We start from the raw sequence: 288,358 nt of genomic DNA on the forward strand, positions 1-288,358 counted from the left end.
TCCCGACTTAGTCACTGCTAGTCCCGATCAGCTCCAGCGATTCCCAAGGCCCTAGGCCTGTTTCCTTTTCGATTGGTATCTCTTATACCACTTTCTTAGTATATGGTTTAGGTGGCCCCTAGGGCTCATCCATATTGTGCAACTTTTGTGTATTTTAACTGTGTTTTGTTTTAACGCTTGTGCTTCTGTGCTCATAAAGAGTTCAGTAGTTGTAGTTAATAAATATATATATACTTTTAATATATATCTGTGTGGTGTCCTTTCATCTGGTATTCAAGGGGGTTGTGTATGGTAATACAGCTGGCTTCACATGCCTTTCAGAGTTTAGCCTAAGACTGCTTTGTCCACGTTACCACTAGGATTACTGGTCTATAAGGTTGACCTACAACCGATCATCATAAGGGTTGCTTGGCATTATACAAGGTGATCACTAGAACTAGTGAGCATCATATATCAGGCCAACTTCTCACAATACCTGTCAGGTTTTTGGATGTTATCTCCATTCCTAAGGTTGTATCTCCGTTTGGAGGGCTCCTGTTGAGGAGACCCACCCCTGGATTGTGATCTATTCTCCCTATTCTTTTATTTTTTATTGTTATTATCCCATTTCTTCTGGGAAGAATCATGTGCTTGCTTGGTGTTATTCTTTTCCGGACCACCCATTAGTTGAGATTGTGCTCTAACTCCCAAACTATCTCTACCTAATTCAGCATAGGTGTCTTCAATAATTTTAGGTAATTCGCGTTCCCATTGTAAAGGAGTGAAATCCCTCAGGCGTTGGGGTATAGACACTGCTGCTGGCTCCCCTTTTATATTTGCTAATATTATAGCTGATACCTGGGCAGAATTACTTAATAATTTCATCTCTAAATTCAGAGCAGATTCTGCTCCATGCTCAGTCTGTATGTGTCTTAATAGGTCTGGTATTACTGCTAATGACGGGAGTATATATGGCAGCAATAACTGTACCCCAAGTGGTACAATCCTCCATCTGGGGAGCTATCCCCGTTGGCAAGCAGATTGCTAGCATTCTGTGTTTTTCTTGAGAGCTTGTGTGAGGAAATACGGCCTCTAGCTGAGTTTTTTTTTAGCTATCCAGAATGGCATTTGCTCATGTTTAGTGGGTAGTTTACTCATGACTGAGTGTAGCGTTTGTGGTATACTTTTAGTGGCATTTCCCTATATGGGTCCTGCTGGTGTAGCTCTTGTTGGTTGAAGTGTGAGTGTTCTCATCACGAACTGTGTCAGGTTTCTGTAAAGTTTTATTACTTCTTTATGATGTTGACGTAAGTCTGCTACTGGCATTGTGTCAATGTCTGGATGTGGTATGTAAGCCATTAAGAGTAGCCAAGTGTCTCCATCTCTTCCGAGGGGGTGGGGCACCTTTAAACCTGTTTATGTGCTCCTGGTAGGTGAGCCAAACTTTAATGTATTCATCTGGTGTTTCATCTTTAGTGTAAGAATAAAATGTATTTGATTGTAAAGGTGCTGGTGGGAATTAAACCCAAGAATAGAATACCTCTATTCTGTATTATTTGTGTGCCTTAAGCAAGAAAGTTACTGTCCCACCCCTGACTGTGACTCCATAGTCCATTAGTTTTATAGTAAGGGCAGTTCTAACATCTTCCGAAATGTTAATTTCCCCTTCCTTTTCTTCCTCCCTTACTGCAGATTCATGTTATGCTGGCGCAGCGGCTTCTTCGTCAGCCATTATTTTGAAGAAGGAAAAGGTTTTCAAGGAAACTGAGATATGGTTTTATGCACAATAGGAACTGTTTGTCCTTCAGGCTTGATAAACCTACAGCCAATAAATAGGAATTTCCCCTACTCACCTGTGGCGGATAGTTTCCTTTCTACTCAAAAAGTCTCTGGGAAAATATGAGTAGGGGTCTCTGAGAACAGCACAACTGAACTGCTCAGATTTGACCATTAAATAAGTACCAAACCAAGTTGGCTGCCCCATGTTGTTTAGTTCCTATAATCCTATATAGGATAGACAACATACACTGTTGGATTTGTGTCAGACTGATTCCAGACACCCCTACCTAGTATGTTAGCCTGTATACCAGCTAGCTCTCAGTGCCAATAGAAACCCCTCTTACGAAGGAGAGAATAGTTCTTGGCAACTATCAAACATGACAACTCTGTCCCATCAGGGATCGTGGAAACAGTGCAATACTTTTCGCTCAGTCACTCGCGCTCACTTCGTCTCAGATAAATACACAGAATAAACGGTGTGGACGTTTTTCAGTAAGCATTTTTTGAGCCAGCGACATTCAAGTGTAGAATAGGTGCGCTGAAACAACCACTAGTAACAGTAACAGATATAAATGATCATAAGCACTAACAGGGTGAAAGGATGGTAGATTTCTACCATCGTGCTAAAACAATGAATACAGGCAAGCATATAAAATACATACCAGTAGAATGCATACTCAGCTGATGCGACCCGAACTAGATGTACCTAAATGTACCTCGCATGTATATAGGTGTAGAAGCCAAGAATCACTCTAGGATAAAATAAACCCCATTACCAGAAGTGAATGACTGTGGGAGCCTGTCTTGGTCATGAGATGGACACCACGCTAGGGATGTCAGCCCACTGCAAGCTGGTGTGTTTGTGTGCAGAAGCCTCCGCGTCTCGTGTCAGTGTGTCGTCATAGAAGTCCTTCTTCTTCTCTGACTACCTCAGCAAGATAGGGTGTATATATACCCAAAGTGGTACCCCCTGTGGATATACCTTGCTGTGTAATACCGGCGAGGTCGACGGAAAGAATTACCCTTATACATAGTTATTTTGTAGGAGATGGTACGCCTGCTGTCCTGCTATGATTCCAAGAATCCTCATGCATAATGAATGAGGCTTAGGCTTTTCAGAGAAAACCCCATGTCATCTTTAAGCATTACCGTAACTAGGGAAAAGGTTAGTACTAAGAACTGTTATTCAGTGTAATATCAGGGGAATGTAGCTGAATCGTGCACGCAGTACTTAAGTGGATATTGGGGTACCTATATGGAACATAACAGGGCGGAACCAGTGCAAACTTCCCTCTTTCAGAAGACATGTGCACCTAGGGCAGAAGCAGCACAAGCTTCCTCCATTCAGAAAACAGGTGCAGCCAGTGCAGAAGCAGACCAAGCTTCCCTCTTTTAGACGGAAGGTACAGCTTAGGCAGAGGTAGTGCAAGCTTCCCTCTTTCAGAAGACAGATACAGCTGAGGCAGAAGCAGCATAAGCTTTCCTCTTTCAGAAGACAGGTACAACTAGGACAGAAGCAGCGCAAGCTTCCCTCTTTCAGAAGACAGGTACAGCTAGTACAGAAGCAGCGCAAGCTTCCCTCTTTCAGAAGACAGGTACAGCTAGTACAGAAGCAGCGCAAGCTTCCCTCTTTCAGAAGAGAGGGACAGCCAGGGCAGAAGCATCGCAAGCTTTCCTCTTTCCGAAAACAGGTACAGCTAGGGCAGAAGCAGCACAAGCTTCCCTCTTTCAGAAGACAGGTACAGCTAGTACAGAAGCAGCGCAAGCTTCCCTCTTTCAGAAGAGAGGGACAGCCAGGGCAGAAGCAGCGCAAGCTTCCCTCTTTCAGAAGACAGATACAGCTAGGGCAGAAGCAGACCAAGCTTCCCTCTTTAAGACAGAAGGTACAGCTTAGGCAGAGGTAGTGCAAGCTTCCCTCTTTTAAAAGACAAGTACAGTTAGGGCAGAAGCACCTTAAGCACCCTCCTTTCACAGAATAGTGACAGCCACGAAAGAAGTGGCTAAAGCTACCCTCTTTCAGAAGACAGTTGCACCTATGGCAGATGCAGCGCAAGCTTCACTCTTTCAGAAGACAGTTGCATCTATGGCAGAAGCAACACAATCTTCCCTCTTTCAGAAGACAGGTGCAGCCAGGGCAGAAACAGAACAAGCTTCCCTCTTTCAGCAGACAGGTACAGCCAGGGCAGAAACAGCACAAGATTCCCTCTTTCAGAAGACCGGTGCAGCTAGGGCAAAAGCAGCACAAGCTTCACTCTTTCAGAAGACAGTTGCACCTACGGCAGAAGCAGCACAAGCTTCCCTCTTTCAGAAGACAGGCACAGCCAGGGCTGAAGCAGCGCACGTTTCCCTCTTTCCGAAGACAGGTACATCCAGGGTAGAAGCATCGCAAGCTTTCCTCTTTCCGAAAACAGGTACAGCTAGGGCAGAAGCAGCACAAGCTTCCCTCTTTCAGAAGACAGGTACAGCTAGTACAGAAGCAGCGCAAGCTTCCCTCTTTCAGAAGAGAGGGACAGCCAGGGCAGAAGCAGCGCAAGCTTCCTTCTTTCAGAAGACTGGTGCAGCCAGGGCAGAAGCAGCGCAAGCTTCCCTCTTTCAGAAGATAGGGACAGCTAGGGTAGAAGCAGTGCAAGCTTCCCTCTTTAAGAAGACAGGTACAGCCAGGGCAGAAGCAACGCAAGCTTCCCTCTTTCAGAAGACAGGTACATCCAGGGTAGAAGCATCGCAAGCTTTCCTCTTTCCGAAAACAGGTACAGCTAGTACAGAAGCAGCGCAAGCTTCCCTCTTTCAGGAGACAGGTACAGCTAGGGCAGAAGCAGCGCAAGATTCCCTCTTTCAGGAGACAGGTACAGCCAGGGCAGGTGCAGCGCAAGCTTCCCTCTTTCAGAAGATAGGGACAGCTAGGGTAGAAGCAGTGCAAGCTTCCCTCTTTAAGAAGACAGGTACAGCCAGGGCAGAAGCAACGCAAGCTTCCCTCTTTCAGAAGACAGGTACAGCCAGGGCAGAAGCAGTGCAAGCTTCTCTCTTTCAGTAGACATGCACAGCTATGGCAGAAGCATAGCAAGCTTCCCTCTTTCAGGAGACAGGTACAGCCAGGGCAGAAGCAGCGCAAGCTTCCCTCTTTCAGAAGACAGGTACAGCCAGGGCAGAAGCAGCGCAAGCTTCCCTCTTTCAGAAGACAGGTACAGCCAGGGCAGAAGCAGCGCAAGCTTCCCTCTTTCAGAAGACAGGTACATCCAGGGTAGAAGCATCGCAAGCTTTCCTCTTTCCGAAAACAGGTACAGCTAGTACAGAAGCAGCGCAAGCTTCCCTCTTTCAGAAGACAGGTGCAGCCAGGGCAGAAACAGAACAAGCTTCCCTCTTTCAGCAGACAGGTACAGCCAGGGCAGAAGCAGCGCAAGCTTCCCTCTTTCAGAAGACAGGTACAGCCAGGGCAGAAGCAGCGCAAGCTTCCCTCTTTCAGAAGACAGTTGCACCTACGGCAGAAGCAGCACAAGCTTCCCTCTTTCAGAAGACAGGCACAGCCAGGGCTGAAGCAGCGCACGTTTCCCTCTTTCCGAAGACAGGTACATCCAGGGTAGAAGCATCGCAAGCTTTCCTCTTTCCGAAAACAGGTACAGCTAGGGCAGAAGCAGCACAAGCTTCCCTCTTTCAGAAGACAGGTACAGCTAGTACAGAAGCAGCGCAAGCTTCCCTCTTTCAGAAGAGAGGGACAGCCAGGGCAGAAGCAGCGCAAGCTTCCTTCTTTCAGAAGACTGGTGCAGCCAGGGCAGAAGCAGCGCAAGCTTCCCTCCTTCAGAAGATAGGGACAGCTAGGGTAGAAGCAGTGCAAGCTTCCCTCTTTAAGAAGACAGGTACAGCCAGGGCAGAAGCAACGCAAGCTTCCCTCTTTCAGAAGACAGGTACATCCAGGGTAGAAGCATCGCAAGCTTTCCTCTTTCCGAAAACAGGTACAGCTAGTACAGAAGCAGCGCAAGCTTCCCTCTTTCAGAAGACTGGTGCAGCCAGGGCAGAAGCAGCGCAAGCTTCCCTCTTTCAGAAGATAGGGACAGCTAGGGTAGAAGCAGTGCAAGCTTCCCTCTTTAAGAAGACAGGTACAGCCAGGGCAGAAGCAACGCAAGCTTCCCTCTTTCAGAAGACAGGTACATCCAGGGTAGAAGCATCGCAAGCTTTCCTCTTTCCGAAAACAGGTACAGCTAGTACAGAAGCAGCGCAAGCTTCCCTCTTTCAGAAGAGAGGGACAGCCAGGGCAGAAGCAGCGCAAGCTTCCCTCTTTAAGAAGACAGGTACAGCCAGGGCAGAAGCAACGCAAGCTTCCCTCTTTCAGAAGACAGGTACAGCTAGTCCAGAAGCAGCACAAGCTTCCCTCTTTCCGAAGACAGGTACATCCAGGGTAGAAGCATCGCAAGCTTTCCTCTTTCCGAAAACAGGTACAGCTAGTACAGAAGCAGCGCAAGCTTCCCTCTTTCAGAAGAGAGGGACAGCCAGGGCAGAAGCAGCGCAAGCTTCCCTCTTTAAGAAGACAGGTACAGCCAGGGCAGAAGCAACGCAAGCTTCCCTCTTACAGAAGACAGGTACAGCTAGTCCAGAAGCAGCACAAGCTTCCCTCTTTCCGAAGACAGGTACATCCAGGGTAGAAGCATCGCAAGCTTTCCTCTTTCCGAAAACAGGTACAGCTAGGGCAGAAGCAGCACACGCTTCCCTCTTTCAGAAGACAGGTACAGCTAGTACAGAAGCAGCGCAAGCTTCCCTCTTTCAGAAGAGAGGGACAGCCAGGGCAGAAGCAGCGCAAGCTTCCCTCTTTCAGATGACAGATACAGCCAGGGCAGAAGCAGCGCAAGCTTCCCTCTTTCAGAAGATAGGGACAGCCAGGGCAGAAGCATCATAAGCTTCCCTCTTTCAGACGTCAGTGACAGCTAGGGCAGAAGCAGACCAAGCTTCCCTCTTTCAGAAGATAGGCACATGACAAATAATTTCCACTTATATAACTTCTAAATGTGTCAAGTGACGGGGCAATTCACACTATAATCAAAAACAACTGATACATATATCAATTTCATATATACACCATGTGCAATTCATTACAAAAAACTATATATCACACTCATATATATAATACACCACATATATACAAGCTTCCCTCTTTCAGGAGACAGGTGCAGCCAGGGCAGAAGCAGCGCAAGCTTCCCTCTTTCAGAAGACAGGTACAGCAGGTACAGCCAGGGCAGAAGCAGCGCAAGATTCCCTCTTTCAGAAGAGAGGGACAGCCAGGGCAGAAGCAGCGCAAGCTTCCCTCTTTTAGGAGACAGGTACAGCCAGGGCAGAAGCAGCGCAAGATTCCCTCTTTCAGAAGAGAGGGACAGCCAGGGCAGAAGCAGCGCAAGCTTCCCTCTTTCAGGAGACAGGTACAGCCAGGGCAGAAGCAGCGCAAGATTCCCTCTTTCAGAAGAGAGGGACAGCCAGGGCAGAAGCAGCGCAAGCTTCCCTCTTTCAGAAGAGAGGGACAGCCAGGGCAGAAGCAGCGCAAGCTTCCCTCTTTCAGAAGACAGGTAGAGCCAGGGCAGAAGCAGCGCAAGCTTCCCTCTTTCAGAAGACAGGTACAGCCAGGGCAGAAGCAGTGCAAGCTTCCCTCTTTCAGAAGACAGGTACAGCAGGTACAGCCAGGGCAGAAGCAGCGCAAGATTCCCTCTTTCAGAAGAGAGGGACAGCTAAGGAAGAAGCACTGCAAGCATCCTTCTTTCAGACGAGAGATCCAGCTAGGGCAGATGCGGCACAAGCTTCCCTCTTTCAGGAGACAGGTACAGCTAGGGCAGAAGCAGCGCAAGATTCCCTCTTTCAGGAGACAGGTACAGCCAGGGCAGGTGCAGCGCAAGCTTCCTTCTTTCAGAAGATAGGGACAGCTAGGGTAGAAGCAGTGCAAGCTTCCCTCTTTAAGAAGACAGGTACAGCCAGGGCAGAAGCAACGCAAGCTTCCCTCTTTCAGAAGACAGGTACAGCCAGGGCAGAAGCAGTGCAAGCTTCTCTCTTTCAGTAGACATGCACAGCTATGGCAGAAGCATAGCAAGCTTCCCTCTTTCAGGAGACAGGTACAGCCAGGGCAGAAGCAGCGCAAGCTTCCCTCTTTCAGAAGACAGGTACAGCCAGGGCAGAAGCAGCGCAAGCTTCCCTCTTTCAGAAGACAGGTACAGCCAGGGCAGAAGCAGCGCAAGCTTCCCTCTTTCAGAAGACAGGTACAGCCAGGGCAGAAGCAGCGCAAGCTTCCCTCTTTCAGAAGACAGGTACAGCCAGGGCAGAAGCAGCGCAAGCTTCCCTCTTTCAGAAGACAGGTACAGCCAGGGCAGAAGCAGCGCAAGCTTCCTTCTTTCAGAAGTGGGAGATGTAGGTCCGTAGGCTAATGTATCCATTGGGGTGGCTTGCGTACAACCAGGGCCACTGGACGTTTGTGATTGTGCGCCCGCCATGATGTTCGCATAGTTATGGATTTGCCAAATAATCAATCATCTGCTGCATAATCTGCAGATTTTACCCCCAAAACGTTTTGTTTCTAGCTCAAAAGGTTCAAAAGTTACTAAAAAACGGAACGACACATGTTGTTGTGCAATGTAGGCACTTTGCAAACATTGACTGGTCACCTTTCTGTAGCTTATTGCTATATTTAAGTGTTTCACTGGTACTGAAGAGGCACAGTGTATGCCTTGCTAGTCTTAACAAGTTTAAAAATTACAACATTATGAATATTAACAAACTGTGCCACATAATGCCGCATAATTTTGGCCTTTCGTGGTGCATGATTTACTCAACCTTGCCACATAGTTGGCCCTCTCTTGCTGCATAATTCCAGTGGCCTTTGTATGATCTGAAGTTCAAGCGTTCCATCCGCGGAGCCTACTCGGGCTTTCATCCTTCCGAGTTTAGCTCAAAGGAGTGTCTAAACGGAGTCTCCTATTCTTTCTATAGTGCTGCTTCCAGGATGGGGTGCGCTTTATTAAGATAGAATGCTACGTTGTGTTTGGGGGGTTTTCATGCTCTGCAAAACTATCAAAAACATTTAAACAACACATGCATTTAGTAAAGTATCCGAAAAAGGTGAAAAAACTATTCGACGCAGCCAGTAGTCTAAAACACACCAGAAAAACATATTGACTAAGACGGCCAGCAAAAATGAGGGTTTCTTCTTGGAACGTGGCGCTGTGTGTTTGCAGTTCTGTTTTCATGTGATAACTGACAGCTGTATAATAAAGCATGCGCTCCTTTTATTATTGATTCGCTCCTACAGTTTACACTATCTCGTGTCGAGACCGCCTTCCTCGGGTGATTTAGCAGAAACAAATGTATACGTCGGACGTGTCTGAAGCAGAACACCACAGCAGCGCCGCACTTCCCACCGGAGGTCTTGTAGATTAAATAAACGGCACGCGCAGGTCCCCCGCTCATGGCTGGCCCCTCAGTGGAAGTTTAATGGGAAGAAGCCGCTAATCTGTGCAACTTGTTTCTTTGGCAAAGTCAACATCCCGGGTTAAGCACAGGGGAATATTTACAAGCCCCTTGTGCCACTTTTGCGTCACTTTTCCCATTTTAAAAGTGACGCAAAAGTGGCGCAAGGGGCTCGTAAATCTGCCCCAAAGTGCTTGCGTCTTTACGTTGTGAGTTTGCTCCAGACACCGTTGCCCACCTCAAAATCTGAGCCTCGACCCTCAAATTCTTAGCAGTACGAACACAGGCGAAGTCGCCTTTGTTAAAAAAAAAAATCTTCTGTTGCTTCCATCATGAGCCAGCCGCCCAGCGCTGTCATAATGTAAGAGTAACTTCCACGGTAGTTTAGAATGACGTGTCATTTTTATTATTGTTCGTAAACATATGGCCATATGTCTGGACATGCATGCATCAGGTAGTAATAATGTAGATCTGGCGCAGACGTGCTGCCTTGTGTCGCAGTGTGTCACACCAGCATGCAGGCAGCACGTGCTGCAGCCCCTCCGCCCGTGGGACTCCCACCTACACGCCTCCCAGAGCCGTCTTAATGTTTCTTAAACGGCGCGTCGGGGGAGCCGCCGGGATTGATGCGAGAGAGAGAGAGCGCCAGCGCCTCGCCGGTTGGATGAAAGCAGATCTGGGTCTGGCCGTGCCTGCACAGGGTGGGCCGGGCCGCCCGCCGCCCCTCCTGGAGCGCACACAGCCTTACACGGCAGCAGAGGCAGTGCGCACGGAGCGGAGAGCGGGCCGGCCGTGGTGCTGAACGGACAGCTCCCTGCGGCGCAGCGCAGCGCTCTCCAGCGGGCCAGCGGCCACCGCCCCGCGCCTCCCCCGGCAGCCCCAGGACGCAGGCTCAGGCCGCAGGCACCATGCCCCTGGCCCCCGGGCGCCCTGCAGCCCGCCCCTCGCCGCCGGGACCATGAAGCGGCAGAACGTGCGGACGCTCGCCCTCATCATCTGCACCTTCACCTACCTGCTGGTGGGCGCCGCCGTCTTCGACGCGCTGGAGTCCGAGCAGGAGACCTCGGAGAAGAGGCGGCTGGAGCAAAAGCAGGGCGACCTGCGCAGGAAGTACAACCTGACGGAGGACAACTACAGCGAGCTCGAGTGGGTGGTGCTCAAGCTCAAGCCGCACAAGGCCGGCGTGCAGTGGAAGTTCGCCGGCTCCTTCTACTTCGCCATCACGGTCATCACCACCATAGGTAGGCGCCGGGGCGCTGGGGGAGGGCGGGGGGCCGGGCCGCCCCTGGGCCTGGCGGGGAGCCGGCTGTTTGAAGCACCGGATGGAAGTTGGAGATGGTGCTTTATTTCAATAGACTCTCTTAAAGTTTCTGTGCGCTAGAGTGAGACAGCAGGCTGTGGTGCTGAGTGATGCTGACACTTTTTCAAAAAATAGTTTGGAGACTCAGAGATTGGAGGTTAAAGCGGGACATGGGGGCTCAGTCTGGGTTCGACTTTTTTTGTGGCTGTCAAACTTGAAGCGACGTCTCTGGTGATGTTTTGCACTTTTTCATTGGGGAGTTGAGGAATAGATAGTTTACCACACACTTTTAGTAACATTTTTATTGACAAACATAGTTTGGAATACATAGATAGAAAGAGGGTGGACCAGGAGGAGAGATGTGTGGGTGGCCAGGAACCTCCAGGCTCCCTTTGGTTTACTCCCACTTGTAGTCACTTCTAACCCCGTGGAATTTAAGAGTTTCCCGCGTGCAGTTCATCGTTTGTCTGTGTTTCCAGTAGCTCTTTTCACTCAAACCATCCTGCTCACTTTCTGGACTTCCACTCCTAGACAGCTCAGGAGGTTGTGTTGGGCGAAGCTGCGCCAATAATGGCCCTGGCGCTGTCCAGTTAATATCTGGGGGTGCCACGAGCATACTGTGTCGTTTGAAGGACCCCCGAGGGCTCTTCGGGAATCGGGGGTCCATTCAGCCGCGTGCCCTTGGGCGGCGTGGGGTCTGGCCACAGACTCCGTGAGTGAGTGGGGGTCTTTAATACACTTTGGGGAAGGGGGTACGTGCGCGTGTCGCACACGTACCCCGCGGTCCCAGTGGAAGGAGCCACGCGCTCCCCCGGTGCATTCATACTGGACCCTCCAGCACGCATTTTAATTTTGGAGGCTCGTTCATTCCGTCTTGAAACGGCCCGGTGCTGGAGGGGAGGGAGGGGGTATTTAGGGGCTTGACGGAGGGCCCAGCGGCGCGAGAGGGGGGCCAGGAGGCCCCCGCTCACCCCAATACCTCTGAATATCTGAGAGAGATGGGTCACAGAGGGCATCTCCCCCCAGGCTTTGCATCACGCACTGGGCTCATCTCCTGTTCTTCCGTCCCTTCCCTGGGTGGGCTCCGCTGCATTGCTCGGCGCCCCCCGACTGGAGCACACCCTCTCCCCGACTGCCCCCGGCTCACCGGTGCCCGCACATTCGTTCTCTCGATTTGCGACTGTTAACGAATCCTACAGACGAGGAACGGGGCAGAAACATCCCCGGGGCCCCCTGCCATGCTTAACGGGGCAAGGACTGTACCCTCGCCGGCGGGGTCGGGGCAGGTACCAGCTTGGGGCAGGAGTGAGGGAGGCGCGCCCAGCAGAGCGGTGAATGCACGGCACAGCGCCTAGACAGCTCTGATGGGCAGAGCCGACGCGGAGCTGCGCCGCCCTGCAGTGGGTGAAGCGTGCGCTGCTCCTGGGCACACGGAGGGTGGCATCCATGCCGGGGGCGGTGCGGCGCCGCTTTGCAGACAGAGTTCACGTCTTTAAGTCTCTACGCCGGGCAGTGGGGACTGGGGACTGGGGCTCGGTGCAGAACAGCACCGGGGGTCTATATTTTGTGGAAGCAGCGTGTGGGTGCAGGCGTGGCGCAGCTCTGAGGGTCTGCACCGCTGGAGGGTGTGAGTGGGTATAGAGGAGGCGCAGCTCTGTGGAAGGCAGTGTGTGGGTAGAGGGGGTGCAGCTGTCTGTACTATGGGAAGCAATGAGTGGGTATATGTGTGGTGCAGCTCTGAGGGTCTACACTGAGGGACCATGTGAGGGGGTATAGAGGGAGGTACAGCTCTGAGGGTCTACACTGAGGGATCATGTGAGGGGCATAGGAGGAGGTACAGCTCTGAGGGTCTATACTGAGGGATCATGTGAGGGGGTATAGGGGGAGGTACAGCTCTGAGGGTCTACACTGAGGGATCACGTGAGTGGGTATAGGAGGAGGTACAGCTCTGAGGGTCTACGCTGAGGGATCATGTGAGGGGTATAGGAGGAGGTACAGCTCTGAGGGTCTATACTGAGGGATCATGTGAGTGGGTATAGGAGGAGGTACAGCTCTGAGGGTCTACGCTGAGGGATCATGTGAGTGGGTATATGAATGGTGCGCTCTGAGGGTCTACACTGAGGGATCATGTGAGTGGGTATATGAATGGTGCAGCTCTGAGGGTCTACAATGAGGGATCATGTGAGTGGGTATAGAGGGAGGTACAGCTCTGAGGATCTATACTGAGGGATCATGTGAGGGGGTATAGGAGGAGGCACAGCTCTGAGGGTCTATAACGAGGGATCATGTGAGTGGGTGTAGGGGGAGGTACAGCTCTGAGGGTCAATACTGAGGGGTCATGTGAGTGGGTATATGAATGGTGCAGCTCTGAGGGTGTATACTGAGGGATCATGTGAGGGGGTATAGGAGGAGGTACCGCTCTGAGGGTCTATACTGATGGATCATGTGAGGGGGTATAGGAGGAGGGACAGCTCTGAGGGTCTATACTGAGGGATCATGTGAGTAGGTATATGGGTGGTGCAGCTCTGAGGGTCTACGCTGAGGGATCATGTGAGGAGGTATACGGGAGGTACAGCTCTGAGGATCTATACTGAGGGATCATGTGAGGGGGTATAGGAGGAGGTACAGCTCTGAGGGTCAATACTGAGGGATCATGTGAGGGGGTATAGGAGGAGGTACAGCTCTGAGGGTCTATACTGAGGGATCACGTGAGCGGGTATAGGAAGAGGTACAGCTCTGAGGGTCTATACTGAGGGATCATGCGAGTAGTTATATGGGTGATGCAGCTCTGAGGGTCTAAGCTGCGGGATCATGTGAGAAGGTATACAGGAGGTACAGCTCTGAGGATCTATACTGAGGGATCATGTGAGGGGGTATAGGAGGAGGTACAGCTCTGAGGGTCTATAACGAGGGATCATGTGAGTGGGTATATAAATGGTGCAGCTCTGAGGGTCGGTACTGAGGGATCATGTGAGTGGGTATATGGGAGGTACAGATCTGAGGGTCGGTACTGAGGGATCATGTGAGTGGGTATATGGGTGGTGCAGCTCTGAGGGTCTATACTGAGGGATTGTGGGAGGGGGTATATGGGAGGTACAGCTCTGAGGGTCTATACTGAGGGATCATGTAAGGGTGTATAGGGGGAGGTACAGCTCTGAGGGTCTATACTGAGGGATCATGTGAGTGGGTATATGGGTGGTACAGCTCTGAGGGTCTATACTGAGGGACCATGTGAGTGGGCATAGGGGGAGGTACAGCTCTAAGGGTCTATACTGAGGGACCATGTGAGTGGGTATATGGGTGGTACTGCTCTGAGGGTCTATACTGAGGGACCATGTGAGTGGGCATAGGGGGAGGTATAGCTCTGAGTGTCTATAACGAGGGATCATGTGAGTGGGTATATGGGTGGTGCAGCTCTGAGGGTCGGTACTGAGGGATCATGTGAGTGTGTATATGGGTGGTGCAGCTCTGAGGGTCTATACTGAGGGATTGTGTGAGTGGGTATAGGGAGAGGTATAGCTCTGACGGTCTACAGTGAGGGATCATGTGAGTGGGTATAGGGGGAGGTACAGCACTGAGGGTCTATACTGAGGGATCATGTGAGTGGGTATAGGGAGAGGTATAGCTCTGACGGTCTACACTGAGGGATCATGTGAGTGGGTATAGGGGGAGGTACAGCTCTGAGGGTCTATACTGAGGGATCGTGTGAGTGGGTATAGGGAGAGGTATAGCTCTGACGGTCTACACTGAGGGATCATGTGAGTGGGTATAGGGGGAGGTACAGCTCTGAGGGTCTACAATGAGGGATCATGTGAGTGGGTATAGGGGGAGGTACAGCTCTGAGGGTCTATACTGAGGGATCATGTGGGGGGTATAGGAGGAGGTACAGCTCTGAGGGTCTATAACGAGGGATCATGTGAGTGGGTATAGGGGGAGGTATAGCTCTGAGGGTCTACACTGAGGGAACCTGTGAGTGGGTATAGGGGGAGGTACAGCTCTGAGGGTCTATACTGAGGGATCAAGTGAGGGGGAATAAGAGGAGGTACAGGTCTAAGGGTCTATACTGAGGGATCATGTGAGTGGGTGTATGGGTGGTGCAGCTCTGAGGGTCTACACTGAGGGATCATGTGGGGGGGTATAGGGGAGGTACAGCTCTGAGGGTCTATACTGAGGGATCATGTGAGGGGTATAGGAGGAGGTACAGCTCTGAGGGTCTATACTGAGGGATCGTGTGAGTGGGTACATGGGTGGTGCAGCTCTGAGGGTCTAAACTGAGGGATCATGTGAGTGGGTATAGGAGGAGGTACAGCTCTGAGGGTCTATACTGAGGGACCGTGTGAGTAAAAATGTAAAAAAATTTAAATTGATACTTGTATAGCGCACTACTCACCCGCAAGGGTCTCAAGGCGGTTGTACGAATACCGCTGTGGAACCCATCCTGGCTTTCCCTGTGAGGCGTCCACTCCTGGGCACCCCCAAGGTGGAGGCCAGGCATCCTTAGCGTTGTGGGGGCCGTTGTGGAGATTAAGCAAGCTATTGCCCAGAGTTGCAGAGTGGGACTCCATGATTGGAATAGGCACAGAGGCGAGAATTATCAGGTCCGTGGAATTTTTGAGCACAAAACCCGCTGAGGCAGGGAATTGAACCCTGGTCCCAGGCAAGACCTCTGCATCAGGGTCTGCCGCTCTAACCATTGAGCCACACTTCTCCACTGTGGGTATATGGGTGGTGCAGCTCTGAGGGTCTACACTGAGGGATCATGTGAAGGGGTTTATGGGGAGGTACAGCTCTGAGGGTCTACACTGAGGGATCATGTGAGGGGGTTTAGGCGGTGGTGCAGCTCTGAGGGTCTACACTGAGGGATCATGTGAGGGGGTATAGGGGGAGGTACAGCTCTGAGGGTCTATACTGAGGGATCACATGAGGGGGTATAGGAAGAGGTACAGCTCTGAGGGACTATACTGAGGGATCATGTCAGTGGGTATAGGTGTGGTGCAGCTCTGAGGGTCGGTACTACTGGAGAGAGTGAGTTGGTATGGGATTGGGCAGCTCTATACAGTAGGTATAGCAGTGGTGCAGCTGTGAGGGTCTGTAGTGTGGGAAACTGTGAGTGGGTGCATAGGTGGTGCACAACCAGGGGCTATACTGCTAGAAGCGGTGCAGCTCTGGGGGGCTATACTGCTAGGAGCGGTGCAGCTCTGAGGGGCTATACTACTAGGAGCGGTGCAGCTCTGAGGGGCTATACTGCTAGAAGCGGTGCAGCTGTGAGGGGCTATACTGCTAGGAGCGGTGCAGCTCTGAGGGGCTATACTACTAGGAGCGGTGCAGCTCTGAGGGGCTATACTGCTAGAAGCTGTGCAGCTCTGGGGGGCTATACTGCTAGGAGCGGTGCAGCTCTGAGGGGCTATACTACTAGGAGCGGTGCAGCTCTGAGGGGCTATACTGCTAGAAGCGGTGCAGCTCTGAGGGGCTATACTGCTAGAAGCGGTGCAGCTCTGAGGGGCTATACTGCTAGAAGCGGTGCAGCTCTGAGGGGCTCTACTGCTAGAAGCGGTGCAGCTCTGAGGGGCTGTACTGCTAGAAGCGGTGCAGCTCTGAGGGGCTATACTGCTAGAAGCGGTGCAGCTGTGAGGGGCTATACTGCTAGGAGCGGTGCAGCTCTGAGGGGCTATACTGCTAGAAGCGGTGCAGCTCTGAGGGGCTATACTGCTAGAAGCGGTGCAGCTCTGAGGGGCTATACTGCTAGAGGCGGTGCAGCTCTGAGGATCTATACTGTGGTAGCGGTGACTAGTTATGGGGCGGGTTTGGAGCTGTGAGGGACTATTTTGTGTGGCCAGTAGCGGGTGGTATACAGGTGTGGTGCAGTTCTGAAAGGCTATGCCCTGTGACAGTGGTGACTGGGAATACATGTGGTGCAGTTCTGAAGGTCTGTGCTCAGTTGGCAGCAGTGAGTGTTACAAGCGTAGTACAGAGCCAATGGATGGCACAGGTCTAGTGCAGCATCAATGGATGGCACAGGTCTAGTGCGGTACAAAAGGGGGTGGTGATGGACGGAGCATCTGAACCAATCAAACACTCACACCCAGTCAACAGATCTGGGTTTAATCCATCACCGTTCTTTAGCCCACTCTGCCACCCCAGATCAGACATGGCCATATGCAAATCAGTCTGACCCTGTGCCTCATGGGAACAGTCCAGCCCGAACTGCCAAGCCATGCCTTCCCTGGACCGGAAACAAGCTTCAGAGGACCGGTTTCTGACATTTCAGCCGTATTCAGCCCGGCTTGCTTGAACCCAGTGGCAAAGTGAGCAGGGGACTCATGTCTGAGCATACCCTGCCAACTTATGGCGAACAAAGCGTTACAAAAGGGGGTGGTGATGGACGGAGCATCTGAACCAATCAAACACTCACACCCAGAGGACCGGTTTCTGGCATTTCAGCCGTCTTCATTCCGGCTTGCTTGAATCCCCCCACCCCCCCTTTGTACTGCTTTGTTCGCCATAAGTTGGCAGGGTATCCTTGCTCACTTTGCCACTGGAATCAAGCAAACCGGGCTGAAGACGGCTGAAATGCCAGAAACCGGTCCTCGTAGCTTGTTTCCAGTCCAGGGAAGTCATGGCTTGGCAGTTCAGGCTGGACTGTTCCCATGAGGCACAGGGTCAGACTGATTTGCATAGGGCCATGTCTGAACTGGGGTGGCAGAGTGGGCTAAAGAACGGTGATGGATTAAACCCAGATCTGTTGACTGGGTGTGAGTGTTTGATTGGTTCAGATGCTCCGTCCATCACCACCCCCTCTTGTACCACAGGTCTAGTGCATCATCAATGGACGGTACAGGTCTAGTGCAGCATCAATGGACGGTACAGGTCTAGTGCAGCATCAATGGACGGTACAGGTCTAGTGCAGCATCAATGGATGGTACAGGTGTAGCGCAGCATTAATGGATGGCACAGGTCTAGTGCAGCATCAATGGATGGCACAGGTCTAGTGCAGCATCAATGGACGGTACAGGTCTAGTGCAGCATCAATGGGTGGTAAAGGTATAGAGCAGCATCAATGGATGGTACAGGTCTTGTGCAGCATCAATGGATGGTACAGGTCTAGTGCAGCATCAATGGGTGGGACAGGTCTAGTGCAGCATCAATGGGTGGGACAGGTTTAGTTCAGCATTAATGGATGGTAAAGGTCTAGTGCAGCATCAATGGATGGCACAGGTCTAGTGCAGCATCAATGGATGGTACAGGTCTAGCGCAGCATTAATGGATGGCACAGGTCTAGTGCAGCATCAATGGGTGGGACAGGCCTAGTTCAGCATAATGGATGGTAAAGGTCTAGTGCAGCATAAATGGATGTCACAGGTCTAGTACAGCATCAATGGATGGTACAGGTCTAGTGCAGCATCAATAGGTGGGACAGGTCTAGTGCAGCATCAATGGATGGTACAGGTCTAGTGCAGCATCAATAGATGGTACAGGTCTAGTGCAGCATCAATGGATGGTACAGGTGTAGCGCAGCATTAATGGATGGCACAGGTCTAGTGCAGCATCAATGGATGGTACAGGTCTAGTGCAGCATCAATGGGTGGGACAGGTCTAGTTCAGCATTAATGGATGGCACAGGTCTAGTGCAGCATCAATGGATGGTAAAGGTCTAGTGCAGCATCAATGGATGGCACAGGTCTAGTACAGCATCAATGGACGGTACAGGTCTAATACAGCATCAATGGATGGTACAGGTCTAGTGCAGCATCAGTAGGTGGGACAGGTCTAGTGCAGCATCAATGGATTGTACCGGTCTAGTGCAGCATTAATGGATGACACAGGTCTAGTGCAGCATCAATGGATGATACAGGTCTAGTGCAGCATCAATGGGTGGGACAGGTCTAGTTCAGCATCAATGGGTGGGACAGGTCTAGTTCAGCATTAATGGTTTCCCTATTATGGTTGAGAGCAGTTCAAATAATATTCATGGTCAAAACAAGTAAAAGTTCTCAACAATTCCATCTGGTTGTTCGTTGTTTTATTCTCTTGTTCTTGTCTTTCAGTAGTCAAACAGCCAACACGCGTTTCGTCGCTATTGGGGGGTCTGTCCAGCGACTTCCTCAAGGCTAATGCTACAAATCCGTAAATTTTGAAATGTGATAATTCCAACCCACATTGGGGTTTCAGTTCCTACGACGCACCAACACGGTTCAATCAGAATTAGTGTATCCTTTATAATTCTTACTACAGGTATCTTTCATTAGTATAATTCCAGAGCAGCGCGCCACTCCAACGTAGTCACCGTGTTCGGTTTCCAACTCAGTTGGAATTATCACCACATTTCAAAATTTACAGATTTGAAGCATTAGCCTTGAGGAAGTCGTGGGACAGACCCCCCAGTAGCGACGAAACGCGTGTTGGCTGTTTGACTACTAAAAGACAAGAACAAGAGAATAAAACAACTAACAACCAGATGGAATTGTTGAGAACTTTTACTTGTTTGACCATGATTATTTCAACTGCTCTCAACCATAATAGGGAAACCTTCTTGTAAATTTGACGTGTGCTGGGGAGTGAAATATTTGGTCTTTGGCAGTAGTGGGTGTTAAAGGTGTAGTGTATGTCTGAGGGTCTTTGCCAGTAGGGCTCCACGCTAGGAGCAGTTTGTGCGGAGTGCATGCACAGTGCAGTTCCTTGCAGAGTGATTTCCTTGGCAGTGGAATGGTGTATGTAGGCTGTTCCTGCTGGCAGGGCAGTGTGGGTGTAGGTGTGGTTCAGCTCTTAAGGGGCATATACTGTGGGCCTGGTGATGCCGTGGTGCACCTCCGAGGTTCCTCGGAGTACATGGGATGACGTGAGGTGCATATCTGGAGAGTGCTGTGTTCTGCCAGAATTATTATTGCAGCTTGTAAAGCGCTTGGTTACCCCAGTTCGGAGTGTCCCCGCGCTGAATTCCGACAAAGCTAAACTCAGTAAATGAAGACTGAGTGGATGCTACTATAGAGTGAGTTTTTTTTAAAGCCATTTAAGAAGGCAATGAATGGGTGAAAAGCTGCAATGAAATGACCAGGGCTACACCCTGCTGAATGGATGTTAGTGGGGACAGGGGTGTATGACTGAACGCTGGCAGTAAATCACTAGACATAAATCCCAGATTTCTTTTGCCCACTATGTTGGGTAATTTCAGTTTTTCGAACGGGTACAATTCAGTGTTCTGCTCGCAAGAGGCTTGAGTTGGTCATAAAAAGCCTGGAATTAACTCTGAAACCTAATATGGGCTGCGGTCCTATCAGGGACGTGGACAGTGTGTCATGGACCTCAGTGCAAGGAAGGGACTGGGCCCCTGGCCGCAGTGTCAACTGTCAAGTACAGAAATAATCACAACTGAGTGGGGCCCTCTGGCTCGTGGGACCTGGTGCCACTGCACCTGCTGCACCAATGCAAACTCCATCCATGGATCCTATGTGCCGTGCTAGCTGCATTCACCATGTTACTCTGAGAGCGTATGGGCAATACACTGATCTGGTTACTAGACTTTTGTTTGTTTCTCGCAAACAATTTCTACGCAGTTAAGTGCGGATTTTCCCGCATAAAAAGTGCCGATGCCCACAGTTTTACTTAAGAGCCGCGTGCCAGGGTGACTGAACGCTAAGGCTCTCTCGTCTTGAAATCACCCCTATGCACCGCAAAGGAGGCGGTCTGTCAGCTCTACACTTTGGACATTGTGAAAAACATGGCCAACTTTCCCAAATGTGTACATCTCACATGCATACTTTTGGAAGGCAAGTTGGCACAAGTAGAGACCGCCAAACCGCCACTGAGCTCTATTGTACCAGGTACATCCGTCCGGAGGGTCGCCCCTCCCCTGAATAGTTGATTTTACCAAAGGGCTTCATCGAGCAACAATCCTGTCCCAATGATTTTTAATCATTAAGACTATACTGGGGGTTTATATATCTCTTTGATGGCTGTTTTAAAGATTGGTACCTTTAATTTCCCTTTTTTTATATGACTTGCATTCTCTTTTGCAATATGTTTTTAAATGCTGTAAAGGTTTTAAGTAACCACACAATAATAAATATCATATCATATCACCCCTGCACCTAATAAATGTTAATAAAATAATATTGATTTTTATTATATATAATTTTTAAATGTCGAAATAAATGAATTTATAATAACATTATTGACAGTGGGGTACTATTTTAGGTCCCTGGGGCCTAGTCACGAACTGCATTTGTAGTAAGAAGACAATGTTTCCACAGCGGACCAACTGAAAAAGCACCTCAAACTTCAAGAATCCCAAGCAATATTAAGTCTCTTGTGCTGATCACCTCCGAGACCTGCTGTGGTTAGGTCCCACTGGATTCCCAGAAGAAAGTTTAGAGACATGTGGAGGCAGCACCAAAGTCAAAGTAATTTGCAGAAGCGAAAGGTGGTGTATAAAAATATTTTTCTTTTTATTAGTTTTTTTCTTTTTGCAAGGTGCACAAAAACAGCCAACGCGTTTCGCTCCCCAGCCTTGGGAGCTTCTTCAGGGCAGAATCAAGTGAGCTGAAACCTGTATAGGTCCTAGGATCGGGTAAAAGTAGCACCGTCCATTATGATATAGCTTGACAAGTGTTGTACATGGATATATAGTTTGAACAAAATCCAGTAGGACAGAGATAGTGCTCAGAGAAAAAAATTGTTGTAGGAGTCAAATAATCCACGTATGTGTCCAAGGACGTCAGGGGGGTCGTAAGTCACTACAGTCAACAGGTGGTAATATGCAAGAACCTGTAAAGTTCACATATATTAAATAGTCATTTCGGCCAAAGTGAGTGACGTCAAAAAGATATACAGTCCTTGATAAGCTGCAATGTGTATTAGGTCTCACATGAGAATAACAGCCGAACAGTCCCCCGGGAAAGACGCCAAGGTTTCAGCTCACTTGATTCTGCCCTGACGAAGCTCCCAAGGCTGGGGAGCGAAACGCATTGGCTGTTTTTGTGCACCTTGCAAAAAGAAAAAAACTAATAAAAAGAAAAATATTTTTATACACCACCTTTCGCTTCTGCAAATTACTTTGACTTTGGTGCTGCCTCCACGCGTCTCTGCATTTGTTAGTAAGTTTAGTAGTACTACAGTGGTACTACTCACATACTACAAAAAGCTATTTTTGTGTGGGTTTACTCATATGAAAATTGCCTCTGTGGATAATCCCCGCTCGGTGTTACCAGGTTGATTATGTTTGTCTCTGTCCCTTTAGCTTCAAACTCCTGTTGAAGAAAGGCAGAGATTCTCTGTGATTTGAGAAGTTTATGAGAAAAGAGATATTCTTCTTACTTCTGCCCTTCTTTTCTTCGACCGATCTCCAAAACACAGTTTCAATTCTTCAGCTCATAAGGACACCATGTTGGTGGGCCCCACATCCCTTATCTCTTTTATAGGACACAGAGACCTCAGTCAAAAGCAGAGCCTTCTGCCCATTGTTAATTTCCCTGTCAACTCTCTAGCACGGTGGCCATCCATGTAGACTTGTATTCAGTGGGGTCTCTTCCTCCTCATCCTGAAGACCCCACGTGTTCATAGGCTCCGGTCCCTGACGGTGCTCCCCAGTGTTTCTATCCTCTTGTTAATGCCCTATGATGCTCTTGTATCAGTACCATCCATTCCTGTAGGTTCCTAATGTGCTTCTGGACCTTCTTCCTGGCCTCAGGGAGGGCATAGACAGACGTGCTTGTGTAGACCACCGTGTTCCCCAATGCAGACCATGTGATATCAGTTGTTTTGAAGAACCTCGGGCACGTAAGCTTCAGTGGGATAATATTCTGGCAGGGTTATCTTAGTCCAGTTTGTGTTTCGAGATCTCGCTTTCAGCAACTTGCCATCACATCTCTTGGGGGGAGGGGTAGGGTAGGGGTGGAAGGGGGGTTTCTTGTCTCTTTGCATGTGTTTCTTTTAGGACTTAGGCAACTGAGCAAGTCTCTTGCGACATTGAATCACAGTCTAATGAGTCCACGGAGAATCCTCATATCTGGGCCTCCCTCCAACGTGGCTACCAAATTGAGCACAATTTTCTCACGATAGTAAGACCCTTCAACGTAACAGAGTTCACTTATGGTAGCCGTGCAGAGTAGCTTACCCGGCATCCTCCAGTGATTCACATCCACACAACTGGGGACTGCAGTGCTGGATGTCTTACTTACACGTTGGTTGGCACCTCGCAGTCCCACCAGCACTCACCTTACCCGCATGGAGCTACTTCCTGTACGACGTCAGTCCACTCAAGGTCCACCATGGACTCAACTTCCGCTCCCCCTCGGTGTTTCCAGGGCCAAATGTTGCAAAGAGCAGTGGGATCCGTTTTGGAGAAATGCACCCCTGAGCTCCAAAGTACTCAAAGGAGTCATCTTTGTGGGCAAACCCCCCCCCACCCGCCTCTTTCTTCCACAACACAACACAGCACTGCCTGCATCTTTATCTTAACCTTGCCGGTTCTTTTTCATCCCCGCTTCCTCCCTTTGACACTCTTTTCCCATCTGTCTCATCCGCCTCTTTTTTTCCCTTTTTGCCTTTCTCTAAAAACATGAATTCAAGCACCTACCACCTGCACAAATTAAGCACTGAATATGAGAAATGCCTGTAATTCTAGTGAGAGGTTTTAAGGTTATGCTGGAGAAAAGCACACGGATTTGCCCATGCCTTGTATAGAGCAGCTGGTGATGTGTGTCTGTCTGCACCATATTCAAGTGTTTATTCTACAGGTGGTGAGTTTGTGGAGATGGGTTGTTGCCGACTTTGTATGCCCTATGGACAGGTTGTGAGTTGAACTAGGAGGGGAGCTGCACTGAGCTGGTATGTGCTGTGAGCAGGTGGTGAGTGGGCAGAGACGAGGCACCTCTCTGGGTTGGTGTGTTCTATGGGCAGGTGGTGAGTGGGTACAGGTGAGGCACCTCTCTGAGTTGGTATGTCCTATGGCAAGGTGGTGAGTGGGTGGGGTGAGGCACTGTTTTGAGTTGGTATGTTCTATGGGCTGGTGGTGAGTGGGTGTTGGTGAGGCACCTCTCTGAGTTGGTATGTTCTATGGGCAGGTGGTGAGTGGGTGTTGGTGAGGCACCTCTCTGAGTTGATATGTTCTATGGGCAGGTGGTGAGTGGGTGTTGGTGAGGCACCTCTTGGAGTTGGTGTGTTCTGTGGGCAGGTGGCGAGTGGGTACGGGTGAGGCCCTGCTCTGAGTTGGTATGTTCTACTGGCAGGGGGTGAGTGGGTACGGGTGAGGCCCTGCTCCGAGTTGGTATGTTCTACCGGCAGGTGGTGAGTGGGTACGGGTGAGGCACCTCTCTGAGTTGGTATGTCCTATGGCAAGGTGGTGAGTTGGTATGAGTGAGGCACTGCTCCGACTTGATATACTCTGTTGAGTTAAATATTCTCTGAGCAGGTGGTGTTTGAATATAGGAGGGTGCTGCCCTGGGCTGGTGGTAGCAGGTGGTGAGTGAGTAGGGGTGAGACACTGTTCTGAGTTGGTATGTTCCATGGACATGTGGTGAGTAGGTAGAGGCGAGGCACTCTCCTGAGTTGGTATACTCTGTTGGCAGAGGGAGTTCAGTGCTCTGTGAGCGGGTGCAGGGGCGGCTCTAGGCTCATGGTGGCCCTGGGCAGGGAGTGTAGGTAGGGGACCCCGGAAGATGGGGTCCGGTCGGGGCGGAGCGCGGAGGACAGTCAAGAGGGGGGGTCCAGGGTGTTTGGAAGTGGAACAGAGCCGGAGGCCGCCAAATCCCTGCCAGGGGCCGCCACGCAAATATGTATCCATCCTCAGAGGATTATTATATTAAGGATATATATTGGTGTGGTGGCCCCTGGGGTTTGGAGGCCCTGTGCAGGTGCACAGCTTGCACATGCCTAAGGCCGCCCCTGGCAGGTGGTGCTTGAGTATAGGAGGGTGCTGCCCTGGTCTGGTATGTTCTGGTAGCCGGTGGTGAGTAAGTAGGGGTGAGACACTGTTCTGAGTTGGTATGTTCTAAGGCCAGGTTATGAGTGGGTATGAGTGAGGCACTGTTCTGACTTCGTATACTCAGTTGAGTTAAATATTCTCTGAGCAGGTGGTGTTTGAATATGGGAGGGTGCTGCCCAAGGCTGGTATTTTCTAGTAGCAGGCGGTGAGCGGGAGTAGCTGGTACTCTGCTCTGACCTGCTCCTTTTTATTGACAGGTGGTGAGCTGGACTAGGTGAGCTGCTGTTCTGTGTGGGCATATCCTTCTGACAGGTGGTGCATAGGGGATACATGTCATTTAGTTCTACGTTCTATGTCCAGTGGACAGGCGGTGAGCAGGTGCAAGTGGGCAGCTGTGATGAGGTGGTATTCTCTATGGGCAGCTGGCGAGAGCAAGTGGCATAGAAAAGGTGTTTGGGTCCTAATGTCAGTCAGAAAATGGAACCCCAGCCAGCCCATTATATAAATACATTAAAAGGCAATCATGGCTCGGAGCCAGAGAGGCCTTTGGACCCAGGGCCCTGGTAACACTGCACAAAGTGAGTTAAGGATTGCAACACCACTGCAGCACAAGAAGCAACATACAACTCCCAAAGGGCTATTACTAATAGAAAGAGACAACACAAATGGACTCTAGGTTTTGAAGACATTCTGCCCAAGTGCATACATAATTCATGTATGCATATTGAGAAGCGAGCGGGAAAGGTCCAGCGTTTCCGGGGTGTCTTTTCTGATCGTCTTTCTTCCAAGGGAATGTCTCAGAGCCTTTTAGACAGGGGCAAAGTGGGCTCTGGCCCAGGGCCCCAGCCTTTCAGGGCCCCCCTGATAGAGCCAGCTCTGTTCTGCAGAGTCTTGCCCTAATGACCTTGAATATTTCTTAAACTGATTGTTTTTAATACTGTTTTCCTTTAATTTATTTGTAATATATGTGATGTGTGAGAGTCCAGTGCAGACATTTTGCATTGAAATGTTGTGCTTATGTTTCATGCAAACAAAACAGGTGATGGACAGAATGTGGATCAATGTCACACATTCACCCCAGTCAAAAGATCCGGGCAGCATCCATGTTTTAGATGAAAACAAGACCTCACATATGAGAAATGGGAGGGTGTCACAGAGATTATTTGTAGTAATATTAGTGAGCTGCTGCTGTGTTATAATATCGAAAACAAACATCGCTACCCCTGAATATTAGATGTAAACACATTTGGAATGTGTACCAGTGTTCCTGTGCACTGTCAGGGACCTCGCTCAAGAAGGCATGAAAGACCTGAAGTTTGTTCAGAAATTCAAAGCTGTTCCAAACAGTGTGGGACAAAATACGCTTGGCCCCGGGCCCCTACAATCCTTAAGATGTCCCTGGAATACCTAGCCTTCATGAGGGTCAGTCCTAAAAACACAAGACCCCATAGACCTCCCCCATTCAGGGCTGCCGTAGTCTGTATGAAAAGGTAAAAGCAGGACAGTGCCTCTGAGAGGCTGGGGCAGAGTCAGGCATGCGCCTGCCAAGTTACTGAATGAAATCTTCACATTTCATTATTTATACGAGGCAGGTAGGGCTGGGGTAGATGGTCACATATTATGCAGAGCCAGTTCTCGCCCAGTTCTATACCAACAGCTGGGGTCTGTACAAGGCACTTGGCTCATAGGATAGGCTGGCATTGGGGTGGCTTTGGCCTGGGTCACTTTAAGGCCTGTCAGTGTCTGTGGCAGGTTTCCCTCTGGTACAGTTTACCCCTGAACGTGTGCCCATGTATCTGGTTTGGAAGCTGGCAACGTCTAAGTAAACATAATCCATTTGCTCACCCACACCAGCCCGACACCCCGATGGGTCCCGTCGCAGCATCCAAACAAATCTGCACATAGTCCAAAACTGCTGACTTAAGTTTGAAACATTGGCGTCCAATCGGCAGGGCCATAGCATCTTTCAAGAGCTGCGGTGTGAAAAGGAGAAGACGAGAGGCTGCTGGTTTTCCCTCCCTTGCTCTCTCGTCCGCATCAGTGCACACAGCCACGTGACCTCCATCCTCTGTCACGCGCTTATGGCGCCATGTTACTGGGCAGCATATATTGTGGGGGGAGACTATCAGCTCAAGCGTGAACCACGCCATCAAAAGATGAAAATCAGGCAAAATGTCAAGAAAAATATAATAAAGACATTGGGGGCCCGATGTAGGTAATTCTAAATTACCACTTCTAAAATACCGAATCATACCGGTAAATTAGAAAGGGGAAATGTAGGTATTTCAGATTCGGTAAATACCGAATCGTTAAGATTCGGTATTTACCGATTCTGTAAATACCGAATCGGTATCCCCCATTGATTCCTATGGGCCTTGAAGCCCATAGGAATCAATGTGGAATACCGAATCGGTATTTACCGATTCGGTAAATTCCGATTGTTGCTAGGGTGCAGGGGGTGTCACTTTGACACCCTCTAGCACCCCAATTCCGGACTTGTGTGCCATGTGGCACACAGACATGCCCTAAGGGCATGTCTGTGTGTCACATTGCACAGGTGTGCATGCACAGATGTGCATGCACACCTGTATTCAGTATTTTACCACCCAATAGGATTGGGTGGTATAATACCGATTCTTAAAGCCCTGTGGCACTCTGACATGTGCCAGCTACATCTGCATTTACAGAATCAGTATTTTACCGAGTCTGTATTTACTGATTCAGTAATTTTACCGAATCGGTAAATACAGAATCGGTAAAATACCAATTGTGTAAATGCATGCCCTACATCTGGAAACCGTAATACCGGTCGGAAACGGCCGAATTCGGCAGTTTGCGACCGGCATTAGGGCACCTACATCGGGCCCTAGAATTTAAAAAAAAGATATTTTTCAACATTCTTTAAAAAAAAAAAAAAATTAAGAATATCCCCATGCCACAAAGTCATGACAAAATGTGTCAGTTTGTCGTGTTCTCTAATTATATTGCCTATATTTCAATTAGTTGTGATGGCAGGCTATTTTATATAAACATATCTAAGTGAGGTTTTTGTAGAGCACAGATCCTGCAGTACATTACTTCAGGAGACTCCGAGGTTTGCACCATGGCTTTTTCTGTCTGCCACTGTCTACTCTTCAGTTTCCACTTCAGAATGTGGCGGGGATATTGCCCCCTGCGTCTCCTCCACTCCAGATTCTCAAGGGGATAGAGGACCCCTGCTTCCCCCAGGGTTCCTACACCTACGCCAGTTACCTTTGGCAGCCTGCTCTGCTTGTTTCAGAGCACAGTGAGACAAAGTTCACTGGAGTGTGTTAAAACTTTGCACACACCTTCCTACTCCAAGCCTCACATGTATAGGGAGCAAGTAAAGATACAGGGGGCGTTGGAGGTTCATTGTATGTGTAACCTCTCTCACTGCAGGGCCATAACTGATTCAGAAATGATCTGGACACTTCTTGAAAATATGGTTCAGGTGTTTCCTTGCCCAGCCTGGTGCCAGGCCTTTCCTCTCCTCCCTCTTTCAGGGCTGGACACATGCAGGCTGGCTCTCTCCAAAATGGAGGCGCTCCTCCTGTGGAAGGAACTTTCATCTGCAGCAGGAAGAGGCTGTGCTCCATGTTCTGCACGCTCTGTGCATGTGCAGCAGGGACAGGCTGTGCTTGGGGTCGTAAATGCCTTTAGGGCAATCATGCAGTACCCGATGAGCTGGTGTGAAAGAGTTATGCCCTAAAAATGCTGGATCAGAACAGATCATGTCTTTTAATCCTCCTTGACCTATTTTCAGCATTTGATACAGTTAAGCGTGACAACCTACTAGACCTTTTGGAACACTGTATGGGGTGATCAGCATCAGTCCTTAACTGGTTCCCTCCTATCTCCATAACAGGTCTCAAAGAGTCAAGGTAAATCACTCACTGGAGCAGACCACACCGGTCACAATAGGGGTCCGACAGGGCTCCTCACTTTCGCCCACTCTCTTCAACCCTTCATGGAACCTCCTATGGACATATTATTTTCATTCAACATCGACTATCACATGTACGCTAATGATACCCAACTATACTTAAAAGGCTCTGCCCCAGAAGACACCAGGTCCCTCAACACAACTCTTCAGAAAACTCAAAATTGTCTAGCATCCAATCACCTCTTACTAAATACTCATTGGTCTGGTGCTTTTCTGGAATAGCAGTAGCTACCTGAGCTTTCTCTACAATCACTAAGAGACCTGCTGGTGATTACGCGCTATATAAGCTACAATTAAAATAACATACCATAACAAAAAAACAGAATTCCTACTAATTGCTCCACATAACCAATCACCTATCATTGAAGAATTGTTGAAACATCTAACAGCCCTCAAACGCATTCCACAAACCATTGAATCTGCATGATCATTGGGACTAACTCTCGACAAGAACATCAACACGCAGAAACACATCAGTGCCACCACCAAAGGAGTGAATCACAAATGAACATTCTAAGAAAAATACTCCCGCCCCCCCACGAATTCAAGCATGCAGTGCAAGCCCTAGTCATTCCTAGGTTGGTCTACGGAAGTCCAACCCCCTCTGGCCTGCCCAGATCCATACTGGCTCCTATGAGAGGCTTACTTCCCTCTGCTGCTAGGTTCATCTCCGGCTCAAAAAGAAACAACCACATCACCCCTGATCTGAAATCCCTTAACTGGCTCCCTTACGAAGCCAGAAACCAACTGAAAATTGCTTGCATGACACACAAAGTCCTCCACTTCAAACCCCTAGGTATCTTGCCCAGAAACTAGGATTCTCTGATGGTTCCAGATCATCCAGAAGCTCCACCTCCTTACTTCTGAAATCTCAGAGATTCTACAAGAAGAAAACCTACAACTGGTCTTTCTCTGGGATTTACCCAAGAATTTGGAACTACTTGCCCCCTGAAATAAGAATGAATCCCTCATCCATATCCTTTAAGAAAGAAGTCAAAGAATTCCTTATGAACACATTTCTTCCCTAGTTCCTATGATACCAATCCTGATTCCTCTATTTTCCTCATTACTACGGAATACCGCCGAATTTGTGCTTTTCGACTTCTTAGACCAGACACTACCCCCATTTTTATCGACACTGCATGATCCTGCAGTTCTCTTGACTAGTGTGGCTCACTGGTTAGAGGCGGCAGACCCGAGAGCAGAGGACGGCCTGGGACCAGGGTTCGATTCCCGGCGCGGCAGGTTTCTGGACCAGGGTCAGCGGACTCGATAATTCTCTCGCCTCGGTGCCCACTCTGATCAGCGATCACACTCGGCAACTCTGGGCATTAGCTTGCCTCATCTTCACTAACGGCCCCACCAGACCGCCGGGGATGCCTGGTCTCACCCTGGAGATACCCATTAAGGGACCATCTCTCAGGAAAGCCAGGAAGGGTTTCGCAGCGGTCGAAGCGCCTTGGGACCCTCCGGGTGAGTAGTGCGCTATATAAATGCCTATACATACATACATACATACGATAATTTTGTTTTTATTGGTTTATCTCCTCTGCTCTAAAAAAATTGTACAGCGTACCCTTCCTTTTCAGATACTACTTTATCCTGTATTTTTTTAAATATTATAATATTGTTATTATTGCTCTGCTCTGTGTATACTCGCACTACATAAAATATCAAATAAATAAATAGATAAGGTGGACACGTTTATACTGTTGATTTCTCCAATATTACCACACGCATTGCCTGCAGCAAATACAAATAAATAATCGTGCATGCTTTGCAAAACATCTGTACTCTGTGCTGTAGATATTTAGAACTGCCCTATTTGCAAATAATGAGCACTTTTTTACCTATGTGGTTCGCTAACGGGAGCCACCTTTAACATCACCTTATAAAGAGACACAGGCGTCAGTCTTGCTCCTCTAAATACTCATTGAACCTCTCAGTGATTTGTAATAGCCTTATAATGTACAGCATGTGGAACTTTTGTCCATATATAATATATGGGCAGGTGGGTATATCTGATGGTGCTTTGAGAGCGTCTATAAACAGGTGGGGAGTGAGTATATGCCTGGTGGTGTTTTGAGAGTGTTATAATCTATAGAATGGTGATGAATATATATATATATATATATATATATATATATATATATATATATATATATATATATATATATATATATTCCGCCGAAGAGCCTAGCGTCACCACAAGAGCGCCATCATTCTCCGACTTGAACCTAGCTCAAAGTTCCTTTCCAGTGGAGGGAGATAAGTGAATATAATTATCAGATTGGTTCCGCCGAAGAGCCATCATTCTCCGACTTGAACCTAGCAGTTGGAAACGGTAAAACGACTAAGGAGAATGCGGTGCCGCCGAGGACTGGCCTCGGTACTGGGCTTGTGTCAGCTCTAAAAGTGGACTAACACAGGAGAATTTCCTGCCAGAGAACATTACCAACTCCTAAAAGCATGTAAGTTACACCACCTACTGGAGGGAATAAAATATAACTACCATCTGCACCACAAGTCCCACAAGGCACTTTGTCACGAAAGGAAGTGATTCCCTAATAAAAGACCATTAGAGGAAATGGATTTATTGAATAACATCAGACTTGTAAGCAGAGACGGCATGTTGAGGTGAATGGTAGACCTTCGAAAAAGTTCCACGGCGAACGAAACGCGTCAGGACATTGCCACATGCGTTTTGAACTCTTTATTAAAATTGGTAAATTGGAAGTTTTGTGTGCGGCTCAAAGTTCCTTTCCAGTGGAGGGAGATAAGTGAATATAATTATCGGCTTGGTTCCGCCGAAGAGCCATCATTCTCCGACTTGAACCTAGCAGTTGGAAACGGTAAAACGACTAAGGAGAATGCGGTGCCGCCGAGGACTGGCCTCGGTACTGGGCTTGTGTCAGCTCTAAAAGTGGACTAACACAGGAGAATTTCCTGCCAGAGAACATTACCAACTCCTAAAAGCATGTAAGTTACACCACCTACTGGAGGGAATAAAATATAACTACCATCTGCACCACAAGTCCCACAAGGCACTTTGTCACGAAAGGAAGTGATTCCCTAATAAAAGACCATTAGAGGAAATGGATTTATTGAATAACATCAGACTTGTAAGCAGAGACGGCATGTTGAGGTGAATGGTAGACCTTCGAAAAAGTTCCACGGCGAACAAAACGCGTCAGGACATTGCCACATGCGTTTTGAACTCTTTATTAAAATCGGTAAATTGGAAGTTTTGTGTGCGGCTCAAAGTTCCTTTCCAGTGGAGGGAGATAAGTGAATATAATTATCGGCTTGGTTCCGCCGAAGAGCCATCATTCTCCGACTTGAACCTAGCAGTTGGAAAAGGTAAAACGACTAAGGAGAATGCGGTGCCGCCGAGGACTGGCCTCGGTACTGGGCTTGTGTCAGCTCTAAAAGTGGACTAACACAGGAGAATTTCCTGCCAGAGAACATTACCAACTCCTAAAAGCATGTAAGTTACACCACCTACTGGAGGGAATAAAATATAACTACCATCTGCACCACAAGTCCCACAAGGCACTTTGTCACGAAAGGAAGTGATTCCCTAATAAAAGACCATTAGAGGAAATGGATTTATTGAATAACATCAGACTTGTAAGCAGAGACGGCATGTTGAGGTGAATGGTAGACCTTCGAAAAAGTTCCACGGCGAACGAAACGCGTCAGGACATTGCCACATGCGTTTTGAACTCTTTATTAAAATCGGTAAATTGGAAGTTTTGTGTGCGGCTCAAAGTTCCTTTCAAGTGGAGGGAGATAAGTGAATATATATATATATATATATATATACATATACATGTTTATATATATATATATATATATATATATATATATATATATATATATATTGCACTCCAACTCCTCCTAATTAGTCAAGAAGACAAACAGCACTCGAAGGGGTATTATTTGCCAATCACGCTGATTTTATTTCCCGGAAGGGGCTCACACAGACGCGTTTCGGCGTGCTGCCTTCGTCCGTGTGTGATACACCAAATGCATTACCGACATGTTAATAAAGCTTTCAGGTGATCATGAACATGAACATTGACAAATAACTTTCATCACATTGCTCAAAGAGCGCGCCATCTTTGAATGACATTTGATGTATCTTATTTTTTCAACAAATGATCCAGCACACACGTCAATGTATTAGAAATCTGTACAATTATGGTCATTGAACATAAGTCAAAAAAGCTAAAAGAGTTCAGTAGCAGAGTCTTCTGATGTTTTTTTGAAGTTTAATCTTTATTTATTTCTTCAATCCTGTAGCCAACGCGTTTTGTCCTCCACTGACTTCTTCAGGGCGATTGGGGTGAACTCTTCTTAATGTTAATTAAATAACTGTAATTCTAACAGGAAAAGAAACTGCAGTTTGTATTTGCATTTGTTCGTTTATTGGGTGAAAAGACATTCCAATTCCATTAGGTTAGAAGATAAGGGTCAGATAGCCCAGTGTGACAGGAATTTGTGAGTGTAGATCAGGCCGGCTCCATCGCGTGGCGTCTTCTCTTGTGATATCATATTGTACAGATTTCTAATACATTGACGTGTGTGCTGGATCATTTGTTGAAAAAATTGTTTGCTAGAACAAGTTTCTTGTTTTGGGAGATCTAGGGAAAAGAATCTCCGATCCGTGGCACCATACAAAAAAACTGGGCAGTATACAGGATAGGTGCAATTGTGCTTAAACCCCCTTTCCCACTTTTTCCCAATTTGATGTATCTTATGTCTCAACCAGTCAGTAGAATTGAATGTAATACAGCCCACAGATGGGCAATCGTTCCTTGAGAGCAGTGATGCATATCTTATACAAATTGTTCTTAAAATGATCAAGCCGTGGATCGGCTAGTGTCCTTCATCATTTCATGTCTACATTTCCATCTATGTCCCAAAAATACATTTTCATTCCATACTCTACGGAAAAGTTACTCTTGAAAGGAAAAGAAAGCTTGACAAACAGATGCGATAGATTCTCAGCGGGAAAATATATATATATCTCCTCGTGTTTGTGGCTCAATGGCGCCGGTGCCTTGGCGCTTCTCATGCGGTGCACTCCTCCACGGCGGAGCCAAGCCGCAATATATTTTCCCAACCTTCCTGTTTCAAGAAGAAATGGAGGCGCACTCACGGGGTATTACGCATTAATTTCTTTTTATTCGTTTTCAAAACGGGTCATCGCTCAACCAACGCGCTTCGGTGTCCTCCGACACCTTGGTCAAGGTCGATTTGGCTAGCTACATTTGCATTTTTTTCTCAAATTGCGACATTCAGCTTCCTGTTTTCTCCACATCTAAAATTTCAAAAGTTTCCACTCACTTCCATGTTTCTCCTCCATATGTTTTGCAACTGCGTTACTTCTATCTGTTTTCACCGTTGCTCTGACATGTTCTAGGATCCGTTTCTTGACTTCACAGATGGTGCTTCCCACATATCTTAATGGGCATGGGCACTCTATTGTATTTTTCGCAATTTGTCACACTTTACAATTTGAACATTTGACAAAACCCGTTGTCTTAAGCCACAAGTAAGAAAAAACAGTGGCTAAAGGCAACAGGTTTTGTCAAATGTTCAAATTGTAAAGTGTGCCAAATTGCGAAAAATACATAGGAAATAAACTGGCATAAATCGAAAGACATGGCACAATCGTCAACTAATAAACTGCAAAACTCAATATGTTGTATACATTATAGAGTGCCCATGCCCATTAAGATATGTGGGAAGCACAATCTGTGAAATTTTTTAGTGTGGAAAGTGTGGAAAAACATGTACGAGGTGGAAATCACGAAAAAAGACTACGGCAATGCGAGTCACATTGAATTTGTATCACTCAGAACCTTTGCCCCACACGGATTGAATCAGGATGATGAGCAATATTTACATCTAGATTAAAGCAAGTTCACAGACTTAACTCTCATCTCAGGTTTTAACACAAACTCGAAAATCATGTGAGACCCTAATTAGAATGAAGCTATCATATGAGGGCAATAGACCCAAAGCAGAAGCATAAAGTGGTCTAATCATGACATTTTCTTGATTTCCCTCCCTTCCCCCTCTTTCCTAATCCCCCCGCCTTTTTTTAAAAATGTTATCTTCTTCCCTTTTTTTTCCTCTCCCCAATCTTGGTCTAAATGTATTGTTTTAAGAACGTTAGACCAATTTTACATAAAACATAATGCAAATCAATAATTTATGTTATGGGTTGGACATCCGCAATGTATATAATTGTGATTCTACAAAGAATTAATTATATGGAGAAATATTGAGTATGCAATGATAGCAGAGAACTTGCAATATGCCCACTGGAGGGATGGAGATAGAGACTTATTTGGAAAGAACTTTTGAAGAATTAAATCAAACCCATTACTGTTGCAAATAATGAAATATATAATGAAATGTTTAAACAGGACAATTGTACGCTACTAAAGAGGGACAGAACCGAGAATGAATGAATTACTGTTTAACTTAAAACGACATGTCCCATAACTCCGATGTGAAGGAAACAGGAAGCTGAATGTCGCAATTTGAGAAAAAAATGTATAAACATTGCAAATACGGAACTGCTGGAGGGGAAATGGGTCTCCTCCGTGTGCAGACACAGCAGGGCATCAAATCAGAAGGCGGAATGGCATCGCGAAACCCACTGGAGGGTGCGATTAAGTCTTAGATTACAATCACCAAGGATGACATACCTGATGTCAAGAAAGCATGAACACGCAGGGGAGAGAGTAGAGCCAGGAAATGCTGTGGCAGCGCGAATGCCTTTGAAGAAGAAGAGAGTTAAACTTCGAAACGTGTCGGCATGAGGACAACGAAAGTCGGAATGAAATTGCGCCTTCAGCTGAAATAAAGGGTTGTTACCTACTTGTTGTGGTGTGCGCCCTTGAGACAGGAGGGAACTTTGGAAACATATATATATATAGAGAGAGAGAGATATGGTGGTTTGAGGGTGCTATGATCTACAGGTAGATGATGAGTGGGCGTATATCTGTGGTGCTTTGGGGGTGCTACATTCTACAAGCAGGTAGTGAGTGGATATGTATTTGGTGGGCCATTGAGGGCACTATAATCTACTGGCAGGAGATGAGTGGTCATATCGTGTGGTGTTTTGGGGGTGCTACAATCTACAGTCAGGTGAGGAGTGGGTATATATCTGGTGTTGCTTTGAGGGTGCTGTAATATACAGGCAAGTAGTGAGTGGGTATATATCTGGTGCTGCTTTGAGGGTGCTGTAATATACAGGCAAGTAGTGAGTGGGTATATATCTGGTGCTGCTTTGAGGGTGCTGTAATATACAGGCAAGTAGTGAGTGGGTATACACCTGGTGTTGCTTTGAGGGTGCTGTAATCTACAGGCAGTTGGTGAGTGGGCTGTAGTGTACTCAGGGTGCTAGCATCCATTGGCAGGTGGTGAGCGGGTTCTGGTACACTCAGGGTGCTAGTGTCCATGGGCAGGTGGTGAGTGGATGTAGATTGTGTGCTTCATTGAAGGGCCAATAATCAATGGGTAGGCGGTCAGTGGATTTAGACAGGGGTCTCGTATGGCGAAGGCTTGTGTTGGCAGTGCAGTTGGCAATAACTTTTAGAGCAAAGGGTGATAGTTTATGCAGCAGTGATCTTTCTGCGACAGGGATTGAGGAGTGTTTGTATATGAATGTGCTTTAGTTCCTATGCTGTTACATTTTCAGGCATGGGGTGAGGGAGGATATTTATTTATGTCAGGTTTATTGTAATCAGTTCTTTGTGACAGGGCTCTCATCAGGAGGCCACGCAGCTTGCAAGCTTCCAATGATAGTCACAACACAAATACTAACCATCACACCCTACAAGTGTGATCAATCCGACTATTCCAGGCCCCCAGACCAATTAGAATAGATTGGGCAGCAGGTAATAGTCCTTGTATTGCATAGTAAATTAATAATTAACTGTTGTTCTGGTGATCTCTAAAATTAGCTTGACAGCACCACCTTGTGGCAGACTGCCACCAGCGCTGATGTTGACAAATAAGTGCCGGTGCCGAGCACCGTAAGCCACCGGCTCAAAGTAAGCACTGATTGTAATGCGCAATGTTTGAGTTTTGCAGCTGCTTCTATGCACATTTGAAATGCAACGTAAACTGGCATGAACAAAACTGACCTTGAACTCCCACCGAGAGGACAGAGCCTTGTAACTGACTGGTGTCCTTCCAAGAAGCTGGTGGAAGTTTCCAATGGGAAAGCTTTGGTGCTGAAGGGAACTGCCCCCTGGCACATGCGTGTCAGGCTGACCCTTCTTGCACCCTTCTGGGCAAGCTCACAACTGGGCAAGAACACAGGATTGTAAGGGAGGTCCTTTCTTTGGCGAGGGGTGGGTTGATGGGAAGACCGGGCACATCTTTGAGGTTTCTATTCACACAGCAGAAGGCGGATGTTGGCACATAGATGTATCTCAGACAATTATGTACTCTTTAGATGGGGCAGGTATACAACAGGTGTTTGGAGCCTTCTATTCCTCGGAGAAGGCGAGTGTGGGTCCATAGACCTAGCGCTGCTCTTGTTTCACTTTTCCCTGATTTAGGGGGTACACAGATTTGCAGAAGCTCACCCCCATTGGACCTCTCCAAATACATATCAGTTCTTCTATACCTCGACCCCTGTACTGTGGCTATTTATGGCTCGACTGGAACACATCACTGAAACATTTTCGAATGTTTTTACATTTCAGATCCAATCATACATTTTGTTCGTGAATTTGCAGGTTTTTGCAATAATGCACTTTTTGTACGCCAGAAACAGTGCAGTATGTAACATATGGTGCACACACCTGTAAGCGTGTAAAAGTGACAACACGGAAGATCCGTGAATTTAGCTTGGATATCTACGCTTAAAGCACACGAAAGTACATGTAAAAATGAATAATAGTCTGTTCAGCGGTAACCTTTGGTAAATATTTAACATAGGTATTTACTTTAACCCCTTCCATGCTGATGACGGTCGGGAGCCATCATGGCACACAGTGCTCGTGTGCTGATGACGGCTCCCGGCCGTCATGACCGCACCCGCGATCGGAATGTGCCGTACAGGCGCAGAATCACGGCCGCGCCCAAGGGGTTAATACTCCTATCAACTCTCCTCTCCTGCCGTTTTTGGGCCACATCTATAACCAGGGACACTAGAGACCCTATGTGATTTTGTAGCATAGAGTTTGCCACATAATGATGTCGCAGTTGCCACATAATGCATAATCTGCTTCATAATCTTCAAATTTTAACAAAACAAACTTGTTTCCGAGCAGATCAAACATTACTTAACACTCTGCAGCACGTGTTGCACCACAGTTAAATGCCCGTTGCAAAGGCTGACTGGTTTTCTTTCTAATGCTTATTTCTGTTTTTGCATGTTGGACTGGTATCAATGAGTTGAAACATTTGCGCAGAGAGTATTAACATATCTAAAAATGAAAAATTGATGAGCTTATACCTCACAAAATGTGCAGCATTGTGCTGCATAATTTGTCTTTTATTGCTGCATACTTTAGTAAACCCTGATGCGTAATTTGGCCATCCCATGCTGCCTAATAGCAGTAGCCCTGCTGATAACTTTAGACTTCCCAGAACAATGTATGTGGCACTTTATAGCACACAAGACTTAAGTTTGAAGGGTACTGACAATCCTATTTTATCTGGACTTGCTTCATAGTAACATTCCTTTTGATGGAGGAAAGTCGGTCGGTGGATACTAAAGCTTATTTAGAATTCCACCAAAAACTGGAGGATTTTTAGCTCCTTCCAAATGCTGAAAAGTACTCAGAATAAAAGTGAAATGTGTTTTGGATGTAAAATACTGTCCATATTTATCAAATGGTACAGACGATTTAAGAAAAAAACGAAAAAAATAGTATATTGCACATCTGTTCATTAAAATACAACAACTATCCCATTTTATACACTTGTGTATATTTCTTCATTACACCTGTGAAAAGAAATGTGCACCAATGACACACGTTATTAAGAACAATAGCACTAACAAACCTCCAGTAGGTTCTATGATGTTACAACGCGATCCAAAAGATCGCGGTACATCACAGCGCATCTTTTACAACGTAAGTCGTTACCACGACTTGCGCTATAGGGTGCTGGACTTAGGAATAGTAAGATTTACCATTCCAACTCCAGCCTACGTACAGTAGGGAAGGTGTTGGAATAGTAAATCTACTATTCCTTAGTCTAAAGCGCCCTCCAGCGCAAGTCGTGGTAACGACTTGAGTTGTAAAAGACGCATCGTAATGGCACCGCAGTGTTTTGACCGCGGTGTAAAGGCTGTTTACCTTTCAGTACCACAATGGCCAAGACAGATCCTCATTAGTACTATCACCCTGCCTATCAGAGTGGGTGTTGCAGGCACTTTACAGAGGAAACAAGAGAGCTCATACTCACCAGGCCTGTTTAAAGAATGATTAACTCACTGCATGAACTTAACCCCTTGTATTCTGGTTCTTGTGCTTATAACTTCTTCACATGCAAAACAACATGGCAAAACCATATATACAGATCCGTCGGGCGTAATGTGCTTTTTTGCCCTTGGTGAGGGAGAGGAGAGGCATAAAGGCTTGGCCTTTCACTTTTTCGAGATGTGGGCACCTCTCCACAATCAAAACAGAAAATGTATACTGATCTAAGGACTTATATTCTGTGGGTTGGCACTAAGGGAGCATATTTGGGTGTAGCTGTGCAGGGGGCGTGGTCTATGTGCTGCAAAGAGTGCATATCAGTGCAGTGAAGCTCCCAGGTGATTTATTCTGTGGACAAGCTTTGAGGACAAACTATTCACAGAGGAGTTTCTGTGCATATGAGGGGGACAGCATCTGCCCAGGCGGTGAAAGCCGCAAAAAGAACAAATGATGGACAGAATGCAGAACAATGTCATACATTCACCTCAGTACAGTTCACCCCCTCATCAGCCAGGCTAGCTTGACTCCAGTGGCATGGAGAGCGCAGGACCCACGTCTGGGCATACCTGTTCCACTCGGGTGACAAATATAAAAAGACAGGTATGCCCAGACGTTGGCCCAGATGTGGGTCCTGGGCTCACTATGCCACTGGAATCAAGCTATCCTGGCTGATATGGGGTGAAACTCTGAAACCGGTCGTAGGATGCTTGTTTTCAGTCCAGGGAGGGCCTGGCTTGGCAGTTCGGGCTAGACTGTTCCCATGTAACACAGGATAAAGACTGATTTGCATATGGCTGGGTATTAACTGGGGTGGCATTTTGAGCAAAAGAACAATGAATGTAACCCAGATCTGTTGACTGGGGGTAAATGTATGATTTGCTCTGCATTCCGTTCATCATCTGTATGTCTTTTGCAGGGGGTTCAAGCCAGCACAGTACTGTCCCTCAGAAGGCTGGGTTCGAGTGGGGATAAGACATCTGCTTTGGTGTTTGTGCCCTAATCCCCATTTCCCAGGGAAGAGTCTGGGAGGCAGATGAGCATCCTGATTAAGGAGATGCAGGAGCACTCTCTCTGCTGGGTATTAAGGATCAGCATGTCATTCCTGACTCAACAGCACAAGTACAGATTGGGAGTGGCGTGTGCGTGCCTGCGTACGTGCGTATCTGCGTGTGTGCACGTGGGCATGGGGCCAGGTGTACATGCACATGTCTATGTCCCTTCCTTGCTATTTTCTTTGTATGTGTGGCATGTATCTCACATGTTTCCGTGTGCCTCTGTGTGTGTGTGTGTGCTGTGACTGTTTTGTTAATCTGTGTGTGTGTTGCATCATGTTTCTCCTTGCTTATGAGTGGCATGTCTGCATTTTAGAAGTCTGTGTGTGTGTTACATTGTATTTGTGTGTGTGGCAACACACACAGTGGGGTTTGGTATATGGAAGAGTGTTTGATAGTAAGTTTGTAGAATTTTTGTAGGTGGTGGCATTTGTGCCCAAGGGTGTGTGATATGATTTGTGTCTATAAGCTTGTGTATGTGATATGTGACATTGTGTGGGTTTGGAGATATGCTTTTGTGCTTGGTAGCATGTGTGTGTGTTTTGCCTGTAGTATATTTGTTAGTGTCTGTGTTATTTGTTTGTCTGATGTGTGTCAGTGATGTGAGTTTTGAGTGTTTATAAGTATTTGGTTTCATCTGGTGTATGTTAGTGTCTGTCTGGGTGGACCAATGTGTGTGTCTCTGTATATATGAATGTATTTGTGTGTCTATTAGTCAGGGATGCTATGTTCCTCTGTGTGTTTGTCAGCTTGTGTGGCATATGTTTGACTCAATAGGAGGCATGTGGATGTTGTGTGTCCCTCTGTAATTTATTATGTGGTTCATGCCAGTGTGGTGTGCTTCATAATGCTTTGAATTAGCATGTCTGTGTGTGCCGTTCATATGCCTTAGTAATATATGATATGGTGTTATATTTGAGTGAGTTGTTTGGGCAGTGTATGTTCTGTGTGTAGTAGATTGGGATGCTCATCACTGTACAGTGGTTTTCCATGTGCTACGTGTCTGTTTGTGGTTTGTTAGTGGTGCTGTGTGTTAGAGTGTGGTGTGTGTCTTTATGAATTTTGTAGATTCTGTTAGTTTGCCCCCCTGTGTCAGTGTGTGCTTTGTCAGCATGTGTGTGCTGTGTGTCCGTCTATATTATTGTGTGGTACCAGGACCCCAAAGCAGATGGAGTCGTAAGATTCCAGTGGGACCAGGGCCACAAAGCAGATGGAGTCGTAAGATTCCAGTGGGACCAGGGCCACAAAGCAGAAGGAGTCGTAAGATTCCAGTGGGACCAGGGCCACAAAGCAGAAGGAGTCGTAAGATTCCAGTGGGACCAGGGCCACAAAGCAGATGGAGTCGTAAGATTCCAGTGGGACCAGGGCCACAAAGCAGATGGAGTCGTAAGATTCCAGTGGGACCAGGGCCACAAAGCAGAAGGAGTCGTAAGGTTCCAGTGGAACCAGGGCCACAAAGCAGATGGAGTCGTAAGGTTCCAGTGGGACCAGGGCCACAAAGCAGATGGAGTCGTAAGGTTCCAGTGGGACCAGGGCCACAAAGCAGATGGAGTCGTAAGATTCCAGTGGGACCAGGGCCACAAAGCAGAAGGAGTCGTAAGGTTCCAGTGGGACCAGGGCCACAAAGCAGATGGAGTCGTAAGATTCCAGTGGGACCAGGGCCACAAAGCAGATGGAGTCGTAAGATTCCAGTGGGACCAGGGCCACAAAGCAGATGGAGTCGTAAGATTCCAGTGGGACCAGGGCCACAAAGCAGATGGAGTCGTAAGTCTCCAGTGGGACCAGGGTCACAAAGCAGATGGAGTCATAAGTCTCCAGTGGGACTGGGACACCACAAATCAGAAGGATTCATCCACTTTTGGTGAGCACTGAACCACATAGCACGCTGAGATTTAGTTTTTTTGGCGGGACTGGGTCTATAAAGCAGATGACATCATAAGTTTTTGTTGAGACCATAACCACATAGTAGATGGAGTGGTAAGGTTTTGGAAAGACTTTATACGTTTTCAGTGGGGACTAGACCACCAAGTAGATAGAGCTGTAACATTCAAGTGGGACCAGGACCACAAACCAGACGGGCTCATGCTTTCAGTGAAGACAGGACCACATAGCACACTGAGATGTAGGTTTTTGGTGGGATTGGGTCTACAAAGCAGGTGGACTCATACGTTTTTGTTGCGCCGAGTACCATGTAGTAGATGGATTGGTAAGTTTTTGGCGAAACTTTGACCACAGAACAATCGGAGTCATAATTTTTCTGTGGGACTTGGACCACAAAGCAGATGGAGTTTACGTTTTGGGTGGGACCAGGACCACAAAGCAGATGGAGTTGTACGTTTTGGGTGGGACCAGGACCACAAAGCAGATGGAGTTGTACGTTTTGGGTGGGACCAGGACCACAAAGCAGATGGAGTTGTACGTTTTGGGTGGGACCAGGACCACAAAGCAGATGGAGTTGTACGTTTTGGGTGGGACCAGGACCACAAAGCAGATGGAGTTGTAACTTCGTAAAGTTTCAATGGAACCAGTCTTGTCGCTTGTTCTCAGTTTCTCTTCTTGGTGCTCAGAAAAGCTAGGACTCTTTTTTTTAGCATTTTTTTAACCACTAATGAGTTTTTGTAGATTTCCAGAATATTCATACTTTTGTTTATTGGCATTTCAAGTGACACAGCAGTACAGTACAATGTTAACATTGAATCGGTAACGTGGGTTTGCAATTCTAAGTCCACGCTATGCAGACAGGAGCAAGCAAACACCCACTTAACTAGCTGCTTGTGCAGAGAGAAGCACAGAGGCAGACCACTAACCGTGCAAGGGAACATGGTGCCAGACTCTGCAATGCTTTATTCCCATCCAGAGGGCGCACCCTAAACCGGAACCAGGATTCAAACACACTGCTAGAATTAAGTTGGACTCTGAAATGTACATAAACATTCTCTCTGTCCATTGCTCTCCACTGTACAGCCTAGTGCTCTGGGCTAGCCCGAATGTGATACACAACTCTCTGCAATAAACAAGCATTGTTGGTGGTGAGCAGTAACGGCTGGAGGACTTCCAGCATGCCGGAATTTCAATTTTCCTTCTGGGGTGCACACCCTACTTGTAAAAAAGGCATTTTTCTGGAAGTAATGCAGGTACTTGGTGTAGCCACTAGGTGACATCCTCACATATCCGCCTTACCTCCCTTTATGGGAGCGGAAGCATCAGCACTGGCAGTTTACGTTGTTGACTGTCGCTCTGTGTATGTTTGAGGTTCTTTTTCAAATAAAACAGCACTGAAGCCTACGCTGCCTTATTAACCCTTTCGATGCTGATGACGAGCTCAGCTCGTCATCACCCACGGGTGTCGTGTGCTGATGACGAGCTGAGCTCGTCATGGTGCCAGCAAAATGGCAATTTGCAGCACAGCGCAAAAATCCCCACAGCAGCCATGTGGTTAAGGGAAGAGGCTCCTTTTGACGCTCACACCTGTCCGCTGTCTAATTGTGTAATTATCTGTTTTCCGTTTTTACTGATTTTTACAGATAAATACAGGCAGAAAAACATTTATTTCAATTTCTGTATTTCTTTTTAAGTGTGGAGAAAAACGGAAAGTTTGTTGTTTTTTTTGTGATTCAGAATGGCTGCCAGGTCAATTGCTGTGCAGAAGGGGGTTTAAAAAAATAATTTTTAGTAATAAGAATTAAACAGCAGCAGATATGCAACAGGTTAATACTAAAATGTTCATGATTTCATATAAGTGTAGTTATTTATCATCTGTGGGTGTTCATATCTTTGAAACCTGTCAGGCATTCAAGTAATGGTGAGCATTGATCTGTTAAATGAATGTGGAAATATACAAGTTTCAACTTCATTTTTTTGACTAAAACCCAAAATAAATATGGATAAATATAGATACCGATAGCAAAAAATAAATATGGGTAAATACAGATACATTAGCAAAAAAAAAATATTGGTAAATACGTATAACAATAGCAAAAAATAAACATGGGTAAATACAGACAACAGCAAAAAATAAATATGGGTAAATACAGATACATTAGCAAAAAATAAATATGGGTAAATACATAAAAAATAATTACCAACGAGAGCCCTAATTATAATCTGCAGAGCAGGAAGGAAGAAAGGGACAATCCTTGGAGTGCCTTCAATGGCCAGAGTTCGGGCGGCTTGGTGACTGGTTGTATTGCGACTTATTGCGACTTATATGGTTATGGTTAACCAGAGTATTCCGTGCCATAGGAGTGTGCAGTGTGCCTTTTACAGCATAAAGTAATCCGTTGGTGCAGCGTGGGGGCGGTGAGGGAGGAGTGTTCCACAGCTCAGTTTGTAAACATGAGATTGTGCATTTCTTTTCCATTAGCGCTGCTGCCAGAGTGTGGGATTCATTAGACACAAAGTGCTGCTGGGGGCTTCCAAGCAGCAAGCGTGTAAACAGAGCAGAATGTGTGAGGGAGCTTTGTATGCGGGCCAGCAGCGAAGAAGCTCGCGGTACGCTTGCAGCATACCTAGGAGTACTGTGGTGGGAAGCTGGTGCCTGGATGTACTGGTGTGGAACCAGGTGCCTGATTGTGCTGTGGTGAGGAGCAGGTGTCAATGTGTAGTAGGAGTGGGCATAACTGGCGTAATTCTCTCTTGTGCAATTACTTGTAATAGCTACAAATTTATGTGTAAATGTGTAATTGTTTGAGAAGCGTAATCCAGCATTTAGTGTTATTATCTTAGTGCAAAGTGCACCCTCATTGCCAAAACAGGCCAGAGGATGCACTTTGTGCTAAGAAAATTACACTAAGGGCTTGGTTCCGATTCGGGAAAAAATACTCCGAATAGCCGTTCGGAGCGTTTTTCCCAAACGAATCGTACCCTGCAACGTACCCCGTACGTACGACGAAGTACGATTCATACCAGGAGCTGTACTCCGTCTGAATCATACATAGACCGTACAAATCAAATCCCCGTACAAATCTCCCTCGGAACCCGCTGTACGCGACATCTGTACGATTCGTGGCTGGTTTTTCCGACCCAGCAAGTACGATTCATGTTGGGTACGCACCGTACGACCCTTTTTCTACGGGAGCTGAAAACAGCCGTAAAAGCAGAGTTCGCCCCAAAACAGGTACAGAATGCCCCCCCTGGATACGGTGCGTACACCCCATGATCGCAGGGGTATGGTGCGTGCCCCTGCGATCATGGGGTATACGGACCGTACCCCATGTTCGCTGGGTGTACGGTGCGTATACCCTCGATCGCAGGGGTACGGTGCGTACATCCCATGATCGCAAGGGGACGGTGTGTATACTCCATGATTGCAGGGGTACGCACCGTGCCCCGCGATCATGGGGTGTACGGACCGTACGGTGTGTATGTTATTGTGTGCTTATCCGTACGAATCGCCCTTACCTGACGTGGACCGTACGAATCGCGTCCTCATACCCCGGTCCGGATCGCACTCATCGGGTCGTACGGCATGTTTACGATTCGTATAGAGAGAGCTCCGGATACGAATCGTACGGACGGTTTTTTACCAGGATCGGAATCGACCCCCAAGTGTCACAGGCCACAATCAGCAGTAGCCAGTAGCTGCTCGCTCACTCTTAGTTCATTGTTCCTGTGCTCCTGGAGTAGGATTTTTGCCCCAAATTACTCTTAATTGCTCAAGCCGGAGCAATAGCATAATTTCGGTACCTTTGCATCGCTAGGGTAATGTGCAGTTACTGAAATGACTCCAATATGTCTTCCGTAATTGAAATTTCATCCAGCGCTATAGAAGAGCTGCAGTCTATGTGCGTGCTGTGCTGTTGCAGAGAGCAAGCACCTGGATGTGTTGTGGTGGGCAGCAGGTGCATGGATGTGCTGGCATGGTGACCAGGTGCCTTAATGTGCTGTGGGGTGAGCAGGTGCTTTAATGTGCTGTGGTGTGGAGCAGGTGCCTGTGTGTACTGTGTTGTGGAGCATGAGTCCAGAAGAGCCCTGGTGCATGTAGGAGCATGGGGAGCAAGCGCCTGGATGTGTTGTAGCAGGGAGCAGGCAGCAGCGGCTCCTCTGCTGTTGCAGAGGAGCTTCGCCCCCTGCCCATAGACGAAAACCAAAAATCAAATTATAATAAAACAGTTTTATTATCATTTTATTTTTCGTCAGTAGCTGAGTCTTGGGGCCGGGGCCTTACTAGGAATGGTAGAGGAGAGGTGGGCACTTCTCTCAGTGCGCATGTCGGTTTGGCCGGCCGTCTAAGGATGGCCAAACCGACATGTGCACTGACATCTCTCCAACCCAGCTGAGTTTCTGGTTGGAGAACAACATCAGGCAGAGGTTCCCAGACCCCAATGAAGCGCAAAACCAGCCCGCTCCAGCCAATCCTGACGCTGCTCTCATGGGTATTACCACCATGAAAGCAGTGTCTGGATTGGCTGTAGGGGAGTCTGGGAGCCTCAGCCTATGCCCAGAGGAGCAGAAGAATGGCGAGCAGCAGGTACATTTTTTTTGCTTGTTTAGTTACTGCCCCCTCCCCTGTGCTGTCCCACCACCTTTCCACGACTCCAGCCAATATTGGTATTCTTTTTGCATATGCAACCTCTAGTGGGATGGGTATGCCCAGATGTAGGTCCTGTGCTCTCCATGCCACTAAAGTGAAGCTAGCTTGGCTGATGAGGGGTGAAACCCCAAAACCGGCCCCAGGATGCTTGTATACAGTCCATGGAGTACCTGGCCTGGCAGTTCGGGCTGGACTGTTCCCATTTGCATATGGCTGGGTTTAAACTGGAACGGCATTGAGCACAAAAAAAGATGGATTTAGGCCCAGATCTCTGTACTGAGGTGAATGTTTGATATTGTTCACTGTTTTGTCCATCAATTGTTCTTTTTTACTTTTGTCACCCCGAGTGGGACTGGCATGCCCAGACGTGGGTCCCGTGCTCACCATGCCACTGGAGTCAAGCTAGCCTGGCTGATAAGGGGTGAAACCCCAAAATTGGTCCCAAGATGCTTGTTTCTGGTCCAGTGAGGACCTGGCCTGGCAGTTCGGGCTGGACTGTCCCTCAAGGGAGCAGAGTCAAGACTGATTTACAATTGTTCTTTTTGCACCAGCCCCTACTGGGAGAAGGTGCCTGGATGTTTTGTTCTGAAGAGGAGGTGTCTAGGTGAACTATGGTGTGAAGCAGGTGCCTGGACGTACTGTGGTGGGAAGCTTGTGGGGGAGTGTGCTGTGGAGAAGAGCAGGTTCCTGAATGTGTTGTTGTGCAAACATGATGTCTAGATGTGCTGTGTTGGGGAGAGGGTGCCTAGGAGTGCTGTGGTAAAGTGCCTGTATGTGCTACAGTGGTGGGCAGGTGCCTGGATGTACTCTGATGGAAAGCAGGTCCTCTGTTGTTCTGTTTTGGGGAGAAGGTGCATGAAATTGCTGTGGTGTATGTGCTTGGTGAAATTAAAATAGGATTTGTAGAGGGCACCCATACCCAGAGGTGTCTAAGCGCTAATCTTAGAGAAGGTAAACTGCTGACGGGAAAAATTAGAGTTATTGGGTGAAAAGTCACGTTTTGAGGGCTTTTGTGAAAACCACAGATCTGTTTTTCTTTCAATTCCAAGGAAAGAGCCAGAGTCTGGTTGTGCCCACGTCAAAGCTTCTTCTGCCCCAGCAGGACTTTTGGTGGGAAGCAGGTGCCTGGTTCTGTCATATGCTGTGGCCAAGAGCAGGTTCCTGAGTGTGTTGTGGTCAGCTCAGCTGTCTAGATTTGCTGTGACAGGAGCAGGTTCCCAGGAGTGCTGTGGTACATGTGCCTGGATGTCCTGTGGTTGGGAGCATATGATTTGACATGTTGTGGAGAGATGCCAGCAGAGCAAGCATGTGCTGTTCTGAAGAGCATGTGCCTGATGTGCTGTGGTTAAGAGCATTGCCTGGTGTGCTGTGGTTAAGAGCATGTGCCTGGTGTGCTGTGGTTAAGAGCAGGTGCCTTATGTGCTATGGTCAAGGGCAGATGCCTGATATGCTGTTCGGAAGAGCATGTGCCTGATGTGCTGTGGCAAGAGCAGGTGCCTGATGTGCTCTGGTTAAGAGTGTGGCCCTGATGTTCTGTGGTTAGGACCAGGTGCCTAATGTGCTGTTGTTAAGAACATGGGCCTGATGTGCCTTAGTTAAGAGCAGGTGCCTGGTGTGCTGTGATTCAGAGCAGGTGCCTGATGTGCTGTGGCAAGAGCAGGTGCCTGGTGTGCTGAGGTTAAGAGCAGGTGCCTGGTGTGCTGTGATTCAGAGCAGGTGCCTGATGTGCTGTGGCAAGAGCAGGTGCCTGATGTGCTCTGGTTAAGAGTGTGGCCCTGATGTTCTGTGGTTAGGACCAGGTGCCTAATGTGCTGTTGTTAAGAACATGGGCCTGATGTGCCTTAGTTAAGAGCAGGTACCTGGTGTGCTGTGATTCAGAGCAGGTGCCTGATGTGCTGTGGCAAGAGCAGGTGCCTGATGTGCTGAGGTTAAGAGCAGGTGCCTGGTGTGCTGTGATTCAGAGCAGGTGCCTGATGTGCTGTGGCAAGAGCAGGTGCCTGATGTGCTCTGGTTAAGAGTGTGGCCCTGATGTTCTGTGTTTAGGACCACGTGCCTAATGTAATGTGCTGTTGTTAAGAACATGGGCCTGATGTGCCTTAGTTAAGAGCAGGTGCCTGGTGTGCTGTGGTAAGGAGCAGGTGCCTGATGTGCTGTGATTCAGAGCAGGTGCCTGATGTGCTGTGGGTAAGAGCAGGTGCCTGATGTGCTGTGGTTAGGAGCAGGTGCCTGGTGTGCTGTGGTAAGGAGCAGGAGCCTGGTGTGCTGTGGTAAGGAGCAGGTGCCTGATGTGCTGTGATTCAGAGCAGGTGCCTGATGTGCTGTGGGTAAGAGCAGGTGCCTGATGTGCTGTGGTTAGGAGAAGGTGCCTGATATGCTGTGGTTAAGAGCAGGTGCCTGATGTGCTGAGGTTAAGAGCATGAGCCTGATGTGCCTTAGTTAAGAGCAGGTGCCTGGTGTGCTGTGGTAAGGAGCAGGTGCCTGGTGTGCTGTGGTTAGGAGTGTGTGCATGCTGTGCTGTGGTTAAGAGCAGGTGCATGGTGTGCTGTGGTTAAGAGCATGGTACTGATGTGCTGTGGTTAAGAGCAGGTGCCTGGTGTGCTGTGGTTCAGAGCAGGTGCATGGTGTGCTGTGGTTAAGAGCATGGTACTGATGTGCTGTGGTTAAGAGCAGGTGCCAGGTTTGCTGTGGTTCAGAGCAGGTGTCTGATGTGCTGTGGGTAAGAGCAGGTGCCTGGTGTGCTGTGGGTAAGAGCAGGTGCCTGATGTGCTGTGTTTAGGAGCAGGTGCCTGATGTGCTGTAGTTAGGAGAAGGTGCCTGATGTGCTGTGGTTAAGAGCAGGTGCCTGATGTGCTGAGGTTAGGAGCAGGTGCCTGATGTGCTGAGGTTAAGAGCAGGTGCCTGATGTGCTGTGGTTAGGAGACGGTGCCTGGTGTGCTGTGGTTAAGAGCAGGTGCCTGATGTGCTGAGGTTAGGAGCAGGTGCCTGATGTGCTGAGGTTAAGAGCAGGTGCCTGATGTGCTGTGGTTAGGAGCAGGTGCCTGATGTGCTGAGGTTCAGAGGAGGTGCCTGATGTGCTGTGGGTAAGAGCAGGTGCCTGATGTGCTGTGGGTAAGAGCAGGTGCCTGGTGTGCTGTGGTTAGGAGCAGGTGCCTGATGTGCTGTGGTTAGGAGAAGGTGCCTGATGTGCTGTGGTTAGGAGCAGGTGCCTGATGTGCTGAGGTTAGGAGCAGGTGCCTGATGTGCTGAGGTTAAGAGCAGGTGCCTGATGTGCTGAGGTTAGGAGCAGGTGCCTGATGTGCTGTGGTTAGGAGCAGGTGCCTGGGCGTGTTGTCGAGCAGGTGCCCGAATGCGCCTTGCATGGTAATCAGGTGACCAGGTGTGCTGTGCTGGGGGCAGATGAACTGGGAAGTCCCTGTTAACCACTCAGGAGGTTGGAGCCAATAATACAATGTGTTCTAGAAAGCAGGGGAACAAAAGAGGCTCGGAAGTGTTGGTTGGGTGTTCTCCCAGAGAAGTTTGCAAATGATAAAATAAGCATTTGCTTCTTCCAGGCATGAAAGGGCTATTTTTCAGCAAAATTACATATATTCATGTATATGTTGTAACAAAAAAAGTATGCATTCACTGTCTTTCGTGTGTTGCAAAAATATGCAGGGCTGGTAATACATCAGGGCTGCTGTGCGCAGCTGCCTTCTAGCTACACAAGAGAGCGCCAAATTGCCACTACGTTTTGAAAATGGCGTCATTTTTTTGTGGCTGGGGAGCACCCAAATGGCAAAATCAAAAAATTTTCCGGGGCTCAAAAAACGTTGCACCTTACTTTTCAGTGCCAATTTTTACTGTGGATCCAGAATTGTGGCACAAATGTAATGTTCTTGTGACAAAATCTTAATTTGCACCCTTGTATTGTCAGCTAAGTGACGGGCTAAGCTCTCCACCAACTCATATGCTTCTTTTTTTCCTCTACACCTCTGTACGCTTCAGACACCTCTTTCAGCTGTTTCTGTCGGGCCAGCATGGCATTGCTCGATGGCTGGGCAGCCACCCTTCTGCAGTTGGGTTGGTACTAGGGAGTTGGTGCCACCACAGACAGTCAAATGGCATGCAGTTCTGAATTTTCCTTCCAGCAGAGCTGTTCCTGCTGCTCGCTCTAGAGCTGTGCATGTCGAAGCCTCCCACTAAAGGTGGGAATGTATTACTCATTCCTATGAGTCAAATGCAATCATTAACTCGCCACCCTAAATTCACGTTCTATTTTTGTAGCACAACTGAATTATTGAGCGGCAGATGTAGTCTGGTGGGAACAATAGCAGAAAATGTATATGAGATTTCTGTGGTAGAAAAGCGATTTATTTGGCAATGGCGTCTGCATTATGCTGTGTTTATCACCAGACTTATTTACCTTAAGAACCTGTGTGTTTGTACACCATGACGTCATTCCCCATCTATAGGAGTACATTCTTTTCCACCCAGGAAATTCTTCAGGAAATGTTGATTCTGGGGGTTGGTAGAGCGCCCCCAAAGTGGTGCAGTGATATGCGTAGCGCGCTTGGGGGACCGGGGGGGGGGGGCATGTGGGTTCTTCCAGGAAATAGAATATTTGAAAACAAGCCAACTTACGAAGTGTTTTCACCGTGTGATGGGGTGCAGGGTTTGGGTGGGAGGGGTGAGGAGCGGTATGCTGAGCACTGCTTGAGAGGCACTTCTATCCTCCCTCTCCCCCAAAAATGCCCCAAAGTTATGAATTCTGCCGCCAATGTCCTGGGGTGTCTCCGCGCACTGTCGCGGACTTCGGCTCCAAACACGAGCCGGAATCCCAAACTGTTCACGGTTTTCCAGCCCCCCCCCCCCCCCCCCTTTGATGCACCTCGTGACATTGACAGCCCTCAAGACAGGGCAAATGTCCAAAATAAAGAAGTGGGGGGACGCTGACGTCACAACAGGAAGTGACGTCACAAAAGGTGGCTTGCACCATCAGACTCATTGCCTCCCCTCGCTCACCCCTTAGATGCGATTGCATCAGAGAAGCCAACGCATGAGCAGCGTTCTGAATGAGCTCCGATCTCGCCCAGAGAGGCCAAAGAGTGAATGTGTGCCTCCAATTGCTCCAGTTATCAAGCTCCCGGTAAAATAAATGGGGGGATGCCGTCTACCTGTGTGGTACCCCGACTCGAGCCCTGCCTCGAGACACTCACGGGTGAAGAAGCCACCTCTACAAATCCTGATTGATCCATCGATTGATTGAGTGGCTGGTCACCAGATGACCGTGTGAAGACTTGGTGGCTCTGTGTGTGTTGGCAGGTCTGATCCTCCCATATGGATTGCAAAGGGGTCCAACATGGAGGATTGCCCCTCCCCCGCGTTTGTGTGACGAAACATGATCTGGGAGAAGTAGGCGTTCCTTCCAGGTACTCATATGCACCAGTGAAAAGTAGGCTTAGTGCTTTTCAAAAAGTAGTTGTGAAAGGGTTGCTGATAATGGAGTAGCAGGATACCACGACAGCGCCATCCGGATTCCACCTTACGCTTCTTTCTTGCATCTCCCTACACTTCCTGTCTTTTTATGTCACTCTTGGCAGCTCTATTTCATCCCTGCTTCCTCTCTTGGTCATTGTTTTCCTCTCTTGTCCCTCCTCTTTATTTCTCTGTTTACCGCCTTTCTCCGTCTTGCTCTTGGTCCATGTCTTGAGGATGAAAAACAACCCTCGGTCCCCAGAAATGAGTGCTGGTGCCCAGCACCTGCAGACCCTGGTGCAAATTAAGCCACATTACAAGTAGGCACATTCCAGTTTCTGGATTCCAGAAGGGTCTACTTCTGGACTCCTGTGGTCAGTGTAGTCACTGATTGTGGCTGAATGGGAGTATTTGGGGGTGGTTGAAAATTGTTTTTTATATTCTGTGCCATCCAATCAAGCTTTGCCTCTCCGCTATGTTACCAATTAAATACCATTGCTGCTCATCTGAACTCTCTCGGTGGTAAAGATAAAAGAGCGAGGATCCTTTCTATGGTTTCGGCGCCCTTACTTAGGGGTGGGCAGAACTCGCAGAATTTGACGCCACGGAATTCTGCGGAGTTACCAAGCGAGATTCCTTGGAGTTCCGCCAACAGGCCGAATTAGGCACATCGCGCACACATGGTCGCCGGCTCTTTTTAATATGTTACTCGCCAACGAATACAGATTTTGTGCTGCCAGAGGCACTCAAAGACTAGTAAACACGGCCCCTTAATAATGAAAGGAGGGAATAGTTTGTGGAGAGCACACAAGGCCACACTAAGCAGAGAACAAGCCTGCTGCTGCACAAGTCACATAATAAAAGGCGTGCCTCTTTTATTCTGCACAAACAACAGGTGATGGACCGAATGTGGATCAATGTCACACACTCAACCCAGTCCAAAGATCTGGGCCCAAATCCATCGTTTTTTTGCACTCCACACCACCCCAGGTTAGACAATGGCGATATGCAAATCAGCTCTGACCCTGTGCCCCATGGGAACAGTCCAGTCCGAACTACAAAAGCCATGTCCTTCCCAGAACGGAATCAAGCATCCGAGGACCGGACCGGTTTCGAGGTAACATCCTCGGATGCTTGATTCCGTTCTGGGAAGGACATGGCTTTTGTAGTTCGGACTGGACTGTTCCCATGGGGCACAGGGTCAGAGCTGATTTGCATATCGCCATTGTCTAACCCAGGGTGGTGTGGAGTGCAAAAAAACGATGGATTAGGACCCAGATCTTTTGACTGGGTTGAATGTGTGACATTGATCCTCATTCGGTCCATCACCTGTTGTTTTTGCAAACTCGCTATAAGTGTACTGGGGATGCCCAGACGTGGGTCCCAGGCACTCCACACCATTGGAGTCAAGCTAGCCGGGCTGATGAGAGGTGTTACCTCGAAACCGGTCCGGTCCTCGGATGCTTGATTCCGTTCTGGGAAGGACATGGCTTTTGTAGTTCGGACTGGACTGTTCCCATGGGGCACAGGGTCAGAGCTGATTTGCATATCGCCATTGTCTAACCCAGGGTGGTGTGGAGTGCAAAAAAACGATGGATTAGGACCCAGATCTTTTGACTGGGTTGAATGTGTGACATTGATCCTCATTCGGTCCATCACCTGTTGTTTTTGCAAACTCTTTTATTCTGCACAGCACAGTGATGTGCAGAAGAAGACTTCAGTGTGATTACTTGTGGTGCCACTAGGGCTTCTAAAGCTGTCTCTATCTAGACCTGAACACCCTGCAATTGATCGATTGTAAATGGAGTTTCATTGTCAACTCGTAAGATTGTGCTGCTGGAAACAAGATTAAAAAATAAACAGAATACGAAAATAATTTGATCAAACAAGGTCTAAACACTTACATTAGAATTTTGATATCCAAAATGTTGAAATGTTGATATTATTTTGACTGAGTTTTCACCCATTTCAGTGTACCCTGTTCTCACAGGCCCCTCACTTCCCCTTTAATCTCCCCATGTTTTCCATTGAGTTGCTCTGCCCTTATTATTATTACTAATATTATTATTACGTGTAACACTTTCCCCAGTTTCCATTTTTCCTGTTGAATTACATTTCCTCAGCATACACAGGATTATTGGGAGATAATGGATTTCGAAATTTTGCCCAGATGTGTAAGGGTTAAGACATTGGAATCCACTTGAGGGACTAACAAATGCTGATTTGAAAAGAACGGGAAGCCCACAGACAAACGTGGCTCCCTGCGTGGGATTTTTGGCCTGGCTTGGCGTTCACGCGGGCCCTGGAGGGTTTCCTCTGCATGGCTGGCCACAGCCGAGAAAGCGCGGGAAACGCGGCCTTCCGGAGACGCTGCGGCATTGCACGCTGGGTGACAGCGCGAGCTTATCAGCAGCGCCCAGACGTCAATCACAGCTTCATGCCTACCAAGACTGTCGCCGCTTCAGGGTCAGGCCTTTGTGGCCTGCGTGTGTGTGTATAATATATGTGTAACTCACACACGTGCACAAAGGCTTATTGACTGTAATCCAAACAACAGAAGGATTTCATAGCACGACGAAATGTACAATGTGAGGCCAAACTGAGAGTAAACAAGTGTGATTATAAGTTTTTTTTTACAAATGGCAGTTAGGATTGGGAGACCACCAAAGACAGGCAAAAAGTGTTCCAACAGTCCGTTAACACTTATTAGAACATAGGACTGTTGAGCGCTCCGTTGAAGACAATGGAGTGCTCCAGGCATCAAATGGCTGGTAAAAGGCCAGAGCATCAACATTGCATGATTGTTCACAGTTATTGCTGTGAACAAAGGACTCACAGAGCCCAAAGGATTTCATCCCCCCGGGCTCTTTGTACTACAAATTAGAACATCCTGCCCTCTAGGGGCGGAATGTTCTAATTGCCTTAGAGCCCTCCGTAGTGGGCTCTACCGGCCAATAAAGACCCGCTCCCTTGTTAAAGGCCCGAGACGAACGTTAACAATGGAGCGGGCCTTTAATGGCCTGTAGAACGCGCTGCGTCGGACGCTAAGGCTATTTATCATTCTGTATAAAATTCCATGAGTTCCTCAGCCAATTTGAGCGCTTGGATGCTGGCACTAACAACTATTGTTTGCCTGTCTTCTAGGTTCAGCAGCAAGGACATAATGGTGATGTAGGGCCAGGGAGCCTTATTAAAACAAGCTTTGGCAAAGCCAGTAGGTCTCACCTTTGGGACATATTGGCTTATTGACCAGCTGTTCCGCGCCACCGATTGGGGCGCCTTGCGTTGGGGGTAGGTTGCACACCCAGGCTGCTCATGTTTCAGGTACCTTACCTTAATGAGCAGCCCCACGGGAACAGACTGCGGGACCCTTTAGAGTTACTTTTAGGGTCTCCCCTCCAGAGCAGGACCACTTGGCCTGCTCCCTGATTGACCCAGTGAGGTTGTATCTATCTCCTTTATTTTACTGTTTATTTCATTTCTCACTGTGTAGTACCTAGCACCCGAGGTCCTGAAGAATTGCCAGTTAGGCAAGAAACATGTCGACCTATTTAGAGGGTTGAGTTAGCCCACTGTGCACCACACGGTTCCTTTCTCCCCTCCCACCATTTTAACTAAGGGAGTCAGCCACGTGAATAAAGTCCCTTGTGGACTGGCTCACCTTCTTTTAATCTCACTATTCCCTCACGACCACACCTTCACCAGACCCCTTACATGCACTCAAACCATTGGCTGGAACAAAAGATCTTCAACAAAGAGCGCCTACGGCGCCCGTCGGACATTGCAGCGCCAGTCTGACGAGGAGCAGGAGACTAATGATGAAGCATGACACCTAGGTTCCTAGGTGTGTGAGGTCTTTTAGTTCCAACAAGGGAACACACCGTTCCCTGCTTCTGCTCTATTTCCATATTTACACACACATACCTCTTTAACTGTCCCTGGGGAACTTTGTATTCTTTTGCTTAACATATTGGCTTAGCCAATGTTTTGTAGCTGTGCTGTAAAGCATACCGAGGTTGTGGAAGGGCACAAGTAAAGCTCCATGCTCTAGGCAAGGGGCAAACACAGGTAGAGGAAGGAAAGACCACACCAGCCAACAAATAAAAAGCAAGTACATGAGAGTGGCAGTAAAGCCAACCAATCATAAGCTAGGGGCAGGCGCTAAACTCACTGTAAGCTGACAATAAATCTTTCAACCAGCGCACAGCTCTGCTAGGGGAGACCTAAACAAGAGTCATTCAGTTCTGCTTTGCCAGTACTCTCAACTCATACATTTTGGCTTTAGTATTGTAAGAAGCTTTAACATTGCGCCAACATTGGCAAAGCCAATAGGGGCGACTGGGCAACTTTAAATATAAAATTATAGAAAAATGTATTTTCTATATTTTTATGTTGAAAGATATCCAGCTGTTCTTCAGTAAGCCATCCTGACAAAAATCAGTCTGTTTGTAGAATGTTGGCGTTAAACATGTTTAGAGTAAGACTGACCAATTGGCCTTAGTTTGGCCAATTGTACATGTGTTGGAGTTGAAATTAACTTTTTCCCTAATGGTATCTATCCTGATTGTTTTTCATATTTCCTTTATTTCTTTAGCATATGGATAGTATTGACTAAAAGAAATTCTGTTTTGGATGAGTTTAGGCTCAGACATCCCCTGTTTGGCTATCTGAACAAGCATTTGCAATGCAATCGGTCACGCATTAACTTGAGTTTAAGCTACTGGCAAATGCAAAAGTTTAAACTTGCAAATGCAAGACCTATTGCATTGCAAATATAGTTTGGTACTAGCGCCTATGCGGTGCTTACACATTCCTGAAGGCTGCGCCCTTTTTTTTTAGCCCAGCCGCGTCTAAAGAAAGAGGCGTGTCTGACATTAGAGTAAACCGTGGCATGGGGGCTTTCACAAAAAAAGCATCTGTTTGTCAAGCTGACAAACAGATGGTATTTTTTGGTAAAAGCGCCCATGCTGTGCTTTCTCTTGAATTTCGGCCGTGTACCTTTCTTTTGACCCGGTTTGTGTAAAGAAAGGGGGCGGCCTTCATGAATGTGAAAGCGCCGCATGGGCGCCAGTAAAAAAAAAAAATATATAAGCACGGTTACTAAATATGGACCGTGCTGCTAAAAGAAATCAATAAGCAAACGCAGCTGTTATAGTTAAAGCAGACCGACATTAGTAAAAATTAAAATAAAAGCTGGCGGCATGCTGTGAGGTGGTGGGTGGAATAGGGGAAGAGCATTACATAAAATAGTGCTCAATGACTTTTGAAGCAGACCATGTAAGAACACCAGTAAAAGGTCCAGTCGTTATGGGAGGTAACAAATGCAGAAAAGGCGGTACCAAGGAGGGACTAACAAGCCTAAAAACGACTCGAAAGCCAGCCTTTACGAAGGACAATGATACAAGCCAATGAAAAATAAGGGCAGAGAGTGGGCGGGGCTTCAAAGCCATACTCAACTACTGCAGCCCTCAGAGCAGCGCATGCGCTGCCCAGGCTCGACCTAAAAATGGTGTCAGTGTTTCAGGCCTTGAGAGTAGGTGGATGCGCTCTGTGTTGTCTACTGAATTTAGGAGAATTGAGGATCCCCGCAGGACTCTAAAATCCACTGGACAACTGGGTGATATTGCATCCTACATTTTTATATCTGTGTAGTGTTTATAAAAAAAGCTTTGAAAGAGACTCTATAAGCCTCTACATTCCTGATAGCAAGATATGTGGTCGAGGTGGTCTGAAGCTGCCAAAAGGTCCAGCCACATCCACATAAATGAGTGCCCTCTCTCCCTAGTTTTGTATAATATGTTTTCACTTTCAGGAAATTTGGATCTGGGCCATGGTTTGTATTTATAATGTTTTCAGGAATTTTCAGTGCCACTAGTGCTTAAGCTGAGCGGGTGGTTTACTGGTACTCGACACCAGTACTTAATTGTCAACACTGGCGTTTGTGAGAGTTTGCCACAGGATGGCGCTGTCTGGCTAATTTAGAGATGAACACAACAACAGTTAATTATTCATTCAATATATATTAAAAATGAATGTTCACTCTTCTAGCTTTGGTTGCCTGATATAGTCCAAATGGTCACACTTGTAGGAGTGTGATGGTCGGTAGTTGTGCTGTACTATCATTGGCAGCATTGGCAGGGGCAATGTATGGTGCAAGCTCCAGTGGCCTGAACCCTGGCACTTTTTATTTTTTACAAATTAAGCACTGATGGGTCGCATGATCTCCACTCTCGTCACACAGTCAGCCTTGATAACACATTGAACAAATAGTGAGTTGGAAATCCAAACACAGAGTGGGTTTCCAGGAAGTGTGTATAGGCTCTGCAGAGTTACGTTGCCGGGTTTTGAAACCTTCACATGACATGGGATGTGCATTTTCTGGAGAGGGTAGAAGTGGTGGCCTTGCCATGATCAAAGGGCCACACCCCATCTCCTTGGCATGTCCCCTCCAAGGTCCTGTTACGGCTACTTAGGTATTGCTGGACTCCACGAAAATCTTTCCAACGACAAGCTTTAGGGAACGCGTTGTTGGACTGGTGTGTGACTTTATGTCCAACACCTTCCCTACTATCACACAGACTGGAGTTGGAATAGTAAATTATACTGTTCAAAAGTCCAGCGCTTTCCCTAAGGCAAGTCGTTGTCATGACTTGCGTGGTGAAGTAATGAGTGGTAACAATGCATTCGTTGTTTAGACCGCGCTGTAAAGACATGCGTTGTAAATGAATACGTGGGTCTGACATACAACCTGCTGAGACACACGGATTAGTTTTCCGCAAAACACATTGAACACCATCAGGATGGCAGGAGCAACTTTGGCTGATGCCCGGTGGAGCTGTCCTATGCAGCTAAAGAGGAGTTTGGCTCTGGTTCACCCCTCGGCCGGCACCTTCCCAGCCGCACATTGGACATGGTTTTTCTCGCCTCCGCGTTGTGTTTTCCTACCTGCATTCCCTACCCCCGTTTACCATTCCCCCTCTACCTCTTCACTCCCCATAAAATGTGTGCACGCACTAATAATCTCACATTATTGTGTAATCTCATGTTTCTTCTCCTAAGTCTATACTTGTATATGTAATTATGGAACCTGTAACTCACTGATCCTCATGTAAAGCGCTCTGATACCTCAGGGTCCAGCCAGCGCTATATAAAACTTTGCACATAAAATAAACAGGAATCTTGTGTGATGCGCCAAGAGAGCGGTGGTATTTCTGCGTTATATAAGTGTTATTAACATAACATAAGAGTGTCTAGTGAGGCAAAGTCCAGCGGGGGCCTGGGTTTGAAAGCAGCAGGCAGGCCTGCTCCCCCTTCACTCAGGGTCAACGCAGCCTCTTGTTAATAAGCCTGAGACCGATTAGGATGCAAAATGTCCTGAGACCAAAGGAATTCATCACTGGCCTGCTCTCGCCTTGTCAGTTATGAAACATCCAGGTCTGATCCAGGGCTGTCCACTCACCCTCATCCGTAACCCAGCTGACAAGCCTTGGTTCATGCAAATGCAATCACAGTGCAGGTTTAATCAGGTGTCCACCCGTGGGCGGGAATCAGAAACACCCTTATATAATCATTTTTGGAGGTTTGATAAATAGGTCAGCCTGCCAATGCTAAGCACTGGATTCTGGGGCATTATTCTCCTTGTCAGCCTTCCGCCGCCCACTCACACCCTAAGCCACGCCCACTGCCATGCCATCACCTGCTTCTAATACAAAGCACTCCAGATTAGAAGATTTACATGCAGTTATTACAACAAAATCTAACTTGCTGCTGGCTGACTGACCTTCCAATGATGAAAGGTGGAGCAGGGCTTTGAGAGGTTACGTGATAACACCAGACTAGAGACACACAAAGAGCTCACAGGGAGAGAGGGGGCTGTTTATTTCATTTCTGAAGACACTTCCCAGTGCCAGGGCACAATATACCAGTAGGAACTGGAGAGGATAGTCTCAGAGGCACACGCTCTGTCCCAGGGTGGGCGCATGTTATCATCTCCCAGGGACCTGAACACAGGATGGCAGGCAGAGCCCAGCTCGCATTGTTCACCAGGTGTGGAGTGAGAGACCTATTGCACAGAAACTGTGGCAGCAGGGTCAGCCTGGGACAGCAACTGGGCCCAGGCACTCTAAAAGTGGCTCCATTGGCGAATTAGACAGCTAAAAAAGGGTGGCCTCTGTTTGCAAACCATGACAGTTTTGGACTTGTAAAGACACGCTGTATAAGTATTTTGCAAACCATGGAAGACTGCATGGCTTTGAGCTTGCTGCAGGCAATGTTTGTTTTAGGGAAGCCAGTGAAATAAACAGTAAAAACTGGCCCAACAGTCCAAAAAACAGGCCACAAAGAGCCAAAAAACCAGCGCGCACACTCACTATTCAGACCATCACTTCAGGCACTGCCGGATTGCCCTGTAAACAGGGCCACTGGAATTATCCGTCTGGAGGGGCCAAATTAAGTGGCAGGGTTGAGTAAATTATGTGGCAAGAAAGGAACAAATTGTGCGGCGTAATGCTGAACATTTTGTACTTGTATTACTTCTTTATTTCGTTGTTTTTAAACTCGCTAACGCTCTCTGAGCATTGGTTGCACCTCATTAGTACCTTTTTTACATCCAAATATAACAATAAGTAACAGAGAGGTGTGCCGTCCAGCTTTGCAAGAGACCTTCCACTGCATGGCAACACTAGTAACTTTTGAACCGTTTGAGATGGAACAAAACCATTTTTTGTACTAAAATCTCTATTCTGCAGAGGATGGATTATGTGGCAAATGCAGAAAATGTATAATTATGCAAAAGTGTCAGAGACCACACAACCACATTATTCTCATGGCCCTGCCTATAGGCCAGTTCTACCGAGTGTGGCAGTCTCTTACTCAATTGTGGCAGCAGCCTCACACCACCCAGACGAGAGGGATGGAATGGGGGAGCATTCTCCTGGCTTGCTTTAGGGACCATGGCACCATTACAACCCTACTAGTTTGTATCTCTCGGACAATGTCTCCCCCCACACACAACCATAGCTGTGAAGAAGAGCGGTGCTGTGAGAAGTCTCCATGTATGATTGCGTCAGAGCAGCAAACCTGCATCTCGGCCAGAACCAACCACAGATTGTTCTCTGGATGAGAAAATGGGATCAGATATGCATATGGCTTGCAGCCCAGGCAGGGTCTCAGGGGAGGAAACAGCCAGGCTGAGCAGAAACATGAAAGGGGGCTCTGGGAGCCGCTGTGTGGCCTGGCTCGAAGGAATTCAAGCCAGGTCATCAGTGCCGCAGCACGTGCCTTCCTCCACGCACCCGCCGCCCTAGGAAAAGAGTCCTGAGCAGAACACGGTAACTTCTCTGTTTCTTAAATATGAAATCTCACCCTCAGGAGACTTTATTTTTGCAGTTTTATATAGCATGAATTCAAACCACAGGTATTGGAGCGCTTTACATGAGCACCAGTTACAATAAACAAGAACACATTCATTTTCAATCAATCAATCACATGTTTGTTAAGCACGGCTTCTCACCCGTAATGGCCTCAAGGCGACATCTTTCATGCCTTCTTGAAGGTTATGTTTGGCTGCGTTGGGTTCGTTGGGTAGGGAGAGGATGAGTTGGGTGTCGTCTGCGTATGACACAATGTTGAGTACGTGGGTTCTGACGATGGGGGCGAGCGGAGTCATGTCGACGATGAAGAGCGTGGGGCATTCATTTTTGTAGGCACGGGGAGATTAAGTGATTTGCCCAGAATCACAGGATGTCGAGCTGACACCCGAGACTCAAACCTGGTTCTCTTGTTCCAAAGTAGCTGCTATCCTAAATCCTCTCCCCTTACCTTAAGCCTACAAAGTCACAGGCCTTAGCTGCAGTGCGTAAAAGCAAGCACACCTCTAGTGTGGGCGCTGACCGTAGTGTCAGCACACTAAGGCTATCAGTGGAAAGTTAGACAGTCCAAAACCGATAGGGAATACACTCTACTTTTCAGTTTCATATTCCTAATATTTGTTTCAATTAGTTGAGATAGTACCGCTAAATAATTCTTCCTTTCTGTTGTTTGCCTTTGAATATGTCTGACTCCATTTATTTGAAGTGCTTTGAATAGTATATATTTAAAAGTTTTATTTGCTTCTCTCAGGGTGCACCGGCTGTCCTGCGGTTGCACCGATGTGGGCGGGGTAGGTGATTACATGCCTGATGCCAGAAGCAAGTAAGGTGACTTTCACGTAGCTCTGGCCCCACCAGGTCAGCCTGTGGGATTACCGACCAGGGACTGCGGTCCCAGGGAGGGCCTCAATGAAGGGTTGATCCCGCGACACAATACAGGTCGTATATCTGATTCCTTCAATTACTGGGGAACCCACTAGCAATTTGATGAGCATTTTGGTCCTGATGAATTGCCTTAGAGGCATGAAACATGTCGACCATACCTGGACTGAGGGTTGAATGAGGCTTGATTACCCTAACCGTCACGCCTCAATACCCCTCATTTTTTCACGCATTTTAATAAGGCAGTGAGCCATGTCATTAAAGTTTTCCCTAATGGACTCTACTGACCTTTTTTAAACCTCACTCACGCTCACCATTGCACTTTCTTCCTAGGTCCCTCACACACATGCACCCATTGGCAAAGGAATAAAAGACCTCCGCTAAAGTGCAGCACCTTGTGCTGCCCGACGGGCATTGCATCGCCAGCCTGCCGCAGGAGCAGGAAGCCAATGATGACACTGGACAATCATCGGGTGGGATGACAACAGTCATCCAACCTTTGACTTGTGTGAGGCATCCTTAATTCCGCAAAGGGATTATCACATTCCCTGCTATGTTACACTCCTTGAGAGAGAGGTTCTATTGAGTTACTTTAGTTAACCCCCTGTGGGGAACTTTGTACAACTGTTGTTGATCTCTCTCAGGGTGTACCTGACTGCGGTTTCCCGTCCCGTACTGATTTTGAAATTCCCCCTTCTCGAGAGACGCCACCTATCTGGGCGGGCCTCGTTCATGCCCAGCCCCTTTCTAAGTATGTAGGCAATGTGCTGTGCTTCAGAGCCCTCTAGTGGCGGCTCCTATGCAATGACTGTACAACTCTGTCTAAGACAGAGGTCTTCAAACTGTGGGATGCACCCCCACCGGGGTCAATCGATGTGTTCCCAAGGGGGCGCAAATGCCTCTAAGTACTTTTAAACTAACATGGCCCGAAAGCCCAACTTTGATTCTTTTTTGCATTTACCGGCTATCTTCATTCCATGCAGCACTTCAAGTACATAAAAAAGCATGGTACTGGCAGTTCTGAACTCTGTGGTGTTAGAAAAAGAGAGGTGGATAAAATGAATAAATTATTCTAACGTATTTTGTTGTTTTTTCACCTTTAGACAACTGCACATAAATGATGTTCAAATGTTAAGTGAAAAACAAATGCAAGTTAACCTAAAGCTAGGCGAGACGCTCTTTTACACAATGACATCTCATTTCAAAGGGACCCCACCAAATGTCAGTGAGATTAGAGAGTCACTGAATTGAATCCTACTTGGCTCAGTTTGGAAGAATGACTTGTTTATCTATAGATGCTTGAGCAGGTAAAGCAAGCACTCTATATATTTGTAATTAGTTTAAATTGTATTACACAAAGTATAAGCAGGGCCCCTGGGGTTATGTGGCAGCAGAGGACTACATTATATGACATGCTATACTAAATTAAGTGACCAGAAAATAAAAATTATGCGGCACAGTGTGCCACATTTTGTGAAACTATTATCTTATTTTTGGTAATTTTTACATACGGTAGCACTGTGTGGGCAAATATTTCACCAGATTAGTACCAGTTGAACACTCAAATAAAGAAATAAGCCATTGAAAGATGACCAGTCAACCTGTGCAACGGGCTTTCCACTTCACAGGTACACGTTGCCACATTTTTAGTAATGTCTGATCCGTTTGAGTGACAGACACAATTTTTTGTTAAAATCTGCATATTGCGCATGATGGATTATGTGGCAAAGGCGGCTGCAGAATCCCATAAACATAAATCCAATGTCCTCGAGTACACAATACACTGTCACAAAATGATTTAGGGTCTGATTACGAGTTTGGGAGGCTCTCCCAGGCCTTTGTTTTGTTAATTGTGTAAGTTGCCTTCCCTGAAGGTGTTGAGCCGCTCATTAAATCCGCCTCCTTGTTAAGGCAGCAGGAGCAGCTGACAGCCACATTAAAATACAATGCCCTGCCTTCTCCTAGCTGAGTAGTTTTATTCCTAGAAAGACTTCTTGATTTAATTTATTTTTAACATGTAACAATCGTATTGATCTCAGAGATATTTTAAGGCAAGGGCAAAATGGGCTCTGGCCCAGGGCTCCAGCTTTCAGGGGGGCCTGCTAGAGCCAGATCTGTTCTGTAGAGAGTCTTGCCCTGATGACCTTGAATAATTCTTAAACAGACCGTTTTAAATACATTTTCCTTTATTTTTATAATGTGGGTGGTGTATTAGAGTCTATTACAGACATTGTGTAGAAATTGTTGTGTTTATGTTTCTTGCAACATCCATAAAAAAACTTTTTGATCAAAACAGGACCTCATATATAGAAAGGGAGGGTGTCACAAAGGTTATTTGAAGTAATATTAGTGAGCTGCTGCTGAGAGAAAGGTACCATCTTGGGGCTGAATTGGAGATTAAATCAGGAAACGTGATAGATCCCTGCGTCCTCGCTTGACCAACTGTTGTGACCAACTGTTGTGACGCTAGGCAATTCATTAATTTACTGTGCCCTTATTTCCTTCTTCATCAAATTTGAGAGAAGCTTAAAATGCATCAGTGTCAGATGTGTGTGCATTGTGTAGGAATCGGTGCCATAAATGGTTAAACCGATTATAATGTTGCTCCATCCGTGAGTACCTACCTAGGCCGCCTCAGGGTCATAATGTGTAACTACCTAAGAGGACTACGGAGGCCTTGATTCCTGAAACTTGCCATTGGCATGTCTCATCACTTGAGCACGTGTTCCATGGGGACAAACACACCTGTTCTTAGAAGAGCAGGTGGCATGAGTCACTCGCGATTGTGAACGCTAGGGCTGGTGGCTTAGTTGACAAATACGTCCACTGTTGTGGCCAGTTTCTAACCCCATGGTCATAGGTTCAAATCCCAGTGGGTTCACTCAGCCTTTCATCCTTCTGACGTCGATAAAACGAGTACCATTGAGTTGAACAACAATAAACATCTGTTATTCAGCGCCAAGATACCCTTCATGGTGAACACGTGGTTAACAAATACACGTTATGTTATGTTATGTTATGGGATGCTTCTAACACTCACAATGTCCATCTCATTAGCTTCCCCTCAAGTCTCTCTCTGTCTACTCTCATGTACCTCTCAGGATGAAGAGTGTGGTTCAGACAACAAAAAGAGCAGTCTGATGTTTCGACCAGCTAGATCTGACCCACCCTGCTCCTGGTCATGGCAGAGACATAGAGGGAGGGGGAGGTTAGGAGGACAAGGAAGTGATCTGAAAGTGTCAGATAAATGTAAGCTAAAGAGAAGGCTGACAGATAATGATCAGTGAGAGATAAAGGGACTCCAATTGGCTCAGGGTTTGAGACTTAAGTGAATCCGGCCTTCCTACTGTGGATGCAAAGCCCCATGAAACTGCTAGCTCAGTGGCAGAGAAGGCTGAGAAAATAAATGAATGCCAGCCAGCAACTGTCTAAACCTATCAGCCCCGTGTGGAGAATGATGGGGTTGTCTCAGCCAATCAGAATGCTGGGAATATGGCCACTTGCAAACATAACATGACACATGTTTGTAAAGTGCTCATTCATCCTTTGGAGCACCTTTTCACTGAATAGCAAGTGCTCTGTTTAATTTAACTTAATGGTACTCACTTTATTGACATTGGAAGGATGAAAGGCTGAGTTGACTGGCTTGGATTTAAGCCTAAATTTAAATACAGATTTTGGGAGTGGATGCATTAGTCAACTTAGTGACCAGACCTGGCTACTTCCTCATAACTGTATTTTAAAGTCAATTAAAGAATAAGTCAGAGATATGAAACTGACAGAGGCAGCCTCTCTGCCTGCCTGTATCAATGTGAGTGAGGAGAGAGTGCTTTTAGCAATATTTGCCACTGGCTGTCAGATATTCACAGCTGTTAATTGACCTTTCTGATTTTCCTCTGTTCTTTCAATCTTTCAATTTGAACCTATAAATGTGAGGCTAAGCATCTGAACACTAGTTTACACCCTCACAAATGTGTTTTAACTTATGTTAGTGCCCTAAGCAGAGGGCAACAATACTTTAAAATGTTTATGGCACTTGTGAGTGTAACACCAGTAAATACGTTGGGGGTAATATTTATGTTCCCTGTTGGGTGATGCAAGAGTGACACAACTCAAAGATGTAATTCATGAAGCCAAGCATGGCCACCTTGTGTGGCCCTGAATAACATTATAAATTTTGAGTAAAACAATGCAGAGCAGATCGCAGTGTTGCCTTACTCTATGCCGGAGAGGCGTTCCATGGGTGTTGGGTGGGCGATTCCACTCAATATCCATGGATTTTGACGCATGTCCAGATTTACCAGAACTGGTGGACCTGGAAATCCACCCAAAATCCACGCCTCCCCCGGTGAGACGTAACAAGGAGAAATATGTTTATTTCACCTCGTTTTTTCCTCTTTCTAGCACACTTAGGAAGAGGAAAATGCCTCAGAGAATCGTTTTTGTGCAGGAAGGTGTCTCTTCCTGCAGATAAACAATCAACCTTACAACGTCGGTACCCTGGTACCATGGTGCAAGGGATCCTGTGTCGGCTCTAGGCAGCCAAAACGCCACCAGTGTCGGGGAAAAGACGGGACTGCACCGTATTCTTTTAAATACAGTGCATCCCTGCCCTTTCCCTGTCACACAATGCAGATATGTGGCTTGCAGTGCTGCACTGCATGACAATCTCATAAACCCGGCCCTTGGTTTAGTCTATAGAAATATTTTACTGATAATATGAAATATGGAGGGTCACTCTTGTTTCTGCACCCTCTTAGTTCAAGTGCTATACTTTACAATGCTGAACACACAAAAACAGATGTACCAGCGTTAAAAGAAAGTGGCGTAAATAAATGAGACATTTTAATATATTTAGTTTTCTGCCTTATTTCATTGGACAGAAACAGACTGTATTTTTAAATATGTTAAGGGAGTAAAGCACTTGGTCCTGAGATATTTGTGTACTTAACAATTTCTATAGAATAACAGGTACATAATTATGGGGGTTAACACCTGCTGCAGGAATCTATGTACAGTCTAGTCACGGGTGTGACTTATCTTAAAATAGCAAAGAGGGTTCACGTGCCTGTTAAAAGCACATGTGCAACATGAAGGACACAGATTTGTATTGTATGCTGCCAGCTCAGTCGGTGAGTGATTTGCTGCAGTGATCTTTGTGGTGTTTGTAGGTTACAAGTGATAATCTTTGTCATTACAGCTTAGTGAGTTAAAGGAGGTGCATGCAAACTGCAAGATATAAGAGTACAACCTTGTTTTCTGTCTCAATCTTTCATTAGTCTGAGGTTGCTGAAAAGGTTTTTTTGGGATAGTAATAGACTTATTAGTAAGAGCTATATAAATGGGTGTTCGTGTCATTGCTCATGTAAATATATTTGTTTCTTCTTACAGGCAAGCATATCTCATACACACAGAGCTTGGAAAACTCGAACACCTACCTCCAAATCTTAGTTTAGCTCAAGCACCTGTGAAGTGACAAGTTGTGTGTATTTCTTTTTTTGATGGCTTTAGCATTAACTTGTAGTTCATAGCCAAGATGAGACTCAAACAAAAGGATTGTTGATGACCCTTAAGTGAGGCCTTTGTGTTGAGTTCCGCCCGAGCTGATAGTAGGCAACGTTCCTCAACTAGTATCGGCACGGATCTAAAGTGGCGGAGTGGGTCGGGACGGGGAGGTAGATGGGCGTCCCAACCCACTCCACCATGCAACGCAGTGTTGTGATTGGTCTGAGTGCTGTGGATCTGCACTCAGTCAGGGAATGGGGGCTTGGGCATGTTCTGTAATGCAGCCTGCATGGAGAACATGCGAAGTGCGCATGACTGTTCTGGATGGCCCCAGATGGCTGGCTAAAAAGTCATTGTGCACTTGGAGTGGACAAATCACTCGACTCCTGATCTGAGAGCAGAGCAGCCCCGCCCGCTCCGCAAATCTGTGCAGCAGGGAAAAGTACAATGACAATAACCTCAAGTTATTTCATTGTATTTGTTCTTTCTTTCACTGCTTTGAAAAAATGGGGCGATGCTCCTCCACCTTAGCAGAGGAGCCGCCTGTAGGTTGCTGCGGTGAACACACAGCGAGCAAACCACGGGCGCCCGAGAGTGTCTCGCTGTCGGCACATTGCACCTGGATAAAGTCAGCACATTTCATTGAGACCGGACGAGATCCCGGACCCAGCTCCACGATAGCTGCCAGATCCAGGATACGGAGGGGTCCCTTGGTGGTTGGACTCCGAGCAAGGCCTAGGAAGTCGTGTGATGGCAAAGTTGGTGGTCAGGGCAGTTTCCTTGCATAGGCCACCTAGACAGCTGCTTACAGCACCACCAGTTGGGGCTGACAAATGTAATCCCACATAACAGGTTGTGCAGGTACATCTGTGCCAGAAAGGGAGGGTGCCAACAAATGCCCCTCACCTGTGGTGAGGGAGCCCTCCTCCAGCTGAAGCAGCAAATTTGAGGATTCAATTTGGCCAGGACAAGTGCTCAGTTTATATTGTTGGTTGCAGGTGTTGGGCACAGGCACTCGTGTTTGGGGACCAGGACTTCCTTGTCATCAGACTTTGACCCAAAGCAAAATATAGAAAGGCAGAAAGGAGAGGAAGGGGGGAGGAAAAGGAATAAAAGAGTGGCCAAGTGGGAACACAGTGATGAAAAAGAACCCGCAAGAGTGAGATAACAAGGCAGGAAGTGCAGGGCGGTGGAAGAAAGAGGAATGGAGTGGAATCAAAACTAGGCACCCTTGGTATTTGGCAACCACAGAATTTGGTATTACCCTGCCGCATTCATAAAAACATTTTGAGGACCCCTAAATCTATGTTTTAGGTTTTTTTTTATTAGCACCAGTTCCATAGGGCACACTATAAAAGGGACATTCATTTGGATGTTAATGTGCAGGTGCCTGGGTATGTCCCTGAAACAATTATGAGTGCCTGTTCTGCAGGTAAGTGCCTTTGACAGATTAATACATTCGCTGGTCGCACCCAGGTTTGTGGGTTATTTTCACACATCAGCACGCAGGTTTAAAGGAACTTCTGTTATGCAGATCACCTTCCAAATTTCTGAATGCAAGGATCTTCTCTGCATAAAGCGTCCCTGGTCCAGGGGGTAGATACCATTGGTTCAGCAGGTGCAGTGGTGTCAGGGCCCAGAGGCCACAGGAGCCCACTGACCCCTGTTTATTGTTGTATTTTACTAGCCATCCAGCACTACATCCCACTTGCCTTGCTTGCACTTAGGTCTACAGAACCCTTTCTATGCCACTGCCGTGATCTAGCAGAAGAGAATGAAAAAACTGAATAGCCTTCAGTGTTTACAACGCTGAGGTTTCGTGGTTATTGTTTCTGGTCCTGCTGCCTTCAATCTCTTTGCAGTAATGATTTTTGTTGGTCTCAGTTGAGTAAAAGGTCTCTTTAAAAGGCTAACCTCAATTGCTCCCTCCAGGCGCCCTGTGCCTTGGACAGGCATTGATTGTCACAGTCAATTATGTATCCAATCCAAGAAGGGGACATAAGCAACCTTTCGGGCACACATAACAGTATGGTATGGATCTTTTAGGATATAGAAAAGAACCAATCAAGCACTGTATTGTATTTCTGCAAACTGTCCACACCTCATTTCAAAGATCACAACCTCTCCTTTAAAAGTCAGGCGCCTGCAGCCCAACAATACCAAATCTACTGTTTCTCATTTATTTATACCGCCAAGCCAACCGCTTGCATTTCCGCTTCACATACCCTCCTCCCACAAAAGACCACACTAACTCCTACTGATGGAATCTACCGCAATGAAACCGGAGTAAGTGCATGGAATGGTTGGTGCGGAGCACAAGACTTTTCCCAATAACAAACAATAACGACTGAAAAAAACCACTAACCTTGGGTTCCGGAGCAGCGTGCTGCCCGACTTAAAGCACTTCAACGCCTCATCAGGAGTAGTAAGTGCTATAAAAATGCAACTACCATACAATACATTAGACTGCTCCTTAACAATTTACCTGCTCAAAAGAGGGGATTGACCCAAGTGAGCTCAGGGAGCAGCCATTCTTCAGTGGATCGAATGCTTGCACAATTGCAGTTGTCTCCTGATATAGACAGCGAGTTATCCAAGACACAAATCCTAAATAAAGAAGCGGGTGGACGCTCAAAGACTGGAAGTGACGTCACGACAGGAAGTGACATCACGAAAGATAAAACATAGAAGTGGGGGGGGGGGGCGCTCAAAGACATGGAGTGACATCACGACCGGAAGTGGCGTCACAAAAGGTAAAAAATATAGACTTCTATTAATGGAGGTGCATTGGGGCTTCAAACTCAGAATGCCAAAAATACTTTAAAACACATCAGACCTGCCAACTTCAATAATGTTGTCATCGCGTGCTAGAAAGGAGCGAGAGCGCCAGGGCCTTCGGGGGCTTTGTAGCAAACACTATGGGAGAGACACTTCTGCCAGGCCTATAACTTGGACAGACCTTAACAACTGTTGTAAGGTCCTCAGTACTGGGCATGAATGCTATGTTATAAAGAGGAGGTACAAGACAGCAGGAAAACTAACTTAAGTGCCACTGGGCACAAGACTGTCAACGACGATGCCCCACCTGCTGTGAGCACCTCATGCAAACACTAATAAATAAAATGCCATAATAATGCCATTTTATTTTGCCACCAGCTCACTGTATACAGCGCAAGTTCGAGGCAGGGCTGAATCCTGGTATTGCAAGAATATGAATATATATATATATATATATATATATATATATATATATATATACACCCACACACACACACACACACACATATATATATATATATATATATATATATCACTTTTAGTAAAATCAAAACGTTTTGATTAATGCTATACCAACAAATTAAAAAAATAAAAATAAATAGAGGGTGAGCACTACAGACATTGCTTGTTTTTATTGTAGGTCTCAGCACACTCAACTGACACCCCTTTATTTACCGTCATTCAATGGTTATGCCAAATCTAGGATTGCTTATAGCCAGGGCAACTGGAATTATGGGCCAGGGGAGGGCCAAATTATGCAGCAGGATTGAATAAACTATTATGCGGCATAATGCAGCACATTTTATTATAGTTTTACTTAATTATGTTGTCATTTTTACAAGTGTTAACACTATAACACTACCTGGGCATTGGATGCACCTCATTGTGACATTGAGTGTTTTTTCACTCGTTGATAAGGCTGCTCTTTCCTGTCTATCTTTATCTTTGGTTTAAAGAATGCTGCTTTCCTCTTTGATAACTAATCAATGCCACCGTTGCAGGCAGGTGTGGAGGACGCCCTTTGAAGGCACAGTGCCCTCCCCCACATCCTTCAGGTTATATTTAAACGTGACGGCGTGGCTTGGTTTGAAGTGTGAAGTGCAGAGAGTGTGTTTTCACACTTTTCAGCTTTTGGTGAAACGTGCTAAAAGCAGCCGCGGAGACACTCTGTCCCCGGTGAGCCCCCGCGTGCCTGCACCCTCGCGCTCCTGCGCGCTCTTTGTTTACTAGTGTGCTGTGGGTCAGCCAAGTCCCGTCCCAGAGTGCTGTTCCCGGGTATTTTTTTTCTCCATTTTTTAGTTAGTGCATTTTTATAGAGTGCGGACATTCCCCGAAGGTGTCAGAGCGCTGTACGATAGAGCTAGTTACGTTACAAGAGAAAAGTGGTACAAAATAGAACATTACAAAGACTAAAAATAAAGGGTACACCAACACAAAATCCAACACAGCGCGCAGGGGTGAGGAATGCACGGGAAAAAAATAAAAATTTACAATGACGAGCGAACTTCCAAGAGGGGCCTGAGAATGAAGGTATTTGGGCAAGCTGCAGTGACGCGGCCTGCTCACGTCTCGCGCACACTCTACAGACAGTGCCCGAGCAGAGGAAAAATGTGAAAGGCGCGTGTTTTACTTTTGAAGGGGCCACCAGTGAAAAGAACGGTTCTCTGTACCCACTCCTGCTTTCTAGAATGTCTCTTTCTCTGATGACGTCTGCTTGCGTTTTCTGACACGTCGTGACGTCATCCGCGAGCGGGCCCCTTTAAATGTCTAAACACAATTCCACGTGCCTGAGGTCGGAACGAGGAAGTATGGACTGAGCTGGTTTATGGTAGCGCAAACGTTTTAGACATAAATAATGCTCGCCATGCCAAAAGGACTTTGCTAGTGATGGAAGGCGAAGGTAAACATGGAAACTTTACAACCTTTGTGAAGGACAAAAATCTGGAACATTCATTGCACTCTATCCCGTGAAAGAACATCCGAGTAAGTGGGGTCCGAAAGCAGTCAATCGTCCTTAACCCAGGGCGACATATGTATGAGCAACCCAGCTTAATTCACCCTAATTAGGGCACATGCATTTTGCGAACATTTTCTTTTTCTCCCGTCTTTTCTTTTCTTTGTTACGTCACTGGGGTGACAGGCCAGTGTGTGGGATGGTATTTTTGCCCTGGATGTGGGCCTGTTTTATGGTCTGCTGGGCCACTTTATACTGTCGATTTCCCTAATTGAACAAACATTGCCTGCTGCAAGCTCAAATCTATGCTTTCCATACTGTCCAAAAGCACTTGATCCAGCCTGCTTTAAAAACTGCTCCAATTTGCATACGTGGGCTACTTTCTATCTAATTCATGAATGGGCGCCAGTTTTATTTTGGCACCCGGGCCTATTTTCTGGTTCAGTCTGACCCTGAATTGCATGCAGCTACACCACCCCCTGATTCTTCAGCTGTGGGATAGTAGGAACCATGCAGTGCCTACTTCTGCGAGGATGCGCAGTCTGGGAAAACACAGCTACCCGGGTCAGTCAGTGTTGCGTCATTTGTCTAGTCATAGTTAGGCCCCACTTCGCGGCCTAGGCATCCCTTGCCCCCGTGTCTCCGGACACTACAGCCTACACGACCCCCTGCAATGTTGTGTTTGAAAACAATGCGAAGACAGCTCTCAAAACAAGGCCTGACTGCCAGTGTGCGCTTCCGGTCTGACGTCCGCACAGCTGTGCTAATGGGCTTCCGTCTGAAGCGGGGCCTTGCGCGGATCTGGTGGGTAAATACAGAGCAGTGTCCACGTGCTGGGCGGATGCTGCTTAACTTAAGTCGCTTTCGGGCTTAGGCAGACAGCTTGAAAGGCCCACCCCATTCCGCACTGAAGACTCTGTATTGGCTTCCCATCAAACAACATTCAGGTTTCAAATGGTCCACTTCTGGATGTCGAACCAGGCTCTTCCATCCCTATGAACTGGGTAAGTGGCTATATTGGAACTACTCTCCATCAAGCACCAGCAAATTGCAAGAGAGCCTTGTATGTACTATATTCTGAACTGCAGCACTCTCTTTCACAGAACCCTTGTCTTGGAACAAATATTCTGTAGTTTCCACAAAGGGAATACAACCAGTTTCACTCTTCATATGTGGCCAGCCTTCAGCATGGCAAGATCCTGAACTTTGATAGCGGTTCTTTTATTGTGTTTCTTTGTCCTCTGTCATCTTATTTTAGGTAGTGAGGTCAGCGCCTGATGATTAGTCTACGCCTTTTATTTCAGCCCATCATTTTTTTGGCCACCATGCCACCTCAAAGTGGAACCAACCATATGCAAATCAGTCTTGGTCATGCTCTAAAAAGAACAGGCGAGCCTGAACCGCCAGGCCAGGGTCTCTCTGAACTGGAAAACAAGCAATCTCAGACTGGGAACTTCCTACTCAGGACTCATCAGTGATAGTTTTGCGTCCTACGGCACTTGGAACATCGCACTGAGAAAAACCAATAAGTGATGGATGGAGTGATTGAATTAATCTCAGTAACTGGTAATTACTCTGGCCGGGAGCCAGTTTCTTGATAGGTAGAGCTCTCTGAAGCAGTCTTTGGTTAGCGTAATCTTTCTCAAATGTATTTACCACATCATCGTTGACAGTGTTGTGCCCAGTGGCACTTAGGTTAGTTTTCCTGCTGTCTTGTACCTCCTCTTTATAACATAGCATTCACGCCCAGTGCTGAGGTCTATACAACAGTTGTTAAGGTCTGTCCAAGTTATAGGCCTGGCAGAAGTGTCTCTCCCATAGTGTTTGCTAAAAAGCCCCCAAGGCCCTGCCCCTCTCGCTCCTTTCTAGCACGCGATGACAACATTATTGAAGTTGGCAGGTCTGATGTGTTTTAAAGTATTTGTGGCATTCTGAGTTTGAAGCTACATGTTCCAGGTGTAGTATAGAGTAAATATCGCTCCACAGAAAATAGGACTTTTGTACGAATGAAGGACTTATTTCCGGCTGATGTTAAACTCCCCAGGATACAGCCAGACAATGGTGAGTCTGAGCACCTTGTCTTGAGCTGGGCTGTCACCAGTGCTTAATTTGAGCCAGTGCTTTCCAGTGCTCGGCACCGGCACCTACTTGTCAACATCAGTGCTTGTGACAGTCTGCCACAAGGTGACACTGTCTGGCTAATTCAGAGATGAACACAACAGGTACTTATTCTTCCAATTTACATTAGAAATGACTATTAGCTTCTGCCAAAAGACATCCTTATAGCTTTGGGGGCTTGAAATAGTCCGAATAGTCCGAATTGTCACACTTGTATGAGTGTGTATGTGTGTGATGGTTAGTAGTTGTGTTGTTACTGTCATTTGCTGAGCTGGCAGGAGCAATGGGTGATGTACGCTGCAGTGGCCTCCTGGCAAGAGCCTTGGCACTTATTATTTTTTATAAATTAATCACTGGCTGCCACCTCACTTTTGCAGTATTCCAAGCAAGTGCAGAGCGATCAACAACTCCATATCATTGGTTTCAAAAGATGTTCACAGGTGGAACCTCAGCACACAGCATTGGCATTTATTGGGCAAAGGGCTCCCTGTGAAAGATGCACACAGACACTCTCAGAAAAGTCTGAAATGTGTAGTTCAGTTGTATAATTCCCTCATAAACAATTAACTGGTGCTCTGCATTCAGTATGAAAAAGAAGGTTATAACATGCAGATTTTAAAGGCCTCTGCATGCTGTGCTTTGTAATGCTCTAATTCAATGGCCAATGTGCTTACTGTGCTGTACTGGATGGGCGCCATCTGCTGCCTCTGCATCACTTGCAGATGTCTACAACCTCTTTTTTTGCTCAATTTGCCAAGAATGTTGCATACGAATTTCAGTGCCGGTTCCCCCACTTTACAAAAAGAAACTGGTCATATTACACGTGTTGCTTGCAGTATCTGGCACACTATGGGCGGAAATGTCACCCAAATGGTGCTAATAGCCCTAGGCATGAACAGAGGATGGGTTGGATTGTTTTGTTTACAGGTAGAGCCAAACAAATTTAACAGGGTAGAAATAACCTTTCATCCAGTGGTTAATTTGTGGAAAAATAAGTGCTGGGGTTCTCATCAGGAGACAGCTTGCACCAGCCCATTGCTTCTATTAGCACCACCTATAGCAGAACTAACTACTAACCATAAGCCCTACAAGTGGGGAGAGGATGCGGCTTAACGGCCAGAGCTGTCAACTTATGAGCTGGAGAAGCAGGTTTGAGTCTTGGCGTCGGCTCAACATCCTGTGATTCTGGGCAAATCATTTAATCTTCCCATGCTAATCAAACATGAATGTGTCTTTAACTGTTGCTCATGGGAAGCACTCCAATACCTTTGGGTCGAGTTCATGCTATAAGGTGTTGATGATTAAGTGCTGGTGCCGAGCACCACCAGCTCAAATTAAGCACTGGTTTTCACCTATTTCATCCGTTCAACAAAGCTTTTTCACAATTAATGCCAATTTTTGTTTACATAGAATTGTCAAAGAAGCCGGTGATTCAAATGAGCACTTTGAATTAAAAAGAGTCACATATATATTTATCTCTTTTATCTGTCTGAAGTCCTGAGCCCCAAAGTGCATTCAAGTGAGACACACACAGATACTATGGGGTCCATTAGGCCCGCCCGCCACCCTATCGGTAAACGGGACCGCCCGCCTTAAGGGCGGGAGTCCCGACGCCAGCATTAGGATGTGCCCGCCACAGTGGCTGGCACATCCTGCATTTCTAGCATTTCTAGCATTGTCACAATGCTAGAAATGCATTTCTGCATTTGCATTAACAAAGCGGCAGGCACCGCGCGGTGCATGCCGCTTTGGTAATGCAAATGAAGGGGGGTACCACAGGTACCCCCCTATGTGCAATACCCCCCCCCCCCTTCACTCTGGGGGCCCGCAGAGGGCCCCCAGAGTGAAGACCGCATGCCTTTCCGTGGCGGCATCGCCGCCACGGAAAGGCATCACCCTCAGCCCATCATAATGTGGCTGGCGGTGTCTGCTTGACACCGCCACCATATTAATCATTTTCCGCCCCAGCCGCAATGCGACCGGGGCTTAAAAGTGGCGGGCGGTGTTTTGCTCCGCCGTGGTCCCCCCTGCCATTCTAATATGGCGGGGGGGAATACAGGGAAGGATGGCGGGCGGATTGCCCCCGCCAGGCTGGCGGGGGCAATCCACCCGCCATCCTAATGGACCCCTAAATGTGAGCTGTCACAATGTGCACCAGGGCTGCTTGTTGATGAAAGGACTTGATTCAGAAAGGAAACCTAGCAGTAAACCCCACGAGAGAGTTTCTGAATCATACGGACACCGGCACAATAAAAGAGGTCGGCAGGAATGATGTACATTTACATGTGTGTTCAGTTGAGTGCAACATTGTATGTCATTTACAACAGTAGCTCAGTTTGGAAAGTAGAGCGGGCAGTGCTGATAAAAGGTGTTCCTTTACATCCATGAATGACCAAGTCATTTATTGTTGGTTATTAGCGTCTTGAATATTATCCACTGATTGTTAATATTTTCATTCTTCTTTAAAATGATTTTTCAGACCTTGCCACTCTCAATCAGGTTGTTACTGCAAACACACAATTGGTGATTGTAAGAATACTTGCAATAAGTCTAACCACTGGCAATCGCTCGGGGTAGCATTCTAAACCATTGTTCTTTTTCCCACCTTACCACCACAGTTTGGATGCAGCCATATGCAAATCAGTCTTGACCATGCTCCAATAGGAACAGTCCAGCCCGAACTGCCAGGCCATGAACTTCATGTCTAATCCTTGAGACAGCGACCATCTTGGACGCGACAAGCGTTGCCAGTGGTCAGCGTTCTAGATAACTCACACTGCTCGCCGGCTTCAGACAAATCTATTTAGCCGGGCCTGTTCAGTAGAGCGGCGCTTCTCTGAAAGATCGCTTGCTCTCTGCCCTGATTTTTTAAAATTGTGTTTTTTGTTGTGTTAGTGAGAATTTGGGGGGAGGTTAGTGGCTGCTTTCGGGGACATTTAAAACTTGCACCTCGCTTCCTCTTTAGTAGGGAAACTTGCCGGAGTAGCATTTTATGTGCGCTTTTGTTTTTAACTGCTATTTGATTCCAATCCGAGTGCACCTTCCCCTCGCTCCAGAGTGGTACTCCTGGGGGATAATCCTTGAGACAGCGGCCATCTTGGACGCGACACGCGTTGCCAGCGGTCAGCGTTCCAGATGACTCACGCTGCTCACCAGCTTCAGCCACACCTTCTTGAGCCGACACCTGCCCGGAAGTGCAGCGGACGAGCGCAGCGGACGCGCCGATGGCACGCCGAAGGCCCGCTTAAGGCAAGCCCGTCTGCGCCCATCCGCGCTAAGTCATCGCTCAGGGCCAGTTACTCTGTCTGGCTCGATGGTGATATGGACGTTAAAAGTACCATCAACTTTACTAGTGAGGGGCTGAAACTCTAGAAACCCCCCTTCTGTCCTTCCCACAGTGTCTGGTCCACGGGGCCTTCGAAGGACTTTTCCTGTGTAGACTCTGGTTTTATATTTGTTTCTGAGCCCCAGGCAACGCCTATACTTGCTAATGCTCCCAAGGCGCGGAACATTAGCGCCTGCCTTATTAATGCCAGATCAGTGAATAAGCATTATGTGGATATTGCCAATTTGATTATGGATAATGGTCTGGACATTTTGTATGTCACTGAGACATGGTTTGACGCCCACTCTAACCCCATAGTTGCTCTAGCCACACCTGCTGGTTTCAAAGTCCATCGGGTGGATCGCCAGGTTGGCAGAGGTGGTGGCCTCGCCATCTGGCTCAGGGACGACTGGGTCCTTCGCCGCGAACCATCCTCCCCGTTTGGTTACTGTGAGGTCCTTCACTTTAGCGTACAATTCTCCGCCCACTTTACGCTTGGGGGATCCCTGGTCTATAGACCACCCGTACCGTCTAAGAATTTTTTGGACTCGTGTGGGGACGCTCTGGCAGAGCGTGCTTTGTGTTTCTCTAAGTATGTGTTTCTCGGTGATGTTAATATCCACCTTGATCACACGGAGGCGTCTGATTACTTAATCCTTCTGGACGCTTTCCACTTGGCAAACCTCTCTCAAAGATTCCTGTTTCCCACCCACCTTGGAGGTCACACCCTAGATATCATCGGGGCAAATTTCCCTCTATTGGTGAAGAGACTGAGGCCGGTGGCCTGGTCCGACCACTTTCCTATCTTCTTTTCCTGGGCTTTGAAGAATCTCTTTCGACCGGTCTACTGCCATCGCCCCCCAGCATTCGGGAGACTGGACTTGGGGACGCTTAGTGCGTCGCTGGCCGGTTCACGCCCCTCCCTTTCAGGGGATTTGGAGCATAACATAGTCCAGTTTGCCAATTGGATTACTAGCTCAGCTGTGTCTTCGTCTGTTCCTAGTTCCAAACTAAGGAGAGAGTCCCCCTCCAAGCCTTGGTTTTCCCCTAAGCTGGCTACTCTGAAACATGAGTGCAAAACAGCTGAGAGAGCATGGCGGGCCGGGGGCTATGGCCCAATTGATAAAAACTCTCATAGAGCTAAACAAACACTCTATTATGCGGCCATCGGGGAGGCCAAAGGCCAGTATTTTGCTACGTGCATTGAACGAGCTAAAAATAACTCTAAAGAGATCTTCTCTATTGTACAAAGCTTTTTGGCTCCTAGCTTACAGGCGGCTACGACTCTGTTTTTGGATACTTGGTGCAACTCCTTGGCGTCATTCTTTAAGGATAAAATAACTAGCAACCAAGAATCGCTATCCATCTCTCCTGGGAATCCCGATGCAGCGTTCTCCACAACGGTTAGCAGGGTTGAGCCACTCTCTACCTTTTCGGAGTTTAGGCAAATTGATTCTGCCAGCTCCCTCAAAATTTTGAAGGCCCTTAAGTCTGACTCTCCTAATGATCCCTGTGCTGCCAGGCTTTTGTCGATCTGGCTGACACTATAAACACTGAAGTGAATTTTATGATCAATAAATCTCTTTGCATGGCTTGTGTGCCCATGGCTTGGAAACATGCCTTGATTCTTCCTTTACTAAAGAAACCCTCTCTGGACCCTTCATTTCCAGTAAATTACCGCCCTATTTCGTTGCTTCCTAGTTTGTCAAAAGTCTGCGAAAAGGCTGTCACTTTCGAACTCACCAATTTTGTTGAGGATGAAAATAGGCTTCATCCGGTTCAGTCGGGCTTCCGTGCTGCGCATAGCATGGAATCTGTGCTGCTGGAGGTCACCGAGGCTTTTCGGGCGTGTTTGAAAGCCGGCGGGAGAGCAGCACTGGTTATGCTTGATCTCTCGGCGGCATTCGACACCGCCCCCCATGCCCTGCTTCTTAATCGTCTAGCCGCCATAGGTATCGCTGGCAGTGCCCTGCAATGGATTAGCTCCTTCTTGGAGGGCTGGCAGCCGCAGGTCTGGCTTCCACCGTGTGCCTCTGCGTCCATGCCTGAGACTACAGGCGTGCCGCAGAGTTCATCACTTAGCCCCCTTCTGTTTAACATCTATGTGACTCTGCTGGTGGTTCTAGCGGAGTCACTGGGGACTAAGGTTATGGCATATGCTGATGATACACAGCTGCTCTTTACTTGGCCCAAGGGGGAAGTCTCCGTGGAGATAGCCCAACATTGTTTATCTTCAGTTTTCCACTGGTTGGCCATGGCTCAGCTGAAATGTAATGTGGGAAAGTCAGAGGGTCTGCTGTTTGGCTCCTTTCCCTCGGATTTCAGAGAAAGGTTTTGGCCTCCAGGTTTCCCCCGTCCCTCTGAAAGAACGGGAGCCGTTAAAAATCTTGGCGCCTGGTTTGACGAAAATTTGAACTTCACAACGCAAGTGAAGAAACTGTCTGGAACCTGCTTTGGCATGCTCAAGAGCCTGAGGAAGCTTCTCCCTTTCTTGCCTAGCACTTCCAGAGAAACAGTGGTCCGTGCGTTAATTCTGTCCCGTCTGGACTACGCCAATGCCCTCTTGTTCGGTTGTCCGGGGTCCTTGGTAAAAAAATTACAAGTGGTCCAAAACTCTGCGGTTAGACTTCTCGTGGGCCTGTCTCCCAAGGACAGTGTTAGGTTACATTTGTGCGCCTTGCACTGGCTTCCAGTGGAATCGCGCCTAAAATGTAAAAAGTTGACCATAGCGCATCGGGCCCTGTATGGCACAGGACCTGTTTACCTGCAGAAGAGATTCTCCTTCTATGTGCCAGGGAGACAGCTTCGGTCCTCTGCTCAATTGCTGATGCAGACCCCGAAGTTCAAGCGCCAGCCCCTGTGTTGCAATTCCTTCGTGCTCAGGGCTGGTCTGGCCTGGTACTTGTTCCCTTTAGCCCTACGGAGCATTCAAGACCCAATGCTGATCAGGAAGAAACTTAAAACGCTGCTTTTGCTTTTTTAAACTGTTGAGTGGGCACTTCTTTTTTTTGGAAGCTAGCGCCGGGACACTCCCAAGTAGCTGTGCGCTCTACAGATTAAATATAACATAACATAACATAAAATAACTTCATGAACTGGAACACAAGCTACCGAACACTGGTTTTGCCCTGATTGGGGCTGGTCTTTTGGATGTATCTTGGTTCCAGTGGCACAGTGAGAACGGGACCCACATCTGGTTATATCTTTGAAACTTAGGGCATTGCATCAAAAGGTGATGGGAGATGATTGGGTGGCCGGGCGGGGCACTCACACGTCTGGCCCTCCAGCAAAACAATAACCCCATAGAGTCCCTCTATCTCAATAACGCATGTCATAAAGTTATATTGTGGATCTATTGTTACCTCAAACAGTTGACTCCTTCTCACAAGCTTACGGACTTCCTTCTACCTCGTTACTACGACCACAAGCTCTTATGCGAGGGTAAGCAGATTTGCTTTCCTGCTCCCTCCGACCCTTATCCGGCGTCGGTTTTTCTCCATCTCCCTACACCATCAGGACGCGTTAGAAGCACCTCCTCCACGCGTCTTCCTTTGTACACACCCGATTAGGACCGGGTTGGAAATATCACCGGTCCGACGACACAGCTCTCATCATTTCACTCCACAGCCCTGAAGTGTCATGGGTTTACCCCGGTTTTGACGAAACACGTGTCGGCTGGTTTTTCTTGTGAAACTAATACTTACATTGGATGAATAAACATCTTACAAGTCAAAAACATTGGAGTTGGATCTTATCCTTTTTCTTTGAATGACTACCAAACTTAATTGATATACTACTGCAGGTTGTGTGCGCTTGACATTGCATTCCTTCTCACAAGCACGCTTATGCATTGCAGTGGGAGAGGGAGTTCACCACAGACATATATGATGACACTCCGGGCATTTTGGAAAAGAGTGGCTAAGTTTTTGATTTGTGTCCTTTATAAAGAGAACACCTATAAGTTATCGACTCATTATTATCTTGCACCCGTTAGACTGGTCAGGATGTTTGAGGGTTCGGATTTGTGCTAGGAGGGGTGCGGAGAGAAAGGAACTTTTTTTTTTTTTTTAAATATATTTTTATTGCAGGAATCAGTTAAAAGTACAGAGTATACCAGCAATATAAACCCAATCAGTCAAAACGGTACCAGACACGAGAGAAAGGACCTTTTCTAGACACGTAGTGGTCATGTCATGTGATCTGGACATTCTGGGTTGAGATCCAGAGCACAGTGCAGTTCATAACCACTTTCAACTTCCACTTAAACCACTGACGCTTCTCCTTGGTGATAAGGGGGCTATTAGACTTTTTCCCACATCAACTCCTATGGGTCGCCTGCTTTCTCACTTCCTCCTGGTGGCGTGATTGTGTGTGGCACAGATGTGAAACCAGCCACTTCCTCCTTCTTAAAATACATGGTGGGGGAAGGTATGGTCCATCTACGCTATTGAGAAATTGACTGCTATTATTTGGGACTGAGTGGCCAAATTCGATGCTTGATGGCGCCCCTTTATTACTCATGTCAAGCTTCATATGACGATATCCAAAGTAATACGCACCTCTGATATTCACATTATGTCCTCTTTCATCCCTGAGTCGCAATCTGTTGAAATGTAACTTCTATGTACATGAACGGGGTCGGGTGGTGTGTATTATCAATTTTGTCTTAATGGCTGGGTGTAGATTTTCTGCTTTCCTGACATTTTTTTACTTTCTTGAGCAAGGATTACTATTCCAAGCAGAATTGTACGATGTGTCATGTTTACTTGTTTTTCTTTGAAAACGCAGAATAAAATCGTTAAAAAAGAGTGATGGAAGGAATGTTTGCAGTCAGTGTAACCACTGGCAATCGTTTAGTGTAACATTCGTACCCATTGTTCTTTTGCCCCCCATGAAGCCTCATTTCGGACACAGTCATATGCAAATCGGTCTTGGCCCTTACCCAAAAGGAACTGCGAGGTGTTGCTTGGTTCCAGCGGCACAGTGAGCAAAGGACCAACGCCTGGGCATACCCTTGCCACTTAGTGCAAGCATTCCTCTCATCCCCTTTTGTGTGTTTGATGTAAAGCACTAGGTCTAACCACTGGCAATTGTATGGGGTAGCATTCCCAACCATTGTTCTTTTGCCCACCATGCCACCTCAGTTTGGACCCAGCCATATGCAAATCAGTCTTGACCCTGCTCCGATAGGAACAGTCCAGCTCAAAGTTCTAGGCCAGGACTTCCCTGAACTGGAACACCAGCGACCTCAGCCCAATGGAAATAAAGAAGTCTAAAGGGGCAGTCTCTTGGACGATACCACGATGAGTCTCAAAACCCAACCAGACGTCATCAAAGGAACTTTCTATAAGGCCCATTATTTCTGATTGTCAAAGATGCACAATACCAATTAGGACCTTATGTACAGTGTTCGAAGTACATTAAGAAAAGTATGGGAACTGTGATGTTGAGCACAATGTGTGTGGGGGTGAGTGAACTTGGGGGCGCAGGGTCAAACGTGTGCCTAATAAATCAAAAATATACTGTCACTTTTTACGGTCCTTTACCTTCAGGGAACTACACATAAAATAATGAATGCATATTATGAATGCTCTATTAGTTAATGCACAGCAGAGGTTTGTGTCTGTAGCCAGAGAGCCACTGAATTGAATGCTGGTTGGTGAGATGGAGAATAGTAACTCGAGGTCAGCCTGTGGTCAAAAAGCACTGTGAATATGCAGTCATTGTTTTAAACTTGCATCGCACACAGAATAAGATAGGGTGCTACAAATGCGCAAAAATGTTTCAGTTAAAAAAGTGCTTAAAAATATACATTTTAATAATACCCAGAGTATATGTAGTGCCCTTTTTTTATAACCGTCTTTTAAAAGCACACACTTCACAGCTGGGATGGGAACTCCCTCACAATACAACTCAGTAGAATATTTCAGTCTCATCATCAGGAAATGTCAAGTGATTCTGTTAATTAATGTCCACACCTGCTTCCAAGCACCCTTTACCTTTGCAGATTGACCAGTTGCACACATTTGTATTTCTTACAGGCAAGCAGGCACCCAGGCAGGAAGGCTTGTTTAGCTGTCTGCCCCTCCCTTGGATTCACAGCACAGGAGACTTCCTGCCTCATGCTTTACCTGAAGCATTTCAACAGTCAGAATTAACTATCCCGGGACCGTTGTCCTTCACACAATAAGTAGGGGAACTGTTTTGCTTAAAATAAAAAAGTATGGGAACGTCATGCCCCTCAAAGCCCACCCACTTCGACCACTGCTTGTGTGATCCATTTGTACTGTATAGAACTTTTTGTGGCATCTAGATTATTCTGAGCTCGGGTGGCTTCCGGGAGGACAGTTTTGTGTCGGAGATGACGTCACAGGCTTGTCATAGTCACATGTTTAACGGCAATCCCCCGTTTGCTAAACAGGGATTGGGTAACCATAAACGTCTGTGAAATAGATCACGGGCAATGTATGTGCTACAAAAGCAGACCTCATTCGCTGAAGTCGTCTCAGCGCGTCAACAGTATTTGATTTGCCATTTTTCCTGGAAATTAACTTTATATCGACAAAGAAAATAAACATGGCTTCTGGCCGGTGCAGCTGCCAGGACGTGGTAGAGATCACGGGGCCTGTGAGCTTCCCACAGTGTTTGTTTTCAATTCAGTTTTTTCCATCTAAGCTGCCATCTTTGAAAGTTGAGTCGGTTGACCTTGTATTAACTTCATGCACTTTATAAAAGCCAGACTTTATCGTTGCTTTCGAGAGGGTACTGCTCCTTCCCCAGACTTTACAATCCAGACATTCCTGCCTGAGCATTGACACACTCCAGGAGTTATTGAATGTAGTTGACACACTTGAGGAGCTATTGTATGTAGATGACACTGAAGGAGTTATTGTATGCAGACGGCACACTCAAGTAGGTATTGTATTTAGATGACGCACTCAAGGAGCTGCTGTATGTAGATGACACACTGGAGGAGCTATTGTATGTAGAGGGCACACTAAAGGAGTTACTGTATGTAGATGGGAAACTCCAGGAGTTACTGTATGTAGATGACACACCTAGGGAGTTATTGTACATATGCAGTACACTCCAGGAGTTATTGTATGAGATGGCACACTAAAGGAGTTACTGTATGTAGATGACACACTCCAGGAGGTATTGTATTTAGAGGGCACGTTCCAGAAGTTACCGGATGTAGCTGACACACTCCAGGAGTTATTGTGTATCAATGACACGCAAGGAGTTATTGTATGTAGATGACTGACACATTTACGGAGCTAGTGTATGAAAAAATGTCCCACAGAAGAAAGTACAGCACCAAGCTAGCGAGAGTAAAATATCTTTTCACCCGTGTTGAAATTAAATAAAAATTGGCTGATGCAAGCTCCCAAAGTCTAGTAACTAAAAAATCCAAAACAAAAGTATTACCTCATCAGGCAACATGCTTGATTCCGGACCGCACTACGCCCTTTATACTTACTCCCGCTCCTGTCGCCATCTTGGTTTTTAGGTTTAAAAAGTTTTACCCTGACTCACGCCACCTTCTGCAACACATGGAATAGTCTTAGACTTTGGGCTGCAGCCCTCTACCATGCCTGGCCATCTGAAGGTGAGGCCAATGCATTCAGGGGATTTTCTTGCTACACATGGGGCCACAGTTTGCTTTCTTGTCTGAGTTTGCCACTCCTCTAATAGTAAGCCCAAGTAAGGAAATACATCCTCTGTGCCTACTCTATAGAGCATGGGGCTACTGTCAAGGGGGTCCAGTGACCCTCTGGCTGAAGTAGTGCCGGGTCAAGGGTTCACGGAGACACTGGAATGGAACGCTGGTGTTTACCCAGGTCTACAGGGCGGGAGCATCTCCAGTTTAGTTCGTTTTTTGGTGGAACCTCCCGCAGCCATTTGCTCTTTTAAAGAAACAAATGATAGGCCTCTGAATGATGGACAGCAACTGGCAAACCACTGCCAGTAATCCTGATTTGTTGACCCCCACTGTTAACTGTATACAAAACAAATAAAATGAAGTGCAGAGTTCAGGATTTTTCTAGATGACTTTTTGTAACTGATGTATATGTAAGTCTGGGTCTCCATAAAGACTTTCTATTAAGATGGTGTGGTAGTTGAACTGCATATTTTAATATAACAATGGTGATTTTTTGCAATGTGCACACTATTCCGTATTGAACGTCTGCAACATGGTTTCGTTCTTAATAAAGATTTACAATACAAAAAAAACCACAAAAATAAAACAACTGTGATTTGTATATCATTGACCACGCCCCTAGTCCTCTTTGCACCTTCCCTCTCCTGTCCCACCTTTGCTTTGAAGCTAGGTTTGCATTACATCAATTCTGAAAATAACCATAGTCCGAATCCCTAAAGTAGAGCTCAGGATCCTCTTCCAACCCTGATCCATCCACTCACTCCACACTTCTCTTGGTATCATTTTGGCTTTCAGGCAGTTTTCTCTTACCCCAGGGCCTCTCTTCTTCTTCCTTTTTGGACAACCACTGTAGTTGTAAACCCACCTTTCTCCCCTTCCATCCCGGTTTCCAGAAGCCCTACACCTCTGCATTGTCCTTCTCATATTGTGCCTCAACCTTCTGAAACACCCAGTTCCTCGCGCCCAAGCCAGCCCGCAGGACTGTCAGACAGTTTTCAAGCATATATTATAACATTGTGCCTAAGCTTTAACCTTGCTCTGTTTTATGCACTTTTATTTGCAAAACGAGGACTGGGAAACCTGATTTGTCCTTATCTTTTAAAATGTGAATGACAAAACTAGGTTTGGGCCAAAATCTGTTTTTATCTATTCACGTTATGAATTCACCATAATTCACTTCATAAACGTGTGCTACATTTTTCCAACAAATGCAAGGCACAGGTCTCTTTTTTTCATTTAATCAAAACCTTCTTACATGTAAAAGGATTGTACCAAAAGATGGTTCATACTTTTTTTTTATTCTTTCAAACCTGTTTTCATTTACTTTTTTTGTCATGATGTAATAATGTTTATAGAATCCGGACTGAAAGAGAATCTGTTTGTATCTTTCCCTTTTACACAAGCAACAAAGACATGGAATAAGGGATTTGTTACATTTTGAACTGGTACAAACTGCACATAATTCTGACCAAAATGGTTTATTTCACATTGACCCAAACACAGATTTGGAGCATCAAGTCCCCTTCTGAACACTTTGCAGGTTGATGCAAAAACTGTGTTGCATCCATTGTGAATGAGGTGACCAAAATGGAAGCACCGTTTCTTCCTCGTTGGCACATCCCTGGCACAGGAAAGGCCAGTGTGACATGGGCCTTCCATGGTGAGGCTGTACTGTACACTGACAGACAAATTAGCAGCGAGGCAACAGCCTGTTGAGCAGGGTTGGATTGGGATCAAAAATCGACCCGGGCACACCAAAAAAGTGGCCCACATTTGCGTATTGCATTTCCGCAAAATGCTGCTTCAGCAAAGTTTTATGAAAAGAAAGGGGGTTAGGGGCATGTTTTATTAACTTCACTTGGATAAAAAAAATGCACAGATTTGTTTACACTGCTCAACAAACAAGAAAAGAGTGTCTCGAAAGAGCACATAAATCAAAAAGACAAAGTGGAGCAGAAGGGTGATGAAGATATGGAGCTGACCTCACTCAGGTCAGTATAGAAAGCCCTCACTCACCAACCTGGTTGGTGACATGCTTCATCATCGGGCCCCACTGGAGAGGCAGCGTGCCTCCCCAGTGTGCTTCAACGTCAGGTCTACTGCGGAGCGGGTTTCGTGAAAGATAGGCGTGAAGTGAGTTAATGTACAGTGATAGTGATGGTTAAAAATGTCTTAAGTGTTTCAAAAAAATATTTATTGATTGATCACTTGGACATGGATAAAAATAGTGTAGGAAAATGGTCCAAATAAATTGTTTGGTTATTTCCAGAGGGTTAATCGTCAGTCAACATGTTTCTGCCTTGAAACGGTGTAAATTTACCAGGAATTCATCAGGACAAAAGGTGAACTAAACCCTGGCGGTATGAGCACTCTAAGGCCCACCCTGACCTAGGGGCGTGTAAGTAAAAACAGTGAAAAAAGTGCATGACGAAGGAGCAAACTCCTCCTCTGGTGCTCCTGGATTAGTAGACCATGTAAAATAAGTAAATGCACTCAATCGGTGGGTCAGTTGCACACCATGGATCTCAGGAGGGGGGTGGTGGCGTAATTGGCACACCGCCCTCAACGCCAGGCACCCTCTTGGAACCTGCAGACACCCTCACAAACCGGATCCTGTAGATACACTGCTTAGCCACACATGAATACAAGTGAGACAGCTTCTGCTCAGGCCCCCTGCCCCCGCTCAATCAGCATACATTAATGGGCCTCTAGAAAGGCCACTCAGGCACCCACTGGCAGCATCCTAATAGCACAGACAGCCCCCAGGCTGCACCAAAAAGCAGCCCACAGCTGGAACTCGGCTAGTGGCCCTTCGGCCATTTCCCGAGTGCCCGCCTTACCTATCCGACCCTGCTGTTGAGGAGCTTCGACACAGCCTAGTGAAACGTGTTTCTACCAGGGTTATGGATTTTTGTGGTTATATACGATCAAGTGCTGATGCGGAAAGATTTATGTGGAATGGCAGATGGAAAATGCTAGGCAGCATTAAATGAATAAAAAGAAAAGGAATATTAGAACGCGAGGGACTAAACATTTGAGAGACAGGAAGTAAGAGATAAGTCAATCAAGATAGCAGATTGTAGAAATTGTGTATGAATTGATTGGAACAAGGAAGACACAAATAGCAGATTATTGCTTAAACAGAACTGTGTTGTTTTAAACATTTGTCAGCAATAATGCCATAGTGGTTAAATGAGGGGTTGGTTTATGGTAGATTTTAGAAAGAGCTACAATAAATATGGTAGATGGATTCATCTTGAGAGATTTGATTTCTGGTTACTTGAGTTTCTAGACAGCTTTGAAAATGATGGGTAGGAGCAGGAGAGGAGTGGATATTTCCATGTGTCAGTGATACTCTTGTTTTAATAAAATATTTTAGGTCGAGCCTAGAGGCAGCGCGCATTTGCTGTTCTGCGAGGCATGCTGTAGTCGCCTGTGGAGTTTGAACACACCCATCACACGCCCACCGCTTTTCATTGATTGCTTGGCCCACCTTTCCAAATTCCATAATTTTTCCTTGGTGAATAGAGATCTGTTGTCCCGCCTTGTGTCTGTTTAGTTTCCGCCCTGGCGACGGGCCCTGCTACATGGATCCTTTCAATAAGGGCCATATGCTTTTGTGCAGCGCACTACTTTTTCTATTGGCTCTGCTTGTTTTGTAACTTTCCTGTTCGTGTTTCACTTTGCTCCCGCCCCCTCCAGTTGTCCTATTCCCTTTGCTCCCGCCCCCTACCTGTTGTCCGTGTTGTCTTAGTTCCGGCCCCCCTCCCAAAGTACTTTCTGTTGCCTTTCTCCCTGCCCCCCCTCATGTGCTCACCCGTGTCCTGCAAAGCCGCAATTGCCTAGGGAAGAGGTGCGGCGTCTGTTTCAATCATTGCTATGCAAGTCAGAATTTGCTTAATTGCAGACAGAGTTTATTTTTTCATATTGAATGCTAGACTTGTTTTGTTATGGTGTAGTCTTTGTTCCCACCCCCTTCCATTGTCCGTGTTGCCTCACTCCCCACCTCCTCCTGTTATCTGTGTTGCCTCTCTTCCCACCCCCCTCCTGTTGTCCGTGTTGTCTCTCTTCCCACCAGGGCCGGACTGGCCATAGCGGGCACCGGGCAATCCCCCGGTGCACCGCACGGGTGGGGGCCGGTTTTGGGCCCCTGGAGGCCGTTTTTGTTACAGGGCCGAATTTGCAGCCAAGCACTTTGCCAGGGCCGGTTGTGGTTCCCAGTCCGGCCCTGCTTCCCACCCCCCTCCTGTTGTCCGTGTTGTCTCTCTTCCCACCCTCCTCCCGTTGTATTGTTAACAGTAGTTCTGTGTGACAGTCCACCATCAAAACCCAGACCTAAAACAGCTGTTCCACTTTCACTTCAGCAGTCGCCGTGCAACAAAACGTCATGTGACCCTCGGCTTCCCAGCGCCTTGCCTGCGGCCCCTGCCCTGAGGCAGTGCGCATGCCCGCTGCTCCTACCCACAGAGCAGCAGCAGAAGTTCCTCTGGTGCTCCTCCTTCACCCACCTGGGCATGGAGTCGGAAACTCCCCCAGGCTCCACCAAAGCCCCGCACCTCCCACAAACGCCACCGGGTCCCTGGACACTCTCCCATGCGGTTTTCTTTGCAGTTAAGCTGCTTGCTGTCGGATTTCTTCACCATAGGCTTTGGAGATCTAAAATCCCCTGCTAATAGTTTCCTTGCAGACAGGAGCTACATCAAGGGATCAGTTCTGCAAAAAATGATTTGTATGTTTCTTTATCCTTGTTGTGATACAAACTCAGATGAAAGTGTGTTGTTAAAAGCAAAATACCCCTTGCGCTCACTGGCACAGCTGTCAATACTGTGACCATTTGCTGGAGCGTAATGTGATGGGGAGATTTCTTTAGCCGTGTATACTTCTGATGGGACTGTTCTTGTTTTTATGAAACAGTAATAGTTCCTTGCATTCTTTTGGAGCTAGGGTGCTTGATTGTAGTAATTGCATGTTTATCCAAGGGAAAGCCACGGCTTGGCACTTGCATGGATACTTTTATAACCAACTATACAATGCAGTGATGCTACAGTGGGGGGTTTCTCCATGCACCCCACAATCTGATGACTTGTGCCATGTGTATCAGGCCTACACCTCATGCACACACAGACTTTCTTCTGGGTTCCTGGACACTCAGTGATCTTTACCTGAACTGCCTTCCTCTCCACCGGGCTGCATATGTCTTTGGCGGCTGGGCTGCTTCTTATTTTACTTAAGGTATTACACACTTTGAGACAGTATACAGGGCTATGATGCTTTCAAGGAAAGAGTTCCCTCTGCAGGTCGAGATTATGCAAATGGTGCCATTCTTGATTCAAGGTTATGTTAAATATATATTTTTGAAGGGTCACAATTCACTAATAAGTGTGCCATTTATCTATCTGTTTCTGGTGGACACAGTAATTGCTGTCAAACAATACCCTTTTTCACAACTATATTTTCTTTTGCCCTTTATGGAAAAATGGTCTAATGCATTTTTTGACTACCCACTGGGCTTGTGACGCTACTAGAAGTTGCAAGGTATATTGCACTCCTTCAGCCTTTATGTTCTACTGCGCATTCAAATTTAATTTGTGGTAGTATGATTCAATGCTGGTCAATTCTATAACTGTGATGCTATTTCGTCATGCTTTGAGCACCACCTCAGTACCAGCGTAGCACCACCCCAGCATGAGCGCAGCACCACCTCAACACCAGCTCAGCACCAGCACAGCACCATCTCAGCACCAGTGCAGCACCAGCACATCACCACCTCAACCCCAGCACAGCACCACCTCAGCACAAGCGCCACCTCCGCACCAGTGCAGTACCACCTCAGCACCAGGATAGCACCAACTCAGCATCAGCGCTGCACCACCTCAAGTGCAGCCCCACCTCAGCAGCAGTTCAGCACTAATGCAGCACCAGCACAGCACCAAATCAGCATTACTCAGTACCACCTGAGCCCCAGTGCAGCACCGCCACCTCAGCATGATTCAGCACCACAACATGACCCAGCACCACCTAAGTATCGTTCAGCATCACCTGAGCATCACCTCCACATCAGCACACCACCACCTCAGCACCACCTCAGTCTGCCCGTGGTATCTGGAATCTGTTGATTCTCCCCTAAAATCTGTCTGCCACTCATGTGGTAATGTAGGTACTGTTTCCCAACTTCCACCGTTCCGTTGTTTATGTAACCCCATAACAAAAAAAAAGCAATAACAAACAAGCCTTTCAACAGCCAAGAAGAAATTGGCAGCATTACCAGGACAAAAAAACTAGAAGACATTTTTTTATGTTAATTCTTTTTTAATAGGGTTGTTCAGTTGTACATAATGTCTTCTTGGTTATATATTTATAGGGTAACAAACATTTACATCACCTTTTATTATACATTTTCAACATTCTGCACAGCAGCCACAATGTTATACAAGATAGCTTAAATACATTGGCAAAGGCAGTTGCTCTGGCTAAACACATAGGGTCTTATTGGCGTGACAATGCTTGTTTTCTTTAGTGATACAGACAGGACTTTAACCCTTTCACTGTGGCGGCTATTCAGTGCTAAGGGGCGGGGGGGGGCGGCGCTCCCGCGCTGGTGACGGAACCGCTCCGTCACGCCCCTCGGGTGAGCTGTGCTTGTGACGAAACGGTTCCGTCACAGCCCCGCCCACTCAATAGAACGCGCCATGCAGGCGCGAAATCAGCGCCGCGCAGGCGCGGCGAGCGGGCCGTGATGGACCCGTTCCATCACCAGCACAGCCCACCCGAGGGGCGTGACGGAACGGTTCCGTCACAAACGTGGGAGGGGTTAAGCTCTTGTGAATGTAACATTGCGTCATCAACTCGATGTTGAATGGTTCTGTTTGTTTTTATGATATAGTGTAGTTAAGTCTAGTTTTCTTTTTTCTTAAAATCAAATGTATTTGGAACAACAATAAAGATGTTCAAACTCCTGATAAAGTGAACCAAGATGCACACAATGTACGGAGTACATGAGTTGCCTTCTACCGAAAAAAGGGATTTAATCAGAACCAGTCAGGATATATGAAAAGGATTTTAAGACTGTGTTGATAATCCAGGGGTAGTGAAGAGAGCATGATTGTGAACATGTCAATTTGGAAAACAATGAAAAAATGATTGCATAAATATTAATTTATAAAAAGAAAGTATTCAGCTGTGCAGAGTATTTCTTGTGTCAGAACTCTTTCACGTGCAGGCGTGTCTATGTCCACGTGGCCTTCTAGCCAGTGAGCTACCCCGGCAAGCAATCCAATTCACAAGAATTGAACCAATCTGATTATTACTCAAGTAGGAGTTCGATTCAAACTAACAGAGTGCCTGAAACTCACCAAAAAACATTTATTTGCAGGTTACCAATCTCCTTTAGTGCTGCAATGGTAGAGTGGGAGTGCTAGCCATCAGGAAGGCTTCATTCTGATTGGTGACTTTAGAAGTGACTTCCAACAGTAAATCCCTCCTTTTGTCCATTGCTGTCACTTGCCAAGCCCCTCCCCCAGCCTGCCTCTTGACCCATCTGGCCTGGCTGGACATTACCAGAGCCTGCTGTCATCCCCTTCATTTACACACTGGTAGCAGTGTACATCTCCCTCCCTCAACACAGTTTATATCTCCCTCCCTCTGTCTACACAGTTTATATCCCCCTCCCTCTACACAGTATGGCTGAGATACCCGCCACCCCCTCTCAACACACTCCCCAAGGATGGGAAACCGGAAACAGTTCTGAACTTTTGGAAGACGGGAGAGAGTGACCCTCCCGGCCGTATTTATTAAAATATGAAACAAAATTAAAACATTAAAATAACAGTTTCATATTATGTACAATTTCATTACCACATTGCGATGTTTGGCTAACCTTAACATATTCTCTAATACAAAGGTTCTCCTAGCCGAACTAACATCCTACAAAACATTAACTTGAAAATTTGAAATTGTACATCCTAACGTTTAAGGGCCAACGGCAAGGTCGTAACCGGTGTCAAGATCCCTAAACCAGAAATATCCCCCTCACTTGTGAGGGGCGACCGCACAGAGGTGTACCTCAAGTGCAACTACCAATTTCCCTTGACTTGACGGGGGCCCCAATAAACTCGACGCCACTTAAAGGTCGTCCGAGGACTCGTGTGAGGTATCTAGAAGGTAGCGTAGACCCCCTCCCAAACCCCACACAACTTACCAGATCTGCCGTCGCAGATATCCTGGCCCCGGGAAATTCCCCAGGAGGGGGCTGTAGCCCCTCCTACCCAGGAAGGGGCCTTGACCGCCTTTCCTTTCCTTTCGGCGGCCCATCCTTAGAAGGGACCGCCTACCCGTTGAGGGGCCGATGGCCACCTCCCTCGTGCGCTCCCATCCGTAATGGGTGAAGCCCACTCATAGGGATCTACCAATTAGTGCTCACCGATCATGACCTTACCGCCCGACCAAAATAAATACGACGATATTATCTAAATTACTAAAATGCTAAATTACTAACATGACTAAATTCCTAAAAAACAGTACACAATTACAGCTTAACGACACGCAAGATCATGGGTCAACACTAGTGCAGGATTACTTTATTTGAGCACATACTACGAAATGACCATTCTTTATTGCATAATCAGAATTACCACGATAATCATCACAACCTGCAAGAAATAGCGTTAGTACATCAAACTTTATTCAAAACCACTTGCTGTCCTCAGGGGCTGGTGGGCGGGTCAAAATTGGCTCTTCGTTCCGTCTCGAGCTCACGTGTAGCGAGAGGTGCAGCTTCCGAGCACAGGAACAAGAGGATGCGTTCTTGGCTTGTTGCTCCTTTTATCCGTCTTCAGGGCGGGCGTAAACCCGCCCCTGCCTGCCCCTAGGGCGTGGCTGGCCGCGTCAGTGTCTAGGCCAGCCCACTCTAGGGCGGGAAAAAGCGCGCCCCGGCTACGCCGCTTCGGGCATACCAGCCGAGGCTCGCCTCCCGCCCAAAATGGCTTCCCCGGGGGGCTCGTGGTACTCCGCCATACGTTCGGGGGGACCGAATGGTCGCCCCTTTCCATATGGCTGAGATACCCGCCACCCCCTCTCAACACACTCCCCAAGGATGGGAAACCGGAAACAGTTCTGAACTTTTGGAAGACGGGAGGGAGTGACCCTCCCGGCCGTATTTATTAAAATATGAAACAAAATTAAAACATTAAAATAACAGTTTCATATTATGTACAATTTCATTACCACATTGCGATGTTTGGCTAACCTTAACATATTCTCTAATACAAAGGTTCTCCTAGCCGAACTAACATCCTACAAAACATTAACTTGAAAATTTGAAATTGTACATCCTAACGTTTAAGGGCCAACGGCAAGGTCGTAACCGGTGTCAAGATCCCTAAACCAGAAATATCCCCCTCACTTGTGAGGGGCGACCGCACAGAGGTGTACCTCAAGTGCAACTACCAATTTCCCTTGATTCGACGGGGGCCCCAATAAACTCGACGCCACTTAAAGGTCGTCCGAGGACTCGTGTGAGGTATCTAGAAGGTAGCGTAGACCCCCTCCCAAACCCCACACAACTTACCACATCTGCCGTCGCAGATATCCTGGCCCCGGGAAATTCCCCAGGAGGGGGCTGTAGCCCCTCCTACCCAGGAAGGGGCCTTGACCGCCTTTCCTTTCCTTTCGGCGGCCCATCCTTAGAAGGGACCGCCTACCCGTTGAGGGGCCGATGGCCACCTCCCTCGTGCGCTCCCATCCGTAATGGGTGACGCCCACTCATAGGGATCTACCAATTAGTGCTCACCGATCATGACCTTACCGCCACAGGCCGGATAGTTGACCGGCTATCCGGACCCCCCACACACTCCTACCTAAAGGTCATGTCACAACGTCCTCAGCCAAGCTATCAGGTCTCCTATGAGTAACTCGTTCCCCACCCGGGACAAATGAACACCATCACCCAAATACATACTGTCCCCTTTAATACAACCATGCGAAATAGAATGCAGTGTACTTGAACGGGACAATCTACTCACTTTATTATTAATTTTCCTTACTGAATGATTCAGAGCAGAAACTGAAAGAGCCCCCCGCCACACTTTTCGTGGGATCATATGGGACCATGCGATTGTGCACCCTGGAACTCTTCTCGCTAACCAACTTACCGTGGAAAGCATCGCCTCCAGAAGAAGTCGTCTACCAGTGGTCACCAAATCGTTGCCCCCAAGATGTACTATGACTATAGCCGGCGGTGACCTCGTCCGCCCTAACAAACCCTCAAAAAATGATTGAAACTGGTCAATACAGAGCCCGCCCTTTCCGTAGAAGGACACACTGCTTTGAATACGTCCGCGGCACGCCTCACGTATGAGTGGCCCACGACCCACACCTCCTTTTTCACAGCCGGTGATGTCTGACCGCTGGCCCGGTGTTGGGTCGACTGCACAGTCCGCCCCGCCTCGTAGGCTTGCGCAACTGAAAACCAAACAAAAACAAGAAGCGTGAGTACATCATTACAGCTTCACAACATGTGCAACCGCACATACCTTTTATAACAGTTCGAGGACCAACGCCCCACACGTTTAACTTGTTCGACATTCAGACCCCTGGCTGTAGCCTCTGTAGCAGCCCCTATCCGAAAGGAATGGGTCCCAAACTCGCCGGGGTTCAAGCCCGCGGCGGAAATCGACATCGCAAGCACCCGCTGAAACTGAAACCTCGTCAGTGGGGTGGCGTCAGCGTGTCTCAACAAGGTCCCCCCCCATGATGCCACCCTTTGCGCTAAATATTCCTCTACGCAACTCACCGGGCACATGGAGGACCCGGGAATCCTTTGTATGATTATGCAGTCCCCCATCGCACCCTGATCGGTCTTGGACCTGACAAACGAGACAGTCATTGTCTCCCCTCTGAACTGAACGTGCTCTCGGCACAGTCCCCCCATCGCATCCTGCTTGTTCTTCGCCACTAGTTCGCTCACCCGCATAGCCCCATGGAATGCCAGCGCAAAAGCGGCTCGGAATAACACAGTTTCATACCAGGATGAACATGTTGCAGGAAGTACAGATAATAACAGGGCCAACCTATCCAGACCTATCGGGCGCCTTTCATCTACTCTGCGACCCTCAAGGCGTTGCCACCCACGTAACGCTTTTTGCACAACGAAAGACGCTGTTGGGTCCTGGATCCCATGAGCCCTTGCCACAAAGGAAATGGCGGCCCGATGCCTCTGGGCCGTGGCCACTGACTTGCCTGCCTGACGTAAAGACAGCAGAAATTTTACTACCAACTCCTCCTGGCCCCAAAGCTCCCCCCTAGCAGCCCCCAAAAAGGCCCAATAGGAACGGAACGCCCCTTCATATGCCTTCCTCGTCCTGGGTGCTAAACTCTCTCCCACGAGGTTTCGTAGTTCGGGGCACCGAGAGACCAGAGAGCTTCGGGAAAGGGTGCCGCCACCGGGTCCGCTGTGGGCAGAAAACCCCAGACGGCCTGCATACGAAAACGAGAAAGGGCATCAGCCACTTGGTTCATCACCCCCGGCACATGTCTTGCCTTAAATAGCACATTCAATTGCATACATAATAACACAATTTCTTTGAGCAGTCTCAAAATCCATTTGCATCGTGCTGACTGGCTATTGATACACTCAACCACGGTCATGTTATCAGACCAGAACACCACAGAGTGATCTCTGAACCCCTCGGGCCAAGTTTTCAGGGAACCCAGAATGGGAAAAAAGTTCAAGAAAAGCAATGTTACTTGTCAGCCCGCCCTCATGCCACCATGACGGCCATTTTTGAGCTGACCATTGTGCGCCGAATATGGCACCAAAACCAATACTCCCTGCCGAATCTGTCCACAGTCCCAGCTCCTCGGAGGACACCGCCGGTTTGTTCCAGACAATTCGACCATTGAAATCCACCAGAAATGCCAACCAAATGCGCATGTCCTGGCGAACCTCTGCCGAGAGCCTCGTGCGGTGATGACCCTCCTTCAGGCCGACCATGGCCTGAGCGATCGAGCGGGAAAAGGGGCGGGCCATCGGTATTACTCTTAGTGCAAAATTCAATTGTCCCACCAATTGTTGTAACTGATGTAACTTAACTTTAGACTGACTAATACACGTTTCCAGGGATGCCCTGAACCTTAGCACTTTGTCTCCTGGTAACCGAAAACAACCTTCCTCCGAGTCGAGCTCGATCCCCAGAAACTCGAGGCAAGTCGAAGGACCCACAGTCTTACCTGGTGCCAATGGCACACCAAAATGATTCATCAAAACACAAAAGTCATTCAAAGCCTGACCACATTCCGGATCCCCGGCTGCCCCCAGAAACAAAAAGTCATCGAGATAATGCATAACCTGTTGAAACCCCGTCTTCCTCGTGAAGGCCCATTGCAGGAAACAACTGAACTGCTCAAAGTAGGTACAAGATATAGAGCACCCCATCGGCATACATCTATCCATGTAATAGTGACCCTGAAACATGAAACCAAGAAGACGCTGATCGTCTGGGTGTACCGGGAGCAACCGGAACGCTGACTCGATATCAGATTTCGCCATCAGCGCACCGGGCCCTAGGCGATTCAAAATGGCTACGGCCTCATCGAAGGATGCGTACCGCACTGAACACACTTCCGGGTCTATCGCATCGTTTACGGAAAGACCACGTGGGGCTGACAAATTATGTATCAGCCGAAACTCACCCGGGTCCTTCTTGGGGACCACCCCTAAAGGGGAACAAACAAAGTTAGCAACCGGTGGCATGTTAAACGGCCCGGCGACTCGACCACGAGCGACCTCTTTCCCAATCCTCTCCTGTACCACGGTCGTATGTTGCAAGACTGATATCTGGTTTTTACATTTCGCTACACCCTGAAACTCCCCCACTGGGATGCGGAAACCATACGAAAAACCGTTCCGCAACACCCCAGCGGAAGCGTGATCCGGGTATTCGCTGAGCCAAGGAATCATTGCCATGGTATCAATTGGAGTAGGTAAAGGCGCCCCTCGGACCATTTCAGACCTGTTTGGCGCCTCCTCTACCCCCGTTTTCACCCGTTTTGGCTCTGCACATGGACTCAGGATGGGATGATTGCCCACACCCACCACATTCGTGCCTAAATTTGCAGGACCCATGGGGCCTCGTACACTTACCCCTGTTAAAGTTCCAACAAATCCCCCTTTTACCTGTGGTGGCGTTCGGCCTCGAGTGGTGGTCGTTACTCGTACCTGATCGAAAGGGCGTCCCAGCATATTGGCGGGAGGATTCCCCCACACTACTCCCTACCAATGGCAAATTCAACATACCAGTATCCTCCATTTTTGACCATGACACAGAATCGTAACAATCCCAAGTTAAGTTTTTATCATGTTCTTTCGCTTTTCTAAAAATATTCTCGTAACAGAACCACTGATTGCCCCCACATGACACAGAGTACCCCATGATCCGTGACTGATAAATCGGCAATTCGGACAGCAACTCGGGCCTACGTTCGCCCAGGATGGACGTAAAAATCCCCCACGCCTTGCCCCAGTTGCCAATGTTTTCATTTACCTTAAAGGCGGCCATCTTTGCGCGCCAAACACTCGGATGCATGAGGTCCTTTTGGGTCTTAACATGCTCCATCTCATAATGATCGGTAAGCAACGAGAAGATGTTTACATACTCCTCTGCCCATATCTTCTCCTTAATAGCCAGAGGGACATGTTGACCCAACTTTTCCCTTCGTGAAGGTGCAGACTCATCCCTCGCAATCGGCAATGGCCGCTTACCTGAACCGGAAGCTGTATCTGCCGCTGAGCCTGTCCCAGGTGGTTTTTCTACAGCCGCAGCCGGCGTGATAACGGGCGATGCTGCCTTCGCCGCCTCCCTTGTTTCACGCAGTTGCCTCATCAACACCCGTGCGTCGTCAGCCGTGGTGCCCTCGCTATCTTTACCCAACCACGCTGCTAATTGTGCTGCCAGCTCAGGCGGCATATCCTCCCCGGACACGGGGGTGACGACTACGGGAATCGGATTCCCCTCTGCCGGCACCGGAGTTGGCTCTTCGAGCGGGGTACATGGAACCGGGATGCTTCCCCCAGCTGGTCCCCTTCTGGGCCTCTTATCTTTTCCTCCCGGAGCTGCTCCAGCCAAAGGACGTTTCGGTCCATCTTCCCCGCCTTTATCCGCCATTCGCTTTTTTAGGTCGGTCACCTCTTTCATAAGAACACGCAGCATCTGGTCGGTAGTCATTCGCTTTCCAACTTTCTTAGGCATTCTCCAACAGAGTATCTGTAAGACAAACAAGAAAGATTACCACACTCAAAATTGGCTCTTCGTTCCGTCTCGAGCTCACGTGTAGCGAGAGGTGCAGCTTCCGAGCACAGGAACAAGAGGATGCGTTCTTGGCTTGTTGCTCCTTTTATCCGTCTTCAGGGCGGGCGTAAACCCGCCCCTGCCTGCCCCTAGGGCGTGGCTGGCCGCGTCAGTGTCTAGGCCAGCCCACTCTAGGGCGGGAAAAAGCACGCCCCGGCTACGCCGCTTCGGGCATACCAGCCGAGGCTCGCCTCCCGCCCAAAATGGCTTCCCGGGGGGCTCGTGGTACTCCGCCATACGTTCGGGGGGACCGAATGGTCGCCCCTTTCCATTTATATCTCCCTCCCTCTGTCTACACAGTTTATATCTTCCTTCCTCTACACAGTTTATATCTCCCTCCCTCTGTCCACACAGTTTATATCTTCCTTCCTCTACACAGTTTGTATCTCCCGCCCTCCCTCTGTCTACATAGTTTAAATCTCCCTCCCTCTACGCAGTGTATATCTCCGTCCCTCCCCCTAAGCAGTTTATATCTCCCTCCCTCTGCCTACACAGTTTATATCTCCCTCCCTCTTTCTACACAGTTTAATCTCCCTCCTTCTGTCTACACAGTTTATATGTCCCTCCCTTTGTCTACACAGTTTATATCTCCCTCCCTCTACACAGTTTGTATCTCCCTCCTTCTGTCTACACAGTTTATATCTCCCTCCCTCTGTCTATAAAGTTTATATCTCCCTCCCTCTACACAGTTTATATCTCCCTCCTTCTGTCTATACAGTTTATATCTCCCTCCTTCTATCTACACAGTTTATATCTCCCTCCCTCTACACAGTTTATATCTTCCTTCCTCTACACAGTTTATATCTCCCGCCCTCCCTCTGTCTACACAGTTCATATATCCCTCCTTCTACACAGTTTATATCTCCCTCCTTCTACACAGTTTATATCTCCCTCCCTCTGTCTACACAGTTCATATCTCCCTCCTTCTACACAGTTTATATCTCCCTCCTTCTACACAGTTTATATCTCCCTCCCTCTGTCTACACAGTTTATATCTTCATTCCTCTACACAGTTTATATCTCCCGCCCTCCCTCTGTCTACACAGTTCATATCTCCCTCCTTCTACACAATTTATATCTCCCTCCATCAGGCCTACACGGTTTATATCTCCCTCCTTCTACACAGTGTATATCTCCCTCCTTCTACACAGTTTTATCTCTCTCCCTCTACACCCAAACCAAATCCCCACATTCACATGACATGACGTAGATATTTCTGAAGTGCACATCCACAGTAAGGGCCATAATGGAGTGAAAAACGGATGCTTATTTTCAATCACCTGAGTAGCACTAAGGGCCATATTTATCAAGGGGTTGCGCTGCATTTGAGCCACGCAACGGGTGCAAAAGCCACACAATCCTCAAGATGCAATTTATCAAGGCACATACGGCCCCATTATGTGGCCCTCAGTGGCTTGATAAATCCGGGCTAAGGCAACACTGCCTGTGTTACTCGTCCCCGGGGAGGAGTTTCATGGGTGGAGCACAAGTGTTCCCACGCAAAACCCATGGATTTTGACGCACTCCCAGATTTAACATAATTGGTAGACCTGGGAATGCATAACAACTGCTACGCATCCCCAGGGGAGGCGTAACTAGGAGAAATATTTAGTTTTTCTCCTCGTTTTAATCTCTTTCTATGTGGGCTGCATTCTGCAGATAGAGGGAATGCCTCAAAGGATTGTTTGGGTGCTGGACGGTTCACTTCTTTCACACCATGGTGCAAGAGTGCCTGTGTTGGCGCTAGGTAGCACATTTGGTTCAAGGGTAGCTTCTTAGCACTGTTGGCGACCATGCATAGGTGTTGCTGCACTGGTCAGGGCTATCCTGACTGGGATGTACCGAATTGTTCTGGGCTAAGCTGCGTTCTAAGCACACCGGCACCCCCTGCCCTTGCGATGTTTGGTTCTTCAAGCTGTGTCGTTGGGTACATCTCACCCCCACTGATGATGTTGCAGTGCCCAGATTGGAAGGATGTTAAATAAACTGCTTGTGCAAATCTCTCTCAGTGCTGAGCTTTCCTCGCTTGTCCTCTTTGGTCTCTGGGCCTAGATATATTTACATGTGTTGTGTACTTACCAGAAGAATATGTTTGATTTAGCACTTAACAAGGCTGCCAGGCTGAGTGAAGTGTCATCCGGGGACAGGCACATGAACAAGTCCAGACAGTGCGCTGTCTTGTTTCACACACTGCCATCCACGCAGCTGTCCTTGGCATCTTCACTTACTACTAACAACAAAAGAACCGGGGGTCTATAACGGAGCTTCAAGTACTCCGAGCTGCTGCAAAACTCCTACATAAGTGAGTTAGGCTCTAATAGAGCTACATAAGTCTCTATATCAAAATGTGTGCCAGGACAAACCTGTCGAAGGACCTACTGAGATTGTTGGTAAGACCCGTACAGAGATGTGTTGGATTCCCATCAAATAGGTATGTAGATCAAGTGTTCTCATTTGGTCATCCAAAAATGGGGTGGTATGTCTCTTGATCAATGAGACCCATCCATCGCCCTTACTCAATTGGGTCGCACCATCAATCGCTAAGGTACCCATGAACAAATGATAAAGATGGGATCGAGTGCAGTGCAAAAATCAAAAGATGTGTGAGTTAAAAACAAGGGGTAAAAGGATCAATAGGTGAAGAACTCTAATGTAATTTGTCCTTTCCCTCAAACAAACAAGAACAATGCAGAGGAAGCAGTCTAAACATATAACTGCATATACAAGGCCAACATGTTTCAGCCGGTAGGGACAAGATCCCATGGCTTTCTTCAGGGCCAGAGTTCTAAGCATTAGCTACTGCATACATAAAGTGAACGTAACGGCAATCTGTAAAGGATATACATAAATAGTCCAAAATCGTGTTCCTCTGTACCAAACGGTGTCTCTTACATCTGTTAACAAGAAACAAGAAATAAATTGTAGTAAGTCCTATAGAAACAGGAAAGACCTGGCACTGGCTTCTACTAATTAAGCCAATTTATTTTACTAATGTTACTCACCTGAATAGTACAGGGAGTGTACCTCACCTTTCCTGGAACCCAGCTCAGGAAAAAGGAGGCCCCGCTCTGTGAAGGCAAGGAAGGGGTAATGAACGGAAGGGTGGACAGTACTACTCTATCTCTCCCTCCAATACATAATATAGACCCTATAACAGTCAAGCTTCACAGAGCCACAAAAAATCCTAAGGGTGGAATGAGTCACAGAGCCCATAAAAGTCCCAGGTTCCCAAGATCCATCACTTAATGTAAAAAGCTTTCCTCTAAATATGAGTGTCCTAAATAGGATGGAGCTAAACTGTAGCAGGTTTAGATCTGGGCTAGCAAAAGTTTGACAGACCAAGCCTGGTCTTATATCCCAGAAACATAGGTGAACCAGTCTATGCCACCCCAAAAGAAAAAAAGGCCAAACATAAATCCTAATGAGCCACTAACCTGTCCGGCGTTGTCTCATCGCAGGACCCGAGCTTTGTGGAAGGCAAAAATGGCTGCCCACAGGAAGCTTATAAAGGAGATAGGGGCGGAGTATCACGTACTCTCGCGGGATTTGATTGAACTACAGAGTGATGTCACAATCCACTGTGTTGTAGTTCACCCAAGAACTACAAGATGACATCATTACGGCCATCTTTGTAGTTTGAAATTTGAACTAGTTCAAAAATAAAGGTGCTTTATTTAACCATAGCGCAAGTGTTTGCAAGCGCGAAATAGTCGACCGGGCTGATGTCTATTTATAACGTTCCATCAAAGTGGTCTCTAATGATGTTGCTTGTTAGTTCAAACTCACATATAGGCAAACAGTGTGCCAAGGGTACATCTGTAGAGAGCCCTAAAGGACCAAAGTGAAGTTGGGTGACCCTAGACTCAAAGGAAACTGAACCTAATACCTCCCCAGAAGATTCAGTGGTGCAGACTAGAGCACACAGTGTCCCTAGCGAAAGAACTACCTCCATAGAGTGTAGTCTAAGAGAAAGACCCGCAGCTGGCAGCTGCTCTAAACAGTAAAACACAAACAATTGAAGGAGGGTCTGAGGGAAATTTAAAGACCTGCCCAGTTCATATCCCCCTAACTGTAATCCTAACAACAAAAGAACCGGGGGTCTATAACGGAGCTTCAAGTACTCCGAGCTGCTGCAAAACTCCTACATAAGTGAGTTAGGCGCTAATAGAGCTACATAAGTCTCTATATCAAAATGTGTGCCAGGACAAACCTGTCGAAGGACCTACTGAGATTGTTGGTAAGACCCGTACAGAGATGTGTTGGATTCCCATCAAATAGGTATGTAGATCAAGTGTTCTCATTTGGTCATCCAAAAATGGGGTGGTATGTCTCTTGATCAATGAGACCCATCCATCGCCCTTACTCAATTGGGTCGCACCATCAATCGCTAAGGTACCCATGAACAAATGATAAAGATGGGATCGAGTGCAGTGCAAAAATCAAAAGATGTGTGAGTTAAAAACAAGGGGTAAAAGGATCAATAGGTGAAGAACTCTAATGTAATTTGTCCTTTGAGTCTAGGGTCACCCAACTTCACTTTGGTCCTTTAGGGCTCTCTACAGATGTACCCTTGGCACACTGTTTGCCTATATGTGAGTTTGAACTAACAAGCAACATCATTAGAGACCACTTTGATGGAACGTTATAAATAGACATCAGCCCGGTCGACTATTTCGCGCTTGCAAACACTTGCGCTATGGTTAAATAAAGCACCTTTATTTTTGAACTAGTTCAAATTTCAAACTACAAAGATGGCCGTAATGATGTCATCTTGTAGTTCTTGGGTGAACTACAACACAGTGGATTGTGACATCACTCTGTAGTTCAATCAAATCCCGCGAGAGTACGTGATACTCCGCCCCTATCTCCTTTATAAGCTTCCTGTGGGCAGCCATTTTTGCCTTCCACAAAGCTCGGGTCCTGCGATGAGACAACGCCGGACAGGTTAGTGGCTCATTAGGATTTATGTTTGGCCTTTTTTTCTTTTGGGGTGGCATAGACTGGTTCACCTATGTTTCTGGGATATAAGACCAGGCTTGGTCTGTCAAACTTTTGCTAGCCCAGATCTAAACCTGCTACAGTTTAGCTCCATCCTATTTAGGACACTCATATTTAGAGGAAAGCTTTTTACATTAAGTGATGGATCTTGGGAACCTGGGACTTTTATGGGCTCTGTGACTCATTCCACCCTTAGGATTTTTTGTGGCTCTGTGAAGCTTGACTGTTATAGGGGCTATATTATGTATTGGAGGGAGAGATAGAGTAGTACTGTCCACCCTTCCGTTCATTACCCCTTCCTTGCCTTCACAGAGCGGGGCCTCCTTTTTCCTGAGCTGGGTTCCAGGAAAGGTGAGGTACACTCCCTGTACTATTCAGGTGAGTAACATTAGTAAAATAAATTGGCTTAATTAGTAGAAGCCAGTGCCAGGTCTTTCCTGTTTCTATAGGACTTACTACAATGTATTTCTTGTTTCTTGTTAACAGATGTAAGAGACACCGTTTGGTACAGAGGAACACGATTTTGGACTATTTATGTATATCCTTTACAGATTGCCGTTACGTTCACTTTATGTATGCAGTAGCTAATGCTTAGAACTCTGGCCCTGAAGAAAGCCATGGGATCTTGTCCCTACCGGCTGAAACATGTTGGCCTTGTATATGCAGTTATATGTTTAGACTGCTTCCTCTGCATTGTTCTTGTTTGTTTGAGGGAAAGGACAAATTACATTAGAGTTCTTCACCTATTGATCCTTTTACCCCTTGTTTTTAACTCACACATCTTTTGATTTTTGCACTGCACTCGATCCCATCTTTATCATTTGTTCATGGGTACCTTAGCGATTGATGGTGCGACCCAATTGAGTAAGGGCGATGGATGGGTCTCATTGATCAAGAGACATACCACCCCATTTTTGGATGACCAAATGAGAACACTTGATCTACATACCTATTTGATGGGAATCCAACACATCTCTGTACGGGTCTTACCAACAATCTCAGTAGGTCCTTCGACAGGTTTGTCCTGGCACACATTTTGATATAGAGACTTATGTAGCTCTATTAGCGCCTAACTCACTTATGTAGGAGTTTTGCAGCAGCTCGGAGTACTTGAAGCTCCGTTATAGACCCCCGGTTCTTTTGTTGTTAGGATTACAGTTAGGGGGATATGAACTGGGCAGGTCTTTAAATTTCCCTCAGACCCTCCTTCAATTGTTTGTGTTTTACTTATCTTCACTTACTAGTCTGGCAGAGGTGGTTACAAGTGACAAAGAGGGGAAAAACAAGCACTGGCAAAGTCAATAGTTGTAACTTGCTTACGGTGTGTGCATATGGGGGCATGCACAGCCTGATTCAAAAGGTAATGTCTGCCTTTAGGGCCACATGTACAACATTTCTGAATTGCAAATTCTCAATTGCAATTCTTACCGAATTGCAATTAGGAAATTGCAGTTCCTAAAGTAAGAAAACTTCCAAATATTAGATACGGATTCCTGATGGGTTGCGTGCAAATCGACCTACCTCATGAATATTAATGAGGTTGGTCACAGTTTGTGGCCCATTGGGGATGATAAGTATACAAAACAGTGACGGATGGAATGCTTTAATTAATCCCAGCCATGGTTAATTACTTAGGCCGCATCCCAATCCATCATATTTTGCACGACATGCCACTTCAGTTTGGACTCCACTATATGCAAATCAGTCCTGACCCTGCTCCACTGGGAACAGTCCAGCCCGAACTGACAAGCCAGGCCCTTCCTGAACCGAAACACAAGCAACCCAGGACCGGTTACACCCTAGGGAATGATAACCATCACAGGAATGGTGGTCTGCTGGGGGCAGCATGCCAATATGTCTGTGATTGCTTTTAAATAAAGTATTTTCTTTAATATAGCCCTTTTCCTTAACCGCATCGCTGCGGCGGCTTTTCCCGCTGTGTGCGGCTTTTTTCAAATTACCGCGTTACATGACGAGCTCAGCTCGTCATCAGCATCGAAGGGGTTAAAGGTAACGGGATGCGTTTACAAACAAAACAAAAAAATAAAACTTTGAAGTAGGCAGTTCCGGTGTCAAGGAAAGAAGGCCACTGAGCTGCCTAGCAGCTGTTGTGTTTCCACACTAGTACTGACAGTGGCAGCGGGGAAACACATTCACTCCTGTCTTGCTCCATCTGGCCAGCAAAGAAAACAACAAAGTCTGACTGGAAAGTTCTAGAATTTCATGGCAGCTTTGATGTATATTTTACAAATCCTTCTCAGGCTTGTTTTTGTACCTCTGCACTTGCCCCCAGCTCCCATTGGCTGCTCCCAATATGTCGCGTGTCTGGCACAAAAGCCTCTGAAAGTCATTCAGGGAGATATAAATATAAATGGAATAAAAAGTAACAGTCATTGTGATTCATAAACACAATGTTAAAGGTTTGTTTAGTGAGTCGGGTTATTTCAAAGGCATGTTTCTATAAATGGAGTACTTGGACGGTGTTACAATAATACTGGTGGGTGAGTCTGGCCGACTTAACAGAAAAAGGCAGTGCCTGGTGAAGATTAATCAAGGAAGGCTGGAAGCGGTTCCCTTTGCAAAATGGTGTGTGGTAGATGCTGGAGCTCGCTGCTGACGAGGAAAAGATGCATTCATTGCACGCATCGCAAGGCGCATTTTGCGTATCTCCTGATGATGTGAAAGGTAGGCATTTTTACCTTCCGGCTCTGAACACTGTCCACACCTGAAAAATAAACAAAGGGGCAGATCTACAAGGAAGTGTATCAGCAAAGGCACTGCAACCCCTTTGGTTGAGCCACGCTGCGGCACTTCCGAAGCACAGGGATGCAACATATTTACAAGAATATGTTGCATCTCTGTGCTTCCCCCTGCGCTGGCGCACAAACTGCAGCCATGAGCTGGCAAAGACAACCTTGCACCATGGTGCAAGGATGCCTGCATCGAGGGGAGATTGTTTTTGTTCAGGAAGGGGCACCTTCCTGCACAAAAACAATCAATACAGGCATTTTCCTCTTTCAATACGTGCTGTAAAATGGAGCACACATTGAAAGAGGAAAAAACGAGGAGAAATGAAAACATTTCTCCTCGTTGCGCCTCCCTACGCCACCTCTAGGGTGGCGTAGCATTCGAAAACATCTCCAGATTTACGATTTCTCGTAAATCTGGAGATGTGTATTGTTCCATGGGTGTTGCGTGGGAACACCCACAGCAACACCCTTGGAATGCCCCTTCAATGCAAATTGCTGCGTGGGAAGGGGCCGTATTTACAAGGAGAGGAAAAGTTACGCAGGGTGGCTTTTCCTGTCCTTGTAAATATGGAGGAGCCCCCTGCGACACCAGTGCGACACAAAAAGTGACGTACTGGTGGCGCAGGGGGCTTTTAAATCTGCCCGAAGCGTTAAGGACCAGCATGGTCAGTAAGATTGGGTGGGCACGAGGGGGAGCAGGAGCTTCAGATTTCTCAATGGTTGTACTAGGATATCTTGTTAAAACCTATGGGGCAGAAAAAAGTTCTGTGAGAAAGCAAGCTTAAAACAGAAATGTTTTTAATTGTTTCCTGAAAGAAATATAGGAGGTGGATTTTCACATGGCCACAGGTAGCGAGTTCCAGTATTTAGGGGCAACATAAGAGCTCTGCCACCTGTGCGAGTTAACCGGATACATGGGACCTTCAAAAGGGCTAATTAGATCTTAAATTGAATTCACGTATTTGTTTAAAAAGTTTATTTTGAAGGTAACGTGCCCCCCCCCCCCCTTTAAGAGCTTTAAAGGAGAGACAACAGACCTTAAAGAAAGATCTTTTTACCACCGGAAGCCAGTGCAGTTGTCTGAGCAAGGGGGGGGGGGATGGGGATCCAGGAGGGCGATTTAGGACCATTCTTGCGGCGGTGTTCTGTATTACCTGAAGTTTTGCCAGATTAGTAATGCATCCTTCGGCCAACATGGCGTTTCCATAGTCTAGCCGACTAATAACCATTGCCTGGACTACAGTTCTACGGTGTTCAAGAGGTAGGTAAGGGATACTTCTTCGTAGTAGGCGCAGGCTGTAATAACAGGACCCTGCGATGTTCTTAACATTATCTTTCATGGTAAGCATTGAGTCCAGCTGAATTCTTAAACTTTTTACTGAGGAGGACGGAGTTGGGGCTTCACCCAATTGGGGAGGCCACCAGTCGGATGTCCAAAAAGGGCATCTTTGCCTAAGATCATAAGCTCAGTTTTTCCTGGATTGAGCTGAAGACAGCGTCCACAATCCTCAATCACTAACATTCCACCAGAAAAACGTAGTTTCTCATCAGTAGTATTTTGGCCTATTGAAAACAGCAGCTGCATGTCATCGGCGTACAAGACTATCTTGAAGCCGAAAGGTTGGACTATCTTGGCCAGGGGGGGCAGGTATATATTAAAGCGGGTGGGACTTAAACAGGAGCCCTGAGGCACCCCTTTGTCAAACAGGAATTTATTTTGGGAGACAAATGGTCCTCGTGTGGTGGTTTGCCATCTGTCAGTTAAGAAATTCCTCAGCCACTGTAAAGGCTATACCCCGATGCCGCACTCGATCAATCTCTCCGCTAGTCGTTGATGTCGTCTAGGAGGATCAAGATCGAAGATCCACCGGCATCGAGGGAGAGTCTCAGCGAGTCAGTAACAGCCAAAATGGCCGTTTCTGTGCTGAAGCCGGGACGGAAGCCCGACTGGGAAGGATCCAGCATGTCATTAGATTCCAAGTACTGCCTAAGTTTTGAGTTTATTACGGATGCCAACATTTTTCCAAGCAGGGGTAACAGGGATATTGTCCTGTAATTGCTGAGCCTCTGGGGGTCCGCTGATGGCTTTTTTAGGATGGGACGAACATAGGCCTCTTTCCAGGCACTCGGGATAAGGCCGGTAAGAATGGAAGCATTGAGAATTTTTTTAATTATAGGGGCGCATGTTGGGGAGACAAGAGCCAAGAGCATGAGGTGTGACCGAATACTTGTTGGTTCATGAATTTATTATTGAAATTAAAAGCTTTTCAATGGACCAGTCTAAGAAAGCTGTAAGAATGGCCAAATCTAGAGTAGTAACCGTCCTCATTGAGAATGTCGGCCCATAGCCAATACTCATTGACCTACTTGTGGCCCAAATAGGGGCCTCTTCTCTTGGCCTTCTCCTATTGTTGCCCTTTCTCACTGAATTTATCCTCTTGCTTTTGTGTCCGACATTGCATCAGGATCAAGTAATCTGCATTACCGTGCAATTCAGGCTGCCTCTATTCCTGATATAATGTGTAGCGGGAATATGAACCACGCTACCGTGTATCAGTCTCCATTCACTAATTTAAGAGCCACTCCTTTGTATATTGTACCCTGTCTTTCTTTAGCTCTTCTTATTCCTGTAAAATGTGACTTAAACCTTTACAGAAGCTCCAATTTATGCGGCCAGTGTGTCCCAGCAACCAGAACAGAAAACCTGTCAGTTTGGAATTTACTCGTGTAATATTTACAGAATTATGGGTCCAATTCACAAGCCTGTCTCACATTTATGTATGACCCACATGAAAAAAGTTAGATTACCACCGCGTAATGCTCTTACAATTCACCGAACTAGATTAGCCTTGTGGATGTGTAATTTTTGTGTCAGTGTTGTGCACAAAGTAATTATACGTTTTGGTTGTATAGTTAGGCAAAAACAGTTTTTGCTTTGCCAGATTTGAGTGAAAATTGTAAATGTTGCCAAAACGTATGTCGTATGTATACCTGTTTAATATTATCAAAATGGTTGCGCATCAAAAATAGTATACAAAGCACAATTCGGGTCTCATTAAGAGTGCCTGGATTTTTGAGGGAGGTAGTACCACACCTAGTAAGCACAGAGACAGCCGATGTACCCGGATTGGGTTGACCTCTCTGTTTCAAGCTCGCCATCTTGGAATGGGGTGGGAGGGGTGTTGGGGCAGGACTCTCACCTTCTGGGTGGGTGGGCATGTACCCCTGCCTTGAATGACCCGACAGCATGTGAAACAGGTATCCTGACTTTTTGTTGGGCCAGCTAGCACACTGATCTACCGTGTGGACTGAGGCTTGGGCCTGTTCGGCAATAGTCCAGAATAGACCTTTTGTTTCGCACTCAAGTAAAGTTCTGCTTTAATGTAACACCCAGACCCTTGCTCAGATGATTTGAGTGTGAGTCAAGTGCTCGTTTACGTTGTGTATATCCCACTTGGTTCAATTGCCAAGTTACTTCAACTCATCAGGTGCTTCAGTACAATAGGGCTTGAAAATGGAAAGTTGGTATTTGGTGGCGAAAGTCAAAGGTGGGGGTAACTCATGGTCAATGAGTCCTGCAGAAGCGATTTATCTGCCAGAAACCAGTCATAGGATGCTTAATTTCCGTCTAGGGAAGACATGGTTTGGCAGTTCGGGCTGGACTGTTCCCATGAGGCACACGATCAAGACTGATTTGCATATGGCTGGGTCCAAACTGGAATGGCATGGTGAGCAAAAAGGGCATTGTTCTACATTCTGTCCATCAACTGTTGTTTTAGCATTTATCTGCCAGCAGGGCACCTAGGATGTCAGTGACAGCGAGACTTATTGGATGGAAACTGCCTGCAGGCGGCTATTTATGATGGGCCCAAACTGTGTTGCCTACAATAAGAAAATACTCATAACCCGGTTTTGTCTTGATAATCAACTCTACAATCTCTGAATCTAAATATTCATCTTGGGAAGAAGGCGGCCTGACCATCCCACATGAATAGCACTCTATAGAGAAATGTGTGTTTTCAGATTTCATGACCTCTTGTTGGCAGTAATTTACGGAGAGCTTTTTAGTCTCATCCGCGGTATAACAGTGTCGGCTCCTCTGCAATGGCGGAGGAGTGTCGTCTCACAGCAAACAAAAAATAAAACAATGCTCTGACATTTTTTTTTTGTTTGCCGGCTGCGAGACAGCTTGTGCATGGAAGTGCAGGCATGGGAGGTGGGATGAGGAGTACTTCAGCACTCCCTAAGTATGCATATGTGTTTGGCCTGCTGTCTCAGGCCGACCAAAACACACATTGCGCACATAGGTTTCTCCAGCCGGGCTTACAAAGCAGCCGGACTAGAGAAACCCCACAGACTTCATGGCCTGAGCGGAGCGTCTTTCCTGCCCGCTCAGGCCAATCCCCTTGTTGCTCTGCAGCACAGAGATTGGATAAGAGTCTAAACCAAGGAGCTGCTGGGACCAGGAAGAGGACAGCAGAAGCAATGTGGGAGGCAGCTGGCAGCATCAGGTAAGTTTTTTAAAAATTGTTATTAACATGTCCCCTCACCACGCGCACCCCCTCCCCCTGTGCTCCCCCCACTCGCTCACCACCTTTTGTTAGTAGCGGCCGCCACTGGGGTATAAAGCAGTATATAAGTGCTACGGCCAAATACAATGTTAAGATTAGCAACTGGTGGTGGTGTGATATTAGAAAGACATCATAAGTAGTCAAAGTGAGGTATCGTCTTCGTTTAGAACCCTGTGCTGAGGCTTTCGAACTTCATCATTGGTTCTTCCAATCTTCTGCCTCTTGTCATGGTGCGTTTTCCTACTTTTGCATTCACTTCAGCAATCTGAGACTTAAAGTGATTCTTTTTTTCACTGGCTCCCATTGGGTCCATTGAAGTGCTTTGGCCTGAGAGTAAAAACTGGCAAAATGTTGTCAATAAATAAAAATAATAATAATAAAATGTGTATTCCCAGGACCACTTAAAAATACGGTCCTCAGCTATGAGCAGTGATTGGGAGCTGCAAAGTTTTATAGTGTTTTGTAAGTACTATCAATTTATAAAAACAATATGCGTTAATCAGTAACATCGTTATGACCACATCATCCATGAGGACAAGCCCTCTGTGTAAAAACCTATTTTTGTCCCTAAAGTGCAGAAAACTTAAGACAATAAAGGAAGTAATTGTTCTTGTCCAGATGTCCTCTCTGGTCTGGAATATCTACCAATGTAATCTGGGCGTGCTACACAAACGTTAATCATTAATTCATAACTCTTGTGTTACTGCTCTGCATCATTGTTGGACCCTGGTCCAGCGAGAGTATTAAAGGACCAGGCCTTCTGTTGCCCCCATTCTTGCCCCGCTCTTCTAGACCTGCTTTCAGTCTGCTGCTGCCACTGCTACCTTCGAGGTGGCTGCGGTGGAGCAGTGTATGAAGTTCTTCTCAGTTCACCGCAAGACCCTCACAGTTTTTGCCCAAGTGAAAGGATTTCTGTTAAGAGTAATCTCTTGGAGCCGTGGTCCCTGCAGGGGGTAGGGGTGGTACATCTCACCATTGATTTATCGATTGTTGTGAGTAATCTCTTGGAGCCGTGGTCTTTGCATGCCTTTGGGGTGGTACATCTCACCATTGATTTATGGATTGCTGTGAGTAATCTCTTGGAGCCGTGGTCTTTGCATGCGTTTGGGGTGGTACATCTCACCATTGATTTATGGATTGCTGTGAGTAATCTCTTGGAGCCCTGGTCCCTGCAGGGGTTAGGGCTGGTACATCTCCCCATTGATGTATCGATTGTTGTGAGCAATCTCTTGGAGCTGTGGTCCCTGCAGGGGTTAGGGGTGGTACATCTCACCATTGATTTATCGATTGTTGTGAGTAATCTCTTGGAGCCGTGGTCTCTGAAGGCGTTAGGGGTGGTACATCTCACCATTGATTTATCAATTGTTGTGAGTAATCTCTTGGAGTCGTGGTCTCTGCAGACGTTGGGGTGGTACATCTCACCATTGATGTATCGATTGTTGTGAGTAACCTCTCGGACCCGTGGTCTCTGCAGCCGTTCGGGATGGTACATCTCACTATTGATTTATCAATTGTTGTGAGTAATCTCTTAGAACCGTGGTCCCTGCAGGGGTTAGGGGTGGTACATCTCACCATTGATTTATCGATTGTTGTGAGTAATCTCTTGGAGCCGTGGTCTCTGCAGGCATTGGGGTGGTACATCTCACCATTAAAGTATCGATTGTTGTGAGTAATCACTTGGAGACATGGTCTCTGCAGGGGTTAGGGGTGGTACATCTCATCATATATTTATCGATTATTGTGAGTAATCTCTTGGAGTCGTGGTCTCTGCAGACGTTGGGGTGGTACATCTCACCATTGATTTATCGATTGTTGCTACCTTCCCGAGAAGATTTGTCTGAGTTTCCAAAAGGGCTCTCGCGGACCTGCTCCATTAGGGTTAGTCTTCACATTGTTCATGTTGTGATGACTGAGTGGACACAGTAAAAAGATTTCCATTTTGGAGTGGGGCAAGCTTTCCAAATGAATGAGAAGCAAATATTGTATATGGATGCTGTGAAAATGTTTCAGATGCTCTTCACATAGACCAGGTCTATGGGTCTGCCTGACCATCCCCTGCCCATGAATGGCTGCTGGCACGGCCACATGATGCCAGGGCTGCATGGTGACAGGCACAGCCTGGCCTTCCTGAGAGGACATTCACCTGATATTGCAGGAGAGTGAGAGCAGGGCACCTGACTCACATGCAACCTATGCAAGTTCCTTTCCATGAGCCTGCTTTTGCAGCATCACTCCGAAAGGTTGATATATTTACTTTCTTCAAGGGGGCGGACACTCTATGTGTTATCCAGCGAAGGCTCTGTCCGTACAACCTCACAGCCCCTGCTCACCAGTCACGTTTGACACCTATGAGATAACACTTTATTAGCTACTTAGCAATATTAATTGTAGGCAAAACAAGTAAACATTGCAAAATGCTGCTGTGGGTCCACATTGTAAGGGATCACAACAAATACACAGGAAAATGTAGGGGACTGACGCAAAGGGCCAGTGGCGGAAGAGAGCTGACCCAAAGCAATCTCTGTGTATTGTATATTGCATGTTGTATGTTGTGCTTTCATGAGATCTGGCAGACTTCTAAGACTGTAACCAGACCTAAACATGGCATTTACACATTTTCATGTGTGCCAAAATATTAACTTGAACCAGTCATTATGTACAAATGCCGGTGGAAAACTGGTTAAGAATGGTACCACAGGGCAATAAGTCCAACACCTGTCCAGGGATACCCAGCAATGGGCCAAATAGGTAAAGAGTGAAAGAAAGCACAATGTTTGAGGGGAGTAAAGGAGGAGACCACCCCCATGTAAATAATGGTGGTGGAGAGCAAAGGAGGGTTCAGGAGGCCCTAGCCCATTGAAACCAGGTAAAGGTAGACTGTGTATATAACAGGGTCACCCCAATGCTTAATTTGAGCCTGTGGTTTCTGGTGCTCAATACTGGCACTTAATTGTCAACAGGGGCTCTTGTGACAGTCTCCCACAGGGTGGCGCTGTCTGGCTAATAAGAGATGACACAACAACAGTTAATTACTAATTCAATATACATTAAAAAGGACTATTTCCTGCCGCCCAAGCCATTCCTAATTCTTAGGGGGCCTGGAATAGTCCAACTTGTCACACTTGTAGGAGTGTGACGCTTAGAAGTTGTGTTGTTACTATCATTGGTAGCATGACAGGGTCAACGTGAGGTGCAAGCTGCAGTGGCATTCTGACAATAGCCATAGCACTTTTTTTTTTTTTTTACTAATTAGGCTCTCTCCCCTTTAAACCAATTATGAATTGCTCCTGTACTAAAGTCACTTCCTGAAGATGGGAGATGCAAATCAAAGTGGGGGAGAGCAGACCTACACTGGCTGCTGAAGAGGATTGACAGAGCTCCTAGAAGCTAAGGCACCACATGAAGCGCCACATGTGCGAACCCTAGCTGATTTTAAGGTTCCAGGAGTTCAATAAACGACTTTGCTGCCAGTGAAGTTGGCTGCCAGCCTTTACTGAAGACAAAACACAGCCCAGGAGGAGACTAGAGGTTTTGAAGTCAGAGTGCTCCTGGGCCTACAGTCATTACCAAAAAGAACAAGTTTCAAATATTAAATAAATCAGAAGGAAGATACATTTACCATAACAAAACAAGTAAATGTAGACATGAGAAGACTCGTGTTAGGGAACATAAAAAGCACTGGCATCTGTGCACTTACATGCTGCACTGTACACTGTGATCGGGGTGGTACCTTCCATGGAAATGCATTATTCAAAAGGAAGTGAGAGAAAAGCACAAGAAAACAGGTTATTACATACTTTTCAAACACATTTAAAATAAAAGGTAAGTGTTACTAATAATGCCACATCCAAAAACCAAGTAGTATTTCTGGGGTAAAGCTTTCACTTTTTAGTCACCCTGAACAAGCCATAATTGGGCCTTATGATGTACCAGTCATTAGTGGAACTCTAACACATCTACAACTTGCTCCTTTCAACTACTCCACATCTGTTTCTTGCTGGAGTAATTCACGTTTTTCAATGCAATATGCCTACTATTATACGAGATCAAGCACCCTTTGAGCATCTGAGGAATGAACCCACATTTTGTCATATGATCTTGGAACTGCATGGCAAAAGGTATTTTATTCCTTATACATCATGGTTACACGCTCACCGTGCCCAAAACAGCTTAGATCCATTGGGCCTCATTTATGAGGCTGTGCGTCACTGTTACGCCGCGGGTGCGTCTCTGTTTGTGACGCACCAGTGGCGTAAAAAATGCACAAAGTGACGCATCTAGGTAAATGCGTCACTTTGTAAACCCCTGCTCCACATTATACCTGCGCCAGGTATAATGTATGCAAGGGGGGCGTATTGACCCAAGGAAGGGTCGTAGAAGTGATGCAGTGAAATCTATGAGATTTCACTGCGTCACATTTAGGACGCCGTTGCGTCAAAATCTTGCACCTGCCTCACAGCAGGCGTAAGACTGACGCAGGCCCTTTCACATGGGCTCGCCCCATGTGAAAGGACGCATTGCTGGAGTTGCGTCACTTTTGTGACACACTCCAGCAATGCGTCACTTTTGCGCTTACAGATACGTCAGAAATACTGACGTATCTGTAACTCCTTGCGACATGATGCGTCATACATTAAATATGACGCATCAGGAATGTCGCAAGGAGTGCGCACAGAGAAGTGACGCATCGCTGCTTTCACGCAGCGATGCGTCATTTCTCATAAATGAGGCCCATTGTGGCTAGCTCCTACAAATAAACTATATAATACCACTGCAGATAAGTTTAAAAAAATGTGGATTCTATGGTGTAAAGGTAAGCGCACCGATATGCAGCGAGCAATTTGTTGCAAAAACGTATTTCAGGCAATTGAATGTAAGTCCCTTTCAAAAGGATGTAGTTCCTTATTGATTGTGACCTGAAGATGGATTCCAGCTTTACTGTAATGAACTTGGAGGGGATAATAGATCACTTACAGCGAATGGATCCTTCTCTGGCGGTGACTGCTACCTTTCAGGATAAACTGTTCAGAGGAGCTGAGAAGCCATTTCTCCTTTTCTTTGTTACTGCAGCTCCTGGCCCTGGCAGCAGGCATTATGACCTCACAACTCAATTGTGCTAGTCTATTACTACTGGGTAGCTGTCTCATTTTCTTATTACAATTGACTAGTGATATCACAATCAGAGTGTAATAAGACAGTTACAGTCAGGTTTGTTTCAATTTATAGCAAGCTTCCGTCTGTTATGCCGCATGCTGCTCCCTGTGCTTATCTTTTATTAGGTGTAATATCTAATTCTTCTCATACTAAACACACTGTGATCACACATGAGTTCCTTATGCTGGTTTGAAGAATCTCTGCCCTTTATAGTTTTTGTCGTTTTAAGAAGGGTGTTAAGAGGACCATGGAAGCCTTTCTGTTGAGATTGTGCCTGGCTAACCAAGCACTACTTTAGTAAAATTACTGTATTAAGGTATTTTTAATTTGATTTACATCATGGTATAATTTATAAAGTGCATTTGTGTAATCGAGTGTGTTTGAGTTTAAATTATTTTTAAAGCGCGTACACCTGGCGGTTTCATGGCGTTACAGTTTACTGAATCCTTGAGAAGCAAAACTAGGGAGGGACATGGGAGAGTTTATTGGGGGAAGGCTTTAGAAAATAGAAAGGTTTTTAACGCCTTTCTGAAGAGAAAATATTGGGTGGAGCATCTAAGGTGGACTGGGAGGGAGTTCCAGAAGATGGGGGCAAGTGTGGAGATTTTTGAGCCTCCCCCTTTTTTGCGGCGAAAGCGGGGAACTATCAACAGGTGTTGAGAGGAAGAGCGTAGTTCCCTGGCAGGGGCATAGGCATTGATCACCGAGGAGATGAAAGCAGGAGCAGAGCCTAGCTGAGCCTGGATGGTGAGACAACCCACCTTGTACTGGGAGCGCTCACGAATGGGGAGCCAGTGCAAGGATTTTAAGAGGGGGGTGACGTGATGGGATTTGGTCAGGTTGTAAACCAAGCGGGCGGCTTGGTTCTGAACCAGCTGTAGTCGTCGTACGCTATAGGCGGGCATGCCGTGGTAAAGGGCATTGCCATAGTCTAAGCGAGAGACGACCATAGCTAGTACAATTAGTTTTAGGGCAGTGAAGGAAAAGAAGCGGGAGACCTTGCGGATAGTGCGGAGAGAGAGAAAAGAAGAGGAAACCACCGAGCTCACCTGGGAGTGCAAAGTGAGTTGGTCGTTGAGTTTAATACCGAGCGTTTTGACGGAGGAGGAAGGGGATGGAGGGGGCCCGAGGGAGGAGGGCCAAAGAAGGGGGGACCAGGGACTGGAGCAACCACCTGTCAAAGCTATGTAGCAGAGTTATGTAGCAATTTGACTGGTTAAATTGTATGTACCATACAGATAATATTCTGACAAAAATAGGGTCATGCAGAAAGATGAGATGAAGAGCCTAATCCAGATACAAACCTTTTTTTGAAAAGGACTTTGTTATGCTAACATTATGTTAATAAGTTTTCTCGAGCGCTCCATTGCCCGGAGGAGTCTTGGCGCTGGCTTTGAATCAGGAGAAGATCAGCAAAGAAAGGGGGCGGAGAGACAGCAGGTGTTAAAGGGCAGGTCTCCAAGAGCCTGCTGAAGGGCCTGAGGTTGGATGCCCTCTTGAGGTGCAGTGGTGAAGCATTCCAGGTTGTTGTGGTTCCCACTAAAAGACTCCTGCCACCACAGATTGGTCGTTTGAATCTGGGGACAGCGATATGTTTGGTTGCGGCTGAGCGTCGGGGTTTGCCTGGGGTGTACCAATTGAAACTTTGTTGAAGAAAGTTGGGGCCTAGGCCATGGAGTGCCTTGTACAAAATACAGAGTGCTATGAAAGTAATCCTCTGTCTGATAGGGAGCCAATGCAATTTCTTGATGGCTTTGTCACTGGGTGATGTTTTGGAAACTTTAGGCGAAGTCTTACAGCGGCATTCTGCAGCGTTTACAGTTTTTTGAGGATGTACTGGTGTGCGGTGAGTCGTAGGCCATTACACTAATCCAATGTGGCCATTACTAATGACGCAATGAGAGTTTTCTGGAGGTTGATAGGAATAAATGGGAGAATCTTCTTTAACATTTCCAGAGTGAAGACAGCTGAGGAGGACAGAGCTCTTACATCGTTTGCGTAGCTTAGCTTGTTGTCGATCAGAACTCCCAGGTTCCAGGTCTTGGTGACGGGTGTTGGCAAATGGCCCATATCTGCTGGCCAACAGGACGGGGTCCAGAATGCAGTTTGTGCATCAAAGAACATCACTTCCGTTTTTCCTGCATTCAGTTTCAGGCAGTTCCTACTCATCCATGTGCTGACTGCCTGCATGCAGTTGCAAAATATGGCGCTTATGCTTAGGGTTATTATATTTGAGCACGACCTTTCAACCCATATATTTGTCTGCAGAGGACATCTTGAAAGTGATTTCCTGTACAAATAAAATGGCAACCATGAGCTGCCACCTTTGCTCAGAAGCTCTCCATGACTTGACCTCTCCCAACAATGGCGTCCGCGAGTCAAAGTGGATTCATGCTCCTTTCTCGACGTAGGAAGAGTACCTGGAACTTTCACAATTGTTTGGTAGTACAAGTGGAAATATGACTATTCATTGCAGCTTTTGTTAGGTCTGAAACCACCACAGCTATGTTGAAGACAAGTTGGTTTGCAGCTGTCAAGGCATCTGATTCCTGCATCACAAGGGTTGGACAGCGGAAGCATGAACTTGTTTTTGTCTCTCAGTGCAGGGCTCTTTTATGTTCAGAAACCGGATGCAATGCTTTGAAATGTCACCCATCTCATGGATGCCACAGCTGTGACTCTCTAGGTTCGTGTGATCTAAATGTATGTGGAACAATTTGTTCCCCTTAAGAATTCCAATGAGTGGGAGGTCAGTTTGTCTGGCTCGTTGCATGGAATGCAACCATCCCTATAATATTCCAACTGAATGATGAGGTCACGTGATCTCGTAGGTGTCAAATGGCCCTCTGGCACCATCATGACATTCAGACCAAATGACTAGACATGATGGTCCAAGTGGACAAATACGGTTCAGGAAACCACAAAGCCCAGCATGCTTTGCAATGGTGGCTGACAAATCAGGACTGACTTAAGGCCACTGTTATGAAATGGCACCAGATGACAGCTATGTGATGCAAACTCCAGCCAGCAAAACAAATGGTAAAGCAGATCAAGCTATAGAACTGAAGGTGAGAGCTTGGATCTCAATATAGGGCACTTATTCTAGAAAAGACCAAAACACAAGACCCTACTGTTTACTGCGATCCCTCATCGGTTTTAAGTGTATCATAGTCTGTTACTTTTTTTACTTTGATGTTTATATCGGTTTTAATACTTTTTTACTTTGATGTTTGTATCTGTTTTGAGCGTTTCGTAGTCTGTTACTTTTTTTATTTTGATGCTTGTATCGGTTTTAAGAGTGTCATAGTTTGTTACTTTTTTACTTTGAGGTTCGTATCGGTTTAGCTTGTCATAGTATGTTACTTTTTTACTTTGAGGTTTTTATCGGTTTAGCTTGTCATAGTATGTTGCTTTTTTACTCTGAGGTTCATATCGGTTTAGCTTGTCATAGTATGTTACTTTTTTACTTTGAGGTTTGTATCGGTTTAGTATGTCATAGTATGTTACTTTTTTACTTTGAGGTTTGTATCGGTTTAGCTTGTCATAGTATGTTGCTTTTTTACTTTGAGGTTCGTATCGGTTTAGCATGTCATAGTATGTTACTTTTTTACTTTGAGGTTCATATCGGTTTAGCTTGTCATAGTATGTTGCTTTTTTACTTTGAGGTTCGTATCGGTTTAGCTTGTCATAGTATGTTACCTTTTTACTTTGAGGTTTGTATCGGTTTAGCTTGTCATAGTATGTTACTTTTTTACTTTGAGGTTCATATCGGTTTAGCTTGTCATAGTATGTTACTTTTTTACTTTGAGGTTTGTATCGGTTTAGCTTGTCATAGTATGTTACTTTTTTACTTTGAGGTTTGTATCGGTTTAGCTTGTCATAGTATGTTGCTTTTTTACTTTGAGGTTCATATCGGTTTAGCTTGTCATAGTATGTTGCTTTTTTACTTTGAGGTTCATATCGGTTTAGCTTGTCATAGTATGTTACTTTTTTACTTTGAGGTTCATATCGGTTTAGCTTGTCATAGTATGTTACTTTTTTACTTTGAGGTTTGTATCGGTTTAGCTTGTCATAGTATGTTGCTTTTTTACTTTGAGGTTTGTATCGGTTTAGCTTGTCATAGTATGTTACTTTTTTACTTTGAGGTTCATATCGGTTTAGCTTGTCATAGTATGTTACTTTTTTACTTTGAGGTTTGTATCGGTTTAGCTTGTCATAGTATGTTACTTTTTTACTTTGATGTTTGTCTCCGTTTTTTTTTGTGTCATAGTGCGTTACTTTTTTACTTTGATTTTTGTCTTTACTATGTCACTCTCCCATACTTAGCCCTTGTTTTCATTGCAGAAAGATAATTTCCTACTTTTGGCCAAGGGTATCAATTGGTGCTCAGTTCTCAGATGGCGGTTTGTGTTATGGTGAACAGGCGATGATGGTGGCTGGACTGGGGCGCCGCGTCAAATTGCATGCCTCGTCCCCCATCTTGTCTTGATGAAATACAGGCAACCACAAAACAACATTGAACAGGATAGGTTTCTAGAGGAGCGGCCTTACTAATACTGCTAATATCTGTTTGCTTATAATTATGGTGACTCAACCAGAATTTTACTTTATTTGGTTGTATTTCTGTAACTGTGCTGTAAGTGAGAAGTGTGCAGGGAATGCTTTAATACACAAAATTACAAGGTGTGCAACATTAGCAAACAGCTCTTTACCGGTATTCATTCATTAATACAGTGGGCTGCCAATCAACATACTTAATACGTATAAATCTAGGTACGACAGGACCAATCAGAGTACAATTAACGCAGAAGACGCTGTGCCAATGAAAGCAGATGTTCATGTCGCTGGGGTTAAAAGCGCATGCTTGATTGGTCGCGAGCAACTCCATTAATATGTGGAAATAATTGCAGGGCTTTGCTGCGCGTGTCTGGCCGGATGCAGCGTCCCGCTGGGCCTGTGGTAGGACTGGGGAGATGTGCCCGCCTCACATGAACAGATGTACAAATCCGGAAAGGTCAAACTGCTTTAAAATCCCCCCTCACCCCTCCCTCCGGCCTGGGTTGGATGTTCAGGGATTTGCCTTCACTAAGGAGATCAGCCTACTGTCATGGAGCTCAGTGCCACCCAAACAAACTCCTCGTTCAATGACTCCATGGCCACTCACCCGGCTACCCGCGAGGTGCCCACCGGGCCAGTGGGGCAGGCGGAGGCATGCGAGCGATGCACAGAGGATACAGGCCAGCTTAGGCATTTAACACTGAATTACCATCTCGTATATTTAAATCCCTTCTGACTCCAGCCACACATTACAACCCTACTGTGCTACTTGTAATGGTATATATGAAGGGAGATGAGCGTGGTGCTTTAAATGGGCACGTGCTGTCCGGTACTGAGTATCTGCACTTCTTTTATTTGAGAAGGAGAGAACTTGCACTTCTCAGCACTACTGTAATACATTTAAAGGAAGAGCCAGGCACTTCTCAGGAGCAAACAGGTACTCTAAATGGTGAGTACTTGCACTTCTGTATTCGCATTTCTTGTCCATTTTCTGCCAGCCCTGTAAGAGGCAAAAGGACAAAGTTAGACATTAGAAATCCTCGCACTAAGTAATGTAAAGACCTACAAAGTGCCATGTGTACATTTCGCAGGCTAAATTGGTCAATTTCTGTTTATGCAAAGTTGATATCAGTTCTCTGAGGCAAGTTCAGCTTTCATCTGGCATATTTCTCCAGCTGGAAGTCAAGTGGGACACCAAGCTTCAATGAATTGTTTTCTTGCTTTCGCCAGGGCCCAAAGCCCTGAATGGCAGCTGGGATAGCCAATAGCAGTGCCTGACCAGATGCGTCTTACCCCACTGCTGGAAGTCCTGACCTGAGACTTCGGGCAGTCAAGAAGAGGAAGGCGCAGCTCATGAGGACACAATCATCTGCTGGTTAACCCATCCAGCAACAAGAACATTTCTGATTCAGCAGAGAGCTCCTTTTTGGCAGTTTCTCAAAACAAAAATTGACCAGCATCTGACTTAGCAAATTGGGAGAAAGTTTTATAAGATGTACAAATTTGCGAGTCGTCATGCTTCGCAGTTTCGCTGAGTCATAATGTAGATAGCATGACCTGAAGCATGTACCTGGCATGAGTAAAGAAGAATGTCCAGTTATGTTTGTGCCACAGAGGTGATCACCTAGACTTTTGCACAATAACCCCAAGAGGAGTCTGCAGGTGTTAGTTCACACACCATTCTACAGAACAGTGTATCTATCAAACATTTATCCGCAATGTGTGATCCACATTTGTCTTGCCAGAGATTACATTTAAACTTGCCCCTTTCTGTGCCGGAGAGGGTCTAGCAGGGGTATTTTAACAGCTGCCTGAATTAAGGTACCTTGGCCAATTCTCCTGCTCTGTGGATATTTTGCCACCAGGTTAAAGAGGGCGAGCACATCATTGCACATCTATACATTTTGAAATGTTGGAGGGGTTTCAAGAACTTCTAGTAAGGCATTCCCATACAATCATTTAGATTGCATCTGTTGGTTTACCTTGTGTCTGATGTACAGTTGAGGGACTTATAAGCCAGGCTCTGTGGACTACTGAATAAGAGAGGCCTGACTACTGCCACAAAGTACACTCAATTCTCCAGACACCATTCTGGGAACAGACGCGCTGATGATGTTCCACTCTCAGGCAGTATTGCTTCACAGCGCTCGGAGAGGCACACTGACCATATATAAAGATTATAACAACCACAGTTGGAGGTGTAGTGTGGCACCTACAGAAATCAAGGCTATAGTATGGGTCATAATGCTTGACATTTCAAGGTACCATGACATTGGGAGTATAGACTGGGATGTTGGAAAAGTCTGGAATCCTTAGGTATGGATTTGCTTAATGTTAAACTAAGGCATGTGTCCTGTTGCAAAACATGGATTTGTGAAGTGCGTACCACCCGCAGTGTCTAGGGTGTGTAAACAGAGAGAGACTTCAACAGATGCTTTTCGGATAGTAGTGTATGTAGATTGTGAAAAGGAGACCTTAATCTGATACTAACGCACCTTTATGAGTTCTAAATTAGGTGGGTCTTCGTCCTGGATGATAGAAATTTGAAAATGTGACTGTCTTCGTATAGTCATCTTGAATTATTAGAATCCATTTCTTTAGGTCAATCTGGTGCTCTATTTAGTCCTGTTCAAGCTTCCGTGCTAAAGTCTAACGATGCAACAATCATCAGCTCCAGGTGGTAATAAACAGTCAATGAGTAAAGCAATAACGTAGTACCTCAATAGTTCAATGCATCACCTTCGTCAATGGCCAGTAAAGTGGTATGTGGATTGACTGCTCTGCCTGTGTGTCAAATGTGGTGTGGTGGAGACGTATTTCACTAGAAGAGGATGCTTTGATTATGGACTCTCTTCACAAGTTGTGTACTGATTTCAATTGATACACTGTTGTACTTACTTCTGAGAATGGAGAATGGTGGCTTTGAAAATTAGAAACAAAACAGGAGCGCTTCAGACTGTGATTTGGAGATGGTGATGCTCGATCTGTACCTGAAGGCGTATAATAGGTCCTCTAGATAGTAGAATTAGGGGCGTAGTTTTGGAAGACAAATTCTGCATCACAATCTCCTTAAATGGGGTAATATCACTTCCCTTTTGTTGAGCTTATGGAGAATGTTTCAGAAACCTTAGGGCGTTTGAGTCCTATCTCCCAACATCTTGCACGTCTTTTGTTGGCTTCCAGAATGCCCAAGTATCTCATAAGGTTCTGGGAACCATCCCTGGTGCTGTCTACCAATCCTCCCCATCGTTTCTTATGATCAAGCTTGTGCTTGGCTGCTTATTCTTCTCTGAAGGTGACAAAGCATAGGACATAAGTAGCATAGCTTTTCTGGTGCTGGCCCACACTCTACTTATTCTGCACATAGGGTCTTGTAGGGGAAAATAGGAGCCTTGATGTTGACAACTCTCTGGTCAACTCTCCGCTCGACTCACTGCTCAATCGACTCTCCGCTCGATTCTCTGCTCAGTCGACTCTGTCGGCTCCATACAGAACACTGCAGCCAGACTCCGAATCCCTCGACAAGAACACATCTTCCAACACCTGCAAGAACTCCACTGGCTTCCTGTCGTGATGAGAGTGACCTTCAAGATACTCACCCACACCTACAAATGCCTCCACAACACCAGACCTCAATATCTCAATGAAAGAATATCCTTCCATGAACCCAAGAGAAACCTCAGTTGCGCCAACCTCGCTCTTGCCAATACACCATGCATCCGCAGAGCCAGAACAGGTGGAAAAGCCTAATCGCGGCCAAGACCTGGAACAAGCTCCCAGTCACATCTTTAGGAAGAACCACAAGACCTGGCTCTTTCACTGACCGGAACTGCTCACCCTCCTCCCCTCCAGCGCCTTGAGACTCTCACGGGTGAGTAGCATGCTTAACAAAATCTCTGATTGATTGATTGATTGATTGACTCTCTGCACGACTCTCTGATCGATCGACTCTCTGCTCGATCAACTCTCTGCTTGACTCTTTATGATCCAGAGCATAAGACCACATAAGGAACTACTCTAGCGTGCTTGATTGAAGGACTTCGACTTTATTCTTCTCCCAGAATCTAGAGTTCTGCATAGTGATGGCTTCTTCATGACCAACATTATCAAAATCCAAACCAGGCGTTTTAGGGGTTCAAGCGGTGGATCTGTGGAACCTCCTGCCTCTGTCTCCCCCTCCAAGTCGAACCCTCCCTGGTTTTCTCCCAAAGAAAAAACAGTCTACCAACTCTTAAGAGAGTCCAATTCCTCCACTGTGATGGTACTTGTGTTTTTGTGTAATAATAAGCTGGACATTAATCTAGCACCATAAGGTTTATGGGTATGCAGGCACATTAAAATTTAAAAAAAAATACAGATACAATTAGATTACAATATAATTATAGTACTTCTTTTTATCCACACTCAGGCAATGTTCTACAAGTATTGTTGACATAAAGATTCAAAACCAGTCAACAGGAGGGGGCATCGCGTGGAAAGAATCAAACCACAATAACATCAGATGCTTGTTAACACCTTTAAAAACAGAACTGTATTTATAGCTAGAGCTGGATCTGCGGGATTGTTTTTCCAAAAGTGTCCAAAGCGCAAGGGCTTGTTTTGATGGGTAGCAAGAAGGTCTTAAAATGGCACACCAAAGCAGTGGGGCGCAAGGACCTTTAATTATCAGACACAATCACAAAACGTGTTTTTTTCCGTTGTTTGGCATTTGTGAGAATGTTCTACATGGGTATGTAGGTGAAGAGACCGACATCGATCACAGCTGTGTCACCTTAAGAATGTGGTGTGTTAGGGTAGTGCAATGTCATTTTGGTGTCATCTGCAACTCGTTCGCTATGGTGGAGGAGTGTCGCCCCCACCTGCCAGCAGCCTCGAAAGTTGAAAAATAAAACTATAATAAAACAGGTTTATTAGTGTTTTATTTTTCAACTTCTAGGTGCCGAGCCGTGTGGGCAGGATCATCGCGGGGGCAGTCATGGAGAAAGAGTGGTGGGCACTGCTATAAGTGTGCCTGTCGGGTTAGGACAGCCAAACCGACATGCGCACTGAGTTGTCTCCAAATCAAGCTGCGTTGTCAGGTTGGCGACAGCAAGCACAGACTCCCAGTCTCTCTGGGAGTATATATCCAGTTCAATCCTGATGCTGCTCTCATGCTGCCAGCAGTATGAGAGCAGCATCAGGATTGGTCATAGGGGAGTCTGGAAGCCTGTACTGCAGCAGAGTGGCGATGCGGTGGGGGCAAGTAAGTTCTTTTCTTTTTTTTTAATGTATATTCGTTGTCATTCGCCTCCCCCCACAACTCCACTCTGCCCTGACATCAGCCGCTACTGATTGCTGTTACTGTGACGTTTTTGGGTGTAATGAGGTGGGTGTCACCGCACATACACAAGGACATCATTATGCATGCTATTCGTCTTAGGTGCATAGAAGCACTCTGCTGCACCATGTGGTGCCATTCGCACCGATGTTTTAGCACGGAATGCTCTTCCGGCACTAAATCACAAAGTGAGCAGCTCCACGTGCCTGTTTCTGCCCGGTGGGGTTTTTGTGCCACTCAGCGGAATTCCGCAGAGTCAAATTCTGCGAGTTCCGCCCACCCCTTGTGTCCTGGTGAAAATGTGACCCCCGGACTTGCACAGCACAGATAGCCACTGTTTCAACTATTTGAGACATACAGTGCGGCTATTTTGAGTTTGTAGGGGGGGGGGGGGGGAGGTAGTGCAACATTTAATGGTGAGGTAAGAGAACTTGTGCATATACAAATAGATTTAATTTATGTTGTCCAGAACTAACACAACTAAGAGATCCATGAACTCATAGTTTGGGTTTAAGAGTTGGTAAACACCTTCAGAACATGCACAACTTTATGATCTTTACTGCAACCCTTTCTTAAGAGTGTGATCTAAGGGACTAAAAAGAGCCTATTCGCGAAGGCATTATGGAGTATGCAAATTAGGACTCCTTTAGAACTCTTTTGCACACACTACTACATGCTGCGTCCCATAACACGATAACTGCACCTCTGTGGTCATCCCTCACAACATGAAACACTTCTCACATGGGATCAAAACAAAGATAACATCCTTCCACCCACACAGAGCACATGGTGTAGCATTCTACCCATATAGGCAAGCCCTTCAATGCCCCACATATAGGTTGTAAGCCCTATATAAATGCTGCAATAGGATACTGTACAATACTCTTACAAGCCTTTGTGAATTGGTCCCAAACATATACATGGGATTATTCAAGGAACATTGATATATCGTCAGAATAAATGGAAAGGACTGTGTCCTCTTTATACTTAATAGGGAGTTTGAAGTTTCAGGGCCATGTAAACATGTAAAAGAGTACTCCTGTAGTACACCATAAATATGAAGTCCTGAAGTATCCCATACTCATAAATGCCTTTGTGAATCGGCGCCAGAGAGGTGCCTGAAATAGCTCTGCAAACCTGAGCAAAGTTATGTGAACATCTGGATTTTATTTATTTATGTATTTATTTAATGCGATTTTATATAGCGCGAACATTACCCGAAGGTGTCAGAGTGCTTTACAAAAGAACCAATTGTGATACATAAGGATTTAGGATTACATGAGTTACATAAAAGATACAAACAAAGAAAATTGCAAATGTACAAGTTGTAAAGTCACTCAAGGAAGAGATACAAACAGAGAAAAATTGCAAATGTACAAGTTGTAAAGTCACTCAAGGAAGAGATACAAACAGAGAAAATTTGCAAATGTACAAGTTGTAAAGCCACTCAAGGAAGAGATATAAACAGAGGAAAATTGCAAATGTACAAGTTGTAAAGCCACTCAAGGAAGAGATATAAACCGAGAAAAACTGCAAATGTACAAGTTGTAAGTCACTGAAGGAAGAGATACAAATGGATAAACTCTAAGAATCACATAGGAATAGTAGTGAGTACAAGGGTCTACTACATATACTGGTTAGAGTTATCACTATATACATATATATATACAAATAGTAGATTTGCTCATGATTACATTTTACTAGCAATTAGGCTGGACAAGTATATATCACATATTTACAGAGTTAACAGGGAAATAAAAAAAATTAAAAAAGGGGTAGAGAGCGGTAGGCGGGGGAGAAGAGTCGGAGGCTGAATGGAAAGTGGATGAGTGAGGAAACGCACTCCTAGAAAGCAAACGTGGGAAGGAAGAGGGCAGCACTAATTTCTGAGATTCTGCTCTGTGCTGGTGTTTGATGCTCTGATACCAAACTGCAGAACAGGCAGACCTCAAGTTGTGCTTTGTCAGAGTGGATTGTGGGACGTGAAGTTTCCCTTTCTCATAATCGGGACAGGGCTTCAAGTTCTGAGATCTACACATCCAGACCGGTCCACCAGTCCATTTCAACCGACCAACCCAACAGGCAACCCCCACGTCTGTGGGCCCATAAAGCACTCTGAGTCCTGCTCCACCACTAAAAACAAACAAGGGAGAATACTATAATTTATGATACAGAGGAAGGAGTTTTAATTAAAAAAAATGATTTAACAAAAGCTGTATATTTGAACTAAAGGACACTGTTCCAGCAGATACTACCTGTGTATACCCCACAAATCATGCAAACAGAGGCTCTTGTTGGTACCTTGCTTGCCAAGGCAATGTAGCATAAGCCTGGAAACTCAGGTGATGGTTGGTAGAAGACCACAGCGAGTGAGGCCTACGGTCAGCTCCACAATGCGGTGTCTTCTTGCAGGGAGAGATGTGTACTGTTGTTACTCATTGTGATGCTTTCGTCATCCCTGGTCTCAGTTTAAGTATCTTCAAAGGCCAGACACCAGGCACCTGTACCAGTTTCTGTCTTGCCCAGTTTTATCTCAATTAAGCTTAGTGGAACCACTCCACTCTCATGCTAACTTATACATTCAACCTCATCTCTAGACTGACACTATGTCCAACTTGAAATGTAAAACAAATGCATCCCGAGACAGGGGTCCTACAAGAGTAGATCATGACTGAGCGTTCCACAGGGTGTAGTAGGAACAGTAGTGGTCCAGCGTGAGGCAAGTGTGGTAAAGTGCCAAGGAGCGGCATAGGAGCGGTGATGGACAAGGAGTCATCTAGCTGTAAGACAAGTGTGGCACCGGGCTAAAGAATGGCACAGGTGTGGAACAGATACAATACATGGCACAGGCATGATACAGGACCATGTTTGGAACAGGTGTGGCACATGTATGGTAAAGGACCCCATGGTGGCACAAGGTTGGTGGAGGAGCAGGTCTGGTCTGTGCCTGGCACAGTTGTGATACACCGCCATGGAGTGGTACACGTGTAGAGCAGAACTAGGAGTGCTATAAACATACTACATGTGTGATTCACATGAGTATGGGGCTAAAGAGTGCCACAGGTTTTGTGAAGGACCTACAGCAGCCCAGGCATGTCACACATGTTTTGAAAGACTAAGAGGTGACATGGGTGTGGCTAAACCAATAGTCTTCGAGGTGTGTTACAAGTGTCGAATAGGACAAGAGGGGCACAGGTGTGTGCTGAACCAACAGTCTTCCAAACATGTCACAAGTGTGATAAATGCAAAGGGTGGATAGATGTGGTACAAGGCCAGGAGTGGTAAAGGCGTGACACAAGTGTAGTGGAAGACCAAGGGGTGGAAAAGGCGTGTGCTGAATTATCAGTCACTCGGACACGTCACAAGAGTGATATATGGCCAGGCAGTTGCACAGTGGTGTTGTAGGACCTCAGACAGACACAAAGTGTGGTATCTGGCCAGTAGTGTGTCTGGATTAGTGCAGGACCTCACTGGACTGAAGAATGACACAAGTGTGCAAGAGAAATAAAGATTTTCAGTGGAGCTGTTGAAAATGGCGGTATCTTGCATGTCTGCCTTCGACTGAGGCTTAACAATAACTAGCACCCCTCCCCGACCTTGTCCGAGAGCAATCAGGCTTCCCCGACCCCCGCCCGCCCCGACATAGCAGCCCATCCCGAAATGAGTATTCAGGGCCCCCGCTAGCCCCGGCCCCCACCATGAGTGTTTAGGGCCCCAGCCCGCCCTGTCCCCCACCTGCCCGACATTGTCCGTGGGTCCCCCGGAGCCTTACCTCAGCCGCTGCTCCTCCCCCGTGCTCCTCAGTTCACCGCTCCACCGCTCGTCACCGCTCCTCCACGCCTGTCCGCCGCTCCTCACCGCCTGTCCACCGCTCCTCACCGCTCCTCCCTGCTAGTCCGCTGCTCCTCCCCGCACCATGTCCGCCGCTCCTCCTCGCGCTCCTGTTCGCCGCTCCTCCCCACGCTCCTGACGTCAGCACGCAGATCGCGGCGACGCTTCTTCCACGGGACTACATTTTTTTCGGTAAATTTTTTAAATAACGGATTTTTTTTACTTTATATAGCCTATGTCCATCTGCACACCCTGACGATTACAACGATGTATCGGGTGTGTGGATTGGCGCTGTGGTTCCCGAGTTTACCTGCCTCAAAGGTTCAAAGTTCTTCCTTTATAATAGTAGTATAGATAAACAACTTTGTTTTTATTTCTCCTAAAAGAAGGTCTTTAACAGCTGTCATTTTTTACCTGATACATGTATTACTGATTCTTATTGGAGCTAACAACTACCAGGACATGCACTGCCGACTGATTCTTATTGGGTGTAACAACTGCCAGGGCATGCAGTTCTGGCTGATTCTAACTTGGGAAATAACTAGCAGCACATTCACTGCCAACTGACTCTCACTGGGGCTGACAATTGGCAGGGAAGGAACTGCTTGTTGATACTTAGTGGGGCTAATTACCTCTGGGCATGCACCATTGACATCAATCATTGCATTAGGGCTAACATCCACCAGGAAAATAACTGCTAGCTGATTCCAATGGGGATAATAATCAGTGGGGCTTGCACTGCCAGTGGAACTGACTCTTGATGACAAACATCATGCCTAACATGGAGCGAGACCTGGTGGTCTTCAGAAAGTTGGCAATAGCTTAGTGGAACTCGACTTGTATACTTCTAAATTAGAATTAATGTGGATTCCAACACCCTTCTAGCTGTACTGTAAAGAGCCCCTGCTTCTCCTGCATCCTACAACAGATGGGCATAGAGCTGGTACCTGATACTGCTCGCGCCCACACTTTACACGCTGTCCAAGTACAGTTATTTCAGTAAGGGTCAGGGACATGCCAGGTCAGTAGAAGAACACAAACACATGCCAGACTTTATTTAACTGAACAATACCAGTCCAAGCACTGGCCAATTGGAAAGAATCTGCTTCCTAAAATAGCCATCCCAACATGAACTAATCCCTCAACAGTGCAATAGAAATAATAGACCTCCATCAGTAGACCTGTGCCAGCAGAGCTCATCAGGAGCTAATCAAGGCTTAAAAAAACATGTAAATAGGACCATAGTGGTCTCATTTACATGAAAAAACTGTCAGCTGCAGCGATGCAAAGCTGGTCACATTTGGGAAAAATATCACATTAAAGCATTTTAAAACAGAAACAGTGAAGTCCAAGAGGCACCTGTTTCTCTCCTACTCAAAAGTTCTTTTTTGTTCAATGGTTGACATTGCAGAAGTGCAGAAATACAAATTCACCCAGTGGGTGATCTGGAAGTTTTATGGAGTTGTCAACTTTTGCACTTAATGAAATTGCAAAGTTTGTGAAGGTTGAACAAAAAATCAGTAAGTTCACAGAAGTTGCTCCCCCAGCTTCACCAACCACAAATTAATGTACATATTAGTTTAAAGTTTGGAACTGTATTGTTATATCATCTCTGGCTAGTTAATGTGATATATTAATGGAACTGTGTGTGTGTGTGTTTGTTGTGTGTGTGAGAGAGAGAGAGAGGGGTATAGAGAGGGAGAGACAGGTGTGACAATACTAGGGTATTAAGGACAACTTAATTCCCATCTTTTGCCGAATCGATTACAATTAAGTGGAAATATGGAGCTGGAGACGTTGGGCCTAATTGACATAGGTAAATTGAGATGAAAGTCTAACCATACGACTTTCAGTATTCACAAAGGGCATTTACAAGTAGTAAAGTTAGATTGTTGTCTCAGTTTAACTTAAGTTTTGGTATTAGGTTTAACTGAGACCAAAAGTCCTGCAGGGGTCTCCAAACTGGTCCTGGAGGGCCGGATCCATGCCAGATTTTTGGGATATCCCCATTGAGATACATGTAGTTATTTTAAAAATCTGGCATGGATCCGGCCCTCCAGGACCGGTTTGGAGACCCCTGCCTTAGAGTATCTAGATTGAGCTCTTGGAAAACACTTGCTACAACAGTTGATAAAACGTGTGATTGGGCACTTTAAGAAATACTTGATATAATTCTTCATAGAACTCTTAACAAAACACTTGATAAAACACTTCTCTTTAAACATAATACGACACTTGATAGAACACTTGACATACCACTGAATAAAACACTTGATATAATGGTTGCTAGAACTCCTGATTAAACACTTTATAGCGCACTTGACAGAATAATTGGTAAAGCATGTAATCAGCCAGTTGAAAGAGCACTTGCAGAGCACTTGGTAAACCACTTTATCAGCCACTTCATAGAACTCTTGATAACTCATTTGACAGAGCACTTAATAGAGCACTTGTTAAAGCACTTGGTAACAAATGTGGCTAAAGTCTTGTAAGTGCCTGTGATAGAACACGTATAAAACACTTCACAGAAGTCTTGATAATGCACTTGACTGGATACTTGACAGACCACTTAATGAAACAATTGAACAATTGTTGCTAAAACTCCTGATCAGACAGGATATAGGACACTTGCCAGAACTCTTGATACAACACGCTAGCAGCCACTCGAAAGAACACTTGATAGAGCACGGAACAGAGCAATCGATAAAGCATTTGATCAAACTCTTGAAAGTGCTCATGATAAAACACGTATAAAACACTTCATAGAAGGCTTAATAGAGCACTTGACTGGATACTCAATAGGAATACTTGATACGACTCTCGATGGAACACTTTACAAGACACATGTGGCACCACCGAATAGAGCACGTGATATAATAACTAATAAAATACTTGATAGAACACTTTGTAAGCCCCGTAACATTGAACGCAATAAATCGCTTCATACATTTCTTCATTTAACCCTTGGTCGTATAACACTTGATCAAACTCACGATAGAACTCTCAATAGAAAATATGATCTTTTTGTTACAAAATGGTTGGATGATCCTTTGTGGACTCAAGAAAATGGTAAATGTCAAAGAAACTGTGTCAGGCTCTAAAATATCTCTGATGGCCCTATCCACCCCCCCCCCTCCTCTTCACTGGTAGCCCACTGGGTGGCCAGGGTGGTCCTTGAGATCCGGATGTATGTCGTTACAATGCATGCTTTTTCCACACATGCCTTTACAACGCAGGTTTTACAACGCAAGTTGTTACAACGACTTGCGTTGGGGGGCGCTGGATAGTGAATAGTTTAATTTACTATTCCAACTCCAGTCTCCATGGATAGTAGGGAAGGTTTTGGGTAGTAAATTAAACTATTCCCTATCCTACAGCGCCCTCCAGCGCAAGTCGTTGCAACGACTTGCATTGTAATTCCTGCGTTGTAAAGGTACTGCGAGGAAAAAGTTTCATTGTAAAGGATGTTTCCCTTTAGATCCATGTCAGGCTCTTGACCGTTGTACCTGACAGCATTAGTTTTGGGAGAAACAAAACTTCCATGTTATGTCTCTTCCTGTTTGAACATCATCTCTTACTCTTGTATGCCTTTCCCTGCGACCTGGTCCTGTCGTAGCTGCGATGGAGTAGAACATCAATCCTATATATAGTTGCAGAGTGTCCTTTTTCTTGCATTTTTATGTTCGAGGTCATTCTTAGCACACTTTGGCCCTGATTTTTTTACAGGATGATTTGTTTCCTCTGGTGCTGAAGATTTATCGCTGGCCTGGTGTCGGTGTGCCTTCAATGGTGCACGCGTGCTTGACGGTTCCAGTTGCTCCATTGCAGACAAGGATCTGATGGGCTTGGGGTGAATCTGATTGTGTGTTATTAGTGGTATATGGGGGTCTGTTGTCTGTTCCTCTGTTACCTGAATGCGTTGGCTTCAGTGAGTCATTGTGTCTGATGGCTGTCTGTGGACCACTGAAGGCTGCATTCTAAGAGGGGTCACGGCCCTCTCCCCCAGCTGCTGGCCCCCTCCTCCCAAGTTCAGGCCGTACATGCACCATGAAGGTGTTTTTTGCCCTCAGTTTGCTGGGTGTGTTTTGGGGCTTTCATTCTGTCAGGATCTCCTGCTTTTCACTGTGTGGTTCAGGGCCATGTGGAAGGCTCAATTGTAAATGGCATGAGACAGAAGAGCAGACATGGGCACGACATGTACAAATGTTGACCCCCATGGGAACAAAGATGCTGACAACTGGTGGCATGCTTAATTAGTAACAACATATATCATGTTCTGACCCCCTCCCATCCCGGGAAGAGGGGCCCACCACTGAGGACAACAGCTGATAGGAAAGAAAGTGAACAGGTGGTGCGGGACCCATAACCAAGCCTGTGCTGGGCACGTATCACTGCGCAGTTAAAACAAAAAGATGATTAAAGTGCACGGCCCTTCGGTGGCCTCCAAAATGGACAGAGGTGTCGTGTTCCGACGGTTCCTCTCCTGCCAGCTGGGCAGAGCAGGCCTCCTGCCCGACCCTCTTAACGCGCAGGAAGGGATCAGCCGCCCCTCGCCCACTGATTTAACAACATCCTGTCCTGGCTTCGAGTCTGAAACTTGATCCGAGAGATATGAAGCCAGAATAGCCGCTCTCCGCGGGCGGGAGCTGCTGGCTTTCCAAGGCTTGCTTAATTTATCTCTCTGTATAATCCCTCCATCACAGGTGTGCGTTCATAATTCATCGGGCCGTAAAAGCCCCGGAGCGGCAGAGTCAGTCGCCGCGGGCAGCGTGAATGTCACTCCAAGGACGTGCTTCTGGCCAGAGCACTCATCGGACAGTGATGGGCCCGCCGCGGGGCATCATGGGAGCAAGGAAATGAGGCAAGGGTCAGGCAAGGGGAGGACAGGCGCAGGATCCTTTGCGCCTCGGCTTGTACAAGGAATACTTGTAGCTAGGATACCTCTCCGTGGCCCCTCAAAGTCAAGTCCAACTGATACAACTGGGAATCTAGTTACAGGGGCTCATAGCTCTATGAGGGATTGCCAGGAGTAACAAGCATTGGTGATGCCAATAGATCGCGCCTTTGATACCTACTGACTTTGACAATGGTTTTACTGATGCAGTTCCACATCCCCAATGCTGTGCTGCAACGCCAAAGAGGAGCCACAAAACAAAAGGCTCCAGCAGGGGGGGCTCTAGGGTCATGGCGGCCCTGGGCAGGGAGCGTACGTAGGGGGCCCCAGAAGAGGGGGTCCAGGCAGGGCAGAGCCCCCCGGAGCTCAGGAAGGGGATCAGGGGGTTTGGAAGTGGAACAGAGCCGGAGGCCGCCAAATCCCTGCCACTGGGGCCGCCACGCAAATATGTACCATCCTCAGAGGATTATGGATATATATTGGCGTGGCGGCCCCTGGGGATTGGCGGCCCTGTGCAGGTGCACAGCTTGCCCATGCCTAAGGCTGGCCCTGGCTCTAGGACCTGGCAAATCTCGCCCCGCCCTTGTGAGTAGGAGAGAAGCATCATGCAGATTTCTTCATCTGAGCAGTTTTAGCTAGAGAGATTGACTCCTTTCTTCACATTCTTGCCCCCGGTGTCTTAGTTGAATATCTCCAGGAAGCACAAGACTGTCTTCTGCTCTATACAAGGATGATGCCACAGGAGGGTGCAGAAGGCACATTATGCCCCAGGCCTTGTGCATTTTAGGGTTACATGCTCTTAAAACATCAATGATTTGTGGATTCCTAGTTTAGAGCAAGCCTGTCATGATTACTAATAACAAGACAGCTTGCATGGTCACTGCAGTGATGTCACTTTCCCTGAAGACCTTAGGAACTTGTGTACTCTTTGTCCTTGAACGTTTCTTTGCGTTGGGCTTAAACTGTTGCCCGCTTCAGGGACCCGAAATCCAGGGCTTTCCCAATAGCACCACTCTTGTTGAATTCAACTGGGGGAGGGACTATTCTTTTAAGCTAATTTACCATATTCCCAGCATTGACCTCACTCCCAGGGGAGAGGTGTGCTTTACAGAAAGCACTTTTATTGGAGCAGGAGCACCTCAAACATGAGTAAGTGCACATGGAACGGCATGAGGTGTGGGGTCCTTTTGAGATCAGATTCTACAAACTAGGGCATGAGCTGTTGAAACATGTGGCATCCGTGTGCTGTTGCGTGTATCTTGAATGACCACATACACATCATATAGCGATGACCACCCGACACATCTGCCACTTCCTCCTTCTCCTCATCATCAACCAAATGTGTTTTACTGGTGGAAGATCAGACACCACTGAAGAAGAAGGACCCTCAAGGCGCGTGAACCCTGATGCAGACGGTGAGAAGAGTCCTCGTGCGTGCAGTGGGTGAGGCCATGTCTGTCTCTGCACAATGCAGCGAGCCTGGAAGGGAATTAAGGAGCCGGTTACATCTCGCTACCAGTGTACGGCCATGACCTCCATGTCCTCCCTACCATAGTCCCAAGCCACCTAGCATACTCCAATACTCTCTACCATACTCCCATACTCTCTACAATACTCCCATGCTCCCTGCCATGCTCTCATACTCTCTACCATACTCCCATACCATCTACCATACTATCTACCATGATCCCATACTCTACAATACTCTCTACCATACTCCCATACTCTCTACCATGCTCACATACTCTCTACCATGCTCCCATACCACCCACCATACTCCCATATCACCTACCATACTCTCTACAGTACTCCGATACTCTCTACCATGCTCTCATACTCTCAACCATACTCCCATACCACCCACCATACTCTCTACCATGCTCCCATACCACCTACCATACTCGCATACCACCTACCATACTCTCTACCATGCTCCCATACCACCTACCATACTCGCATACCACCTACCATACTATCTACCATGATTCCATACTCTACAATACTCTCTACCATACTCCCATACTCTCTACCATGCTCACATACTCTCTACCATGCTCCCATACCACCTACCATACTCGCATACCACCTACCATACTATCTACCATGATCCCATACTCTACAATACTCTGTACTATACTCCCATACTCTCTACCATGCTCACATACTCTCTACCATGCTCCCATACCACCCACCATACTCCCATATAACCTACCATACTCGCATACCACCTTCCATACTCTCTACCATGCTCCCATACTCTACAATACTCTCTACCATGCTGCCATACTCTCTACCATGCTCCCATACCACCTACCATACTCCCATACCACCTACCATACTATCTACCATGATCCCATACTCTACAATACTCTCTACCATGCTCTCATACTCTCTACCATACTCCCATACCACCTACCATACTCTCTACCATGCTCCCATACCACCTACCATACTCGCATACCACCTACCATACTATCTACCATGATCCCATAATCTACAAAACTCTCTACCATGCTGCCATACTCTCTACCATGCTCCCATACCACCTACCATACTCTCTACCATGCTCCCATACCACCTACCATACTATCTACCATGATCCCATACTCTAAAATACTCTCTACCATGCTCCCATACCACCTACCATACTCCCATACCTACCATATTATCCACCATGATCCCATACTCTACAATACTCTCTACCATGCTCCCATACGCTCTACCATACTCCCATACCACCTACCATGCTCCCATACCACCTACCAAACTATCTACCATGATCCCATACTCTACAATACTCTCTACCATGCTCCCATATAACCTACCATACTCCCATACCTACCATACTATCCACCATGATCCCATACTCTACAATACTCTCTACCATGCTCCCATACTCTCTACCATGCTCCCATACCACCTACCATACTCCCATACCTACCATACTTTCCACCATGATCCCATACTCTACAATACTCTCTACCATGCTCCCATACGCTCTACCATACTCCCTTACCACCTACCATGCTCCCATACCACCTACCAAACTATCTACCATGATTTCATACCACCTACCATACTTCCATACCACCTACCATACTCTCTACCATGCTCCCATACCACCTACCATACTCTCTACCATGCTCCCATACCACCTACCATACTCCCATACCACCTACCATACTATCTACTTTGATCCCATACTCTCTACAATACTCCATACCATACTTCCTACCATGCTCTCATACTCCATACCAAACCCCATAACCTCTACCATACTCCCTGCCATGCTCCCATAGTATCATACATATAGCCATACTCCCTACCATACTTCCTACCACACTCCCCACCATGCTCCACACTCCCCACCATGCTCCCACACTCTCTACCATTCTCTCTCTCTACCATACTCCCTGCCATGTTCCCATAGTATCATACATACAGCCATACTCCCTACCATACTTCCTACCATACTCCCTACCATGCTCCCACACTCTCTACCAGTCTCTCTCTCTACCATACTCCCACACCCACAGCCATACTCCCTCCTATGCCCCCAGTCCTCCTTCCTCACTCTTGGCCATTGCTTGAAGAATCACCCAGTCAAGGAGCAGGTTCTAAGGAAAGGTCTTTCCTTACAATTCTGCCGCAAATCCCACTGTTCTCAAACTCACATGGCTCTGTGGTTTCCATGCCATGACCCCGCCAGTGTCAGGGACACTCTCCCACCTCTGATGTACAACAAGGCCCTTGTGACACTTGACTACAGATTACAAGGGCAGAAATGTTACTTTTCCAGAAGAGGCGAGTGTGAGTTGCATCCCAAGCACACACCCAAGGCACCATTGAAATGCATAATACATTCTGTGGGAGTTCTAAAATTAGACTGGAAATCAGAGGTGTTTGATTTTACCACCTTAGAAGCACATGGCGGTAATTATTCAGTGTTTAGCAACTTCATTTCTGCAACATGCACCGCTATATTTAGACGCAGAAACATTCCTTGAGAGAAGTGGCGCTCGCTTGGAAGTCAGTCACCGCACCTACATCCAAGAATGACCCCCACATCATCACTTCCAGCATTCGTACACATGCAGTAATACATACGGAAAGGCACACGGGCGAGTAGAAATGGGCACACACACAGTTACGGAAGCAATAATATACCTGCAGGCAGACATACACACACACACATACACACACACATTCATACATAAGCAAGCACAGATACAGACACCCGTGCATGCACCTAGACTTACAAATACACAAAAGTGCACATACACACAGGCAGACACAGACGTATATACAGGTATGTGTGCATGTTTGAAACACACACACACATATGCATAGATACAGACGGTATAAAGTCAAAATATTGAGTCAAAAATATAGAATTGCAGTAATATCGAATTCAAAATATAGAATGGACAAAATATCGAATGGACAGAATTAGGGGCCAGATGTAGGTAAATCACATTTACCGATTTTGAAATACCGAATTTTACCGATTCGGTATTTCAAAATCGGTAAATGGGATGTAGGTACCAAGATCTGGATTTTTTACCGATACCTTGAAATTCGGTATTTACCGATTTGGTAAATACCGAATCGGTATTTGCTATTGAATCCTATGGGCCTTGAAGCCCATAGGATTCAATTCAAATACCGATTCGGTATTTACCGAATCGGTAAATACCGAATTTGTCAAGGGTGCAGGGGGTGTCACTTTGACACCCTCTAGCACCCCCAAAACGGGCATGTGTGCAATGTGGCACACAGACATGCCCTAAGGGCACGTCTGTCTGTCACATGGCACATGTGTACATGCACAGATGTGCATGTACACAGGAATCGGTATTTCACCATGGATTTGTATTCCATGGTAAAATACCGATTCTGTAAGCCATGTGCCAATGGAAAATTGGCTACCCACATTGCATTTTCGGTAATTTTACCGAATCTGTAAATTTACCGATTCGGTAATAATAACGATTCGGTAAAATTACCGAATATGTGCCCCTACATCTCCATAGCTCTTTACCGATCGGAAACGGCCGAAAATCGGTATTTTCGGCCGATTCCGATCGTTAAAGGGCTACCTACATCTGACCCTAAGTCAATAAAAATATCGAATTTGAGGTAAGTAAGTTATTATCGATTTACATAAATATGGAAAGTAAAAATATCAAAGTATATAATATCGCTATTAAATATATCGAGTTTTTTAATATCGAATTTTTTAAAATGTTTTTTTATGTTAGTATATGTGTGAAAAGTGTATATTTATTTTATAATTTATTGTAAGTAATTAATGTTATGGTATTTCATTTTTGTGTAATAATTCTGTAGCGGGCTGTGGGTTTATAGGGGAATAGGGGGGGAAGTAATTTAATTATAATTAATCAATTATTTAAAGGTATTTATTGGTATTTACTTTGAATTAATTGTTATTTAATTTTTAATTGGTAATAGATTAAAATATAATTGGTAATTATTTTTTATTAATTGATAATTATGTTAGTTTTATTAATTTATTTTCTGTAGCGGGTTGTGGGTTTATGGGGGAATAGGGTGGGAAGTAATTTAATTATAATGAATTAAATGTTTTTATTTATTTATTGGTATTTATCTTGAATTAATTGTTAATTAATTTTTAATTGGTAATTAATTTAATTATAATTGGTAATTAATTTCTATTAATTGATTAATTGATAAACATGTTAATTTTAATAATTTATCTTCTGAAGCGGGTTGTGGGTTGATTGGGGAATAGGGTGGGAAGTAATTTAATTGTAATTAATTACATTTTTTAATTTATTTATTGGTATTTATTTTGAATTAATTGTTAATTATTTTCAATTGGTAATTAATTAATTGTTAACTGGTAATTAATTTGTATTATTAGGTAATTATTTTTAATAATTAATTTTTATTTGTATTTTAATTGATTAATTATTATATTATATTAAATTGGTCATTAATTTTAATTAATTTGTAATTGGTATTAATATTTAATTTATTTTTATTAATATATGAAGTATTTACTTTCCCTACTGTTGCACTCATTGGAGTGGGAATAGTAATTTTTACCCCTACGCTATCCAACGCTTTCCCTACTGTTGCACTCTTGTAACTCTTGTAAATTCGATATTTTGACTAACTGTATTTTTTACAACGATTTTTTTGATTCGATATTTTTGTACTTACCTGTTTGGAAATAGGAATTTGATATTTTTGCATTCTATATGTTTTCTTCGATATTTTGGTAGTTCTATATTTGTGTCATCGATATTAAATCAGTGATCCGATACAGACACCCGTGCATGCACCTAGACGTACAAATACACAAAAGTTCACATAAACACAGGCAGGCACAAACGCAGACACACTTGTGTGTGCATGCTCGTTTACACACGTGCGCGATTAAGTTGTAGGGGCAGTTTTGCTTGCTTTCATCTTTATTTGTTCAGTCCTTTTTTTTCTCTGCTAACCTTTCATTACTCTATTCCTTACCTTTTTCTCATCCTCCTTAACTCAGCAGCAATATATGTCTTCACTCTTCCTTTTTCTCTCATTCGCGTCGCTGTTAGATTCTAAAATTCCACCGATCCTACAAAAAAATGGATAATCTTAAAATAAAAGAGTGCTGGAGTGTGAGTGAACACCTCCAGAGGACGGGTGGGGTAAAAGAGGTAATTTATAATATGATCAAATGTTACCCAAGCAGATCTCTCCATCAGTACTGCTGACTAGTTGGATTTTTCTTCCAGAATTTAGACTAACAATCCTCAGCTGGGATCTACCTTGGAACCAGTCATTCATTTACAGAGGTAGCTCAGTGTTCAACGCATGCACCTCATTCCCAGGGTGTGGGTGTGCTATGCAGGGTTCCACAGTTGAGTATTGTTACTTAATCCACAGTTTCAATAGGGGCAGGGGTTCCTCAGTGCGTCACCTTTTCATTCCCATGAGGCTGCTGTTAGGAATGAGGGGATTGGCTCAGCAATGCACCAATGGCATCCATCTATTCCTCTGTCATGTAAAATGGCACAGATAGGGCTCATGTCTCACTACTGAAACAAGCTCTCTCCAAGACACTGCTTTGAGTAGTTGCTAATATCTTTATTTAGTTTAGAAAGATTTATTGAAACAGATAGAGAGAACATGGTACAGAATTGTAATAAAGAGCATGACCTACAAATCCATAGGATAACATAGTATAAAGATGTGAAACAAATGATGAAAAACCAAGTACATCATACATTGTCGAAATTAAAAACCAATGTTGAAGAATAAAATAAAATCAAAGAGTGCCATAATATATTTAGCATTTTTGCTTTTGAGTTTTAAAGATCAGAGAGGTGGTAAAAGAAAGAAGGAGGAGGAGAAAAAACGGAAGAAAGGAGGAGAGGGGAAAGAAAAAAGAAAAAAGGAAAGGAGATAAAAGATAAAAGGTATCAGTAGCCTTATCATATAATCTAGTTAAACTTTCCAATAACAAACAAAACAGAATCGCAATTAGTAATATACAATCATAAAATGTGAACATTATGAAAAGAAAAATAAAGAAATAAGCACAGCACTCACGGCGGTTGAAAAACAAAATTACAGTCCTTGGCATGCAGTGCAGAGGAAGAAATATAGTTAGTGAGAGGAAATCAGAAGGCTTCTTTTTGAATACGCTGCTGGGAGGTGGTTACATAAGCTCTATTGAGCCTGTGATGGTGACATAAAAGATTCCACAAGGCAGAAAAGGAAAAAGTTATAACCTGAAAAGCAATGGCAGTGGATGAATCTATAAATGAGCCAAGTTTACAAGCACCCAACCAGCGAATAGAATTACTACCCAAAAATATGGAGTGAATATCAAAAGGAACATTAATGGAGCAAATAGAGGCAATTGACTTGCAAACTTTAATCCAAAAAGTAGAAATTTGGGGGCCAAGAAAGAAGGAATGAATATATGTGCTAGGAGCATTCTTACAAGATCAACAATTGGGAGATGGGTCAGAGGTACATTTAGAAACAGCTAATGGGGTAAAAAATGATGTCTTATAAAAATAATAAAGCTTTTGAGTGGTAATGGCATTGCATGAAGTATGGTCTATCCGAGCCCAAATGGAGTTCCATGTGTGTATAGAAAAAGTATGCTGCAAGTCTGTTTCCCATAAAAGTTCAATCTTACTTTTGTGACAAGTGAGTAGAGAAATATAGAGGTATTTATAAAAAAAATGGGAGGCCCGGACAGAAGAGGAAGTAGGTATTAGTTATATAGAATAGTTAAGTGAAGAGGAGGAAATATCAAAGAGAAGAAAAAGCTGTTGAGTTAAAATGGGTCTCTAAGAGTCAAACTTAGAAAGAGACGTGACAGGTAAATTGTATTTAGATTGGGTTTCTTGGAAAGATAAAAGCTGCTTATTATGTATTAAGTGTTTAACCTGTATAATCCCTTTGATAATCCAATCTTTCCAGAAGATAGTACGATTGGAAATTTTAATGGATTTATTATGCCAGAGAGAGGAATCCAGAAATAGCAGAAGTGGTGAATGCTATTTAGTAAGAATCGGATAGAGAGTAGATATAAGATATGGGGTAGTAGGAGATTTGAGCGAACGAGGAGGATGAACAAAGTTGGCTAACGAGGAAAAGGGGAATTGATAAATAATGGATTCCTCCAAATTATACCATACTGATATGGGAGGCTGTGCTAATATTTTGTTCTCAAATTTAAAAGGAAGCTAACGGCTAAACAAATTGGTGCTACTTGCCTAGTGTTTATCTGTCTTTTTATTTAATTAATTGTGGGTATATTCATTTTGTTTTTTTGCAGCTTTTTTCTGTGTTGCACCTCAGTGACTTCAGAATGTGTTTTGACCCTGGGAACCATTGCCTCTTTCGGGCTCACCAACAGATGTCTCTGATTATAGTCCATTTCACCATCCATGTATGTATGAAGGCAGCAATTGTACAGCCCACACCTAGGCAGACGGTAGCAGGATGCTTTACAGGACAAAGGCAAGGATACAGTCAGCAATGGATAGAAGAGGTAGCTGGTTGGTGGACTGTTCTTGCATCATGATGTAGTATTCTTTAAAGAGGAGCGCCTTCGCCTCTAGCCTGAATTGGTGCGGGTGCCTAGATGGAAATGACCCGTTTCCTTATTTTTTTACAATTATTTTTTGCTAGTCTGATGGAGTCTTGGCTGCAGGTCCTCTGAGAGTCACCAGAGATGGCAAGCTTGTCCGACACATAGGGGGTGCCGGTCATGACGGCAGCTCTGTAAATGGCACTGATAGTTATGATGATGGTGTGGGCCGGCAAGGGGAGCCAGTGGAGTTCCATCAGAACAGAGGCGATGTCATCGACGGATGGGTTGGATCCTGACTAAAAACCACCAGCACTGACAGGTGGGGAAATGTGGCCAATTAAAGGTAGGAACGCATAGAGACCCAGCAGTGATGAGTCTGTTGGTCTGTCCATCTGTCTTCTGGCTTTTCTGGAGGACCTGGTTCTTTCTAAAAAGTAACGAGGGGAAGAAGCAATCAATTATCAATTTTCCTAAATAAATGCCACCAATCCTTTCCTAAATCATACCTATTTTAGCTGGAACTGATATGGGTATCCAGGTTTGTTCGACGGCTGCCGTCTAGTGTTGTTCCACGTTGTTTGTTCATCTTACATTCGCAGAGGATGAACGTGGGTTAGCTGGGTCTTAGTGCTGAGTGCTAGACAGAACTGTGTATACTGAACGCCTTCGGAGGTACTTGAAGCCTGCTAGTCCAAAGGCCTCCTGAATGGTTCACTGAACCATGAGGTCAATTATTTGCCTGCGCCTTGTATTCAGCCTGAGGGTCACATACTCCCATATCTTGAGATCAAGACATAAACTTGTACTCTACCTGAAGGTGTTTTAGTGTTTCCTCCTTAAGCAGTCTTGATAGATGGTGTAGGCTTTTTCTCTATCCTATGGAGTTTCAGTGGTGGCTTCTTTGGCACACCTTTAAAAATGGTGTAGAGTGCTCTACCCCATGGAATCTCAGTGTCTGCTGCAATGTCACATCTTTTGGACACTTGTTGATTCCAAGCCCATTTCCTCCCAGCTACTTTTTTGCAGCTCAGCTGTGCATTCGGCCATCTTACTACTTACTTACTTACTTTTGTTTGCTGCTGAATCCGGCTTCATCTCTGTTGGCGATAGCATCGGAGCGGCTCTGGAAGTTTCCAGGATCATAGCCTTCAGATCCCGGGGGTGGTGGTGGCTTGATGGGGGCTTTTCTCAGGGATTTTTCACCATAAGGCGATCCCTAACCAGAGACCTCCCGGCCGGAGCTCCTTACCCGTCGGCCATCTTGGTGTGGTGTCCTTCACAGTGTCTCATTCTTTCTCCCAGACTCTTTCTCCTTTTCTATCTCATTTGTCCTTTCATTTTTATGCACTCATTCACTATATTATATTTTGCCAGCCTTGCCCTGTCTCACTGACTCACTCTCTCTCCTCTTACTCTTTCTTTTCTCGCTCTGCCTTTTACCTCACTCTTCTGTTTTTCACCTTCTCTCTGTCTCCCTGCTCCTACCTCCTCTCCCTGGCTCTCCTCTGTCTCCATTTATTTCTCGCTCATTCTCTCTTCCTCTTTCTAATTCTCTCTATGACTCTTTCTGCATCTTCCACTCACTCACTCACTCATTCACTCACTCACTCACTCACTCACTCACTCACTCACTCACTCACTCACTCACTCACTCACTCAATCACTCACTCACTCACTCACTCACTCACTCACTCACTCACTCACACTCTCCCATTCTTTACCTTTTCCCAAACATGATATCTAAGACCTTTAGCTGTAAATGCACATGATTGATGAAGCACAAAATATATAGGAGAAAGTCGTGTCTTCTCATTGGCTATTTTTGTCTAGCCTGCGCTGCTAGGTTTTAATTAGATGCAAGTTTCCTGATTGGCACTATTGATCCTCGATGGTCCTAATTATTAACGTTTGCTCCCATCAATAGGAGAGGTATTAATGAGGGTTAATGACACTTAATCAAATGTTCTGCATCACCAGACAGTCCCTGCCACTGCCCTTCAGAGCCTTCGATGCTTCTTTGTACCATGAAAGGTCAGGATAATGATTTGCTGTAGTTGAGTTTAGAAAATGAATTATAATTAAAGACCCGCCCCCCCAGCATCCAGCTTCCGTGTAGCGCTGTTTATTGATCAGAGCAGGCCACGAAGCGCTGCATGAGGAACATACACACACTGCAAGAACAGTAAAGGAGGCCTCCTTTATGTTCATGTTAGTCCCTGGCTAATGGTTCAGGCTATAAGACCTCCCCAGACGGCACAGATGCCGCGCTGGAGTACCGACGGTTAGAGCGGTGCTTCACCATTATCCTGAGCCGCAGCCAGGTGGGGTGAGGTCTCTACTTCTCAGAAACCAGTCCACTGCTGACTGTGTGAGAAGACTTGGAACAAGCACACCTTGGATGTCCAGGTGACATTTACATATTGATGTTGTTCCAGTACTCTTTTTCTACTATTTTCCAACACTTCTATCACATATCAGGGGTTTTTTCTGTTTGCAGTAGCGATATACTTAGGTCCTGATGAAAGCAAGGCTATTGGCCTTAATTGCTGAAACATGTCGACCACGTTCCATCACTAGACAGTTTATAAGGTTTCCCTGTCTTGGCTATTTTTAACATTGGTGCTGGGAGTTATACCCTATTAAACTTTCTTTTGCTCCCTAAACCAATTTTATTCACTTTCTTTACTTTATTGGTTTTTCCTTGCACGGCACGCACTTTTTTCCCCGTCAGTTACATTACCAACATACCAACATACACTGACTAACAGGAAGGCTAATCTCTTTCTGTTAGAAAACTAGATCAGATACAGTGTTGGTCCTCGGAGCCCCAAATGATGAAGGGCGGTTCCGAGTGGTGACTGATGGGTGCCAGAGACCAGACACTTACTTGATCTGGCCCCTCTACTACTACTATAATTCAAGTTATTTAGCTAGAGATAGCATCTCACTTTGTCTGTCCTTAATAGTTGCCTGTTGAACTCTTGACCCTCTGATACCTCATTGTGATATATGTATGTTGGGCGTGTATTCAGAGCAGGTCGTTAAATTGCCCTGGGGTCCCCCTTATTGTATGAAGTGTGGATCAGGCTATAAGAGTCCATCTTGCACTGTTTCCTGGGTACTGGCCCTTTAAATCCTTGCTTGCAGGCAGTGCTTAATTTGTGCATGTGGTTGCAGCTGATGGATACCAGCATTTATTTTTTGGGGCATGGACCTACTTTTAATTCATCAGACTTTGACCCACAGAAAGGGAGGGAAGGGCACAAATGGAAAAGGTAAGATATAAAAGAAGCATGTCAAAACAGTGAGAGGTGTGGATAGGGATTAGAAAATGTTCTTGCGAGGGGGGCGCTAGGTGGTGCACTGGCAAGATGGCCACACTGATGTGAGGCTCTGACGACTAGGCGTATAAATCCTATCAATTATCCTACCCAGTTGTCTCTCAAGATGCTAGAGATACGGCGCTACACTGATCGGAGGTCCGGGAACTGATGGTGCGAAGGCGGAATCTCTACAGTGACGCAGTAATTTCCTGTCAAGAGATTCTGTCTGCACCGGCATGAAACCCTAGACTGCATGGAACTTTCACTGGGCTGAACGTGCTACGAAACTGCCGTGCTTACCACGAGCACCCAGGCCGCACCGGAGGCCCGCTGGTGAGTGCGCTCCCCTCAGTCATGGCGCAGATCAAATAAGGAAGCGCCTGCAGACAATGTGGATGGGAAGCTATCATTCCCGCATGTGTTCTCCTGTATTGGTACTGTGACGCACTTGACTATTGATTGCCCGGGTGGCGGACCGGCCACAGGCGGTACGAAGCGCGGATAGTGTACCACTAGAGGTGCTATCCCTGAGACAGGAGTGCATTTCATAAAACCAGGCGAACTGAGGCCTGTTGGCTAATACAAACGGAGATTGATGAAAGCATTATACAACAGCATATGCCGTGGATGGATCATGCCCGCAACCTCGGAATCATCCTTAACAGCAAGGTATTGAGGAAAAAGCAGGTCAACGCAATCTCATCCACCTGCTTCCACACCCACTGCATGCTCCGTAAGATCTTCAGGTGGCTCCCAGTCAACACCAGAAGGGCTATCATGCAGGCCCTCGTCATCAGCAGACTTGACTACGGAAACACACTTTGGGGTCGATTCCGATCATGGAAAAAAAACGTCCGTACGATTTGTATCTGGAGCCCTCTCTGTACGAATCATAAACATGCCGTACGACCCGACGAGTACGATCCGGACCGGGGTATGAGGACACGATTTGTACGGTGCACGTAAGGTAAGGGCGATTCGTACGGAAAAGCACACAATCACATACACACCGTAGGGTCCGTACACCCCATGATCGCGGGGTACGGTGTGTACCCCTGTGATCATGGGATGTACGCACCGTACCCCTGCGATCACAGGGTGTACGCACCGTACACACAGCAAACATGGGGTGCCGGTCCATACACCCCATGATCGCAGGGGTATGGTGCGTACCCCCCTTGATCGCAGGGGTACGCACCGTACCCGTGCAATCATGGGGTGTACGCACTGTACCCGGGGGGGAGGGCGTTCCGTACCTGTTTCGGGGCGAACTCTGCTTTTACGTCAGTTTTCAGCTCCCGCAGAAAAAGGGTCGTACGGTGCGTACCCGACACAAATTGTACTTGCTGGGTCGGAAAAACCAGCCGCGAACCGTACAGATGTCGCACACAGCGGGTTCCGAGGGAGATTCGTATGGGGATTTGATTCATACGGTCTCTAGACGATTCGTACGGAGTCCAGCGCCTGGGACGAATCGTACTTCGTCGTACATACGGGGGACGTTGCAGGGTACGATTAGTGCGGGAAAAACTCTCCGAACGGCTATTCGGAGTGGTTTTTCCCGAATCGAAATCGGCCCCTTTATGTAAGAATAATTGCACGCCTTCTGAAAAGAATTCAGACAGTATGAAACACAGCGACAAGACTCATCCTCGACCTCATAAGAAGGACCAACATCACACCCCACCTCAAGAAACAACACTGGCTCCTGATACAGAAGAGATGTCAGTTTAAGAAGCTGACACACTTACAAAGCCCTACACAATGAAGCATACCTCAGCAAAATGCCTGACCTTCCACCAACCGACCAGATACCAGATCAGCCTCCCTCTTCCTCACAGTCACCCCCCAGATCCGCCGAAACAAGAGGGGAGGATGCTCTTTTTCGCACCTGGCGGTCAGGACATCCTGCACCTCACGACCACCCCATCACTCCAGCAATTCAGGAAAGAACTCAAGGCCTGGATGTTCTATTGAAGACCACCACGCAGCAGCCAACCTCTCCAGCACCCCCAGACCCTCACAGGTGATTTGCCACTCTGTTGATTGATTACAGTGTGCTACACAGACAGACATTTGGAACAAAATGGGGTTTTAGCAATCTAAATAGAAATGTTAAAATGCTACTTAAGCATAGCATTTACAGCACAATTCTCTATAAATTGTCTCTGGAGATTATTTACCTGCTGGTCAGACAATCTAGGTAAGATAGACCACAGGGAAATCTCACATGCCACCATGCTCTGAAATTCAAACACCTTGTTTCTCACTGCTACATTCCACATAATTTATTTTTCCATCCAGACCCTTCTATGTAGATTTTCAGTTCCGGTGCATGATTGACATTGCGCTTGGAAGGAACAGGGAGGGAAATGAAGATTACAGAGCTCGCCTAATGGCCCATCTTATGCTGTAGATCTTAGGGGCTGGAACAATAGTGCTATCATTCTAGATACAGACACCTTGCAGCTGTAGCTAGGACACACCAATCCTGCAGGCTTTGCTGTCAGATAATAGCAGTGATAATGTCATAAAAAGCTTTATCAATATTCATATTGAAATGACTGCAAGTGCTGCTAGGCACCTCGGAAACAACATCAGAAATAAGTTTATGAAGCTCAGAGTGAATTATCACTTAAATATCAGCTCAGTATATAATTTTGTATGCAATCATTTTATTAATTTTCAAAAATATATACAAGCTTTTTTGATTAGAAGAATACACTCAGAGGGAGATTCCTTAAGAATACATTCAACGCAGAGCAGCAAGGGAAGATCTATGAACGGCAGAGAGCTGAAAGTGCCACATTGACTAAGATATATTAGAACATTGGAATGTTGGGAGCTCCATTGCAGAGCAACATTCCAATGTTCTACAAGGGCTTCACTAAGCTCGAGGGGATTTATGTCCCCTCGAGCTTCGAGAACCCTTTGTTTAATTTGTTAGAACATTCTGCCCTCTAGTGGCAGAATGTTCTAATAGCCTTATAGCCCTTCGTAGCAGGGCTATACCGGCTATTAAAGTCCTGTTGTTTCATTAAAGACCCTCGCCTTTGGCTCGGGCCTGTAACGATTCAGCGTGCCTTTAATAGCCGGTATAGCCCGCTACGGCGGGCTATAAGGCTCTATTGCTTTTCAACTCTGTCCCTGCGCTGGTGCACTTGAGTGAGGCTGTCTAGCACCAACGCAGGCTTCCTTACGTCATGCTGCAAGTGTGCCTGAGTTACTGGCAGGATTGTTTGGAATAATCAAAAGATGCATCTTCGTCTTTGAAACAAGCAAAAGAGGCATCTTCCTCTTTCTATGTGTGAAGATTTCTGGCCTCGCTATGCCACTCTGGGATAGGCATACAATTTCATACAATCCCACTTTACAAACCTTAGTATACCTGGTATTGCATAAAATCTATGGATGGATGCACCGAAACGCCAATGCTCCCCCATGGATGCCTACCTGTACGAAATGTCACGCACCGCCGCACAAGATGCGGCATAGTGTTACATTTCTTTACAAAGCCACGCAAGGCCACGCCAATCAGGCCTGGCATGGCTTTGTAAATCCCAAAAATCCTTTGCGTTGCCCTGCGTCACCTTACACAGGATGGCGCAAAGGCTAAGTAAATCTGTCCATCAATTCCCTGCCATCCCACCACTCTGTTCTTAGCTGTGCTTCTATAGTTATTTTCCAATTCGATGATGAAATCTAGGAACGAACAGCAATACTGAGGAATGGCACTGGTGTCAAAATAGAATGTACTGATAACAAAGATTTATCAGAAAGTTCTGTTCCTGTGTATCCGACCTTGGAAAGTTTGCTTATGATTAAACAGAGTGATTGTGCCTTTTGCATATTCCACTCGGAGGGTTTTAAAAGTGGGCTCCCTGCCAGGAAGCAAATCACCAAGGATTTTCTTTGTATTCATAACTTTGATGTCTCAGGCTGATGAAAGAGTAGGCTCTTCTTCAAAGGAAATCACTGCCTACAATCTGTTGCAGCAAACAAGCCTTGGAATCACACAGAGTTGCTTCTGCACAGAACAGCATCACAAAGGTTGCAGTAAGCCTTTCAAAAGTTTGGTCTTGTTGCGCTGTCTATTCAGCATCACGAATCATTGTATGGACGTCAGTGTTTCAAGGGGACAAACAGATTTAGAAAACTGATTCACAAAACAACCAGTAAAGCCTGAAATCTGTGCATTGAAGATTTCCTCCTGTTCTTTCGATATTTTTGTGTATTTGATGGAATATGGCAATACCCCATGCATTATGCATGGAAATCCACTGTCCAACACTGTCTAAAGCAGGAGTCGTCAAACTGGGGGGCAGACACCCCTAGGGGTGCCTCAAGTGATCCCAGGGGGGGAGCCAGGCTCTGCCCAAAAGTAGCATTATGCAGATAGCAGTGCTTTGTTTTAGCTGAAAAAAATGACCTGTAGTAAGCTGCTCTGTAATGGTCCATCACTAACATATTTTGTCATTTGTATCCTGGCTGGGAGAACGTGTTTAAAGGGAAGGGACTCTAATTATTCTTCAAAATCCTCACCCACATTTCTAATAATCATACTGTGGAGACTTTTACAGGTTAGTAAGACGCCTGGCTGTCCAAAATAGTATGTTTGGCAAGCATGTATTTTATTGCATTTTTAAAAAAATATATTTCTTTTTATTAAAACAAGGCATCAAACTAAAAAGCACAGTACAGAAGAATCGCATCCTAACATCACATTACATCTGCAGGGGGGGTAGTGGGGATCAAGGTACATACATGTCAATAACTCACGGGCGTATCAAACACAGAGTCTCTAGGTGGCACACAGATCTCTCTCCTATATTGGTTCCAAAGCCCCCAAACTGACGCCCATTTTCGATGCCGGCCTCTTGCTATTTTATTGCATTTTTAAAACAGTAAAAGAACTTACCTACAATATTTAAATAAGTCTAGACATATTTAAGCATTGCCAGTTTAATCGAATAATTGTGAAAACATTTGAGGGGGGCCCGGTTATTCATTTTTTTCCATTGTGGGGGCCTGGCCTTAAAAAGTTTGACGACCACTGCTCTACAGTAAGTCTTCATTTTTATATTTCATTTCAAAGAGAGGCTAAGCTACACTCTGTATATTCCAATCATGGAAGCCTTTTATAGCTGGAGTCTAGTGGTCAAATAAGGCCAGCAAATAAAATATTTTTAAATAAGAATTTGGGCTAGAGGAAGACATGTGGTCATTTTTTGTAAATTTTATAAAGAACCGAGAAAGCATTGGATAATTCCAATTTTAAAAATGTTAGGTTTACGCCAATGTCGTCCTGCCCTTATCGTGTTGCAACTTATGGAGACAGAATGCCTGGCGACAACTATTGTTACATTTCTGAAGTTCTGTATCATACATAGGACTAACTTATAATTGGAATAGCGCTGTGCATATTCCCCTAGGCTATACAGTCTTCTTGATTTGTACCCAAATGACCATATGAATGTTTTTAATATTATCTTTGAATACTAAGATATTTTTATTATGGTATGCTTGTCTTCTAAATTTGTATAACTATTTATTAATATATGTGGTTTTTAAATATGAACTTTTATGGTTTTTCTAATATGGAAACCGAATAAAGAAAATGTTGATTTGGTTTGATTAGTCCAACGGTAGTGTTTGTGTGTTAGATGCTGGTTCATCCATTGCTTCCACACTGCAGTGTAATTGCTGCAGGTTGTTGGTTGCGGTGTGGTTGGCTCTGTATGAGGTACTATTAAAGTTGGGTGTTCTGTCTCTTGTGGATCCTGTTGTCAGACACTGCCTGCTCTTGAATAGTTGGTGCTGATTAAGATGTTTGCCAGTATTGTCCATCCATAACCATCTCTTTAATGATAGTTTGTGTTCATGTTCTTTCTTCAGGAGGGGTCCGTATTCTTTTCTGGAGGTTAGCTGTCTCTGTTTGTCCCTTAGCTGTGCTGGTGAAGGGAGTGCCTGTTGTTTTGTACTTCTTTGTACAGACTCACGATAGAGCCGCTGGGACCACACACTAAGATCCCATTATCTTATTCAGAAAACACACTGCCATTTCTCTTTTTTTTTTTGTAGAGTTTTTTTTCTTTGATTGTAAACAAAGGAATTTGTTTTTGCTAATATCATGTTCTCTTCTAGGGATTTCTGTAAACTATACTGAAGCTGTTCTAGGATTTCCTGACACAGCAAATAAGTATTGGCCAATAGGCTGTTATGTCATGCCAGCCACCAGAAATTATGTTTGTTTTTCAGAAATTACCCGATAAAATGTGATTTGTTCCTGAGAAAGAAAAGCTGGAAGTTAACTCCCTGTACGTAGAAGTCATTGATACTTTTTTCTGTATAGATCCGCCTTGCCTGGATGGCTGGTTGGGTTGTCTTTCCGGCATGATGACCTGGCGTTACTGTGGTAGATGGACAGCCATTTTATAGGTTTAATCAACTGTGTCAGTTGAGGCTCAAAATTAGGGAAAAAACCTCAAGTTTGGTTGAGAGAGAGTCCCACCTGGGGGCCACCTCTCCGCCAAATTCTGAATGAACCTCTCTCTCTCATTGAAACCAGTCCTTTGCACATGCTGCGGCAAAAAACGTGGAACTCTTTACACTCTACAGCATTTGTAGAAAGAGTAAAATGTCTCTAAGGATCGTTTTTATGCAGGAGGAGCATTGCACAGGCAACCCGTCTTATCTTTTTGTCTTTTCCTGCACAAAAACAATCCTGCCTACAACACGGGCACCCTTGACCCATGATTATAATGATCCACATTTGTAAAGCGCACAATCACCCATAAGGGTCTCTAGGCGCTGGGGGCCATCGGGAAGATTAAGCAAGCTATTGCCCAGAGTCATATGGTGCTGGGCTAATCTGCCACCGGTGCTGGGGATCGAACCGTGATCGCCAGTTTCCGGAGTCAGTCGGCCTAGCCGCGGCGCCACACCATGCATACGTAAGAGCTAGGCATGCATAGTGCGCTAAAGCATAGAGAGCGCAGGATTGCGATATATATTAGTAATTATTGCACATTCCTGCTTTCTTCATTTGACGCAGTGCAGCAAGTTGTCTTGAGCTAATCTTCGTAAGTCTGGGGCTGAGTGTTAATCTTGTTGCCAAACACCCATGTGATGCAAGAATTCTGTGCTCCAGTGAGATAGCTTCATGGCTCTGCGGTGGTTCAAGTCTACGCCAATGAGCGGCGCACTACAAACGAAGCACTGCAGACCTGTCACTAGTTTCCAAAAGACTAATGAACATCATTTTTGGAAGCACATAAGTATTCAGCATTCTAATCCAGAGTCAGCCCATGGGAGCTTGAGAAATGTCTGTTTAGCACACAATGCTTCTAAATGCAAGGGATGAAATATGCATGAGGCTCTTGATTTCACAGAAGGAAATGGAAACAACAACCCTGAATGTTCTTTTGGAGAATGCAAGTCTTTTAACAGAGCTCTGCCTGGAATAATGATTTTGTGGCAGTTTTTTGGACTTTATTTACTATAAAGCAATCCTAACATCACAGTAGTTAGAACATTCAACCAGAGCTTGTTTGTGTCCAGTTAACTCTAGTTGAGTTCTGAGCACAGCAAATTTACAAACTGCAAGGGGGAAGGGGCTATGACTCCCAAAAGTCTCCTCTGCGGCACCAGGTCCCAGAAACCACTGGCCCAAATTAAGCACTGCCCTCAGTTGATTTGAATGAGAGACCTGTGATGGAGCCTCTTGGCGAACAGAAGGTTCAGCTAAGGCCAGTTGATGCTTTCATTGAGAGGGATCTCGTCAGCCATATACAAGCACAACAAGAAGGCAGTGGTGGCATATACAGTAGCACATCAATCATATTCAAAACCAAATAAATGTTGACAAGTAACAGATTCCAAGTTTTGGTGCCCCTCGAGGTCACAAAGACATCCCACTACCAAAAGTCACTACACAGTAGTTCAAGAGAGCTTCTGTGATCTTAATATAAAAAAGCACTGTGCCTCGGCACTCCTAATGACCTTATTTTCGTCTTTAGCTAATAAGCAAAATCCGTGAACCAGCCCTAAAGCAGCTCACAAACGTAAACCAATCATAGTAAAATCATTACAAGTAATTTCTCTATTCATTATAAAGAAGTTTCAATTGTCAGATAACACTGCTTCACTTAGCAATCAGAGATCATATTACAATGATTACAGTTATCAATCCAGTATAGTAACAAAAGGAATATGAAAATCGTGTTCCTGATGTTTCCTCAGTGTTAAGAGATGATGGCAGCCTCGCTACCTGTTGCAAGCCCTTCTCATTGGTGATGGCACTGGCATCCAATCAGGAATGCCAGCTTAACTGAGTGATCTAATTGACTTCTGAGCGCTGCAGCGAGCCTGATAACACGCTGCCGCGGTTCTTGGCACGTCATTGGTTGAGTAAGGTGAAATTCAGATCCTTGCCCACGGAGAACCAGTTGATCAAAAAGAAAGGATCTCTGCTCCTCTGTGATAAATGCTCCCCTGAGTAGGATGTGATTTACAGTAACATCATAGGGGACCGCATGACTGTGATTGACCCTTATGCTCATCTTCCTAAAATGCCATGGCGCCCTTCCTCTTCCTTTCATCCTGGAACGGAGGGAGGGGGCTTTCTTTATAGCCCCTGCTCTCTGGAATACAGTTGCATTGCAGGTGCTCCATTATCATAAATACCTGATTTTTTAAATTGGGGTGAAGGTATGGCTCCTCTCCAAGTACCAATGTTCTTGCTGTGGTGTGGCCCGCGAGCATGCGTAAAGTAAATGCCGGCGTTTGGAGACCAAAGGACCATGTATGTGCCTTACAAATACAACCATCAATCAAAACATGACTACTGGGGGCAACTTGACCATTCACTAGTGAAATAACAAAATTGTTCTTTAGTATAAAAAGACCACAGGAAGCAGGGTGTGCAGCATTCGTATTACATCCTATTAAACATATTGTTTTCTTTAGTAAAATTCACATTTCTGAGGATCCAAGGGTTGAACCTAACCTGAGAACACTAAAACAACATGTTAAATGTATGAGGATCTGACAGAAGTAAATACATTAACAAATTCCACATAATCAAGCATTAAGGAATTGTCTAATTTGTATACATCTTGTAAAAGGTTTGCAACAATCACAAATAGAGACGGAAAATGTTGAAGACTTAAAAAAAATGGGGTGGAAAGTAAGTGCCATGAAGTAAGAAATTGAATGGTACGTGAGACTTCCTTTCACCACCATTGAAATTAGTGTAATTAGGAATCACTGTAGGATGTGGTTCTTAAAGTGCAATTGGAGGTGCGCGAATCGACCTCTAAAATGCATAATTATTGAATTGTTGACATTCGGTACCAGGGAGAGGTGGTGCCACTGGCATGAAGGTGACAGCATGATTTTATACCTGTGAAGTGAAGTTCTGAAATATAGTGCGTGTGTGCATGAACGTGCATGCACGTGAACGCCTTCCTGCCACAAGATAAAGCGAGGCATCGAAATATGCTACCTTGCTTAACCTTGGATTTACTAAACCACGCAGAGCCATGCAAGGTGGCTTTGTGTGGCTTCATAAATTAAAGGACTTTTGTTGCCTTGCGTCGCCTTGCGTGAGGCAAGGGCATCGCAGCTATTTGTACGGGATTGGGCCTGAAGTTTATATATAATGTGTTCATTCCAGACCATCATTATAAGTTATTTAAGCCAGGCAGACTAAGTCTGCACAGTTTTGCAAAAGATAATATTGTTGCCAACCATAATTTCTAATTGGTAATTGCCCCGGCAATGTCTGTCAAGCTATGTTACCTAACCAAGGGAGCCCGCAAGTAGCTCCTTGTGATAATAATATTAATAATTCCACATTTGTATAGCACAACCTTAACACGCCTAGAGGGATCCAGGCACCCATCAGGGAGATTAAGTGAGTTATTGACCAGTCACATGATGCTGAGTTGAGCTGCTGCCATCACCGGGGATCAAACCATGGGCCCGTGCTCCGGAGTCAGCCCCTCTGGCCGCTGTGCCACACCTCTCTGTAGAGAAATGCAACACACTCTACTCCATTGAGTAACATAGAGCACTACTTGTGGCCTCTCTGAGGCTGGTCTTGAGAGAGAAAGAGGATTCCAAGATCAAACACAGAGTTTTTTGTGAGCCAAGCTCCCTTCCTCAGTAGAACCACTGATAGGTGAGCGGTGAACCCTGACCAAATGAGAGAATTGCCATTAAGGTAACACAGTGTTGTTTTCTTTTTTTATGATTGTTTCAGGTGTCTTGTGAGACTGTCAGGAAGTGATGGGTGAGTGGGAGGTGTGCGACAGGGTGGCGACAGGGTGTCAACTGAACCTAACAGGTGCATAGCTTTCTTATTCTTGGGAAGAAAGAAGGAGAGGGACATAGGCTGCTGAAAAAAACATGCTCACGGAGAAGAAGAATAAGCCACTCTTGCGCCTTGATGACCTCTGGGTTACGTTTGCGCACTATAAATTCCCAATTCATTCATTCATTCATTCATTCACTCACGTCATCATCAAACCACTTTATTTCAGCGCATTTGAACCTTAAAAGTGCACAGCGCGGAGCAATATGGATAATTAAAACATAAACATTAAAATACTCATCCCAGTTCATAGCAATAAATAAATAATCATACACCATCACTCGTCATATGGAAGATCACAAAGCTCAGACAAAACCAAAAGAACAAAAGCCTCGAAAGGAGTTGTAGAAGAAAACTTGTTAGGGGTCTGAGCTATCTCCCTGGGTTATCTAAGCAGAAAATCAAGCATATTGAGGACAGTCAGTATTACAATCAAGAGCACGGTGATCTATCATAAAAATAAAATAAAATCCATAAAAACCACATAAGATTCATGAAACACCATATAAGAACTGTAGCCCTCTGCTTAATAGCACGACCAATATACGTGGCAGCTGAGAAGCAGGTCTTGATTGTGGTTAAGGTTTGCAGGTAAATAAAAGCAGCTCTACAGTAACGAATGTTGGCCGCCCTAAAGATGGGCAGCAAATAGCGTTTCCTCAACAACAAATACAGTTTACAAAATAAAATAAAGTGTAAGGTGGTTTTGGGGATAGGTCATCTCATGAGCATGAAGGAAGTTGTGAAAATAAGTGCCCTGTGATGTAAAAGCAGCAAGAAAGTGCACTGTGCCATGCCTACGCTCAACAATAAAAATGTGTGGTGCAAGTCTCCCATCCATACTAAGTAAGGTGCAGGACTTTCAACTGGACAAATCCCCATATAGGTCTGGACCGTTGGTTTGTCTGCAGCACTTCGCATTCTATCCTCCAGGCAACCCTCTAGAAACGCTTTCTTCAAAGTCCTAATAGAGTTGGCTGAAGCAGTGCTAGGAGAGGTAAACATGTCCACCCGTCCCATGCTGTGACTTAGATTCTGTATATACTTCAACCAAGGAATACTCAAACAGTGGTCAAGTGTTGAGCAGTCTGCAAGCACAGCCCAATTGAAGGATGTCTGTTGTTTGGTCCGGATTCTAAACCACAAAAGGAGGAGTTGAATTTTAATAAGATCGTTGATATAACCAATCCTTACCCCAGTGTGGCAATCAAAGGAACTAGTGCTTTGGAGGACAGCTAGCAATCTCTTGATAAAACTATTCTCACTCACGTATAGAATTCACCAACATCCCTGATAATATAAGTGGTAGAATTAGTCAGCCATTCGCACCATTAACTTAAGCCACACATTTTAAGGGATGCGGCCTGTGAGATTGCCCGTCTGTGAGATTACTTCTAGCTTTCCATTCATCACATTGTTGTTTTTGCATTTGATGCCCTAAATACACTGGGGATGCCCGGACGTGCGTTCTGGACTCACTATGCCACTGGAACCAAGATATACCTGACTGAAGAGCCCTAATAATGGTGAAACAGGTCCTGGGTCACTTGTGTTCCACTTCAGGGAGGACCTGGCTTGGTAGTTGGGGCTGGACTGTTCCCAAGAGGAGCAGGGTCAAGACTTATTTGCATATGACTGAGTCTGAACTGAGGTGGCATGGTGGGTGAAAAATTATGGATTGATATGCGGCCCAAGAGATTAATACAAACATTCCAGCCATCACCTTGTTGTTTTTGCACTTTTGAAGATGAGTTTATTTATTTTTTGAGTTACACTCTTTATTGACAGTGATTTCAAAAGCATAATCCTATGTAGCACTTTATGGGCAACCATTTAGTAGAAGAAAAAATCAAACATTATAGGGCGTGGTCCTAGCAGAGTCTTTGCGCTGACAATTTGCAGTTACCTGTGAAATGTTTGAGATGAACATACAGAATTATAAATGTATAGCTGTCACTAACGGAGCTGTTTTCAACCACATGGCTCCTCCGACCTTAGTTAGGACTGGAATCCAAGCCGCTAGGCCCAAGCACCCCATGGGTCTAACTTTCTCTGTACTTATATTGTAAACACAAGCACTTGGAACCAGGCCCTTGGAAAACAGGGGAGAAGGAACAGGAAGGGAGAAACACTGATGTTTAGGCCCCATTCAACACCTGTAATGTATAAGGCATTACACGATGAGACATAGTGAGTCTGAAAGTGTGGGCAATCTAGCAAATCTACATATTAGACTAGACGTACAGCATCCATACTTCATCTCATCACCTGGAGGCTATTGGAATGCATCACCAACAGGGTGAAACCAAGGATCTCAGGGTGAATGGAGCTGAGTGAGAAAGAGGGGGGGCTAAGGCAAGCTACTTGCAGTAACACAAGCAAGCAACAAAGGTGTAGAGGGAAGCCCGGTGTAAACCTGTGTAGGGCGCGAGGGAGTCCACCCAGACGCACAGTTCCCAGCCACAGCCCATCTGAAAGTTAGGCACTTGTATGCTCTTTTTCTGATCATCACCCAGAAGAGGAATCCTAGGCCCATAATAGATAAGAATTACATAAATTCCCACACAGCGATCTTCCGCATTATTAGAGAGGTGAAGACGCCTGCACTTGCATGCATGATTGCTAAACCTCCCTCTTCCTGGTAGCACAGAGGGTGATTTAAGGCCATAGGACCTTCATATCCACACACATATTTTATCCTTCACTCCCACTCTACTAATAAAGGATACTTTTGGACTGAGTGAGGAATTTTATCTTTAAAGCTACGCCGCCTTACACTCTATCTTCTTAAGTGCGCCCTGGAATATGGTCGAGCCCACCCTGACCTATAGGAGTCAGGTGAACCCGATGATGAAGTGTGCCACTACTAGAGCGGGTGACGATTATATAAAGAAAAGGGTCACTTTTCCCTTTCCATCCCTGATAGTGGGTGTACCATCACGCGGTGCACCATCGGTCCTACATCCTACATTAACCTTCAAGGAGCCGGTCGTGCTCTGGAAGGGATACCGTCTGTTCTATGGTGTATCAGAGGCAGGATGTATCCTCCATCCTGGCTTTAGAGGATCTCTCTGCACCTTAAGGGCTGCAGGTTTCACCCCCCCATAGCTTGTCCTAGACCACTGATCCCATGCCACCTTTCTATTCCGCATTTTACCCCCTGATTCCCCCACCCCCCCACTACCTCGTGGAGTCCGAAAGGTGACCTATGAAACTTGTTCTCGGGTGAGCCCTGCCAAAGCGCGTAGTTAGAGTTGTCCGTAATGTCACTCAAAACCCTAAGGTGGAAAACTCAATGTTATTAACATCTATCCGCTATACTTTTGTTATACATACATGCCTAAATACTCTTCCCCTGTGTTGCTGATCCTTTCGATCAGCTGTGCAGAGGAAGAGAAGTTTTGAGGAAAGTATGCACATTGCTGCCTCATCTCTTTCAGGCTCCTTCTCCTAAAATGACCTTATGTCCACTGCCCCTCCCTCGTTAGTGCCACTTCACCTAAACACATGCAGTGGACTTGGCATCCTGAACCCCCCACCCAACACCACCGTTGTTTGTCATCTCTCTCTCCCAACTACACAAAATATACCTTGAATCCTGCCCCCTCCACACACCACTCCTTAAACTAACCTCTGCCATGCCCTCCGCTGCTCGCCTGCACCCATGAAGAGCAGCAGGTGAGCCAAGTCCAGTCTACTGGGCAACACCTAATTGTCCTACAAGCAGTGCTTAGTGTGTAAAAAGTTAAGTGCCAGGGGCGAAGGTATTACACACTGGTCCACTGCAGCTGACAAAACCCATGCCACTTTAAATTGCAAGCTTAAGTTTAAGTGTTATCATTTTTTAGCATATATCAAATAGCTTAATGCTTCACTAATGAATGTTGCTTAAAAATACACACACTGCACCTAATTTGGTTATTTCTCATAAATATGTGCCGGTGTTTACAAATAAAGGCTGATGTTGAGCACTGGGAAATACCAGGACAAATTAAGCACTGCCCTCAAAGCTCAGGCACCCCTCTCGTCCTTCGATTGTTTTGGAAGTATGATATTTGTATTGAAACTTCCGCCGTAGGATGCGCGTGGTAGACGCGAGTGCGACGTAGCTATGACGCATTGTCTGGAGCTCAAAGAAGTAACTGGCTCTTACCGCTGACCCATGCAAGCAATAACAACCCCAGTCACTAGTGGGAAGGCGCCAAGTTGATGCAGTTGAAGATTAAATGGCTGCTTTGAAAGGGATGGTGTGGGGGGTACCACATAATCTCTGAATGGATTTTGCTGTTTTATTTCTTTTAAATGGTAATCTAAATCCCATACCCCAAAATGGCGGCATGAATATTTAAATTCATTTAGCAGAAGGACACTGTCCACCCATGATAGTTACAATATATAACTCCTTCGGGAATGCAGCGACTGTCAACCCTTTTCAATAAAAGTCATTAAAAGGAGCCCTCTTCTCTTATCGGATGTCTTCCCGCCACTACACCTTAACCAACTCTTGCTAAACCGAATGCCTTCCTACCACTACTTACACCCCCTCTTGTAACATAAGAGTGCCTTACAGCACGCCAGTCCTTTACTCCCTTTAAACCACTCTCTTCCTTCTCACACAATCCCAATCAATCCTCCACTCTCTGTCTCCTGCTTAACCAATGTAAACTGAACTAATCCCACCAACAAACACGTTGACTAATGTACTTATTGGATAATCTTAAGAACATAAAACTATTAACTTCAACCACCTGCGAGAGCATTAGGGAGCTAAAGCAATTAGCAAAGCGGTGGGAACAACTTGTCTGCAACTAAATAGACCGGCGGAACATGAACTGCCCCTGGGTATGTCTCCTCGAATTAATGCCCTCACCGAAAACTGATAAACCTTCCGGTAAATTCATTGATATGGCCCTAATTGTAGCTGAGATTGATAGCTATGAACTGGAGAGCGGTGTATAATCTCCAAATAAGATAAACTATGCCATCATGTGGAATACTGTCATAAGTGCTGGTGTTGACAATTAAGGGCAGGAGCCGAGCACCAGAAACCACCATCTCAAATTAAGCACTGCGACCATCATAACTCAACACTGCATATTAAAGAGTTCCACAGGGATAGCGCTCAAGGTGGCCTACCCTTAGGCTGAGCCAATTTCGTCTGCAGCAGAGATTCCCAGTTCGAGGCCACAGACTGCCTGTCTGCAAGGATGAGAAACCGCCTACAAGCATCTGTTTCTGCGTGTGCAGACCTGCAAAAGCCACGCCGGCAACTACATTTTTAATAATATTTATTGAACCAGCGTCATTCTAGTATTAAATACGTGAGCTGCAACAACCATTAGACAGAAACAGATATAAACGATTACAAGCATCAAAAGGTAGAATTCGACCATGGTGCTAAAACATTGAACATGTGAAGGCATACGGATTCTTGGCTCTCCAACTGCATACATGCTAGGTACACTTAGGTACATCTTGTTGGGGTTTGCATCGTAGGATTTCACATGATTATTGCCATGTATCCATATGCCTACCTATATTCATTGTTTTAGAACCATGGTAGAATTTTATCATTTATTTACTCTGTCGTTGCTTGTAATCGTATATATCTGTTTCTGTCTAATGGTTGTAGCAGCACACGTATTTTATACTAGAATGAAGCTGGTTCATTAAATAAATGTAAAAAGTCTCCAACGTTTATTCTGTGTATCTCTATGAGACAAGGAGAGCACGAGTGACTGAGCGAAAAGAATCTCACTGTTTCCACGATCCCTGAGGAGTCAGGGTTTTCATGTTCGATAGTTGCCAGAAACTATTTGCTCCTTGGCAAGGTCAGGGGTCTTATAGTGGCACTGTGAGCTATCTGGTCTACAGACAAACATATCCTTTGGGGGGGTCTGGAATCAGTCTGGACACCAATCCCTTAGTTTATGTTTTCTAAACATGCAGATTCTATATAGATTTATAGGAAGTACACGACAACCTGTTCCTGTTAATTTGCATACAATGCAGTGTCATAATCAATTTATTGTACTATTAATAAAAACCTTAACCCTTTCGGCGCTGCACAAATTCTCCCGCTGTGCAGTAGAATTAATAAGTGGGCGGGATTCAGGCGGCCCCCAGCCGTCCCTAGCACACGCCCACCGTGAAGTCGGACGGCCAGGGGCCGTCCTGAGCACTGAAGAGGTTAACAAACAGGCATGATAGTTAAAAATATTCAGCATACAAAAATTAAAACATCCTGTTATAAGTGCTGGCAGATTCACATTCAATACACAGGAAATATTTAGGACAGGCCATTGTGAGGACAGAGCAGCGTTTTTGATCGGTGCCACGTAAATATGAGCCGTGTTTTGTCTCGATCAGAGAAGCAATGTGCAAAGCGCGGTTAACGGAGTAAACCAAGAATATTTTGTATGCAATACAGACCCAGAACCAACCCATTTAAAAACAAACAACGCGCTCAGGTGGGCTAAATGCAAGACAAGATATTCCACCTCCGAGACCAGCCATTCTAAAAGCAGACAATGCGATATAAGATACCAAGTGCAGAGAAGCATGTTGATCAGATGACACATTGTAATGATACAAAGGAATATAAAGTGACAAGTGAGAAGCAGCATGTTAATCGATGAGGAAAGCACTGTGCAAAGCGCAATATCGGACATAACCATAGCCGGCCCTTTTCTGGCATGAGCTGCAGTAAAAGTGCCTTATGCAACGAGGATTTTGATACTGATTACATAGGTTTTATTTTGGCGTGCTGAGAAAAAAAGTACAGTGTGCAAAGACAGATAGAAAGTGCAGTTAGACTGCAACACTTGGTGTCAAGTTTTTGCAGCACACATAGAGTTAGCATCGTCCAGTTTGGCCACAGTCATCTGAAGAAACTTAACAGTTTTGAAATGTAATATGGTGTTGGGAGGGTTCAAACTGGCTATTGCTGCCTGCCAGCAAGTGTGAACTCCTAAGCGGATAAAGTCAGTGTGGAGTAGAATCTTTCTTTGCTGTGACAAAGAGGGACAGATGCATAAAATAAGAGTTAGGGTTTCCTTTTTGTGGCTGCAGTAACGACACCTTGTATTGTGGGCTTCTGTGGGCTTCTGAGCAGCACCTTGCCGTAGGTGTGCTTGCAGGTTCCACTCACCCAGTCATAATGCCACTAGCCTAGCCTTAATCCACACGGGGTATGTACAAGTGCAATGTGTGCTTAATTTGAGCAGAGGGTTTCTGGTGCTCAGCACCGGCACTCAATTGTCAATATTGGCGCTTGTGTTAGTCTGCCATAAGGTGGCACTGTCTGGCTAATTTAGAGATGACCACATTATTAGTTAATTATTAACTCAATAAACATAAAAATTAATATTACCTGCCGCCCAAGCTGTTATTTTAGCTTTCGCGCCTGAAATAGTCTGAACTGTCACACTTGTAGGAGTGTAATGGTTAGTAGTTGTATTGTTACTAACATTGGCAGCATGGCAGGGGGAATGTGTGGTCCGGGAAACAACCATTACAACGCAGTCATTATAATGCACTACCTTTACAATGCAGCTGTTACAACGCAGCTGCCTTTACATCGCATGCCATTACAACACATGCCATTACAACGCATGTCACTACAACGCATGCCATTACAAAGAATACCGTGACAACACATGTCTTTACAACGTATTATAAGGTAAGTAATGGGGATTTTTTAGTTTTAGGGTGGGTATGGGTTTTGGGGTACATGGGGATAGTATTTTTACCCCTACACTACCCAACATTTACTCTACTATTGCACTCACTGGAGCGGGAATTATAATTTTACCCCTACACTATCCAATACTTACCCTACTGTTACACTCACTGGAGTGGGAATAGTAATTTTTACCCCAACACTATCCATCACTTACCCCACTGTTGCCCCAAAAGTATTATGCGTTGTAATGGTATGCGCTGTAATGGTAGGCGTTGTAATGGTAGCTTCTAAAACTTGTTGTAATGGCATGCGTTGTAAAATTATGCGTTGTAATGGTAGTTGCGATGTAAAAACTGCACTGTAAAGGCATGCGTTGTAATTGTTTGTATTGTAACGTCATACATTTGTGTGGTGCACGCTGCAGTGGCCTTCTGACAATAGCCCTGGCACTTATGAGTTTTTACAAATTAAGCACCGATACAATGCCAGAAAAAATCAAAAGGTAACCTGTCCTCAGGGGATCACAAATAGGGTCTAGACAGAGGCAATCAAAGGGAGAAGAAGGGTTGCAAGCGAAGAAGAATAAAAATATAAAAAAAGAGTGAGACAGGTGGTGATGACCCTGCTATTATCAAAGTGGCTGGATCCCTACTTAAGGTTATAGGTTACATCTGATGTGCCTTGAGTCACACAGGTGGTAGATCCTTCCTCCACCCACTGTGGCATGCTTCATCGTGGGGCTTTCCTCTGAGGACTGATTGAAGCACACTAGATCTTCCATAAACTATCTTCGTCAGTCATTTAGCCATCTTAGGCCTTGATTTATCTAAGGTCTGAATCCCTAATGCTGTTATTTCCTGATACCAAGTGTAGAACTAAAGGACCAAAATAAAAAAATACAAATGTGTAAAGGTGAGTCATATATACCTTCATCTTGTTCCGCTCCCACATGATTAAAAACCACACAAATCCTTAACTGGATTTTTGGTATTCCATCAGTCTACATGTTTCCGCACTCAGGGGCTGATTTACAAGCGCTTGCGCCACCCATATGTCACTTTTCCCATGTTAAAAATGATGCAAAAGTGGTGCAAGGGGATTGTGAATAAGCCTCTCAGTGCCTAAAAACAGACGCCTCAGAATTGTGTGGCCTGGGATGGCAAATGTGTGGCAAAAAAAGCAAAAATTGCATTCCAAAAGCCCAAAATGTAAGGTGTTTTTGCACCAGGCTGAACATTTACCAGCCGGCAGCAAAGATGAAGGTCTTAAGTTGGACAGACTGGATTTGTCCGATTATGGTTTTCATAATAGTGAAATTTATTTAGCCTGTTTCCAGCACCTAGGTACGGTGGCCGACTGTAGAGATGAGTTTCACAGTTAGTTTAGGGTGGGGTTTATTGCCGCACTGTTTTAAACGAGAATGGGGGGGGGGGCATGGATTGTCTGGAGACCCCGATTTACATGAATTTATGACCTGAGCCATTTCCTCCATAAAGACTGGGGCAAACTCTAGCAAGGAGGGGGCATTGAGTGAAGACAAGGCCTCTAGTCATACCCTGTTGCCTAAATAATCTGGAAAGGCCAACTGAAGGGAATCTACAGGTGATTTTATTTTGGAATCGAAGAAATCTGAAAGTTGGTTACACAGCTTAAGCGAGGGCGTCAATGGCTGACGTAGGGTATCTGGGTGTGTGAATATTTTTACGATTTTGAATAGCTCATACGATTTGTTATGGGAGGTGTCAATTTGAACTTTAAGAAAGTTTGATTGTCTGATACATCAAAGTATAACTAGGTTCAAACTGCAAAATTTCAGCCAGAAAAAAAGGGCATAACAAAAATAAAAAAAATGTTGGTTTGCTGGACATAAGACAGTCTGTTTTTAAACCAGCAGCAAGTGTTCCTAGAAAACAAACCAATGGCCTCTTTATTGACTATTCTTTTTTTGAACTCCTTCCGTAATATTAGGGGGTGTCTTAGACCTTCGGCACCCCTATTTCTAGTGCCTAAAGTGATGCACATTGGGACCGGATGTGGAGGGCGTTTTCTGAATGTATCCTTGAATAAGACTGTTTGAATGTATAGTTTATGCCAGAGTGGCGAACCCTGAGCGCTGAGGGTCCTACGTCTATGTTCACAGTAGCGAGCCCTCAACCTTGAGGGTCCTACCTCTGTGTTCACAGTGGCGAGCCTTGAGAGTCCTATCTTTTATTTATAGTGGCAAGCCCTCAACCTTGCGGGTCCTACCTCTATGTTTACAGTGGCGAGCCCTGAGACTTTAGGGGTCTACCTCTATGTTTGCAGTGGGTGTGTAATTCCTGATTCAATCAGTTAATCAATCAGGGAATTGTGAGGTGCGCTACTCACCCATAAGGGTCGCAACGCGATGGGGCATAAGGGGGGAAGCAGCTCTGGTCAGTCGAAGAGCCAGTTCTTGAGGGTCTTCCTGAAGATGTGCAGAGTTGTGGCGCGTCTGATGTTGACTGAGAGCTCCTTCCAGGTCCTTGCAGAGATGTAGGAGAAGGCTCTTAAACCCGTTCTGGCTCTGTGAATGGTTTCCCTCCTGACAAACCCCCTTGAAATTCTGCTGAAATTTCAATGGGAAACCACCCCTTGTATTTGGGGGGAAAACACTGAACATTAGTGCAATATCACCCATTTCTGAAGCAATTCCCTAAGCAGGTACAGAGGATGAATTCCCACTCCAAGGAATTAATGTTTCCTGCTGTTTTAGTAATTCCCAGGTCTGGGAATGCAGCCTCTCCATCAGGAGATTATAGTCAACAAGAGGTCATGCATCATGAAAAGCCTGGACATCATGAGAGGTCGAAAGCTATAGTCAACGAGAGGACATGTGTCATCAGAGGCGTGTACTTCATGAGAAATATAAGACTATAGTAAACAAGGGGAGATACGTCTTCTGAGTCTTGTATGTCATGTAAGTCAACTAAAGATCATGCGTCATCATTGGCCTGTAGATTATGAGAGCTCTCAGACTATAGTCAACGAGAGGACATGCCTCTTCTGAGCGCTGAATGTCATAAGAGCTCTAAGATTACAATCCACAACAGCACATGCTTCTTCTGTGTCCTGTATGGGTCGAAACTATAGTCGATACAAGGTCATGCATCATTGGAGGCCAATACGTCATAAGAGCTCTAAGTCTAGAGTGCAGGAGAGGCATTGCGTCATATGACCCCTGTGCCTCATGAGTGCTCAAAGACTATAGTCAACAACAGGACGTGTGTCTTCTGAGTCTTGTACATCATGAGAAGTATAAGACTAAAGTCAACAAGAGGACATTTGTCATCAAAGACCTGTATGTCATGAGGGCTCTAAGGCTATAGTAAATGTGAGCATGTGCGTCTTCTGAGTCCTGTACATCATGAGAGCTTGCATCAAGGAGAGGCCGTGCATTATATGACTCCTGTACTTCATGAGAGCTCAAAGACTGTTCTTAACAAGAGTATGTGTGTCATCTGAGTCCTGTACGTCATCAGAGCTCTAAGACTATAGTCAAAGAGAGGATTTGCATCATCTGAGCCCTGTATGTGATGAGAGCTCCAAGACTATATTCAACAAGAGGCCAAGCATCAGCTGAGTTTTATTCATCATGGGAGCTCTAAGACTATAGTCAATGTGAGGAAGTGCGTCATCTGAGCCCTGTATGCGATGAAAGCTCCAAGACTATAATAAAGAGCCATTGCTTCTTATGCGTCCTGTATGTCATGAAACTATAGTCAATGAAAGGTCATGCATCATCGGAGGTATGTACGTCATGAAAGCTCTAAGACTAGATTGAAGGAGAGGCATTCCCTTGTCTGACACCTGTATATCATGAGTGCTCAAAGACTATAGTCAACAACAGGACGTGCGTCTTCTGAGTCCAGTATGTCTGTAGAGCTCTAAGACTAAAGTCAACAAGAGGACATGTGTCGTCAGAAGTCTGTATGTAATAAGAGCTCTAAGACTACATTCAACGAGAGGCCAAGCATCAGCTGAGTTCTGCACATCGCGTGAAGCTCCAAGACTATAGTCAATGCGAGGACGTGCATCATCTGAGTCCTGTATATCATGAAAGCTTCAAGACTATAGACGACAAGAGGCCGTGCGTCATCTGCCTGAGGACTAAACGTCATGAGAGCTCAAGACTATAGCCAATGAGAGGGCGCGCCTCTTCTGAGAACTGTATGTCATGAGAGCTCTAATACTAGAGTGAAGGAGAGGCATTCTGTCATATGACCCCTGTGCATCACGAGTGCTCAAAGACTATAGTCAACAACAGGACGTGCGTCTTCTGAGTCCTGTATGTCATGAGAGCTTCAAGACTAAAGTCAACAAGAGGACATGTGTCATCAGAGGACAGTATGTAATGAGAGCTCTAAGACTAAAGTCAACAAGAGGAAGTGCGTCGTCAGCTTCCTGTACGTCACAAGAGCTCTAACACTATACACTGTAGTCAACGAGTGGCTGCACTTCATCTGAATCCTGTACAGCCTTGGAGCTCCCAAGAGTAAAATGCTTGAAGTAAACAAATTAGTGGTTCCCAGCTGTAGTCAACAGTATGAGGTCTCTTTATAAAAAAGAAATTTAGTTACAAAGTGCAAAATACGCCAGACCTCACACTAAACAATGATTAATTTGCACTGTTTACTTATCCAACATCCTGCACCCAGAAGCGCAAAAGAGTGATGGGAGCCCATTAGACTGAGATGCGTTCCCAGAAGGATGAACTCCCACGAGTCCCTACATCTAAACTGCCAGCTCATTCCTAGCACAGTTTCTAAAGTTGCCACCAGAGAGGAGGGCCTTTATATTTTTTGTTAAATATAGGATAAGACAGTCTGACTGTATTAGGGCTAAAGTAAGAAATGTGTAGCAAAGTAACCTCATTCACATGGAACGTATTTGTAGATATATATATATATATGTGTGTGTGTGTGTATAGATAAATATATATGTGTGAGTGTGTGTGTGCGTGTGCATGTGCATGTGTGTGTGTAGATATATATATATATAATATTAGCTACTGGCTGCCACCAGTAGGTAGTTATAGTTAGGACCTAGTTTCCTTGGGAAAATAATTTTTTGACTTGGCTATAACTTTGGCATCGTTTGACCAATCTGCATGAAATTTTGCCAAAAAAGTGTCACGTGGGTACTATTGATTGGGGAAATTTGGGGTTGACCTGTGCAGTGGGGACAGAGAATTTGGGGCGCGAAATAAGGTTGCGTTTGTAATGTTAATTCCCATAGGAACCTTTAGCCACCTCTGCAGCCCGAAGCGCTCAACAGACTTAAACCAAATTTGGCAGGGAGATAGATATCGCTTCAAGGAAGTACCTTTTGCTTATTTGGTGTAAATCCGTTCAGTAATTTTTGAGAAATGCAGGTTTAAAATTGTAGTGATATCTTTGGCCGCAGTGGTTTTGTAATAAAGCCCAAATGCAAAACCAGTGGGAATGCTCTGATTGGCTACGAAACCTGAACCTGCCATTTTATTGCTCGGGAACGGTTCCTGGGGCTGAAAATCTGTGTGAAAGCCCACATAAGGGGTCAGGGCCACCTTCCTGCACAAAAAAAATACAGAGAGGCAAATTCCTCTTTCTCTGTGTGCTGCACAATCCAAGAGGAAAAAGAACAATTGATAGGCAGAATACAGAACGATGTCATACATTCACCCCAGTACAGAGATCTAGGCCTAAATCCATTGTTTTTTTGCTCACCATACCATTCAAGTTTGGACCCAACCATATGCAAATCAGTGACCCTGATTCCAATGGGAACAGTTCAACCTGAACTGCCAGGCCATGCCCTCCCTGGACTGAAAACAAGCATCCAAGGACCGGTTTCGGGGTTTCACCCCTCATCGGCCAGGATAGCTTGACTCCAGTGTCTTGGAGAGCAAGGGACCCACGTCTGGGCATAGTCGTCCCATTCGGGGTAAAAAATGCAAAAAGAACAATTGATGGACAGATTGCAGAACAATGTCATACATTCACCCCGTACAAAGTTCTGGGCCTAAATCATCGGTTTTTTGTCACAATGCAAAAGGAACAAATGATGGACTGAATGCTGAACAATGGAAACCCTCACCCCCAGTCACAAAGATCTAGGTTTAATTCATCGTTCTTTTGCTCACTATGCCATCCCAGTTTGGACCCAACCATATGCAAATCAGTCTTGACCCTGTTCCTCATGGGAACAGTTCAGCCCGAACTGCCAAGCCAGATCTTCAAAAGCATCCTGGGACCGGTTTCGGGGATTCACCTCACATCAGCCAGGCTAGCTTGAAACCTGTTGTGCAGTGAGCAGGGGACCCACGTCTTGGCATACCCTTCCCACTTAGGGCGACAAATGCAAAAGGAACAAATGATGGATGGAATGCTGAACAATGCAAACATTCACCCCCAGTCACGAGGATCTAGGTTTACTTCATCATTCTTTGGCTCACCACGCCACCCCAGTTTGGACCCAGCCATATGCAAATCATTCTTGACCCTGCTCCTCATGGGAACAGTCCAGCCCGAACTGCCATGCCAGATCCTCACCAGACTGTAAACAAGCACTGGTTTCGGGGCATCACACACCATCAGCCAGGCTAGCTTGAATCCACACTGCACACAAAGAAAGAGGATGCAACAATGAGAAATAAAGATATTTCTCCTCAGTAAGCCTTACCTGGGAAGCATTCCTAGTTTAAAAGGTCATGTAAATCTAGGAATGTCTCAAACACCATAGGAGTTATGTGGACTTGGAGACACCAGTGCAACGCCCATGGTTCGCCTGCCCAGGTCAGAGTAACACAACTCAGTGATTATCGCTGCATTGCCTTACCCCAGGTTTTTGAAGCCGCTCAAAGCCATGCCAAGTGGCTTTGCATGGCTTAAAAAATCTTACTTACGTTTTACATCACATTGCATGGCGCAAGAGCAATGCCGAGGTCATAACCGGGTCATAAATATGGCCCATAGATTTAGCTGTGAAATTCTTTGAGATAATACATACACACCGGACCGCACAGCTTGGAAACAATGTGCAGCCATTGCCTTGCTCTGTTTTCAAAGGCTGCAATTGTCTACCTACGTAACACAATTGAACAGAGTATGGAATGTCTTCAGTGCCAGCAAAGAACGCAGGGGCATATTAGCAACAACTTGCGATAATTATCGCAAACCGCGCTTAGCATGATTTTTTTATCGCCTCCTATCGTTGGATTTTATCGCAGAGATAACGCAGTATTGCCAACGTTTATCTCTACGGCGATAAAAAATCCAGCTATAGCGGCGAATCCCATTTATAACGTGAGATTTCTAGCGATAAAAATCCTATCGCTAAGGAAAATCTCGCTAATAGGCAGGTGGGAACTTAGCCATAGAATCCACCTCCCATTGACTATTATGGCTAAGTCAGGTTTTTACCAGGTGTAAAATCCTGGCGCTAATTGTGGTTAGCGTGCGTTTTTTTATTACGTCGCGGGTATTGCTAATAGGCGATAGCTGTGTTAGCGACTGCTTTCAGTTGCTACCAGTTTGGGTACGCCCACTTTGCATGTCATTAGCGATAAATATCACAGATATGCAAAGCGGTCCCCAAACCGGTCGCTATCGCCTGAAAGCTGTCGCTAACTGCTGTTAGCGACAGCTTTGTAATTGGGCGATAAAAAATTGCCGCTTTATCGGCAAATAGTGCCACTAAAGTGGCGATAACGCCCATGCTTATATGCCCCTCAGTGCTTAATTTGAGCTGGTAGTTGCAGGTGGGGCCCACCTACACTTAATTTGGAGGCCAACATTTATTTTCCATCAACAGACTTTGATCCAGAGCAAGAGAGAGATAAACACAAACGGGAGAAAGAAGGAGGAATCGAATAACGGAAAGCTGTGACAAAGGGAGAGCAACGATGAAAAAGAACCTGCAAGATAAAGAGACAGGGAGTATAGAGAAGTGGATGAAAGAGACCAGGGGCCCGATGTAGGTAATTCTAATTTACCTCTTCTAAAATACCGAATCATACCGATTCGGTATTTAAGAAGTGGTAAATTAGAAGGGGGGAAATGTAGGTATTTCAGATTCGGTAAATACCGAATCGTTAAGATTCGGTATTTACCGATTCTGTAAATACCGAATCGGTAAAGCCCATTGATTCCTATGGGCATTGCAGCCCATAGGAATCAATGGTCATTACCGAATCGGTATTTACCGATTCGGTAAATACCAATTTTTGCAAGGGTGCAGGGGGTGTCACTTTGACACCCTCTTGCACCCCAATTCCGGACTTGTGTGCCATGTGGCACACAGACATGCCCTAAGGGCATGTCTGTGTGTCACATTGCACAGGTGTGCATGCACAGATGTGCATGCACACCTGTATTCGGTATTTTACCACCCAATTGGTTTGGGTGGTAAAATACCGATTCTTAAAGCCCTGTGGTACTCTGACATGTGCCAGCTACATCTGCATTTACAGAATCTGTATTTTACCCAGTCTGTATTTACCGATTCGGTAATTTTACAGAATCGGTAAATACAGAATCGGTAAAATACCGATTCTGTAAATACATGCCCTACATCTGCAAACCGTAATACTGGTCGGAAACGGCCGAATTCGGCCGTTTCCGACCGGTATTAGGGCACCTACATCGGGCCCCTGAAGTGGAATCCAGTCTAAGCAGCTTTGCTATTCAGCCTCCTGTGCTTCCATAGCGCTGGTCGCGGGCTTTTATACAAACCTTTGGGCCTCTGCACTTATTTTTTTACAAATTAAGCACGGGAAGAAAGCCTACATGCCTGCTGAGCTGACTTTTAGCATGGTCTATGATCATCCATGACTAAATGCTCATGCAACTTTCCTGAGGTTCACAGCTACGAGCACATCCATGTAACGTGCAAAGCTTTGACTCCGGCGGAACCTCACAAAATGGCCTCCCCCGACTGCGGGCAGCAGCCGGAAGCGGTTGCGCAGCCTCCGCGCTGGAAGCGAGTTCTGGGCCAGGTGCATTTTGAATTACTGCAGAAGTCTTGAATGAAATGGTGCTTTCTTGTGGTTACATAAAGAGGCCATCTGTTCTCAGGGATGATTTGAGCAGCAGTATTTAGGTCATCAAGCCTTGCTGGCTGGTGAACACAGACCTTTAGGAGCGCGGAGGTTGCTAGCATGGAATGGCGCGTCTGACTAGACAGTCGCTGCGACAGCCGCCCACCACAATGGGCATTAATGAACTAGTGGTACCTGTCCATGCCTGAGCCACAAATAAGTAGTGTACCTATAGGAGTCTCATTGTACAGACTTTGTAATAAAGATAGTAATTACGTAGACAGCTCAAAGGTTATGACACAGCAGCACATTCTCCCATCACCAGCAGAACTAGCTCTAATAAAATGACCATGAAATGTGCATAAAATAAAGCATGTTATTTATTGAGATATAAAGGTGCATAGGTTCTGTATAGTAATGTAGTATATACATAGAACTGTTCACTCTATTGTGGGGCACCAGAGTGCATTTTTGGTCTCGTGTCAAGCTACACCATGGGAGTGCATTGTGGGAGGGGTGCTGTATAGTGAACCTATGTGGGAAGCGTCGTGGACTTGTGCCTGAGTAACAAAAGATGTGCTCTTGTCTTGGGGTGCAGCACCTAGCAGTGTGATGAAGAAGGCATGCAAAATATAACTGTAATTAGCTGGTGGTTATAATGCACTCTGCTGATTCTGGCTAATGTTTCATGGTTTCTTCTATGCTGGAGGCATAGAAAGCGACAGGGATGTACCTGGATGATCTGTTATAGGTCGTTCAGCTGGGGACATATAGGTTGTTACACATCACTCTCCTAGCCGGAGGGGTCGTATGTTGCTATGTGCATGTAAACCAAATAAAAGGGAAGTAATCGGAGAACGCCCAGTCATCGATAGGCAGGGCTTTAAGTGGCCTGGGTCCTACCGGTGCTCAGCACCAGCAGTTCTAAAAAGCAGGTGCTGAGATGAGTCCCGATCGGGCTCTCCATTTTTGCCCTCATCTTCAAAGTAGAAAAAAATCTTAACTTTCTTGTGAAAGAGATTCGTTACAGTTCTTTCACTGTCTCATAATTTCAGAACTGAAGCATGTTCAATATTATATACAACAAAGTCATAGTTGTTGTTTATTTAGCTTATGCAATTAACAACTATTGACAAAGCCAAAAGTCCTGGTTTGTTGTAGGTGTAATGTTACGTGTTGTATTATATATATGGGTGCACTGACAGATGCAGCAAAATACCACTTCAGCGGCACACTATGCCAAGTACAGATTTTAAGCTTATGTGTTTTTAAGCCACACCCTTAACCCCTTCCCTGTGGGGGTAATATCCCCATGGTGCGGGTGGTCGGGGGGGGGGAGGGGGTGAGCGTGGGGCTGCGGTGCTCATGGCGAGACCAGCTCGTCATGAGTCACAGTAGAGCTAATTAATTCATCCATACAGGCAGGGAATTAACTGCGCGTGGGCGGAGCGGCGCCATTATGACGAGACCAGCTCGACATGAGCACTGCTCCCTCGGGACTCATGACGAGCTGGTCTCATCACGAGCACCGAAGAGGTTAAATACAACGATCACACCCCTTTGAGAGACCCCCCCATTTTTACTTAAGCCCTTGATAGGGCTAAAGGCACCAGGCAGATAAATGACTGAAAGAGGTTCTTCCCCCGGCAACACGAGGCACTGACACTGCATACCAGTCTTCTGCTTCCAGTGTCCAGGACCCGAGTGCCACCTCCCTCCTGGCACCATGAGGCCCTCAACACTGCACACCGGTCTACAGCATAAGTGCCCAGGATCGGATTGGGAAGACGGGCAGTCGGGCATTGGGTGATAGACCAGTGCCTCAGGGTCATCTGTGATCCGGTTTTTAGGGCCTCCATTAACCGGCCTCAGAAACTTACTGTCTACCCTGGTCCCAGTCAGACCACCGTAAAGTCTTGCCAGTATCACGGGCACTCTCCTGCCATGCTATCAAACTGAGGCTGGGAGGCATGTTTTGTTCTGCCCCTTAGGGCATTCTCACCTCGGCCCCATCCCTTGTGTGGCCAGGATGGTGGGAGTATGCAGAGGCCTCACAGGGGGGCCATTCTCACCTACGCCCCCCTGGAGTAGCAGCATTAGTCGTGTGCTTTTCTTGAAGCCTCTCCCCTGTCAGGTCATACACTGTGTCAAATACTGACCCGTTTGTCTCACGGAGCATCCATGGCGGACCAGGTTGTTATTTCACAATTCTACCAGGATGCCCGAGCCCTATTCACGGTGGAACGTGTCTGGTGCAGGGACAGTCCGGGGTAAAAGAGATGGGAAAAGAGAATGAGAGATGTCGTTATCGCACGGCCTAGTTCGGTGGATAGCGTAGTATTGGATGTGATAGTGTTGCATGTAATAGCGTTGGCATTGGATGTGATAGCCTCACCGTTGGATGCTCACCAGACAGCTGTGACAGGCTTGAATTTCCTAGAAGAAGATTACTCTGTTATTACCTTGGCCTAACTCAGTTTTCCCTCTCAGCTACCCCTGTTCAACCCACTATACCTGCGTTTTTTCCGTTCCCCGCCTCTGCGGCTCTCTTCTCTTTCTATATGTGTGCGGCTACCTTGTGAACCCTAGAAGTAAGGAGGAAATGGTTAGTAGAAACACAGTATTAGGTATGGGCTCTTTAATCCCCTCTGACCCTTGCACCTACCTATTGTACACACAGCCCAGATCCTCCAGCCATTTTACTGGATGAGAAATCTGGCCCTATCCCCCTGTAACCGGGATTGGATTATAGTGGCAGACACACACAAGAACTCCATAGAATGTCAAAATACACATACAACTGACCATTACATGCATGTCACAGTTCAGGTGATTGACCGATATATACACAGGATAATATTAAAAACATGCGCCAGTTTTCATCTTCGATCAATTCAATGTCCATGGATTAGCAGAATACAGAGAACAATATTAGCACACCAGGGTTAATATGTGTTCACATATCACATCACATAACATCACACTAAGAACGAGTACATTACAAGTAATATTGTATGTGCCAGAAGTTTTCATATCATAGTCAATACATGAGAGTCAGCGCTACTCCGTATGCGTCAGGAACAAGTTATGGACGCAGTTATGCAGCATTTGAGCTTGATATGCTCCTCTCTAATCTGTCTCCAAAATTGTAGCAGCGTATGCCTTTTTTAGAGTGGTTCTCAAAAACACAAATCCTTAATCAGAGCTTAAAACCTATGCGTTACTGAGAGAGTTCTAGTAGGGTTAACAGGGGCCCTGGATAGTGCAGAGCGACACGTGTTTCCACCAAGTTGTTCTCTTCTTCTCGTGAAATGATGATGATCCTTCGGAGAATTCTGGATTTCCTGTCCACATCTTCAAACTGTTTGTGGTCCTCGTCTGGGCTGTTACTGTGAGGAAGTCTTAATTGTACAGCAAGCACGAGTCCATGGGGTGCCGTTACTTTTAAAGCCACTGCTGTCAGCCACGCCCCTCCCTTAACTTCTGGAACATGCTGGAAACCTTAGGACGCTCTAGACCCATGGAAAAACTCCTTGCTGGAAAGTTCCAGATTTCAGGAACATGGAAACCTTCACTCTCTAAGACCAGGGGAAACCCCTTCTTGGACAACCCCCACAAGCTTCAAGGTGTTATCAAGCATTGGCTGAGGCAAATTGAAACATAGTAAACACAATATGGCAAGGCACCAGAGTATATGTCTAAGATATCTACCAGTTTTACTAGTCTTAAATGGTGGGGCACCTTAATGTTTTTTATTGCTTCTTGGGGGGTTTTGCAGGCCCCAAACCCTGAGGCTATAGTTGGCTGGGGAAGCAGTTAGTAAGAGAAGAAGAAGTAGCCTAGAGTTCACGCTATATAAAGCTAAAACTTTTTATGTATATACATGTATATATATGTATATCATCATCAAATTATTTATTTCGATTCATTTAGAACCATAAAAGATGAATATAAAATCATAGTATATGTATCTTTTATGGTTCTAAATGAATCAAAATAAAGAATTTGATGATGATATATATATATATATCATCGTCCAGCACTGTTTGTTCGTCCAGCACTGTGTCAATGGTTTCAGCCTGAAGCACATAATTCAGCCTCTCACTTGGAGTATGCAACAACAAAACAACTAAGGCTGACACGAACCCTCATTAGCACCACTGACAAACTGCATGCTGGGGTTTGAGTGCTCGTGAAATTATGTGAGTCAGGTGTGCCCCACACTACCTTAGGAGGAGGGCATACACAGAGTGAATTGAGACCCCAGACCACCCGAGGCATTTGAAAAAGGCAGTCGCCGAAACGCGTCATGCCGGGTTTTAAATAAACGGAGTCTTCAGAGCCCCGCCGTGTCCTCTTTGTCTACTTTTATGGAAGGAGATTTGGTTTGCATATTTTGCGTGTTGCCACTGGCACGCTAAAGGGGCCCTCACTCAAGCATCCACGGTGTCAATAGCTACTCACCTGGATCGCCGCCCATCCCCGGGAAACAGTGAACCTGCTGTTGATTACAGACCATCACATATGGAGAGAATGCAGTTACTGGAAACAGCGCCTCCAGGCACGCTGCCAGCGGGGAAGAAGGCGGTTGAGAGTGAGGGCAGAGAAACCGTTTGTTCGTCCAGCACTGTGTCAATGGTTTCAGCCTGAAGCACATAATTCAGCCTCTCACTTGGAGTATGCAACAACAAAACAACTAAGGCTGACACGAACACTCATTAGCGCCACGGACAAACTGCATGCTGGGACTTGCAGTCTCGGAACACTGAACAACTTGAGTGCTCGTGAAATTATGTGAGTCAGGTGTGCCCCACACTACTTTAGGAGGAGTGCATACACAGAGTAAATTGAGACCCCAGACCACCCGAGGCATTTGAAAAAGGCAGTCGCAGAAACGCATCATGCCGGGTTTTAAATAAACGGAGTCTTCAGAGCCCTGCCGTGTCCCATTTCTCTACCTTTATGGAAGGAGATTTGGTTTGCATATGTATATATATATATATATATATATATATATATATATATATATATATATATATATATATATATATATATATATATATATATATATATATACACACACTCACACACAAACCATTTGGGTATTTGAGTCACTTTTCTTGGGAGGGCCCATGCCTAATTGTGATCCCAATCCAACCGTGCCAGGATCGAAGCTCCGCCTCCGCGTGCCACATGTCAGCCTCGTAATGATGGTGAGAGAAGTATCAGGTGTGCTAGTAAAGAAATGTCTCCCTTCCTACAGGGAAGAGAGGCAATGTTACAAAATGAGGTCAGTGTTAGAAAGAGCATCCGCAGCATTCTCACCGAGGTGCAGGTGCTCACCTGCAGCAAGAGCAGCATTCTCACTCAGGTGCGGATACAGCATTCTCACTGAGGTGCGGGTGCAGCATTCTCACTGAGGTGCAGGTGCAGCATTCTCACAGAGGTGCAGGTGCAGCATTCTCCCTGAGGTGCGGGTGCAGCATTCATACTGAGGTGCGGGTGCTCACTTGTAGCATCAGCAGCATTCTCACTGAGGTGCAGGTGCAGCATTCTCACTGAGGTGCGGGTGCAGCATTCTCACTGAGGTGCAGGTGCAGCATTCTCACTGAGGTGCAGGTGCTCACCTGTAGCATCAGCAGCATTCTCACTGAGGTGCAGGTGCAGCATTTTCACTGAGGTGCAGGTGCAGCGTTCTCACTGAGGTGCGGGTGCAGCATTCTCACTGAGGTGCAGGTGCAGCATTCTCACTGATGTGCAGGTGGTCACCTGTAGCATCAGCAGCATTCTCACTGAGGTGCAGGGCAGCATTCTCACTGAGGTGCAGGTGCAGCATTCTCACTGAGGTGCGGGTGCAGCAATCTCACTGAGGTGCGGGTGCAGCATTCTCACTGAGGTGCGGGTGCAGCATTCTCACTGAGGTGCAGGTGCAGCACTCTCCCTGAGGTGCAGGTGCACCATTCTCACTGAGGTGCAGGTGCAGCATTCTCCCTGAGGTGCGGGTGCACCATTCTCACTGAGGTGCAGGTACAGCATTCTCCCTGAGGTGCAGGTGCTCACCTGTAGCATCAGCAGCATTCTCACTGAGGTGCAGGTGCAGCATTGTCACTGAGGCGCGGGTGCAGCATTCTCACTGAGGTGTGGGTGCAGCATTCTCACTGGGGTGTGCGTGCTCACCTGCAGCATGGATTTTATCGCATTAAATGCCTTGACTAAAACATTAAAATGTCATCTATAGCAAATAAAACAAAGCTAAAAAACATGTTTTTTCAGAATACAGTGCATCTACATGATAAAGAGTGTAATGTGCCATTATTCAGTGTACTTTTGAGATGACACAAGAAATTCAAGGAGGCAAGAACCCAGGGATTCGGGGTGACATCGTCCACATGCATTTAAAGGGATAATGGTACCCAACATTCACAGAATGAGGATGCTGCGCTTCTGGGGCTGGGTTGTAAGTGTGAGGCGCCATGACAGTTAAACTGGTAAAACGTCCCGGTTTAACTTGACTTTGCTCTTGAGAAGATTGTGCACAGGTTGCCAGGATATTTAATGGTATTGCAAGAAAATGTGTAGTCTAATAAAACTCAGGCAAATTGAATCCATGGAGGTTTCTATATCTGAAAGTTTGCACTTTGTAAAAATGTATAAGATTTTCTTTCTTTTGGAGTTTACCTTTATTAACATAAATTGTCAGAAATGTCACAATTTCAAGCAAATGTGGAAAAAATCCAATACTTTGAAACCTTCACTAAGTTACAAATTTTCCCACATAACTTCACAAAGGTTTCCAACAAAATTCAACTTCATATCCCGCTTAAACAAATGCAGCCAGGGCAGATAAGGGTATGTTGATACTTGTTTTCAGAGCGAATAGACGCTTTCTTATTGGCTCATTTAGGGCACCAAGATGCGTAATTAGTGCAGTGGTATATAAGCAGGACCACTGGAATTATGCAACAGGAGAGGGACAAATTATGTGGCAAGGTTGAGTAAATTATGCAGCAAGAAAAGGCAAATAATGTAGCATAATGCAGCACATTTTTAAATAGTATTACTTCATTATTTTGTACTTTGTTCACTTGTCAAAACTGTCTGGGTATTGGGTGACTTTATTAGTACCAGTTTAATACCCAAACATAACAATAAGTCAAGTCAAATAATTTATTCGGTTGTTCGTTTTGACAACCATAAAAGTATTTACATTACAATTAATAAAACATATGATCATCTAAAAAAGAGAATTCAATTGCAGTTAAAAATCACAGAGTTAAGATTACTGGACTATATCAAACATTGAAGACCGTTTATAAAAATAGAAATCCTTTAACAACAAATATAAATAACAATTTATATATCAGTATTACTATCCTTCCATACTACTTCTAAATTTAACTGCCAGCTTTAAAAAACTACATATAAACAAAGTATATTCACAGTTTAGCAGCTGTAGAATGTGTTGTGCAGGGCGAGATTGTACAAAGTTTAATTTTTTCAAACAGGGTTTCAAGTATAGCTTCCTTGGTATAGCATAAAAAGGACAAAAGAACAAAAAGTGTGCCAGGTCTTGCGGAGACTTATCGTCGCAGCCGCAAGCCGGCAACACTTGACCTCGATGAGAACCCTTTGGAACCGCTAGCAAAAAGTGAAACAGGTTGAACCTGAACCTTGTCAGCAGGAAACGGTCGTAACTCGACATTTGCCATGTCAGGTAGGGTTCCGTAAACAAAGTGCTTTTAATTAGTATATGGTTACGTACACTTTCTTTTTTTAGTTCACAAGATTCCCTTTCCTGTTGTCTAGAGTCAATAAAAGCATTTTTGACCGTAATAAGAGCCATTTTGGTGATGGATTCCGGAGATAGAAAGAGTTCAGAGCGGCCTAGATCAGTAAAGCACTTAGATAAGTACTTAAGCCAAGGGACCTCCTTCCTATTGTCCCACGTAAGTGCTTCTCTTAGAATAAGCTTGGTCAGTGGGATATTATCATTTAGCCAGCAATTCATCCAGCATAACAGGGGATTCACTGCAATTTTGTCGCATACATACGGAACCCCCAGTTCTTCATGCACGGAAAAATTTGCTGTACCCCTGGGGACCCTTAAAATCTGTTTTAAAAAATTATTTTCGACTATCTGTAGTGCATCCAGGGGAACATATCCCCATATTTCACTGCCATAACAAGCTGTGGTTACACTTTTGGCCTTATAAAGTTGGAGCAGGGCGGCAACTGGGCTATTTCCCATCTTTTTTGAGAAATCCAATATAGCCGCATTTACCCTAGTAACATCTCCCTTCTTTTTTTGAATCACGGGTCCCCAATTTAGTTGACTGTCAAAGAGGACCCCGAGGTAGGAGAATGTGTGAATTATAGGGATTTCTACTCCAGCTACATGTAGGCGATTTGGTTTTTTAAAGCCTTGACCAACCTTCATTGTGTAGGATTTGGTGTTGTTAATACTTAAATCTCTTGTCTTCATAAATGTGTAAAAGGAATCTAATAAAATTTGGAGTCCATTGGCCGTTCTAGATAAAAGGACTGCGTCGTCCGCATATAATAGAACCGGCAGTCCTTTTCGACCAATGTACGGAAAATCTGTGTTGGTACTTAAAAGGTGCTCTTCCAAATCATTAATGTATACATTAAAGAGGAACGGGGCCAAAATGCACCCTTGCCGGACGCCCCGAAACACTCCAAAGTCTTTGGTCACTTTTAGGTCCTGGGTGTATCTGACATTCGCTTTAGTATCTGAGTGCATATCTTCTAGAAAATTTACAAGGTTTTTATCCACGCCCATTTTTTCCATGGCGCCCCAGAGCTTCACACGGTTCACGCAATCGAAAGCCGAGGAAAGGTCCATGAACGCCATGTAAATCGTTCCTCTTCGGGCCTTGGTATACTTCCCAATGATAAGATACAAATTTAGACATTGGGAGATGGTAGAATGACCAGGCCTGAAACCATACTGGATTGGAGATATTATATTATTTTCCTCTGACCAACTGATCAATCTATTTAAAATGACTCCTCCTACCACTTTTGCCACGGAGTTTATTAGTGATATTGGTCTGTAGCAGGCCGGGCTGCTACGGTCTCCTTTCTTAAATATAGGCACAATTGTAGATACCCCCCATGATTTAGGGCATCCACATAACACGGCAGCATTAAGTACTGCTGTAAGTACCGGCGCCCATAGTGCTTCACAGGATTTAAAGAGGTCAGGCGGAAGTCCGTCGGGACCTGGGGCCTTATTATTTGATAGACCTTTAATTCCTTTCGTTATTTCTTCATTTGAGAAACATAGTGAGATTTCTCTACCTTTAATTAAGTTATGTTCTGCCTATGACTCATTGTTTTTGAAAATAGAGCTGTAGTGGTTTATCCATTCTTCCTCTGAGATGTTTGTGCCCACAGATGAGATGCTGGGACAATCAAATATTGGTTTATTTATTATCTCCCAGAACTTCGAGCTGTTTTTTAGTGTCTCGGGTTCTAATAGTGACTCCCAAACACTTTTTTTAACTGCTCGCTTGCGGGCGACCAATGACTTCTTATATTCAGCCCGCAAGCCCCTGATTATCAATGGATCTCTTGGTTTTGTTTTTAAGGCTTTCTTAAGCTCACGACTGGCCTTCGAACAGTCACTGTCAAACCATTTCGGGTTGCTGTTTGAATTAGTTTTCCCCTTGATAGGTATCGTTAAGAATGACTCCACCTTCTTGGCTATCTCCTTAAAGGATGTTAGGATTTGCAGCGGTGCTGATGCAGGGGATGTGCATATCGTCAATTCTTGGTTACATACTACATTAATAGAAGTATAAAATTGATCACAATCCACCATTGACCATTTTAGGCGACGCTTACCATTAATGCATTTTAAAAGGCCACGGTCCTCACAAGAGTTGCGTTTTTCAAGTAAACTCATGCCCATAGTGATGCATAAAGGGTTGTGGTCGCTGAAAATACTCATAGGGATCAAAAAATCCTTGATGATGTTAACAAAGTCAACTGAAAGAAGGATATGGTCTATATATGATCCTGCAGCATGACCTTTAAAGGTAGGGGTTAGGAATACAGTTTGATCAGGTACTGTCGACATTGCCGTGAATAGATTGTTTTCATTCATTAGATCGTTTAGACCTGTGCCCCTCCGTGAGTGTTCAAAGTGTATTCCTTCCATACTATTGCAACCCAATTGTCCAGCAGGCCTCACGCTGGGGTTCCCACATAAATGTGTGTTGAAGTCACCCCCTAGGATTTTAGGACGTGGCAGAGAGCTGTCATTTGCCCCTAGCAAATCACGTAAGGATTCTATATTGCAGTCTCCAAACTGGTTCACAGAATTATAAAAATTAATCAGTACAAAATTAGTTTTACCCCTTTTAAATTCCAGGATCTGGATATTATTATTACCAGAGTGGTGTTCAGTTTTGTGACATATGAGCGACAAGTTAACAAAGATAGCTAAGCCCCCTTTAGCTCTTCCACTAGCAGATGGAATTGCCGAAAATATAAAGCTCTGGTATCCTTCAATGTATAGGTTTTTCCCTACTACCCAAGTTTCTTGGAGACATATTATGGGATATTTTTTAACAAAGTGCAACCAATCTTTGTCTTTCAGTTTATCAGAGAGTCCAGCTATATTCCATGATAACAATGATAGTCCCTCCTTACATTTTTGATGTCCACCTTGTGTTGTATTAATTTTTTTGCATACAGGTGGGCTAGTAGGGATAACAATACTGTAACATTCTTGAGCTGGCCCAGAATTCTCCACGATATAATCTGGAGACAGAGCTAAATTTGAAGCAATATGTGGACCAGGAATATCTTTATGAGTGATGTCTACACCCAATACCGCAACATTACCATCCTCTGGTTTTAAAACTTGGTTAGCATTCTCTAAACCTATATCTTCTGGTAGTCATTCTACCCCATCCAGCCCACCCTCAGCAGAGAAAACATCATACCTATTAGATGTGGGGATATTAAAGTATTGATGGTCTGTATGGTATGGACGTGATGGTTGATCATATCTATCCCTACTATAGCCCCAGTTATTAGTTGGTGCCTCAAAGCCCCAGCCGTTTGTTTTTTCTGGCCATATTGGCCTAGTGTAGGTGTGATTAGGTTTAGGATATGTCATACTCCTTTGTTTTTTACCAAAGAATTCCAGAGTAAGAGGGATGATGGTACCTCTCCTTCGTTGTGGTGGTAAAATGTTAGGAAGGATATTTGGTAAGACTGCAGAGTTTGCAAAATTTATAATTATGCAGTCGCCTTTAAATTTTTTAGGATTTTGTCCTATCCAAGTGGTCCTTCTAGTGATTTAATATCTCTAGCTAGCTGTTGCTTCCCCCATGGGGCCAACCGCATATTACCTGATAGCCAATGCAGGGCTTTACTTGTTAGCGCCATGGGGGATTCAGGTTGATCCGGAGCTAGTGGGGGAGCATTTGCTAAAACCAGCACTAATGGGGCTGCGTCTTCAATAAAGTTTAGTGTGTCATCTTCTACACTTGGTAGGGCTGTTTCAGGAGGATGTGGAGGGTGGATCTCCCTTGACGGGGAGTGATTGGACGCATTAATTGGGGTCTGTTCTAAATGATTTACCTGTATGATGTTAGGAGTTGTACCTTCGTCTAATCGAAGACCAGATACCTCTTTTACAGGTAAGACCAAGTTTTTAACTGTTCCAGATATGTTAGACACCTCTTCCATTATCTTCTTCTGATCTGCACCCAGCTTTTTTACATCAGCAGATAACTTATCCAGTTTAGCCACTACTGGTTTAATTAAAGCTTTTAGTTTGGTATCAATTAAGTCTGCTATCCTAGATATAAGATCTTCATCCACATTTGACTTCTCATCATCTTCTACTTTCCTCCTACCTTTTTCCCTACTTCTTAATGGTGACGCGGCCCTCTTCCTCCCTGAACATACTCCACCGCGGAATAATTGGGTCTTTCTAATCGCTCGGGGAGGTGGGGCTTGAAGTGGAGGATCAGCTTCTATATTTGTCTGTTCGCTCTCTTGTGCATTGTGGTCTTCTTCAAGATCAACTATCTGCGAGTCCGAAACATTAGTCGTAGCTGTATCTTGACCCTGAGCTATACTTATACTCATATTTGAGGGACCGTTTTCAAGTGTATCGAGCTCTAAGATTACACTTCCCTCAGCCTGAGATGGGATATCTATCCATGGTGAATCTGGTGATGGACTTAAGGGAGATAAATTAGGGGAATGACTAAGACCTAAGGATTGTCTCCTATCATTGTTGATCTTTGACACTACTTGTACCATATAGTTTTCAATGGAGTTACCCCCCACCACTACATTCTTTTTTGGCATTGTGATAGGGGTTGGTATTAAATCCTAAACTTTAACGGGCTGCCAAGACAAGAGGGCACACAATAATAAGGTGCTGAATATCAAGGATTAAACGATAATTTCAAGGATTATTAGTCTTACTGTTCAGAATTGATCAGGTTCAACAAGGGCAGAATAACGTGTCCAGTCCAGTCTCAGCCTGTCTCGGACTGTCTAAGACTGTCTGCCCTTTGTCCGGGCTTCGTCCGGCGTCCCGCACACGCGTCCCGCTTTGCGTCTGTAGCACGTTTTTATAGGAGGAGTAGGGGGCGGGAAGAGACTCCAGGTGCGCTCTGATGCTCCTGCGCGGAACCCTGGGTCTCGCAGTCCTGTCCCCTGTAGCAGCAGGCTACCCGGTGATAGATTAAGGGTCTGTTACGCCTTCTCCTCACTCCTTTCCAAAGCAGCGTTAAGGCTGGCAGGAAATCCACAGAAACGGCACGAACAGTATTGCAGCTACGAGCGGCTCCCGCGGAGCGGGGGCCGCGAGCTGTTTTAAATCAAGCAGGCAAACAGGGAGGAGCAGGGGGCGGGAAGAGACTCCAGGTGCGCTCTGATGCTCCTGCGCGGAACCCTGGGTCTCGCAGTCCCGTCCCCTGTAGCAGCAGGCTACCCGGTGATAGATTAAGGGTCTGTTACGCCTTCTCCTCACTCCTTTCCAAAGCGGCATTAAGGCTGGCAGGAAATCCACAGAAACGGCACGAACAGTATTGAAGCTACGAGCGGCACCCTACATGATATTGAGTGTAATGTGCCATTATTCAGTGTACTTTTGAGATGACACAAGAAATTCAAGGAGGCAAGAACCCAGGGATTCGGGGTGACATCGTCCACATGCATTTAAAGGGATAATGGTACCCAACATTCACAGAATGAGGATGCTGCGCTTCTGGGGCTGGGTTGTAAGTGTGAGGCGCCATGACAGTTAAACTGGTAAAACGTCCCGGTTTAACTTGACTTTGCTCTTGAGAAGATTGTGCACAGGTTGCCAGGATATTTAATGGTATTGCAAGAAAATGTGTAGTCTAATAAAACTCAGGCAAATTGAACCCATGGAGGTTTCTATATCTGAAAGTTTGCACTTTGTAAAAATGTATAAGATTTTCTTTCTTTTGGAGTTTACCTTTATTAACATAAATTGTCAGAAATGTCACAATTTCAAACAAATGTGGAAAAAATCCAATACTTTGAAACCTTCACTAAGTTACAAATTTTCCCACATAACTTCACAAAGGTTTCCAACAAAATTCAACTTCATATCCCGCTTAAACAAATGCAGCCAGGGCAGATAAGGGTAGGTTGATACTTGTTTTCAGAGCGAATAGACGCTTTCTTATTGGCTCATTTAGGGTACCAAGATGCGTAATTAGTGCAGTGGTATATAAGCAGGACCACTGGAATTATGCAACAGGAGAGGGACAAATTATGTGGCAAGGTTGAGTAAATTATGCAGCAAGAAAAGGCAAATAATGTAGCATAATGCAGCACATTTTTAAATAGTATTACTTCATTATTTTGTACTTTGTTCACTTGTTAAAACTGTCTGGGTATTGGGTGACTTTATTAGTACCAGTTTAATACCCAAACATAACAATAAGAAACAGAAAGGTGTCCAGTCAACATTTTCAAAAGGCTTTCCACTGCGCAGCAACACGTGCTGCTGCTTTTATAGTAAGTTTTGAACCGTTTGAACTAGAAAGAAAATAGTTTTTGTTAAAATCTACAGATTATACAGCAGATGATGGATTATGTGGCAAATGCAGCAAATGTATAATTACGTGAAAACCTCAGCAGCCGCATAATTCCAGTGGCCCTGTCTATTGTGGAGTTGGTCCTCTTTTTCATCAGCAGACTTTGACCAGGATCAGAGAAGAGGTGGAAAATGAAGACAGGAGCAGGAAGAGATAATTAGGAAAACAACTACAAAGGAAGAAAGCATAACCAACAAGTGTTGGCAAAGCCAGTAGGTCTGGCGTTGACAAGCATGGAATTTTTTTTATTTTTTACAAACATATTCCTGTGAAATATGGAAAGAAGAGTCACAAATATAAAAACATGAAAAAGAGTAGTTCAGCAGCCTAAGTACACAGGCCCTGGCATTGAAATGCACTACTTTCCAAGTAGCTATAGATGAGGCAAGTTCCATCACTCACAGTGCATGATGGCCAATGCCTGAAGTGGACTGACCCATTCCTCTTGCCGTATACCGAGGTGGGTGGAAGCAAAATGTGAATGACACTTGAAGAGACCAGTGGATGAAGAATATGCAACCAATAGGGACACACACTTTTAAAGCAGGGAAGGCTGGACACAGAATTAAGTAATGCTGCAAAAACAAGTCACTAATCAACTAATTAAACAGCTCAGTTTGCAAACAAATCAAACAATCAATTTGTATCAAATGATAGGTCAAACAATCATGCATGTTTATATTGAAACAAAAGTTATCCCTGTACTATTGAGATTTTAGAGCTTTGCTCTGCAAGTACATCGTTTTAAAAATGCTTTTTTATAGAACATCACCTTTTTAGAATTCAGCAAATTATATTTCTTTTACAAGACTGGCAAAAAAGAAATATACCTTCACCTGTGTGAAGGAGTGTGGGCACATCAGACAAACTGATGGGTGTCTTATCTATTGTTGTGATCAGTAATTAATTTTTATTAATAGGAATTGATTGCTGTGAAAGTCCCTCAGGGTGTTTCCAACATTTGCAGTGATCTGCGCACAACACGATACATAAATCAATTACACAATCTCCAAGGATATGGTAAGACAAGCTGTGGACCACCTTGGCAGACTTCTCAAGTGTATTGGACCTTGAGATAATGTTTTTAGTGTTTCTGTATTGAGGAAAGAGGCACCAACACGTTTCAACCCCAGTAACTAATGAGGTCTCCTCAGGATGAGGACTCAATGCTCCTATGACTTAGAAACAGACAAGCTGATATTTAATGGTGTAGTTTAGTGTATTAACTAAAACTTAGATAAGTGTTGCAGCCCACTGTGAGGTAATACCTGGGTAATTGTGATGTCTCCTATTGTTTGGAATCAAACTCCTGAATCACCATAAACAGCATAAACAAAGGGTGTTTAATGTAGAGGACACTGGATATCGACACGTGATACATAACATTGTGTGGCATCCAGTATTCCTGTTGTTTCGTCAAAGATCCATATCAATTCTTCAAGTGGAGTTGTTTCTAGTTGGGACGGTGACCTGAGAATGAACCAACGCTGTTAGTTATAAATCGGTTTTAGGTGCATCTTGAGAGTACCTAAGAATACAAATGCATAAATGCCCTTTATGCTGTAATGTTTAGGTGGCTGGGCTGGTTGATCAGATATTGTTCCCCGTAGGTGGAACGGGGGCACCACAAAATGCTCCAGTGCATCCCTCCAAGGCACGGGGGGCCACAAACTTCAGAATTCAAGATTGTTGTCCTATCATACAGCTTGCGGTTGAAGACTCATGGGACTACAGTTCCCATGAGTGTTCAACGACAATCTGTATGCCCTAACATGAAGTAGGGTACGTTCAATGTTCTGTCCTCTGTGCCTCATGAAGATCGCAAAGAGTACTGTCCATCTCAATCGATGCTCAGCAAGTGACGCTTGAATGAAGTGTTTGACTGACAGGCTGTTGATATTTTGCAACAAATTCTTGATTTAAATTTGTTAGTTATCTTCCTGATTTCTTGGCTCGTCTTGCCAATGTAAAGTCAGTTGCAGGGACATGTGATGAAATAAATCACATTTTTGGTATTGCAATTTGAAAAGTTCAGGTGAACTATCTTCTTAGCCCATGCATGAACAAACTTTTCCTTCAATGCTTTGTGGGTAGGCGAGTCATTCACAAGACTTCTGATATCCCTTACTCAGTTGGGATTTCCAGAGATCTGACAAGGTATTGGAAGTTTTAAGACTCAGGGGGCATATTATCAAGACAATTATCGCCGCTTTAGCAGCCGTTTTCAGCCGAAAAGCAACAATACTTCTATCGCAGTATTAACAAGGACACGCTAACAGGCTTTAACGTGTGTTTTGTGGTGTTATCACCCATTTCACTAACGCCTTGCATCTCATCGCTAACGAGATGCAATGTAGGCGTTCCTCACATTCACAACATGGCAAAACATTGATAACGCAGCTTCGCGCCATTAACAACAATGCCCCTTACCCTCGATTGCGACTATGAAATTCGTGCAAAGACCCAATTAACGCTGGTTTCTAACGTGAGGTAAATTTCTGACTTAGCGATATTTCCCTATGGGAGGTGGATTGTGAGGCTAAATCCACCATGGCTAATTAGCGAGGATCGACATTGCGCCAAGGAGTGTTAGAGACTGCTGTCTCTCCCTGACGACCTCTCCCACTTTGCCCTTCACTTTTCGCGACACCCGCTGCGCGGGTGCCGCTCAGCTGTTTGACGGGCCGGTCCCCCGCTGGTGTGAGCGGCTCTGCAGTCGGCAGAGAGCACACGCGCTCCCAGCAAAGGACAGGCCGGGTGAGCGACCACAACTGCCAGCAACGCGTTGAGCCTACCGGGGGACTGCGAGGTCCAGCAGCCTCTGCTGTCCACAGCTGGTGCCTCTTCCCCCGGCGGCCACGCCCACAGCCTCCAGCACATTAAATCGCTGTTGTACCGGATCTGTTGGGTGCTTCCAGGCGGATCGACATTGCGCCAAGGAGTGTTAGAGACTGCTGTCTCTCCCTGACGACCTCTCCCACTTTGCCCTTCACTTTTCGCGACACCCGCCGCTCAGCTGTTTGACGGGCCGGTCCCCCGCTGGTGTGAGCGGCTCTGCAGTCGGCAGAGAGCACACGCGCTCCCAGCAAAGGACAGGCCGGGTGAGCGACCACAACTGCCAGCAACGCGTTGAGCCTACCGGGGGACTGCGAGGTCCAGCAGCCTCTGCTGTCCACAGCTGGTGCCTCTTCCCCCGGCGGCCACGCCCACAGCCTCCAGCACATTAAATCGCTGTTGTACCGGCTCTGTTGGGTGCTTCCAGGCGGATCGACATTGCGCCAAGGAGTGTTAGAGACTGCTGTCTCTCCCTGACGACCTCTCCCACTTTGCCCTTCACTTTTCGCGACACCCGCTGCGCGGGTGCCGCTCAGCTGTTTGACGGGCCGGTCCCCCGCTGGTGTGAGCGGCTCTGCAGTCGGCAGAGAGCACACGCGCTCCCAGCAAAGGACAGGCCGGGTGAGCGACCACAACTGCCAGCAACGCGTTGAGCCTACCGGGGGACTGCGAGGTCCAGCAGCCTCTGCTGTCCACAGCTGGTGCCTCTTCCCCCGGCGGCCACGCCCACAGCCTCCTCGTATATCCTGTCTCGGGCATTCCCGCATCGCGGGACGCACGCGGGACGCAGGCCGGGGCGAAGACCGGGCTAAGAGCGGGCCGTTTGAGGCCGTTCGAGTACGGGAGAGTCCGGTCCGGGCCCTGTCTCTTGCCTGCCATACCGAGGTGACTGAAACATTACCAATATGACCACAAGGGAAACTAGGAGTAAAACATCTTCCCTGGCGGCGGCGGAAGTTATCAAAGGCCCTATCGACACCTACTTTGCCAAAGCGGGATCTCTCCTGATTGAAGAAATTGAGGTCCTGGAGCGAAGAATCTCCCAAGAAATAGACTGGGTAAGGAGATCTTCAATGGGCCCGATGGCTCAAGCCAGAACACCTGAAGATAGATCAGGTTTACCTACTAGCAATAGCACTGACCAGGTAACCCGCTCACTATCCAATTCCACAACTAATAACCCAGAGTTTACCATCGAGGCGCCAAGCGACCTTGAGGACATGAGCCTTATGGCTCTACCTAATTCCCAAACCATCCAACCGCTCCCATCAGAGAACACAGAAGCAGCTAAAGTCATAGAACCCAATAAAGATAGAAATAGGGGGACCAGAGAGGGGGCCATACCAAAAAAAAGGAAGCAGGGTACACCAAACATAGATGATGACAAGATTAAAGCACCCACACCAAAAAAACCTAGAGGTAAAGGGGGAAAGGGGGCCACCCTTGCACCAATGCTAGAAAGACCAGCAATCCCAACCACGCCCAGAACTGTCAACCAAACCACACTACCACAGTCCATTAACAATGTGCAACTAGATATTACCTCTGATGACATTACTCTAGAGGATATAGGCACTCTCCTTAGGTCCTTGCTAAGTCCCCTCGAGGCTAGACTGATCAAAATTGAAGCAAGACTAGTCACCATCGAAAAGGCCACAGTGCAGTTGGCCGACTCTAGGAAAACTGATAACAATGGGCCAAAGATAGCGAAAGAGGGGTTGTGTCCTAAACCCCCTAGGGACAATGGACCCCCCACAGTAAATAACAATAAGTCCCACCTTACAAACCCCAAATCAACTCAATCCATAAATAACAATACTTTGCAACCACCCGAGGCCAACAAGGCCCCTATCCCAACATCACAATCTGTGACAGCCACTCCAAAAATAAGCTCGGCAGTAAAAGATAAGGCCTTGGCACCGACTAACACCAAAGGTAATCCACCACAGACTAGAGAGAAACCGAACCCCAAACGTAGATCTAAGCCTATAAATCTCCCTCCTGAGGTAGCACCTTACACCCTAGTTCTGGCAGGGGTCCCAGAATTAAACCACTCCACTTTCGAATCTATGACTTCATTGAAGAATAAAGTCATTAATTGGCTCTCGGAAAATAGACCACTTCCGAGGGGAACAACTAGTGACATCTCTATGGCTAGGAGGGTACCGTGGGTGGGCTACACAGAGAAATCAATCGGGGGAGACTGTATTCTGGTCACTTTTAGAGACCCGAACACTGCCGCGTACATCTGTACTTGGGCTCCCGATGAGGACTCGGGTACCGTCGTTCAACCACTCCCTCTTTCATTCTTCTACCCCTCCAATCTCTATAACACAGAGGACTACAGATGGGGGTATCACCAAGAGCTGTTGGAGGGTAGGGAAAACTGTTATAGGGAGAGATTGGACCACCAGCAACACAGGGGAAGACCATTAGAACAGTTTTCTTCATACGGGAACGAGGCTGGCTGGGAAACTGTCCCGAGAAGGAGGGGGGGGTGGTGCCCACATGAGAGGAATCCCTGGGCCTTACAGAATACACTACCCTGCCTATCTCGCTACGCACAACAGATATAGTAGCCTAGAAACAGTGGACTGACAGGAGGTTGAGGAGCGGAATGCTCTAATGGCAGTTCCCACGAACGAGAGTAGGACACCCCCCGATTCACCCAGTACAGTTGATCTCAGTCAAGTTCGCGGTACGACGAATCTAATTACACCTACTGTCAATAAGCCTACGGCATGAATCATCCCCCTACAATCCAACAGGCGCCCATTGAGCCTACCTCCAATAACTCCGCCATTCCTGGTCAAGCAACTACTGCTCTAGCACAAATAACAGTGACCTCTTGGAATGTGGCAGGCCTTGCTAGTAAAATTGACTGCACAGAGTGGGGCTCATATATTAGCTCTAAAAACATACTTCTCTTTCAAGAGACCTGGGCGCGTGAGGAAATATCCTTCCCGGGCTTTGCCTCCTTCTTTAAAGCTGCCAAATGGGGGGGAAGGGGCAGGCCATCAGGGGGGCTCACGACATGGGTAGCTACGGACCTAGGATGTCAGGCCTCTTATCTAGAAACCGCCTCGGACGACCTATTGGCTGTTCTACTTGAGTGGCCTGACTCCACAAAGCTGCTAGTTATCAATATCTACTCAAGGCCAGTACCAATGCACAAAGAATCAGGTACTATAGATGAGCTAGCAGGGCTTTTAGAAGACATCCCATGTGAACTCGCATGCCTGGTAGGAGGGGATTTTAACTGTCACTACGAACCCCTGCCTGGACTGCGTGATGGTCCCTCCCATGAGGAAGACTCATGCTGGTTCATCCCAGACACGGTGGCACCACCTCCGAGGGCTTGGACTCCCCTGGCCCTGCAGATAACTGCCCTTACCCTTAATCTAGGCCTAAGGGCCTGCAATGGCCGTTGTAAATCGGATATACCCAGCCTTTACACCTACAACAAAACTGGCAGCGAATCTAGACTGGACTACATAATGATTAAACTATTTATGTGGCCAGCAATAGTCGACTTCCAAGTCACTGAAAGAATAGACAGTGACCATAACGCATTGGAATTGACTCTTTCCCTGCCCGGGGGCGAGGTTACACCCCATGGATCAGGCAAAGACAAGGAGGGCCTCCTGCTAGAAAACAATCGGAGGAAGGTCAGGTGGGAGAATCTGGCTAACAGTCTAGACAGGATTCCCCGGCTATATGGACGGATCATCCCCTTCTTGGAGACTGCATTCCAGGTAGGGAATGAGGTCCAAGACAATGCTAGCAGAGATAAGCTCGCACAAACACATGCCAACATGATTAATTCCTTAGAAGAGGACTTATTCTCTTCCTCAGGGAAAAGGAAAGGTCCCACGCCCAAGATGTCTTGGTACAACGCCACCTGTAGGGAAGCTAAAACCCTCTTGCTACATGCCATAAAAGAACGCCTCAGCAGGGAAGAAATCCGTGCCAGGAGAAAAGCGTATAAAACTCTCCTGGAGAACGCCCGGGCTGAATGGGACCATGACTATTGGGAAAATCTCACAAAAGCACTAACAACAAGAGATTCCCGCAAATTTTGGCGTATAGTCGCGAATGGCACGGAGGACCTATCCTCCGCAATAGAGCCCAATATATCCCCTCTGGTGTGGCACAGTCATTTTGAAGCCTTGTATGCGGAGGGTGGGGGGGATCAAAACACTGATATAATAACATACACATCCAGCGCCAATGGAGCTCCCTTTAATGAAAAAGAAGTGAGGGATGCTATAAAAGGTTTAGCTGCAGGGAAAGCCCCGGGACTAGACGGGGTACCAGGGGACTTGTTCAAACAAGAACCTGGGATATGGGCACCTTACCTCACACTGATATTCAATGCCATCTTGGGGGGAATGGAGGTGCCCGATACTTGGAGGGGAGCTGAGGCGGTTCCAATTTATAAAAAGGGATCCCCTCTGCTTCCCTCGAACTATCGACCTATTAGTCTCATCGACATATCCCAGAAACTCTTTGGTAGACTGATCTTGAATCGTCTACAGGCCTGGATAGAAGAGATGGACATCCTGTCTCCCTACCAGGCTGGCTTCAGGCAGGGTGTCTCGACCATAGACCAAATCTTCAGGTTAAACCTACTCTACTGGAGAACAGCTGTAATCGAGGGCGGCACTCTATATACCATCTTTGTAGACTTACGTGCCGCCTTCGATCTGGTACCCAGAGCAAGGCTGTGGAGGGTCATGGAAGAGCTAAACGTCCCTGGAGATATTTTGGCAATCCTGATGAGACTCCATTGCAACAACTATGCCCGCGTAAGGTGTGGCAAAGGTGGCAAGCTAACCGAAAGGTTCCCCGTTCGCAGAGGGGTGAGACAGGGCTGCGTGCTCGCACCGACCCTGTTTTGCCTCTTTGTGAACGGGGTTGTTGCCCACCTAAACAGGATTGCCAACACCGATGCCCCCAAGTTGACAGGCAGCAGGGTGCCTGCAATTATGTTTGCAGATGACACCCTGCTGCTGTCAAAATCCCCTATGGGAATTCAACGCATTTTAGATGGCTTTCTGGAGTTCTGCTCCGAACGTGGATTGGAGATCAACCCACAAAAAACTAAATTTATGATCTTAAATCCAAACCCCCATAATCGAGACCCTCCCAGGCTAGGCACTGTCCAACTAGAACGTGTGCATAATATTGAATACCTGGGGATTACTCTAAACGAACATCTAACTTGGACGACTCACCAGACCAAAGTGACCATCAAACTGGCTCAGTTGGCGGGTGGCACGATGCGTCTGGCGAATAAATCTTCTTATCGCCCACTAACCCCAATTATGCATATTTACAAAACCCAGGCCCGGGCGGGCGTCACATATGGGGGTGAATTGTGGGGGCATTCCAAACTCCCAAAACTACAGCTAATTGAAAATAAATTCTTGAGACAGGTTGTCGCTCTACCTCAGAGCACTCCCCTACTCCCCCTCAGACTAGACCTGGGAATTCGATCTATAACAGAAGAGCTGGGTCTCAAACCGCTAACCTTTTGGAGGCGCCTGTGGTGTAGCCCAGACCTTACAAGCTACAGAGAGGAATTACAGGAATTTTTAGAGCTAAGGAACGCCAAACGAATTCCATGGATGATTTATGTCAGGGCAATGCTTGAGGAGATGGGTCTCCCGGAACTATGGAGGGATCCACTAAACTTTTGTGCAAAGACTCCAAAGAAAGTACTCGTGAGAGCATATCATGAATTGATGTTGACAAAAGCTATCGATGCCACGAGAGAAGGATCCTTGACACATTTGTTCCTCAATGCGAAAGTCTCTTATCATCTTGAAAGTGCTCTTGACTCAATCTCCCCCACACTTACGAGAAAATTATTTCTACAGTGGAGGTATGGATGCCTCCCTCTAGCTTCATTCACAGCGTCATGGCAATCACGATCCACCACAGAACTCTGCCCAGTGTGTGCTCATCAGAAAGAAGATGATGTTCATGCCGTCTTCTTCTGCAAGGGCTACGAGAGGAGTAGGAGATACTGGCTAGTCCCGCTACTCAAAAACTTGGGCTTCAGATCTTTTCAACCTGCCTATAGAATTTTAAAGTCAGACCTCTCTCCCGTTGTGGTTTTCGCCCTTTCAAAATTTTTGACCTCCATGTGGTTCATCCGGAATCGAGCACTGAAAAGACTTATATAATAGTATCCCTGAAATTTTTCTGCTTTTATTGTACCCCATGTTCCCTTTTTCTTAAAATGTTCTTAATCATTGGATCACACTATGTTTAATCATTTTTTACTGTGTACAAATACTATGCATCTTTTATGATCTGTGATCGAAATAAAGATTTTTGAAATGAAAATTAGCAAGGAATTCCCTGTCACTGACATTTTATCGCTGGATTACCAGCGATATTCCAGCATTTCGCCTCTATCGCTGGAATTTTCATCGCTTTGGAGATAGCCGTTGATAATAACGCGCGATCTCAGCGATAAAATCCAGCGTAGCCGGCAATAACTTTAATCGCGCTAAGTGCGCTTAGCGATATTTATCTATGTCAGTTGCTAGTATGTCCCCAGGTTTGGCATACGTTCTGACCATGTAGTCCTTGTTGTCCCCTTTCGAGTGCAAAGATTGGTTTTTTTAATGGGCGTTTCAGGGGGATACAAGTGCCAATTCCGCTGGATGATTTGCTTAAAATTAATCATGTTGGGGCAAAAAGCAGTGACACAAGACCACTGATTTTTTTATCTTCTTTCTCTTTTTTATCGAATAATGTTACCGTAGCTCTTTAGAAGAATGGTTTGGAGCTTCTTAATGTAGCCCCTCTCTTTTAATTTACTTCTCAAGTATTCTAAATGTTTCAAATTTTCAGTCCTAAGATGGCAAGTCCATAAGATTCTCAAAAACTGCCCTTAAACTTTCATATCTCAAGAGACTGGTCTTGTCTGTCGATGTCATATTTGTTGTCACCAGCGACTCATTCTGTACCATCACACATACATCGAGAAAGTTGATTTTCAAATTAAACTTCATATCAGGTGCCTAATGTTCAGACACAAATCAATTGCATCCACTGCGGCCACCTGTGCTGACGCAGGAGTGCCATCTGTGTATCTGTACCAGGCTGCAAAGCTGTTGTAAAATGGATTATTATTGTCCATGTGTTCTCATACTTAGCCATGTATCAACTCACCAGTAATGCCTTCGGCTTTGTCCAATGTGCAGACGCTCCTTCGCATTGGTGATGGTTTCTTTTCATTTTTTTCGTTGACTTTAAAAAAGAAAATATGATTTGATGAATTCTAAAAAAATAGATGTTTAAAAAAAACTTTTTTTTAAATGATGGACTTGGTGGAAAGAGTTATCGAACCATCATCGTAGTAGAACAGCTTTTGGTTCAATTTAAAATATGTGGCTGTTTTATCTATTTTTTGGTTGATACAGATATGTTTTTACACACGTACAGCTGAATAATCAGAGAGGAGATCTTCCTTAAAAAGCACTGCTTGAGGAAAAATGCTTACCTAAAAACGCCCTGCACGTTGTGTATTTGCAGGTATATTTATTGTTATTTTCGTGCAAAGCATGCCCTAAGTCAGACATGGAAGGGTGATCAGGGACCGGAAGTGCACCGTGGTGGAAGCAGGAGGGGCGCGCGAGGCAGAATTAAAACTAGGCCGCCATGGTATTTAGCTATTTAGCACCCCCCTCCCCCACATACTGCAGGCTCCGCGTCAGACTCTTGAGAAACTACACCGGCTACTATTGTTCTTCTATTTACAAACGAAGCCCTGAGTGCCACACCCCGCCACCTCCCACGTGCACGACAATGACGCACACCGGCACCATCTCTGTAACAACAATATCTGAATGAAATTCCAACCTTTGAAATGCGTTCCAGATGCCGGACGGCTGATGGAATCAGAAGGCCCACATCTGGACAAGTGCACAGGGGCGGTAATCTCAGACCCGCAGAGCGCCCATTAACATGTACAGCTGGCAAATCAGCCGCGGCCGCCTCCCCCGCCCGCCGGGGTAGGCTCTTGGGGTCGCGCCGGGGCCTTTGAAGTCTGCGTCATAACCTGCTGCTCGCTGGCCCCGCCCTCATTTTTGTAATGTGCCAGGCCACGTGCGAAATAGATTTACTAAACGAAGGGCCAATTTTGATTGCAAGTGAATTTTATATTCTGTCAAATAATGCCGCAAGATAGCTTGTACATGATAATGTATGCCTGAATTTAAGGAGACAGAGTAACGTTTGGATTAATGAGTGAATCATTCGTGAACTCCTGGAAATATGGCCCGTGGCATGCATTTCCGATTTTGGACCCGTAGGACTCAGGGCCATATTGTGGGAGGGGCGAATACTGCCATAGGACGCCGTCTAGAATGGGGCACTGGGGGTCCCAAGAAACCCAAGGGACCCCAGCCACATGGAGAGCAGTCAGACACTGAGCTTCATCGACGGATACCCCTGCACACTCCCGGGCAGATCTACACGGAAGTGCCGCAGCGTGGCACCACAAGCCCTTTGGCTGCGTCACGCTGCGGCACTTTCGAAGCAAAGGAATGCAACATATTCACAAGAATATGTCGCATCTCTGTGCTCTCCCCTGCGCATGGCTGCATCCACTGCAGCCATGCGCCTGCGTAGTGGAGAGATTGTTTTTGTGCAGGAAGGGGCACCTTCCTGCTCAAAAACAATCACTACAGGCATTTTCCTCTTTCAATGCGTGCTGTAGAATGCAGCACGCATTGAAAGAGGAAAAAACGAGGTGAAATGAAAACATTTCTCCTCGTTGCGCCTCCCTACGCCACCTCTAAGTTGGCGTAGAATTCAGACGCATCTCCAGATTTACGATTTCTCGTAACTCTGGAGATGTGTTCTGCTACAAGTGTGAAAGTTCTGGCAATATTCCAGGGCTTCAAAGCTATAAGAATGTCTTGGGAGGCAGGTAATAGTCATTTTTTATGTATATTGAATTAATAATTAGCTGTTGTTGTGGTCATCTCTAAATTAGCCAGACAGTGCCACCTTGTGGCAGACTATCACAGGCGCCAGTATTAACAATTAAGTGCTGTTAGGAGCACCGGAAACGACTGACTCAAATTAAGCATAGGCTTTCCCTTCTGCACTCTTTCCATCACAGTGATTTAGTGCAAGCACTACAGATGCTGCTTGAGCACACTGCACAGGTTGATGTGGGCACTTCAGCTGACAGGGTTCACTGGCTTAAACTTGTATGTGCACTGGACTGGTATTCCATCAAAGGCTGCCATTTTGGCCTATTTGTGTGATCTTGCGCAAATGTCTCAAAACTCCTGAGTCTATATTGACATACTTTCAAACAAAAGCAAAGGTGCACAACCATAACATAAACTAGGAAAAAATCAGATCCGTGTTCGAAGATGTAATCTTTAAAATTCTTCTTTTATTCACATTGGATTGAAAACGATCAGGATGAACTAAACAGCCGATGCGTTTCGTCCATACACATGGACTTCTTCAGGGCATATATACACATCAGTATAATGAGACAAAAGGACTTGGACAGGAACATAAAACATATAATATATATATATATATATATATCACCTACTGGCGGTCGCCAGTAGGTAGTTATAGTTAGGATTCTTTTCCATAGGAAATCCACAACATTCTATTGGGAATAACTTTGGCGCCGGTTGAGGAATCTGCCTGTAATTTTCCTCAATTTTGCCGCATCGGGGAGCGTACCAGCGCGCTACGCGAGTTTGCGAGCGGAAAGCTGATTGGCTCTCGGGTGTCTGTCAACATTCCAAACAGTCCGGAGCGGCCGCCATCTTGTGTCTCGGTAGGATCGAGACACAAGAGGTGGCAAAAACAAAGGGGGAAATGACCAAAAGGGGGCAGGGTAGACCCCCATGACCCCCTAGGTCGAGTTGCGCGGGGGAGCGCCCGGTACGCGCACCAGGGAACGTCCCGGGGAGCATACCATGGGGAAAAAAGAATGACAGCATTTTGTTATAAATTGGAGATAGTTCTAAAAAGAACTGTTTTTTTAATTCTTTTTGTTATATTTTTTTATTGTTTTTTGGAACGTTTTTTACTTTTTTTGGCTTTTATGAACAATGTTATTTATTTTTTGGTATTTTTATGGGGACAAACAAAAAACAGGGAATTGTAAATGGCTCAACTGGATTAAAAAAAATCAGGAACAAAATGAAGTTTTTTTTGGGCAATTGTGGTTGTCACCAGCACGGTTGATGAGTTCAATGCTTTGCTCACCATAGGTAATTGTTTTTCCACAAAATATACAAATGATTTTGAATTCTCCAAACTTGGGTTGGATGTTTGGAACCATCACCCTTGTCTCTGGACCCGATGGAGTGGGTTGTTTACTTTGGGAGGTGCTGGGAGAAGATTGGGGAGGGTTTCTGGTCAGTTCTCTGACCTCTGCCGCAGCATAGTTGTTAGGGTGCCGGCGTTGCATGTGGCGAATCATGGTGTTATTGCCAAAAGAGTACTTTTTGTTAGGGTTCCCCCAGGAAAGTACAGTGCCACAGATTAGACAAGTAACCTTTGGCGCATTTACTTTCTTGAGGTCCTTTGGGATTGAAAAAAACTCCCAGATAATGTGATCCTTTGGCTTATATGGGGTAGTATCTTCAGGCAGGAACCTCCTCCTCTCCTCCTCCTCCTCTTCATCTCCACCACTGTGGTGTTGTGGTGGTCCTTGTGGTGGTGGTGGTGGTGGTTGAGATGCTCCTGCTGCTACTGTAGCCATTTTTAAGTACAAATAGGTACAAACAGGTCTTCCTCACTCAAAGTACAAAGTGAGAAGGAGGAAAATAGGTGGGGGCTTTCATCATTTGGAAAACAAAACTGTCCTGATCCAATGAAAAGTGTTATTTTCAGGTCACATGACTCGGGCTTTCATCATTTGGAAACCAAAACTGTTCTGAACCAATGAAAAGTATTATTTTCAGGTCACATGACCTGACGCGCTTACGTAGCGCGTTCGTATGCACGTGGGTGCTTCCAGGTGCGCTTACGCCGTGCGTATCACGCGGACGCGGCTACGCGATACGTCACAATGATGTTTTCGTTCGTGGCAAAAGCGCAAACGGGACACTCACCGGTACGCGCACCGAGGCGCGCCGCAAGACTGCGCTGACCGGCGCGCTCACCGGTACACGCACCGGGAGCGCCCCAAGGAGAAAAAAAAATGAAGAATATACATATAAAAAATAGTATTACATAAATATGCAATATAGGATTCATTATAAAAAATATTATATTTAATAGCAATAGAAATTTGCGATTAAAAAACCTTTGAAATTCACTGAAAAAAACATAGGTTTGAGGCCCTATATATAGTTAGGAATTATCATTTAAAAAACCTATGAAATTCACTGAAAAAAACATAGGTTTCATATCAGGTATAGTTATGAATTAGCATTTAAAAAACCTATGAAATTCACTGAAAAAAACATAGGTTTCACAACAGTTATAGTTAGGAATAAGCATTTAAAAAACCTATTAAATTCACAGAAAAAAACATAGGTTTGACACCAGTTATAGTTAGCAGGAAATTTTACTGACATAAAACCATTGAAATTCCCACGTTATAGTTAGTTGGACTCACTATAACTTGCGCGCCTGCAATGCACTGCTGATGACGTCACATATTACATCATCATGACATGGTCAGTGACATCACTCATGACATCACTGATGACACCATCCTTGTGACAGAGTGACAGACCTCCTTTCAGTGTAATGTAACCCTTGAAACACATATTCAAAAAATAGAAACTAACATTTTCAAAAAAATGGAGATACCCATACCAGTTACAACAACCAATTCAGTAATTCCACCATCTATATACACATCCACTCATTCACCAACAGTTCTATATAGTCACTCATACATATACTCACTCATCATATGTAGTGATACACCTATACATCCTGTTACACACCGACAGTCATCCAAAAGTTACTCACACACATACTCACACATGCAAATAAACTATTGAACATCCATTTATTTGCATATACAACTATACACACACTACCACCTTACTTCTAAGGAAACTTACACATACTCTCTTAAACAATCACTTATAGAAATACATACTTATTTAAACAGGAACTCTTACAATCTCTCACTCTCACATATACTCACTTATATACATCAATACTCACATATACTAGATTAACACCTTGGCTGCTAGGTGTTTTCCCCCCCTGTGCTGGCACTCATATATTCCCATTGTTCATGACGAGCTCTGCTCGTCATCAGCACAGCTCAACCGTGCATCATGACGAGCTGAGCTCGTCATCAGCATCGAAAGGGTTAAAACATATGTCATTACTGATAAAGACACTAGTGAGACAGTCATTCACTCACTAACACACACATATACACACTCATCCACCCATACAGTCCTGCACATATGCTGTCTTCAAAACACATACAAACAGTGAGTCAATCATTGATGCATCTATGTGCTAAGTAATACCCCCACCAAACCATACAGACACTCATACTGATACTAAAAAAACATTTATTAATCCATATACACACACATGTAGCCACTCACCAACCCATGCAGCCACTTATACACAAAGTGAAAAACTGATACATATATTTAAATATTTAAACATTACTCGCTAATATATGTATTCACTAAGATACACTTAACAAGCCAGTTAACCAATCCATTTTTAAAAAAAAAAACATCCATTAAGACACTTATTTAAACATTTATTCTTCCATCGACCTTTTTTATATACATATATAAAACATATTTATTTTTCAGAAAGACACATTCACTGGATGGTGTCATCAGTGATGTCATGAGTGATGTCACAGACCATGTCATGAGTGATGTAATATGTGACGTCATCAGCAGTGCATTGCAGGCGCGCAAGTTATAGTGAGTCCAACTAACTATAACGTGGGAATTTCAATGGTTTTATGTCAGGAAAATTTCCTGCTAACTATAACTGGTGTCAAACCTATGGTTTTTTTCAGTGAATATGTATATATATATATATATATATATATATATATATATATATATATATATATATGTTACGATATAACTAACACTATAAATAACATTTATTCTTTTTTCCTTATTTTTACTGATGTTCTAATACAAGGCAAAATGCACCTTTTGCAGAGTTTTTGTAATAAAAATAGCAGTCTTGTCTTGTTTTTTGTAATATATGATTTGTCGAAGTATGTATATTTATATATCTAATAGCTTTTCTGTAAATGTTATTTCTGATGTTAGTTATATTGTACATACATATGTTAGGGTTCCGACTAGCATGTCAGTAGTGCACCAATCTCTAGCTATTCATTGAATGATCCCTCCTAGGTCCTCAGCATTGTGATGATGTTCCTGCCCTGTGAGACTGCCCTCTCATCAAAAGACCAGATACCAACTTCAAAAACCCTGCACTTGGTAGAACGTCCAGTCCTCAAATTCCTGGTCCCGGTGGGAGGCAAGTACCTCCCACACTGAGCTAGATAAAGACCAGAAGATGCTTGAGACCTCTCTCATAAGTCATTGAATAAGCTTCGCCACAGATAAATGTCCACCTTGTGTGCACATGGAGGGAATTTCAGAGTGAGCAGAACATGGTGCCATTTCCTTGAGTTGAGATAGCCCTGTGCTACATCCCTCTGTATCCAGCACACATTGTGATGAGGCTCTGCAGGATGGTGATACTTCAAAACAACAAGGGAACCCTCTAGGTAATCAAGGACCAGGGGTATCAGTTATTATAAAGAACAACGGTCCTTAACACCATCGCTGCTGCAGCAATTCTCCTCATATGCTAACTATTCTGCATTCCCATTGTTCATGACGAGCGCAGCTCGTCATCAGCACAGCTCAACTGTGCCTCATGACGAGCTGAGGTCGTCATGAGCATCAAAGGGGTTAATATAGTAAATAAGATAAAGTGCTTAATGAATTTATAGACAACAATGTGTACTATAAGAAAAATTGTCCAGCTGGACATTAGTTTAATCAATAGTGAAATTTCAGACAAATGGGTGAACAATTATACAGTGGGATACAGTCCTGTATCCAGTACATATAACATAAGGGGATAAACCAAAAACATTACATAAAGGGGTAATTTGGCAGGCAATTCTAAGGTAGGGGACGCTGGTAATGAGTTAGATTTTAACCAAGATGACCATATGTAGTAAACACAGTTGGGTAATACAATGGGAAACTAGCGTGAGGACTACATAAACTGTCGGTGGCGTTTCGATCCTATGTAAAATAAAGGATCATCATCAGGACTAAAAATACATTGCCTGGAGGTTAACCATACCCTTCCAATCAGTAGAGAATCAAGGGCACACAGTTAATGTTTGTGGTCCTGGCGTGTAACAGCGCTTCTGGATGTCCTGAAGGGGGATGTTGAGGTCGGAGCGCCGCGGTTATGCGGGGCGTCAATGCTTGATGACCGCGTGAGGGCGGAGGGGTTCCAGGCTCTCTCAGAATGCGGGAGTCAGTGGTTCGAAGAAGCGGAAGGGAGGTCAAGGATGCACGGTTCTATTACACGGATTGTGACTGGAATGAGCAGCCAGCGTAGATGCGTCCCTGGCAGCGGAATGGTGATGCTCCTGAAGGGGGATTTTGGGGTCGGAGCGCCGTGGTTATGCGGGCGCTAAGGCTTGATGACTGTGTGAAGGCGGAGGGGTTCCGGGCTCTCTCGACAATGCGGGAGTCAGTGGTTCCAAGAAGCGGAAGGGAGGTCAAGGACGCATGGTCCTATTGCACGGAATGTGAATGGAATGAGCAGCCAGCGTAGATACGTTTCTGGCAGCGTAATGGTGATGTTCCTTAGTAATCAGGAACGATCAGCAACCGGACGAGACCAGGCGCGATGGCGTGTGTCTGCCGGATGGTGCGGCAGGAGTCCAGTTGAGCAAAAAGCAGGACCCTGCTTAGGTTGAGGTGGTAGTTCCTGAGAAGCTCCAGCTTAAAGTTTACATTCTATTATAAGGTAAAGGAAAGCTTGGTCTCAAACATGATGCCCAGGTTCATTGTTTTTTCAGATGGATGGGAAGTGGGGTGTGTGGCAGGGTCCTAACATTTGTTCCATGAGAGAAGCAGGGTACCCCTGGCCCGGCCCCAACCATGAGGCACATCTGGTCCACACTTGATATTGTAAGCACCTACAACAGTTGCATACAATATTTTTATAACCGTTTTGTGTCACATAGAAAACTGTTGTCCCCCATGATCTTCCGGGAAGAGCAGAATTGGAAGTCTCAATGATATATCAAAGTCGAATATGGAGCTTAGAGAGTAGTTAAAAAAATAAATATCATTATCATTACTCGGCCCTTGATGGACATTGACAATGACATTGTATTCATAAACTCAGTAACATGCCTACACAACCCAAGGGAGTTTTGGAAGATGCGAGAGCCACAGAATGGAAGCAAGGGCCATGTGATGAAACGTTTCGGACTCCATGGTTCTGAGTGGAGACTGTTTCAGGATCTGTGGAGTGAAGACTGGAGTGTTTGCTCCTTTAGGAGCCTGAGTTGTGGTAGATCAGTCTCATCTCAGTACATGGAGTCTTTAGCTCTAGCGGTCTGGCTCTCTGTAGGTGACCGGCCTTCGTCCACTCTACGCCTCTATAGACAGCAGTTCCTTCCTTTAAGTTGCTGTTCTCCATCACACCTTCTGAGGTATTGGGATCCTAAGTCCTTGCTCATGCCAAGCATATGAAGCATTATTCTACAGGACAAGTAACCCTCTTAGCTCTTACCGGAGAGTGAGCTGGCCCTTGTCGGCAGATCAAGACCAGGAGTTTCCCATATATAGTCTGTTGGCAAAACCCAACTCTAAGAGCTTGCGGTTGTCCCACAGCACCTAAAGCCACTCTGACTTTAAAAAAAAATACATAACATTAGACATATCCCATAATTCTTTGCTTGCTTTTTATGCCTGAGTGTCCTTCACTTTTTAACCCTACAGTAATTGCTCAGATAGTTAAAAAGCCCACAAGAAGGAAAATACATAGATATTGGGGGGCTCCACTAAATGTAATTAAGGAAGTATTCTTTGTTCATCTTCTAAAATATTTTGGTTCTCGTTTGAATTTATTGTTTTAGACCACTGTAAGCTCTTATAAGCTACCAGCATACTCTGAATGCTCATATCAGAATAATAGACGGTGGAACTGCAGTCAGCGGAGTCGCTCCACTCACCAATACACCGCAATCCCATACCTTTGCAAGGCTAGCGTAGGTCGCGCCATTACCTTTCTCTTCTCAGATGAGCGCCTTCACAACACCGACAAGGTACACTTTAAAGAATAGGTTAATGGGAATCTTGAAAGGCAAATGAAGGCACCCTAGGAACACAAGACGCTTCATTTTCAAACAATCTGACAAGTGTGTCGCTCAGTTTGGCCTTCGACTGGAGAGGAAGGAGAAGTCTAAGCAATTACCAGCAAAGAAGATAAGAGGGCTGCTGCTGCCTGTCACATAGATGTGACCACTTTCCTGCACAAGGAAAGGGCTTCAATATATAGTGAAGATTGTGACAGTTGAATTGATTTTCAGGGCGTTTGGTTCAGCCCACGGGCGGTAACTATCTGAGATGAATTTTCGCAGTCCCTTGTTGTCCCGTCTTCTTGATCTTTCACAAAGGGGTGCAAACATCAGGAAGAGGCACAATCTGTTCTAGTGCGGCAGGTTGCGTGCTCCCTCTGCTACTTCCAGGCTCACAATGATGCTTCATGAACCCCTCCAATTTTCAGTCATTTGGCGCTCGTTATTAATTTATTTATAAAGTTTCATATAGTGTGGACTTGACCCTAGAGAGTGTTTTATATATATTTAGGCAAAGAGGAAATCAGATAGAACAACTAAAAACATATATGCTTACAGTGCAAGGTATGAATCAATATAAGGCCAGGAGATCAAAAGCAAGAACACAGTAGGAGAGTAATAACTATGTATGAAGACATTGTGTCATCTCAGTGCCCTGCTATGAAAAACAATGAGTTCTAGAGAAGAAATGTGTTCCTTAAAAGCATTTTAACTTCTTTTTTGAATGATGTAGTTGAACGGTTCAGTCTGACTTCCAGAGGCATGGAGTACCAAATTCTTGGGGCCATTCCAGAGAAAGCTCTTTTATAGGTTTTTATTTTCAGGAATTTCAGAGGTTTCATCAGTAGGGTGCTTGAGCTTTCAGAGGATGTGGCACCACCAGACAGCTCCAATTTTTCATCTAGGTACTTCGGTGTGTTGGAGTGTAGGCCTTTATGGGCCATGCAGGCAATTTTTAGCTGGATCGTTGCCTCATATGGGAGCCAGTTTAGCGACTTCAGATTAGGAGTGATGTGGTTGTTTCTTTTGGATCCCTTGATGAGCCTTGCAGCAGAGGTAAGGGATGCACTTAGAGGAGCCCACTTAGATCTAGGCAGAACGCAGAGGGTTGCACTACCATAGTCCAACCTGGGAATCACTAGAGCTTGCACCGCTGACTTGAAGTCGTCAAGGTGGAAGACAGGCTTTATTTTTCTTAGCATGTTCACGTGAAAGTTTACTCCTTCGGTGGCTGAACTGATATTTTCTTGCATGCTAAGATTCTTGTTGAGGGTGAAACCCAGTGATCTTGTGGAATCTATAATAGGTGGAAGGGAGTTGAGGGCTGTTAGATGCTTCACCCATTCTTCAATATTGAGGGATTGTTTGTGTACGGTGATTGAGAGGAATTGGGATTTGAGTGCATTATGCCAGGGTCAACCAGGTCTGGGTTTTTTGCATAGTTATGTTGAGGGATTGGATATCTTCTGGGGAAGCAATTTTAAGGGATAGGTTAGCGTTATCTGCGTACAAGTGGTATTTGATGTTAGATCATTTCAGAATTTCGGTTAAAGCCTCCATGAACAAGTTAAAGAGAGTAGGTGACAGGTTGGACCCCTTTGGGACCCCTAATGTAACTGGAGTGGCATTGGAAAGGGATTTGTTAATCATAATTCTTTGAGTTCTGTTTCGGAGGAATAAGGGGAACCAGTTAAGAACGGTCCCTGATAAACCCATCCTGCGTTCAAGTAGGTCTAGCATAGTGTTTCTTTGACCGTGTCAAAAGCTCAGGCGACGTCTAGGAGAATACACAGGCAGGATTCATTCTGATCTAGCAGTTTTAGGGCTTCATCAACTATGTATGTAAGGGCAGTTTCTGTGCTGTGTCGCTGATGTAAGCCAGAACGAAATTGGCCTATTAGAATTGCTTTATGTGTGCATAACTGGGCATGGACACATTTCCCGTGGAGCTTAGCAAAAGTCGGAATAATAGAAATTGGATGGGAGTTATTTGGGTCCACATGATCTACTGTGGGTTTTTTCAGAATAAGGGTTACCTGCCTGGATTTTAGGCACAGGTATAGCACCTTGAGTTAGTGAAGCACTCACTGTCTTAGTCCAGAGTGGGAGTGTAGAAGTTTTGATCTCACTGAAGAAGTTAGATGACAAAGGGTCGCAGAAGTGGGTTGACGGTATAAGTGTTGTTAGAAATCTAAGAATGGCATTTAAATCCCAGGATTGGAATGAGTTCCATGAAGCGTTGTTTTTGAGGGTGTGTCCAGGAAGTTGTGGGGGCTGACCGAGCAGTGGCAGGTGGGTGCTGTTTAACGGGCTGACTTGAAGGTGCCCTATTGCCATTTAAAGATCCTTTTCAATCTTTTTTATTTTTCCCAGGAAGAAGGAGGCAAATTCCTAGCAGTTTGGCTGCAGGTTAGATCCAATAGGGGAAGGGTTGGGATGTCCATTAGATTGTAGTTTGATCATTTTGAATAGCTTTTTTGGATGATTTCTGGCTTTGTCTAGCTGGTTTCTACAGAAGTTTGCTTTTATATTTCTGATGCTTTTGTTGTAGATGGTCCTCGGAGATCTCAAGTGCCTAAAGTGTTTGAGGGACGGTGAGAATCTCCATACTCGTTCAGCTTGTCTCAAATTGCGTCTTTCATCATTTAGGTTAACATTGTACTTTGGTTTGGAGTCTTTAGTGCCGGGGTCTCCAACCGGTCGATCGCGAGCTACCGGTAGCTCGCGGAGACCCCGGGAGTAGCTCGCCTAGCCCTTCGCTCTGATTGGAGCAAATCCGTGGATGGGGCGGGCGAAGGGGATGATGCGACGCGATGACGCTCCTCTCTATTGTCTACTCAAAACGCGCTGGCATCGCACTGTCTGCCATTGTGCGACGGGTGCCAGCACGGAGCAGTAGGAGACGTGACTTCTCCGCCTCAAGCAGCCAGGAGACGGCCTTCCACTGCAGGTAAGCAGCGTTATTCCGCTGATCCTTCCGTCGCTCCAATCCACCCTCTCTTTGCTCCCAGCAGCAGCATGCCATGACCCCAGCCGCCCCCGCAGATGCCACCAGGACACAGAAAACTGCTCTGACTCACTCGCGCTTTCCCGGTCCTGCAGAAAGAGGTGACTCTCCCTACCCTCTCCTCAACCCCACCCGAGGCCCCCCCCCCTCCGCCCGGCGGAGAAGCGGCTGAACTCTGAAGAACACGCGGATGAAAGTCACCTTTTATTTTTCTAAATAAAGTCCTGCTGGTGAAAATGCAAAGGGCAGAAAACAGCAGTCTGTCTGACACCTCGTGGCACCGTGAGAACCCCACATTTCCCAAACACAGTCTTCTGACTCGGAGGTCACACCCTGGAACCCTAGCATCAGTACCGTGAAGTGCACTATGTTCTTTCATTTCCAAGAGGCTTTTTGTATGCACCTTGCAGCTGCTCCTAATTCACATTTACTCCAGGTTTACTGTTTCAGCACTGTAAATGACCCCCAAAAACAACTTCCATAGGCAGTGCTAGGCTAGTTACCTGGCGCTCCAGTCACTGCGTCCATAACTGATGACACAGCAGGCCCTTTGGGCCCTGAATGGTGCTCGTTCATATGTTACACATCGACACCAATCAGAATGGGAGCTATTTTTGCCTCTTGTTTAACAGCTGTACTTATTCCAAACAGTCACCTTTTACAAGTGTAAATCAGTTGAAACGCCACCATAGTCAGAGTGCAGAGTCAGTGCAGATTCAGAGTGAAGAGTGCAGATTCAGAGTGCAGAGTGCAGATTCAGAGTGCAGAGTGCAGATTCAGAGTGCAGATTCAGAGTGCAGATGATTCAAAGTGCAGATTCAGAGTGCAGATGATTCAAAGTGCAGATGAGTCAGAGTGCAGATGAGTCAGAGTGCAGATGAGTCAGAGTGCAGATGAGTCAGAGTGCAGATGAGTCAGAGTGCAGATTCAGAGTGCAGATTCAGAGTGCAGATGATTCAGAGTGCAGATGATTCAGAGTGCAGATGATTCAGAGTGCAGATGATTCAGAGTGCAGAGTGCAGATTCAGGGTGCAGAGTGCAGATTCAGAGTGCAGATGATTCAGAGTGCAGGTGATTCAGAGTGCAGATGAGTCAGAGTGCAGATGAGTCAGAGTGCAGATGAGTCAGAGTGCAGATGAGTCAGAGTGCAGATGATTCAGAATGCAGAGTGCAGATTCAGAGTGCAGAGTGCAGATTCAGAGTGCAGAGTGCAGATTCAGAGTGCAGATTCAGAGTGCAGATTCAGAGTGCAGATTCAGAGTGCAGATTCAGAGTGCAGATTCAGAGGGCAGATTCAGAGTGCAGAGGGCAGATTCAGAGTGCAGAGGGCAGATTCAGAGTGCAGATTCAGAGTGCAAAGGGCAGATTCAGAGTGCAGATTCAGAGTGCAAAGGGCAGATTCAGAGTGCAGATTCGGAGTGCAGATTCAGAGTGCAGAGTGCAGATTCAGAGTGCAGAGTGCAGATTCAGAGTGGAGTGCAGATTCAGAGTGCAGATTCAGAGTGCAGAGTGCAGATTCAGAGTGCAGATTCAGAGTGCAGATGGCAGATTCAGAGTGCAGATGGCAGATTCAGAGTGCAGATGGCAGATTCAGAGTGCAGAGGGCAGATTCAGAGTGCAGATTCAGAGTGCAGATTCAGAGTGCAGATGGCAGATTCAGAGTGCAGAGGGCAGATTCAGAGGGCAGATTCAGAGGGCAGATTCAGAGGGCAGATTCAGAGGGCAGATTCAGAGTGCAGATTCAGAGTGCAGATTCAGAGTGCAGAGTGCAGATTCAGAGTGCAGAGTGCAGATTCAGAGTGCAGAGGGCAGATTCAGAGTGCAGAGGGCAGATTCAGAGTGCAGAGGGCAGATTCAGAGTGCAGATTCAGAGTGCATAGTGCAGATTCAGAGTGCAGATTCAGAGTGCAAAGGGCAGATTCAGAGTGCAGAGTGCAGATTCAGAGTGCAGAGTGCAGATTCAGAGTGCAGATTCAGAGTGCAGAGTGCAGATTCAGAGTGCAGATTCAGAGTGCAGAGTGCAGATTCAGAGTGCAGATTCAGAGTGCAGATGGCAGATTCAGAGTGCAGAGGGCAGATTCAGAGTGCAGATTCAGAGTGCAGATTCAGAGTGCAGAGTGCAGATTCAGAGTGCAGATGGCAGATTCAGAGTGCAGAGGGCAGATTCAGAGTGCAGAGGGCAGATTCAGAGTGCAGAGGGCAGATTCAGAGTGCAGATGGCAGATTCAGAGTGCAGATGATTCAGAGTGCAGGTGATTCAGAGTGCAGATGAGTCAGAGTGCAGATGAGTCAGAGTGCAGATGAGTCAGAGTGCAGATGAGTCAGAGTGCAGATGATTCAGAATGCAGAGTGCAGATTCAGAGTGCAGAGTGCAGATTCAGAGTGCAGAGTGCAGATTCAGAGTGCAGATTCAGAGTGCAGATTCAGAGTGCAGATTCAGAGTGCAGATTCAGAGTGCAGATTCAGAGGGCAGATTCAGAGTGCAGAGGGCAGATTCAGAGTGCAGAGGGCAGATTCAGAGTGCAGATTCAGAGTGCAAAGGGCAGATTCAGAGTGCAGATTCAGAGTGCAAAGGGCAGATTCAGAGTGCAGATTCGGAGTGCAGATTCAGAGTGCAGAGTGCAGATTCAGAGTGCAGAGTGCAGATTCAGAGTGGAGTGCAGATTCAGAGTGCAGATTCAGAGTGCAGAGTGCAGATTCAGAGTGCAGATTCAGAGTGCAGATGGCAGATTCAGAGTGCAGATGGCAGATTCAGAGTGCAGATGGCAGATTCAGAGTGCAGAGGGCAGATTCAGAGTGCAGATTCAGAGTGCAGATTCAGAGTGCAGATGGCAGATTCAGAGTGCAGAGGGCAGATTCAGAGGGCAGATTCAGAGGGCAGATTCAGAGGGCAGATTCAGAGGGCAGATTCAGAGTGCAGATTCAGAGTGCAGATTCAGAGTGCAGAGTGCAGATTCAGAGTGCAGAGTGCAGATTCAGAGTGCAGAGGGCAGATTCAGAGTGCAGAGGGCAGATTCAGAGTGCAGAGGGCAGATTCAGAGTGCAGATTCAGAGTGCATAGTGCAGATTCAGAGTGCAGATTCAGAGTGCAAAGGGCAGATTCAGAGTGCAGAGTGCAGATTCAGAGTGCAGAGTGCAGATTCAGAGTGCAGATTCAGAGTGCAGAGTGCAGATTCAGAGTGCAGATTCAGAGTGCAGAGTGCAGATTCAGAGTGCAGATTCAGAGTGCAGATGGCAGATTCAGAGTGCAGAGGGCAGATTCAGAGTGCAGATTCAGAGTGCAGATTCAGAGTATGAGTGCAGATTCAGAGTGCAGATGGCAGATTCAGAGTGCAGAGGGCAGATTCAGAGTGCAGAGGGCAGATTCAGAGTGCAGAGGGCAGATTCAGAGTGCAGATGGCAGATTCAGAGTGCAGAGGGCAGATTCAGAGTGCAGAGGGCAGATTCAGAGTGCAGAGGGCAGATGCAGAGTGCAGATTCAGAGTGCAGATTCAGAGTGCATAGTGCAGATTCAGAGTGCAAATTCAGAGTGCAGATTCAGAGTGCAGATTCAGAGTGCAGATTCAGAGTGCAGATTCAGAGTGCAGATTCAGAGTGCAGATTCAGAGGGCAGATTCAGAGGGCAGATTCAGAGTGCAGATTCAGAGTGCAGAGGGCAGATTCAGAGTGCAGAGGGCAGATTCAGAGTGCAGAGGGCAGATTCAGAGTGCAGATTCAGAGTGCATAGTGCAGATTCAGAGTGCAGATTCAGAGTGCAGATTCAGAGTGCAGAGGGCAGATTCAGAGTGCAGATTCAGAGTGCAGATTCAGAGTGCAGATTCAGAGTGCAGATTCAGAGTGCAGATTCAGAGTGCAGATTCAGAGTGCAGATGATTCAGAGTGCAGATGATTCAGAGCGCAGATGATTCAGAGCGCAGATGATTCAGAGCGCAGATGATTCAGAGCGCAGATGATTCAGAGCGCAGATGATTCAGAGCGCAGATGATTCAGAGTGCAGATGATTCAGAGTGCAGATGATTCAGAGTGCAGATGTTTCAGAGTGCAGATGTTTCAGAGTGCAGATGATTCAGAGTGCAGATGATTCAGAGTGCAGATGATTCAGAGTGCAGAGTGCAGATGCAGAGTGCAGATTCAGAGTGCAGAGTGCAGATTCAGAGTGCAGATTCAGAGTGCAGAGTGCAGATTCAGAGTGCAGAGTGCAGACTCAGAGTGCAGAGTGCAGACTCAGAGTGGAGTGCAGATTCAGAGTGCAGATTCAGAGTGCAGAGTGCAGATTCAGAGTGCAGAGTGCAGATTCAGAGTGGAGTGCAGATTCAGAGTGCAGATTCAGAGTGCAGAGTGCAGATTCAGAGTGCAGAGTGCAGATTCAGAGTGCAGATTCAGAGTGCATAGTGCAGACTCAGAGTGGAGTGCAGATTCAGAGTGCAGATTCAGAGTGCAGATTCAGAGTGCAGATTCAGAGTGCAGAGTGCAGATTCAGAGTGCAGATTCAGAGTGCAGATTCAGAGTGCAGAGTGCAGATTCAGAGTGCAGAGTGCAGATTCAGAGTGCAGATTCAGAGTGCAGAGTGCAGAGTGCAGATTCAGAGTGCAGATTCAGAGTGCAGATTCAGAGTGCAGATTCAGAGTGCAGATTCAGAGTGCAGAGTGCAGATTCACAGTGCAGATTGCAGATTCAGAGTGCAGATTGCAGATTCAGAGTGCAGAGTGCAGATTCAGAGTGCAGAGTGCAGATTCAGAGTGCAGAGTGCAGAGTGCAGATGATTCAGAGTGCAGATGAGTCAGAGTGCAGATGATTCAGAGTGCAGATTCTCTCGGAAAATGCGCGAGTTGATTCGGGTTCAGTAGCTCACGACGATTTTCACTGGCCAGAAGTAGCTCTGACTACACAAAAGGTTGGAGATCCCTGCTTTAGTGGATATTCTTTTTAGCTGTAATGGCATAATTGTGTCAATAATGTTCGTCATGACATTGTTCTAGTGGTCTGTAAGGTCATGGATATCAGACAAGTCCTCGGGGGGCAGGATGTTATTGCTGAGGGATGTCAGTTTGCCATGGTTTATGTTTCGAGCGTACCTTATCCAAAGTTTCGGTTTCTTTAGTTGAGCTTTGTGAGTCCTCATCGATTTAGTGATGAAGAAGGTAATGCAGTGGTGATCAATACAGTCAAAGGGGACAATAGATTCAAGTTTAATTGAATTGGCCTTAGCAATGATTAGATCCAAGGTCGCACACAGGTTGTGTGTGGGGATGTGGCAGTTTGAGTCAGGTTGAGGTCTGCTAGGAAGGTTTTTAGGGTGCCCACTGGGGTATCATTCGGGTCATTCCAATGGAGGTTGAAATCTCAGAGGAAGATCTAGGTGCAGTGTTGCTCCATGTTGGAGGTGATGATTTCCATAATTTGTTCGATAAATAAGTTTGTCTCCTGGTGGGTGGTAAATCGCAGTCAAATTCCATATAGACTTCTTGTTACTCACAATGTTTATGCATAGATATTCACAGGAGGATGGTGCAACTGTTTGTGACTGGAGATGGCTCTCACTCTCTCAACAACATGGCAGGGTCTGGCATGACCTGCTTGCTATGAACCATCCTTGATTAGTTTGCGTCAGATATACAAGCATCATCTTGTTCCTTCAACAGATAATGAACTTCACAACCCTTCTTGAAACGTGCCCGTGTATATCCAGATTTCAACCAGCTCCAAATGTTTGAAAATGGGAAGGTTTTTATTTTTTAATATTTTTATTTATATATTTGTAGCATTGATAGAACACATTTTACAGTTCTTCTATATATGTCATGTTCCATGTTACATCTTGCCCAATGTCGATGCTGCAAATTTCAACTGAAAATTAAACTAAAAAATGAAAAGAACTGGAACAAGTAAACAGCCCTGTGTGTGCTTCTTCACTATCTCACATATGCAACGGAATTGTTGGAAATGATGGCAGATCTTACAGTAACCAAGGGTTAAAGTGACATAATGGTTATGAATTGTAATTATATCTTACTTTAACTTTAAAAAAAAGCTTAGAAATTCACTGAAAGAAACAATGGTTAAAGTAAAGTAATAGGTGAAAATGTCAGTTAAAACATACAGTTCAAACAAATAAAAACACTAACATTTACAAGTTCTAGTTATTGCCACTTGTGCCCTAAAGTAACTATAACTTGTGCCTCCTCAATCAATGTTGAACTCATGCCTCCACTCTGGTGCGCAACGCCCATTGGGCTCAAAGGGCTTCAGCCCCCCCTCATTGTGTGTGTCAGCCGGGCTGAGATAGCTTCTCAGGCACACACACAGACAGTTTTTGAGCTGTTGTGATTTTCATCCGTCTTACTGCAGCCGCACCTGAGTAATTCCCAGGTCTTTAAAAGACCATTTACTTGTTAACAAGGCTTTATGTTCCTTCACCCCTTCTTAGAGCCCCTGCATCTTCACTCTGCCGATTGCTGGAAGAATTAGCACCGCTCGAAATTTTTATTAGCCCACCGTGAAATTTGACTCTAGTTGCGCCTGTGCCTTCACTACGCACAGTGTTTTCAGGAATTATGTGATTTCTGATGTTGAATGATGTTATCAATGTTGTGATAGAACATACCATGAGTGATGCAATGTGTGAGGTAATTAGGTAGTTATAGTTAGGGCCCAGTTAACATAGGAAGAGCAGTTTTTGTTTTGCTAATAACTTTGGCAACATTTGACGAACCTTCACATCATTTTCAACTAGTTTGCCAGTCACTTCAGCTGCTGTCTGGAAAGTTTTGTGTTGATCCATCAAACGGGGGCTGAAAAAAGGGTGTGTGGGGGATTCCAAAACACGCTTTCCCCATGCAATTTCCTGTTTGGATTTTAGACACAACTACAGCCTGAACCGCTGAACGGAAATTCACCAAATATGGCAGAAAGCTAGATCTTTATCCAGTAAGAGTGTGTTTTGCAATTTGCTGTAAATCTGCTGTGAAGTTTTTTTGTTACTAAAGTAAAAAGATGTATGTATAGCTAGAGACGCGGATCCAAAGAGCCACGCACCAACAGCAATGCCGTCCTTGACTGGCTGCAATCTGACAGGAAAGTTGCAATCACCATTTTGTGCATCGGGATACAGTTCCCAGTTGTGAAAATAAAATGTAAAATTAATAGAAGTGGTCACCTTGTTACCCCCCCCCTCCCTCTTCCTACCATGACCTTGGTGCTTTTTTTCAAAGAGTAACAATAGTTCTGAGATAAACAGCTCTGACGAAGATGGTGGTCCTGCCAAGGTTACTATACAATTTTGCCAATCTCCCCCTTTTCATGCGATGTCCCTTGTTACACTCTCTGGAATGCCCGTTGGGTGACTTTCTTTGGCACAACGCATGCCGCAGAGTGGCCCTACGAAAACTCTACCTTTCTACGGACAGTGGTGGACTCAATGTCACTAATCTAGAACATTACTACCTGGCATCACAACTGCAATGGGTAGCATACTGGTTTGCTGGATCGCAACTAGCAGATACTGCAGCGCTTCTCCCTCCATGGGACGTGGAACACATCTCACCCTTTTTCATCCAACAGCTAAGGCTTCGCCACCACAAGCCCCCCTTGTACTTGTTGTGTATCAGTGTTTTCGTAAAACACTATCACTCGATCAACAACATCTTATACTCCAGCACTACCACTATCCGAGAACTGGGGCCAATGCATACGGTGAGTTTACACACAATAGGGGACCGCTACACCAAAGGATCTCTCCTTCCCCTGGAAGAACTTACAACTGGATCAACCTCCCACCTGGTCAGTTTCTAATATATGATTATTTTATTGCCATGCTGACTCGGGCTTAGGGTGAGATGCAACAACACCTGGTCATTCAAGGCCTCCACACACTTGGCATTGGAAGGCATCAAACTTGCTGGCTTGCCATTGCCTTGTGCGTGCACACTGCACCTACCCTACCGTGATTGCCGGATAATTGGGACACGGAGTTTGGCCCTGCGTGTACTGACAGCAAATGGCAGACTGCTTTGACATACCTTTCCATAGTAGCTTGTAATGCGCCCTTAAAATTGATCCAATTCCATATTCCACACAGGGCATACTTAACTCCCATCCGCGTCAATTGCTTGTTTTACCGCTCCGATGCTGCCTGCCCTAGGCGCCTAACCCTGGATGTGTGGATGGTACGCATTTTATGGGCCTGCCCTGCATCGGCCACATATTAGAGGGATGTTCCTGCTCATTTAGCCTCCTGCACAGGTGCTGTCCTCCATTACACCTGGGAGGTAGGCATTCTGGGGCTTTACGAACATCCTAAAAAATACAGGGCGGTTATGAAATTTGCTGATTTGGCCCTCCTCTCGGCTAAACGGCTCATTACCCGCAAATAGAAGGCAGCGAACCCCCCAGTTGCCTCTGCATGGACACTCTCCATGCTGGAATGGCTCGAGCCGAGAACACACTACTACGAAGGGAAGAAAGAACAGGCCCCTGTACACATCCCAGCTCAGACACATGGAATGCCCTTGTCACAAATTGCAAGAGCTGACACCAACTACCGGGCTCTCTTCTTGACCATGCATACCAAATTGATGAGTTGTTTTCCCTATCCCCACCCCGGACTGGCTCTTACTGAGTGGCTGCCCCATTGATCTCCTGTTGTCTCACTCATAGCTTGGAGATGTTAATGACATCTGTATTCAGGAACAAATGTTTTGCTTCCGCCCTCTTGTTCTCATTTTTTGTTTCTCTCCATTTTCTTTTCCCTCTCCCCCTTCACCCTCCACCCTGTTCAAGGTTTAGCCCTTATTCATTGTTTTCTGTTCCAAAAGTAGTTTGTTCTTTTTCTTTCTATCCAATCGCATCCTCAATAAGCAATGGTATTCACATTGGGACTGATTATCGCAATTTTTCCTGTTTTAGAACAAGACACAATGGGGCATATCTACAAGTCTCTGTCGCCACCACAACGTCACCTATATGGACATTGTGGTGGTGATTAGAGCTGCGCCTTATGTACAAGGGAGCGTTAAGCCACTTAGCATGGCTTAATGCTGCCGTGTACATAAGACCCCCTTTCACGCTATGGTTAGTGTGAAAGGGGTGGCAGTGGATGTTGCGGTGGGCATTCCACCGCAACACCCATTCATTTTGACACTGCCACCTATGTACAAGGGTGGCATACATATGAGGCAGCGCTAAAATAAAGACGGGTAAAAATTGGTCTTAATTTGGCGAAACGAGGAGAAATGCATTGTATCCTCATTTTTGCTTTTTCCATGTGTGCTGCGTACAGCACACATGGAAAAAGCAAAATGGCAAGTTTTGTTTATGTACAGGAAGATATCCATTCCTGTACATTAACCATGTTTTTAAAAAATGCCAGTCGCTAAACTTAGCGCCATAGTGGGGGGAAACACAAGTCTGCACCACATTCTTGTAAATATGGTGCAGCCATGCGTTTCAGAAGTGGAGGAGAGAGGCGTTAAGCCAGGAAGACTAACGCCTCTCTCCTCCACTTCCTTGTATATATCCCCCAATGTTTTATTCTTTGCAATATATTGGATGTATGTTTATCTCCAAAATGCCAATAATAAGTACTTACAAAAAATGAGGAACCTGACCACAAACAGACACCATTTTTGGTGTTTGCAGTGGCAATCATGTTTTTTTAACCAATCCCTGTGTTCTTATATAGCTAAAATATAACATTGTATTATATTGTGTTTATGTTTTTGGAACTGTTGGTAAACTATAAGCAGAAATGCATCTAACAGCAATCTAATTAAAAAGTTCTTTCACCAACTCACCTTCACAGAAATACCAACCAATGTGCTTTTGTCTTTTCTGCTCCAGGGTACGGCCATGCTGCTCCAAGCACGGATGGAGGGAAGGTGTTCTGCATGTTCTACGCCCTGCTGGGGATCCCGCTCACTCTGGTCATGTTCCAGAGCCTGGGTGAGAGAATCAACACCTTGGTTAAGTACATCCTGCACCGAATTAAGAAGTGCCTTGGCATGAGGCGCCCAGAAGTCTCCATGGCCAACATGGTGACCATTGGCTTCTTCTCCTGCATCAGCACCCTCTGCATCGGTGCAGCCGCGTTCTCTCACTACGAGCACTGGAGTTTCTTTCATGCATACTATTACTGCTTCATTACACTGACCACAATCGGATTTGGAGATTATGTGGCACTTCAGAAAGAAGAGGCCTTACAGACTAAGCCCCAGTATGTGGCATTCAGCTTCGTCTACATTTTGACTGGCCTCACTGTTATTGGGGCCTTCCTCAACCTCGTGGTCCTGCGTTTCATGACCATGAATGCGGAAGACGAGAAGAGGGACGCTGAGCACCGGGCGCTGCTCAATCACAACGGGCAGTCCAGCATCCATACCACAGACACAACCTCCTCTGCTGGTGGCTTCCGAAACGTCTACGCAGAGGTGCTCCACTTCCAATCCATGTGCTCCTGCTTGTGGTACAAGAGCCGCGAGAAGCTACAGTACTCGATCCCAATGATCATACCCCGGGATCTGTCCACGTCGGACACTTGTGTCGAGCAGAGCCACCACTCGCCCGGCCGTTACACTGATTGCCCATCCAACGGATGCATTTGCAACACCCAGCACTCTGGCATCAGCTCTGTGTCAACAGGCTTGCATAGCTTCTCTGGCTTTCGGGGACTCATGAAGCGAAGGAGCTCCGTATAGCCTGAAATGAAACGTATTACTTCTTAATTGAGCAGGGAGAAACAAGAACATTGTTTGACATTAGCAATCATCTCCCTAATTAATAGGAATTGAAATCAGTTTCCAAAGACACAAGAATGGCATATATGCAAAGGACTTGTGCAATGTAGATAACTATGTGTCCTTCTGTACATCCATATCTATATATTTTATATAAAGATACATATATACACACATATATAAATATATATATTCACATCCTGTACTGTAAATTGGCCTATTACTTGGGGTAATTATTTGAGAGCCACAACAGCACTCAGGAACATGTAATAAAAAACATATTATTTAAGGGTAACATGGTAGAGTGAACGAAGTGTACAATTGTGCTGCTCTTGAAACTGCCCGCTGTGTCAGTACATGGATGTGTGACGCCTCCAAGTTCAGGGGCACCGTGGATCATTGGTAAGTCCATGGAAAGCCAAATTAAACAAAACCCATTGAATAGCATGCTAAGCATCCATTTTGTCCCACAGGCCACCATTGTATGCAACATACTGGACTCCATTCTCAGCCCTTCTATGGCAAGGTACAGGAGGCCGCTGCCATCCTTCAAAGAAAACACACTCAGGAGTCACGCGCAGTATACTTTCATGTTCTAGCTCTGCTCTATGCTATTTTATTAATAATGTGGCACAATTGTTCTTCTAGGGAAATGTTGAAACGCACACAGAGTAATGCCTCTTTAACAAGCTGGATTCGCATGGAATCAGCACAATTGAAATGTCTGCTGTATGCAAAGTAAACCCATGTGAGAACTGCTGTGGACTCACAAACTACTGCTAGTAATACTGCATCAAGTCACTCATCAGAAGTGTAGCTGAGTCCCGGGCTCGCTACGGGTCTTGAGACACAGCAAAACTCACAGTCAGATATCTCACATGTCGGTCTGTAATGCTTGCGTCTGACCGCGACAATGGTTGATTCTTGCACAGGGTTTTATCCATATGACCTTCCACTGTGTGATAAGAGATGCTGCAAAATAGGTTGGTCTCTGATGAAAAGTGCAATGAAACATTGAATGCAGCGGGTGAAAGGAACTGGCTTCTCACCAGGTTAATATTATGTATGACTCAGTGACAATTTAGCGATTCTGCAAGGTGGGGACATCCAGTATAGAATGTAAGGAGTCTCTAAGAGGATATCTCTTAAAAACTGGTTGGTCTGAATGAATTTGGTCCTTTCTAAATGCGGCACTTTAGCTCTTTCCTTTTTTTACATTTGACTTGTTGATAGGAAATTGGCTGTGTCTGTTACCCCACAGTCATTGCATGTAGGTCACCCCATGTTTTTGTCTTTGCATAGATATTGAGATTAGGTTCTCCAATCTCTATGGAAAATTGACTGGGTCTGTTACCCCATAATCACTGCATGTACATCACACCATTTTTTGTCCTTTGCATAGATCTTGAAATCAGGTGATGTTCTCCAATCTCAATGGGAAATTGATGATCCTTATTCCGCAGTCACTTTGCGTAGGCTACTGAAATGTTTATTCCGTTACGTAGATATTGAAATCAGAAGTGGCTCTCCAAACTCATGTAAACTAACTATTTTAATTGTGGCTCTAATTGTGTTAAAATGTGTACAATGCCACCACCATGTTGTTGGGGAAAATTGAGATCTGCTAATTTCTCACTTTTCAGGAAACTCTACAAAGGCAGAATCTTGATCAGTGTCGCAGGACTTGCCTTTTCATCTGGAAAGCCTGTCACGCTGCAGTGTTTGCGCATTAGAGATGCATGACTGTAGGCTGTTTGCTTAGTAGAACTGCTAAGCAAGTACAATCAGATTGCTTTGTCCACTTAGCAGGTTGATCATTTTCAATGTCTTGTTATCATATCATACACTAGCCTATTTCAATGCATATCTTATCCTTTCCTTTTTTATATGTTCCACCCCATTACCGCGCACACCAAATTGAAATGTATGTTCCCAAGACCCCACTGTGTTTACTGCAGTGCAACCACTTCCCTAGCATCCAGTAGGGATACAGTGTAGTGTCAGCTGTGAGCTGGTCCAACACAGGGAAGAGCACAAGCCATGGGGCAGGGAACACTGCAGCATGGGCTGGACTACAGTAGCCATCAAAGATGCAAACTTGCATATAAAGGAATGTATTGGTTGGTTGTTTCAGCTTATTTAAGGAATATTTGCCAGATTTTCAAGGTGGTGCAGGTTGGTCTTAAACGCCTCAACCGAGCTTGAAGCATGCATACATCCTGTGCACTACCTGACAATGTTTAAACTGTGAAATAACAATGCGACAATTGCACGGGTTGCCAAGGAGAAGGGTACTGTGTTGTTTTACATTATTTTGAAAAAAATAAATGAAGTTGAGAGTTCATTCTGTTTCATTCATTTGTTCCTCTCACTCTGGTTTCATTGACTGATTCCATATTGAATGGGAGGTAGTTGCTTTCTTATGTTTGAAGATCTGCAGCATAGCTCCCTGAAGAGCTGCTAACTTATCTTAGGAGCCTTTCTACACAGAATGAGTATGAAGCTAAATAGTGCTCAGCCAGTCCATAACATATTTGAGGCATACCCTTCCTTAATGTTGAGGCAGATGGACAGTGTTTACATGTCTATGTATTTGTGCTGTAAAGAGAACCAACAAAAGTCAGCATGGTGCCCTAAGGCTGCTCCCACTACTTGGTATTGTTGCACATCACCTTTCCATCAGGTTCCTATTCTAACCTACCAGCAACTATTTTCATCATTATAGATATCCCAACCGGTTATAAGGGCTACTTACAAGGTCAGTGGAAACCAGTTTGCTTTGGCACCTGTGCTCAGTGTTTCAGCTCTCTACTGAACCTTCATCAGGAGTCCCTGGGACACGGAGAAGGAGAATCGATAATGAAGCTAACCCCTGGAAGTGTGAGAAATCCCCAAAGCATGGATAAGGTGGAGAGTGGCAGGGAACCTTTAGATGGTATTGTAACAATATTCTGTCCCGTTGAGATTTTGGATGCGATGATCCCATCCACAATCCCTTTATATGTGCAATTAGCAAGCTCACACAACACAATACTCTAACCTGGAGGCTCCACAGTTGCAAACCCAATGTATCCGGACATTCTCACACAATCCAGGTTTAAGACTTTATTTAAGAGGTTTCCTTTGGGCAAGAACTGGCAATTAACAAACCTCTACAGGTCTAAGCCAAGTTCCTAAAATTGGGTCAGCTAAACACCACAAAAATATATTAAAAACGTTATAATTAAATAATCTTAATATCCATTAATGAGGATAGTTGTTATCATAGATGTCACTGAGGATAAAGGTAATCTAAAGGAAATGGCGGAAGTCAGAATAGCTTTTTGTGGTTCTTTTAGCAACATTTGGACGAAATGTAAGGCTGACTTGTGCATGAGCGAGGTACAACTGAGGTTGGAGTTTCGCACTTGCAATATTCCTTGGAGATCAATTCTCTCCAGCTGTGGCCAAGGCGATATCTGGCACCATAGGCATGACGTCAGACAGGGTGAGTAGGATGATGGAGTAAAGATTACTGAGGAACAGGACAAAGCAGACATGGGACACCTTCGCTAGAGGATGCCAGATGCACCTGTGGTTCTTTTGGATTGAGGTTCTTGCAAAAATCAAGTCCAGAGAAATGTATTTCCTGCAAACGAACACATACAGTATCGCACTATACATAGGACTTCTCTCCCAGCTGGTTACCTAATGACCAAATCTAACTTCTCACAGCACCATGCAGAGGTGTTTCCATGGCTGCTTTCAGACCTGGATGTTATGGAATAAGGGTTGACCCAACGGTACTGGGACCTGGGTAGTCAATTTAACATATAAAGGGGTCCCAGTTGAAACAATGTTAAGAGCACAGAATCACAGTTCACATGAAAAATATATATAAAGAACTTTCTGTAAAAATTACTCTGAGAGATGTTATTTAATACACATCCTCAATTGCAGATCAGTTACCTGTACATTTAACAAACAAAGTAATAAACTTATTCTTATTATTGCCCAAAGGAGGAGGGGTAAGGGAAAGAAGGACAGTGTGGTACTTAATTCTAAATGTACATGAGGCCACTTGTATTTTATTTTGAAACTTATCTAAATTTCTGCACTACCCTGATCACACTCCTTTCCCTCACCTGTCCTTCTTTCCCTTGCCCCTCCTCCTTTGGGCAATAATAAGAATACGTTTATTACTTTGTTTGTTAAATGTACTGGCTGTAGCCGTCGACCTTGAAGGTGGGGAATTGGATTCAAGTCTCAGCAGGGTCACTCAACAAATCAAATACTCTCTCCATGCCTAACATACATGAATGTGTAAGTCTATAATGCGGCTGGTACTCATGTAAAGTGCTCTGATACCTTGGGGTCAAGTTTGCGCTATATATAAAACTCCCCCCTACAAATTTATATTTAATCATAACCTTCCCTTTTGAAGCAGTGTGGCGCCTTCTAAATCTTATGGATATGAAATGCTGAGTCACCGCTCAGTTGAGGAAGGTGGTACAGCCAGTCTCCCTCTCTGTTCCTATGTTCTCTTGACTGTCCGCAGAGAACAGTAGTTAAATACATCTTACAAGATTGTTAACGAGAATGAGTGGCCAAAAGTTTTTTTATGCGCCTCAGTTAAACTATTCACTATAAGGTGGCATAATGCACCGATAGATAGCCTGCATGACCCTGAAACAATGAAAAGATGACACAAAGTTTAATCTGCAGGCACGCAAGTGAATCTACTGAGATCCACAGGTTCTGCCCCCACAGGGTCGCGACAACTGTGATGCAGTAGAAGTCAAACGTGAGCTAGGTTCCTTACACAGAGCAGTAGATGTCAATTAATGGGCGAAACGGGTGCTACCTGCTAGCCCTGGCAGGGTCCTTGCTAATCCTGGCCTCAGGGAATCATGGTGGCAGTAGCAGAATCAAAACAAGCATTGGCAATGCAATATAGGTCTTGCTTTGAAGGAATGTTGTATGGTAATGTGAAGCACGAGTGGATAATACAGGAATAGATACGTATTTGTGTGGAAGCAAAGAACTGTAGAATAATATTGGTGCTGGTTTAAAGGTCAGGTGGCAGTTGTCAAACCAGACCTTAACATTAGAGTAGGTCAATGGCTGCCATCCTACCATGTCTGCTGCTGCCAGAGAAAAACAACTAAGTTATCTGGTTATCTAAGACACATTGAAAGCATTCCAGTGCCATGAATGTTCAATCTAAGGCAGCTGGATAAATAAAACAAAATCATAACAGCTGTGTGAAGGGCAAGCACTTTTTTGTGTGAAAGCATACACCTTCTGTCCAATCAAAAGACGTACACCTGGTTCCCAACATGTGGGCGGAAATAAAGTCCCTCTCTAGTGATGCTCACTTTATTGTCTGGAGACAAGTTCACTGTTAAGCCAGACCATAAAAAGGAGCACAGGGTAAAGGGTGTACAATCTGAAAATGTATATGTGGTTATTTCTGTTACCCTTACATGCCCTTCATTTGGGATAACCACTTCAACACCTACAGAACTCAAAATGGAGCCTATTGACAAGTAGGGCAGATTGGACAAAAAAACAAAATGCAACAAATGCAAAGTCAAAAACGTTATTGCGTAGCTTGCCTGCTTGAGTCTTAAAGCAGCGACGTTTAAGGACAAATGGGAGATAGGGAGAAGACACTGGTAAATATACAGAAACCAAACGTGTAAAGATCTTGTGTTAGAACTCTAGCCAGGACTATGTATGGTGCGAGCTCTCTTAAAGAGGAACAAAGAAGCAAGTTGAAAATAAACACCATGTCAAGAGACAGACCTCATCTCAAGTGGCCTGGTAATTTGCAGCACCTGAACCTGTTTGAGGTGCTAGTGGGAGATTCCAGGTCCAGTCAGGGGCTGTAAAAGTGGGGCAAGGCCATTGTGGTCGGGAGATGGTGTTGGAGCGCTTGTCCCCATACAAGGAGGGGAGCTAGGAAGTACATCTTGGGGGTAAATGGGGAGTGTTCACGCTGAATAAGAAACAGAAGAAAGCAGAAACATGGCAAAAAAATTATAAAAAGTAATCTTAATATTACAACATTGGTAATCCATATGGATAGGGCCACTGGAACTATAAGATTCTGCGGCCACTGCTTTTTTCTCATAATTATAGATTTGCCACATAATACATCATCTGCTGCATAATCTGCAGTTTTTAACAAACCAAAAAATAGTTTCTATCTCAAACGGATCAAAAGTTACTAAAAACGAGGTGAGATGCTTCCGTGCAGGGGAAGGCCCTTCGCAATGGTTAACTGGTTAGCTTTTGTTTGCTTATTTCTGATTTTGGTTCTTAAACTGTTAGTAATGAGGTTGCCCAGAAAGTATCGCGTTCTGTAAAAAAAAAAAAAATGATGAAGTAATACTATCAAAAAATTTGCAGCACAATGCCGCATAATTTGCATTTTCTGGCTGCATAATTTAGGCAACTCATTCACATAGTTTGGTGCTCCCTTGCCTCATAATTCCAGTGGTCCTGCTTATAGATAACGATGAAACAGGCGGCTGAAACACCTCAACATGAGCAGAACACTTTTGCAAATCGCAGAACGATAGCAATGCGAGACATTTTATCCACACAATTACCTCACAGCTAATGGCTCTTTTAGAGAAAGGTGGATCCTGAGTGAATGGCATAAAGGTGTTCTTTTTGACCTTTTACAAAATATACCTTTGGAATAACATATCAAAAGAGTCAATTTAAGAATGATTACAATGTTTCTTTATCTTCCAAAAAAAGGTCAAAGACCAGAGCTGCCGCCAAAGAGATATTAACAAAGTCTCATAATTAAGTCTGAAGGTTAAATCGCCTAATTGCCCCTAGGCTCAATCTGTACCGTTTGCTGGCTGAATAAGGACAGACAGGCAGAGATAATTATGTAAAAGAGGGAGCATTCTACGTCATGCTTCCTTTAAAATATGCACAGTGATTGGCTGAGATATCTGATCACACAATGAGGTGGTGCGTTCTCAGTTTCCACGTCACCGGAGAGTGTACATCACTAGATCAACAAGGGGAATATTATCAAGGACAATATCACCGCTTTTGCAGCACTTTTTGCTGAAAAAGCGGTGACATTTCTATCGTCCTATTAGCGAGCCTGCGCTAACATGCGTTAGTGCAAGCTTTCATGCACTTTTTCCATTGCCTTGCATGTTAGCCATATTTATCGCTAATGACATGCAAGGTAGGCGTTCCTTACCTAAACTCCATTAAAATAGTCGCAAACTCAACATCGCCCTATTATCAATGCGGCCCCTGACACGCAAAGTGATAATAAAACTCACGCTAACCGTGGTTATCGCAGAAATTCAACTCCTGTTGCAAACCTGACTTAACCATCTTTCCAATGGGAGGTGGATTGATGGGTTAAGTCTATACTTGCGTATTAGCAAGCCTTTTCATATGGCTATATTTTTATCGCAGGATTTCTCCCGCAATCTCAGGTTATCACCCCCATCGCTGGATTTTACATGGCGTGTTGATAATACGCCGCTAACAGGGCGATGTAATCCAGCGATAATAAAAACCTCGCTAAACGAGGATTGCGGTAATTATCGCAATTTGTTGCTAATATGCCCCCAAGTACTTTGTGGCTTCAAGTGGAATGACTGAAGCAAAAATATGTTTCTTTTCGCTGTCAATCAACCAATCAAAACAACTTTATTTGGGCTCATTTGAATCATAAAAGTGCCCAGTGCAGAGCAAATATATAATTACAACATTGAAATACTCATCCCAGTTCATAGCAATCATCATATAGCAACAATCATCATGGAAGATCAGAAAGATCAGCTAAACCCAAAGAAACAAACAACTCGAAAGGAGTCACAGAAGAAAAACTCACTAGGGGTCCACTATATCTCCCTGGGTTATCTCAAGCAGATAGACAAAAATGAGGAATCACAGAGCTGTGATTGTCTCTTACATATCATGGTAAGAGCAACATATCTACCTCCTACCAGAGGTGCTGGGGTGCAGGAAAATCACAACGCAACGCAGTCGCATGAGATAAGTAACTTGAAGCCTAGGCAACGGTTGAAATACGAATAACACAAATATGATATCACTAGTATCACTTGGGACATAGATAGGTAAAATGTTTTACTTAACAGTTAAAAATGTCAAAATAGATGAGCAATCAAAGCCACTGTGCAAACAACTCCGGGGAGGCCACTTGATACATATGCCCCTTAGTCCCCAGCGTGCAGTTATCAAGGTAGTCGCGGGCAGTCCTTGCCTCCGCCCTCCCTGCAGTAGACCGCTCGCCTGCCTAGACCCAACCACTTCTGCAGCCGTCATTTCTGGTAACAATGCTTCCGTCAGCAAGACCAGAGTCTTTCAACGGAAACCAGTGCCGGGCTGGCCAATGTAGCGTGGTGGCCAGCCGTGTAGTATTTCTTCATTTTCAAAACAAACCACTGAGGCCAAAAGAAGACAAACGGCTGTGGTGCACGTAGAGTTCTCTCCTTCCACGTGGGGTTGATTCTAAAAGGGGTGTGGCCTATTAAGCGCCTGGCTTAAACATGTAAACTACATTTCTGTGATTCCCTAGTGTGCCACCCAGTCAGAATTTTGCTTCCTCTCTGATCTTTCATTTATTGAATCCAGATATATAACACAACAACTGACATACACCTAAAACAAGCCAAGACTGGTGTCCAATGGTTCTTAGCTGTTTAAGATAAATGAGTAACCACAATGAGTTTGTAGTAAATAATTATTACTGAAAATGTTTCAATTCTGAAATTGTAAGATTGTGAATTAAACATGAATGAGGCCCGTGGAAGTGGTAGTGCTCTTCGGAGTATCACAAGCACTCCTGGTATGTTTACTCTGTTAAATATGCACAACTTTTCTCTCTCCACATCTCCATCAGCATATCCTACCCCTCATCTCTTTCCTTTTCAGCACCTTCTTTTCGCTCTCTCCTTAATGCACTTCCTCGCTTCTCCTTCACTTCACCACCTCCCACACACAACGCACTCGCTCACCTGAAAGCACCAACCTGACAACTGTGGGCCTCCTTCCCACACAATTGCACCGACTCACAATTGCAACTGAAATACGTGATCATTGCTCTGTGCACTCTGCAGAGAGGGCAAGGATTGGAAGACCATGAGTTCTGAACACTTTTTATGACCCAATGACAGTCACAGTGAAAAACCTGCACTGCCTTCAGCCTCAAGTCCAGAGCACTCAATTATGTCCTATTCCAAGCACCTGGAGGTGACTAAGTCGAAAGCAGTGCAGGTGCTCACTATCGAACTGTCTGCTTATGAGAAGTGCTGGCACTCGTCCATTGAGAGGCAGCGCAGCAATCTACCTGCATGAAGGGGCACGAATGTGCAGTATTTAACATGATACAGTGAATTTCTGTCCTTTCCTTGCACTGGCACACAATGTGCTGCCTTGCGCCAACACAGGCACTCCTGTACATGTTGCAGGCAGAATTGTTTTGTGCAGGAAGGGGCACCTTTCTGCACAAAAACAATCCTCTGGGACATTTTCCTCTTTCTAAGTGTGCTGCAGAATGCAACACACGTAGGAGGAGAAAACAACGAGGAATAATCAAGATATTTCTCCTCGTTGTGGCTCCCCTGGGGAGAACTAGCATTGTGATGCATTGCCACGTCTGCCAGTAATGGTAATTATGGAAAGGCACCACAATGCATGGGTGGATGCGTGGGATCACCTGGCAACCACCTATGGAACGCCTCCTTGATGCACAGTAATGCCAAGCCGGGATTTAGGGCTTGTTGCGTTACTCTAGACCTTTCAGGCCATGCAAGGTGGCCTTGCGTGAATTGATAAATCTGACGTAGTAGTAGCGTCGCCCTTACGCCACCATTCGTGGGGTAAGCGTGACGCAACCGAATGATAAATATGTCCTTTGATGTAATGAAACAGTACAGAAAGTGTAGGTACTTTTGCTTTCATCACCAATCAATTACTTTATTCAGTTATCACAGCCATCAAAGTATACATAGGACAATATATTATACAGTATACATAAATAATTATATAAATACATAGAAACATTATTAAAAAAGAGCAATTATTTTTTTAACACTTTCACTTTCTGCAGTTAAGGATGAAAAAAATGTAAGAACCAATGCAAAATAGTGAAAAGATATTTCTCTAAAACTCTCAAAGTCCTGGAGAAGTGTTCCTAATAGTACCAGTCCTACGAGCCCTATTTTGGTGGCTCGCGTCGTTATCTGCAAATTGCTGTCAAAACATCATATGGCACCAGAATAACTCATAACGTGTGTAAGCATGTTGGGATACAATGTAACACAACGATACCTAGTTAGCCTTTCATGGTTCTTTTAAAAACAGTAGGGTAACCGTGGGGCATATTATCAAGCCTGTGCGCTAAAATTATCGCCGCTTTATCGGCCGAAAACGGCCGATAATGTGGCGATAATGGGCTTGATAATATGCTCTATGGAATTCCAATCGAAGCCCATGTTAGATGTGAAGACATCTAACATGGGCTTCGATTGGAATTCCACAGAGCATATTATCAAGCCCATTATCGCCGCTTTATCGGCCGTTTTCGGCGATAATTTTAGCGCACAGGCTTGATAATATGCCCCCCAGTTCGCTGCAAATGTCACAACTTAAAATGCAAGCTTAGGCAAAGCCATATTCCGCTTATACCAAATGTTTAAAAGAAATTGACTCATAGCAAAAGCTATGGAGCCTGAGACATCAGTTATAAAATCCTATAAGTTACCAGATAGCGCGTGGTCCCCAGATACAGGCACACCATCCGTATCCACATGCCGCGGATACATAGGTACGCTGAACAGAAGAACAAAACATGCTCCTCCATTTTGGAATCCGTGCCGCATGTAGGACACAGACGGGTGATCATTCCATTACTCCACTTCTTAGTAAACGCTTTGAGTGGAAAATTACAGAGTCTAAAGCGAGCATACAGGCTTTTAGCAAGAGGAGGTGCAATAGTATCTATAAACAATTTAAATTGCAGTGTGATTTTGGTCTCCAAGTACTGGTTAGTTAAATGTCCATTGTTTCCATCCAGGACATAATGTTCATGGACAAATTCCCAATAGCGAGCCTTTAGAACTGCCCTCTTGGCCTTGAGAAAGCTTCCTCGTTGTTCCCACAGATTGGTTAAGCCCAACTTAACAAACCAACTCGATACTTGTTTTATCCAGGGACACTCACAATGCATTTGTCATGCTCAATAGCGCCTTTAAAGAGCCCCTGTGGTCAATGAACTCTACAGTAGACCACAGTCGCACCCAGTAAACCAAAGGCTTCAATTTCGCGAGACCAGGGATAATTTTACGACAAGTATCGAAAAATAAAGGAACACAGGGAGTACTAGGGTGAACTCAAATGAGAATCCTCACAAAATTGTTCTCAGCAATAGTTAGCTTATGCATATTGCATTGCCCCACAGTCCTGCTCCATAAAGCGCAGCATTCCACGCCTTAGCATGAAAAACAGCAAGAGCAGTAGAGATGCAGCGAGAACTGGTTCTAAAGTACATTTGTGCAATAGCTTTAGACCTGCGTTGAATGCGAAGTTGACTTTTGTTGACTTAGGAGCCCCACTCAAACTTCTCACACAATTTTACCCCCAAACAGTCAACACTATGGAGCCGTTCCAGCACCTCGACACCTGCCTTCACAGTATAGCTCTTGATTCGCGTAGCCCCAAATAACTTAAACCCGCAGGAGTCTTAGAAATCAATGATGAATCGCCAGCAAAATTCATATAAAAAGATAACAAAGTAGGTGCTAGAACACACCCCTGATGAACACCTTGCAATTTTGGGCTGCACTCGGTGACCTCTCCCTTTTCCTTCCAGCGAACCTGTGCATAATTATTTTCATGCAGTAGAGCAATAAGATTAATCAGCCTTGCAGGGACTCCCATTTTGCCTAACACACTCAGGGGCAGATCTACAAGAAAGTGCCGCAGCGTGGCACCGCAAGCCCTTTGGCTGCGCCACGCTGCGGCACTTTCAGAGCACAGGAATGCAACATATTTACAAGGATATGTCGCATTCCTGTGCTCTCCCCAGCGCTGGCGCACAAACAGCTGCCATGCACCGGAGCAGCCACCTTTGCACCATGGTGCAAGGATGCCTGCGCCATGGGGAGATTATTTTTGTGCAGGAAGGGACACCTTCCTGCACAAAAAAAATCACTAAAAGCTTTTTCCTCTTTCATTGCGTGCTGTAGAATGCAGCACGCATTGAAAGAGGAAAAAACGAGGAGAAATGAAATCATTTCTCCTCGTTGCGCTTCGCTACGCCACCTCTAGGGTGGCGTAGCATTCAGAAGCATCTCCAGAGTTACGATTTCTCATAAACCTGGAAATGTGTCTTGTTCCATGGGTGTTGCGTGGGAACACCCACAGCAACAACCATGGAATGCCCCTTCAACGCAAACTGCTGTGTGTGAAGGGGCCGTATTTACAAAGAGAGGAAACATCACGCAGGGTGGCTTTTCCTGTCCTTGTAAATAAGGAGGAGCCCCCTGCGCCACCAGTACGTCACAAAAAGTGACGTACTGGTTGCGCAGGGGGCTTGTAAATCTGCCCCTCAATATTTGACTCGCAGGAAAAGGTCAAATGCAGATCTACAAAGGATACGTACAAATGTTGCTTCTTAAGAAACACTTTCCAATCCAAAATTGTGAATCTAAAAACCTGATCAATAAGGCCCAATTAGGCAAATTATCAACAACTTATCAAGAACTTGCCTGGAAAAAAACTTCTGCAGGTTAATAGGTTTATAATTCGATGGGCTGCAGGTGTTTCCCATTTTATAAATTAGGATAATTGTGTCTCTTCTCCAGGATTCAGGGATTTCTCCACCAGCTGCAATAGCATTCGATAGAGGATGAACACCACTGGATCAGACTTGGGGCTCAGATTCGTACAGGTCTCCAGGTATCTTGTTAAGGCCATGTGCTCACGCAAGGTTAATATGACTGCTCAAGGAGAGGGTGTCAGATAAACTGAAGCTAACTCCACCAGCCTCCGGCATATTTACATTGGTGGAAACTCTAATGGAAGTTCCAGTGCTTGTGCACAAAGACACACTAACACATTCGTGATCAGCAGGGGCGTACAGAGATGAGAAATGTGAAACCCACTTTTCAGGCTGAATATGAAGAGGAAAAGAATTCATACTATCCAGACGTCCATGTGAGATTATGTGTCAAAAAGCTTTATTATTATTTGACTCAGCAGGACCGAGCAAATCTTGCCAAATTTTTTCATCCCAATCATTCTTGACTTTCGCAAGTGCTGTTGCATAATCCCGTCTGGCCACTACTGTCTCCTACTGTGACCTCCTTCGTAGAGCCATTATTCATGAGTATTTGGCTATATTACAATCAAAACTTAATCCCTGACATAGAATTACCACTTTTGTACGACCTTCTTATAAAAGAGTTCACGTAGTTTGTGGACCCCTTCCATGCTCATGACGAGCTCAGCTCGTCATGTGGCACACTGCTCGTATGCTGATGACGAGCTGAGCTCGTCATGACCACACCCGTTTCTATTGACCTTCAGCACAGCAGTCAAATATCCAAAGCAGTCAAAGAACTTTCTGTGAATTTCCAGTGTAGGAATTTCCTCATCAAGATGGCCCACAAAAGCAGAAAAGTAAACTAAAAAACCCATAAACCTCCGACTGCAACTTGCAGTCAGGCAATGCTTGAGGCCACGAAATCCGCCTATAGGTACTAGCTATCATAGGTAAGGGTACCTCTGTATGACGAAACGATGAAACCGCACCAAAAACATCCCCATGGTAGAATGTATTCAAGGAATTGTGGTCACTATCCACTTGATAGACAACCTTCAGATCATCAATAAATGGCCATAGCCTTACATCAACAAGCACATATATGATCCCTTTCTGACAATAGGTGCTATTTCTTGATCGGAGCGAGTGTGACCATTGCAGGTCGACTGGCCCCGACCGACAATGATTCAGGATAACTGGAGAACTACGTTTGAGAAATGACCCGAAGGTTCACCCGTCAGGAGAGTTATCCTCCACTGTTCGTCTTCCATCTCCGTGAAAGCACTGCTATACGGAGAAGAATCAATAGGGACATTAAAATCTCCAGTCACAATAACGTTAGACTGCTTTTGGAACAGCTCAATAAATTCATTAAGGAGTACCAAGACAGATGGGTCAGTATTAGCAGGAACTGATCTCACTCATGCATTAAATAGATCTATTTTCAGCCCAGAGGGAAACTTAAGACTGAACCCCATGAAATTTACTGAGTCAACCTTCAATAATGTATGTTTGCAAGGGACAGTATTTTTTACGAGAATCAATAATCCTCCTACAGCCCGCCCAAATGTCCCAGGTGGTCTATCCTGATACAGTATAAGAAGTGAAGCTATTGATAAACACCTTGTTAACTGCCCAGGTCTCAGTGCTGCATAATTTAGATTTTAAGCCTCCCAAATGCCAAGACATCATAGAAATGCCAGCTTTTGTGAGGAAAGCAGCTTTTGGCAGGATGTCGCCTGATCTTTGCTGAACCTGCAAACATCATGTACACAATCCCATTCCAGGCCCCCACCAAACAGCTCAAGACAAGGTCACTCACACCCCCGGTGTCGTCAAACAGTACTTTTGCACCCAGTCAATCCACCTGATGGATGGCTTTACCTCCTTTGCATTGAAACGGATGGGATCTGTCTATCTGTTGGCCAGTCATCCATTCCCGGGTTGTTTAAATCTCCACAATTAATTGGCTGATTCAATCTCAGTCTGAGGTCAGGACAGGAGGGCCCTTCTAAATGGGAAGTGCGTAATTCAAGGTTGATCAATCAATCAATCAATCATAGGCATTTATACCGCGCACACTACTCACCCAGAGGGTCTCAAGGCGCTTGGGGGGGGGGGTCCGCACTGCTCGAACAGCCAGGTCTTGAGCTTCTTCCTGAAGGATGGGTGGTCTTGGGTCAGGCGTAGGTCGGTCGGGAGGGAGTTCCAAGTCTTGGCGGCCAGGTGGGAGAAGGACCTTCCTCCTGTTGTCGCTCTGCGGAAGCGGGGGACGGCGGCGAGGGCATGACTGGTCGAGCGGAGATGGCGTTTGGGAGCGTAGAAGTTGAGGCGGCTGTTGAGGTAAGTCGGGCCTTGGTTGTGTAGGGCTTTGTGTGCGTGGGTGAGGAGCCGGAAGGTGATTCTTATGTTGATCGGGAGCCAGTGCAGGTCTCTCAGGTGTCTGGAGATGTGGCTTCGTCTGGGGACGTCGAGGATGAGTCTCGCCGAGGCGTTCTGGATACGCTGGAGTCTCTTCTGGAGCTTGGCGGTGGTTCCGGCGTAGAGGGCGTTGCCGTAGTCCAGACGGCTGGTGACGAGGGCCTGGGTGACCGTCTTCCTGGTCTCGGTGGGGATCCACCGGAAGATCTTACGTAGCATGCGCAGGATGTTGAAACAGGACGAGGAGACGGCGTTAACTTGTCTGGTCATGGAGAGGGAGGAGTCCAGGATGAAGCCCAGGTTGCGTGCGTGGTCTGTCGGTTTGGGTGCGTTGCCCAGGGCGGGGGGCCACCAGGAGTCGTCCCAGGCGGAGGGTGAGGAGCCCAGGATGAGGACTTCCGTCTTGTCTGTGTTCAGTTTCAGGCAGCTGGTCGTCATCCACTCGGCCACGTCTTTCATCCCTTCGTGTAGGTTGGCTCTGGCGGTGGCGGGGTCGTTGGTCAGGGAGAGGATCAGCTGGGTGTCATCGGCGTAGGAGATGATGTACAGGTTGTGTTGGCGTGCGATGGCCGCAAGGGGGCTCATGTAGACATTGAAGAGGGTGGGGCTGAGCGAGGAGCCCTGAGGTACGCCGCAGATGACTTCCGTGGCTTCTAATCTGAACGGGGGGAGGCGGACTCTCTGTGTCCTTCCGGCGAGGAAGGAGATGATCCATTCCAGTGCCTTCTCCTTGATTCCGACGTTGCTGAGGCGCTGCACTAGGGTGCGGTGGCAGACAGTGTCGAATGCCGCGGAGAGGTCCAGGAGGATGAGGGCCGCTGTTTCTCCGTTGTCCAGCAGGGTTCGGATGTCGTCAGTGGCAGCGATGAGGGCGGTCTCGGTGCTGTGGTTGGCCCGGAAGCCTGACTGAGATGGGTCGAGGGATCCAGTGGTCTCGAGGAAGGCTGCCAGTTGCTTGTTGACGGTCTTCTCGATGACTTTGGCTGGAAACGGGAGGAGCGAGATGGGGCGGTAGTTCTTGAGTTCGGTGGGGTCCGCCGTTGGTTTCTTTAGTAGAGCGCTGAGTTCGGCGTGCTTCCAGCTCTCAGGGAAGGTGGCGGTGTCGAAGGAGGTGTTGATGATGTCCCGCAGGTGGGGTGCGATGACAGCGTCGGCCTTGTTGAAGACGTGGTGAGGGCAGGGGTCGGTTGGAGATCCGGAGTGGATGGAGTTCATCGTGCTGATGGTGTCTTCGAGGTTGATCGGTGTCCAGTCGTTGAGGGTGGTGGTGGGGGGCATTGGTGTGGTCGTGGGGAGCGTTGTTTGTGTGCTGAAGCTGTTGTGTATGTCAGCGATCTTGTTGTGGAAGTAGGAGGCGAGGGAGTTGCAGAGGTCTTGCGATGGGGTGATGTAGTTGGGGTTGGAGAGCTCTCTCACAATGTTGAAGAGTTCCTTGCTGTTGTGTGCGTTGTTGTCCAGCCGGTCCTTGAATGCTGTTTTCTTGGTGGCGTGGATCAGTTGGTGGTGCTTTCGGGTGGCGAGCTTGAGGGTAGTCATGTTGTCCGGTGTAGGGTCTTTTCTCCAGGCTTTCTCGAGGGCACGGCAGTTCTTCTTGGAGCTCTTGAGTTCATCGGTGAACCACGGGGCCTTCTTGCTTCCGGGTCTGCTGGGCGGGGTCCTCAGAGGGGCGAGTTCGTCCGCGCAGGTGCAGATCCATTTCGTGAGGTTGTCGGCGGCTTGGCTGGGGTTCGCTGAGCTGGCGGGAGGGTGCTGGCTTAGGGATGCGGCGAGTTGGTCGGCTGTCATCTTGTTCCAGCTTCTTCGTGCAGCCTGTTGCTGGTGGTGGTGGACCGTGGTCCTTCTAAAGGTGAAGTGGATGCAGCTGTGGTCCGTCCAGTGGAGTCCAGTGGCGTGGCTGAAGGCGATGTCTTTGCTGGACGAGAAGACGGCGTCGAGTGTGTGTCCGGCGAGGTGGGTGGGGGTGGTCACCAGCTGCTTGAGTCCGAGGGTGGCGAGGTTGTCAAGCAGGGTGGTGGTGTTGCGGTCGTTGTTGTTCTCCAGGTGGAAGTTGATGTCCCAGAGGAGGATGTAGTCAGCGGAGGGGAGGGCGTGCGGGCTGATGAAGTCAGCGATGTCTTCGCTGAATTGAGTGCGTGGTCCCGGGGGTCGGTAGATCAGGGTGCCCCTGAGGGTGGTCTTGGGGTCGGTGTGGATCTGGAAGTGCAGGTGTTCGGCGGTTGTCAGGGTGTCGTCGGTGTTGGTCGAGATGCGGATGCTGTTCCTGTGGATGATGGCGATGCCTCCTCCAGTCTGCTTGTCGCGGTCTCTCCGGATGATCTTGTAGCCCTCTGGGATGGCGATGGCGATGTCGGGCACTGAGGAGGCGTTCATCCAGGTTTCCGTGAGGAAGGCAACGTCAGGAGCTGTGGTGTCGAGGAGGTTCCAGAGCTGGACGGCGTGTCTGTGGACGGAGCGGGTGTTGAGCAGGATGCACTTCAGGTGGTTGCTGCTGGTGTTCGGCTTGGTGGGCGCTGGTGCAGTGCAGGTCCGGATGCAGGAGAACTTGCAGGACTGGCAGGTGAAGGGTCCATGGGTGCGTCTCGGGGTGGCTCTGTAGCATCCAGGGGTTCGGCCGGTGTTGAGTGCGTTGAGGGTGGCGGTGTCGTACGTCCGGCGGGTGGGCAGAGGTCTGCGAGGGCCAGGGGTCCTGGCGCTGGGCGCGGTCCAGGCGCGGACGGGCACAGACGGGCTTACTTTTGGCGCACCTTCGGTGCTCAATCGGTGCTCCCGCTGCGCGCGTCCGCTGCCCGGTCGCTCTGGGGGCGTCATAAGAGGTTGATGAGTCCATAAACCAGTGCCTTATTGTTCAATGTCACGAGAACGTAATCTGAAAATGTGGACCCCTGATGGCAACGTCTGGCGTTCACAATATCAGATCTTATTAGTGACAGACAATTACATTTGGTCCTGATCCAATGTATGACCTTATTAATTTGGGATTCTAAGTGTTTGTGAGCCTGGCACAGGTAAGAGCGGTGAGGCAGTGGGTGGGGCGGTGCAGGAGGGGGAGTGGGCAGACGACGGGATAGGGAAAGCAAATGTTTTTTAAATGTTTTGATTTTACTTTCCCTATCTCGTTGTCTGTCTACTTCCAAAACCCCACCTGCCCCGCCCAACCACTGTTACCAGTGCCGGCTGCGCCTGGCCCTAGGGTCAAGTTTTGGGACTGGGGTCAGTTAAACTACCCTTCCATAGCGGATGCCAGAGGGGTGAATGGACACGGGGTGGATAGTGTAGTCCGAACTGCTTGTTAGAATAAGTAGATTCAGTCCTCACAGTACCTCAATCTATCGGTAACTGGCCGGAGGGTTCGGCCGAGATGGGGGAGCTGATGACCTGTTAAAGCTCGCGAGTGGGTTATTCCTATCCAGGTGCTAGGACATCCCTCAGGCCCTCCTCTGTGACATCACCTCCTTTGCGGGCTGAGACTTGGGGACGCGACTTGATGACTGACAACAGAGCTCGCAGCCTGGATGTGAGGAAGCGACCCCGAGCAAGAGGCCTCACAGCAGGGACATTTTAATCATTTTGGTGGCCCTGGGCCAAACGTATCTTGGGGTCCCCAGTTCAGAACATGCCCTTTTTTACCAGGTCACTGACAATGCACTGGCACACTGGCCCAAATGCTAACTGTGTTTACATCTAATATTCAGGGATAGTGATATGTGTTTTCAGTATTGTAACCCAGCAGCAGCTCACTAATATTACTCCAAATAATCTATGTGACACCCTTCCATCACTCATGTGTGAGGTCCTGTATTGATCTAAAAGTATCTTTTTATATGGATGTTGCATGAAACTGACTAAATGTCTGTAATAGACTCTCACACATTAAAAATAAATGAAAGAAAAACACTATTTACAACAATCTGTTTAAGAATTATTCAAGGTCATCAGGGCAAACTCTCTGCACAACATAGGGGCCCTGGGCCAGAGTCCACTTTGCCCATGCCTTAAAACGTCTCTGCCTCACAGGCAGGCCTGCTTCCGCCTGCTTGATGTTTGAGCTGGGCATAAATTCCCCGCCCCACAGGTACAATTCCAGTTACAATTCACAATACTGTTAGACTGGATTTTCACAAGTTTGTCATTCCTTCCAACTCGATCGAGCACTTCGTTTCCTACAACTCACATCTTAGTGAATTCATTCACCGGTTCTAGAAGAGTTATAAATCAAATGGTACAGCATGGTCCAAAATTGGTCTGTGGTGTGGTTGCGGGGATAGACTGGGCGCTTGTGGTATGAGTAGGAAATATTAAGGGTAGTAGTGTCAGGAGCAAGCTGTACACATTTGGCGACGAGGCACAATAGGAATCCACATTATCCTCACGGGTGTTTGAGCCCGGAGTTAGGGCCATATTATCAAGAAAGGGCGATACATTATCGGCGCTTTTATCGGCAGGAAACTGCCGCTAAAGCGGCGATAATGGGCTTGATAATATGTCCCTGTGAATTCCCATAGAAGCCCAGGTTCTGGTGTTAACCTGGGCTTCTATGGGAATTCACAAGGGCATATCATCAAGCCCATTATCGCCACTTTAGCGGCAGTTTCCTGCCGATAAAAGCGCCGATAATGTATCGCCCATTCTTGATAATATGGCCGTTAGTTCGCGGAAGCATCCCTCCGTGCTACAGTTGGTGCCTTTCCTAATTTTCTCCCCCCTTGAACATGTCAGGCACAGTCACGCGGCCAATTTTACCTACCAAATTCGCATCTTTGGCTTTTAGGATAGTCTCGACTTCCTCAATTAAATGACCACTATCACCCAGGGTACAATTCGCCCAAGTACTTTCCCTTATTTTTTAGAGTTCATTTGCACTGTATTTAATTCCTTCGCGTTCCCCATGGTTCGAGGTATTGCATGAGTAGACAGAATGTAGGTGCACACAATTTAGAAAAAAAAGACCCAGTCAGAAAAAAGCAGCAAAACAGATAATCGAAAAATTAAAGATGATATTAAAACACGTAAAGTAACTTGCGCCGGTCACAGAATTCATCATCAAACAGATGGCGTCGAGCAAATTAAGGAGGGTGGGCCTAACCGGCCCAAGCCCCCATCCTCTTTCTGCTACTGACAGGCGCAAGTGGAGGGCTCTTGCCCAAGCATGGATGCATTGGAACACTGTCCGCTAACAGCCGTGGTGGGTCTGCTAGTGAAAGGTGTCTGGCATCGAAGGCCTGGTGTATAAAACCTACTTTCAGTTTCAAACCCTGTGATTTGCTAAATGTTTTGGTTTGTAACTACTAAAATGTTTTGCACTATGCACTAAACTCATTATTGGAGCAAGTAGTATACTTTTATCGATTCCTAAAATGGGGTTGGAAAAAGATTATGAGCCGCAAAATGAAGGGGCGTGTTATGTGCGTTCCTTCCAAACTGTGATTTCTTATTCAAATGTATCAGTGATTTATGGTCGTACAGCAGTTGCAAACCAGTGAAAAGTTACCAACTCCCAAAATGGGGTGGCAACTTAATTGCAGAAGAAAATGGGTCGGCTTCTGACTCCTATGCCTTTTTGAATTATGATACATCTTTTTAAAAATGTGCAACAATGTTTAAAAAATGCTATCGTTTTTAAAGCAGCTCCATTTCTTCAAAGATGTGTTCTTTATTTAAAAGTTATTACAGGCATGGTGATCCTCTGACCCTTGCGCCCCACCATACCTGTGATTGTGACCAGTTGGTGTGAACTGCAACCTATCTAACAAATATTAATTAGGTATGTTGGACCGCGACCCATTCCAGTTCCTTATTTTGCAAGCTGATGTATTACTACATAAGTCAGTTCACAAAATACGTTACTGGTGACATAAATTAGGGTTGCAAAGTGCGATTGCACTTTGCAACCAGAGCGTTAGTATACCCAGAGCTTAGTGCCTAACTGGCTATTGAGTTCTGCCCTATAAAGCCCACTTACCCTCACGGTGGATAGTGCACTGCACGCCAAAAGGGTTCTCTGATAGCGGATCTGATGGGAAGTCAGTGCAGAGTAGAATCCGATTAAGAGAAGAGGATCAGAGCAAAAGTTGAGACTTAAATTACTTCTGAAAGGAGTGGAATGTGGTTATTCTGAGTTTGCAAGACTGTGTAGTGAAATATGTCCTAGACAGGAGGTCAAAAATGGAAATCAGCAAATATGGTATTTAGTCACCTGAAGTAGATCCTGTCTTCATGATTGTTAGATTTGGAGGTCTCTGGTTGGCAGAAGTAGATACCTCTGACCAAACAGGGACCCACCTCCTCTAGAAACGTTGCAGAGCGCTCGAGTCTGATCCTCAGAGAGGGTCACGCATTCATGGTTATGAACAATAAGGTGTCACCACACTACAAAGGGACACCAGACCAGTTGTGTATGAAACAAAGGGTTCTTTATATAATCTTTATCCCTAGGACAATAGGAGAAAGGGGTACACACTATAATGGGCTTGGGGATAGAGGTGCCCCCAGGTGCGTTGTTGGGAGGGACAGTTCGGTCTGAGTGTGAGCCGTCGAGGCGACTCGTGTACTCACAGTCAATCGGGAGGTGGCTTGAATCCACTGGTACTAGGCGTACGGCAGTCCGGGTCGGTTCGAGGGAACCGCGATGAGTAGCTGCGGGTTCGGGGAGGGAGGTATTAGTCGTACTGGGCAGCTGGCTCGCTGGGTCATGAGCTGCGTAGAAACACTGCTGCGATGGGGGGTACGAGGCGTACCTGCCATCCAGCTCACTGGGTCACAAGCTGCGTTGAAACACTGCTGTGATGGGGGTACGAGGCGCACCTGCCGTCCGGCTCGCTGGTCACGAGCCGCATTGAAACACTGCTGCGATGGGGGTACGAGGCGGACCTGTCATCTGAGTCGAACCACAACACAGTTAGCAGGGCTCGATCTGGGGCAAGGCGAAGCGTGCATACTCCTGCACGAGTCGAGCCGCGACACAGTCCGCAGGGCTCAATTTGGGGCAAGACAAAGCGTGTGTACTCCTGCACGAGTCAAGCCGCGACACAGTCAGCAGGGCTCGAGTTGTAGGTAGAAATGAAGTGTCCTTGGATATGATTTGAGCCGCGACCAGGTCAGCAGGGCTCGACTTGTAGGTAGAAATGAAGCGTTCTTGGATATGATTCGAGCTGCGACAAAGTCAACAGGGCTCGAGTTGAAGGTAGAAATGAAGCGTCCCTGGATATGATTTGAGCCGCGACCAGGTCAGCAGGGCTCGACTTGTAGGTAGAAATGAAGCGTTCTTGGATATGATTCGAGCCGCGACACAGTCAGCAGGGTTCGAGTTGTAGGTTGAAATGAAGCGTCCTTGGATATGATTTGAGCTGCGACCAGGTCAGCAGGGCTCAACTGGTAGGTAGAAATGAAGTGTTCTTGGATATGATTCGAGGCGCGACACAGTCAGCAGGGCTCGAGTTGTAGGTAGAAATGAAGCGTCCTTGGATATGATTTGAGCCGCGACCAGGTCAGCAGGGCTCGACTTGTAGGTAGAATTGAAGCGTTCTTGGATATGATTCGAGCCGCGACACAGTCAGCAGGGCTCGAGTTGTAGGTAGAAAGGAAGTGTCCTTGGATATGATTTGAGCCGCGATCAGGTCAGCAGGGCTTGACTTGTAGTTCACCATGCGTCCGTGAATACGGGTCGAATGAGCCGCGACTAAGTCAGCAGGGCTCTCGGGTTCCAAAAGTCCAACAACCGGAGCAGTAACAGTCCACTAGTTATAGGGCCTGATGTCTTTGAATACCTTTGATCTGGCAGGGGTGCCCTGGTGCCCCAGCCAAGAGTGTGGGAGTTTCCGGCCAGATCGTTCCTTGGTCTTTTCAAAGCCGGTGGCCGGGTCATTAGACGGCCAGCGGGGGCTGGGGCCGGCCTCGGGGGGGGGGGGGGGGGCGGGGGGGTCCAGGCCGCTCGACCGAAACTGCTCCACCCCTCTCATTTAGGGGCAGCCAGCTAACACCAGGCTGGGGAGACAACTCGGCATGGTGGTTTCAGCCTCCAGGTTTCTCATGGCCCAAAGTACGGTTTGCGGATGAGGAGTCTGGGATCTTTAAGAAAAGGCAAATTCTACACAGGGGATTTCTACGGTTCTGTTCGATAAGTATGTCTCATGAACCCTGGGGAACGGGGGTGCTGCTTGGGAGTTTCTGTTACCTCCCTGGGGTCATGGGGAACCGGTGAAGTTGGAGGCTAGGTTATCAGTAGTAGGCCTCGCATGGGACTATGTGTGGAACACGAATGAGTCCAGTCCTGAAGAATGGGTCACACACGTGGGAGGCTTAGTGGAGGGAATGTAAGGGGACCCACGCCAAGGATGCCAGGTCTAACAATGATGCTGGCTGTTTGAGGGAAAAATGAATGTGGCAATTGCAAGCAACACAAGATCTTCCTAAAGGACCCTCATAGTCGTTTTCATAAGTCCTACAGCAAGGTGTACCTCAGGATGAGGCTGCTCAAGTCCTTCATGGCTCGAAGGACTGGGCACTACATCTATCGGGCATTGCTGATCCGGGGCGTCGACATACAGTGGATCCCATTGCTTGTGAGGACAGCAGGAGACTGGCAAATATGTTGGCAAATCATATTCAGTTGATAAAGAGTTGTCCACTTGGCATGGATGTAAATTACTGCTAAATGGTCCAAGTCCTTCACCGTAAAGGTTTACACGGCATATTCTACAATAGCACAGATGGTTTAAGTGTGACAAGAGGAGGCGTAAGCAACAAAACAGGTATTTTGAGATACTCAGTAAAAAAACTCAGTGACTTAATTACAGATGTACCAAAGATACATGTGGCACTAACAATTATGCCCTCAGCATGCATCACACACAACCGTCCAAAAAGAGAACATGTGGCTCAGCCATTACCACTCAACCTTGTTAACCACTTGGTACCTGATTCCTGTTTTCTCTGTTTCTAAGAGTTGAGCATTAATGAGAGACAAAGGTCTTGGTGTATTTAAATTTTGGATCTTTGTTTTTGTTTCTTCCCATACAAGTCACTCTTATATTCCCTGTTTTGGGAACCTTCACAATGGCTTATAGGATTACATTGTGCTGTTATTCTCTGTATGCCTGCTTATGCCCAGTTTAGGAGGTCCCGGCTACCCCACCGCTTGTGAAAGATTTCATTTTTCATCCCACGGCCCCTATGAAGAAAGTCCTCATGAATGTGATTAGGAAGACAAACATCCTTCAGAATAAAGTCCCCTTCAATCGTCGGGAAAAAGTGACACCCATGAACTTAAAGGCTAATAGCAAGGCCAAGTAGCCCTAAGTCAATATCCCAATTGATTAGTGACTTATTTTTTGGAGAAGACCATGTGGACTGCCAAAACTGCCCAAAATCTATTGCATCATTGTTCTTCCTGAGATGGGTGTGAAGGATCCGTGAACTAAAGCATCCATGAGGATATCTATGTTTGATCTCATGGTCCCAGGTTCAAGTCTTTGGGAGTCCATGCTTTTTTCTTTCTTTTGTTTTCCGAGTTCAATAAAATGACTACCATTGAGTAGAAACTCCTCGGGATGAACACCACTTCTTTCAATACACCTCTTATGTCAACACATTTTATTTTCCTTTCTCTTTAGGGTCTGTTAGAAATCATCCATACACTCTCCAGATAGGAGCAAGGAGACACACATATGGAAAATCCTTACTTCTAAACACATGGAAAATCCTTACCTCTGTGGAAGCACAACTTCATTTCCCTCAGATAGCATCCAAATATAAGTGGATCCTAAGTAGTGTCATCGGTTCATCACACAGAATTGATAACGCTCTAGGAATATATTATGCAGCCCGTCCCGACGTTGTCCGGGTATGAATTGCTTCCGGCCAGTAGTATATTGTTTTGTAGGATTTCGTTTTGATAGCATTTCTTATCTGTGACAGGCCTCTGAAACGCTCCGATTCACAGTGCACTGCTGATGCACTTAAGAGTGCGCGTTCAGTAGTGTGTGAACTCGAGTTTCCCTACTTTATTTTTCCTTGCAATATTATATAGCACGAACTCGACAACATGGCATGAGCACAATTTACATTACAGAAGAACACATTCATTTGTGGTAAGCACGGGGAGACAAAGCGATTTGCCTGGAATCACAGGATGTTGAGCTGATGCCGAGATTCGAACGTAGCACCCCAGCTCTAAAGTTCGCAATGCTAGAACTTGTGGCGGGAGGTGTGTCTAAAAGTGTATGTCGGTACTGGCCATCAATGAGAGAGACCTGTGCATTTTTCAAATGGGTTGGAAAAAATATGAGTATGTTGCTGGAGATGTGGTCCGCCGTGCCACCAATGTACTTACCGGGGGAGGGTAAACACCCATTATTCCGCAATTTTCTTTCCGCATCACTCTGCATACTTTCATTACGAAAGTACCATGACTCCGCAATGCCATTATAACGCAGGGCATTACATTTTATATGCTTTTACCACGCATACATTTACAACGAAATTCGTTGCAAATGCATGAATGGTAAAAGCATGTTTTTTTTTAAATGTTTGGAAAAGGTAAGTATATGTTTTGGGGTACTGAGGTGTATGTTTTGGGGTGTTTGGGCATTTTAAGGGTTCAGATATAGTTTTAGGTTATGGGGTACAGGGGTAGTTTTAGGGTTTAGGGATAGGTATGGGTTTTGGGGTACAGGGGTATTTTTAGGGTTCAGGGCTAGGTTTGGGTTTTGGGGTATAGGGGGATTTTAGTGTTCAGGGGTAGGTTTGGGTTTTGGGGTACAGGGTTATTTTTAGGGTTCAGGGCTACGTTTGGGTTTTTGGGTACAGGGGTATTTTTAGGGTTCAGGGGTAGGTCTGGGTTTTGGGGTACAGGGGTATTTTAAGGGTTCAGAGCTAGGTTTGGGTTTTTGGGTACAGGGGTATTTTTAGGGTTCTGGGCTAGGTTTGGGTTTTGGGGTACAGGAGTATTTTAGTGTTCAGGGGTAGGTTTGGGTTTTGGGGTACAGGGTTATTTTTAGGGTTCAGGGCTACGTTTGGGTTTTTGGGTAGAGGGGTATTTTTAGGGTTCAGGGGTAGGTCTGGGTTTTGGGGTACAGTGGTATTTTGAGGGTTCAGAGCTAGGTTTGGGTTTTGGGGTGCAGGGGTATTTTAGGGTTCAGGGGTAGGTTTGGGTTTTGGGGTACAGTGGTATTTTTAGGGTTCAGGACTAGGTTTGGGTTTTGGGGTACAGGGGAATTTTTAGGGTTCAGGGGTAAGTTTGGGTTTTGAGGTACAGGGGTATTTATATGGTTCAGGGCTAGGTTTGGGTTTTGGGGTACAGGGGTATTTTTAGGGTTTAGGGATAGGTGTGGGTTTTGGGGTACAGGGTATATTGATAGGGTTAAGATGGGTTAGTGTTTAAGAGTGTTGGGGTATTTTAAGGAGTAAGGGTGGGTTATGATTATGGGGAGCAGGGGTATTTAAAGGGAGCAGGGTGGGATTAGCACACGATATGAGACATGGCATGAAGGGCGGAACGTACCACACGCCCCCAGCATTTGTCACACCCCCAGCACACGCCCACAGCACAATGCAGACACACCCACTAGGGACTACTTTTCTGGCACGGTTCTTTTACCTTTTTAATGTCTATAGTGGGCGCCTGCATAGCCTATGCCCTTCTGCTGCAACTGTCCTTTCCAACGCTGTATTGGATGTTGTGATTGGTGCTGTGGTTCCTGAGATTACCCGCCTCAAAGGTTTGGGCTCTCTCTTTATTATATTAACTAGCAGCCCGTCCCGACGTTGTCCGGGAGCAATCAGGCTTCAGGGCCCCCGCCCGCCCTGACGTTGTCCGTGGGAGCAATCAGGCTTCAGGGCCCCCGCCTGCCCCGACGTTGTCGGTGGGTCCCCCGGAGCGCACCCGCAGCTGCTTCACCTACCTCAGCCGCCGCTCCTTCCCGCGCTCCTGAGTTCACCGCTCCTCCCCGCCTGTCCGCCGCTCCTCGCTGCTCCGCACCGCTCCTCCCCGCCTGTCCGCCGCTCCTCACCTCTCCTCCCCGCCTGTCCGCCGCTCCTCCCCGCGCTCATGTCCGCCTCTCCTCCTCACGCTCCTGTACACCGCTCCTCTCCGCGCTCCTGATGTCAGCACGCACTTCGCAGCCGGCGCTACTTCCAGGGGACTACTTTTTTTATCGTAAATGTTTTAAAGAACATATATTTTTTATTTTATATAGCCTATGCCCATCTGCAGACCCTGACAATTACAATGATGTATCGGGTGTTTGGATTGGCGCTGTGGTTCCTGAGTTTTCCCGCCTCAAAGGCTCCCAGTTCTCTCTTTATAATAGTAGTATAGAAGATATGGATAGGTATAATTGTGATGAAGCTCAAATTACCCTAAAACCGAATAATTTGGGATTAACACTTCACATAGGCCAACCATTGAATTGATCAAAATGGTCCCTCCTTGAGGATTTGGAGAGTTTTCTGAAACCTACAGCAAATCTATCCTGCTGGAATTTGTTGGAATTAAATAAGGGTCAGAGGATCTACTGTGGTACATTTACCATTTCAACTAGACTTCAGCTAAATCCCAGAGGGGAAATAATATGCTATGACAATATGTTATAAGGGTCCAAGACATGATTTAATTATTTGGAAGATATATTTTAAAAGATGAGAAAAGGAACTTACGCCATTAATAGAATGGATTTTGTTGTGGAAATGGTGCTCACTTTGTGAGAGGTTGCCTCAAATGTAGGTGCTTTGGCACTTATAACAGTCCACCACATGGGGGGCATTGTTTGTCTAATTCTGAAATGTGGCAGGGGCAAGTGCAAGCTACAGTGGCCTCCTTAAGAGAGCCCAGACGCTTATTTTTTGACAAATTGAGCACTGCGTCTACCGTTTTGTTCCCACATAAAGGTGTCAGACACTGGAGCACTTTGAGCAGACCACGGATCTGTGGTTAAAGAGTTATCATACGTCGGATGGTGGTGAACGGTCTCACTCCTTGTGTCAAATAAAGATTTATATCCACATGAATATGTGGGTACGTGCAGTCAGGTAAACCCTCCTGAGTCTGAGGGTATGAATAAACTCAGTTGAAGCGTTATCCCTACCGTGGGCAACGTCACTTGGCTGCACTCTGAGATATTTTCAATAAAGTCAATCCAATTCAAAATAAGGTTCGTAGATTTCTTTTTCTTTTTCTTCTTCCTTTATTTGTACTTTTAATTCTTCATTGTTAAGATTATTATCATCATAATCATTTCCTTGTGTTCCCAATGCATTTCGGGGCTTGCCCTTCTTCAGGAGACTTTAAATGTATGATGCGTGCAGTCCACTAGTGTGATCCCGAGGGTTCACTGTGGTGACGCATAGGCTGGTGTACGTCGAACGTAAGTAATCCGGAAAAATCCGTTCAGGTTGGTTCGTTGCCGAGGTTACCAATATTCAGTAGTAGTAGCGTTCTTCCTTGGTGCCCGCCAACTGAGTTAACCCCTTCGACGCTCATGACAAGCTCAGCTCGTTATGAGTTACGCCTGTCGTACGCTCATGACGGGCTCAGCTCGTCATGAACCGCGGGTTTTTTAAAAACTCAGCGCACAGCGGGAAAAACGCGTAGCGCGCATGGGGTTAAAGAGTTATCACCAGTCTAGTGATTGCGTGCGATCTTTGCAGAGAGGACATTTTGTGACATCTGATTCCAGCTGGAGTAACTGTCTTATCATGATTTCAGTTGTATTTTTTTTATCATTTGCTGCTCATTTCCCGAAGAAACAGCATCTTGCTGTAGGGAACTTTTGCTTCAAGGTTTTCTGAGCAATTGATCATGAATGAAATTGAATGTTCAAATGAATTAAATTTGCACTTGTAAAGCGCAACCACCACCTCAAGAGACATCTCGTCGCTAAAAACACTATAACAAAAAGAAAAAACCTGTCCCTCTACAAAATAAACTTATGATTGAGTGAGTGAACAGCCAGGTTTTCAGAAGTTTTCTGACAGTGGCAAGGTTGGTGGCTTGCTTTAGAGCGAGACGAAAGTTGTTCCACGCCTTTGCCAGGAAAAGATTTAGATCTTCGCCCTCAACCTGAACTTTGGGATAGATAGCGGATTATTACAGGAAGATCACAGCGTTCTCAGAGGGCGGTAGGCAACAAAATGACCAGAAAGGAATTTGGGACCAATTCCACAGTTTTTTTCTGTTACGTGTTAGTGCCTCAAATAAAGCTAATTTTACACTGCCATCCCCACTGTGGATGGAGGTATATATGGGCCTACACTGGTAAGATCCAGGTAGGGTGGAGGCACTTCAAGTTAACATGCTGAGACAGAGTAGCACATGTGATTACCACCTACCAAGGTACTAACTGATTCATTTGTGTGTTAGCACCACCGCCCACCAAGAGACAGGGAGATGGGTCACTGCTATGAAAGGACTACAGATATGCGTAAAGTGCCACGGGGGCATTCAAAATGCAAGATCATTATTCGAAATTACATTTTATTCAGCTGGGTCTACTACATATTGCCCCATATGAGCTTGACTGAATGGCTATATCTGTATATAAATGTATATTCTTTGACGTTTCTCAACTTTGTATAGCCGGAGATTAGCCTTCCTGTGGAGATTCTTTTTTCTTTACTTGCATGAGTGATCTAGTCGGCTTTAAACCTAGCATGATGGCACCACCCTCTGGACTTATTTGTTATATGGCTCTCTTCTGGGGTAGATGTGAGAGCAAATATAGCCCAACAAACAACCTACTCCTAGACATCTTGGAGGCCAGGAAAAGGTTTGTGAGACCTTTGGTGTAGAACACCACCTGTCACAGATATTAGTCTGATCACTTAGGTGTAGGTTGGTTTAAAAACAACATATCACGGATGGAGTCCCCGCCACCATTATTTTCTATAGAAGGGTGCTTGGACCATGTATAGTGCAGGGCCTACTCCAGCTTTGACCTTTGAGGTGGAGAAAATTTACAGATGTTTTCGGTTCTTTTTTGGCAGTAGTACCTGTATAAGTTTAGTTTGTGAATAGCAATGGGTTTACTCTTTTGTGGGAGGGTTCCTTAAACCCCTCCTTACTCTACCCTTAACCCCTCCAATGTGGTAGTAAATATTCCCCATTTTCAGTTGCTTCCCCCGTTCTTCCCATATTTCTTACCAAAACATATACCTACATGTGTGGAAATCTCAGCAGTCTGGGCACAGATCTCTGCACATAAAAGATAGGAAAGGCTGCATTGCTGACATCCACATGTAGGTTAGTGAATAGTATTTTGTGGTACGTTAATAGTACCAAACGTACTACAAAATGCAGTTTGTCAATATACACCATAGTACGGATGCTGGAGCTGAGCTTGAAAACAACTCAAATGAAGTAAACAAACATAGGTTAGCAGCTTTTAGAAAGTTGTATAAAACCGCTATTCAAAGAAAGACTGATGCAGTCTGAAGTTGACAAACATATCAAACTCCACTATAAACCTTTTTAAACCCCTAAAAGAAATAATCAGCCTTAAATCAACTTCTAGGCCTCTCAAATAACTTGTATGCCATAGTCAGGGGCATAATGAAGCCACCGATAGAGCAGCTACAGCTGGGGTTGAGTCCTTTGTGGGCCTTTTCTGTCTGCATACAAAAAGGATGGATGGGTGAAAGGGTGGATGAATGAAACAATGTGTGGGTGGGTGAAAGGCTGGGTGGCTGAAAGGATGGGTGAAAAAATGTATAGGTGAGTGAAAGAATGTGTGGTGAGTTTCGTGCAAAAATTGATGCATGGATGAAAGGATGTGTGGGTGAAAAGATGAGTGAAAGAATGAGTGGGTGGTAAAAGGAAACATGGGTGGGTGAAAGGATAGGTGAAAGGATGGGTGAAAGGGTGGATGTGTGAAAGGATGTGCAGATGGGAGAAAGGCGGATCGGATAGTTGAAAGGATGGATGTGTGGGTGAAAGGATAGGTACAAGGATGGGTGAGAGTGTGAAAGGTTTAAGGGTGAAACGATACGAAGGAGGGTAAATGGGTGGAAGGATGGGTGAAAGGATGCGGTGATGAATGGATACATGAAATGGTGGATGGATGGATGGGATGTGAACAGCTGAATGATGGATGAAAGAGTGAATGGATGACAGAATATAAAGGCGAAATGTTAGATATCAATGGGTGGATAGAAAGGTGAAGGGATCAATGGATAGATGCTTGGATAGAAGAAAGCTATTCTAAAATGCAAAAGATGAATCAATATGTGCTCTAAAAATGCTGCAGTGAAAGTGATAGGTAACAAAAATGCAAAGGTGTGCTAGTGTTTCCTAAAAAGAACATTCCAATATCATTGTCAACAATGTGGTTCAATAATTCAATCCAAATAATCAAAATTAAAAATCAATTTGATGACACCAAAAGAAATTTATATTTAACAAGTTCAGCTTTTGTCGCTTTGAACCATACAAGAACTCAAATATGAGCCTTCATCAGGACAAAGGGGAACAACCTAACAGAAAAGGATAAAAAAAAGTCCCACTGGACAATGAATTAATCTAATCTGGGAAGGAAACACATACATCATTAATCTTACCACCCGTCCACAAGTAGTCCATAGTACCACAAAGGAAGCCCTCTGTGCGAAAACAATATGTGGATCTGTACATACAAATGTAATAAACATGCTTGAAAGGATCCAGAGGCCATCTACTTTTAACATGGTCCAGAAAATTATTTTAGGTATCCATTTTCACATTGTGTATTGGGGCATTCCAGTATGACTATATCTCAAAAGTGGGGGTTAATAGCAAGAGGATCCGTAAAAGTACCTGTGAACTAACAGGCTTTAGAGAGCTGAAACAGGCATCAACATATAGAAAATTGAAATACATGGTATTCTGTAAAAAGCAGGGTGATCTGCCTACTTCTCTGGGGTCCAATGTGTTCAGAGAGTTCAAACATGCGTCTCTACATGGACTAGCCCAAAGATAATATCTGAAAGTCAAGGAAATGGGATTCTGTGTATGTCGGATTAAAATAAAACAAATGTATGAATTGGGGTGAGTTGTGTTGGACCCCTTTAAAGTGGATGGGTAGTTTTTCTGTCAGATTTTAAACCCATAATAGTAGTTGGTGAGGATTCAGTCAAGTCCATAATAGTGTGTATCAGGGTGCAGCTTGGGTCGTGTCTTTCTCCACTCATCTTAATGTGGGTGCAAATCTTAAATTAGACAATAACTAATCAGGGGAAGTCACATTTCTAAATTACATAGATGACATACCAGTAATTTTTACTTATCTCACGCCCTTACAGCACACAGCTGTAGCGGCACAGATCTTTTCGGCCATCCAAGAACTTGAAGAATCCGAGTAGAAAGATTTAAGAGTTAGAAGGCCAACAAAACCATGTTTTCGCTGAATAACCATGGGATTTGTTAAAAAACAAGAGTCTTGAGTTCAATGGCTACCCTTTGATGAGGAACGTGCTATGGATGCTCATCCAGTCTTCTAACGATCGCCTTAATCACAACTATTATTAGCATGCAAACCTCTTTCCCTACTATCGCAGGAAGACATAGCGACTTGATTGGTTCCAAAATGGATTTCAGTAACGCTCTGCAAACAGAAACTTGAAACAGAATATTATCAAGATGTAAGTTTTTACAGAATTCTTTTAGTTTCTTCAAGGGCAAATTCCTGCTGATTCCTTTGTATGATATGGAAGAGGCCAAACTATTTATTTTATAATGAGACCCAAAGGAGGTTTACATGTAGGCCTTGTCTACGTTGCCCTTACTTTTAACCTTCTTCCCCAAATTCTGATGGTCATCCTCTGATATTTCCTTCCTTTCTTGTCCGTTATCTGCCGTCCTCCCTGTGCAGCTACGCCTGGTAGTTGCTGCACCTTGCAGGTCCACTGACCCTTACTGGTTGGTGATTCGAAGCCCTCCCCAACCCATTGGCTACTGCATGTGCATCATCCCTGGTGGGCTAGTGGGGAGCATCTTTGCTCTGCTGCTGGTCTGCCTTCTGTCCTGGTGCTTCGGCCTCCCCTATCGCTACAAGATCACTCACAAGGACCACACCATCTGACCAATAGGAGACATCACCATAGTCCACAAGAAATCCTTCCACCTGACCACCTTCTCAGATGACCCAATACAACCATGGAACATCTCCACTTCCAAGTCCAGACCAACCGAACAACCAATCTCTGCGGCACCCTCGCCTACAGACCTCCTAGCTCCCGCCCACCCTTCACCGAAACCATCATTGACTACATCGCACCCCAGGCTCTGGCATCTACTGATTACAACCTACTCAGCGACTTCAACTTCCACTTGGACACCCGCAATGACCAGAACACTGCATCCCTTCTGTAGAACCTCACGAACAAAGGACTCAAGCAGCTAGGCACCTTTCCAAACCACGCAGCAGAACACATGCTTGACCCCGTCCTCTCCCCCAGGAAAACATACCTACGGCCACACCTCCAAACTCTTCTGGAATGACCACTACTTAGTTCATTTTGCCTTCACCAAACCCACTGTCCACCACTGTACCCACTGCCCCCGCCGCAACTGGAATAAAGTCACAGAAGAACATCTCACAGTCTCCCTCAGTACAATCACACCGCTGACATCCATAGATACCACACCGCCGACATCCATAGATGCCAATTCATTGGCACGCAACCTCCATCAATGGATCTCTAACTGTTCTGATGCACTGGTGCCCCTCAAGAAAGCACCCGGCAAGCAACACTCCAAGAAAGCAAGTTAGTTCACTTCCATCCTCCTTGAGTCCAGATGCAACTGTAGAAGGCTCGAGAAGAGATGGAGGAAAAACAAAACCCCGGAAGCCAACGCAGCCTTCAAAGCCATCATCACCACACACCACATACTCCTCAAAACCACAAAGAATAAGTACATCAAAGAAAGAATCAATGCACACATCAGCAAAGAGCTCTGCGCCATCATCAAGGAGTTCGCCAAACCCAACAGCAAAACCAAAGAAGTCCCACCCTCCCAAGACCTCTGCAACAAACTCAGCACCTTCTTACACCACAAGGTCAAGCAGATCTATGAAAGCTTTGACACACAAGACCCACCCATAACGACCGCCACTGCCACATGCGACGATGATGGCACCCAACAGGTCCTGCTCAACTGGACCCCGCTCACCATGGATGACACCCTCAAGACCATGAAGAGCCTTCACTCCGGAGCTCCCTCTGACCCCTGCCTGCACCACATCTTCCACAGAGCCGCCACCACCATCGCCCCTGAACTACGCTGCACTGCTCCATTGAGATCACCACTTTCCCCGATGACTTATTTATTTATTTATTTATTTATACCATTTATAGAGCGCACTAATACCAACCGGTGTCCTGGCGCTAAAGTGGTAGCTCCCTGGGATTCTAATCTCGGATCTAGCTCGAGAATAACCAAGTTTTCAGACTTTTTCGGAATGCCAGAAGGTTAGCACTCTGCTTCAGGGCTGAAGGAAGAGCATTCCAGGCCAGCGCAGCCCCTCTCACAAAGCTTCGGCCCACCCAACGCACCTTCCTAATGCGGGCGATCTTGATCAGCCCCAGGTTAGCCGATCTTAATTGTCTTTCCGGCGTATACCATTGGAAGAGCTGTTGGAGGAATTTTGGGCCTCTTCCATGGAGTGCTTTGTAAACAATGCATAGGGCCTTAAACCTGATCCGCTTCCGCATCGGGAGCCAATGCAGCTTAACCAACTCCCTGGAAACGGGGGCGAATTTCGGCAGGCCAAGAATAAGACGGGCCGCCGCATTTTGCAGTATCTGCAGCTTAATATGCAGCCCCTGGTGAGCCTCAAGCAGTAGACTGTTACAGTAATCGAGGCGGGAAAGCACCAGGGCTGACACCACCGTCTTTCTACTCCCTACTGGTAAGAAGGGAAGGATTTTCCTGATAATTTTCAGGGTCCAATGAATGGATGATGAAAGCGCATTCACTTGGGGTTTGTAGGAGAGTTGGTCATCAATAATTACTCCTAAATTTGTCACCTTTATCACGGGAGAGGGGGGTACCCATATCTTCCGGCCACCAATCCGGGCTCCAAAGATTGGTTTTCTGCCCAAAGAGTAGCACCTCTGTTTTAGAGGAATTCAATTTTAAGCAGCTTTTTCCCATCCATATGCTGACTGCTTTCATACAGCCTTGAAACCTGGCAGCAACTCCTAGGTTTTTTCCCGGGAGCAATGATACCACAATCTGGGTATCATCGGCATACGATGTTAGCTCGAATCCGTAGGATCGGATCACCGGGGCAAGAGAGGAAACATAAAGGTTGAATAAGGTGGGGCTTAGGGAGGATCCCTGACTGGAAGCACTCTGAGATAAACCCCCGGTTGAAGAAACCAACAGCCGACCTGACAGACCTCAAGAGCTTCAGATGCAGCTCCCCACTCCACTTCCTGGCCAAGGTCATCAAGAAGGTAAGCATGGGCGAATTTTGCGAATCTCGCGTTCGTGAATTTTGCGGATTTGCGAACTCGCAATCCGCAAAATCCGCGAATTCTTGCGAATTTGCGGATTTTTTATTTTTTTTGTGTTCGCAAGGATTTCTGCCAGTTCGCGAGGGTTTCGTACCAGTTCGCAATTGCGAACTTACATTTCGGCGCGCAACGGTCGCGAATTATGTTGTTTCTACGTCTGGTTCATCATCACAGGTTCCCAGCACCCTCTGTTTCACCACTGCAACCCTCTGTTACATCAATGCCACCCTCTGGTTCATCATTACTGTAGATTATGGGGGGAAAAGCAAGCACACCAGCCCTGCTTCAACTGAGATGAATTAATTTGGGGTTAGTTTATTAATGTGTCACTGTTTTAAAATTCCAGTCTGGCACCTGCTTCCTTATCTGTAATTTTGCTTTCTGTTGCAGTGCATTTTTTTTCCCCAGGACCTTCTTTGTGGCCTACTTGTAGCTATTGTATGAGCCTGCTGTGAGGGTCAGAGCAGGGTCATACAATTGTTGCAACTAGCAACTGAATTCTGGAGGGGCCCCAGTCAGGAAGCACTACCGGGAATTGTTACTAATGATGAGTTTGAACTCTTGCCCCTGCCGAGTGCTTTCAGTTTTGAAAAACTCGTTTTTCTGCAATTTCGTGGGGTTCGCGGGGCGCGAACACGCGCGAGATCGGATTCGGAAGCCGCAAATTCGTGCGAATATGCAATTTGTTTTTTTTGCGGAGTGTTAGTTGGCAAGGTTTTGTGCGTTTTTGCGAGCCGCTCGTAGCGCAAGGCGCGAAGTTACCCTCTCGGTCGTTCAAGGGCACAGCCATCTTGTTTGCCTGACGTATTTCCGTTTCCGGGCGCGAAGTGTAATCTCGCAAAGTCCGCGGCTTGCCAGTACAGTCTCGCGCGTGTTCGCAAGGAAAATCTCGCGCGAACTTACCCGCGCGGTCGTGAACGGGCGCGGCCATCTTGTTTCTCATTCATTGCTATGGTTCTGGGCATGGTCTTTGTATCCTCTGTCAATCTCTGCCATCCTTTGCTTGTTTGAAGTTTTTTTTGATCTATTTTACTTATTATCTATCCCTCTATTTTTCTAGCCCTATATTTTTGTGTTTACTGCTACTTTTGGTTAATTTTAAACTACTTTTGTAAACTCTTTTCTTTTCTTCTCTTCCCTATTCTATTTTCTTTATTCCTTTCCGCCCAGACCATGGTGAAGGGAGCCGGGAAGCATCCCGAGAAGGGGAAGGGTCCCGCACCCCGTGTCCGGCTCCCGTGCGGGCGTTTGAGGGGGGAGCTAGTGATGCCACGGGAGATCTTTACCCCGGAAGAGGTGGCCCAACTCATTTTTTATGTTCAGCGCCGCCTCCCCAGGACCATCATGGGAGGCGGCAAGATCAGTGCTGGGTACGGGGCCCGGGAGCGCCGGAAGCGGTGGGAGAAGGTGTGCCAGGCCATTTACCACCACTCTCGGGTCTGGCGCACCTACAACCAGGCCACCCACCGCTGGACGGATGTCCTGACCCGTGAGCGAGATCTGCTCGACCTCCTTGGCCTTGAGATCCCCGGGCTTGGTGAGTAGTAGTAGCTATGTCTTTACTACTATGTTTTCTCCTGCTGTGTTATTATATTGCAAATTTTTGTTTTTTACCATGAGCAATAATGCTGCTCATTACATTGTAGGTACATTTTATTTCAAAATCTTCTGTGCATTTCAGGTACACTGCTCTCCTTCTTCTCAGTAGTGTTGCTACTATGCTTATTTGTTTTAGATTTTGTGTTCATTTCATTGGCCTGTGAAATTATGTATGAGTGTAGTTGAAAGAACTGCGTAATGCTACACACTAAGGTTCAGATTTTTAATTACCGGCGCATCCCTGCAAAGTTGCAGGGATGCGCCAGTAATTGTGCGCCACGCCACCATCACCCATGGTGCGCCGTATTTACAATGCGGCGCGCCATGGGCCCAAAACGTCACCAAAGCGTTACGCATCTGTGCCGTAAAGGCGGCGCATTGCTGGAGTTGCGTCGCAACGATGGTGCAGCTCCATCAATGCTCTGGCGTGCTCAATCTCCCCAATGCTGCGTCAAGCCGTACGTCTGCTTCAAGCAGGCGCAGGGTTTGAGTCACGCATCATTGTCCTCAAAGTGACTGATTGAAATCTTGTAGATTTCCCTCAGCCACTTTTAGGATGCGTTCCTGCGCAGGAACGCCCTCCCTTGCGCCGCAACGCCCCCTATTGGCGCAGGGCTTTACAACGTGATGCATCTCCCATATGCGTCACGTTGTTAATATACGCCGCACCATTGCGCCTCTTTTGTGCTGTCGCTGCGTCACAAAAGTCACGCAACAATGGAGCAAAAGAGCCGCAAGGGCCTTCTAAATCAGCCCCTACAGACTCAAGTCCAGTCCTTCCTTTGTACACATGACGATAAGAAGAAATAGTGGTGGTGGATTAATAGTTTGAGTATTTTAATGACTGGTGAATGTAGTAGGAAACTTTAGTGTTGTCGCTGATCTTCAATCACGATGGACTTTGGCTGTCACTTTGCGTGCTGCGGACTGCTGCCTGCCAATCCTAGGCAAACCTTTTTGGTACTTTGTTTAGTGAGTTACATAGGGTAGTTTCCAATTCGACGGTCCGTAAATCAAGCAATACTAAAGTAATGACGTAGTCGACCACATGAGATTGGTCAATAATATATCCCGTGGAGTCGTTCCCTATTTGCTATTTCGCAAAAATATTTTGTTACTTTGTTAGTTCTTTTGAAATGTTTGATTTGGTTGAGAAATATCATCCATGTTTTCTGTTTTTCTTTCTTTCATGTTGTACATCAGCTTCCCCCAGGGGCAAGAGGAGGACACAGGAGGAGGAGGAGGAGGGTGCTGTTGTCGATGCAGGCCAGGACCGGGCAGTCGAGGGCTCCTTTGCTGGCCCCAGTAAGTTTTAATTTTAATATAGAGTACTTATTTTTTCCTAGCGTTCCTCATTCGATTTTTTCTAAATCGTCTTTGATCTTCTTGTAGACAGGATCTAAATTCTTATCCTGCCTCGACTATGACTCCGTGTGGTATTACTAGATTATTCTTATTAGTCTGTCTGTGTAGCTAACTAAGATTGCACATTTGACATTTCCATTGGACTCCCATTCTAGTCAGCAATAGCTCTATGCACTGAGTGCAGTCCTCTGGGATTGTCCATAATGTCTTTTCAAGTATTCTAAATGTTTATGCTTTGACCATTGCCAACAATAAAAAGGTGAATGACCACCACCAAGAAAGAATAAGATACTACTTTACTTTTGGTTTGGATAGGAGGACAATCGATTCTACTACTGTTGCAGGGACAAATCTGCACAAACAGAACTATGGACACTAAATACTGCATCGCTTAGCTTATCAATTATAATAGGTGCTGTAACTGTTAGACTTTCCACATACCTCAGTGATAACAGACTTTGTAGTTGAACCCCCAATCTCCTTACTGACTAGATAGTGTGGCAGAGTCATTTAGCTCCCAAAGTCACCGATGGCAGAGGCACGGACTCATGCTTGCAAAAATTCGAAAACCTTTAGCTCATCCACTCTAGTCTGGAGGACCAAAGACCACAGAGTCTATTTAAGTTTAAAAGCTTTATTAAAAGTAAACACATTTATTAAATTCAAGTTTGTCATAAAAGTGAACGTGTAACTGAAAATGGAAAAGTGCTTAGTGCTGACGATTAATTGGACACATTTCTTGTGGTCGAGCCGAGCTCTCACCTGGTTTGAACTTGATCCTGCTCGTGTTCTTAGAAGTCAAGGTTCTGTCTGTTAGGAGAAAAAGTGGTGCGTGTTAAAAAGTAAAAAGCAAACATTCATCAGTTGTGCCAAAAAGTGCAGCAAGACAACAGCCTTCCCTGGAAAAAGGGACATTTTTACTCTAGAGTACACAGTCAAAAATGATTAAATTGTACACTTTTTTTCACATTTCTTTCTTCCTTCTAGACCAAATATTATATAGTAGTGAGTGGTGTATTCTAACATTATTAAATGTACTTTGTAGGTGGAACATCTGGAGACGGGGCCAGCGCGGAGGTGGTGGTGGCATTGGACGAGGAGGACAACTCTGGGGAGGAGGCGGTGCAAGTGCCGGACAAGGACATGCCTGTGAGGGTTCACACGGTGGTGGCGGGCAGAGGTAAGCTATACATTCCTTAGTCATTGAGATTGAAGACTGCAGAGTGTGCTTTCTGCACGGGTGTATTATAAAAAAAGCAGGTAGTAGCCTCCTCTAAATGTACTTCGACTTAGCTGTGAAGTTTTTGGCGAGAAGAATCCCAATCAGATCTGAGGTGAACTTGATGGATGGGATGAACGAAAAGCGAAAGAAGGGTGTAAGTAAGTGTGGAAGCACGAGAAATGTAATGATGACTGGCAAAGAAGAATGATATGTGTTTGCTTGGTCCCCGAGGTGGCTGGGAAGGTAAGAAAATGGTATGGTGCATGGCTGGGTGAATGATGAAGCAAGGATGGGTGGAAGGAGAACAGCCTGGGTGGGTGAGACAGAAACTGTATGTGTGCAATATACTTTGAATGGATGGATGCCTGGATCATTCATGGTACTATCTGACTCTTGGATAGCATATGTGTATCTAGAGAGAGTAGACGGTCACTGGATGAACTAAGTGTTACTTTGAAGAGCATGTAACACCACACCCGCACGTCCGTTCCAGTGTAGGAAAGGCAAGGAAAAGAAGTTGTAACGTTGTCCAAAGACTACCATGAATAGTAGCAGTAGTTTGTATTGCAACTGCAAGCACAGCATATATCCGGTTATTACGGTGGACACTCCCTACCTCCCTTAATAACTTTAGTTTAGTAGTAGTACGTCATTCATGTGTGGGGGTATCACTGTTCACTCAATAATAAGCAAAGCACCTAAAGTCATCCCATATGTCATCAAATACATCCCATGTGAAGTGATAGATAATCAGATAATTTTGCTTCTTCATTTTCCTTTTCTAATACTCATTTGCACTGTAGGGTGAAAGCTAAATTAATTAAGCAGTAGCCCTTTTTAACAGAGTATTCTCAGTGCCACCCGTAATAGAAAAGTAAGAGCTTCACCACCTGCATGTACTGGACCGGTACAGTAACGCAAGTCTGTCTCACTCACCATGGTGTGCGTCTGTTTTTCTCGGGTGCAAGTTCACTGCGCTGGCATTATGCCGGCTTGCATAAGATAACGTACCAATTTTCCTAAACAAGAGAGAAGAAGAATAAGAGTGGTGTACTGTCATAGTCGACTGTAAAAGAAGTCCATAGTGCTCGTAGAATTTGTTCCTTAAACTCCCACTAATGTTAGAGCAAGGATGAAGAAGTCGGAGGTTACATAGATACTGTCCTCAATAGTTATGTACTGTGCTTTCAATTTGCTACTTGTACTGTGACAACTTTCTGCTCAATCATTTTGTGTTAATCTTAAGGAGCATTGGTTACAGACTATGTCTTTCTTTTTTCATGTAGCTGCTCTTTCCAAATCCAAGACACCATCAAGGAGGAAGGAGCTGGCTCGAATGGCCCGGCAACGGAGGCTGGATGCCACTGTTGCTGAATATCGGCGGCTGGTGGCCCTGGAGGAGGAGGAGACGCAGTCTGGTACAACAACAATGTCCACTGGGACAGCTGCATCCTCCTCCGTGCGGGCTGCCAGCCAGCGCAGTGCTCCAGCGGTACGGAGCCGGGCTACCAAAGCCAAACGCCACCGCCCAGCAGCAAAGAAAGCAGCTGCCCCTCACAGGATTTGCAAGGCACACCGGCGCCGCTTATCCCTCAGACTGTCCTACCTGGAGCAGGAGGTCCATAACTATAAGAACGTGGTGGAGGGCCTCCGCTTCGAACTTGCCACCCTCCGCAAGGAGCATGATGCCCTGGCTGCTAATTCCAACAGCACCCTGCCATAGTGTCCCTTGCCCCTTTTTTAGAGACTTTTGGGGGGTGGGAGTTGGGATTTTTGGGGACTTTTGAAGGACAATCGTTGGGGTTAGGGAGGGTCTTGCGGGAGATTCTTTTGTTAGGGCTATAAAAATATACTTTTTGAAACTTTATCTGACCATACCTGTTTTTTACTGCTTTTGAGTCTGGTGGGTGGGGGTTTAACATAACAGTAAGTTTGTTTTCCTGAATAGTCCTAGGACTTTAGTAGTACTACCGTCAATCAAATCTCTCGTCTCTCCTAATACTCCATTATACTACCTCCAACCAAACGCCTATCTTACCTGTAATTTCTGTTTGCAAGTAGGGCTAGGCCCAGGGCTGGCTCCATGGGAAACAGCAAATAAGGTTGGCAATCCTGGGCGGATAAAATTTCCTCATAGCGGTGGTACTAGTGGTGTGACACAGTGGCAGTTGCTTGCCTATGAAAAAAAAGAAAATGAAATCTGGTTTGTCCTCCTGAGCAATACAACGGTACAATACAGAATATAGCAGGTGACAGAAGTACACTAGAACAGTGCCACATTGTAGCCTAACAAATGTTAAAGTATAACTAATTCGGTTGAAGTTCTTTGACATTAGCCATGGGTCTTTGTCAAGCAGAGTAAGAATATATCCTCGGATTTCTTCACCAGCCTGTTGCTATCACCTTATCCTCCCCAGCAAGTGTGTGGATTTATTGCTGTAATTTAGTCACACATCAATCAAAACCACACAGCCCGGGGGAAGAGGGTTAGGGTTTGAAAAATGGATGGGTAAAGGGGTTTTTGGGAAAGGTTTTGGGAGACAAGAAAAAATAGCACAGCATGGACAAACAATTGTGAACATAAACAAATCTTTGGGTACAAACTTATCCATCAATCTTTGAAAGTGCGTGCACTACTGCATGCATGTCAGTTAAAAGTAAGTAGTACTTTCGACAACTGTGGAAGAAAGAATGCGACAGTACAGGGCGTGTGTGGAATTATTGATAACTATATTCAACATAAGGTCTCTGTAGCCAGATACCTGAGAGCCTTGCTGGTCACTATAAATCCATTCACAACAACACTCAATGGGGTTGGTCTGGAAGGTATAGTAGATAGAAAAGGAGAAATTGCTTTTTTTCTAGGTGTCCCCTCACTCACCAGGGTTGCCCCTTGGTGACATGCTTCATCATTGGGGCCATCCCAGTCCTCTACGGGCTGGGGCGTGCTACGACTTGCGAATTACGTAGGAGCACTTACAAATGACTATGTGTGGTGCAGATGTGATAGTGGAGTGGACTAAGTGATGTGTTAAGGGATCAATTTAGAAGCAGAGAGAGATCCAAGAAATGCAGTCACAGTCAGAGAAAAAGGCAAGGGATACTGTATCTATGTTGTTGTAGTTGTCCTGTTGGAAGTGGTAAGTAAGTTGCCTGCAGAAAAAAAATCCTCTTATTAGCGGCACTCCTCCATTGCAGCCGACGCTTCGTCCATCGATGTTGGTCACCAGAAGACACCCTGTAAAAAAAGCACAGCATAGACAAACAATTGAACATAAACAATTCTTTGGGTACAAACCTATCCATCAATCTTTGAAAGTGCATGCACTACTGCATGCATGTCAGTGAAAAGTAAGTAGTACTTTCGACAACTGTGGAAGAAAGAATGAGACAGTACAGGGCGTGTGTGGAATAATTGATAACTATATTCAACATAAGGTCTCTGTAGCCGGATACCTGAGAGCCTTGCTGGTCACTATAAATCCATTCACAACAACACTCAATGGGGTTGGTCTGGAAGGTATAGTAGATAGAAAAGGAGAAATTGCTTTTTTTCTAGGTGTCCCCTCACTCACCAGGGTTGCCCCTTGGTGACATGCTTCATCATTGGGGCCATCCCAGTCCTCTACGGGCTGGGGCGTGCTGCGACTTGCGAATTACGTAGGAGCACTTACAAATGACTATGTGTGGTGCAGATGTGATAGTGGAGTGGACTAAGTGATGTGTTAAGGGATCAATTTAGAAGCAGAGAGAGATCCAAGAAATGCAGTCACAGTCAGAGAAAAAGGCAAGGGATACTGTATCTATGTTGTTGTAGTTGTCCTGTTGGAAGTGGTAAGTAAGTTGCCTGCAGAAAAAAAATCCTCTTATTAGCGGCACTCCTCCATTGCAGCCGACGCTTCGTCCATCGATGTTGAGCACCAGAAGACACCCTGTAAAAAAAGCACAGCATAGACAAACAATTGAACATAAACAATTCTTTGGGTACAAACCTATCCATCAATCTTTGAAAGTGCATGCACTACTGCATGCATGTCAGTGAAAAGTAAGTAGTACTTTCGACAACTGTGGAAGAAAGAATGCGACAGTACAGGGCGTGTGTGGAATTATTGATAACTATATTCAACATAAGGTCTCTGTAGCCAGATACCTGAGAGCCTTGCTGGTCATTATAAATCCATTCACAACAACACTCAATGGGGTTGGTCTGGAAGGTATAGTACATAGAAAAGGAGAAATTGCTTTTTTTCTAGGTGTCCCCTCACTCACCAGGGTTGCCCCTTGGTGACATGCTTCATCATTGGGGCCATCCCAGTCCTCTACGGGCTGGGGCGTGCTGCGACTTGCGAATTACGTAGGAGCACTTACAAATGACTATGTGTGGTGCAGATGTGATAGTGGAGTGGACTAAGTGATGTGTTAAGGGATCAATTTAGAAGCAGAGAGAGATCCAAGAAATGCAGTCACAGTCAGAGAAAAAGGCAAGGGATACTGTATCTATGTTGTTGTAGTTGTCCTGTTGGAAGTGGTAAGTAAGTTGCCTGCAGAAAAAAATCCTCTTATTAGCGGCACTCCTCCATTGCAGCCGATGCTTCGTCCATCGATGTTGGTCACCAGAAGACACCCTGTCCACTGCCTGCCTGATGCTGAATTGTGGCTCGCTAATGTGAAGCCTGACTCCATCCTTTTTTCCCCATTGCAGAGACTGAAACCCGGCCTGTAATTATTCAACGAAAAACAGGAAGTGATATAATATTACAACACCACTGATAAATAAATATAAGGTATGTAGGCTGTGGAGTGCAAAAAGTCACAATTTGATTTTCCTAGTAGACAGTACAATATTTTTGAAAGTGCGTACTCTGTCTGAGTCACCTTTTGAAGGATAAATAAGTAGGGGCAAATTAATGTAGCAGATCTTTCCCCTCAAGCTAGGTGTACTGTAAACTGTGTTTTAGAACAAAATTAGATCTTCCTAGCAGTGCTCCCACCCAGACCCTTACTAAAGCCAGTCGCAAAAATGTAGAAGACCCCCAATCAAATCTCAAAAAGCGAGGCCTAGCAGAAAACTGGTGACAAAACTTACTATGAAAGTAAAAGTAGGCTGAAGTACCCCCTTCCTAATTACCCCTTACCCACCGTGGATTGCATTCAAACCACTTGCAAGCAACCAAGCAAAAGTATCCATAGCCAGCATCGCTCCAAGACTCGAAATCCCCCCCACTCAAACACATGCAATAGAAATACTGCTAACCCTAACGAACCCTAAGTTAAGAATAGTGGCAAAGGCTTTCTTTAACTATGCCAAATCCGACCTTTCCCACCATGGATTTTCTTCAAATGACTTGCAACCAAAATTACACATTCTCACGAGTGCTCTAAGACCCCAGAACTCAGTTGCAAAAATCTAGAACACCCCGAAACACATGCAATCCTGCTGCTAGGGCTAACCCTAACGAACCCTAAGTTACAAAAAGTGCCAAAAGGCTTTTCCGCGAGGATTTTGTCCCAACCACTTCTACCCGGTATTAGACCTTCCCAGGAATGCCCCAAGACCCGCCAACCCACCGCCAAGAAGCATAACACCCCCAAACAGGCCAAAAGCAAAATCTCATACTTGCAATATTTCTCGGCCTTCGTTCCAAACGCGCTGCGTAGCTAGGCCATAAGTCGGGGTTGCCACGACGGATTTCCTGAAAAGCAAATGCAATCAAGATTAGAGTGTCCCAGCAGTGCTCCCAGACCACGAAACTCACCCACAAACAGACGGAACCCCCCCTAAGAGCACCTCAAAGGCAAGCAAGTCATCAAAAACACAAAAAAAATTCCGCCTGGGATTTGGTCCAAACCCCTTTTATCCGGTATTAGAGCTTCCCAGCAATGGCCCCAGAGCCGTCAACCCAGGAGAAAACGAGTAGAAGACCCCCAAACAGCCAAAGAGCAAAAGTACAAAAATGGGGACTTTGTCAATTTTTCACAAATTTCCCAAATCACTCCGCGCGCGCTCTGCAGCTAGGCACTAACTCCCCTCTGCCACCATGGATTTGCTTCAAACCTCTTGCAAAGTAAAGTATATATAGCCAGCAGTGCGCCCAGACCCCGAAACCCACCCACAAACACCAGGAAGCCCCACAAACAGGCCCCCGAAAACGCTACATTGAGCAAAATGTCAGAAATAGCCAAAAAAAATCGCCCTGGATTTTGTCCCAACCACTTCTACCCGGTATTAGACCTTCCCAGGAATGCCCCAAGACCTGCCAACCCACCCGCCAAGAAGCATAACACTCCCAAACAGGCCAAAAGCAAAATCTCACACTTGCAATATTTCTCGGCCTTCGTTCCAAACGCGCTGCGTAGCTAGGCCATAAGTCGGGGTTGCCACGACGGATTTCCTGAAAAGCAAATGCAATCAAGATTAGAGTGTCCCAGCAGTGCTCCCAGACCACGAAACTCACCCACAAACAGACGGAACCCCCCCTAAGAGCACCTCAAATGCAAGCAAGTCATCAAAAACACAAAAAATGTTCCGCCTGGGATTTGGTCCAAACCACTTTTATCCGGTATTAGAGCTTCCCAGCAATGGCCCCAGAGCCGTCAACCCAGGAGAAAACGAGTAGAAGACCCCCAAACAGCCAAAGAGCAAAAGTACAAAAATGGGGACTTCGTCAATTTTTCACAAATTTCCCAAATCACTCCGCGCGCGCTCTGCAGCTAGGCCCTAACTCCCCTCTGCCACCATGGATTTGCTTCAAACCTCTTGCAAAGTAAAGTATATATAGCCAGCAGTGCGCCCAGACCCCGAAACCCACCCACAAACACCAGGAAGCCCCACAAACAGGCCCCCGAAAACGCTACATTGAGCAAAATGTCAGAAATAGCCAAAAAAAAATCGGCCTGGATTTTGTCCCAACCACTTCTACCCGGTATTAGACCTTCCCAGGAATGCCCCAAGACCCGCCAATCCACCCGCCAAGAAGCATAACACCCCCAAACAGGCCAAAAGCAAAATCTCATACTTGCAATATTTCTCGGCCTTCGTTCCAAACGCGCTGCGTAGCTAGGCCATAAGTCGGGGTTGCCACGACGGATTTCCTGAAAAGCAAATGCAATCAAGATTAGAGTGTCCCAGCAGTGCTCCCAGACCCCGAAACTCACCCACAAACACCAGGAAGCCCCCCAAACAGGCCCCCGAAAACGCTACATTTAGCAAAATGTCAGAAATAGCCAAAAAAAAATCGGCCTGGATTTTGTCCCAACCACTTCTACCCGGTATTAGACCTTCCCAGGAATGCCCCAAGACCCGCCAACCCACCCGCCAAGAAGCATAACACCCCCAAACAGGCCAAAAGCAAAATCTCATACTTGCAATATTTCTCGGCCTTCGGTCCAAACGCGCTGCGTAGCTAGGCCATAAGTCGGGGTTGCCACGACGGATTTCCTGAAAAGCAAATGCAATCAAGATTAGAGTGTCCCAGCAGTGCTCCCAGACCACGAAACTCACCCACAAACAGACGGAACTCCCCCTAAGAGCACCTAAAAGGCAAGCAAGTCATCAAAAACACAAAAAAATTTCCGCCTGGGATCTGGTCCAAACCACTTTTATCCGGTATTAGAGCTTCCCAACAATGGTCCCAGAGCCGTCAACTCACCTGCAAAGAGGTACAACAACACCCCCACAAGTGCTGAGTCTTTCTTCATTGGGCGTAAACCAGCCCTCTGGTTTGATGGAAATAGGAGTCTGGAGGAGGAGGATAGAGGAGCATGTTCTTCTGAACTTGTGAACCTGAGGAATGCAGACTGCGGCAACTTCAAATCAATTAGCAAACCAGTGAAGACAGTTCTGCTGATGGGCTTGATTTTGTGATTATCTGATTAAAGTTTGAAATATATTAACTGTGCACAACAAAGAAAGACAGACACACAGGAATAAAAGTGAATAAGGACGAAAAAGAAAGTTATTGATTCGTTGTCTCATTTTCAGGGCTCGGTATCACGGTCCAGGAATAAGAATAAGGCTTCGTCATCATACTCTGCGAATTCAGGCAGGGTGAGCTCAGTGTCACCTGACAGAGTAGAAATTCCCTCATCTATGTTGCTGGCCACCTCCTCTTCATCCGGCACACATTCTCGTACTCTGAAATCTGGTGGTATGAGGTGCTGATTCATCTTGATCATTGTTAACCTCTCCACATTTTTGGGCGAGAGGCGGCTCCGTTTGGGAGTTACAATGCCACCAGCAGCACTGAAAACCCGTTCAGAAGACACGCTTGCGAGTGGGCAAGACAAGTAGTTTAAAGCCAGGTTGGTGAGCTGTGGCCACAATTCTTTTTTCCCATGCCAATACGCCAATGGGTCAGAATTAACATAGACCTCTGTTGAGTCATTCAGATAGTCCTTCACCATCGACTCAAGGTCCTCATCCAAGGTTCCTCCACTTTGCTTAGCTCTTGCTGTGCCTCTGACCTTTTGAGAACCAAACCCACGCAGAGCTAGCCAATCCTCTTCAGCCTCCAATGTTTCTGTTGTGTCTCGTGCAGATGATCCGGTTGCCAGTGTCTTTAACGGCTGAGAGGTCACTTGTGCCACAGCCACAGGTGCAGAAGTGGATTGTTTTGACTGGGGATGGCCTGCTGATGTACTGCCATTTCCTTCAATTTCCAGCGGTTCTCTTTTAAACCTCTTGGCTGACAAGGCTAGCCAACGTTTGTACTTTGGAACATGTTCATCATCAAAAGGAAAGAATGCTTGGCCTGCCAGCGCCTTTTTGTAGCGTGGATCCAGAATAGTAGCACAAATGTAATGCTCTTCTGAGTGGATCTTTTTAAGACGTTCATCACCTTGTAGGAGCTCTAATAATTTCTCAGCCAGAAGCAAAGAGTCTTGGTTTTTTTCATCTTTTTCAAACACAGAACACACCTCCTTCAGTTGGTCCTCCAGCATGTACAACAATGGATAGCTTTTCCCAAATTAGAGTCCTCCTTGCTGACTGCACGCGTGAAGAACTCAAAAGGACGAAGCATGCGTGTCAGGCTTTGAACTATGTTCCATTGCGCCACACCCATCCTCAGCTCCTCTGTACCCTCTGTAAGGAAATATTGATTGAGTTCCTTATACTGCTCATACAGACGCTCAATCATGTAGAAGGTTGAGTTCCAACGTGTTACCACCTCCTGGATGAGTGCTTTCACTGGCATTTGACGTTGATATAGCAGGCTCCTCAGCTGCTTCCGGGCCTTAAAAGAATGGCTGAAATGCTTGCACATTTTTCGGCAGGTGTCCAATACACTGTACGCTGCACTGCCTTTATTACCCAAGAATTTTTGGACAACCAGGTTTATACAGTGCGCCAAACACGGCACTCTGAAATAGTCACCGTCCCTCATGGCCTTAACTATATTGGAGCCATTGTCCGTGGAAACATAACCAACCTGGCGTTTTAGTGGGGACAGCCAGTTAAGGACCTTTGTGTTAAAGACATCCAAAATGTTATCTGCTGTGTGACGTTTCTCCAAACCAAACATGGCTAGTGTTGCATGTTTCCGAGCAGCTTTAAAAACAATGTCCGCGTCAACACCTGCGTTTAGCTTTGCTTTAGCCCCTGAAAAAGAGACCCAGTGTGCAGTGATGCACATGTAATCAGCGCCTGCGCCACTGGTCCACATGTCTGTTGTCAGATGTATAGTGTGAACAGCACTCTTCTGCAAAGCTGCCCCAATCACCTTCAGAACATCTTCATGTAGTGCTGGAACCGCAACTCGGGCAAAATAGAACTGGCTAGGAACCTTCCATTTAGGGCAGAGCGCTGCCACTAATTCTAGAAAACCAACCCCTTCTACAAAAGAAAAAGGGAGAAGGTCCAGAGCTAGTATTTTAGCCAGCTTAGTGTTATACAGACGCGTCAGTGGGTGGTTGCGTTCATATTGCGCTTCTGTAAACAACACCTTTTTAATGTTGCCCTGGACCAAAGATTTACGGGATGATGATGATATCTTCGACCCAGTTACGCTCGCTGATGAACTTTTTCGCAATGGTGTATCACTCTCTCCCACACTCTTAGTGTGGCTCACATGGGGTGTGCTGCTGACAGGGGTACTGGGTGTAAGTGAAGGGTTTGACACGTCTTCTTCCTCCTCGTCATCATCAGATGAAACAGCATTACGTGCAATTCGGGCTTCCTTGATCGCCTGTAGGTGCGCAAACCATTTGACAGCGTGCTTTCTTTCAAGATGACCTCTCTGGCCTCCGGTACCATAGTTGGAACCCAACTTACCACGACTAACTCGAACCTTACACATGCTACAAATGGCTACGGTTTCATTTTTTGGGCAAACACTAAAGAAGTCCCAAACTGCAGACTTGAAATGTCTTTGGGAGCCGGAGGAGGCAGCGATACTGGTGGTGGTGGTGGTCCTGCTGCTAATGCCAGATGAAGTGGAGGATGTGGATTGCCGAACTTCAGTACGTTTTGCACTTTCACCACCACGAATTGAGGTCGAGGTGGATGTAGGTCCCTTCGGGCGAGGAAGAAATATGGAAGCGGTAGGTGTTGGTGTACTAGTTAACTCCAAATCTAATGATTGTTGTGTTTCCATTTCCATTGCCTCCTCGTCGACATCATCATCACGCTCAGCAGCTTCTTGGGATGGGGTCAAAATGTCTCATTGCTGCATGCCCGGTGGGGCTGCAGTGACCTTTGTGATGACTGGCTCGTCGTCATCGTGGGAGGCTTCATCACCAGCAGTATCTGTCACTTCTTGTTGAGCCTCATCACAATCCATAGCTATGAGTTTTTCGACGACCTTCCTTTTACGCTTAGGTACCTTTGTCAGATCATGGTGTGCCTCACTGTCAGACCGCAGTGTTGGTTCCCAAGATGGATCACTTGCATCAGAAGGAGGTGGGCTTGAAGAAGATGTAGACACCCCCCTTGATCTTTTCCTTTCTAGGGATGTGGAAGACAATGAATGATCATCAGGAGGAGTGGCTTCCAATGATACCTCGGCTTCATTGTCGATTTCCTGATGTGCCCCTACTTCGGGAGGAACAACTATTGTGGGGACTTGTGACCCTCCATGCACCTCTGCTTGCGCATCTCCTTTTGCTGCCTCTCCTTGCACATGTACTTGGGCGTGTACTTGCACATGGTGTTGTTGTTGCGGCTGTGGTTGTTCAACACTTGTCAGATGAGTTACAACAACCTGTGTTGATTCAGGGACATTGCTGCTACTTTCTTGCGATGAGCCAACATCACTGGTCGATGGTGATTGGAGAAGTACACTGACTGCCTCTGAAGCACTCAAGGGCTTCGACTTAAGTTGGCGTGGTGGTGGAGGCACTGAACCCAATGGAGCAGGGGTGCTGCTCCCAGCTTGGTCCCCAGCAGATCCTGCTGCTGCTGCAGGCGTACTTTTTTTTTTCTCCCAAAAAACGTGGCGGTTGGCACACCAGCCTCCTTGATAACTTGCTTCTTCTGCTCCTTACTAGCAACTTTCTTGCTAGAGGAGCTACGGAGACCTTTTTTTGGGGCCATCTTCTTCAGAGCAGGTCAGACAGCAGGCCGCAGTTGCACGAATTGTAGAGTTGTCTGAGGCCAGACGTGACGTCGCGTGACGTTATGCTGCACACACACACCGCTGCAGGACTTCTTCCTGGCACTGGTGGTTCTCTTGAGTCTTGTGCACCTAAAAACAATGGAAGACAGAGGAACATCAGTTCAATTATACACCACAAAAAAAAATCGGATAAAAAAACAGAAAAATCAGCACAATCCCATTCCATCCATGCCCTCCATGAGGTTTAAGTTCAAGACAGCCCACAGAAAGACTAGGCCCATGCTAGACTCAAATACCCCTGGTGAAAAGGCCACAAGTACAGCCCCAAAAAACGAAAATCACTGAAAAATCAGCACAATCCCAATCCATCCATGCCCTCCATGATGTTTAAGTTCAAGACAGCCCACAGAAAGACTAGGCCCATGCTAGACTCGAATACCCCTGGTGAAAAGGCCACAAGTACAGCCCCAAAAAACGAACATCACTGAAAAATCAGCACAATCCCAATCCATCCATGCCCTCCATGATGTTTAAGTTCAAGACAGCCCACAGAAAGACTAGGCCCATGCTAGACTCAAATACCCCTGGTGAAAAGGCCACAAGTACAGCCCCAAAAAACGAAAATCACTGAAAAATCAGCACAATCCCAATCCATCCATGCCCTCCATGATGTTTAAATTCAAGACAACCCACAGAAAGACTAGGCCCATGCAAGACTCACTACCCCTGGGCATAAAGGTTGAAAAGTAGGCAAAATGGTTGCAGGCCTAACAACAAAGCCTGCATTCAAAATGGCCACTTGCCTCTCCCAGCACATGGCCAGTGCCTGTAGCAGCACTCAAAATGGCCACCAGCCACATGGCCTGTCCCTCCCCATGAACACCCCCAAAATCGAAAATCACTGAAAAATCAGCACAATCCCATTCCATCCATGGCCTCCATGATGTTTAAGTTCAAGACAGCCCACAGAAAGACTAGGCCCATGCTAGACTCAAATACCCCTGGTGAAAAGGCCACAATTACAGCCCCAAAAAACGAAAATCACTGAAAAATCAGCACAATCCCAATCCATCCATGCCCTCCATGATGTTTAAGTTCAAGACAGCCCACAGAAAGACTAGGCCCATGCTAGACTCAAATACCCCTGGTGAAAAGGCCACAAGTACAGCCCCAAAAAACGAAAATCACTGAAAAATCAGCACAATCCCAATCCATCCATGCCCTCCATGATGTTTAAATTCAAGACAACCCACAGAAAGACTAGGCCCATGCAAGACTCACTACCCCTGGGCATAAAGGTTGAAAAGTAGGCAAAATGGTTGCAGGCCTAACAACAAAGCCTGCATTCAAAATGGCCACTTGCCTCTCCCAGCACATGGCCAGTGCCTGTAGCAGCACTCAAAATGGCCACCAGCCACATGGCCTGTCCCTCCCCATGAACACCCCCAAAAATCGAAAATCACTGAAAAATCAGCACAATCCCATTCCATCCATGGCCTCCATGATGTTTAAGTTCAAGACAGCCCACAGAAAGACTAGGCCCATGCTAGACTCAAATACCCCTGGTGAAAAGGCCACAAGTACAGCCCCAAAAAACGAAAATCACTGAAAAATCAGCACAATCCCAATCCATCCATGCCCTCCATGATGTTTAAATTCAAGACAACCCACAGAAAGACTAGGCCCATGCAAGACTCACTACCCCTGGGCATAAAGGTTGAAAAGTAGGCAAAATGGTTGCAGGCCTAACAACAAAGCCTGCATTCAAAATGGCCACTTGCCTCTCCCAGCACATGGCCAGTGCCTGTAGCAGCACTCAAAATGGCCACCAGCCACATGGCCTGTCCCTCCCCATGAACACCCCCCAAAATCGAAAATCACTGAAAAATCAGCAGAATCCCATTCCATCCATGGCCTCCATGATGTTTAGGTTCAAGACAGCCCACAGAAAGACTAGGCCCATGCTAGACTCAAATACCCCTGGTGAAAAGGCCACAAGTACAGCCCCAAAAAACGAAAATCACTGAAAAATCAGCACAATCCCAATCCATCCATGCCCTCCATGATGTTTAAATTCAAGACAACCCACAGAAAGACTAGGCCCATGCAAGACTCACTACCCCTGGGCATAAAGGTTGAAAAGTAGGCAAAATGGTTACAGGACTAACAACAAAGCCTGCATTCAAAATGGCCACTTGCCTCTCCCAGCACATGGCCAGTGCCTGTAGCAGCACTCAAAATGGCCACCAGCCACATGGCCTGTCCCTCCCCATGAACACCCCCAAAAATCGAAAAACACTGCAAAATCAGCACAATCCCATTCCATCCATGGCCTCCATGATGTTTAAGTTCAAGACAGCCCACAGAAAGACTAGGCCCATGCTAGACTCAAATACCCCTGGTGAAAAGGCCACAAGTACAGCCCCAAAAAACGAAAATCACTGAAAAATCAGCACAATCCCAATCCATCCATGCCCTCCATGATGTTTAAATTCAAGACAACCCACAGAAAGACTAGGCCCATGCAAGACTCACTACCCCTGGGCATAAAGGTTGAAAAGTAGGCAAAACGGTTGCAGGCCTAACAACAAAGCCTGCATTCAAAATGGCCACTTGCCTCTCCCAGCACATGACCAGTGCCTGTAGCAGCACTCAAAATGGCCACCAGCCACATGGCCTGTCCCTCCCCAAGAACACCCCCAAAAATCGAAAAACACTGCAAAATCAGCACAATCCCATTCCATCCATGGCCTCCATGATGTTTAAGTTCAAGACAGCCCACAGAAAGACTAGGCCCATGCTAGACTCAAATACCCCTGGTGAAAAGGCCACAAGTACAGCCCCAAAAAACGAAAATCACTGAAAAATCAGCACAATCCCAATCCATCCATGCCCTCCATGATGTTTAAATTCAAGACAACCCACAGAAAGACTAGGCCCATGCAAGACTCACTACCCCTGGGCATAAAGGTTGAAAAGTAGGCAAAATGGTTGCAGGCCTAACAACAAAGCCTGCATTCAAAATGGCCACTTGCCTCTCCCAGCACATGGCCAGTGCCTGTAGCAGCACTCAAAATGGCCACCAGCCACATGGCCTGTCCCTCCCCATGAACACCCCCCAAAATCGAAAATCACTGAAAAATCAGCAGAATCCCATTCCATCCATGGCCTCCATGATGTTTAGGTTCAAGACAGCCCACAGAAAGACTAGGCCCATGCTAGACTCAAATACCCCTGGTGAAAAGGCCACAAGTACAGCCCCAAAAAACGAAAATCACTGAAAAATCAGCACAATCCCAATCCATCCATGCCCTCCATGATGTTTAAATTCAAGACAACCCACAGAAAGACTAGGCCCATGCAAGACTCACTACCCCTGGGCATAAAGGTTGAAAAGTAGGCAAAATGGTTACAGGACTAACAACAAAGCCTGCATTCAAAATGGCCACTTGCCTCTCCCAGCACATGGCCAGTGCCTGTAGCAGCACTCAAAATGGCCACCAGCCACATGGCCTGTCCCTCCCCATGAACACCCCCAAAAATCGAAAAACACTGCAAAATCAGCACAATCCCATTCCATCCATGGCCTCCATGATGTTTAAGTTCAAGACAGCCCACAGAAAGACTAGGCCCATGCTAGACTCAAATACCCCTGGTGAAAAGGCCACAAGTACAGCCCCAAAAAACGAAAATCACTGAAAAATCAGCACAATCCCAATCCATCCATGCCCTCCATGATGTTTAAATTCAAGACAACCCACAGAAAGACTAGGCCCATGCAAGACTCACTACCCCTGGGCATAAAGGTTGAAAAGTAGGCAAAACGGTTGCAGGCCTAACAACAAAGCCTGCATTCAAAATGGCCACTTGCCTCTCCCAGCACATGACCAGTGCCTGTAGCAGCACTCAAAATGGCCACCAGCCACATGGCCTGTCCCTCCCCAAGAACACCCCCAAAAATCGAAAAACACTGCAAAATCAGCACAATCCCATTCCATCCATGGCCTCCATGATGTTTAAGTTCAAGACAGCCCACAGAAAGACTAGGCCCATGCTAGACTCAAATACCCCTGGTGAAAAGGCCACAAGTACAGCCCCAAAAAACGAAAATCACTGAAAAATCAGCACAATCCCAATCCATCCATGCCCTCCATGATGTTTAAATTCAAGACAACCCACAGAAAGACTAGGCCCATGCAAGACTCACTACCCCTGGGCATAAAGGTTGAAAAGTAGGCAAAATGGTTGCAGGCCTAACAACAAAGCCTGCATTCAAAATGGCCACTTGCCTCTCCCAGCACATGGCCAGTGCCTGTAGCAGCACTCAAAATGGCCACCAGCCACATGGCCTGTCCCTCCCCATGAACACCCCCAAAAATCGAAAAACACTGCAAAATCAGCACAATCCCATTCCATCCATGGCCTCCATGATGTTTAAGTTCAAGACAGCCCACAGAAAGACTAGGCCCATGCTAGACTCAAATACCCCTGGTGAAAAGGCCACAAGTACAGCCCCAAAAAACGAAAATCACTGAAAAATCAGCACAATCCCAATCCATCCATGCCCTCCATGATGTTTAAGTTCAAGACAACCCACAGAAAGACTCAGTCCACCCACCACTGAGTACCCCTGGGCAAAAGGCCCCAAAACAGCCCAAAAATCGAAAATTCCAAAATTTTAGTTGCAGCAACTGTAATGCCCCAAACAAACTTACTTGTAAAATTTCTAATCCAACAGTGATCCAAAGAAAGTCAAAAAGGCCTCAAATCCAAAGATCCAGCAGCATCCACAAAAAGTAATCCTTCCAGCTCCAGATCCAAATGAAAAGTGACCAGGAGATGGACAAAGCACTGGGAGGAGCCTGCTGAACAGGAACAGGAAGTTGAAGACTGTGGGGCACTTCCTTCCTCCCACCCCCCTCCCCCCCTCCCCAAAATGGACTCCTCGCTAAAAAAGTGCAGGCAAATGTCAACCTAAGGAGTTATTCAGATAAAAATCATCATTTCAAGAAGGTTTATGCTGCTTGCTGGTGGATTTCTTGTGCAGAATTGCAAATTTTATATTTTCGCTTGTGCGAGATTCTTGCTGCTCGCCGCATCTCAAATCTCGCAATTGCGAATTACCGCGAGACGTGATCTCGCCGTACTCGCGTTGACAAACTATCGCTGGCAAGATGCGATGACGTAATCGCGCTCGCCAATTCACACAGCAAGATCCAAAATGGCGCAGCACTCGCAAACTATCGAGAAAAACAACTCGGCAAACGATGATAAACGCCGCGCGCCGCAAAAATTGTATCACCAACGCCGCGCGCCGCAAAAAAAATCCGCTGCGTGCGAATTTGCGGATTTTGCGGGAAATTCGCAAATCTCGCGGATTGTGAATTTCCCGAAAATCCGCAAAATCCGCGAGCGTAACGGATTTTCCGCCCATGCTTACAAGAAGGCCATCAATGCACAACTCTCCGAGTTCATAAAAGCCAACCACATTCTGCACTCCTCGCAATACTTCTTCTGAAGCAACCACAGCACCAAGACCACCCTCCTCGTTGCCACCGATGACATCCTCGACCGGGAGAAACATCAGCCCTCATCCCCCTGGACCTCTCATCGCCTTCGACACCGTCTCCCATCACACCCTAAGCACGAGACTCCAAGACACCTTCCTCACTGGTAGAACACAGCGAATCAGACTTACTCTGTTCGTCTTAGAATCCATAGAGATCGGCTGCTCTTTCCTGAGCCCCATCCTCTTCAATGTCTACACGACCTCACTCACTGCCTTAGTCAGCAACCAGAGACTCAACATCATCTCCTACGCTGACGACAGCTAGCTGATTCTCTTTCTCACCAACATGCCCATAATCGCCAGAACCAACTTCAACGATGGGATGCGGCCGTCGCCACCTAGATGAGAGACAGCTGCCTCAAGTGCAACTTGGACTAGACCGAAGTCCACATCCTGGGTCCCAACACCTCAGTTCAATAAGACTCCTGGTGGCGTGCCGCAATAGGAACCCCCTCACACCCATGGACCATGCACAAAACTTCAGAATGATACTGGGCTCCTTGCTCACTATGAACCACCAGATCAACGCTGTATCCTCATCATGTTTCCACACTGTTTGCTTGCTTCTCAGAATATCCCAGTTGCTGACCCAATTCAGGAATGATCTCAAGTCCTGGCTCTTCGAAATAACCTCAGCGCCCGTTTGGGCCTGCACCTCCCACCCCCTCCCTGACCACCACCCCCAGCGCCTTGAGACCCTCATGGGTGAGTAGTCACGCTTAACAAGTACTGATTGATTAATTGAAGGTTTCTTCCCCCTTCATTCCTTCACTCCTCCTTCCCTCTATATGTGTGTGTTGGTGTTCTTACCTCCAGTGTTAGACAAGAGGTTTCAGTTATAGGTCTCTTTAGTGAATGAATGCAGGGTTTGAATTGTTTTGGAGGGTATGCAGGGAGTTGTATTTGGCAGAGAAGGATATAGTTGGGCTGCAGGGTTGCTCCCCAGCACAGCCGAATAGAGTACTTGCTTGCAAACTTGAAGTGAAGTTATAGATTTTACACCACAGTACCGATGATGAGATTCTGCTCTGGCAGAGAACCTGTGTGGAAAGCAGAACGTCCATACATAGCTGCAGATCGCTGGAGGCATTGCGGCCTCGAAATAGAAACAAGCATTTTTCTCCTCGCAAATGGAGTGATTCACAGAATCGGCCCGTTTGCGATAGCAAAAAATGCTTTTGCGATGCATCAAACCCAATTTTGAGATTCGGTAACCTGTTAACAAATCACAAAATGGGTTAGAGATTCGCTATTTGGAAGGGGCATGTTTAGGGCGTCCCTTCCAATTAGTGAATCATAACAGTATGCATGAATGTTTTGAGACAATGAATGCGGTCGCAAACGATTCACAGTTTACCACCAGGTGGTGAGACATTCGCAAGGGACCCCTTCCCCTTTGTGAATGTTCATAAAAGTATTTTTAAGAGCAGGCAGTAAGTGGTCCCACAGACCACTACCTGCTCTTAAAAATATGAAAAGAAAACTTTTCATTTTCTTTTTGTAAAGCATTTAGTTTTCCTTTAAGGAGAACGTGCTGCTTTACAAAAAAAAAGTTGCTTTATTTAAAAGCAATCATAGACATGGTGGTCTGCTGATCTCAGCAGGACACCATCCCTGTGATTTTTGTGATTCCTAGGGGGTCGCAAATTGCGACCTACCTCATTTATTTTCATGTGGTAGGTCATTTGCAACCCCTTAGGGATCACCGAAAGTGTACTGCACACTTTCATGCATGCCATTTTGCTATTCCCTAATTTCGAATCGCAAAGATATGCAATTAGGGAATTGCAAAACATTTTTGATGATGCATCTGGTGCAAAGTCACGTGAAAGTGGCAGAGAGGAAGCGGCGGATTAAAAAAGACTATCAGACACATGCATCAACCATTTTTGCAAACGTGCGATTCGCAAAAATTGGCTTTTTCCGGCCGCAAAAAGGGCGATTGCGATGCAGCAAGGTTCAAGGCACTCATAATTTGAGAATTCGCAAATAATTGCGATTTATCAAATTACGATTGCATTTAAGGAATCGCACTTTGCGATTCCTTAAATGTAATGCATGAGCCACTTTAAAATAGTGATTTCGCTACTAGGGGGCGCAAATTACCATGAAGTTGAACTTGATGGTAATTTGCAAAAACTTTGAAAAATGCACTAAAGTGCATTTTTCAAAGTTGTCGGTTACACACACACCCTTAGGGCATGTGTGTGCGCAACATGTTGGTACTCGCAACATGTTGGTACTCGCAAATTGCGCATGCAATCTCCTGTTCATTCCTATGGGCCTATGAATGGAAAGGCATTCCTTAATTGCGACTTGCAATTAAGGAATGTTTGGGAATCGCTATTTTAATAGCAATTCCTACATGCATAGGCTTTTGAGAGTCCTGAATTATAATTCCTTAATAGTCACAATTAAGGACTCGCAAAAGCTTTTTTTGATGCATGTGCCTGTGTATGCCTTTTTCAACTTTGGTGTGGTGAGTGCATTAAAGTCATAAGCTTGACCTTTCGGGTTTGCACAGGAGGGCGAGCTGTAGCTCTCGAGCTCATTGGCATCATGTGCTCAACAGCTGTGCAGAGGAACGTGCGCAGTGCAGAATAGTGCATCTCACGTGTCGGCTATTGCAAACACATGCTACGCGGTCTCGCAACATGACCCCATGACGTCCAACGAATACCTCAGCTTTCGGGACAACTTCGTTAGGTGTAGGATTCCCGCTGTATGTGAAACCTTCAGTCTGAATCCAGTTGTCACTTTCTCTACGGTGAGGAGATATATATACATATCTCAGGGTATTTACAATTATTTAAGTCAGACATTGTGTGACAGTTGTTTTTGGAAGAAGCAACCACATTTTTCATACTTTTTGTTGGTATCATTATATTTGGAAGGTAATAACTGTGGGGCAACAGAGCTGGTGAAAACGGCCATTGAAGCATAAGCAAAGTCTGTGGACAGGATCTACAAAATGTGTGCTTTGCAGACTTTCTCACTGACACCGCCACGGCCATCAACACCAAGGGATCCACCATTGAAGTGGTGGGAACGGAAGAAGTATTTCTTGAATTATTTAGGCACTATACAGGATGAGGAATTGACTCAAGAGAAGAAAAAAAGAATTCTGTCATATTCTATGGGGCTAACACAAGGAGATGATGGATGGAACGCTGAAACTTTTCAGACACTCTTCCTTAGTCACAGATCTGGGTTGAATCCATCATCGTTCTTTAGCTCACTTCGCCACCCCAGTTCAGACACAGCTATATGCAAATTAGTATTGAGACTTTGCCTCATGGGAACAGTCCAGCCCGAACTGCCAAGCCATGTCTTCCCTGGACAGGAAACAAGCTTCCTGGGAACTGTTTTGGGCCCTCATCAGCCAGGCTAGCTTGAATCCAGTGGCACAGTGAGCAAGGGACCAACGTCGCGGCATACCCTACCAACTTAGGGGCATAGAAGCAAACATGATGGACGGAGCGCTGAAACTTTTCAGACACTCACCCCCAGTCACAGATCTGGGTTGAATCCATCATCGTTCTTTAGCTCACTTCGCCACCCCAGTTCAGCCCAGCCCGAACTGCCAAGCCATGTCTTCCCTGGACCGGAAACAAGCATCCCAAGATCGGTTTCGGGGTAACAGCCCAAAACTAGTGGAGCTACAAGGCTTAAAGGTTTACAATATAATAGAAAAAAAAAAATCATGACCAAGGAGACATTTGCGCAAATGCTTTGTCTGATCTTGGCGATTATTATTCACCATCGGGAATGATTACCAGTTTGGCAGTGTAGCACCTGCCACACCAGCGCCCGCTGCCACACTGCCACAACTTGCCCGCACACCGCCCGCCACATTATGAGTTCATTCGTGGTTTGGCGGATGGTGCTTTGGCGGTACCACAGCGGTTCCTTTCAAAGGCTCATATCAGGGCCTTAGAAAGGCATTGCAATGGGACTGTGAAGTCCATGGCATGATGAACTGGGAGTTTATGCAGACAGGGGTGCACACCATGTATCCCCCTACATGTAACCCCAGGTCCAGAGGCAACAGGGGGCCTGTAGGGCCCCCTTAGTTCCTCACCACCTCATGTTCATGTTTGAAAGAAGATTGTAGTAAATTCTGGGAAGTACGGAGGAAGTATCAATGTGGGAGGATAAACTGCTGAGGGGAGAAAAAATTGTACCACCTCAAGACATAAGGAACACAATTGTGGAATTGTGCCATGAGGGTCATTTGGGCAGTGTTAAGAGAAAGAAAAGAGTGAAGGAAAGGTACTCGTGGCCTAGGGTGCATGGTGAGGTGGAAGGTGCAGGGAGCGAATGCATGGAGTGTAAATGTGCAGACAAATCTAAGGTAATGTTAACATCACCTCTACTTCTGGTGGAAAGTCCCAATGTGGCTTGGGAATCTATAGGAGTGGACATCATAGACCCAGTGGCGAATGCAACTGCTAACTGTAATTATGTTTTGGGTGTCGTGGATTATTTTTCTAAGTGGCTAGAGGTGGCTTTTGTGAAAACTGCCAGTGCAGAAAGAGTGCTTGCAGTTTCGGAGGAGTTATTTCAGAGGGAAGGTTTGCCAAAGAAGGAAATAACCGATAATGCTCCACAATTTAAGGCTGCAGAGGTTGAATTATTTTTTCAGCATGATGGTGTGGAATATTCATGTGCTTCAGTATATCATCCAGAAGGGGATGGTGAAGTCGAGAGATTCAGACGTGTGATTAAGGTTTTTTTTTTGCAGACGGCTAGTAGCAAAAGTAAAGGTTGGGTATTGAAGGTTAGGAAGATGGCTTGGATGTATCGGATCCTACCAGGAGTAACAGGGTATAGCCCATTCACTATCATGAGGGGAAGAGTTCCTTTTACATAAGATAATCAGGGGTGGATGGAGAATTCCAAGCAAGTTCAATGGTCACCAGAAGTTTAAAAGAAATATCAAGAGCACACAGGATAGGTATAAAACATGCAGTGACAGTAAATCAGGTGCCAAGGAATGAATGTGAGTGGGTGGCAAGGCATGTGTAGAAAAAATAGAAAGGTGAAAAAGGAGGCAAGTGCATTTTCTAATCCTTTAGGTTATTTCTTAATGCAAGGCAAAAGAGGTCAACTGCTCCTCTGTTAGGAAATAATAATACAAATCTGTATTTGTTTCCTCAGATTTGCCTAGGTAAAATCCCTGATTATGTCAGGTCGAACATAGGATAATGTCTTCCTTAGAAAATGTGAGCATATTTTTGACCTCCTTCGGGAATTATCCAACTTGAGGTGAGATGTTTTGAGTGTGAACTAGACATTCTCATGGTATGCTGTGTGTAGCAAAATATGGTCTAGACGTGAGTAACTGCCATGTACCACTGAGTAGTAAATATATAGTCTTTCCCGGGGGTTATGTAAACGCCAAAGATCCATCAGACCCATGGCCTCCACAAATGCCTTGAGCGGCTCCGTCCCCCCTTCCCCTATTTGCTTTTGATTCCCTGTCTCTCTCTGGCTGCTCCATGGTTGTGTTTATGTCCCCTCCTAATATTAGGGTCCCCCATGGAAGTTCGACCAGTGGGCATCCAGTGCCAGTGCCAGTGGTGTGACTGTGTGCAGAGATGGTGGTATACATATTGAGGCTATATTTAGGACCCGCCCCTCCCACAACCCGGTTAGTGCCATGTATCTCTCCAGTGGGTCATGCCAAATTTCCTCACTTCCAACGGGAAGGCGGTCCTAAGAAGTATCCCCACCCGTCTCGACCCCGTAGTGTATCCTGTATGTGCTATAAGTTTGTATCCATATCTATCCAGTGCTTTATATCTATTGCCTTTCAGGTGTGTTTCTTGAAGTAGCACTAAGTCAGGGGTGTGTCAATGCAGATATTGTAGCACTATTGTGCGCTTTATTTGATTACCCAATCCATTTACGTTCCAAGACAGGATTTTCAGGCTATTGTTTCCCTTGTGCCACCCTTGACTACACTTAGGTAGGGAGTTCCTGTTTGGGAGTCAATGTCTCTCTTTTTAGCCAGTTTTCTGTCATAATTACCTCCCCATGTGCTGGACACTTCGATTGTTCTGCAAATGGATGTTTCTTTAAGAAACTATAAACAGTCCCGTAATATCAGGAACAGAACTGTAATCCCCAATTTTGTAACATTCCCCTCCCTGCCACCCTGCTAGGCGGATTAACAAATCACCCACCGGGGAACATCGTTTACAACTAAACTTTTACCATGCACTACCATTACAACGCAGGAATTACAACGAAAGTCGTTACAACGACTTTCGCTGGAGGGCGCTGTTGGATCGAGAATAGTTTAATTTTCTATCCAACACCTTCCCTACTATCCACGGGGACTGGAGTTGGAATAGAAAAACTATTCCACTATCCAGCGCCCCCCAACGCAAGTTGCTGTAACGACTTGCGTTGTAATACCTGCGTTGTAAAGGCATGCGTGGTAAAAGCATGCGTTGAAATGTCATACAACCTCACCCACCTCCCTAACTCTGTCTCCCTTTTAACCTTAGTAACTAGAACTGGGTAGGCAAATGTTGATTAGTGTAAGGGACCATCTTCGTTCACTTGTTCATCCCCCAGTGTAGCGATCACATTACAGTTCCTGCTGACAATGTTCAGATCTATTGAGTAACCTCTCTCCCCCTGTGTGCAATTCAATCTCCTGTCGCTTGTCCCTCCCACCCCTTCTATTGTTCATAAAAGGATATAGACTTGGCTTCAGCAGTTTTGCCCAGGAGAGCCGGCAGTCACAATGTTCCTTGGTGATGGACTCCTTTGTATACAATTCCTTTGTGTTTCGATCACACCAGCCGGTTGCTTCTCAGTTGGTGCTGTGTGCCATCCCATCCGTCGTCTCCTCCTGTTGGCCCTTCAGTATTCCCCGTCTTCTGTCTCGCTGGGGGGTTTGTCCCACTGTGCACCAGCCTACCAGTCATTTCCAGGCTTCCTCCGATGTGTTGAAGTGCCAGGTTGTCCCTTCTGCCACGTCTATCAATTTTTCTGGGAATAACATCATGTATTTAATATCATTGCTACGCAGTTCCCTGTTGACATCATTGAAAGTTATTCTCTGCCATTAAACCTGTCGCGTAAATTCTGGAAAGAACCAAATGACTGTATTTTCATATTGAATGTCCGCATGCATACGCTCTTACTGCAGTATAGCATATCTATCCCAGTAGTTAAGGATCCGTGCTATAATCGTTATGGGCGGTGCTCGCGGTTTTGGCTTGGGGAGTGAGGCTCTTTGTGCACGTTCTATATTAAAGTAGTTGGAGAGCCACTTCGGTTTAAGGTTATTAAGAATCAAATCCTCTAGGAACAGGTCAACACTCGGCCCTTCCACCCCTTCAAGAACCCCTACCACTCTTATATAATTCCTGCATGCTCTCCCTTCTTGATACTTCAGCCATGCCGCCATAACCTCTTGTTGCTTTGTGAGGTTCTGTACTTGCTCCTCTAGGCGTTTCGTAGTAGTTTGTAGCTGTGCCACCTCAGTATCTGCTGAAGCAACTTTGTCAGAGATTTTGTGGAAGTCTGCTTGCAGAAGATTCACATCTGAAGCCACTGTGTCTAGATTGGGTACAACTATCTCTTTTAGGTCCGTAAGTGCTGTCATTATGGCGCTTTGGGAGGGTTCTGCCAGTTCCTCTATCCGCTGTTCCGGGGCTCCCATTGCCTGTCTGGAGACCGCTTACTTATCCATTTTGGTCCTTAGGCCTCATCTGGGAACAATACCTGCCAGCAGTAATGAGCTGCTGTAGTAGTTCCCTGTGTCCCCCCCGTTTCTGTGTCCTAGAATAGGGAAGTATCCCCTCTGCCTCAGTCGTCGACTTCAGCCTTCTCTGTATGGACTGGTCAAGTGGTAAGGAGTGAGCTAATCCCAACCATAGGTAGGAGATCACTGTCGCCATGTCCTCTTCCCTCTTAGGGACTGTTGCAGCAGCACAGTTTTTGTTGGCCGCTGCTTGTCACTCCGGATGCGACTCAAGGAGCCACGTGGATCGTCCGTTAATGCCTCGGTCGGGCTAGGATATCCAAGCGCAGGCCAATCTCCTTTCTCTAGCCCTTAGCATTTCCTCTATATCAGAAGTCTTACCTTCAGTAAACTGTGCCCATGTTGAGGCTTTTTCACCCAGCACTCTCAGGGCCCAGCTGTCATGACGAGAAGACCCAGATTTGCCTTCAGTATTATGGACGGTGGATATCTTATTCCTGTCCTTCCCCCGTGGATTTTTATGTACTTTGCTGCTAATCGTCCTTCATGAGTCAGTGTTTCCCTCTGCTAGTACTTTCGGGCAGTGTCAATTCGTTCCTGCGGTCTTGCGTATCTGTGTAGGCCGAGGATCAGTGCCCCTTTTTATGGCCCCTGCGGCTACTCCTACTCGCTGTGCTTTCACTCCCCCCTGCCCGGCTCCTCGCTTTTTAGTGTGTCAGGTCAGCTTATCTCGTACTCTGGGCTGTCTATCTCCACCTACCGGAGGTTCGTCTCTGAATTTTGGGTGTGCCTCTTTCACTGCCGGTTCCCACCGGCCTCCTCCGAGTCCCTCAGCAGAGAGCCTTGCCCCCACTGGTTATCGTTTTGGGGGAGGACGTGGGAAGGGTGAGGTTGTGGCCGATACCTCTCAGTCTGCTCATCGCTGCCTTTCGGAGATGAGGATCTGTTGCTTCTATCTCAGGTTGATGTTAATTTTCCGCCGAGACCACTACAATGGCCGGCATGACAGGCCTCTCCTACAAAGTTTCATGATACCTTCTTCTTGCTGCTGTTTCAGGGCTTGTTATTGACACAGAAGGCAATGCCAAAAAGTGCTCCAACCTACGATAGCCACATCGAATTGGGAATGGACTATATTATGGACAACATTAAAATCCAGCCCATTCTCTTA

General features: G+C 45.8%; 1 protein-coding gene across 1 annotated transcript; it reads left to right on the forward strand.

The window, feature by feature from the left end:
- Positions 1-9,823: 9,823 nt before the first annotated feature.
- On the forward strand, positions 9,824-224,780 carry KCNK3 (potassium two pore domain channel subfamily K member 3). Its single transcript, XM_086928060.1, has 2 exons — positions 9,824-10,430; positions 221,546-224,780. Exons 1-2 carry the CDS (start codon positions 10,148-10,150, stop codon positions 222,397-222,399), a joined length of 1,137 nt encoding a protein of 378 aa, XP_086784186.1. The 5' UTR covers positions 9,824-10,147; the 3' UTR covers positions 222,400-224,780.
- The last annotated feature ends 63,578 nt before the right edge of the window (positions 224,781-288,358 follow it).

Source organism: Lissotriton vulgaris, chromosome 6 (assembly GCF_964263255.1).
Source record: "Lissotriton vulgaris chromosome 6, aLisVul1.2, whole genome shotgun sequence".
NCBI classification, from domain to species: domain Eukaryota; kingdom Metazoa; phylum Chordata; class Amphibia; order Caudata; family Salamandridae; genus Lissotriton; species Lissotriton vulgaris.

Bases quoted from the DNA above. Each gene is read 5' to 3' on its own strand.
- KCNK3 (XM_086928060.1), top strand. From the start codon at position 10,148: ATGAAGCGGCAGAACGTGCGGACGCTCGCCCTCATCATCTGCACCTTC. The intron at 10,431-221,545 runs GTAGGCGCCGGG...TTTCTGCTCCAG, and splicing joins CACGGTCATCACCACCATAG to GGTACGGCCATGCTGCTCCA.